The sequence below is a fragment of the Lissotriton vulgaris genome, chromosome 12, assembly GCF_964263255.1.
Source record: "Lissotriton vulgaris chromosome 12, aLisVul1.2, whole genome shotgun sequence".
In the NCBI taxonomy this organism is placed as follows: domain Eukaryota; kingdom Metazoa; phylum Chordata; class Amphibia; order Caudata; family Salamandridae; genus Lissotriton; species Lissotriton vulgaris.
Window position 1 is genome coordinate 32614331 of NC_141700.1, and position 288358 is coordinate 32902688.

General features: G+C 45.8%; 1 protein-coding gene across 2 annotated transcripts; it reads left to right on the plus strand.

The window, feature by feature from the left end:
* Positions 1-11032: 11032 nt before the first annotated feature.
* Positions 11033-177881, plus strand: LOC147673143 (uncharacterized). Of its 2 annotated transcripts, XM_086946888.1 has the most exons (11): positions 11074-11139; positions 22399-22506; positions 43263-44297; positions 80219-80327; positions 125248-125735; positions 132357-132468; positions 142762-144212; positions 154927-154982; positions 166704-166810; positions 176999-177103; positions 177680-177881. In XM_086946888.1, the coding sequence occupies exons 2-10, from the start codon at positions 22404-22406 to the stop codon at positions 177060-177062; spliced, it is 3525 nt and encodes a 1174-aa protein (XP_086803014.1). In that variant the 5' UTR covers positions 11074-11139; positions 22399-22403; the 3' UTR covers positions 177063-177103; positions 177680-177881. The 2 variants fall into 2 exon arrangements, 1 of the variants encoding a protein (XP_086803014.1); XR_015302598.1 differs by lacking the exon at positions 166704-166810 and having other exon boundaries at positions 11033-11139.
* The last annotated feature ends 110477 nt before the right edge of the window (positions 177882-288358 follow it).

Genomic DNA, 288358 nt, shown 5'->3' on the forward strand with positions numbered 1-288358 from the left:
TTTCCTAATGCGAGTCCTATTGGCTATGACAATGCTTGTTGGTAGCAAGCAAGGACAGTGCTGTTGTGGTGCTGAGTGATGATGTGGTGGTGTCCCTGAGTGATGTGGTGGTGTCCCCGAGTGATGTGGTGGCGCCCCCAAGTGATGTGGTGGCACCCCCAAGTGATGGGTGGTGGCTCAATGATTAGAGCTGCAGACCCTGATGCAGAGGTCTAGCCCGGGACCAGGGTTCAATTCCCCGCCTCGGCGGGTCTTTGGCTCAAAAATTCCACGGACCTGATAATTCCCGCCTCGTGCCTATTCCAATCATGGAGTCCCACTCTGCAACTCTGGGCAATAGCTTGCTTAATCTCCACAACGACCCCCACAACGCTAAGGATGCCTGGCCTCCACCTTGGGGGTGCCCAGGAGTGGACGCCTCACAGGGAAAGCCAGGATGGGTTCCACAGCGGTATTCGTACAAGCGCCTTGAGACCCTTGCGGGTGAGTAGTGCGCTATACAAGTATCAATTTACAATTTTTATGTGGTGGTGTCCCCGAGTGATGTAGTGGTGTCCCAGAGTGATGTGGTGTTCCCCCCGAGTTATGTGGTGGTGTTCCCGAGTGATGTGGTGGTGTCCCAGAGTGATGTGGTGGTGTTCCATAGTGATGTGGTGGTGTTCCCGAATGATGTGGTGGTGCCCCAGAGTGATGTGGTGGTGTTCCATAGTGATGTGGTGGTGTTCCTGAGTGATGTGGTGGTGTCCCTGAGTGATGAGGTGGTGTCCCTGAGTGATGTGGTGGTGTCCCTGAGTGATGTGGTGGTGTCACTGAGTGATGTGTTATGTTATCTTGGTTTTGTATAGCGCACGGCTACTCAAAGAGTGTCCCGGCGCTTTGGATGCACACCTATATCACAACATAACAAGAAAAAGACAGAGAAAAGGAAAGATCCAGAATAACCACAGGGGAGACAACTAAGAGGTAAAAAGCCAGGTTTTAAGACCCTTCCTGAATGCCAGTAAATTTGACGTACTGCGCAGTGTCACTGGTAGCGTATTCCATAACTGCGGGGCCAGCAGTCTAAAAGAACGGCCTCCGATGCGTGCCCTTTTTATACGAGGGACCATGGCGAGAAACAGGGATCCGGACCGCAGGGATCTAGCAGGGTGGTAAAAGGCAAGCCTTTTTTGTAGGTATTTTGCTCCTGAGGCATAAAGAGCTTTATGCGCCAAAGTCAAGGCCTTGAAAATTATCCGCTTCCGGACGGGAAGCCAGTGCAGTGACTGCAGGAGGCCCGAGGCTCTAGCACGGCGAGATAATCCAAAGATGGCCCGTGCTGCCGAGTTCTGGACCACCTGCAGCCGTTGTAACAGATACTCTGGCAGGCCGAGATAAAGGATGTTAGAATAGTCAATTCTCGAGCCAATTATAGCCTGCACTGTTATCTTCCTGTGCTCCTCCGATAGTAAAGGGAGAAACTTGCGCAGCATCCGGAGCAAACCAAAACAGGTGCCAGTGAGACCGATTATCTGGGAGCGTAGTGTTAGGCCGTTATCGATCTTAATCCCCAGGTTCTTGGCCACCTGGGAGGAGCCCGCGGGAGGAAACATGTTCTCTGGCCACCACTCCTTCCAATCAGGATCCGAACTGCACCCGAAGAAGAGAACCTCCGATTTATCCGAGTTGCACTTGAGGCTGTTACGTTGGAACAACTCAAAAACAGCCCCAAGGCAACCCCGGATACTCTTTCCATCGAAATCCGCACCTTTCTCGCAGGTAAAGAGGAGCTGGGTGTCATCGGCGTAGGAAACGATCTGGGCCCCGAAAGACTCCGCCAGAGCCGCCAAAGGGGTCATGAAGATGTTAAATAGAGTCGGGCTCAACACTGAGCCCTGGGGGACTCCGACACCCAATGGCGATATCTCGGCGGAGCTAGCAGAGGCCCAGACCGTTTGTCGACGGCCCGCCAAGAAAGAACGAAACCAGCTGAGCACCGTCCCCCTCAGACCGATCTCAAAAAGTCTTGCGAGGAGACCCTCGTGGGGGACGGTGTCAAAGGCCGCCGACAGATCTAACATCACCAACATTGCCTTGCCACCCGAGTCCAGCACCTGCCTGATCGCCTCCGAAACTTCCAGAAGTGCTGTTTCGGTGCTTAGATTGGTGCGGAAGCCAGATTGAGTGGGGTGCAGTAGATCATGTGACTCCAGGTAATCGGCGAGCACCTTGTGCACATGTTTTTCAAGGATTTTGGCAAAAGCAGGTAAAAGCGAAATAGGCCTGTAATTGGCCAGAACCTCCGCGTCCAGTCCGGGCTTTTTAAGCAGAGGAATAATCATCGCCTGCTTCCATATCTGAGGAACCACACCCTGACTGAGAGAGCAGTTCAGCAGGGGGTTCACACAGGGGTTGATGACTTCGGCCATTTTCGCTAAAAATTTGGCGGGGCAAGCATCCCGAGGTGAGCCCGATTTAAGACAGGCCATCAAATCCAACGATGAGGATGTGGTGGTGTCCCTGAGTGATGTGGTGGTGTCCCTGAGTGATATGGTGGTGTTCCTGAGTGTTATGGTGGTGTCCCTGAGTGATGGTGTTCCTGAGTGATGTGGTGTGTGAGGGTGAGTGAGGGTGAGGGTGAGGGTGAGGGTGAGGATGACAGGGGTGGGGGTGACGGGGGTGAGGGTGATGGGGGTGAGGGTGATGGGGTGAGGGTGTGTGAGGGTGAGGGGGTGTGAGGGTGAGGAGGTGTGAGGGTGAGGGTCCGAAGTAAATGGTGGCAGGGCAGACATCATAAGACAGAGAAGAGACTGTGTGGTGACTGCGTTCTTCAGTTTCAGAATCTGGAGAGGAAGAGTCAGCACAGTCTGCAAGGGATCAATGTGTCCAGAGGCAAAGTATAGCAGATGTAGCATTGCAGCTAGCAAGTCGAGTGTTTTCAAGCTGAGTGTCCCTAGAGAGATGGCAACACAGCAACAGCATTTGAGGAGCAAGGCTACTGTAAACAAGCGTGGTAGGCCTTCACTTTCGTCCAGAAACGTGCTCTCTGCATTGCTGTGGCGGGGGTGGGCGGGGGAGCGGCAGCCTTTGAAGTCTGATGCCGAGTCACAGACAAATAGTGGTGAGCGATATGCACGCGGGGGGCGGGAGAGCGGCAGCCTTTGAAGTCTGATGCCGAGGCACAGACAAATGGTGGTGTGTGATATGGCTGGCTCTGTGCACGCGCATAGATCACATGAACTGTATGTGATCCGCAGCCGTTTTGGTAGGCAGTTCTTTTCCGCTTGCTATAATCTCACCGGAGCAATGCGCAAACGCATTGGCTCAGGCGAGACCTAAAAAGGAAGCATGCCATAAAAAGAATACGTATTGGATGCAACATCACAGACTCCATCCGAAAAGAATTTGCTTTAAAGAAACTAGCTATTTGCATTCTTATTAAAACACACTAACTTAGTGCATAAGTAACTGGCTTAATCCACACCGTAGCAGCACTTTTTGCTTAAACAAGCACAAATTTATGTTTGTAAGGCTGTTTACATTATTTATTTGAACAACAAATGATCTTGGTCTGATGATTTTGCCTTTTTATGACTAGGATTATTTCTTGCTTTTTCTCCCAATATTGCATTGATTTGTCAGTTTTTTTTATTCTCATATTAATTGTCATATATGATCTTATTTTAATGTAAAGTTTTAATGCTTGATGAAAATATTCTCTGTGTGACCACATGTTTGGTTATTTTTCATAAAAAAATGTATACCCTTGAGTGTTGGACATTTGGCCCTTAGATGGTGGTGGTGTAATATTCTGGTGATATTTGTATGTGATTGTGGACACGAGTTAGGGCATTTTAAGTTAACCAAAGGGGACTACTTTTTCGACTGAGGTCTATTTGGCGCCCTACCTCTCTGGTGTTGAAGGGGCCCCGCTCATTTATTTGAGATGTTTACATTCGGGAACCAGATATTTTCAAACTTGTTTTGAAGAAACAAACACACAATATAATTGATAACAAACAAGTGCCGTTAGTTAAGCATGTATTATACTAGCAACCAAAAACACAACTGTCAATATAAAACAAAGAAAAGAAGAAACAATGTTGGGAAAGCAAAAATCCCTAGATAAATGGCAACAATAAGTGTGAGCACATTTCAGTAGAAAATCTACACACAAAAAAAGCAAGATTGCTATCTAAGTACTGCATTTTGGCCGTGAGTCAAGCCGAAAGAAAACAAATATTGCCTCAAATAAACCATAAATGAACAAACAAGTAAGACGACATGTAACAGGGGAAGGCTCCATGGAAGGGAGTCAAACACTAAAAGGTGGAACAAATGTAACAAATGGACCACAGAAAAGCAAGATTTTACGAGGTGCACTACAAGGAACTAATGAAAAACGATGGGCGTAAACCAAGCCCACAGAGTAGATACAGCATGTCTTGAATGAGACAGCGAATGTGCTGCCTAGGCGAAACTTAAAAATACCTATCTAGTGGAGGAATTGCACAGTGCGAATAGTCTTCCTTAGCACCTTGCGGACTCCAACATACTCATGCCCTCTTTCTATGTCTCCGCTGCCAGCGCTGGGACACTTCTGTTGGGGGTAGCCGCACGCTTTATAAGCTACATAATAATAATAGTCTGTGATCAGTTCAAGATTTTCTGCTTGACCAAATTGTGTGATCCTAGGTAAATGCTTTATTGCACTGAGCCTCCTTTTTGTACATTAACACATATTAGAGAATCTACAAATACATAAGTTCAGAATGTGCGTTGTACAAAAACATCTTCTCAAATAACTTGATCTATTATGGCGAAATGTTTCTGAGTGTTTAAGAAATACACTTATTTGAATTTTGAAGACATATCATATTCTAATATGACCTTTGTTGCATGATTGACATGTTAAATGTTTTCAAGGCTGGTCTTGAATAGTGAATGGGTTTTTAGAGCCAGAGCCGAATTTGTTGGCTATATATAATTACTACCCTTCTTCGGAGGCGAGGACATCAGCGAGGAAGAAATGGTTACGACTGTGGCATTATATCTGCTCAAGATGTTAAAGAATGTAATTTTCTGTGCACTATGTCCTCTGAGTGTTGGTTCTTATGTACTTGTGGTTAATGAATAAAATATTTTTACAAAAAAAAAATTACTAACCTTCTGCTGAAAGCCATAAACTGCACACCTCTCTCCCACTTCTTCATTCATCACACTGCTAAGCGATGCATCCCATAACGTGATAAAAAATAGGAGACAACACACTTCCAACCAGAGGGTGTGGTGTGACGACCAGAACTGCCAACTTTGTAACTGGGGAACCAGGTTTGAGTCTTGGCATAGGCTCAACATCCTGTGATTCTGGGCAAATCATTTAATCTCCCTTTTCCTAACAAAAATGAATGTGCCCTTGTGTAATGTAACTGGTGCTTGTGTAAAGCCTTTTTGTCAAGTTTGCAGCATATATAACTGCAAAGCCACACATACCTACACAGTATAGCTTGCTACCCATGTAGTCAAGTGCTTCATTAGGGTAGGATGCTGTAGCGGTCTAGTGGTTTTCACGTCACGTTGACGTGACGTAGGCGGCCATGTTGGCGCCGAGTGCGCGCGCATCATTAGCGCGCTGAGCAAACCACGGAGCAGAGCGCCGGCCGGCGCTCCTCGGACTGATTAATTCAATTGCCAAATAAATAAGAGTTGCAACCTCACTACTTGCCTCGAGTAGTTATTAACGAACGTTACAGTGGCGACGAGGGTGGGATAGGCGACCAGACCGATGCTGGGAGCACAGAAAGGAGCAGCACTCCACGTGGCCCCCCACGAGGCGAAAGAAGACACGCACACAAGTTCACCTGGCCCACCTGGACACCAGAAAGGCCTGCCTGGAGCGGAGGGGTCGTGGAAACGTCCCAGCCAACCATAAGTGGACGATCTGAGGTACTGAGCAACCCGAGGAGCGTGGCAGTGCCACAGCACAGCACATGAGCTGCAAATAGGCCACATAGACAGCGCGATCCACAAGACAGCCAAGAGCACACGTGCCACCTTCCTACATATCCACGCATAGGGAGCGCTGCGCTGGCTACCAAAGAGGAGGAAAGGGGGTCTAGTAACAAGAGCCCCCAGAGAATCAAGCACACAGGAAACAATAACAACACCCCAGGCAGCCCCCCGGGTAAAGCCACCGACGGTACAGGCGCCAAGGAAGTGAAGATGAGTACCCCGGCGGGGTATGCGATTGCACCTGTGCAATTCCTACCGAAACCCGGAGACCCACTGATGAAGTGGGAGGACTGGAAGGAATATATAGACAATTTCATAGGGGTCCTGGAAGACGAAAATGAAGAAAAAAATTTACTCCTCAGAGAAAAAAACGCATCCTGCTACTAAATCTAGGACCAGAAGGACTGAGAATATACAAGAGTCTTGTACCGAAGAAGAGAGAAGACACAGATGACGATGTGTATGCGCATGCAGTGGAGGACCTAGATGAACGATATCGCCCCACCATCTGTGTTTCAGTGGATAGATATAACTTCCAGCAAAGGAAACAAAAGGCGGGAGAAACCATCGAAGAGTATGTAGCAGCATTGCGAAAGCTGGCAGCCCCGTGCAAGTACGCGCTGTGGGAAGATGAATTCATAAAGGACCAGGTGGTCATGCACACCACGAGCGCAAATGTACAAGACAAGCTGTGGGCAAGCGGTGACACCACACTCAGAGAAGTACTGGTCATAGTGAAGAGGGCAGAACTCGCAAAGAGGTGCGCTAATGCAACCAAGAAAGAGGTGGTCACCCCAACCATGGTGAACAGGATACAGGAAGAGGATCACCGCAAGGACCAAAGAAACAAACAACTCATAACCAAAGGGACCAACAGATGGCAAGGGAAACAGGCGAGCAGTGAGAACAAGAGAACGTGCTACAGGTGCGGAAGTTGGTCCCATGAAGCCCACGACAGACGGTGTCCAGCATTCCGAGCCAAATGCCTGCACTGCGGAATTGTAGGTCACTACGAGAAGGTATGTCGGAAGAAACAGCAGAAGGGAATGGTGAAATACGTTGACCAAAGCGAAGAAGACCTTGAGGAAGCCACGGAGGAAGAAGTGGTCACCGTCTTATGCATATACGATCAGGTGCTGAGCGTAGACGGCAAGAGATCAACCAAACCAGTCCTAGAGATGTCCATGGGCGGCATCACCATCACGGTAGTGGCGGACACCGGATCTCCATTTACCATCGTACAGAGAGCAGTGTGGGAAGAAGAGTTCCAACCCAAGTTGGGCCCAGATCTGGAGAAACTAGACATACGGCCAGTCACCTACAATGGGGATCGCATTCCCATGTTAGGTTTCCGACACCTACTGTTTGAGTTCAGGGGCCGATCAGCGTGGTGCAAACTATATGTTGCTGAGAAAGGACCCTCCGTCCTAGGATGGCTTGACCAGGGCGATCTAGGTATAAAACTCGACCCAGGAGGGAAGGAACAAATTCTTCTCACAGAACAGGAGGAATGGCCGGACAAGAACAGATGGAAGAAGAACTACCCGAAGGTGTTTGGGGGTACAGTAGGAAAAATGGAAAAATTTCAACATAAGATAGTGCTTAAGGAAGGAGCTATTCCAGTGGCACATAAGGTGAGAAATGTGCCCATTGCAGTGAGGGAAGCGGTCCAGACGGAACTCCAAGATCTGGAGAGGAAGGGCATCATAGAACCAATCACATGCGCCGAATGGCTGGCGCCCTTGGTGGTCGTAATGAAACCCAACGGAAAGGTCAGGCTCTGTGTGGACCTGAGAGAACTAAATAAAAACATAGTGGTGGAGAAATTTCCCCTTCCCAGGATAGAGGAGATGTTGGCCAAAACCAGAGGGGTTCAGTGGTACTCCACCATTGACCTTACCTCAGCCTACCACCAGATAGCACTGCACCCGGACAGCAAAAGCCTAACGTCGTTCATTACCCCGTTTGGGTGCTACAGATTTTGTCGCATGCCGTTCGGACTAGCCTCGGCGGCAGCAGTCTTTCAGAAGATGATGCACCAACTATTCAGAGACTGCGAAGACGTACAGTACTTCCAGGATGATATTCTAGTGATGGGGAGAGATAGGAGAGATCATGACCGGAAACTAGAGAAAGTACTACAAACACTGGAAGCCAAAGGTCTCACGGCAGAATGGTCGAAATGTCGGTTAGGACTGCAATCGGTAACATACTTAGGCCATGAAATTGGACAACAGGGGATCACCCCCAAGACGGAGAACGTGAAGGCCATCGCTGAAGCACCGCCCCCCAAGAACAAGGAAGAAGTCAGGTCGTTCCTGGGAATGGCGGAGTACTATAGCAAGTTCGTGGTACATTTCGCTTCCAAAACCTACAACATGAGGTTGCTGACCAGAGAGAGCACGACATTTCAGTGGACACCGGAAGCCCAAGCAGAATTTGAAGTCATCAAAAAGGAAATCTCGGGAGCCATACCACTCAAGGGGTACGACCCACAAGGCACCACCGTGCTCATCACCGACGCCAGCGACAAAGGGCTAGGCGCAGTACTGATGCAAGACCGAGGAAGAGGGGACATGGAGACAATCAGCTTCGCCTCCAGAGCATTGACGGAGACTGAAGGCAAGTACAGCGTCATCGAAAAGGAGATGCTAGCGGTAGTGTGGGCCACGACGAGGTTCCGCCAGTTCTTATGGGGTACCCGATTCCTGCTCAAGACGGACCACAAGCCGTTAGTGAAGGTACTAACATCGTGCGGACATGCCAGCGCCACACCCAGGATATCGAAAATGTCCTTAAAGTTATTGGAATTCAGATATGATGTAGAGTACATCCCTGGAAACAAGAATCGAGTGGCGGACTACTTGAGTCGAGCAGCGGCCATGGAGCCTGGAGAAGAAGACCCAGCTGACAGAGGAGAGATGGTGGCTCTCATAGAGGACCAAGAGAAGATAATTAGCATACAAGAATGGACTGAAGCGTATGAAGAAGACACCGACCTCAAGGTAGTAAGGGCGCACATCATACAAGGTTGGCCAGAGAAGAAAAAGGTGAAAACCAACCTCAAACCATTTTATGAAGTGAAGGAGGAACTGTCAGTAGGAGACAAGGGCATATTCATCTACCGGGGAGACAAGGTAATCCCCCCAAGGAATCTCATCAACAAGCTGCTGGACTTATTACATGAAGGCCATCTCGGCATAGGGAAGCTCAAGGCCAGATCGAAACAGAATTACTGGTGGCCAGGTATGGACGTAAGAGCAGAGAGGCATGTCAGAGAGTGTCCCCAATGTCAAGGGGCCGACAAAACATTGAGGCCACTACGTCCAGCTCTTGGAAAGTTCGACAATCCCGTAAACCCATGGGAAGAGTTGTCAATAGACATTTTAGGACCGGTGCTGGATGACCAGAGCATACAGAAATATGTGTGTGTCCTCATAGACCGTTACTCCAAATGGCCAGAGATAAAAGTGAGCGAATCCATGGACACTGAGAACATCCTGGAGTTCCTATCCGAAACGTTCACCCGTGAAGGAATTCCCAAGTCCATCTTAAGTGACAATGGACCACAGTTCACGTCGGAAAGATGGAAACAATTCATGGAAAGAAATGGCATCTCCACAAAGCACACGGCCATTTACCATCCAGCGGGCAACGGTCTAGTTGAGCGATTTAACAGAGTAGTGATGGGGGCCATACAAGTGGCCATCGCCAGCAATAAAGACTGGAAGAAAGCGTTGGAGAACATGGTGTGGGCCTACAGAATAACTCCCACAGGCACGGGGTACAGCCCGTTTCAAATATTGAGAGGACGTGAACCCTTCACGCATGACAACAGGATCTGGAAGGAGAAGGTGGTAACCAGTGAGTGGTCTCCGGCTGTAGTAAGGGCCAATCTGGAAAGAGCACAAGCCATCTACACCAACAACTACAATAAACGGAGGAATGTGAAGGACACTCATCTAGAAAGAGGAGAGTGGGTGAGAGTAAAGCTGGCCACCCTACAAAGAAAGGGAGACAGCAAATATAGCAAGCCGATGCAGGTTAAGGAAGTTTACGATCGAGCGGCTCTGCTCAGTGATGGGAACGTGTGGTCGCAGGACCGCATGGCCCGGTGCAACAAGATATTGAGATGGGGACAGTGGTACTCGGAAGGTGAAGACATGGACGACATGAATGAAGAGAATAGGATTGGTGGAAGTGAAAAAAGGGACGAAGCAGGTGCAAGGGAGGTGCAAGAAGGTGAAGAAGGATGTGAGACTCCAGCAGCAGAGATGGACAGGCCGAGAGGGAATATGAACAGTGAGGGAGCGATGAGCGGAGGAACAGAAGAAGAGGAAACGCAGAGTCAAGGGGCTCGAGAGAATATTGGTAAGGTGACCAGGAGTGGAAGACAAGTCGTAAGACCTGCCAGATTCCGAGACTTTGAGCTAAACTGCGAACTGTGAGTGACTTTACATGGGTTTGGTAAAAGGGGGAGATATGTAGCGGTCTAGTGGTTTTCACGTCACGTTGACGTGACGTAGGCGGCCATGTTGGCGCGGAGTGCGCGCGCATCATTAGCGCGCTGAGCAAACCACGGAGCAGAGCGCCGGCCGGCGCTCCTCGGACTGATTAATTCAATTGCCAAATAAATAAGAGTTGCAACCTCACTACTTGCCTCGAGTAGTTATTAACGAACGTTACAGATGCACTGCATAATAGTTGGAATAAAATTCTATCTTAACACATCCCCGCATATTCATGCCTTCAAGTTAAAAGCTTATGGTGTCACTAGTTGAATTTTTCTGGATATTAGTATTTACATTGCATATAAACTACTTATTCTAGTCATTTAAGTATCCCTTGACATAAGCAAATTAACACACTCATTGCTGTGTTGCGTCAATCACCCTGTGGTGCAAATGCTGCAAGACTAGTCCAAGATGGCCGCCGCTTTGCGTGTGAGAGTAGCACTTCCGCGATACAGTCCGTTTTCTATAGTCACCAGCGTTACTGTTCACTTCCTGTACCCTCAGTGCTGGTGTGTGCTTCCCATTGGAGGGCTGTGCGCATGCGCAGTGCGTGGCAGAGGCGCGTTGCAGTCTGAGGTGCAGGCGCACCGGACGCAGGGGGTGGCAGAGACCTGCGGGTCCCCGGCTTTCCGAGGTGAGTCCTCGGCTCTAGCTCCGGGGCGGGGTAGGCCCGAGCACAGGGCTGGCGAAGCTCTGCGTGCCCCTTGAGCTGGGCTAGGACAGGGGTATGGCCTGGTGGCCCTGGGTAACCGTTTGACACTTCACAACATCCAACAGTAGAATGTTTACAAAGGACAGTGGAGGTTCACGCCTCCAGGCTATCCAGTGTCTTCCTATGGTATTTATATGGTAATGAAATCTAGTGTAGCGTTGTGCCACTCAAGCTGTCTGTAGCCATTGCAGATGGACCTATAAAAAACAAAACATGATTAATATATATTTTTATATAATAAAAAACCTCTGGCCGTGCATTATAAGGATATCATAAGGTTCCATGAATTATAGCGAGAGATACGACGCAGAGTGCCTTTATTATATCATGCAATTCCCAGGTTACATGTATATAATATCCTTTTAATTTGACGCAGAGGGTATTTTGTTCCTTTTAATAAGTGGTCCAATATCATCCTTCGCTCAAACCACCTAAAACCATGATGGCCTGTGCTTTCATATTCACCGAAAAAGCGCCTCGACGTCTCTTCAGGGATAGTAAGCGCTATATAATTACAATACAATACAGTGCAATAGAAGACAAAAAGAATGAAAGCAGAATCTGGAACACAAAATGAAACATGAAAATGCAGTTAGTAATTTTGAAAGAAGACATGGCAAACAGTTTTATGTAAGTCGGGTTAGAAAAATGCTGTACATCAGAAAGTGTTGAAACATGTAGAGATGCTTCCGTTCTTGTAGAGGCCTATTGTGTGTAAAATATAATTATCGCCATAACTTTCTTCTTTCTGATGATCACTTCTTGTTTTAGAACAATATATGTGAAGACAGAAAAAAGCCTGTTCCTGTTTTCCTTTTTAAATGCAGCTTTAATTATGCCAGCTGACCTACCTTTCATCCTTGCTGTTGGATCTGGCAGAGGGCATTGTGACACCTGAAGCCTACTGTAATAACTTGTTACAGATGAGCAGCTGCATCATTTAGGATACATGTCTAAAGTCATCATAAGTCTCCTGTATTGAGAACATTTGAGACGGGTTTTTATATTGATAATACAAACTCCCTTTTATTTTATAGAGCTTACTGCCAAGGGTGAGGTGCTGGAGTGACTGCTCGCTTGAGTAGCATGCTAACACTGTGTAGCCTGTGTTGTTAGTAGAGTGTTGTCTTACTATTAAGTCTCTGTGGACAGTGTTTTAATGTCTTGGGTCAGGATACAAGAGGTACAGTTATGATATCAGGGCGCAGTGTTTACCAGTGAAGTGAGAGGAGTTAGTGTGAATGCTGTAGACTTGGTTGTGGAGATCAGTTGGCAGCATTCGTTAGCTCTTTGAAGGTCCCTCTGGTATGTGTAGTTGTTATAAGAGATTCCATCCCTGTTTCTGTATTCGTTCCTGCATTAATGTTGTTCACACTACTGTCTTGTAAAATGGTGGTGAGAAAGATGTAAGTTTGTAGTATGATCTGTTTGGGAAGAGTTGGGTGACGGATGTATGAGGTCCATATGTGAGTTGTGGTCTGATGCTGTTGTACTTCTTGTTCTTCTCCGTTTTAGATTAGGCGTTGCAGATTTTACAGCTTCAGTCTTTACGCTGCAGAGCGATCATTATGTGGCAAAGAATCTTCAGATTTTGATCTGCATGGCAAAGATATCCTTCAGATGGGCTGAAACATAACCTGCTTTAAAATGGACTGCGGAGCAAGTGATTGCTTTTCCCATATTCGTATGCTGGCAGTGGAATCACACTCACACTCAGTCTCTTTGTGAAGACATGGACTTTATACTGCGAAAGTAACTGCATTAATGTTTTGTTCAGTAGATGGAATGCTGGCACGCTTGTTTTTTATAAACATTGGCGGTGAAATGTCAGCCTGTCCAATCAGCCTTGTTACACATACACACGTGTGTATATTTGTCTGTGTATATATATTTATTTGTCTGCTATTTCATTTTTCTCCTGGTGCCGTTGTATATGCTGGATGAGTAAGCCACATCGTTGGCTTGAGGGACGGCTACATTGAGGCACAAGTGGAAGCTTTGAAAGTAGAAAATACCTCCCAGGGCAGAACAACTTACGCTTCCTGGGAATTCTAGAGGGGGTGGAGGGAAACAGACGGGTGGATGAGGCTGGGAAGTGGGATTTACTGAAAGCAGGGAATTACGGAAATGTGCACCTATTTTCAAACAGGCAAAGAGGGGTGGACATCATGATATCCATATGGCTAATATAGGGAAAGGATCAGGGGTACTGAAAATTGCTACTCTTAACATAACCTGGCTTAATGACTTAAAGAAAAGGCAAAAGGTGGCACAAGGACTTAGGGCACTGCAGGCAGACATACGTTTGTAAGAGACTCACACAGAGGGATCAAGAGGTGGTCTTCTAAAGAATTTGGGTTTCAGACTTATTGCGTGTACTACCCAAGCCACTAGAACCCGCGGGGGGGGTGCGGTCTTACCTCAAAATAATAAAGTACAGTATGGGCTGTCTCGTACAGATTCAATGGAGCAATGGGGAGGTTGGAGATCATGAGGTGCAATCTGATGGGGGATAGGTAGTTCACACTCTGCTCAATATACGGATATGTGCAGGATGATCCAGGGGTATTTAACTGGCTGAATAATGAACTTGCACACTGGCAGTTGCCCATTTTAGTATGTAGGGACTTTAATATTAATCTTCCGATTAACTTGGAGGCGCACCTTAAATATGGGGGTAGGAAGCCAAAAGTATTACAAGCCTTACATAATTTGTGTGACACGCATGGGCTTCTAGATGTTTGGGCCAAGACTAAATTATTTTAGAATGGCGTCACATACGTTTCAGGCCCGTACTTGAAGCGCTGCAGGTTGGATTGTTTTCTGGTAGTATCTATTGTACAACAAGACTGCAAATTCCATAGATTCCCCGTGTTTTTGTCAGACCATAACCCGTTGGTGCTAGAGATAGCAATGACGGGAATTACACCAAAAACTTGCTCCTGGACCTTTGAAAGAACTCTGTTAAAGGACCTGGGCTGTCAAGAACATATTAGGGCTTGGATACGTGAATTCTTTTAAAAAAAAATCTTTTTATTAACATAGCTCATAGTACCATAAAACAGTAGACCGTGTCCAAGAAGCCGATTAGAAAATTGCGTTGTGGTGAATAAATACAAGCACATTAGTACACAAGTGGGATATTCAATTACATAATTACTTACCCGATTCCCTCCTCGCACCCTTTTATATATCCGCCATGGCCCCCAGATCTTCTTCCATTTTTTGATTCAACCCCTGCTCTTGTATATGGTTTACTCAGCTCTTTGGCACCAGTCTAGGTCCTTCTCACTGTTCCCATTGCGGGGGCGTCTGGGAGCCCCACCCCCGGCGATGTTTCTTTTCGCTACCCCCGCGGCCAGAGCCAGCTAAAGTTCAACGTGCCTCGTCCAGTCCGTGTCCCCCCTTAATCATCAATTGCAGCCACTTTGGCTCCATCGGAACCTTGTCACCCACAACCGCGGGCATAGTGTCCGTGACCTTGGTCCAGAAAGAAGCCACTTCAGGGCACTCCCATAATATGTGGTAGAAGGAGACCTCTCCCTGGCAGCCCCTCACGCAAGGGCTGATTGACTCCTGCCCCACGCCAATAGATGTGTGCGAGGGTAATACACACAGTGTAGAATTTTCAATTGGACCAGCCTAAACCTGGGGCGGATTGCTATTTCGCACGGGCTCTGTATGGGCCTTGCCAGTCCTCATCATCTAAGGTACCAGTGTCACTGGCCCATGCCTCCTGAAGCCTCCGGATATGTGATTTCTTGAATCAAAATGTAGGCACTGCTCCTCTGATAACTGTATGGGATTGTTTTAAAGCAGCTGTTAGGGCTGAGACCATTCAATTCTCCTTGAAAAAAGGGAAAGGTGGGAAAGGTGAGAAACGTAAGGTACAGGAGCTATATCTTAGGCTAGCCCAGGCCGAGCAAAAGCTTGCTATGGCTGTACAGCATGGAAACAATATCGAGGCCGTTCAAGAGGAGATAGCACTAGCCAAAGCTTCTATCGGCGAATCTCTTATAAAGAAATCAGTTGATAAGATAGCGAGTAACAAAGAGAAGGCGAGTAACAAAGAGAAGGCAAAGGAGCTTAGTGACAAAATAGGACACCAACTCGCAGTTCGTACATGACAGAAATGTGTCCGCAATACAATTACGCACATCAGGGATCCAGTACGGGGCGGTTTATGGTACGGAGGAGATGAGGGAGGCCTTTCAAAGGTTTTATCACAGTCTATATCAGGAGGAAATGGCTGGGTCTGAAGCCCAGAAACAAACTGCAGTGGAACAATATCTAAAAACTGCTTCAGGGGAGCCGCTGACAAAGGAGGCACAAGAACAGCTAGAGGATTGTCTGACATGCGAGAAGATGCTTGCAGCGCTCACAAGACTGTCCGATGGGAAGGCTGTTGGGCCTGATCTCATACAGTTGGAGTTCTGCAAGATTTTTTCTGATCAAGTCAAAGAGGTAATGTTCAATCTCATTATACAGACTTTTCGGGGAGAAACCCCTCCAAAATCATCGGCTGAGGCTAAAATAGTGGTATTCCTCAAACAAGCACTGGCGTTGCCAATAGGTCTCGCAGTAGGAAAGTTGGAGCTATTTCAATTGCAAATAACAATGCCTTTTATTTTTGTTTTCATTTAAAAAACATAAAGGGCTTTATCATTTACAAAACCAATAGCTCCAACTTTCCTACTGCGAGACCTATTGTGCACTGCACAGTGTGGGTGAAAGTGGCACTGAGTGGGTGTGAGTGGCTTTGAGTGAGTGGCGTTGCGTGTGTGAGTGGCGTTGCGTGTGTGAGTGGCGTTGCGTGTGTGAGTGGCGTTGCGTGTGTGAGTGGCGTTGCGTGTGTGAGTGGCGTTGCGTGTGTGAGTGGCGTTGCGTGTGTGAGTGGCGTTGCGTGTGTGAGTGGCGTTGCGTGTGTGAGTGGCGTTGCGTGGATGAGTGGCGTTGCATGTGTGAGTGGTATTGCGTTGGTGAGTGGCGTTGCATGTGTGAGTGGCGTTGCATGGGTGAGTGGCGTTGCGTGTGTGAGTGGCGTTGCGTGGATGAGTGGCGTTGCATGTGTGAGTGGTATTGCGTTGGTGAGTGGCGTTGCGTGGGTAAGTTGCGTTGCGTGTGTGAGTGGCATTGCATGGGTGAGTGTGGAGTTTTGTGTGTGAGAGTGGGCTTGCGTGGGTGTGAGTGGCGTTGTGTGTCTGAAAGTGGTGCTGTGTGGGTAAAAGTGGCACTGCGTGGGTGTGAGTCGATTTGCGTGGGTGAGTGGTGTTGGACCCTGCTCATCTACTTAACTCTGGAAAATGTAACAATTAAGGGACCTCAACCCAAGATGATCCTGAATTAAATTGATAGCCCAAGCGATTGGCAACTGTTTTATTTGCCCCTGTGCCAGACGTACATCCTTCGGTTATAAGCAGAACAGCGGCCTGCGTGCTGGGCTCGCTCTGGAACACAGGAGGAATTGTGACTGAATGAGCAGCCTCTGACAATCTGCCTCAGTGTAAAAGGGGCTAAACTTGAAAACAAATGCAATTCAATGTTTCACTCATTGTGCTGAATTTCAGCTTTTGTAAAATAAAAGCCAGCATGAACCAGTCATCACATCGGCCATGGACGATATACGCTACTAAAGAGGCAGTGCCGCTCAGTGGAGGCACTGGTGGTAACAGCCCGCTGGGGCATCTCTCCCCGCCTCACTCGCCTGTTAAAGGCATGGGCTGAAGACGGAGCTCTGTGTGTTTAAGAGATCAAGTGAGTGCCGGTAGAGGGAGGCTGAAAGAGAGAGAGAGGGAGAGAAAAGAGCAGGAGAGAGAGAGAGGGAAGAGCTAAAATGAAAGAGAAGAGCGAGAATGAAAGCGAGAAAAGCGAGAATGAAAGAGAAGAAAAGCGAGAATGAAAGAGAAGAAAAGCGAGAATGAAAGAGAAGAGCGAGAATGAAAGAGAAGAGCGAGAATGAAAGAGAAGAGCGAGAATGAAAGAGAAGAGCAAGAATAAAAAAGAGCGAGAATAAAAGTAAGAGTGAGAATGAAAGAGAGGAGAGCAAGAGAGAGAACAGCAAGCAAGAGAGAGACAAAACGGCAAGACTGGAAGAGAGACTGAAAGAAGCGAGAAAGAGAGGAGGGAGCAAGACTTAAGGAGACGTATATTAAACAGAACCACGAGAGAGAGAGAGCAGGAAAGAGACACGAGAGCGAAGCGGACTGCGCTTGTGCAACTAAGTCATTAAATAAATAAACAAGCACTGTCGACGCTTGTGCAACTAAGTAAATAAATAAATAAACAAGTGTGGCCAAGCGGACCGCCCTCGTGCGAGCTGGCTCAATATCCTGTGACTCAAATGTGTGCTTGCACGAGATGAATGCGTCCTTCTGTAAACCGATGAAATATCTTCCACCTGCAACCATACTCAAGCAGACCGCCAGTACATGTACACACATGGGGCATGCAAAAGAAGACGAAAACAACAAGCATTGAATAAAAAAAATTAATAAAAACAAGCGTTGGCAAAGCAGGCAAGTCTTCCGTGCTGAAAGTGAAACCAGCCCTCGGCATTGCTGTGGTGGGGGGGCGGGGGAGAGGCAAGCAGGGAACAAGTTAAACGAGGTCTGGCAGGGAACAGATGGCCTGGCCGTGAAGCAGGGGGCGGGGCAGCGCTGGGGAAGCCTGTGGGAGGGTGATTGATGACTTTGATGTGGGGAGGGAGGGGAGCCTTTTGCGAGCCTGCAGGAGAAATGCTGCCGATGCGCGTGCATGTTTAATCACGTGGTTCACGTGAACTGCATGAAAACCGCGGTGCTGAAAGCCCTTGGTTTGACGATGATTTTCGCCACTTGAATTCTCACTCCGCTCGATGCGCTTGCGCACATCGATAGGTCGCGAGACCTAAACAAACCATTAGAGGAATTACGTTCTTATTGGCCAATCACATTAATGAATTGTGACACCAAGATATATGCAAAAACAGTAGCAGGAAGGCTAGCCTCCTTAATTGATGGTATGGTGACCCAGTGGCGCCACAGATTTATTCCGGGGAGGAGCACCACAGATCATATTTGAAGGTTAATCACACTGTTTGATGCAAGGCAAGTGTCAGGGTACCATGTGGCGGTGAATCTGCTTGATGCAGAAAAAGCCTTTGATAGGATCTCCTGGCACATACTCTGTGCAGTATTGGCTAGCAAGGGGCTAGGCCCTAACGTTATTAGGGCTGCTAAAGCCCTATACGATAATCCTGTAGCAAGAGTAGGTAGAAACGGGGAACTAACAGAGATGGTAACAATCACTAGGGGAACAAGGCAGGGATGTCCGTGCTCCCTGTTACTTTTTGCGCTCTATATAGACCCGTTTTTACTCAAATTAAATCTAAATCCAAACATACCACCAATAATTTTACAAGGCCACAGTACTAAAATCCTGGCATAGGCAGACAATGTGGCCGTGGTAACATCTAAATGAGGCAGCTATTAAAATGATAGCAGAAGAAGCATCAATATGTCGGGAACTGTCTGGATATTCGTTGAATAAAGAAAAAACACAGATAATAGTACATGACTTTACGAGGATAAATGATAATAGAATAGTGAAAAGGGCAACTTATTTAGGTGTAGTCATTGGGGCAGATCTTGATGTAGTGGTCAATGATAATCCAAGCCCAGTATTAAAGAAAGCAAAAACTGCATTTGAAAAGCTGAAAAGCTGGACAATCTGTTTCTGACGTTAGTAGGTCCGCTGCAATCTAATCAAAATAGTATATTTCCTAAAATTCTATATCTAATGAAAGCTATTCCACTTATCATTCCCAACCTTTGGTTTAAAAAATGTGTGAACTTATTCTCACAATTCATTTGGTCATATACTAAACCAAGAGGAGCAGCCAAGTATCTAACACTTCCAAAAGAGCTGGGAGGACCGGCCCTTCCCAATTTGAGGTTGTATTATTGGGCCACCTGCTTGGTATATAACTCAATATTACTTGGGGACTACCCCGTGGGGAGCATCTCGACCTGTCCCTCTATCTATGAATTATTGATCGGGCGGAGGCCTGGGGATGCCTATGGCGGCGACTCGAGCTAGGATACCATAAAAGGGTCAGATTCAAGACTCGTCTGACTACCTTTCAGACCTGGACTCCTATCCAAAGATTACTAGGGATTGGGAAACTAAATGCTTATATGCCTCTCCAGAATAATGAAAATCGTACTGGGATTTTTGATGATTACTGCATGGTAAACTGGGCCCGAGGGGGATTTTCAACATAAGTTGCTTTTATACAACTCAGTATATTTACAACAAGGGGTGGTGAGGGACAGAGTCTCTGAATTAAGCAGAAAGCTCTCACCCAGTCAAGAGATCAGGGCTAGATCCAACACCGTTTTTTAGCTCACTGCACCATCCCAGTTTCAGAACCTGGCTGTATGCAAATTAGTCTGTTCCTGTCCCAGTGCATGATGGGAACAGGGCAAACCAAACTACAAAAGCCAATTCTTACACTGGGAAGGAAACAAGCTCCCGGGGACCGGTTTCTGGCATTACAGCCGTCTTCGGCCCGGTTTGCTTGAATCCTGATGGTGCAATGAGCAAGGGTCTCACATCTGAGAATACCCTTCCACGCTTAGGGTGGACAAAAATATTTACAACAAGGGGTGGTGAGGGACAGAGTCTCTGAATTAAGCAGAAAGCTCTCCCCCAGTCAAGAGATCAGGGCTAGGTCCAACACCGTTTTTTAGCTCACTGCACCATCCCAGTTTCAGAACCTGGCTGTATGCAAATTAGTCTGTTCCTGTCCCAGTGCATGATGGGAACAGGGCAAACCAAACTACAAAAGCCAATTCTTACACTGGGAAGGAAACAAGCTCCCGGGGACCGGTTTCTGGCATTACAGCCGTCTTCGGCCCGGTTTGCTTGAATCCTGATGGTGAAATGAGCAAGGGTCTCACATCTGAGAATACCCTTCCACGCTTAGCGTGGACAAAAATATTTACAACAAGGGGTGGTGAGGGACAGAGTCTCTGAATTAAGCAGAAAGCTCTCACCCAGTCAAGAGATCAGGGCTAGATCTAACACCGTTTTTTAGCTCACTGCACCATCCCAGTTTCAGAACCTGGCTGTATGCAAATTAGTCTGTTCCTGTCCCAGTGCATGATGGGAACAGGGCAAACCAAACTACAAAAGCCAATTCTTGCACTGGGAAGGAAACAAGCTCCCGGGGACCGGTTTCTGGCATTACAGCCGTCTTCGGCCCGGTTTGCTTGAATCCTGATGGTGCAATGAGCAAGGGTCTCACATCTGAGAATACCCTTCCACGCTTAGGGTGGACAAAAATATTTACAACAAGGGGTGGTGAGGGACAGAGTCTCTGAATTAAGCAGAAAGCTCTCACCCAGTCAAGAGATCAGGGCTAGATCCAACACCGTTTTTTAGCTCACTGCACCATCCCAGTTTCAGAACCTGGCTGTATGCAAATTAGTCTGTTCCTGTCCCAGTGCATGATGGGAACAGGGCAAACCAAACTACAAAAGCCAATTCTTACACTGGGAAGGAAACAAGCTCCCGGGGACCGGTTTCTGGCAGCCAAGTATCTAGCACTTCCAAAACAGCTGGGAGGACCGGCCCTTCCCAATTTGAGGTTGTATTATTGGGCCACCTGCTTGGTATATAACTCAATATTACTTGGGGACTACCCCGTGGGGAGCATCTCGACCTGTCCCTCTATCTATGAATTATTGATCGGGCGGAGGCCTGGGGATGCCTATGACTGCGACTCGAGCTAGGATACCATAAAAGGGTCCGATTCAAGACTCGTCTGACTACCTTTCAGACCTGGACTCCTATCCAAAGATTACTAGGGATTGGGAAACTAAATGCTTATATGCCTCTCCAGAATAATGAAAATCGTACTGGGATTTTTGATGATTACTGCATGGTAAACTGGGCCCGAGGGGGATTTTCAACATAAGTTGCTTTTATACAACTCAGGGCTTTACATCCTTTGAGGAACTTATAGGGAAGTTTAATCTAATGTATAGAATTTGTTTTGCGTTTCTCCAAATAAAGGATTTCATGTTGGAAAAGTGAAAGGAGGAGAAGGAAGTAAAAGAACGAGCTAATAGAAAAATTACAGCAGGTTATCCCTCCCCGTATTGGTATAGTATATAATTTCCTGAATTCACTCAAGACAGATGACATGGGCAAAACTGCAGAAAAATGGGTAAACAAGTTAAACGTTCCTGTAGATGCAGTATATCACGCCTACTTAGTAGCTCAGGATGTCCTGATGTCCGCTAAGTTACAGGTTCAATTCTATAAAACATATTTTTCTTGTACTACACACCAGATCAGATCAGATTGCCAAGTGGGGTACAAGCAAGGGGACCCAATGTCCTCGATGTTCTCTATTTAAGGCTGATATTATTCATGTGTTTGAAGCCTGTAACGCTGTTACGGGGGTAATCGGGCAGATTGAAGGATTTTTAAGGGATGAACTGAAGTAGAAATAACTATAAGGCCGGTTTTAATTTTAGTGGTAATCAATGAAAGTGGCAGGGCTGATGAAGGTAGGGGGCTGATGTGCATTGCTATGACTATCTTCTGACTGTGTCTTGCTTCAGTATGGCTAGATTCAAATCCCCCCCTCCTTTCAGCTATGGTTGGCCTGGTTGCTTGCAGCCTATAACCTTAAAAAATGCATTTATTCGCATAAAAGCCATGGGGCGACAAAGAACGGGGTAAAATTTGGAAGCCCAATGCCGCTTGGGTAGGGCAAAAAGAAGGGCGATGATGCACATGCAATTTATCTATGTGAAATGTCTAATGGCTTTACAGAAAGAAAATAAGTTTTACTGTAAATATGATTTGTGATGTGTGTAATTCTTGGAAAGTCTGGCGACTTTAGCTGTATCTCCAGCTTTGGACTGTTCTTTTTAATATGATATTGTGCTTTCATCCTTCTGTCGGTTGGGGGGTGGGGGGGAGCTTGGGTAATGGGAGTAAAAGTGTTAACACCCAATAAAGATATTTAAAAAAAAAATGTAGCTTTGCCACTGTCTTCAGTTATGTTATAACTGAAGACAGTGGCATTTAAAAGCAATTAAAAGTAAATGTTCAGGTTTTCCTCTACTGTTTGTCACTGCTCTTACAGCCGGATACACATCTAAAGCTAATGCATGTTTTTGACTGCAGGAAAAATGGCGAAAGGACAACTTTCTCGAGAGATCCATGATGCTATAATGCAAGAAATGGTTGGAACTTATGAAGTGAGCGAAGAAGATTTTGCAAAGCTTGTTCCAGGTAAGACTGGTTTAGCGAGCACTTGGAGCATCTCAAGCTATAAAGAAGTGAGACCATCCATTTAGCCGCCTGGGATGGTGAGCTCCGAGAGATCGAGATAACGCACACCAACTGGTAGGAAGGCAGACATATGGGGAGCACCTGCACATATATTGTCTTGTGAATGAGTTGAGAAACAGTAGTTTTAATCTGAATTGAAACATACAGGAGATATCGGCACTTGATCTGTATACTGCTCATATGTTTTGGATGTGTTGGTCCCCATCCAAGAGGTCGTAGGTCTTTACTCTATGTAGAAATTCTCTTTTAAATAATAAATCATAGTAATTAGATCTCCTATTTTAGATAGGCTTGCACAGTTGAATCTTTCTTTTACTTTTTAGGTCTCGCAGAGAGACCTATTGCCGCCGATCCACAAATCTAACTTTTATGACCCGGATTTGTAGAAGTGCACGTGCTCGTGACCGCGCTTCTATCCCTCTGCCTTGCTCTTTAAAGGCTTGCTTGATTGCCATGATTCACAGCCCTCCCCCTCCCCAGCCAGCTCTGTCGAAGTGCACGTGCTCGTGACCGCGCTTCTATCCCTCTGCCTTGCTCTTCAAAGGCTTGCTTGATTGCCATGACTCACAGCCCTCCCCTTCCCCAGCCAGCTTCTCCCAGGCCGTGTTCCCTCCCACCTTTCCTCCTCTGTCAAACACGCAAACACTTCTCGGCAGGAACTGCCTGGTGCTTATGAAAAGTCGGGTCGAGCTATTCCTGCCTTTCACTCGCGGAAACACGCACAACCAACTCAAACAGCCCACAGACTCTCTCCATTCACGCACATCAACTCCACACACGTCAACACGCACACCATAGCTTCTCACACCAAGTTTGATTTTTTTTGGGGGGGGGGGGCTTATTGAAAATACCAACTAGTTACCATTATGTTATGATTTTCCAGTTGTTTTAATACTCACCTCAAAAGTGTTGTATCGGACTTTGAAATGTGTTTTTGTTTGTGGGGGAATTTTATAAATAGTTATTCACAAAATAAACTAGGACAATCGGTAAACTTCACAGTTGCTGCCACCATTTTTAGGTTTTGCCTCGCCAAAAAGATGCGCTCTGCGCATCTTTTTTGCGCAGGCAAAAACCTAATGAGTACTGTGTGTGGGTTTGGGTCGGCCCTCGTCATTCATTGGCTGGCTCCATAAATGGAGCCTAGCCATTGAACGAGGGGCCTGTCCGTCAATGCCGGACCAGACACGGGGGCGTTCCCGAGATTCTTTGGCTTTTGGCTACGTCAGCCGAAAGCCTCTTCTCGGGAACGCCCCCGAATCTGGTCCGGGATTGAGGGCACCCGCCGGGAAAGGGCATGAAGGTCAAACCAAGCTGCAGGGAGGTATCGCCGGCAGCCCGTCATCCGAGGAGATGGTTGGCTGCAGGGAAAGTAGGAGGCATGAAGATTATACCGTGCTTACTTTGAGCAGCTGAGCTGGTTGCAGGGGTCCACCAGCGCTCGTATTTGAAAACCCGCACTTATTATTGTTTTAACACCAGCCTCCATCCAAAATAAGAGAGAGAAACGGGGTGAAGACTGATAAAGAAAATGACGGTAAAACGCTGACAAAGGGAGAAAGCAGGGATTAAAAAAACCCATGCATGAGTGAAATAAATGGGCAGGACATGTATGGTGGTTCATGAAAGAGATATGAGGTGGAATCAAGGTTAGACAGCCTTGGTGTTTTACCTGTCGCCCACCCAAAATTGCGTGTGCAGAGTGCAGAGTGCAGAGTGCAGAGTGCAGAGTGCAGAGTGCAGAGTGCAGAGTGCAGAGTGCAGAGTGCAGAGTGCAGAGTGCAGAGTGCAGAGTGCAGAGTGCAGAGTGCAGAGTGCAGAGTGCAGAGTGCAGAGTGCAGAGTGCAGAGTGCAGAGTGCAGAGTGCAGAGTGGAGCTTCAGAGTGGAGCTTCAGAGTGGAGCTTCAGAGTGGAGCTTCAGAGTGGAGCTTCAGAGTGGAGCTTCAGAGTGGAGCTTCAGAGTGGAGCTTCAGAGTGGAGCTTCAGAGTGCAGAGCGGAGCTTCAGAGTGGAGCTTCAGAGTGCAGAGCGGAGCTTCAGAGTGGAGCTTCAGAGTGCAGAGCGGAGCTTCAGAGTGGAGCTTCAGAGTGCAGAGCGGAGCTTCAGAGTGGAGCTTCAGAGTGCAGAGCGGAGCTTCAGAGTGGAGCTTCAGAGTGCAGAGCGGAGCTTCAGAGCGGAGCTTCAGAGTGCAGAGCGGAGCTTCAGAGCGGAGCTTCAGAGTGCAGAGCGGAGCTTCAGAGTGCAGAGCGGAGCTTCAGAGTGGAGCTTCAGAGTGCAGAGCGGAGCTTCAGAGTGGAGCTTCAGAGTGCAGAGCGGAGCTTCAGAGTGGAGCTTCAGAGTGCAGAGCGGAGCTTCAGAGTGGAGCTTCAGAGTGCAGAGCGGAGCTTCAGAGCGGAGCTTCAGAGCGGAGCTTCAGAGTGGAGCTTCAGAGTGCAGAGCGGAGCTTCAGAGCGGAGCTTCAGAGTGAAGCTTCAGAGTGCAGAGCGGAGCTTCAGAGCGGAGCTTCAGAGCGGAGCTTCAGAGTGCAGAGTGGAGCTTCAGAGCGGAGCTTCAGAGCGGAGCTTCAGAGTGGAGCTTCAGAGTGCAGATTGGAGCTTCAGAGTGCAGAGTGGAGCTTCAGAGTGGAGCTTCAGAGTGGAGCTTCAGAGTGGAGCTTCAGAGTGGAGCTTCAGAGTGGAGCTTCAGAGTGGAGCTTCAGAGTGGAGCTTCAGAGTGGAGCTTCAGAGTGGAGCTTCAGAGTGGAGCTTCAGAGTGGAGCTTCAGAGTGGAGCTTCAGAGTGCAGAGTGGAGCTTCAGAGTGGAGCTTCAGAGTGGAGCTTCAGAGTGGAGCTTCAGAGTGCAGAGTGGAGCTTCAGAGTGCAGAGTGGAGCTTCAGAGTGGAGCTTCAGAGTGCAGAGTGGAGCTTCAGAGTGGAGCTTCAGAGTGGAGCTTCAGAGTGGAGCTTCAGAGTGGAGCTGCAGAGTGGAGCTTCAGAGTGGAGCTTCAGAGTGGAGCTGCAGAGTGGAGCTGCAGAGTGGAGCTTCAGAGTGGAGCTTCAGAGTGGAGCTTCAGAGTGGAGCTTCAGAGTGCAGAGTGGAGCTTCAGAGTGGAGCTGCAGAGTGGAGCTTCAGAGTGGAGCTTCAGAGTGCAGAGTGGAGCTTCAGAGTGGAGCTTCAGAGTGGAGCTTCAGAGTGGAGCTTCAGAGTGGAGCTTCAGAGCGGAGCTTCAGAGCGGAGCTTCAGAGCGGAGCTTCAGAGCGGAGCTTCAGAGCGGAGCTTCAGAGTGGAGCTTCAGAGTGGAGCTTCAGAGTGGAGCTTCAGAGTGGAGCTTCAGAGTGGAGCTTCAGAGTGGAGCTTCAGAGTGGAGCTTCAGAGTGGAGCTTCAGAGTGGAGCTTCAGAGTGGAGCTTCAGAGCGGAGCTTCAGAGCGGAGCTTCAGAGCGGAGCTTCAGAGCGGAGCTTCAGAGTGGAGAGTTGAGCTTCAGAGTTGAGCTTCAGAGTGCAGAGTTGAGCTTCAGAGTGCAGAGTGGAGCTTCAGAGTGCAGAGTGGAGCTTCAGAGTGCAGAGTGGAGCTTCAGAGTGGAGCTTCAGAGTGGAGCTTCAGAGTGGAGCTTCAGAGTGGAGCTTCAGAGTGGAGCTTCAGAGTGGAGCTTCAGAGTGGAGCTTCAGAGTGGAGCTTCAGAGTGGAGCTTCAGAGTGGAGCTTCAGAGTGGAGCTTCAGAGTGGAGCTTCAGAGTGGAGAGTGGAGCTTCAGAGTTCAGATTCAGAGTGGAGCTTCAGAGTGCAGAGCGGAGCTTCAGAGTGGAGCTTCAGAGTGCAGAGCGGAGCTTCAGAGTGGAGCTTCAGAGTGCAGAGTGGAGCTTCAGAGTGGAGCTTCAGAGTGCAGAGTGGAGCTTCAGAGTGGAGCTTCAGAGATCAGATTCAGAGTGGAGCTTCAGAGTGCAGAGTGGAGCTTCAGAGTGGAGCTTCAGAGTGGAGCTTCAGAGTGCAGAGCGGAGCTTCAGAGTGGAGCTTCAGAGTGGAGCTTCAGAGTGGAGCTTCAGAGTGCAGAGTAGAGCTTCAGAGTGGAGCTTCAGAGTGCAGAGTGGAGCTTCAGAGTGGAGCTTCAGAGTGGAGCTTCAGAGTTCAGATTCAGAGTGGAGCTTCAGAGTGCAGAGTGGAGCTTCAGAGTGGAGCTTCAGAGTGCAGAGTGGAGCTTCAGAGTGGAGCTTCAGAGTTCAGATTCAGAGTGGAGCTTCAGAGTGCAGAGCGGAGCTTCAGAGTGGAGCTTCAGAGTGGAGCTTCAGAGTGCAGAGTGGAGCTTCAGAGTGGAGCTTCAGAGTGCAGAGTGGGGCTTCAGAGTGGAGCTTCAGAGTGCAGAGTGGAGCTTCAGAGTGGAGCTTCAGAGTTCAGATTCAGAGTGGAGCTTCAGAGTGCAGAGTGGAGCTTCAGAGTGGAGCTTCAGAGTGCAGAGTGGAGCTTCAGAGTGGAGCTTCAGAGTGCAGAGCGGAGCTTCAGAGTGGAGCTTCAGAGTGGAGCTTCAGAGTGCAGAGTGGAGCTTCAGAGTGGAGCTTCAGAGTGGAGCTTCAGAGTGGAGCTTCAGAGTGGAGCTTCAGAGTGGAGCTTCAGAGTGGAGCTTCAGAGTGGAGCTTCAGAGTGGAGCTTCAGAGTGGAGCTTCAGAGTGGAGCTTCAGAGTGCAGAGTAGAGCTTCAGAGTAGAGATTCAGAGTGGAGAGTGGAGCTTCAGAGTGGAGATTCAGAGTGGAGAGTTGAGCTTCAGAGTGGAGATTCAGAGTGGAGAGTTGAGCTTCAGAGTTGAGATTCAGAGTGCAGAGTGCAGCTTCAGAGTGCAGAGTGGAGCTTCAGAGTGCAGAGTGGAGCTTCAGAGTGCAGAGTGGAGCTTCAGAGTGCAGAGTGGAGCTTCAGAGTGCAGAGTGGAGCTTCAGAGTGCAGAGTGGAGCTTCAGAGTGCAGAGTGGAGCTTCAGAGTGCAGAGTTGAGCTTCAGAGTGCAGAGTGGAGGTTCAGAGTGCAGAGTGGAGATTCAGAGTGCAGAGTGGAGGTTCAGAGTGCAGAGTGGAGGTTCAGAGTGCAGAGTGGAGGTTCAGAGTGCAGAGTGGAGATTCAGAGTGGAGCTTCAGAGTGCAGAGTGGAGCTTCAGAGTGGAGCTTCAGAGTGGAGCTTCAGAGTGGAGCTTCAGAGTGGAGCTTCAGAGTGCAGAGTGGAGCTTCAGAGTGCAGAGTGGAGCTTCAGAGTGTCAAGAGCAATGCCAATAGCTCTAACTTTAACAAAGGCAAAACCATTGCATTGTAAATGCTTGTTCTATAATGTAATTCTGCAAATAGTGTAGGCTTCAGATTTTCATTTCACATTTATAGTTTTCGTTGTCAGGATGAGAAGTCTTAAGCCATGTAGTCCCCACCAACAGGACGGGTGTTGATTTTCTTTTTCAAGGTGAGAGATTCTCCTTGTTAATGTAGAACTCTACTCCTGCCCACCCCCCACCACCCCTCTGCTCACCAACCCCAACCATTCCCATGGAAGACACCTCACGTCTGAGCATTGTTTGGGAAGGTACTCCATGCTATAATTATGCTTTTGTACCTCGCCTACTAAGCCTTGCCTGAAGTTGTCTCAGGGCAACATGAAAGTATGCAGGGAGGAGTCGAGGCGTGTCATCTGCTGTATCTGCTATATTGGTAGGAGTATGTGGGTCTGTGGGTTTAGGGTTGCATTTCATCCTCTTTTGAATGTTTAGTAAAATAATGAAATACTGTATTCTAGAATTCTGCCAAGGGTTGTTTGCATCAATACCATTTTTCATCTCTCCACAAAGCAACGCTCTCTGCCTGGGTCGATTTTGTGACCTCTCACCTCCATTCTTTCAATTGTGTTAAGTACTGTTGTTGAACATTTTCCTTTCTGTTGGTAAGTTCTTGAGAAAAAGTATCATAGCAACTAAAACTGAGGTACGTAATGTGCTGGAAGCCGGATCAATGATTGTTGGGCCACTTTGAGGCCTCACAGCAGTTACTGTACGTAGGAAGCTGGCTCTGTATATACTATGCCAAAGTAAAGTATAGTGTGCACAGAGTCCAGTGGCTCCCCAGAGGTATAGCAGAGGCTAAAGTAGATAATACCTCACTCTCTTCTGTGGCAGTGTAGTTGAGCAGTCAGGATTTTCAGGAGGGTAGTGTTAAGCAAGTGTTCTACATACTCAGGCAAGAAATTATGTCACTCACTCAAAGACTAGCGCTATGAGACCTACGGGTGAGATAGGCGCTTAATAAAAACCAATACATACAAGACTGAATCTAGCCCAATTGTTTGTATACAAAGTTATTAACTGTTGTATTTTTAGAACCAAGAAGTACTTAGTAGCAGGTAAGGTAAACTCTTCATACAATGTGACTTTTCAAAATACAGTGAACACTGGTTTTGTAGGAACATTCAGATTACTTTTTCATTTGAGAAAACAGTTTGTAAACTGTTCAAAAATGCTTTTAATTACTTTTCGATTACATTTAGATTACTGTTCTACTATGGCATGAAACACACTCCTAACAGTTTAAGCAACATAGTCATTTGCAAGCAGGTTAACTCTTGTTAAGGCAATAGGTTACTTGTCGTGCAGTACAAGACAATTCAATACTTGGTTAGCACTCAAGGGGCACCACCAGCGTCACTAGGGTGGCCGGGTGCAGAGTGCCAATGTTAGCCAATGGGGCTAGTGGGCACCTTGGTTGGGGACTGCTCGCCTGCAGGCCACTTGGTCTCAGGAGCCTTGCTCCTAGGGTTAAGAACAGGACAAAGGGGGGTACCAGGTTCGGACCAAGTACACACCACCAATGGTGTAGCGCCGGGACACTTCTTATGAGGTAACCGCACGCGCTTTACAAAACTCTGTATTATTATTATTATTATTATTAATGGCGCAGAGGTGAATGGGTGCAGGGGACTCGGTAGGTGTTGGAAGCCCAGTGTGTTTTGATAAAGGATGTCGGTCATGGAAAAGGACTGCAGGTTAGACCCAGACGACTGGACGAAGGGAACCAATAACTGGAGGATGAACATAAGAATTGCTGGACACCAGGACACGGTCGGTCTGGCACCTCAGGAGCTGTGGGTGCAGGGCTATCATTTTGTGTCAGGTTTTTCTCACCTGTTCAGGTTGTGATTGGGGGCACACTTTGAGATGAGGCTGCAGGCGTTGAGGAGAAAGTCGTGGAGGTCGTCCAACGCTGAATCGGCGAGTGAACTTTGCAGGGGTGTTGGGCCACTCGAACTCGGGCTGTGATAGTCTGGTGCAAAGTGGTGAGGTCTGGCGGATCCGTACGGATCTGGAGTCCTGGATTGGTGTTGGAAAAATCCGGTGTCCACAGGAGATCAGTTCTTTGGAAAGGCAGGACAGGTCTCGGGGGTTCTTGGAAGCTGCTGGCTGCAGGACATGCCGGGTTCAGCTTGCAGGGGTTTCAGAGCAGGAGACAGACCGGTAGGGCTGGGGCCAAAGCCGTTGTCGTCATCCTCCTCTTGTGCAGCATGGTTCTTCAGTCCTTCTTGTCACATCGAATCTGAGGAGGCAAGGTACAGGGTTGCCCCTAAATACTCGATTTAGGGGTGTTACAGGGTTGTTCAGGTTGGGACCAAAGAGTCATTTCCCTGGGGTATCTACACCCCCTAGTATGCCATCCTCCAGTGGGAGGGGGGCATAGGCCTCTTCCTGATTGGAGGGGTCCCCCATCTTTAAGATTGCGGGGACTGAGATGTGTGCTTCACCTTGCCTCCCCAACATGAGGGTTGGGGTTCGCAAAGGTGGGCACACCTCCCTTCCTAGCTGGGTTTTCCTACTGCTTCTCAAGCCCAAAATGGGGGTGAGAACCGGCGGGAGAAAGTTGCTGGTGGGAGCAAAAGGCTGGGGGTAGCTAACAAAGGCAGCAGTCCTTTGAAGCTCCCTCTTTGAGGACCCTGCCCATCTTGGGGTAGGAGGCATGACACCTGTGCCCAGGATGCGCTTTGTTTCCAGACCCAGAGAGCGGAGGGCTCTCTATCCAAGGGCCAGAAACCTGTCTGGTGGTAGCAGATAGCTGGGAGCCAGTCAGGAACCACACCAGAGTCTGTCGTTTTTCAGGGGGCATGCCCTCTGTGAGCATTAAATTGAACACTGGCATCGGTGTGGGTTTAATGTGCTGGGAAGTTTGATACCAAACTTCCAAGACTACACTAAAGCCACCATGGAGCTGTGTAGTTGACAAACTCTCAGTCTATGTAATCTTTATGGCTTCACTGCACTTTCAACGTCTGTGAATGGCACAGACCCTGCAAGGGCAAGTTGCGCATGCAGCTATGCGCTCGCCTGTGGTATTGTGCACCCTGCCTTTAGGACTGTAAGGCCTGCTAGAGGGTTGACTTAGACATGCCACAGGCAGGGGTGGAGGGCATGGCACATAAGGATGTGTGCCATGCTGCTCTTCAGTGTGGTCTGCACCAAAACACGCAGCCTGCATTGGCAGTATGTGGGTGTTAAGGTAAGGTGTCTCCGAGGGATACACAATTAATGTGGCATCCCTCAGAGGCCCCCTCTGGTCACAAGGCAGTTGGTACCAGGGGTACCATTTACAAGGGACATACAGGTGTGCCAATTGTGGGTAACAACGGTACCGTTTTGGGAAAGAACACAGGTGCTAGGGCCTGGCTAGCAGGATCCCAGCAACACACTTAGTCGAGTTGGCAACAGGTATCTGTCAAAAAGTTGGCAACAGGTATCTGTCAGAAAGTTAAGGGGTAATCATGCAAAAAGGGGCACTTACTTACACTGAACACATTCCTGTTGTCTCAGTTGTCATTGTGCCAGTATATTGTCTCTTATTTCTTTTGGGTGGGTTGCTTTTATTTCACATTGTAGCACAATACCTATATTCTGCCAGACATCTTCTTGGATATTGCAGATCTAAATAGATATTTACTCTGCTCCCCTCTACCTGTTCTAAAGATGGTCGGTCTCAATTGCTTGTCTTTTTTTAACTTCCTTTGCTTTGGGTTGGACACTTCAGGGTACTTGTTGTTGAAGGTGCTCTCCTTTTATAAAGGGATGCCCACTAAAATAGGCTAACTCTGCTGAAGGGAGGTAGACCAGTAGTGTGGCAACAATCATAGTTAGGTGTCTCTTGCCTTCTGATTTTAGGTTCTCTGGTAACCGTGACAAATTTAGGTTCAGGGGGCCAGGCTTTTTTACCTTTAGCCGTTCTGAGCTAGATCGGTCTAAAGAATTGCTATGATAGATTAGGCATGCCTTCTTATATAGATACGATTCAGAAGTGACTGTTCCTATTGCTGGGTCCAAACTGTGGTAGCAAAAAAATACAATGGATTGGGAAGCGGCTGAGAGTAATTCAGGCATTTCATCCAATACTTTGTTTTTGATGCCCTAAGTGTGACAAGTATGCCCAGAGGTGGGTTTCCTGCACACCGTGCCACTAGAACTGAGCTAAACCTGGCTGATGAGTTCTAATAAGGACAAACCTAGTCCTAGATTGCTTCTGTTCTGGTTCTGGTTCAGGGAGGACTTGGCGTGGCAGTTCTGGCTCAAATGTTCCCGTTGGAGTAAGGTCAAGACAGACTACAGAAGGCTGTTTCCAAACTGATGTGGTATGGTGGGGGAAACTGGATTGGGATAGGGCCCGAGCAAATGCCAGTGGCTAAGATTAATTCAAGCATTCCATTCTTCACCTTGTACTGGATGCCCTCTTGAAATGTAAGCTGGTGCAATATCTTCCGGTCAAGCAGTCTCCAGATAATGCCACATTAAATGTCTCAAAGTCACATGCGTAAGCAGACACTCTGCCTCCCTTTTTTGGAAAAAATTCTCAATAGTGTCTCTAATGTACCATTTAAATGCATCTTTTGTAGAAATCCTTCAGCTGTATTTGCCAGGTAAGTGCTTAAGCATGACTTTGCCTGTCGACCAATGTGGCCTGTAATGGGAAATGGCCCAAAAGGAATCTACTCTGATGTTTAGCCCAATTATTATCTGTAAAGGTTCTCTCTTCTGGTCAGCACATAGCCGATTCTACTGTAAATATTATGATTGGCACAGTAGCATTGCATGCCTATTAGTGTAGGGGAAAGACCAGATATCCAATAGTCCAACCACGATCAACAGTGTCATTAAAGTGGAAGTAATTCCCTGCTTAGCCTGAGCTCGGGAGATGGAGAGTTGTCTTATCTATCGAATTGGTCATCTAGGATACAGTTCGTATTCCCCGCATATAACAAATTGGCATCTAAATAAGGTAGGGTCAGCTTTGGCAGGCCCTAAAAAAAACATGTATTGTCAGTGTTTATGGCGCATACTTTGCTAATGCACCTTTTCTTGCCTTCTAATAGTATATACATCAGTACGTGCCCCCTGTGTGTATTTCCTGCTGCACTGGCAGCAGCACATCAGACACTTCCCAAATTGTCATCCTCTTGCATACCCTGAATGATTCGCTGAGTATACTTTTTTCCTCCATCTCTTATGTTGCTGCTCAGCCTCGCATGCCATTAGTTGCATCCAAGGTGGAGGAAGTGCGTTTAGCTTAAATTAAAAAAAAACTGCAATCTAAAAGCTGCACACGATTAGGGTTCAAGGTAAGTAATAGATGTGCTTTAACGCTGAGTGGTTAGAGTATGTGAGGTGGAAAGCAGGCCATGGGGAAAGAAAAAGACGTGCCCTTTCTTAGAATGCTAAAGGAAAAAAATAGTTCCCGGAAGGAGAGCAATGAAAGGATACAGGTCACCCCATCAAAGGGATGGTACAGAAGCTACGCTCCCATGGAAGAACAAACTAAAGAAAAGCAAGAAAGGCCATCAAATATCCAGCAAGCAAATTAGTTGCAAGAAATGTAACCCATGATATGCAACGTGCTCATCCAAAGACCACTGTAGGTATTGATATTGTGCACAATGGATCTTCACTAACAGACAGGTAAACGTTGCCTCCTCTTTTATGTCTGAGACATTTTTAGGTCTCGCGACCTGTGTTGCACTGCGTAAGCAGTGCTTCGCAGCGCAAGGCATTTTGTAATCAAAAACGGGGTTTTAGCACTCACCTAGGAATCGTACACGCTTGTGTGTGTGTGCGATTCCTTTTGTGCTACCCCATTGGCCTTTGCGTGCGTCCTATTTTAAAAGACTGCACGCAATTGGCCCGAAGCACGCGCATAGCTCCTCCCATGGCCTATTGGTGTCTATTACGCGCACCAAGCGCGTAATCGACACCAATAGGCCGTGGGAGGAGCTATGATTGTGCCCATACAGGCGTGACGTGCGCGCCACTTGTTTTAAATGTGATCCCACAGACTAAATCTTTCTTTATAAGCTAATGATTTGTTTCTTGTAGTCTAGCGCTTGAAGATTAACCCATTTACTTCCTTGAATATGGAATACATTAAGACCTTCATAAGTGTTCTGGCATTGTGATAAAATGAAGCAACCAGATAAATCTGAGAGTGGCCCTCTGTCGGCCGTTTGTAGAATTTCAGATTTTGTTTCTTGTAGTCTAGCGCTTGGAGATTAACCCATTTACTTCCTTGAATATGGAATTAATTAAGACATTCATAAGTGTTCTGGCATTGTGATAAAATGAAGCAAACCGGTGCGTGACCCTCTGTCGGCAGTCAGTAGAATTGCAGTCTTTAGTCTGAAGGAATTCTCAAATGAGGCCATAGTATAGAAGAGATGGCAAATCCGGCATACCCATAATGCATTTGTGTAAGCATAGAACTGTTGCAGCAGCGAAAGACCGTTCTCGATAATTATTGGACGTTGATTTTGAATCTGTTTTGTAACATAAGAGCTGGTTATGAGTGTGGCAGTTTCCAGTGCGCCTGGAAGCGTTTTGTCCCTTTCCTCAAGGTGCTTTGCCATTTTACCTTTGAGATGTGGGTGATGCTAAATGGACTGGGGTTTGAATGGGCGTGTTGGCTTTTCACTGAATGTGCAACTTGCCTCGGGATGGATTGACACCAGATACATCGACTGCTGGGACTCGGAGCGCAGCAACTCGCTCTCCTGCCGTGGCAAGGCAGGGACGACTACTTTGACAGCCTGGACTCGTTTGGCTCCCGCTCACAGCAGACCCCATCCCCGAATGTAGTCCTGCGAGGAAGCAACAATGGTGCGTACCGGAGGCGAGACCTTTATCGATGGTTACTGATGTCTTGCACTGCTGTTTCAGTACCCGCAAGCAAGCTCCAGTTTTAAAGTCATGCAGTGTACTTTGTGCAACCGTACAGAATTAGGATGTTTTATTTCTGTGCTTTGCATTTGAATATGAAATAAAATATATAAAATATACATTCACAAGTAAATTATTTCAAAGTTGCCCTTCATAAGTACAAATTGTAACAACTGAATTCAGAAATTTCAAACTGAAAGGTCATGTGTCAACCTTTGGAAAGGGCCTCCCATTGTGAGGGCTCACATGTTGGTGCATTTTAGTAACCTTTCAACTGTTTGAGCTAGAATTTTTTTTATTAACCGTTCAAAGTAAGTAGCACCTTATGGGTTATGCGGCAAATCCATAATTATGCAGAAAATGCTGAAACTGGAGTGACTAGCATAATTCCAGTTACTGTCTATATTCAGGTTGAATTGCATGGCAGTAATTTTATACTCTGGGAGTTAACAGCAGGCAACAGAGAGAGGTGTGTGCCGCTCTCATTCCATAAATTCTAATCTGATTGGCTGACTTCTTGGACGTTCATCCTTCCAAGCCTGAGATTGATATTGAAAACCTTCTGCTCTCACAGTACTGCAAAATCTTGTAAGCTGGGGTAGCAGGCGTTACTTGGAGACATCTGGGAAATTTTTAACTAGCTAGACCCTGTGCTGTTCTGAAATAATTTATAACCGATTGCTCACGGACTGGTCTGAACGCTCGCCGCTGACAAAGGTGGTGTTATGGAGGTCACGAGTTGGAATTCTGGCTAGGCACACATCCTCCCAAGATGGGTACATTTTGTACAATTGAGTATGAAATAGTCACATCTGGTATTTTGATCTACTGTTTCAAAGTGAAGTGCAGTAGTTGGCGCTATGTGATTAGGAAACCCAATACTAAGAATAATTTGACATAAGGCATATATCATTAAGTAAAGCCTTTCCGAAATGTAGCGGGTGGCGTTTCGCTGTCAGGGTCCATAATGTATATTTTGTCTCTTTGATTTTTCTACCTCACACTTAACAGACATGTCACTCCATTTCTCATTCACTCGATAAATTCCTCCGTCTGTTGTAATTCTCTAGAAAGCCCCCATAGGTAGGGCCCTTGTCATTTGAGAACAGTCGATTTGATAAATGAATGTCTCCTCCGCCATTCCCTGGTACCCTGAAGCCTTGTTTTTAAATTCTCTTGACTTGATTCTCTCACACTTACCTCGCTCTAGCCTAAAAAATCCCCTCTTGTATTTTCTCTATTTCACTCTTTTGTGTTCTTTCTTTTCAATTTTTTGTTTCTTCCCCCTCTTATCTTTCCTTCTTTGGTCTCATCTTCCTACTTTCTTTCTTATTTTCTTTCTGTCTTTCTTCCCTGCTTCTTTCGTTCTGTCTTTCTTGTTCCTTCTTTCTCTCTCTGCCTCACTATTTCTCTCTCCCTTTTTTCTCACACTCTTTCTCTTTCACTCCCTTCCTCTTTCTCCCTCTCTCTCTTGCCGATCCGTTATTATCATTTACATGTATCCTTTCCTCTATAAGCACATAAAAGTACAGGATAGTTACTCAATGAAGGAAGGACACTATCTAAAAGGATAAATGAGAGCAGCCCAAGGCTGTTAAGACACTCATGTGTTCTTCATTTAAATGACAAAAGTGTTCCTTATTTGGGTCTCAGAAATCCCTGCTTCGCCAGACCACTTAATATTTTGGCCTCCTTCCTTATCCTTACTGTAGAATCAATATTCACAGAAGTCTTGATGGTAAAAGTAAGTTTATTGGAGATTAAGAAGCACTCCCTGGAACACATGTGAAGGCTCCGGACAGTCAGCAGTAACTGACTTAACAGTAACAGTTAAGACATAGAATGGTACATTAACATACTGTGCAGTGTAGCGAGACACGTACATTCAAGTAATAACAGATCCACGAGATACACTTGAAAAGAAACACAAGCGCGAGACACGCAAGGTGAATGCGCGAGAGTTTACACGTGCATGAATACACAACACACCTTCCCCCCTTATAAAATGAAACAAAAGAGAAAGAGAAAGAAAAGAAAAAAAACTGAACTCAAAATTTTCCTATCATGTAAGCAACAAAATCTGACAACCACTTTGGTTTCCTTGTAGTTATTTTGGGTAAAGAAACACTATTGCTGTGAACAGATTGAGATTGAGGAAGAGATTGGACACCCATATCCTGATTGATGTTACAACTATTGGAACAACAGGGTGTTGCAGCCGTGTCACAACAAACTGCATCTCCACTCAAATCCTCATCTAAATATGATAAATCAGAATGTTCCAAAGTAGGTTCCTTACATTAAACATTCTTATCAGCCTTGAGAATAGCAATCCTACTGAGATTCCAAACCTTATTGTCTGATAATCTCACTGAGTTTTTTAAGACCTCAATAACTTCAAAAGGACCCATAAACGAACTTTCACCTTTCTTGACCTTCCAGGGTTTTTTGACCTTAACCATCATACCACTTTCGGATCCATTTTTGAGCCAAATTTCTCATCAAAGTATTTCTTATTGGTGCAATGGGTACGAGTAAGATTCTCTTTAACCTTTCCCAAATCCACATTGGAAGAAGTAGATTTTGCCAACCACGGCGGATTTACCGTAGTTCTAGGAATTCTTCCCCTCATGATTTCAAAAGGGGAATATCCAGTCATGGAATTCATGGTTGTTCTGTACACCCAGACTTTCTTAAAGACTTCAGCCTCCCATTTCTTGTCATCATTACCAACAGACTGTATAGCACCCTTAAGAACTCTATTGAACCTCTCTATTACTCCATTCCCACTAGGATTATATAAAGAAGTAGTGGAATGGGCTATGCCAAGCCTTGAAAAATAATCATTGGCTTTTTTCGAATTGAATTGAACTCCATTATCAGATATGATCCTTACTGGTAATCCTTCTTCAATTAAAACTTTATCTAGAAAACATAACACCGAATCGGTATCTATTTTATGAACAATTTTGATAATTGACCATTTAGAGAAAATGTCAATAACTGCAATGACATACTTAGAATCGCAACCAATGGGACCCATAATATCTATAGCAATAGTCTCCCATGGATTGTTAGGAATGGTATGCACACCCATATTGGGTTTAAGAGTAACTAATGACTTATCAGAATTTGCGCAAACAACACAGTTCCTAACTAATCGTTCAATAAACACATCCATGCCTGGCCACCAAAATAAATGCTTAACTTGTTGTTTAGTTCTAACCATGCCACTATGACCTTCATGGCCTTGTAAAACTATAACTTTCCTCACACCCGCCGGTGGAACAATACGTTCACCTCTTTTAATGATATTCTCACAACATGAAAGCTCTGATCTTACCTCCCAGAAACTTTTCAACTCTGAATTTAGATACTTCTTATCAGGCCAAACACCAGTGATGTAACTAGCCACATTCTTTAGAACCTCATCGTCCTCAAATTTCTCCCTCCATAGAGTCTGATCAATAGAAATGGGACCCTCATCATGAATCATGGCAATCTGGAAATCATCCCACTCATTGTGTAAATCTCCTGAATGGGTAAAGGCATCCTAGACAAAAAATCAGCAGAGACATTTTCCTTACCAGGTACGTATTGTATATCATAAATAAAGTCCTGTAAACGCATGGACATGCGTGCAATGCGGGCTGAAGCTCTCAACATACCTTCGATAGTGAGAAGACGTACTAATGGTTTGTGATCACTCCTCAGTATACACTCCTTACCCCAGACAAATACCCTGAAATGTTCCAAAGCCCAAATGCATGCTAAAGTCTCCCTTTCTATTGTGGAATATTTTTCTTCAGCAGGAGTAAGAGCCCTGGAAGCATGTGCAATAATGACTTCTTTTCCTTCTTTAGTTTTTTGAGTAAACACAGCACCCAGCCCCTTTGAGCTAGCATCAGTGGTAATGATATTTTGCAAAGAAGGATCGAAACAAGAAAGCGCATTGGCGGAGCAAATAGCACTCTTCACATCACAAAATTCCTTCCCGCATTCATTTGTCCATTCAAAAGCAACTCTATTCTTAATCAACTGTCTGATATTATATGTCCTACGTGAAAAATCAGGCACATACCTGGCATAGAATTCAACTAACCCTAAAAAAGATCTTACATCATCCTTAGACTGAGGGTGAGGAGCAGACTCAATGGCTTCTAAAAGAGAAGGTTTTGGTTTGATCCCTTCTTCACAGAGTTCATGGCCCAAGTAATTTACAGAATGAACACCAAATTTACATTTCTCATACTTAATGGTAAGGCCATGTACATTGAGTGCACCTAAAACTTCTTCTAGAGCAGCAATGTGTTTATCCTTGTCATCATTGAATACCAAAATGTCATCTTGAAAACAGATAGCATTTTTGCAATCCTTCAAAATGTCCTGCATAACCCTCTGAAAAATTGCTGCTGTGGATGCCAAACCAAACGCCATTCTATCCGTCCCTCGTCGCCAAATTGTAGAATCAATATTCCCAGAAGTCTTGATGGTAAAAGTAAGTTTATTGGAGATTAAGAAGCACTCCCTGGAACACATGTGAAGGCTCCGGACAGTCAGCAGTAACTGACTTAACAGTAACAGTTAAGACATAGAATGGTACATTAACATACTGTGCAGTGTAGCGAGACACGTACATTCAAGTAATAACAGATCCACGAGATACACTTGAAAAGAAACACAAGCGCGAGACACGCAAGGTGAATGCGCGAGAGTTTACACGTGCATGAATACACAACACTTACACCCCTTGAATTACTCTTTCTGGAGCCCAGTGACTTTTGGGTGCAGTAAGTGGTGATCAGGATTGTGCTCCCCACCAGAGTGTTGATTTGGTGACTTCAGAACATGTGGTTGACATCCAAAAGTACAAAAGGTGTGACAGTACGTTGTCTTAGCCTAATATTTTGTTGTATCTTTATTTCATCTTCAACCTTATTTTAGAAGATCAAATGGCAGTCAAAAAGAATGTCAGGCTTCAGCCAGGTTTGAACGGGACCATTCAGACCCAAAGCTTTAGTGTGCCTGTGACTCAGTGTGCCAGCGTGTGTTATCACGTGCTTCGGTGCACCTCTATTTATTAGTGTGTCTGTCTCACGGGGTGCATGTGTTTCTCAGCGTGTGCATGCATGTGTTCCCGTTTGTAGTGCGGTTTCTATGTATATGTATGCGGGGCCAACCGGGGGTAAAAGACATTGTCATTTACAACGCCATTACTTGTATAATGCTTCACCAAGGGGAAAAAAAAGAACAACAATTTCAATGCCAATAGCTCAAAACAATGTCATTGCAAGACCTATTGCATTGTAAATGCTTGTATTTTATTAATAGAATTTCGCCGAAGCAGTGTTTTGCGGAAGGACAATATGCAAATGTGGGCCACTTTTTTTTAGCGTTCCCCGGGCCGATTTTTAATCCCAATCCAACCCTGGCTGTAAACTCCTCTAAGTAAACAAAATGTCTTGCAAGCGACAGTGCATGTGTTGTCTTAGGCCTTAAAACACAGGAAATAGAATCTGTTTATTTTCATGTAGCGTTTGTATTAGAAATTGTGGCTTTGCAGTCCTTCACCTATTTTGTAGTAAAAAAGCAATTTGTGATATCGTTATAAGCTGAGGGATATTTCAAACACCCTATGGTCTGAACACTGAATAAACCTGATTCGAAAATCTGAGTGACACGTTTTAAATCACAGCTTGAATGAACAAAAAAAACGGCACCCCTTTTAGCATACAAAGCGTGTTACTATACATTTGCATCCTGCTCTGTGAAAGATTGTAAAACTTGCATACAAACTACTTTACTCAGGGATGTTCCAAGAGCAATAGTGATACAATGGTGTTACAATGTTTTCCTGTAAGACAAATGCAGCATTTGTTGCACAATAGCATTTTGTGTAGTATTTGGTGAAAGTTCATAGTTGTCTTTCTTAGGATGCCTGTGTTTTTTAGAGCTGTGTAATCCATTTTGTATCAAGGACTGTGCGAAATGTTAAATGTGGTGCTTATTGCCACAAATTTACTATGCAATGTGCATATGACACAATGTTTTTCTTTTTGTGTTATGTAAGTAATTTAACTATGCTGTATTATTGGAAACATCATTGCCACAGATTTTCTGTGGCCATGGTGATAATTTTATAAACAGCATGGCAATGGTATTTGAAAAGTTCTGGAAACATGTAGGGCCCTATTATACATAGGGGGCACTTTCCCTGTTTGTGCCATGGCGCACCTTAAAACAGGTGCAGCAGGCACAAACAGGGAAAGTGCGCCCTATTACATTGAATGCGCTGCCCACAGACAGTCCGTGCTGCCCTGAAGTCAGCGCATTCAAGTGAAATACGGAGCGGCTTTGAGGCAGCCGCTCCGTATTTCACTGTGCAAGCGGCAATCTGCCTGCATTTTAAAGAGGATTAGAGATTCCCTTGCAGGCGGGTGCAGTTTGTCAATACCAGACCTCTGGCCAAGTCAAGCCAGTCCCCTTGGTGTGGCAGACAAATGTGCTTTTGTCACACCACTGTTAGCTGTTGTATGTTAGAATTCTGACTTTTGTAGCACCAATATGCTGATGCTTCCATGTAATGTGAAGCCTCTCTCTCCACACACTTTACATTTGCCATTACAAGACGTAACATAATGGAATAGCACTTTTGTCTCTGCTTATATTGTGCGAGCCACCACACCACCCTCCTAGCTATTCCACCCAACGAGCTTTTCAACAGAATCCTCAGTAAACCTATTTCCAGAGAAATTCCCATTGGATATTTTATAGGCCTTCCTCGCATCAATACCCACACATCCAGTGTTTAGGCTTCTATCCTATTGGTTGCCTGTGTTTCCTTCCGTGCAATGCTGGCTGATCTCTCGAGGTTGTTCATTTATCAAAAGTTCAGTGGTAACATAGGCCAGTAATACTGCCACAACTCAGAAATGTATAGGACAGAAACAGAAGAGCAATATAGTGTAAGACTATAGTAATGGCACCGACAGAGCTGAAGAAAAAATAGATCGTACATGTAGACGAGCCCGCCATTGAACTCTGTTGAGATGCAATGCTCTAACTGTTAAAAATGGATAGTTGCACAGCTGCGTCTCAACGCTCACATTAAGCCCAAATAACATTCATGTCCGGACCCTATCAAAACTATGAATGCATTAAGTTAAATTCACAACTGTTTGCATCCTGCATGATACCCTTACAAGCACCAAAGTGCAGCAAGAAGCAATCAAGGGAGAAAGTTGGATACCACATGCACTCTCATGAAGTCCTGCAGGAAAAAGAAAACCAGCATTTGCAATGCAATAGGTCTCAGATTTACGCAAGTTTAAGCTATTGGCATTGTAAATGACCATGCCTTTTATTTATGTTTTAAAAACAAAAATAAAATGCATTGTTATTTCAAACGTCAATAGCCCAAACTTGCGTAAATGCGAGATCTATTGCATTGCTAATGCTTGTTTGTTTACTGTTGTGGAGCTTCAGACACTATTTTTTAGAGTGACTTTCTGGTTGGATGTTAAGGAATCCCTAAGGTGCAGGAGGGCTTGCCTAATGCAGCAGTATTTTTAAAAGATTTGGCTGTGTTTCTCTTTGTCTCCTCACATCCTTTTATATCAAGGGCCGGCAGACACTTCGTATCACCAACTCTTCAACATAACCCAAACATGTGCATTTCTAAAGGTTTCTTGGAAGTAAATATCTCCCTTCTGGGAATCCTGTAAAATGAAGTGTCACATTGGGGAGTTTAGAGTGGGGATGTAAATGTATTTACATTTTGAAAAAAATAATATTTATTACATCTTAAACCATTAATATGCGAATAAAGTATGGTCCCAATTATTGGTTTAATTTGTGCTTTTCTTTGTATACACGGACAGTGTAAGGGCTAGTTAACTATGCTAATACATATACACATTGGTAAACATGACCTATTACGTTATATTTCTTCACTTTGTATAATTCGCTGTTGCTATGTCGTGGTATAATTCACTTGATTGTGGGGTTCCCTGTACAGTGCAGTGTATTCAAGTGAATGAATGTGCATGCATCCTCCAGGACCCTCTCCCATCTTTCTTGTTTCATATTCACTGTTATTGTCCAGTCAGTTACTTGCCTGCACATATTCTCGTTTTCAGGGGTCACTCTCCTTCTTAGTGTCTTATAGGTACATGGTTTTCTATGTTTGTGAATTTCTTACCCACAGTTTAATCAGTTTTCACTAATAAACATGCGTAATGTTCAACAGTTTGTGTTTTCACATCTATAGTTGATGGATGCTACTGATTAATAAAAGCGAATGGTGTTTGTATTAAACAGCTTAGTGGGGTTGTGCCCTGGAGTGCTTGTGCCAGATAGATACATGAACATCAAATTATAAAGTTGAAAGATCTTATTTCTAACAAATGTAAAGGATGGTATCGAAAAATTTGCTATGTCATTGTTTACTGATGGTCGTAGACTGATAAAATTGCTACTCCTGTTCATTTTGGGTAAAATATTTTCCCTTTACGTTTTCTTGAACAGGTCCATCAACTTCACCGACAAGAAGTCATGACCGTAATGGTCGATCAACTTCTCGAGCAAGGACTCCGGGTCTCCAACGATCACGAAGTCCCCAGCGATCACGAAGTCCCCACAGTCGGCATCAAGATCACCACAGCCGGTCCAAATCTCCAGACTCCTCCGGTTCAGATGAATTCCGCCTTTCTGGACTCAGTAGGAATGTCAGAAGGCAATACAGAAAGGCTTTGAATAGATCAGAGCCGATACATCCCAGTTTTGAAGAAGTCCTGGACGAAGCCAAGTTAAAAGAACTCACGGCTTCGAGAGACGGTGTGTCTAAACTTGGATTTGAGGTAATCAGATGGTCCGGGTTCCATACACTCGTAGGGAATCGGGTTCTCCTAGGCAAACGAGCTCAATCTCAACTGAAAAAAGGCTCTTGTGCGAAAGTGTTGGCATCTTTCAAGTGCCAACTCAAACCAGAGCATAGGGCACACTGTTATGCACATGTTGGACAATACAAGCACCCAGCTTTACAGAAGCCAGATTTAGACGATGCATTTTACGAGCTTTTGGTGGCGAAAGGAGCTGTGGCAGAGAAGCTTGGTTTCTCTGAGGTCATAAATCCTCTTGATAAGCACTTACTAGCCCTGCAGCTCAGTATTCTGAAGTGTGCACAGCCCATGTTAATAGCTTGCAGTGAGTATGAACGGAATGCACTTCCGAAGCGTTTTACTCGGGCCAAGCTTGTCCGTGACCTTGAAAAGACCATTTCTCTTTGTCGTAAAACCTTGGTACTCCTTGGAATGTCCTATACCTCAACTTCGGCTTTCAGGCAAAACAAAATCCTGGAGGCTGTTGGTTTGAGAGACGTTGCGCCAAAGCCTTCGGACTTCCCAAATTTAGAGGATTCGCTCTTGTTTGGTAAAGAATACATGGCTAAGCTGAAGGAGTGGCTGGAGAAAAGCAAGCACCCGGTTCAGGTTACTTATGGCCTTTTAAGCCAAGAAGAAAAGCGAAAACAGGCTCTTGAAGCTAAGATAACTTCAAGGAAAGGTAACATAATTGTCTTGGTTACTGTAACTCTCTTGAATTTGACTTTCCTTGGTCCTCGTAAATTTGTTTTGTTCTTATATTTCTTACCTCGCTGTTCTCTTTTAAAGGCCATTCATAATTGTGTAAAATTAATGAAAAAGAGGAGCTCATTGGAAGTAAAAAATAAGCATTAAAACCTCTGCACACTCGCACCAGCTCCTGAATGACCATTCCAAGGCCTATTATATATATATTTTTAAATGCCTGGATGGAGAAACCAACCTAATAAAACATAGTTCTACGGATGGGAAAACCTCCCAAATATGACACCAGTAGTTACACTAACTGTACCGCTTGAAGATCAGAGAAAGCTAGAATGAATAAGCCAGGAAATGGGTTATTTGTTTCCAACTCACTTTTACATTTCATTACTCATTTTTCGACAGGTGAAGTGGAAGAGTAATAGATCTCTCCTTTATATTTTTTTGTGCATGTTTCTTTGGTTTATATTTTTGATGAGTAATATTAGTTTATCTCCCTAACCATATGCTGTATCTCTTATTTCTGTTTTATGAGTGCCTGCATAGTACAGAGATTTTTAGATCTCTGATCCTCCTTTTTGACTGTAGGAAGCTGGCTCTCTATATAGTGTATTAAAATGAGGAACACTGTGCAGAGAGTTTAGGTGACCCTTATTGGTTTATGTTTAAATTTCTTTGAGTTATATGATTTTGACAAAAAAAATCACAACAATAATAGAAATATGCCTGTGACATCCCACAACGTAGGAGAAGTGATGAAACTTTTCTGATCAACAACCCCAACATCCTTCCCCCTCCCGTCTCCCCAATGTCCCTCCCCATCTCCTGGCCCCGGCCATCAAGTGACCAAACCCATTAAACCCAGAGCTAAAAAGGTTCTCCAAAGAGCAGGGAACAAAGCGCTCTGGTTAATAAGGAAGAGGGAAATCCAAGAATGTGCCACATACGATGAAGCCATCCTGTGTGAGTGGGCAAGTGGTTCGTTCCCCAGTGTGTGAGCATATTTTGTAGGGGAGCCCCCCAAGGCCTGTGCTATTTGATGTCCTCTGCGCAACTTAAGAGGGAAAGTGAGAGCGTTTGGTAAGCCTAGGAGAATGTATGCTGGGAACCGGGGCAATTGTGTGTCGAAATGAGTATCTATATACTTGAGTACCGGCACTCAATAGGGAGTTAGTTGGGGACAGTCCCACAAAATGTGTGTCAGGGTGCCAGGTGAACCGCATCCGTGCCAGCACAAGGGGTCTTTTGTTGGATTGCCTTTGTGGAGTCTGGCAGGAGCAAAATACCAATAGGTTGCTATTTTAGTGGCAGTCTCTACACTGGAAACATTCAGCGCAGTATGTTTGGCTCTGTAGTATATGTCCTCCCATTCTCGCCAGAGCCCTGTCCTTGAAATGCCAGTGCTTTTCAGACTCTAGGGGCGACCACTCGACTAACGCCCTAATCTGGGCCGCCCAAGTAGTCCTTTAGATTTGGGATCCCAAGACCACCCTCCCCTGGGGGCCTGTAACTAAGATCTTGCCGCATTCGGGGTCTCTTGTCCACCCAAAAAAGTATTCCAGTTCTTGCTGAAGCATACATATCATGCCCGGGGGTGGTTCCAATGGAAGGGTCTGAAAGAGGAACTATATCTTTGGCAGTATGGACATTTTAATGGCCGCTATCCGGCCAAGCCAAGAAATTGAGTGGGGTCTCCATCGGTGCAGGTCTTCCCTAATGTATCCAAGTAAAGTTGAATAATTTAACATTATGGTGCTAAGTAAGGACGTGGAGAGTTGTATCCATAAATAGGGAATCGCTACTGGGGCCCACTGAATGGGATATGCGCTTCTCAGATCGTTTAGTGTAGAGGGTTTCAGAGTGAGGCGAATAACTTGTGAATTATAAACATTAATTTTGAAACCTGCTGCTAGGGAGAATTTCCCCAACTCAGACACAATGGCAGGGAGGGAGGTTTGAGGATTTTCTAAAGTCACTATAACATAATCTGCTTATATACTATGTGTATGTATCATCCCCCTCCCCCCAGTGTATTCCGGAGACAAGTGGGTTATCATGGATTCGCTGGCCAAGGGCTTCCATATATAAGGCGAAAAGCAAGGGGATAGAGGGCGGCCCTGGCGTGTGCCTGTCTGTATAAGAAACAGGGTAGATGTATGACCGTTCACACGGACCGTGGCGGCTAGACTGGTATATCCACTAAAGACCCAAGCTATGCATCTCTCAGGGAGCCCAAAGTGCTACAATGTGGCCTCTAAATGTCTCCAATTGACCCTGTCACAAGCTTTTTTAGCATCCATCAACAGGAGCATACGTTCAGTGTAAAATCTATGAGCTTTATCTATTATGTGGAGTAAGCGCTTGGTGTTATCTGTTCATTGGTGGTTGGGAACAAATCCTGCTTGGTCTGGGTCGTCAGGAGAGGTGAAAAGCGAGATGCCAGGATGCCCGTGAATAACTTAAAATCGACATTGGGTATTACAATCACGAGGCCTCTCGCATTGTTCTATGGAGAGCCGATGATGTCCCTATAGCGTTGAATACTCTAGTGAGAAAAAGGACCACTATATTGCAGAAGGTTTTATAAAACGAGGCGGAGAAGCAATCTGATCCAGGGGATTGAAGTGGTTTCTGCTTGGAAATAGCTGAAATTACCTGCTCAATTCTGATAGGGGATTCAATATCCTCTGCTTGATCTGGTGTGATTGTGGAGGTGGGCACTCCCTCAAGGTACTGAACTTGGGCTTGCGGGGAAAGGTCTTGTCCATTATAAATAGGCTTTCCTGTTTTCAATTTCTATTTTTGGCAAATTCTGGTGGTGTTTTTTCAGTGTTTTCCTGTGATTTCAATACCTCAACAAAAAAGTGTTTTTCAGTGTTCACTCATTTTCAGAAATTATATACTGCTCTACATTTCAGACTGACCAGGCGTCAAAGTGCTTTTTCGGCGAGTAGCGTTCTACTCCGGAACCCGTGTTGAATTAGTATAGTGACATATGAAAGTAATTTGAGTGGTGGATATTATTATTAGCCAGTAATTTGGATTGAGAAAGATAGCGGAGGAATAGAAGAAGGAAATATGTTTGCATTTATATAGTGCTTGTTACCCCCGATGGGGTGTTTAAGCGCTTTTTTGATGAGTAACACGCTACACCAGAACCCATTAAGGCACAGCTTTCCAAACTTTTCATGTTGGTGACACACCTTTTCGACAATCTTCATTTCGCGACGCGGTAATGCGAGCAAGAAAATTTTGAAAAAATGTTGGGCAAATAGTGCATTTTCAAGCAAATTTGAGAAAGCAGGAAGGTTAATAAAGCAATTGTGAATCTGTTCTAACAAAGACAGTGACTGGCAAAACTGGGTGTAAGAAAGATTAGGTTTGTGCCTGAAACAAGAATATAATCATGCACACATTGCCAAATACCCCAGTGATTTACGGCACAAAAAATGGGGGTGCAAGCACTGCCAACCCTTTCAACCATGCACAAAGTCCACTTGCTGAATATGAGTAATACAAAAATCCATTCAGGAAGGGGGAACTGTGAGTGGTAAAACAATCATGCAACTTATCAGCCGTTCTCTGCACATTGAACTCAGGTGGGACCGCTTTCCTCAGCGCAGTGCGCCAAAAGGCAACAGAAAATAAGACGAGTCATATGTTTTTCCATTCAGCACTTTGAGATAAAATTAACTGGATATAAGAGATAAGGGCAAATACATATGTCATAGAAATTGTAAATATCAAAATGTATGGGGAAACAACATATCTCACGAAAACCTATCATTGATTTTTAAAATATATATATATATAATTTGTAATATAACACACATACATTTCCAAAATAAATGAATTTTATGGCACGACACGGAGGCCATATTATAGATACTCCCTTTCAGAGAAAAATACCAAGAGAGATCACCTTCTCTGGCAAGGACAAGACATTAGTTTCTCAAGAAGTCCAAGAACTCTATATCTATAACGCAATAATCGAGAGCTTTTCTGTGGGCTTCCTCAGCAATATATTTCTGGTGGAAAAGAAAAACAAAGAACAGAGACCAGTAATAAATTTGAAAGAACTAAACCAATGGGTGGTCTACCAACATTTCAAAATGGAGGGAATTCACCTCCTGAGAGATGTTCTAAGAAAAGGGGACTGGTTAACAAGACTCGATCTAAAGGACGCATACCTAATGATTCCTGTCTGGAAACCCCATCAAAGGTTTCTCCAATTTACATGGGAAGGCCATCTGTATCAGTTTTGCAGCCTCCCTTTCGGCCTTTCTTCCTCCCCCTGGTGTTTCACCAAGGTACTTCGACCCGTCGCAACTTGGTTGAGACAAAGGGGAGTGAGGATGATTATTTATCTGGACGATATCCTTATAATGGCCCAGTCAAAAAAGACTGTCTCATTCCATACGGACCTCGCGATACGCCTTTTACGACACCTAGGTTTTGTTATAAATTTAAAAAAGTCATGTATAATTCCTTCTCAACAAACCCAATTCCTAGGCTTCTTGGTAGACACTGTGAAGACAGAACTCCGTCTTCTCAGCGACAAAGTGAGGAAAGTGAGAAAAGAACTGAGGAAAACACTTCTTATGAAAGTCTTTCCTTTGAGATATCTAGCAAAAATCCTGGACCTTCTTTCTTCAACGATTCAAGCAATATTTCCAGGACCCCTACATTATCGAGCACTACAAAGACTCAAATCAAGACACTTAAGATCCAACCCATCCTATTCCCAACTAGTTTCATTAGACCAAGAATCGAAAACTGAACTACTTTGGTGGCTCAAGAATTTAGAGGCATGGAATGGAATAGCCATTTTCGGAGAACTACCAGATTTAATAATAGAATCAGATGCTACTTTAGAAGGCTGGGGTGCAAGATGTGGAAACTCGTCAACAGGGAGCCGCTGGACCCCACAAGAAAAAGAATTGCATATCAACTGCTTAGAGTTACTAGCAGGTTCTTTTACGGTTCGTTGTTTCACTCAAGATTCAATGAAATGCTGTATAACTTTACGAATGGACAATGTGTCAGCAGTTCGCTATCTCAGCAAACTGGGCGGTCCTCATTCCAAAGATTTGACAGACTTAGCGAAGGGCCTGTGAAACTACTGTTTGAACAAAGGTATTTCAGTTGTAGCGGAACATGTTCCCGGACTGATGAACGAAGTTGCAGATTGGTACTCCAGGAATTTCAAGTACTCCAGCAACTGGAGACTGAACAGAGATGTGTTCCTATCCATCCAATCGATGTGGGGCCCATTCACAACAGATCTGTTTGCGGACCGTATAAACACCCATCTGAAAGACTTCTTCAGTTGGAGACCAGACCCTCAGGCCACGAAAGTGGATGCCTTTTTACAAGACTGGACAAACCTAGCACCTTATGCTTTTCCCCCCTTCTCAATGCCCCCTCGCCTTCTCCTCCATGCCCGACATTACAATCAGAGCATGGTTGTGATAACTCCCCTTTGGACATCACAAGCGTGGTTTCCGATTATTCTGGAAATGAGCATAGATTTTCCAATTTGAATTCCTTCTTTCAAAGAAATCCTTGTAGATCCAGAGGGTCATACACATCCCCTTGTAGAGCAGGGCCTTCTAACTCTGACGGCATGGAAGATTTCAGGAGACAATGGAGAGTCCCTGGACTTTCGTCAAACGCTTTCAGACTCTTGAGAAACTAATGTCTTGTCCTTGCCAGAGAAGGTGATCTCTCTTGGTATTTTTCTCTGAAAGGGAGTATCTATAATATTAGCCTCCGTGTCCCTAATAAAATCCAGATTTTCTGCCCAGCAGGCTGTGAAAAATCTAAATTCCTCTGAATCTATAGAAATGATATAAATAGCAGATGCATCCCATTCACGATTATGTTTTCGAAAGGATGACATTGCTACCCTGGCAAGCCTGCTTTTCTTAACAATTATAGCAGGCACACACACGTGCCAAGGTTTTAGTTTGCTATGTGTAGCATTTCCATAATTTCAGTGCAATTATGAGTGACAATTCAACGACTGAGTGACACTTTCTCACAAGCATAATCAAGCAATGAAGACTAGGGACAAATATAAATGTCAGAAATTACACCGATTTGAGCAACAAAAAACTGTAAGAAGATCTTAAAACATCTGCAAAGGACTAGAATTTGAAGGGCACTAACCTAGTGTCCTTGTAATGGGTGGGGGATAAGGGTTTTCTACTTATTCACTGTGTCTCAACTTGGTCTTTTTTTTTTTTTGCATTTTGGTACAATTAATAACAAATTATAATGCAAAGAAAATTCCAAGCCTGGGTGAAACATTCATACCAGATAATGAACATATTGCAGTCTCTCATGCACTGTTTCTCCCACAACAGACATCTGATGAAGTAAGTATATTTTACTGGAGGCAGCACAGCATTTCTAGATACCACTTAGGTTTAAAAACTGAGCTGTTAATTCAAGAAGGCATAGCAAATGACAAAGTGGACAGCTTCAGGCACCCCTGATGGAACTGATAAGATGTACACTGCTTGGGTATGGCAGCCTTTACATAGGAGGCTTCCGAAAGACCAAGGGCCTCCTGCAAGTGGATCCCACAATGTCACACATTGCTCCATGTCGAGACAGTCATCTTGTTGGACACCAGCTCATGTGGGCCTGGGCAGTGCTGGTCCAGAGAGACTACAGCGGTGGGCATTCACCAGGACTGAGCAGTATCACTAAATAGAGAAAAAGGGTCTAGTGATATACTGGGGATTTAGACACTTTATATATGTCTACTGTCCCACCTTTCAAGCGGTTCCTGAGTGCATACCTCTTGTGCACAATCATCACTCGGAATGTGTGACAGTAACACATCAGGTGTACAATCTCAGTGTTGAATGCTACCCCAGGGCTGATAACCATGCGGACTGCCTTCAAGGACACTCAAACCTGACATCCAGATTGCTTGCAGTCGGCGAGCAGTGAAACACTCTCCTGCCATTCGTCATTGTCGTACACAATCGAAAGGCGGACGTGTGCAGCCAATGAGGCTCGCTTACCGCGTGTCAAGGCGCATCACTCAACCGAAGCAGGCAATGAGCATTGAGCTCTATTGCCGCGTCCGTCCCTGCTGTCCCTTCTCATGCAGGTGCAGCCTTGCTCTCGAGCGGGGACTCCACTTCCGCTGTGTAGCACTGTGGCTCTTTCCCCTTTAATGCTTGTGCATTCTGGCTCTCTACTAGTGGAAAAGTGTGGCTCAATGGTTAGAGCGGCAGACCCTGATGCAGAGGTCTAGCCCGGGACCAGGGTTCAATTCCCGCCTCAGCGGGTCTTGGGCTCAATTTCCACGGACCTGATAATTCTCGCCTCGGTGCCTATTCTAATCATGGGTCCTACTCTGCAACTGTGGGCAATAGCTTGCTTAATCTCCACAACGGCCCCAACAACGCTAGGATGCCTGGCTTCACCTTGGGGGTACCCAGGAGTGGGCACTTCACAGGGAAAAGCCAGGAAGGGTTCCACAACGGTATGCGTACAAGCGCCTGAGGTACCCCTTCCGGGGTCGATTCGGTGCGTTATACAAATACTACTACATTTACATTTACTCAGCCGTACTGCTTCATTGAATATGTCCAAGTGAGCTTTCGCCCTTATCTGCCCGGAGACGTTATCGTCACGGGACACACCTACAAATGGGAGGCGACACAGCACTGTGTCGCGACACACAACTTGGAAAGCCCTTCATTAAAGGATTAGTGTTGAATTAGTATAGTGAAATATGAAATTAATTTGAGTGGTGGATATGTTAGTCAGTTATTATTATTAATAGTAGTATAAGTAGTAGAAGCAGCAGTCGCGGCTCCTCGTGGGAGTGCTGCAGTGGGACTGGGGAAGGGCAGGATGGGAGGGGGGTAGTAAACTCCGTCATAAGGCCGAACGGAGTTCAGTAAATAGATACAACTAATTTCATTGCGCATGCTGCGATGCAGCGATGCAATGCAGCGTGTGCAATTAAATTTTATTTATTTATTAACTGAACTCTGTTTGGCCTTGTGCCGGAGTTTACTAACTCCCACCGTACCCCTCCCCCGCCCTGCCCCATCGCCCCGCAGCACTCCCACGAGGAGCCGCGACTGAGAAGAAGTCTTCCTTATCTATTATACCTACATTTAGGTCGTTATTTACTATCCCTAAAATTATTGTTTAATTTATCAATACTTTTACTATGATTTATTATACACATTACAACCCCTCTCTTAAGTGAGGAAGCTGGTCTACTCCCAAACACTTGAGACAGATGGACTAACAAATTATAGAAAGAGCTGACTGGATTGTCACAACTATTCATTAAAGCTGTGACAAAAAACCTTAATATCATAACTTTGTAATGCATCTGTCATAGCTCTTTCTCATTTAAAATCCATTTCCAGGTGTTAGAAACAGGGTTATGTGGTTTAAAACCGGATTTATAGTTGCAGAGTTATTTTCGCAACATTTGCTGTAAATTTAGCTAACTAATAAGAATCTCAAAGGCACTATTTTCGGTCAAAACTAGGGAACTGGATAGCAGTTTGTCACAAACATGCTCTTCACTTTGGGGTGCAATTCAGTTCCCCCGAGATCTGGATCAAAGCCATACCTAATTCAGTGAAAATAAAAAAAATAAAAACAATCTCCTTTTGCATGCATCACCAGCATTAAATATTCCAGAGTGCTCCCTTGAAGAAATCTGATTGGGTTTTGAGAAATGTGACAATGCACGCCTTGCAAATAAGGTCACTGGATTCATGCAGTTTTTACAGCTGTAGCGTTTTCTGCACAGTTGTGGATTTGTCCCCCATTTGCTACATAATCTATCATCTTCAACTCAATCTTCAGATTTAGCAACAAAGATGCCGAGTGGTGGAAGGACATTTGTGTGAAGGTGGCTGGCCCATTTTCTGTTGCTTATGGCTGTATTGGGATGTTAAACTAGTACAAACAAGGCAAAACCTTTACCCAGACAGTATTAACGTGGGTCAAAATAACGAAAATAGTGAATCAATACCATCACAAAATGTGGCACATTAAGCTGCATACGTGGCATTTTTTTTTGCAGCTTAGCCGAGTCAACAATTCCACATAATGTGACCCTCTACTGCCTTATAATACCAGTAGCCATACTTTTCAACCACATACATGCAGTTGTAGATGTGAAAATAGCATGTCGTCAAACCAACAGACTGGACAGCATTAGTTTAAGGAAACACGCACAAAAAGAGAGGGTGGGGTGGCCCAAGCAAACAAAAAACACCTCTTTCATGAAAAACCTTTGGCATTCTCTGACACGCAGAGCAAATACAGTGACACAAGTCAAGGACTCACTGCCACTTCAATTTATACTAGGCAGTGCACATTCAACAACCAAACAGGGAGGCTTGTGCCCAGTCAGTCCTACAGTGAAATCTGACCCGTGCCTGACATCCTCTGCAAGGTAAGAGTTGTGAAGTAAACCCCTGCCTCCCAGCAAGTGCGTGGCGACAGGCCTTTTCTAAGCGAGTTCTCTCCTGTACATATTCGTAGCGCGACTAAATGGTGAATGTAAGCACACTGATGGAAAGGCTGGGCAGGGCCGACATCTTTGTTTACGAACTTCAGGTCTTTTTTAGAAAAAAAATTGCATATACACACAACGGCCACAATACTCCATGTGAATTAGGCTTTTACGTGAAAGTACGCAACTTTCGCCCTGCAAGTACCGCCACTGCCTGTGATTAATCCGAGGTAGCACAATGAAATACAAAACAATAACAAAAAATGTACAGACTTAACTTGCTGCTGGTCCTGATGTTGGGCTTTTAAAGAACCTGTGTAGTACTCGGGTGCGGTTGCAGTAATACAGATGACAGACCACAACAACTCCTCTCCCCCCATGTGAGCCAAGCAGGGGGCCTGGTGGTGTTCTGGTCCTTGGGCCATTCACACCTCTGCTCCCCATGTGCCGGACCTACCTAGAAGCAGTGTTTTCCCCCCCGACACCTACGCGCCAGGCCACCACAGGCAGGTCAATGAGGGTGTGGAAACAAGGGATGCCAGGCCTTCCGTGCTGCTTCCTTTTCTTTAATGTTTGGGTCCATCAAGTGGCCAAGTGGTGCAACAACTATGAAAATCAGTGGCACTTGGTGTAAAGCGGATCAGCTGTTTTTAATTTGGTAGGGTACTGTCTGGCATAGTCGTTTTAACCGATTTCCGGGCAGCCTAATTATAAAGTTCTGCTTAATATTGGCAAAATGTTTTGGCTATTTGCTGGTCGGTCACTATCTCCTCACCTGTGAAGGCAGTCACGAAGGTGATACTGGATACTTGTATCTGTGTCCTTAATCTCAATCAATCAATCAATCAGTCATTTGTAAAGCGCACTACATACCCAGGAAGGTCTCAAGGCGCTGGGGTGGGGGGCGCTACTGATCGAACAGCCAGGTCTTGAGCATCCTCCTGAAGGTCAGCAGGTCTTGGGTCTGTCGTAGGCTCAGTGGGAGGGTGTTCCATGTCTTGGCGGCGAGGTGGAAGAAGGATCTCCCGCCGGTGGTGGTTCTTCGGATGCGTGGGACAGTGGCTAGTGAGAGGTCGGAGGAGCGTAGCTGGCGGTTGGGGATGTAGAAGGAGAGCCGTCTGTTGAGGTAGACTGGGCCGGTCTTGTGGAGTGCCTTGTGTGCGTGGATGAGGAGCTTGAAGGATATCCTCTTGCTAACAGGGAGCCAGTGCAGGTCCATCAGGTGGGGGGTGATATGGCCGTGTCGTGGTACATCGAGGATCAGTCGTGCTGAAGTGTTTGGATGAGTCGTTTGATGAGCTTTGTTGGGGCTCCCACATAGAGAGCATTTCCGTAGTAGATTCTGCTGCTGACGAGGACCTGGGTGACTGTCGGGATCTTGCAGAGCATGCGGAGGGTGTTGAAGCAGGAGGAGGAGACGGCGTTGACCTGCTTGGTCATTGAGAGCGTTGAGTCAAAGATGATTCCCAGGTTGCATGCGTAGTCGGTGGGTGTCGGGGCTGCTCCCCGTGCCGTCGGCCACCAGGAATCGTCCCAGGCTGAAGGGTTGGTGCCAAGGATGAGGACCTCCGTCTTGTCTGAGTTCAGCTTCAGACGGCTGGTCTTCATCCAGTCAGCGGCGGCCTTCATTCCTTCGTGGAGGTTGGCTTTGGCGGTGATGGGGTCCTTGGTGAGGGAGAGGATCAGTTGTGTCGTCGGCGTAGGAGATTATGTTGAGGTCGTGCTGTCGGGCAACGTGTGCGGCCATGTAAATGTTGAACAATGTCAGGCTGAGTGAGGATCCTTGGGGTACGCCGCAGATGATCTCTAAGGCTTTGGACCGGACAGGAAGGAGGTGGTCTATTCCAGAGCCTTGTCTCGGATCCCTGGGGCGTGGAGGCGTGCGCATATTGTGTGGTGGCAGACGGTGTCGAAGACGGCGATGAGGTCTAGAAGGACGAGTGCTGCGGCCTCGCCTTTGTCAAGCAGGGTCCTGATGTAGTCTGTGGCAGCGATGAGGGCAGTCTGTTTTCTTCGAGGTATCTGGTTAGCTGTCTGTTGATGATTTTCTCGATGACCTTGGCCGGAAAGTTCTTGATGTCTCTTGGGTCTGCTTTGGGTTTTTTCAGTAGGGCGTTGATCTCTGCGTGTTTTCAGCTCTCTCGGAAGGTCGCGGTCTTGAGGGAGAGATTGATGACGTTGAGCAGGTGGGGTGCGATGGAGCTGCTTTGTTGAAGACGTGGTGCGGGAAGGGATCTGACGGTGAGCTGGAGTGGATTGTGCTCATGGTCTTGATGGTGTCATTGATGCTCACGCTGGCCCAGGCTAGCAGGGGGTCGTGGTCGATGGTGTGCGGAGGGTCTGTTGTGTTGCTGTCTGGGATTTGAAGCTGCGGTGGAAGCAAGTGGCGAGGGAATTCCACAGGGGTTGAAACGGCCAGATGTCGTTGGTGTTGGAGCTGGGGTTGGAGAGTTCCTTCACGATGTTGAAGAGCTCCTTGCTATTGTGTGCGTTATTGTCGAGGCGGTCTTTGAACGAGGTTCTCTTGGCAGCCCTGATGAGGCGGTGGTGGTTGCAGATGGTGTCCTTGTGTGCTGCGCGGTTGTCTGGAGTTTGTTTGCTGTGCCATTTCTTCTCTAGTTTCCGGCAGGCTTGCTTGGAGGATAGGAGTACTGGGGTGACTCAGCTGGCCTTCTTGCTGGTGTCTCCGGGGGGGGGGGGGGGGGGGGGGGGGGTTTCTTCAGTGGGGCGAGAGTGTTGGCGCAGTCCTTGATCCAGCGTTTGAGGCTGTGGGCAGCGTCGTCTGTGTTGGAGGGTTCGGTGGGTGGGCTGAGGGCGAGGTTTGCATGTAGTTGGTCTTCGGTGATTTGGCTAAAGCAGTGGCTGGGAATCTGTTAGGTGCGGTGGTGTGTGGTGGGTTTCTGGAAGGTGAAGTGGATGAAGCGGTGGTCGATCCAGAGGAGTTTGATGGTGTGGCTGACGGGGAAATGCGGGCTTGAGGAGAAGTTGGGGTCGAGCGTGTGGCCGGCGAAGTGGGTGGACGTTGTGACGAGTTGCTTCAGTCAGAGTTTGGCGAGGTTATCGATTAGGGTTGTAGTGTTATTTTTCTCAAGGTGGAAGTTCAGGTCTCCGAGAAAGATGTATTCGGTGGAGGTCAGGGTGTGCATGCTGATGAAGTCGGCGATGGAGTCGCTGAACTGGCGGCAGGGTCCGGGAGGCCGGTAGACGAGGGTGCCTCTGAGGGTGGAGTTGGGGTCTGTGTGGATCTGGAAGTGCATGTGGTTGGCGGTGCTGAGCGTGTTGTCGGTGCTAGTCACGACCCTGATGCTGTTCTTGTGGATGATAGAGATTCCTCCTCCGACTCCGTTGGTGCGGTCTCTGTGGGTGATCTTGTAGCCGTTAGGGATGGCTATGGCGATGTCGGGTGCGGAGGAGTCGTTCTACCAGGTCTCTGTCAGGAAGGCGACGACCGGGGATGTTGTGTCGAGCAAGTCCCAGAGCTCGACTGCGTGTTTGTGTGCAGAGCGGGTGTTCAGTAGTATGCATTGCAGGTGGGTGCGGTCTTTCTTGGCGGGTGGTAAGTCGGCTCTGAGGCTGGTGTAGCTTCAGTTCTTGCAGGTGAAGGGACCGTGTGTGTGTTTCGGGGCGGCCTTGAGCAGGTGAGGTTCCGTCCGGGGTTGAGAGCGTGGAGTGTGCTTGCGTCGTAGCGGAGGCGGTCGTCGTGGCGGGAGTGGGGGCCAGGGGTTCTGGCCCTGGGTGCGGTCCAGGCGCAGATGTGCTTCCCTTAGGCGCTCCTTCGACAAGGCGACCCTCATCGGTTGAGGGGACAAAAATAAGACAGCTCGGCCACTCTCGAAGTGGCGCTATGCTGATGTCCCTCGGCTGATGCAGGCGCTTGGAGTGATTTGAGTCTGGATTGGACTCAAACAGGCTTTGGTATTTCAAGTTTCAAGTTTATTTTATTTAGCAGAGTTTCTTAAAACCATTGCTACAAAATATCTCCTTGCATGTCATTAGTTATTAAAAAATATTAAAACCAAGTAAAAAAAACTATAACTAATTGATGTTTACTGTACATTAAAGAAATAAGCAATCATTTAGCAGCGTCCGGCTTTTCCTTGTCAGCTGTATTGCTGTTCTGACAAGGCATTTTCTTCTCCACTTGTTTCAAGAATTTTACAAAGCGGCAGGCTTTGGTTGCTGCAAGGGGTCTGGTACAACTGGTATTGGTGCTTTGCGGCCCGGTTTGTCCTGGCATCTTCTCACTAGGTGGAGAGACAGATCAGACCTTCTGGAGCACTGCAACCTCTTCCTGGGTGGCTGCTGTGTCTGTGGAAATTGGGGCGACAGAATGGTAGACCGGACCTAGCTGCTTGGTGCCTGCAAGCTGCAGGGGAGTAGCTCCTCTACTCCATGGGAGATTTCTGGCAATTTACAAAGTGCTGGCAGTGCACCAGGGTTCTTGGCAGATGCACAAGAGCAGGCTTGCTGGTCCCAGCGATGGTCGGGACTGATACAAGCAGGCAGGGTTTGGCACCAAAAAGCCCACAGCTGGTCCTTAGTGCTCGTTTCTTTGCTCTTCTTTGTCCTAATCTTTTTGTGCCCCTTGAATCTGCTACCCTGGTGTCAGGAGTGCCACCTAAATACTCAATTTATGGACATTAAGCGGAGTGAAGGGTAGTAGCCAATGGTGCTACTTAGCCCTGTGGTCACTACACCCCATACATGACCACTTCCTGTGGGTAGTGGGCATCACCCCGTCCCAGAGTTCATTACAACCAAGATGGCGAATTACTAATTTTCGTCTTCACGTCAGGCAGCCCACGTTAGGGGTGCGACTAGCCTGGAAGTGCAACTACCCGCCTTCTTTGCATAGTTAATTTCCTGCCTGTCCCAAATGGACCTCAGGGCAGGGGGTGGCATCTCCCAGGTCTGAGGGAACCAGTGGTCGCATATCAGAGGCGACAGACTTTTAAGCCTCTGGCCTTGATATGTAAGAAGCATGCCATGGTCATACCCCTACTAATAAAAGTGAATACTAATCCAGAGGTCCCTTCCAACTTTCGCCACATCTCCCTTCTTCCAGTCTTCTCCAAGATTCATGAGAAGCATATCAATACCCAACTTCGCAAAAACACAAAATATCCTGCGCACATCCCAATCTGGCTTCAGGGCAGGCTTTTCTACGGAATCAACACTGCTAGGAGTTACCAAAAACATCTGTCAACAGGTCGACAAAGGAGAGGCAGTGGCACTTATTTTATTAGACTTAAGTGCCGCGTTAGGCACTGTGTCTCACACATCTCTCCTAAAAACTCTCCAAACCCGAGGTGTCACAGGCCTGGCACTTACATGGTTGTCCAGCTTCCTATCAAATAGGACCTTTCAGGTCTTCTCCCCAACCGCTCATTCTAAGATGCATGTATCCCAGTAGGGAGTCCCTCAAGGTTCTATACTAGGTCCTTTGCTTTTCAACATCTATGTTAGCCCCCTGGCTACGATAGCTGAGCAAGCCGGGCTAACTATGTACTCTTATGCTGATGACATCAAGCTCCTCTTCTCGCTCTTCCCCTAAGGAGACCTCAAAGTCATCAGCGCTCCGGCAGGGATTAACAATGATTGCTGACTGGATGCACGACAATAAATTAAAACGTAATGGTGGGAAAACTGAACTCCACATCTTCTGGAACAACAAAACCCTCTGGGGAGCTCATCACTGGCCATCACAAATGAGTGTTTCCCCACTCCCGTCTCAATCAGCCCGCAACCTTGGCGTCATCATCGACGGCCAACTGTCGACGAAGCAACAGGTGATCAAAGTAGCTTCCAACTGCTTTGCCATACTCAAGTGGCTCAGGAAAATTATATGGATGCTTCCTTTGTCTACACAAAAGACTGTAATCCTGGCCCTAGTAGCTTCCAGATTGGATTACGGTAACATACTCTATCTGGGGTCAAGCAAGGAAGTGCTACGTAAGCTGCAGGTGGTTCAGAACTCTGCAGCTAGACTGCTTTGCAAGCTACCCAAAAGGTCTTCGATATCAGCCTCACTTTGTGAACTTCACTGGCTAAGAATCGACAGTCGGACCAAATTTAAAGCATTGTGCTACATGCATAAAAAACATTTTGGCCTAGCCCCCCACTATCTTCGTGCCTTGGTATACCACTACCAACCCCCACGTCTACTCCGAGCCTCTAATCAACATAAATTCCAAGTCCCGAGGATCAAACGAGCCAGAATGGGATGTCGTTCCTTCGCCTACCTGGCTCCTTCCCTCTGGAACTCTCTTCCTACTCACTTACGTATCGAACAACAGTATCTTAAATTTCGAAACGGCCTTAAGACCTGGCTTTTTAATCAGTAGCCCCCCCTATTCCTTTTGTGTCTAGCTCTTTTCCTCGTACTCTGTGTTCAAAGGTGCCGGGAAACCTCCGCATAGCTGCGCGCCACATTTTTTAAAATAATAATAATGCTGATTTACCAGCCATCCTGTTTGGAGGAGGTGGCATTGTTCCTGACATCTGAGAGCGTGGGCTCTCACCTGCAGGGGGTGAGAAACCTATCTGTGGTGCCAAGTTGGAAAAGTTCAGTCTCCCAGCACACTATTAGACTAGTAAGGTTAAGGGGGTACTTCTAAGGTACCCTCTGGGTGCATGTATTATATTAAACCCATCACTGGAATCAGTGTGGGTTTATTATTACAAGGTGTTTGATACAAGCACCATAGTTTGCAGTGCAGCCATTATGTAGTTGGGTAACTCGTTTTGACCATTGCCCAGTACATGCCTTAAGATTGCTTCCCTGCTCACTAGCAATATCTAGTAATATAACTAACATCACATGGGCATATGTGCTCATGCAGATATGTCCTCACATGAAATGTAATGCAGCCTGCCTTAGGACTCAGAGGCCTGCTGTTGGGATGACTTACATTTATTTGATGCAGTGTCTTTGGCATGGCACACAACAGTGTGTCATGTTATGTTTTTGCTCATGGTTTACATCATGTCACATAGTCTGCAATGGCACTCTGTGAGGAAGTTGCGGCTCTGTAGGAAGCTGGCTCTTTATGTGATGCATCAAAAATCTGATATACCATGTAAAGAGTCCAGGAGTTCCCTTATGTGTGGACCGAGGCTCTATTAGGGGATATTGTTGTTGAGCAGCCTTCTGCTTAACGCAGAGGAGTGCAAGACATTTACAAATACACACAATGAATAATAAATGACAATACGACTCAAGAATGAGATAAGCACCAATTTATAAAAAAGCAAGTAACTTTATATTGAGGCATCAGAAAAAAATTATTCAGGTAGGTATAGTTTTAAATATACATGTTTTTCCACTCGAACTCGGGCTGGGTTTGGCGGGTGCAGAGTGGGCTGGATTCACAGTTTCCGGCTGTGGCCAGAGGTTGCAGTTAAACAAATCCGGTGTTAACAGGAGAAGCAGTCTTTGGAAGTGAAGGCATGCAGGTCCTCTGCTGTTTTTAATGTTGCGGGACACACCGGGATTTCCCAGGAGCAGGTTCGAGGGGAGACAGGCCTGTAAGCAGTGCTTTAAATGGGCCTGTACTGTCTGGTATGGAGTACAAGCACTTTTTATTTTGACAGGGGAATTACCGGCACTTCTCTAGAGAAATGCTATACTTTTAATTGGAGAGTACTAGCACTTCTCAGAAACAAGCAAGTACTCTGCTACAGAGTACCTGCACTTCCATTTTTCCATTTCAGGCACTGCCTGTAGGGCTGGGGCCAAGTCATTGGGCGTCTTCCTCTTGTTAGCTGGCTGCATGGCTGTTCGGTCCTTCTTCTTGTCGTTTCTGGAGCTGAGGAAGCAAGGTTCAGGGTGCCCCCTAAATACTAGATTTAGTGGAGTTACAGGTAGGTAGAGGGCAGGGACTAGTGGGTACACCTCCTATTGTGCCACCCTCTAGTGGGGGAGGGGGGGCACGAGCCTGTCTCAGGTAGGTTGGGTCCCCCCATAGTCAAGATGGCGGGGACTCACAGTTGTGCTTCACCTCACCTGACCCACCTGAGGAATGGAGTTGGCAGAGGTGGGCACACCTCTCTTTCTCACTTGTTTTTCCCACAGGTTCTCCTGCCCAAAGTGGGGGGCAGAACCAGTGGGGACCAGTTGCTGAAAGCAGCAAGTGGTCTGAGGAAGCTCACAAAGGCGGCCTGCCTTTGAAGCTTCTCCTTCGTGAACCCTGCCCAATGTGGGGGAGGAGACTTGACACCTCGTCCCAGGATGTGCATTGTTTCAGGCCCCCAAGAGCAGCAGGCTCTTGAACCAGGGGTCCAGAAACATGTCTGTTGATGGCAGCCACTCTGGCAGGACACTAGAGGTGGGTTAGTTTTCAGTGGGTATCTCTAAGATGCCCTCTGTGTGCATTTTTCATTACAACCCACACTGCATCATTGTGGGTTTAATAGGCTGAGGAGTTTGATACCAAACTTCTCAGTTTTCAGTGTAGCCATTATGGTGCTGTGGAGTTTGTAATGACAAACTCCCAGCACCTTATACTCTTAATGGCAGTACTGCACTTAGAATGTCTAAGAGTGGACTTAGACACTGTAGGGGTACATGGCTCATGCACCTGTACCCGCACCACTGGTATAGTGCATCCATCTAGAGGGGTGACTGATCTATGCCAGGGCAGCGGGTTGTAGGCATGGCACACAGGGATGTGTGCCATGTCGACTCTTCACTTTGTTCTGCACCAAAACACGCAGCCTGCAGAGGCAGTGTGTGAGTGCAGTTGTACAAGACCTCTAAGAGTGGCACAATAAGTGCTGCAGCCCTTAGAGCACTTCTCTGGTCACAGTGCCCTGGGTACCTGTAGTACAATTTACCAGGGGCTGACCTGTAGAGATGCCAATTGGGTTTGTTTTGGGGAAAGAACACAGGCCATAGGAACCTGATTGGCAGGGACCCAGGGCACACCAAGTAAAAGTACATCAGTAGTCTCGCAAAATGTGTTGCGGGTGGGGGTGGTTACTGCAACAGAAACCCACTTTCCTACAGTAGCCAATGGGTTTCTGACTCCTGCAGGGACTACATCCCCTCTATGACCACTTCCTGTGGGAAGTTGGGCATAACCCTGTCCCAGAATTCCAAAGTATGCCATCACAAAGATGGTTACTTCAGAAAAATCATGTTCTCCTCAATTTAGCCAAACTTATTTTTAGTACTAGCCAGTGGTGGTACTCCAAATGACCCAAGGAGGCTAATCTGCAGGTCATCCTGTAGTAGGCGGTATTACACCCATTTCCCAGACAGGTTTTTTTTCTGGGTAAGGGTAATCAGAAGGGGGAGGAGGAATACATGTCCATTTATTTCCCCAGGTAGTATCAAGGTTAATCAAGTGGAAAAATGGACACTTGTGACAATTCTAGACCATTGGTTAGAAAGACTATGGTATCCTCAAAAGACCCAATGTGTACAGGTTTTGCGGTATATATCGTTCATCCGCCCCTACATTGTGGTTTGTCGGCAGTTATCATTGGATACCATAGAAAGTGTGGGTGCCTGCCTCATCCAGAGGCTCCTCTGGTCTAGGTTGCAGTGTCCAGAGATGAAAAAAGAGAGAAAACTAGTGCAAAGAAAGGTCAAAAAACTGTTAAAAATAAGGTCAACACCAGTAAAGATTTTAATGGAATGGTGGAGATCTTATATAAAAACAAGTGGGTACTTGTCCTAGATCGAGTTATGGGATCTAGAAGTGCAAATTTACAAGAATGTCGACATGTTTCAGCCCCCTTCGGCTCAACGGAGTCTATGGGGCTTTCGTCAGGACAGAAGGACAAACAAACATAGATAATCTACTCACACTTTTTTTGTGTGGAGTTCAATGGAAGTAGTGAGGGTCAACTTTAGCCACTCAAGTCTTAATAACCTGAAAAAGACAATACACACAAACATGTTGTGCAGGGGTGATATACATTCTCACAATATTGCAGGAGTAGAGGTAGACACAGTAGTAAGCATTTGTCTCAACTACCACATTAATGCATGTTAGCACAAAGATTTCACGTTAACTCTAAACAGTGGAGCATCCCCTGGTAGGGTAGAGGAGAGAGGGAGAGGCAAAAGTGAGTAAGAAGGCTGCAGGGTGTGTTTTCTGCATCATGTATGGAATAATCAGCATCTTGTGTGAAATATTCATGCAAAAGGACCCAGGAGGTACCAGTCATTCGTACTGAATCTCGGTAAATGAACTCAGTAATGACTATAAAACAGTCCCAAATGTCTATTGAGGGCAGACGAGTGAATCGAGATGAATAGAGATTCATGAAAAAAGTTTAGCGCTTATGGAGGGAAACGCGGAGTAACTGACCCCAACGCGATAATTAGATGTAGCGCAAAAACATTTACAGTCTAGTTTTGGACTTACCCCCGAATGTGGAGTCTTAAGTTGTCATCGGGGAGGCCCAGAGCTGTGGGGAGGAGGGAGAAAAGGTCAGAATCACCTTACCTCACGGGAAGAGAAAGCTTCCCTGAGTGATACGATCCGCCATTACCCGCGTGTGAGGGATCCTGCGCCGCTTGTGCTGACTCTGCCCCCGGATGTCGAGCTGATGTCCGGGGGAGTGTTTTTGACGGGGTTTTTTTTGAAAGCCCAACTTTATTAAGATGTGACACGGAGACCTAAACAGTAGGATACTCAATTGTGTAAATACACGTTATGCTCGTTAGTAAAAATTCATTAGTTGAAGCAACACAGTGAGGGTAATATGTTGGTTATGGTCTGTATTGCAATGTAGTTGTCATGAAGTGCGAGGGCTACCAGACATAATTGGATTAGGACAAATACAGTTACCTCATTGTATCTGATAGATGGTAAAGAGTATACATTCAAACTGGTGAAATTATTATGTAAGTTGTAATTGGCAATTTTTAGAGTACTTTTCACGGGGTGCGAGGGCTATCAGACATAGTGGAAATAGGACAAATACAGTAACCTCATTGTGTCTGAATAATGGTAAACAGTGTGCGTTCAGTGGACCGCAAACTGGTGCCAGGGGACGTTGTCATTCATGCCTGTGATATTAGTTTTCAAACGGTCCACCCACCTTTGTTCTTTTTCATGCAGAATTCTTTCTGCGTTGGGGTTTTTTTCCGTCAGCATCTCGATGACAGTCCATCTGATGTCATCACAAGAGTGTCCCTTCTCTAAAAAATGGGCACACAGTTTGGTTGTAGTTTTCTTCAAGCGAATATTGCTACGATGTTCCCCTATTCTGATCTTTACTTTGCGGCACGTCATACCTATGTATAGTTTTTTGCATGGACAGTTGACCATGTAAATTACATAGGAAGAATTACAGTTCGTGTGTTGCTTTTGGGTCCAGATTAGAGTCTCTGACAATTGTAACTGTTTAGAATGGGTGGTAAATTGGCAGGCTGTACAATTTCCACAGGGGTAGTGACCACTGACCGGGGACATGGAAATGTTTCTGATAGTTTCTTGATTATGTATTTGTCGTGGCCGTGTATGAACCAAAGTATCTCGCAAGTTTTTAGTTCTTCTATTGGCAAAACGTGGTTTTGGCCAATTAAATTTCCCAGTATTAAGGATTTTCCAATTCTTATTTACCAGTTTTTGGACCTCATAGGTAGATGGGCAGAACGTAGTTACACAGGTCATAAGATCCGGTATGGGGTCTTTAGGGTAGGTTTGTAGGAGGCATTCCCTGGGTTGATGGTTCGCACGTTTCATGCATTTCTGGATGGTACTCTGCGTGTAGTCTCTTTGTTGTAATTTGGTGCATAGATCCTTAGCTTGGGCTTTATAGTCATCTGTCTTGGTACAGTTCCGTTTCAAACGTAAAAATTGACTATAGGGCAAATTGTCCCTCAGTGGTTTTGGATGGTGACTCTTATAAGATAGTAGACTGTTTTTCGCAGTTGGTTTGGTGAAAGTTTTAGTTTTCAGTTGATTGTCTTCTGCAAAAATTGTAAGATCAAGGAAGTCAATGGACGTGTTGTTGGCCATGTGTGTGAATTTAAGCCAAGGGTCCCTTTCATTTAGCCACCTCAAAAAAAGGTCCAGGTCAAGTTTGATGTCCCAAATGAGGAGGATGTCGTCAATATATCTCTTCCAGTATAGGATACTGGAAGAGTACGGGTTTGCCTCATTTAGTACATGTTGTTGTTCAAAGTGGCTGACGTACAGTCCAGCCACCGAAGGGGCGAAGGCACTGCCCATCGAGGTTCCATGCTTTTGTAAATACAGCATTCCGTTGTATTAAAAAAAAAATTCTTTGAGTGCTAGTTGACAACACTGTAAGATAAAATGTCTAGGAGTGTGGTAGTTCCAATCTTCACTGTAGAGGACATCTTCCAGCATTTGCAGGGTGTCGTCTTGAGGCAGGCTAGTGTACAGTGACTCCACGTCAAGACCTACCAGAAGCATGGTGTTTTGGTCGAAAGGTATATCCTTGATTTGTACTAGAAGGTCACGTGTGTCTTTAAGATAGGTAGGTGTCTTCTGCACTAGTGGTTTAAGGAATTCATCTGCGAATTTGGACAGAGGTTCAAGCAATGATCCTATGCCAGCCACAATAGGGCGTCCTGGTGGAGGTGATTTATTTTTATGAGTTTTGGGTAAGGAATAAAAGAAAGGGATTTTGGGTTCCTTAGTGCACAGATAATCAGCTTCCTTCCCTGTTATCCACCTGTTGGTTTCAGCTTCATGGACCATTATGTTAATTGTGTTCTGAAGTCTTTCTGTGGGATCCTCATCGATTTTCTTGTAGTACTTTGTGTCTGATAGGAGGGAGAGGCATTGTAAGTTGTAACCCTCTTTGCTGAGGATCACTATCCCTCCCCCCTTGTCCGCTGGTTTGAAGACAATATCCGCATTAGATTCAAGAGTTTTTAAAGCCTGTCGTTCTCTATTACTCAAGTTTTGAAAATGTTGTTTCTTTTTGGTTGTCATTTCATCTATGCCCTTTAATAATGCCTGTTCAAAAGTGTGGATTTCTGATGGTATACTGCCTGCTGGAGGATTGAAGGTGGATTTCTTTCTAAGATTGGTGTCTCCTTCAGATGGCGGAGAAGGTTTGTCTGCAAAAAATGCCTTAAGTTTCAAGGTGCGACAAAATTCAGCTAATTCACACTTTAGCTTGAAATTGTCTATTGGTGGTGTGGGGACAAATCCAAGCCCTTTTTCTAGGACATTCTTTTGGTCTTCTGTTAAGTCAATATTGGCAATGTTGATTTTTTTCTGGGTATCCTGAGAGCAAATAACTGTCAGCCTAGGAGGTCAGAACAGTGTCACCAAAGACTGGTAGATTTTCAGGTGGCACCCTGAATGCATTTATTGCTAAAGCCAACACTGGTATCGGTGTAGGTTTACCAGTGCGAGATGTTTGATACCAAACATTCCTATTTTCAGTGAGCTGGGGAACTTGTTTTCACCAGTGTCCAGCACATGTTTAAAATAGCTTCTCTGGTCACTTTTACTGGCAGTAATAGGACTGACCAGCACAGGGGCATATCTGCTCATGCAGGTATTCCCTCATATGTAATATACAGCTCCCTTCCTTAAGGCTGTGAGGCCTGCTGTCGGGGTGACTTACAAATATTGCATGCAGTGGTGGGGGACATGGCACACCAGGATGTGTGACGTTTTGTGTGTTCACTTTTGTCTGCACCAAGACACGCAACCTGCAATAACAGCCCTACATGTACTTGGTGAGGGGTCCCTTAGGGTGGCACAATTTTAGCTGCTGCCCTTAGTACCTCAGGCCCTAGGTACCGGGGGGGGAAGGGGCATTTACTAGGGACTTACGGTGCTAAAGGTTTTGCCAATTGGGGGAAACAATTGAACATTTTTATGGAAAGAACACTGGTACTAATGCCCTGGTAGCTGGAACCTAGTACACTTCAGTCAAAGTTGCATCACATGCCATGCATGTACTGGTACTGAGGTCTGGTTAGCGAGCCTCCGTGCACTGTCAGTCGAAATGCTGTATCTAGCAGCTAAAAGGGGGGCAAAAGCCCAGATTGTACAGCTCCCCAATTACCTAAATTATTACTTTCATATCTTTGTTTTTAGTCTTTAAGGCCAACCTTTCTTCATCATTGGCTACCGGCCTCATCAAACACAAACCTCTGACTCCACCAATCTCTTGACCACCCCTAGGTTTTACAAGACCAGGGCTAGGGGACCAGCCTACATACTCGCCCTTAAAGTATGGAACTCAGCACCTTTGCACTGTTAATTAATTCGTCCCATTCTGAAAGGCTTAAGCTATTTCATTAGCGCCAAAATGCCCCCTTGCATCAAATATAGACATCAGGAAGCTTTTTACGCGAAGAAATAGCAGTAAAGGCAATGCAACAGAACACATTGCAGTGCGAGCAGACTCTTCCTAAATGTGCTCATGGGGTAGGATTTTCCGCTAACTTATTCCCAGCTTTTAGCACTAGTTTCTGAGAGCAAAATGAATTCTCATGTCCAAAATGTAAAAGCGGATGCATTTTGCTCGAAGAAAATTGGGTTAATTGCAAGAGGACACAAACAGCAATTGAAGTAGTTGCTCGTGCTCTCTAAACGTACTCTTGCAGTAGAATCCCCACCAAAATCACTGTTAATTACATAATTGGGAGTAATCAAATTATTATTGTTACGTTGGTGTGAAAAAATAAAACTGTTCCGTGTCTAAGAGTAATACAAAATTACCAAAATGAATCCTGCATAATTAAAATGATTCCCAGGCTTAATGTTTACCCACATGTAGCAGAAGGTTCAGATTGCTGACTGGGAGACACCTGGTTTCTTTTTTTTTTTTTTTTCTTTTTTTAAAAGCTCTGTTTATTGTTTTTATTTTTCTTACTTGTAAATAGCCATACAACATTGACAAGGAATGGTGATTATCAGCATGTGGATTTCAATTCAAGTCATTCTACTCTTTTTCAACTTAGATTACCTTAGGCAAGTGGATTAGCAGTTGCTACAGATCTTTCCTCAATAGATGGGAGAAGTCTGTATACTGTGAAACGTCTTTCACGAGACTGGGAAAGTGTGTAAAATCTAGAGGGCATAGACAGCTGAACTTGCCAGGAATAAAGACAGCACCAGCAATGGTTACAAGACCTCTGGTTGTGGCCACAACTAGAAATAGGGAAAACCCCTATGACCAATTTCTTTTGCATATAAAAGTTGTTTTCCTTCAAAAAAGTCTTTGGATTCAAGATAACACTTGACTTCTCACTGAGGAATATGTAGCACAGGACAAACACTCTACCTAAAATATTTTTTTCCCTTGTTGGGTCTGGGCATTCATTGCCAGCTTGGGCAGCCGAACTACGGTCACTCTGTGATGAACTCCAGTGAGTACCTCTGAGTTTGAGACATCCAAGCTGCCAGAAAATTAACCTAGCAATTTAGCACCTGAGCTCCTGGTGTGAGTACTTCAGACTCCCAGAAGAGTACATGCGAATCCTGGGAGGGGCCTGCAAATCTACCACAAGGGCCTGCTACATGGCAAAGCCAAAATGCTTTCTGCATTGCGGTGTGAACAAACGGACAGAACTTCTGAAAATCTGTTCAGGATGCTGTCTGTTATTTTCTGCACTTCCAAAGGCAAATTTGGCATCCACATCTCATGCAGAACAGACAGCATTCAACTTCATTCAAAATCATTGTCATTAACACATTGATCTACGGTCTTAAGAGGATAGTGTCTTGAAAATTACCTCACTAGACTCATGGGACTCCCCTTTGAGCCATTGCACTCTATTCAGAGGCAGTACCTTTCCTGAAAGAAATTACGAATGGCAAGTGAATTGCAGGCCTTAACACTAGTGGGTTTTTGTACAGTTACATAAGGATATAGTTGGTCTAAAGATGCATCCTTTTCTACCAAAATTAGTTTCCGCTTTTCATACCAAGCAAACCATGTCATTGCGATTTTTCTTTATACACCCTGAAACAGTGGTAGTGAACGCTTTGCACACATTGTATTTTAAGAGAGCTCTAATGCACTAAATCAATAGAACAAAAGTACTCTTTAGACAAAGCAACTCTTTGTTGCTTTTGCATAATCCCACCTTGGAAATCCAATTTCCAAGTAGAGATTTGTAAGGGAACTAGTCAAATAAATGTAAGTATGTTATGCCAAGGCAAAATCGACCTTGTGTCTAGAGCACATTTATTTATGGCTTCTCTAGGCAATATACCACCAGCAGATATACGTAAGGCTGCATCATGGTCAACACCTAACACTTAAATTGTGGATATCCAAGACACCAAGAGGCTCAAATGGTCCAAAGTATTTCACACATTTGCCTCATCTGATATCTAGCCACTGCCTTATGAGTAGTGCACTCCTTTTTTTTTTTTTTTTTTTAATAAATTTTTTTAATTGATTTACAAAAGAAATACACTAGCCATTCAGCACTACTCCATGAAAATCCAGGATTACATATAGGAATATGCACAACCCACCTTACAGACCGTATTAAAACGCAATTTCTTAAAAATAAACAATTCCCTTGTATGATTAGACCCCCCCCCCCCCGCCACTTGCCCCCGACTCTGCGATATTTCTTGGAGTGCACTACTTTTTAGTGTATGCAGAGCATGTGATCTACAGCAGCACATGCTAGAAATGAAAAATGTTACTCTGTAGCTATTGGTTTGTAGCTTGTAGTTTACATACGTCCACACAGCATCGACGTGGTACCGTTGTCGTGCATAGCTGGCCAGTGTAACCAAATATTAAACCTGAAAGTTTGGGACCCTAAACCCACCTCTCTCATATGGGAGCATTAGTGTGTCTGAGCTTATCCGGGGTTGCTTCACCCCCATTCCAACCGCATGATCAGGTCTGAAAAGAAGTTATTGTACAATGGAATAAGAATGTTATGAAGAAGGTATAAGAACTGCAGAAGTACAACTATCTTAATTATGGCAACTCTTCCAGCCAATGATAAGGGCAATGACTACCAATGCTCAACATTACGTCCCAACTTCTCCATGACAGGACCATAGTTCAGCTGCAAAATGTGACTCTTCTCCCTGTGAACATGAACCCCGAGATTTCACAGATTCATCACACCACTTCAGTGGATATTCCACTGTTCTTTTACTGGGTGTTGTTGCCTTAGGAAAAACCTCCGATTTGTCCCAATTAATACACAGAATGAGAGCGTGCCATATCTCGTGACTTTGTGGAGGAGTGGTGCCAAATTATTGTCTGGGAGTCTCTCATAAAGAATAATGTCGTCTGCGTAGAGTGTAAGGAGCAGAGGTCCAGCGTTAAATTGCAACCCCAGTGACTGTGCTTCTCTTTTAAATGCCACACCAATGGGTAAAGTGCCACAACAAACAGTGGTGGGAGTGGGCAGCCTTGCCTTGTTCCCCGTGTAAGTACAACTTCCTCTGTCAGTGTCCAATTGAGACGGATACGTGCAGTGGGTAAAGTGGATAGTAATTTAACTACCACTAGGAATCGCTCCAGGACCCCAGTGTGGCATTTAAAAAGGGCCATTCAGGGGAATCCAAAGCCTTTTCAGCATCGAGCAGCACAGCGGCTGCCGGGATCTTGGGATCTATTCTATGCAGTGTAGCAAACAATGTACGGAGATTAAGCGCTGTAGTTTTGTGAGGAATGAAACCTGACTGTGCCGGTGAAATCAGTTGCTCAACAATAAGCACAAGTCGGGTTGCTAACACTTTGAGCAAGATTTTATTATTAAAGTTTAAAAGCGATAAGGGCCGATTTAAACACTACAATTCTGCAAATCCTTCCCAGGCTTCGGCAACAAAGTTATGGCCGCCTCTCTTAGAGTGGGCGGGAGCACTTCTGCCTCTCGATACATATCAGCGAGGTGTGGTACAAGTATAGCCTAATATGTCTTGTAAAAGCACCCCGGGAATCCACCCAGTCCCTGCGCTTTAGAGCCTTCAAGAGCATTAATGGCCTCACTAATGTCGTCCTCCGAGAAAGGCTCTGCCAGGATTTCCTGATGTGCTTTCTACATCCATACCAGTGATACCTCTTCCAGGTATTCACTATAGTATGCTGGGGGCCGATGATCCCAGAGATGTACACTGTGGTATAATAAGTAAACACCTCCTGGAGGACTTCCAGATTGCCGGATACACTTGTCCCCCCCGCTGTTGTCAACTAATTCTGCTACGTATGTTGGTGTATGAGAATGTTGCATCAGCCTGGCTAAGGTTCTGCCATGCCTCTCACCCTCCCCATACCGCCTTGCAACTCTATCATTTTAAGGTAATGAGCCTCACGCTCTGCAGCCTCCCTAAAGTCCGTCAGTAACATTGCACATCGCTTCAGATCAGGGGGGCCAGTTTAGTCATTTTGCTATGGTCTAGTTACTTGAGCTGCACTTTTATCTTGGCAAGTGTACGTCTTAAATCCCTAAGAACCCCGTCACTTTTAGATATACACATACCTCCTATGTATGCCTTAAAGGCCTCTCATAGATCAGCCTTGGAATCCACAGATCCCACATTTAAGGAGAAGTATTTGGCGACTGCCACCCCTAGTTCAGCCGTGAAGACATTGTCTCTTAGTACCATATCTGGAATCCCCCCCCCCCCCTCAGCACCCTCACCCTCCCGGCCTGGGGACCCACAACTTAACTAAAACTGGAGCATGGTACAACAGTGTCCGCAGCAAGTGTCTCATAATGTCTATCCACAGCACCACCCCCAAAGAAAGGCATTAATAATCCTTGCGAGTCCATGTACCATGGGGCAGGGAATAGTGAGTGTAACTGTCCTGTTCAGGTTTGTGATATCTTCAGGCATACACTAAGCCAAATCTATCCAAAATATCAAGTAAGGAGTGCCGTGCCCTGGGCTTAGGGCCCACAGTGTGTGCCGTCCTATCTCGCACTGGGTCCTGAAGCAGGTTAAAATCCCCACCCAAATAGATATGATCTGCACCCATACATTCTATATTGGTATGAATAGCGTCAAAGAAGTCGGGGGTCACCAACATTTGTTGCATTTATATTAACAAATAGTACTGAATGCTCAAGCAGACACCCCTTGACCCACAGAAAATGCCCACCCGAATCCCTACAGACCTCAATTGCCCTGAGCGGAACCCTCTTATGTATCAATATTGCAACCCTACAAGTGTGTGCGCTATAATCAACAAAGCAGCTGTATGTCCCCCAGCTCATGGCCAACGGCGTCTTAGCAGATGACTCTAAATGAGTGTCTTCTATAAAAGCGATGTCCACTTGATGGCGTTGCAAATAATTTGTCAGTTGTTAACATTTACGAGTATTATTGAGGCCTCTAACAATCCAGGACATTAGTACAAAGTTGGCTTCAGCTAGTACCCTGTCAACCATAGCCAAGATGTTGTCCATGCAACCTGACATGACCCAGATGCTTATGTCTACTCCTGCAATTGCAAATTGCGATCATAACCTGTTCTGTATTTTTGCTTACATGCCCCACATACCCATTACCCCACACATCCCCTTACCCAACTTTAGGGGGAAAACTCCTTCCAATGTAACAATAATGGATAACAAAAGCAAACAATCTGGAAAAATGAAACTCCTATAAGATTGCATCAAAGCAAATGAGTGCATCCGCACTAGGGGGTGGCAACGCTCCGTTTCTACCCCATTTTCTTGGCCTGACCATATCAAAAAGTCACTTCCCGGGTGGCAACTCAATGCGTATAGACATAAGAAGGAAGAGGCCCAGCAATTCTCACAAATATGCCCAGGATTACCGTCACATTAATAAGTAAAGACCAATAATGACAGCAACTTAATGCCAGTAAAAAGATCAGCACTTGCTCCGGAGTCCGGAATGTTCTGAGAGTGCTGCGGGCATGGAAATCTGCGCTGTCTGTCGGATTTGGAGTACTTCTGGCAACAACTCTTGGGTATCCTGAGGGGAGTCAAAAATACGTGAACGGCCATCCACATCGACCTTCAACCTTGCGGGGTATTGTAAGAAAGTGGCTCTGTATATACTGGACTAAAGTACGGTACAGTGTGCACAGAGGCCACAGTCCCCAGAGGTATGGCAGAAGCTAAAGTTAGATATAACCTTACTCTCCAAAGTGGTAGCTTGGTCGAGCAGTAAGGCAGTATCAGAGGACCCTGTAAAGCATTTGTTGTACACACTCAGTCAGCAAATGGTCTCGCGCACTCAAGAACTGAACTCTAGGCCAATTGTTTTGTATATAAAAATATATAGTTACATTATTTTCGAACCACAGTAGGTATCATAACTACTTTCTCAGAATGAGATGTTGCAATTGAATACTTTCAAATAGCAGTATAGTTTGAAATGCAATAGTTACAGTTGTTGCAATATGCAACACAAGTTTAAACACAAAATAACATTGAGCTCAATGGGAGTTTTTAAGTAAATGCAATAAAATAACTTTAAGTATGTTTTTTCTAACTCGGGCCGGATCCTGGATTCAGCCCTGGTGCATTTCCTGTAAACAGTTTAAATAAATCGTTTTTGTTATACAGGCGATTTTTAAGGAATATTTGCAAGTTTGGAAAATGGACATTTGGAAGATTTTCTGGTAAAAACCAGGCAATGTATTCCTACGGAGGAAAATTGAGTTAACTGTAAATCACAGTTATAATTACATTTCAGGTTCAGTGCTGGGCTGAAAGATACAGCACTGGGATCTCTCCTGATAACAGGTGAGGAATTCGGAATTCGTTGTTCGGCTGATTTTTAGTGAATATTTTAAAGTTTGGAAAATCGACAGAAGAAATTCTGAGTGAAACCCAGCCAATGTTATCCTATAGAGAAAATCAAGTTATCAGTCTTTGGGTAAGTACTCGGCTGGCAAAGTTCAAGTTCTGGGGGTAGACCCAGGGGTCTTTCAGGATCAGGCAAGTACGGTTGTTACACCCTCAGCGGCACAAGGGCAGCCCGGTGCAGAGTGAGTAGGCCCAATGTTATCCTATTGAGGATAGGGTGCCTTCGGTTGGTGGCTGCTAGCGGGCAGACCACGCGGCTGTGGGAGCTGAGCTCCTGATCACTTACACAGGGCAAGTGGGCAAGTAGAGTAGGGTAGGTGCTGCACTTCCAGCAGCACTCCGGCAGCTGGGTGCAGAGTGCTTTTAGGAATCGTGTGCCCAATGTTATTCAATGGGAGACTTGGAAGTTGAACAAAGGCTGCAGGCTCGGGGACGTAGATTCTTCAGGTGCGACCACCACTTCAAGAGGTAAATTGGGATCTTGGAGGATAGGTAGACACCCAGGAGTTGGGCACAGGGGGCCGTGGGGCGCCGGGTGCAGTTGTGTCTTTTGGTGTCGGGAAATCTTACCCTCAGCTTGTCGCGGCTGGAGGGGTCCCTTGTGAGGCTGCAGGCGTCGTCTGGATCGTCGGTCCTTGGGTGCTGGATTCTTGGTCACAGTCGCTGGGGGGACGTCCTCGTGGTCTTTGTTAACTCAGACACGGGCCGGGCTCGGCGAGTGTAGCCTGTGCTGGATTTGTGGTTTCGTGGTTCCTGTCTGGCACCAGGAGTTGTTGCTGTTTGAGCAGAACCACTGCTCATGGGAGTCCCAGTCTTTAGATGAGATTTTCGAGGTTGCTGTCCTCTGGGGACACTAGGGTTTAGCAGGTCAAGGATCAACAGACCGGTAGGGCTGGGGCCAAGTCAGTTGGTGTTGTCCTCTTGTTAGCAGCTGCACGGCAGGTCTTCTTTCTTCTTGTCCTTCTTTCTTGTTTTCAAATCGGGATCTGAGAAAGGAAGTTTCAGAGGTGCCCCTAAATACAAACTTTAGGGATGTTACAGGTAGGGCAAGGGCAGGGACCAATGGGTCCCTGTCCTGGGGGGAGTACTGCATGACATTTTTGATGTTTTGATTGAGTGTGAATATTTGGTCTGCCTGATAGAGAGCTTGTGATGAGTGATAGAATGAAAGAATGATGTGTCATGTTTTTATTGTTCTAATTTATTTTGGGCTGATGTTTATTTATGGCTTCATTATCTAAAGAATTTTTGTATATCTGAAGCTGACCTTTATTAATTATGGTCTAAATAATTTTATCACAAATGATCAACTAAAAATACATTTTCTAAAATATTTCATCCTTTCTGTGGGTGTTCTTGGTTGATTCTCATTGTAGGATTTTCTATCCTTTGGGGAAGCTCCCTTTCATGTTTATCTAGTATTTCGTCCCTGGTGAGTTGCTCCCCTTGCCTATGGCTTATTAGGTTTACAGGGTCCCTCTTTCGTATATTTTGTGAGTACCCCCCCCCCCCTATCCTGCTCCTCTCCTTTGGGAGGGGGCATGGGCCTATCTTTGATTGGGCAGGGCTCCCCATCCTCAAGATGGCGGGAGCCCGTAGTAATGCTTCACCTCGCCTTTCCCACCTGAGGGGTGGGGTTGGCAGAGGCTGGCAAACCCCCTTTCTTCACTTGGGGTTTCCCGCCTGTCTTCCAGCCCGAGTGGGAGTCAGAACTGGTGGGGGCCAGTTGCCAAGTACAGCAAGTGGCCTGGAGAAGCTCACAAAGGCGCATTGCCTTTGAAGCTTCCCCTCCCCATCCTGGGAGAGGAGGATTGGTACCTCGTCCCTGGATGTGCATTGTTTCAGGCCCTCGAGAGCGGCAGGCTCTCGACCCTGGGGTCCAGAAACATGTCTGGGGGTGACAGCCTCGGTAGCCACTCAGTAAAGACACTGGGAGTTGGTTAGGTGTCAGGGAGCATCTCTAAGATGCCCTTAGTTTTGCATTTGGCATCAGTGCGGGTTTAATGTGCTGAGAAGTTTGGTATCAAACTTCTCAATTTTCCATGTAGCCATTATGGTGCTGTGGAGTTCGTAATGACAACCTCCCAGCACCATATACTCTTAATAGCATCACTGCACTTACAGTGCCCAGGAATGACCCTGGGTACTGTAGGGGCACAGTGCTCATGCACCTGTGCCCACACCACTGGCATAGTGCACCCAACTAGAGGGGTGACTGATGTATGCAGGGCAGTGTGTTTGTGGGCTTGGCACACAGAGATGTGTGCCATGTCGACTTTGTTTAGTTCTGCACCAGGACACTCAGCCTGCAAAGGCAGTGTGTGGGTGTCCGGATACAGGGCCCCTAAGGGTGGCACATTAAATGATGCAGCCCTAGGGGTCCTCTCTGGTCACAGTGCCCTGGGTACCTAGGGTACCATTTACCAGGGGCTGACCTGTGGCCAGAGATGCCAATTGGGTTTTGGTATCAACACAGTTTTAGGGAAGGAACACAGGCCCTGGGCTCCTGATTGGCCGGAGCCCAGGGCACACTCAGTAAAAGTACATCCGCAATTCAGCAAAAAGCGGGGGCATACCATGCAAGAAAGATGGTACTTTCTCACAGGCATAACATCCCATACCTAAGTCCCAATTTCCGGAGATTTGCCTTCACCTCGGAGTACTTACGGCACGCTTCCTGCACCATTGCAGTAAAGTCCAGATATAGAGAGATAGATAACCCCTGCCAGGTTAATTGTCCTTTTTTGCGTGCCATTCGTAAAGCGGTGTCTCTGTCCCTGAAATTCAACAAGTGGGCTAATATGGGTCTTGGCGGGCAGCCCAGATTAGGCCCCGGCCCCATGATGCGATGTTGCACCACAAATGTGGCAGTGAAGGATTCGCCACCGAAGATGTCCGCGAGGTGCGTCTCTACAAAAAGATCCAGTAGCCCAGTATTTGTGGATTCCGGCACCCCCATTATTCGAATGTTGTTACACCGCCCCCTCGCCTCCAAATCCTCGTTCTTGATAGCGACCGCTTTAAGGAGCTTCTCCATTCTGTCAATTTTCTTGGTTGTCTAGGCGGTGCAGTCTTCTAGGTCAGAAATCCTGCTCTCTGCCATGTTCAGACGGCCGTTGTGCTGATCGAGCCTATCACCCCTGGATTCCAGCCTCTTGTCGTGGGCGTGAAAGCGGGTGTCCAGCGCTGTGAAGCTGCACGAAGTTCCGACAGCATGGTATCTGGGCCCACCACCTCTGCCGTGCGTTATACTCCCCCGTCTGCCATGTCGCCTTGATGCGTTGCCATGTTGGTGCTTGTTGCTTTAAAGGACAGGGTAGATTGCTTAGGGTCCTTTTGACCCCTGCCACGATCTGATGTGACCTGATAAGCAGCCACGTGATGCCTGCCTTACTCGGGCTCACCGCAACAGCCACTCCTTCAACTTGTGCACCCTTAATCTTATTGTGGTAACACACACATTCAGTGATCCACAAGCACGTGCATGTCACTGGAGACTTAGGAGGCATCCGTAGTTATGCAACCATTGAGTCTGGCCGAGTTCACTTTGGGCCAAGGCCACAGATTCTCTTTACGATACATGGTGGGGATCTGAGGGGACACCGGTCCAACACCGCTGACCAGCCCGCAGCACATCTGAATAAACCCAGTGCCCAGCCTTCTAATCGCTGTCGGGGATCCTGCACATATGTGTCTAAAAAGAAATTGTGGCCAGTTGTGGCATTAAAGTCTCCTTTGTTAGCCAAGAGGACTCAAGTCCTAAATGGCACCCAGCCGCGTGTATGTGTGACTGCCTTTGGTCCCTGTCAGTACGGGGAGTATGGGGTCGCAGTCTGTCGTCGCAGAAGCAGAGGCAGGAGGACCACTGCGCGGAGCCCGCAGCACACGGCTCGATGGTCGGTCCCGAGTCCCCTGTCGTCACGGGGCCTCTGGGGAACAGCTGCAGGACAACGAGACAACGCGTCCTGTGTCAAACTGTGCGCCCGCACCTACCCAGTCTATTCCGCACTTCCGATCTGGACATCAGGCTCCAATGGTGTTTGTGCGACATTCGCCGGCCCGCTCACTCGAGTCCCCGGCTTCAGGTAATTGGATAGGCCGGCCCCCCACACCGGCTCTCACATCTCGGCGTTGCTCTGCACCTCGCCCATATCCTTGGTACTTTTTCGGAGCGGGAGCCCCTCCACCTCCACCTCCTTCTACATTACGATTCGGCACAGCTGCTCTTCCAAAGCCAACCCGGAGGACATATCTATCAGGGTCTGTGGTGGAGTTCCGAGCCTAAGCGGCCATTGTGGTAGGCGGCTTGGCCACGCCCCCATGGTGTATTATTATAATCAGCCTTTGCACCTCAGCCAAACTCTGGTATCGTTGGTAACAATGGAGAGTTGAGTTTGCGCTCCGCCAACAGTCAGCACAGTAATATCCAAAAGCATTGTTTTTTCCTCCATATCTCTTCTTACATTACAAACATCAACGAGCTTGCTTATTTCTTTCCCCTTCTCAACACCTCCCCAACTTCAACCAAGCCACTTTGAAAAAATGAAGTGTAAGTTGGAATCCCATGGCTTGTGCTTTTCACAGCCCTATATTTCTTCACTGCTTCTCCAGGTCTGGTTGAGGAGCACCTCAGCCATATTGGAATTTTTTTATTCTGTCTTGGTATTTACATTATTATTATTATTATTGACTAAATGTTTCTGAAAATTGTTTTTTACTCCGAGAAATCTCATTGAATTGCATAGCTCTAAGATGTGGTTGCTTTGCCTTCATTTGGTTTCATCCAAGGAAACTAAGACTTGAAAGCTATGCTGGTCCAAGGTTCACGTTTGAGTGATGCGGTTTCTCTTAGTTTTTTTTGTAAAGCCGTAAAAAAGAGTTATGGTTTCTGTAGGGAAATTACCTGTTTTATTCTTTTAATTGTCCAGTAATACAAAGGTGGGAAAGAACGTGGCATTTCTAAGTCCTTGCAAAGTACAATATGTTTACTTACCTGGATGCCTTAACCTTCTCTCCTTCCTCTTGTCTGGTTATCGTATCCATGTGAACAGTCTATAGAATAAGTCCGATTTCGACTGTCCGTTCTGGAACAGCAAGGGACTGCAGCAGCAGGTACATTTCTTCCCCCTTCAATGAAGGTAGTAGTTAACGTACTACCTGTGGTTGTAACAAACTCACATTCCACTACATTGGGTCCTTATTCTATCCTGTATCAGTGGACGTAGTAAATAGTGACTATTTCAAATGTTTTTGGAAATAATAAGAAGACTACTTACTCTGGAGTCAGACTTGGTCCAAAATACACAGATGCCAAAAGAGAGCAGACTCGGCATCCTAGTAAATGACTATTTGTTTTGATGCAGTGTGCAGCCTTGCTCAATTTCTGTCACAAGGACCTTACAGAACAAAGATTCACTGCCAGCTTTGCCCTCCTCTGTAAGGCGGCACAGAACTCTAAGGGAGCCCCTTCTCTATAGGATCTTTTAGTTGGGGAAGGGACATTAATGTGGTTTACTGGAAAATGTGAGCTTATGACAAACTGTGAAGGGCCCATTTCTTCTCCTTAAATCACTTGATGGGACTGGCTTAACTGGTATGGTGCAGGTCAAATTGCTAGTATGCTTGAAAGCAAACGTTTTGGTCGATGTATGACAATTTAATTTCGGTTTTCTAGGTCCGAGAGTCGCAGATCCTGTGGCCTTATCAATGATTGATTATCTGTTGGAGTACACAATGAAAAATTGTAGATTAAAAGGCACTCAGAAAGGCAAGCCACAATTTTGGTGAGTGAATCTGAAATGTTGATGCAGAGTAGGAATCCTGTTAGTTCATTATTCAGGTGAGGCATGATGAACAAAGACAAAAAACTACATATCTTTTTTTTTTTTAACTCTTTGGTTTCTCACAACCCACCCACACTGCCATCAAGAAGGAAGTTTTTCACTTTGCTGTTAACAATTTTAATTTATCAGTTCCATGCTTGTTTATGTATTCTTATGTTATTTCATTTTAATATACAGTAATTGGGGACATTTATGTACATTTCCAGTTATATGTGTTAGGAAATGCTCCCCTTTAAATAGCTTTTGGCAATAGTTAAAGCTCAAAATCTTTTTTGACAATGTACATGGTGCCTTTAACCTTTTTGTTTTCATTCAAACGTGTAGCATGTTATATTCTCTAGAGAAGTAGCTGAGCAAACACCTGTAAACATTCCTTTGAAGCATGGTGTTGTGCATGATAATAGACTTGAGGCTTTTTCTAAAAACAAAATAAAGGACTTAAGACCTAAAGCCCCCCAAATTCACCCCGCTCTCCCAAATTTACTGAAAGCAACTTGACAATGCCTTTTTGTTTTGAACAACCAAGACTTTTTTTATTGGTGCGGTTCTTGCAGCATATGTATATGCAATCCAAAAGTATAAAGTGTTTTTTACCTTTATTCTCGAGCACTGTATGTTTTATTGATACAGCTACATTTAAACATCGTAACTCTTAACCAAGAAAAGATTCTCCTTCATGCCCTAATTTTACCATATGGACTAGGGTAATATTTGCTCTTATCAATAAGTAGACCGGATCACCAGTTACCCTGCACTGTTAATGTAAAAAAAGAAAATCTGCATGTGTGCCATAAGACAACCCCAAAACCATATGTTGTGATGTTTCTTCGCAAACAAAGGGGCCCAAAGTAGGTCTAAGAATTTCCTTCTTTGTAGCAGGTATTCAAGTTCATTCAGCTATGAATTCGCCCGGCTCTGTACTGGTGGTATCAGCACTGGTGCCATAACAGTACCAGGCTGAAGTATTGCATAAATGCCTACTTGGGAGACTGATTGATTAATGTTAGAACCCTAAGGCAACCTATCAAAATCAAATCAAAGTTTATAGTCTACACACCCCAAGGAATTTACCGTTGGATAGCATGTCTCCCTAATTGACTATCCTGTAAGTGAAACTTTCCTTATTCTGCTTTCTCTGCACAAAATCATGTCACTGGCGACAAAGGATCCTTATCACTCCCCCGAGTGTCCTGACTAGGCAGGTAGCAGTCTTTTGTCACTTTTCCATTTATTTTGCCTTTTCCTTTGATGCTAAGAGGGAAGTGTCACTAGCAATCAAGTTTAGATCGAATTCTGGCAGACGTTCTCTCATCGGAGGGAATATATATATATCCACTCTGTAAGTAAAAATTAGGAAACAATATACTTTGAGATTCTCAGCTCTCTGAAGAGTCAGTTGGAGGTGGGCAGGCTTCCATGATCCTGACTGGCTAGGATGTCACACAGAAAATTGGTGCTCTAGGTTTGTTCACAAAATTGCATTTCTTATCTGGCTCCATCACACAGCTACACCTGGACCCAGTTATCTCTTACATGCATCCCCCCAAACAGTCTTCGGAGTGTTGTCATACCAAATGTGGGCTTCCAAAGAAAGCCTATGTAGGCCCTAGCCTATGGATAGCAACTTTAGTATTGTCCTTAGAGGTGTGAAAACCTCGAATTTCCTAATTGTTGCTATCCCAGAGAATCTACAGTGAGAAGCTTACCTCGTTGCTCCTGATGGGCTGCTTGAGAACACTCCATTAATCCAGTTTCTGTCTATCTGCGTGGCATAACCATTAGCTGACCTCCCTTACATCAAAATATTAACAAGACCGGGTGGGCTGATCAGATAAGAGAACACACCAAATTATAACAAAATGAAGCAAATCCATATTTACTGTAGTTAAATTGTCATGCTGTATAGGAAGCTGGCTCTGTATACTATACCAAAGTGTGGTATAGTGTGCACAGTGTCCAGTGGAACCCCAAAGGTAGGCAGAGGTCAAAGTAAATAGCACCTTACTCTCTATTTGTGATAGTGTGGGAGGGCAGTAAGGCTTTATCAGAGGGTAGTGGTAAGCATATGTTGTACACACTGAGGCTGCAAATTATCTCACACACTCAAAGAGTGAACTCAGACCAATTTTGTTTGTATCAAAAATATTAAGTTATATTATTTCTAGAGCCAAGCCTGGTGCAGATAAGTGAAATAAATGCTTTGCAAATTCGTATGCACTGTTTTTACAATTGAATAGAGGTTCAAATGCAGTTGAATGAATTACAGGTAAGTTAGTGTTTCAAAATTACTTTTCAGTTACTTTATAAATTACTTTACACCTTACCTATGGGTTACTTTTCAGATTACTTTTGCAAATCAGTATGATAAGCCTAGATATCACACTGAGACATCTCCTAGACAAAAGGTAAGTAAATTATTTCAGTCATTTGCAGTTTTGTTAATGTTCCATACAAACCAACTCCACATTTGAAACAATTTTCAGGAAAAAAAAGTCTATTCAATCCTATGGAGGAAAATTGATTTATCGGTTTGCAATTAAGTACAAGTTTGTGGGAGTTGCTATTCTGGGGTAAGAACCATGGTTACCCCAGGTTCAAGGATGTACTCTCAAAGCACCCTCAGCGGCACTAGGACAGCCAGCTGCAGAGTGCTCAGGCCCAATGTTATCCAATGGCGGATAGGGGGGCCTCCGGTTGGTGGCTACTCACCAGCAGGTCACAAGGTTGTGGGAGCAAAGCTCCTGGGGTTTAGCTGAGGGTGGAGGGAGATACGTTTTAGCACTCAAAGTACACCCGCAGCGGCGCATGGGCTGCTGGGTGCAGGGTGCTGGTTTGGTGTCGGGTGTCGTGTTGATTTCAATGGGGATTCTCTGGTTTCAACAAAGGCTGCAGACTCTGGGACGGAGATCTTCTAGAGGTGACCACCGGTTGGAGAGGTATGTTAGGATGCCTGGAGATGCTGGGACACCGTCGGTTGGACCACCCAAGACCGTTGGACTTCGGTTGCAGCTGTGTCTTTAGGCGTCTGGTTTTTCTTACCAGCTCTGGTCCCGGTTGGGGAGATCCTCTAGAAAGAGTCTGCAGGCTTCGCTTGAGATTCGATGCAGTTCAGGGATCACCAGATCTCTGGTCAGGATCGCCGGGGAGACCTCCTCGTGGTGTTAGGCCACTCGGGCTGTGGGCGTCGGGTGCAGAGTGGTGCAGAATCGCAGATTTGGCCAGAGCCAGAGTCTGGGGGTGAGCAAATCCTTTGCTCACGGGAGAGAAGGTCTTGGTTTGGGAAGACAAGGCAGGTCGTCAGGGTACTTGGGGGCTGCTGGCTGCAGAACATGCCGGGATTCCGCTGGAGCAGGTACGAGGTGGGGACAGGCCGGTAGGGCTGGGGAAAAGTCAGTGGACGTCCTCTTCTTAGTTTCAGCAGGGCTCTTCAGTCCTTCTTCTTTTCCTCTAGGTTGATTCTTGTGCTGAGGAGTAAAGGTTCAGGGTTGCCCCTAAATACTATATTTAGGGGCGTTACAGGTGGGTAAAAGTTGGGACCAATGGGTCCCTTACTTGGGTGGGTACACCTCCTATCATGCCACCCTCCAGTGGGAGGGGACATATGCCTCACTCTGATTAATTGGTTCCCTCATCCGCAAGATGGCGGGGACTGAGAGTTGTGCTTTCACCTCACCTCCCCCACCTGAGGGGGTGGGGTAGGCAAAGGTGGGCACACCTCCGTTCCTCACTAGGTTTTCCCCAAAGTGGGGGTTATAACTGGTGGGGGTCAGTTGCTGGAAGCAGCAAAGGCCTGGGGTAGCTCACAAAAGCGGCAAGCCTTTGAAGCTTCCCCTTCGTGGACCCTGCCCATTCTGGGGAGGAGGCGTGGCACCTCATCCCAGGATGTGCATTGTTTCAGACCCCCCCCCCGAGAGTAACAGGCTCCCGACCCCGGGGTCCAGAAACATGTCTGGTGGTGGCAGCTGGCGAACAGCCACTTGCCCTGGACACTAGTGTTACGTTGTTTTTCTGGGGTCATCTCTAAGATGCCCTCTAAGTGCATTAATCATCAAATCCCACACTGACATCAGTGTGGATTTATTGTGCTGAGAAGTTTGATGCAAAACGTCTCAGTTTTCAGTGCAGCCATTATGGTACTGTGGAGTTTGTAATGACAAACTCACAGAACAATATATTCTTAATGGAAGCACTGCACTTATAATGTCTAAGAATGAACTGAGACACGGTAGGGGTACAGGATTCATGCACCTGTACCCTCAACACTGGTATAGTGACCCCACCTAGAGTGGGTGGCTGACCTATACCCTTTTGTATCGCTAGGGAAGTAGGTTGCAGGCATGTCACACTGGGATGTGTGCCATGTCGACTCTTCACTTTGGTCTGCACCAAAACATGCAGCCTGCAAAGGCAGTGTTTGCGTGTAAAGGTACAGGGTCTCTAAGGGTGGCACATAAGTGCTGCAGCCCTTAGAGGCCTTCCATGGCCACAGTGTCCTTGGCACCTGGGCACCATTCACAAGAGACTTAACTGTGGCCAAAGAGTGCCAATTGGGTTTTGTTTTTAATGCAGTTTTAGGGAAAGAACATAGACCCTGGGAATCTGTTTTGCAAGAGCCCAGGGCACATTTAGTCAAAGTACATCTACAGTTTAGCAAAAAGTGGGGGCAACCATGCAAAAAGAGGGCACTTTCTTACATGCTAAAAAAGGTAATCCGATATTAATCTACTACATTACTTAATACAATGTTAGTGACTGATACACCTAATTGTTAAGAGAAGAAAAAAAACTTGATTTGGACAACAAAGAAAAAGGGATAAGCGGATTATGGAGGGGGGGCGCAGCTTTGTTTGGGGCATTCGAAGAGCCAGGTCTTGAGGTCCTTTCTGAATTGGTGTAGTGTCTGACTCCGTTGGAGGCGAAGGGGGACTTTGTTACAGTTCTTGGCTGCGTGGTAGGAGAAGTTCTTGGCTGCGTGGTAGGAGAAGCATCTTCCACCTGCTCTGGCCCTGTAGTAATGTGGGACGATGGCTCGGGCGAGGTCGGCTGAGCGGAGGTTTCTCTTGGGGACGTGGAATGAGATTCGGTCATGGAAGTATTGTGGTCCCGTGTTGGATGATGTGGTGGTGTTGTGGGATGTAGATTGTGAGTCTGGCTGTGGTGTTCTGGGTGGTCTGGAATTTGCAGAGAAGTTTTTTGTTGATTTTGGCATATTCAAAGTCTGCTTGTAATGAGTGCCTGGGTGACAGTTTCTCCTTGAGTTGGGGGATCCTCTTGAACATCTTGCGGAGGGTGTTGAAGCATGCGGCATTGATCTTGCGATTCATGGTGAGTGAAGAGTCAAGCATGATACTGAGCTTGCGTGCATTGTCCGTCGGTGTCGGAGGGTTTCCTAGGGGGGGGACCCACCAAGTGTCATCCCATGCAGAGGGGTGGAGCAGAGGATGAGGGTTTCTGTTTCAGGCAGCTGCTGCTCATCCAGGTCACGACAGCTTTCATCCCTTCTTGGAAGTTGTGCCTGATGATGTTGGGTTCCTTAGTGAGGGAGAGGATGAGCTGGGTGTCATCGGCGTAGGAGACTACGTTGAGCTCATGGTTTCTGACGATGGTTTCGAGCGGGGCCATATAGACTAAGAAGAGTGTAGGGCTGAGGGAGGATCCTTGAGGTACTCCACATCTGATCTGTTGGTTCTGAGAGGAAGGGTGGGAGTCTTATTCTCTGTGTTCTGCCTGAGAGGAAGGCCATTCCTTGGATGCCGGCTTTGTGGAGTCTGGTGGGAGACAGTGTTGAAGGCTGCAGATAGGTCTAGGAGGATGAGAACTTCCATGTGGCCTTGATCGAGGAGGGCGCGGATGTCGTCTGTGGCAGCGAGGAGGGCGGTCTCGGTGCTGTGGTTGCTGCGAGATAAGAATTGAGACGTGTCTAGGATGCTGTTGGTTTCTATGAAGTGAGTTAGGTGGGTGTTGACGGCCTTTTCGTTGACTGGCATTCAGTTAGGTATCTGTTTTTGAAGGGGGGCTGTAAGATTGAAGAATATTATGGAAAATGGGGCAAAAACCTGATTTGCTTTAATAGCCAATAAATCTAAGAAAGGCCATGGCCATATTTTGTGATTTTGGTGGGTGTTTGAAGGAAGGCTTTAATCTTTTCCTAGTCCCCAAGATATAGCATAAGTACTTGATTTTATGGACCGCCAAGGAACATTTATCAGGGCTGACAGTTAATCCTGCATCTTGTAAATATGTGTACAGGTATTATGTCAAGCCTTTGCACACCAATGTGAAGATTTAAGGTTTAAGCCCTGAGGAAAACGCTGGTTTCTTATCCCAAACGACGAAACACATGTTGTATGTACGCTAAACAAGAAACTAATATTAAAAACATCTTGTACATTATTGGACGCTTCTTGATTTCAAAAGTTGTTGTATTTGTAATAATCTTCACATTGGTGTGCAAGGGCTTGACATAAGCTTTGGGATCTGTTGATCCAATTTGGAGGTGTTGGATGATTACCTCCTCCCTATGCACTTAATAAATTAATAATACTGTATCATTTAATATCACCGCAATCTGTAAGCGCCACCACTATCCGGAGTATAATCATCCCTATTTTACTCTGATGTGTACAGGTAGTTTAAATGTTTTTAGCAGGTATCACCTTAGATAACATTGTCAGCCACATAAGCAGCCAAATATACATGTGTTCTACTAATGATATTGATGAGTTCTGGAATTTTGCTGCTTCTTTGTGCAGAACAAAATGTAGTACCTGAAACTATAAGACTCTATTAGGAGTGGCAGAATTTATGTGCAAATCCGATGCTATAGGGGGAGTCTAGCAGTAATCCTTGGTTATGTCGGACATGATTATGTATAAAGCTTTACCTAGATACAGCTCCAACTCGTCTATCTTGGGCATTGGATAAGAGTTAAACTCAAATACTGTTACCCTGTCTACGGTCAATGCAGACCTGGATATCTTTTTTGTACCAATATCTTGTTGAATACCATTCGCTATGAGGGGGTTCTATGATTCTTAGTAACACATGGAGTTAAACACATTTTGTACAGTATTCTTTCAGGCCTCTTGGGTGTTGTAGGGGTGTACGTCTACTTTAATACCTTTCTTGGCCCTGGGCCAGTGTTCTTTTGCATCAGTCTTCCTTGGTACGTGTGAAATCGTATTACCTACATTTTGAAGACTTAAATCACCCTTTCCTTCCCATTCTTCTGAACGTTAACATGACGTATCTGTGAATGAAACCTCTAATCTGTTGGAAGCTGGGTTTCTGTTGCAGTAACTGTGAGAAAGTGCCGTCTTTCTTGCATGGTATGCCCCCACTTTTTGCTGAATTGCTGGTATTCTTTGACTGAGGTTGACCTGGGCTCCTGCTAATCAGGTACGCAGGGCCTTTGTTGCTTCCCTAAAATTGCATTGAAGCCTAAACCCAATTGGCACCTCTGGCCACAAGTCAGCCCCTGGTAAATGGTACCACAGGTACCCGGGGCACTGTGACCAGTGAAGTCCTCTAAGGGCTGCAGCACTTATTGTGCCAACCTTCGAGATCCTGTACCCTGACACTCACACACTGCCTTTGCAGGCTGCGTGTCTTGGTGCAGAACAAAGTGAAGTCGACATGGCACACATCCCTGTGTGCCATGCCCACAAACCACTGCCCTGGCATAGATCAGTCATCCCTCTAGATGGGTGCACTATACCAGTGGTGAGGGTACAGGTGCATGAGCCATGTACCCCTACAGTGCCAATGTCCATTCTTGGGCATTGTAAGTGTAGTGCTGCCATTAATAGTTTATTTTATTTATTTTGAAGGTCTTGTAGAGCGCGAACAAGATCCTTGCAGATATCAGAGCGCTTTACATTAAATCAGGAAAATTAAACTGATAAATGCAGGTAAGTCACATATACATAACTCGTGCAAAGGGAAGCAGTAGGGTACAAAAACAAAAACATATCCATTGAATAAGGTCGCGGTCAGATAAAGTGACTAGAGTGTCTGGATGGATCCTTGTCGTAGTAAGGATTACTAGTAAGGGTACGATTGATCTGATTCTTTAGTCTATGATCAGGTGAATTTTGCCATGAGAATCGCTTTTACTTCCTTTTTGAGTCTTGTGGCGTTCAACCGCGCGTCAGCGCGGTCTCGCCACAGAGACGTATAGTCAGCGACGCAGCTTTCCAGGAGACAGGAGCTGGCCGCGTGCTTCTCCTCTGCCAGGAGCTGGCCACGCGCACGAGAACGCGCTCGCTGTGGCCAGCTCCTGTCTCCTGGAAAGCTGTAACACACAGCCACACCTCCCCCCTGCTTACGCATGCGCACACACACGAGCACACCTACACACACGCATGAACACACACATACAGGGACCCCCGACTGACCCCCCCGCACACATACGCGCAATTCCATTGCAATGCGCGGTTACAGACACAACTCGTGCTTGCCCCTTTCTGTGTGGGTGGTGTCACACTGCCCCGCCCCCCAGTGCGCGCGCCGCTTCCTCTGGGTCTGTTGGTGGAACATGGCGGCGGTGGCGGCCTGGTTTTGGAACGAGCGCTTTTGGCTTCCTCAGAATGTAACCTGAGCGGATCTGGCAGAGGTGGAAGGCGGGCCGCAGTACCCGCGGACAGGGCACGTCGTCTCTGTGCTTCCTCTGGCACTCGGGCTCTTTCGTCGTGAGGCTACTATTCGAGAGGTTACTCTTCGAGAGGTGAGTTAGATGGATGACGCGTAAGGGATGATCGGGGGGCAGCATGGAAGGTGTTGCGGTAGGTGACGGGAGAGTTGCAGTGAAATGGTAACCCACAATTGTAACGTGATGTGTGTTATGAGAGGAGGTTGACACTACTGATGGCATACATGAGGTTGCGTCGGGAAGTGGCACAGAGGCCTGTCCTAATAAGTGTCATGGATGTGGTATACAGTTGGAGGATGTGGGCTGTGACAGTGGGTGTGTGAGTTGGTGAATGATTGAAATGGCTTGTGGGGGTGATGACTGGAGATGAGATAGTTAAGTGCATGATAGACATGGACGTAACAGAGTGACTGGTTTGGTTAACGGTAATGTCAATACAAAGATCCCTTGAATAGCACTTGTGTTGTCATATTGCATTAGTACATCATTTGCTGGTATTGTTATTGTATCTAAACACATTCTCATTTTGGCAGACATTGTGAAGTTTTGCGATTGCCATCCATTGTGATTGTTTGTTAGTGTTTGGTTGTGTCCGGTTAGTGAAGGGTTGTGTGATCAGGTTTAAAATTTTGTATTTATTATGCATAGTTTATGAAAACCATTGCACAGCTATGATAAAAGTGTTGTGCAGTGCTTACATACGAATGTGCAAAAAGGCTAATAAAACCATTCGATGAGTGCCATTAAAATGTAACCATAAAATCAAGAGCCCCAAGTATGCCCTGCAGTACTGTTTAGCTGTGATGATAATGGTTAGTGTGGCCTGCGATGTGCATCTATTGTATAAGACAGTAGTGCCAAACAGCCACAGCGCAAGATGTGAAAAGTGCGTACATATCAGGAGAAGACTCCTGATAGCTAAGCGTCAGTACGAAACGGAAGTCCCGCCCCACGGTAGTTTTCGTCACGCGCACGTCTTCGTTTTTTTTTTGTATTGCACTTGTTTAATGAAGTTCGTGTTTAATTTTCAGATGGGACATGGTCTTGAATAATAACAGCTGTGAGCCCGTGCCTGAGGTGCATCATCAGAGCTGTGTGAATAATAACTGCGTCAGCCCCGTGCGTGAGGTGCATCATCGGAGCTGTGTGAATAATAACAGCTGTGAGCCCGTGCCTAAGGTGCATCATCAGAGCTGTGTGAATAATCACTGCATCAGCCCCGTGCGTGAGGTGCATCATCCACTTTGCTCAGGTCACTCAAATTCCTGCACTTTCTACCACACTGCTTTCAAGAACAGCATACTCTTGCACACACTCTCACTGCTCACCAATTCAAAGTTTGCTAAAAATTTTATGCAACGCATTGTCATACACAATGCCAATAACTCAAACTTTAATGCTGCGAGACCTATTGCATTGTAAATGCTTGTTGAAGGATGCGGTAGAAGCATTGTCTAGTTTTTGTGGGAAGTGTATTCCATATCCTGGGAGCCATCCCAGAGAAGGTTTGTTTATAATTTTTCTTCCTGTTGAATCTTTGAAGTTTCAGTAGCAGGTTTTCCGCACTTCTTGATGATCTTGTCCCACCAGAGATAGTCAACTTCTGTGCGAGGTAGTTTGGTGTCTTGTGATGTATAGCCTTATGCACGCTATATTTAGGTGAATTCTGGCTTCAAGCTGTAGCCAAATCATCGCATTTAAGTCTGGGGAAATATGGGAGCTTCTTTTCAAACCAGTGATGAGTCTCGCTGCAGCATTTATTGAGGCTCTTAGGGGTGCTGTTGTAGCTTTTGGAAGGCCACACAGAGAGACACTTCCGTATTCCACTCAAGGGATAACTAGCGCTTGTACTGCCAGCTTGACTGGCAGGAAGGGTTTCAGCTTTCTCAGTGTGTGTATCTGGAAGTTTGCTTCCTTTGTTGCATTGCTAATGTGTTTCTGCATAGTGAGGTTGCTGTCGTTATTCCCAAGGATTTCGCGAAGTTGGTTGAACGTTGAGTGCAGTAATACGTTTGATCAATTCTTGCATAATGGGGACTTTGGCGGGTGGAGCTATAAGGAGGAATTCGTTTTTTAGAGCGTTCAATTTGAGACTGTTTTCTGCCAGCAACGTCTGGCTGTTCCTGAGCGCTGTGTTCAGCACTTTAATGTCTTCTATGGTGTGAATCTTAAAGTAAAGGTGTGTGTCGTCGGCGTACATATGATATTGCACATCTGAAAGAGACACGTTAGTGATAGATTCCTTACCTTAGAATATACCCAGGCGTCAGAATGGATCCGGATTTTTTTTGCGTAGCAGTAACCATAGCGCATCAGTAGGCGTTGTCTGCGGCTCCGCGTCCATCGTCGGCATCGTGGGCGACATGATGATGTCGTCGGAGTACTTAGACGCCGCCTCCGTGTGCTGACAGTCAGTTCTTTTTTCCGCGCCAGCAAGCGCAGATCTGGAAAAAGCAGTAATTCTAGTCACTTTTTGTCTAACTTTTTGGATCATTTTGAGCATCTTTTCAAAGTCGAAAGACTCCGATCGGTGCCATAGGACTGTCTGGATTTAAGCACTGCGAGGATTGCAACCGCACGATGTCGGTCACGGATCTCACCGTCGGTGTCTACTATGTCTCGGCATCGACCACGACGACAAGGCCTGCTCCGACTGCCGGGCCCTGTCTTCGAAAGCCAGGTGACTCGAACTCCGGCAGTCGGCCCCGCTCCGCGAGAGGTCCCAGTCCCACGGGAGGTCGAGGGACAGGTCGCGGGGCTGGAGCCACCACAGCTCAGAGTCGGCACCACTCCTCCGGGTCGAAGTCGTCGTCAGGTAAGAAACACAAGAAGTCGAAGAGGCGTCATCGCTCTTCTGAATCCCCCCCGAAGCTCACGCGACGCGGCCGGGGGTTCGGGTGACACCGCCCACGCTCCGTAGGGCGCCACGTCCAGCTCCACACCCTCGGTCCCTGGGCGAGACGCGACGCCGGAGGAGATCGAGCGCTTCCTCATGGCCATGAGGTCCCTCTCTCCTCCGACGGGCTCCGCGGCGCCTTTGGGCCCAGCGGACCCGTCTGGGGCCCCTATCAGGTCGGGGGCTTCGGCCCCGACGCCGCTGGCGCCTTCGGGCCCCGCGGTCCCGACGCCTCCGGCGCCTTCAGGCCTGGCGCCGCATGACCCTACTGGACCCGCTTCGGGATCCGGGTCGTCGCCGGTGGACCTTACGACCCCCCCGGCGTCGGTCCGTCAGGTGTCACCTCCGGCGCCGTCCTCGGGCGGCGCTGTCCCCGATGCCTCCCTCGCTCCGGTTCCGGCGTCGGAACGGTACGGCTGGGCGCCGCTTTCGACGCCGCTTGGGGAGTTTACCTTCTATGAACCGGCCTCATCGTTTGATGACCCTAACTATCAGGGGATGGGTGGACACCTCACCAGACACTGGTTTTGTCTCACCTCCTACTGTGGCTTCGGAGGAGGGGGCAACCTACAGTGTGGTGTTGATGAGGGCTGCCAAGGCCTTGGGCCTTGAGCTCCCCGTCGCGGCCGTGAGGACTAACCTCCTCACTGAGGTCCTTAAACCGCAGTCATGCCCGACAGAGCCTCTGCTGACGTTTAATGAGGCCTTGACCGACGTTCTTTTGGGCACTTTGTCCAGGTTCGCCCGTAGATAGGAACGTGGCCAGACGCCACCGCCCATCCCGGGCGACCCAGTTTTCCTGTCCACCCACCCCACTCTCGAGAGCCTGGTCATCCAGGCATCCACTTCCCAGACCGCATTCCCGTCGGCTCTGCCGGACAGGGAATCCAAGAGGTATGAGTAGTACGGTAAAAAGATCTTCTCCTCCTTTAGTCTGGGACTGTGGTCTTCCAACACTGCATGCATGTTGGGCCGCTACACCCACTCTCTGTGGGATACGCAGGAGTGTGGAAATTTGTCAAAAATCTACTTGGCCAATGGACAAAAATTTACAGAAATCTACTTGTCCTAGGAAGATATCTGCTTGCCCCACTTATTCCATAAATCACTAAGGTGGGTCTGCACGGCGAGAACCTGCACTGTAATCAGTGTAACATACTGTGCAACATTATTTCAAGCGCAAGTCCAACTATTTAGTGCATGGTCATGCATCCTTAAATGCAACTGTTGTACAGTATGTGCATGGATTTGTCAGTGTGCACTGCACCCAATTATCAACCAGTATGCATGTGACAAAATTTCAATTGTAGAGAAAGAGTACCTAAAGACAGTCTATGCCAAAATACTTCAAGAAATGTAGTCAATTACTAGTCTGCGCTCTGTGTCGGAATATGAACCTGTAGGACAGACGGGTGTTCGCCATCTCATAGCTGTCCAGCTTTAAAAATACTCACATGTGAACATGATCTGATAAACGTGTGGATGGGAATAACTGCACTTTTTGGCAGAGCTTATGAACGATTCATGGGGCAGCCAAAATTGCGTGGCAGAGGTGCTGTGGTTCACCGAGGCAGTATCCACAAGTACAAATACACAAGAGGCAGTAATGGTCAGTTAAACCAATCTCTCCATTTACATCCCTGGGCAGGTGAGATGTGATTATATACTATTGTGTACTCACTGCTAAATCTCCACATTCTTCTCCCACACAAGGAGCATTTGCAGCATAGGCAGTAGCAATAGGGTTCTCTTGTGCACAGTAATGGCACCAGAAGAGTAAGCTCCCCAAACATGAATAGGTTCAGCTCCGCAATGGATGTGCAAGTTTGTCTCACTTAGATTTATGAAGTAGTCACTTTTTTCTTTAAAATCCAAGTTCTTTGCAACTTGTTTCTCTCCTTCAATGTCCCCAACCCCCCACTGCCCACCCAGATGTGCAATGTTATCTTACGAGAAAATCCTGCAATTCTGTTGCCGGATGCTGACATATGATTATTGGGAAGCCTGGTGAAAGATAAGGTTTCAACGTTGCAGCAACATGTGCAATCAGTGTGTTTGTTTCAGAAGCTGAGCGTTCCGAGGGTCTATGGTATGATACGTGGATATTTCGAAATGGGCACATGCATAAAGAAGGCACAAAGTCAGGCACACTGGAAAAACACTCCTGGTCAAATCATGTAGAGAAAGAAAAACAAGACTTTGTCTACAAAGGACGAATGATCACAGGTGGCAGTGTCACTTTTCCTTGGATCTGGTATGGGCTCATTTTTACTGCTGATGTAACTGTGCTACAAAAATGCAACAATACAGTGGTTGCATAAAAAAGAGGTGGGAATATTGTACAATTTCACGCAGTTGTCAATAAAACGTGATTGTGAGACCTATAAATGTACATTCTGATAATTTCTGCTTCAAATTGAATTCGGTTCTGCAATTTTTGCCATTTTTAATCGTTGCAAATTACATGGTCCCCCACTGATGGCAGGACCTGTGTACGTGCGTGATTTATAACATAGCCACTCTAATAATGAGATTCTATAGCTGAGACGTTTTCCTCATAATTTGCCACATAATGATGCTGCCTAAACTGCATATTTTAACAAAAATGTTGATTCTAGCTCAACCAGATCAAAAGTTTCTAAAAAGAGGGTAACCCATACTGCCACACAGTGAAAAGCCCATCACAAGTAGTGACTGGTCACTTTTTCAATGCTATTGCTGTATTTGGGTGTTAATCTGAAAGTAATAAGGCAAAACATTTATACTGACAGGGTTAAAGTTTACTAATGTAACAAAAAATGAAGTAATACGATAAAGAAAAATGTGTTGCCTTCTGCTACATAATTCTAACTTTTTGTGGCCACATAATTCAGTCAACCCTGCTGTATAATGTAGACCTTCGCTGCTGCTTCATTACAGCGGCTCTGTTTATTTAGCACAAACTGCCAGAGCACTTTGCATGGTGAGGGTGGTTTACAGCAGATACACGAGACGAGAAATGCAACCAAATAGAGGTACAGGCTAACAGGAATGAGCCCAAAATGTGGAGAATGACCGGTTTCTTGTCAGATTAAGCATGTAAAATTGACACTGATGTGAGGCTTTTCCTCTGCTGCAGTGGCAAGATTAGAAAATTAAGTGGGGGCACTGATTAAGCGAGAAGCAGTGGAGGGAAGGTGGAGGTAATAAGGAAAAGGCAAGAAAGTCTGTGGGGGATGGTATTAGGAACGGAGACCTCAGGCAAATATGTGGATATTACGAGGTTTCAGACGCCAAGAGTGGCCCACGTTTCAGTGTGCTGTGTGAATACTTTCTGCCTGCTTCATTATGTGTCATTTCTTTTATTCAAATTTAGCTTTACTGTTTAACCCAAGGAAAAAGATGCAGTTTAAAAAATATTTCTATTTACAGCGCATGCATAAACTTGCAAAGCTGCCTTTTCTGTAAGACTGCCAGGTGTTAAAGTTTGCTTCGTGCCCCCGAATGCGGCCTCCTCCATTAAAGCAGACTGACAAAGTAAAGGTCAATGTCTCTAAATAGAGACTCCATTAGTTGTGTTTTCACTCCTTAACAACGCTGCACTGGTGGCATTGTTACACTGCAATAGGCGCCTAATTGATCAGCCTATAGCATTGGAGACGTTCCCGCCTTACTGTAAATTAACATGCCACACATTTGTCCCTGCCCCCACGGCCACTGATACTAGAACATTTCGTGCAGCATCACAGCTAAGATACTTTTCCTAAGGCTCTGACCGCTACAAAACCCATTATCATATTGACTCGCCTGTTGGTGATGTTTTCACTGTGTCAGAGATAATGACTTGCCGCTCCCGATTCCAGGAAGTGCCCCGCAGCGCACCAAAGATGAGGACTTCCCTGGACGGATCCCAATAGACAGGGCGGTCGGGTGGTGCAGCAATCCGTGACAGAGAGACCACAAGGCTATCCAGGCCACAGCGCTGGGACCCAGACAGCCGCAAAAGTGTTTCCTGCCTCGGAGCCTGCCCTTGCTCTTCAGCAGCTGGGCTCCAAGAGCAGGTGGGCTGCACCAGTGATGAACTCACGCTAGAACACTGACATCTAGCGTAAAACTCCCCCAGCCAATCACTGGCTAGATAGAGCCCAATCATGGGCGTCCAGTCAGTCAAAGGCCTCCAAAGGCTTTCTGACAGCTTTTCAATTGCCCGTGAGCCCCAGAGTGCCGACAGCTAATTTCTATTTTGTGATTTAATGTCTATTTGTCAGTCGGACAAAATAGACATTAAATCTTCTTGCCTTTCATATAATTCTAGTTGGTTCAGGCGTCGGCCGATACGATTCCCCCACCCCTGGATACGGTTGCGGAAGTGCTGCCAGAGTGTCCGTTGGAGGTACGGGCCAAACTCGGCCAAGCCCTTGTCGAGGGCTGGGATGCAGCCAAATATTGTAATGTAAAATATTCTATCCGGTGTGTGCTGGAAACCACCGACTCACGAGGTAGAGCGATGGCAACGAGGGTGGCGATTAGACGCCACGCCTGGTTGAGGTCCGCCAACTTTTCGGCCGATGTCCAAAACACACTGATGGACATGCCGTTTGATGGCCGTCGCCTTTTTGGCGACAAGGCAGACCATGCGCTTGAGCGCTTTAAGGACTCCAGGGCTACGGCCAAGTCCTTGGCCTCTCGGCCCCTGCGCTAGCAAACGGGTGCCTTTCGCTCCTTTCGTGGCCAAGGAAGGGGCCCCCGCACACGTGCCGCCAGCCACACGCCGCAGACTAACATCCAGGGAGAAAATTACAAAAAACTATTTGATGGACAGAATGTAGATCAATGTCTTACATTCACCCCAGTACAAGGATCTGGGCCTAAATCCATTGTTTTTTGCACTCCACACCACCCTGGGTCAGATAATGGCTTTATGCAAATCAGCTCTGACCCTGTGCCCCATGGGAACAGTCCAGTCCGAACTACAACAGCCATATCTTTCCCAGACCGGAATCAAGCATCCGAGGACCGGACCGGTTTCGAGGTAACACCTCATCAGCCCGGCTAGCTTGACTCCAGTGGTGTGGAGGCTCTGGGACCCACGTCTGAGCTACCCCAGTACACTCAGGGAGAAAATTACAAAAAACAATTTGATGGACAGAATGTAGATCAATGTCTTACATTCACCCCAGTACAAGGATCTGGGCCTAAATCCATCGTTTTTTGCACTCCACACCACCCTGGGTCAGATAATGGCTTTATGCAAATCAGCTCTGACCCTGTGCCCCATGGGAACAGTCCAGTCCGAACTACAACAGCCATATCTTTCCCAGACCGGAATCAAGCATCCGAGGACCGGATCGGTTTCGAGGTAACACCTCTCATCAGCCCGGCTAGCTTGACTCCAGTGGTGTGGAGGCTATGGGACCCACGTCTGAGCTACCCCAGTACACTCAGGGAGAAAATTACAAAAAACAATTTGATGGACAGAATGTAGATCAATGTCTTACATTCACCCCAGTACAAGGATCTGGGCCTAAATCCATCGTTTTTTGCACTCCACACCACCCTGGGTCAGATAATGGCTTTATGCAAATCAGCTCTGACCCTGTGCCCCATGGGAACAGTCCAGTCCGAACTACAACAGCCATATCTTTCCCAGACCGGAATCAAGCATCCGAGGACCGGACCGGTTTCGAGGTAACACCTCTCATCAGCCCGGCTAGCTTGACTCCAGTGGTGTGGAGGCTCTGGGACCCACGTCTGAGCTACCCCAGTACACTCAGGGAGAAAATTACAAAAAACAATTTGATGGACAGAATGTAGATCAATGTCTTACATTCACCCCAGTACAAGGATCTGGGCCTAAATCCATCGTTTTTTGCACTCCACACCACCCTGGGTCAGATAATTGCTTTATGCAAATCAGCTCTGACCCTGTGCCCCATGGGAACAGTCCAGTCCAAACTACAACAGCCATATCTTTCCCAGACCGGAACAAGCATCCGAGGACCGGACCGGTTTCGAGGTAACACCTCTCATCAGCCCGGCTAGCTTGACTCCAGTGGTGTGGAGGCTCTGGGACCCACGTCTGAGCTACCCCAGTACACTCAGGGAGAAAATTACAAAAAACAATTTGATGGACAGAATGTAGATCAATGTCTTACATTCACCCCAGTACAAGGATCTGGGCCTAAATCCATCGTTTTTTGCACTCCACACCACCCTGGGTCAGATAATGGCTTTATGCAAATCAGCTCTGACCCTGTGCCCCATGGGAACAGTCCAGTCCGAACTACAACAGCCATATCTTTCCCAGACCGGAATCAAGCATCCGAGGACCGGACCGGTTTCGAGGTAACACCTCTCATCAGCCCGGCTAGCTTGACTCCAGTGGTGTGGAGGCTCTGGGACCCACGTCTGAGCTACCCCAGTACACTCAGGGAGAAAATTACAAAAAAACAATTTGATGGACAGAATGTAGATCAATGTCTTACATTCACCCCAGTACAAGGATCTGGGCCTAAATCCATCGTTTTTTGCACTCCACACCACCCTGGGTCAGATAATGGCTTTTTTGTAATTTTCTCCCTGAGTGTACTGGGGTAGCTCAGACGTGGGTCCCAGAGCCTCCACACCACTGGAGTCAAGCTGGCCGGGCTGATGAGAGGTGTTGCCTCGAAACCGGTCCGGTCCTCGGATGCTTGATTCCGGTCTGGGAAGGATATGGCTGTTGTAGTTCGGACTGGACTGTTCCCATGGGGCACAGGGTCAGAGCTGATTTGCATAAAGCCATTATCTGACCCAGGGTGGTGTGGAGTGCAAAAAACGATGGATTTAGGCCCAGATCCTTGTACTGGGGTGAATGTAAGACATTGATCTACATTCTGTCCATCAAATTGTTTTTTGTAATTTTCTCCCTGAGTGTACTGTGGTAGCTCAGACGTGGGTCCCAGAGCCTCCACACCACTGGAGTCAAGCTGGCCGGGCTGATAGGAGGTGTTGCCTCGAAACCGGTCCGGTCCTCGGATGCTTGACTCCGGTCTGGGAAGGATATGGCTGTTGTAGTTCGGACTGGACTGTTCCCATGGGGCACAGGGTCAGAGCTGATTTGCATAAAGCCATTATCTGACCCAGGGTGGTGTGGAGTGCAAAAAATGATGGATTTAGGCCCAGATCCTTGTACTGGGGTGAATGTAAGACATTGATCTACATTCTGTCCATCAAATTGTTTTTTGTAATTTTCTCCCGCAGACTAACATCCAGCACGGTGGCGGCCGTGGAAATCGCCGTGGAGGCGGTCGGGGACAACGGCGAGGCCAGTCCACACCCTCCCCCGCAGCATCTGCCCAGGTGACACCAGTGGGGGGCAGGGTTCGTCATCACCACTCTCACCTGCGCACTGTCACTTCGGACAGGTGGGTGCTGCAGAGTCCAAAGGGGCTACTCCCTCCCCTTCGAGATGACCCCCCCCCCAAGCCATGCCACCGCAACACCACCGCGGATCGGGTGATCATTTGCTGCTTCTGCAGGAGGAAGTTTTGGCCCTCTTGGCCAAGGGGGCCATCGAGCGCGTTCCTGGGCCAGAAGTAGGACGTGGTTGCTACTCCCACTACTTTCTGGTACCCAAGAAGGGCAAAGGGGGCCTACGCCCTATCTTGGACCTACGGAACGTCAACGGCTTCTCTTGGAAGGAGAAGTTCAAGATGCTGACTTTGGCTCAGGTCTTAGCTGCCCTGGACCCAGGAGACTGGATGGTAGCGTTGGACTTGCAGGACGTTTATTTCCACATCCCCGTCCAGCCTGCCCACCGGCGTTACCTGCGGTTCACGGTAGGCCACGAGCACTTTCAGTTTAACCTGCTCCCCTTCGGCCTTACCAGCCCCCCGCGGGTGTTCACGAAGGTGATGGCGGTGGTCGCAGCTCATCTGCGCAGGTTAGGGGTTTCAGTCTTCCCCTACCTCGACGACTGGTTGTTGAAGGCGGGCTCGCCCCACGCAGTCGTCAGCCACCTCCAGACGACGGCAGACCTCTTGCACAAGCTGGGGTTCTCCATCAATGTGCGGAAGTCACACCTGTGCCCCTCTCAGAAGCTCCTTTTCATCGGAGCGGTTCTCGACTCGGCGCAGTTTCGGGTTTATCCACCCGAACAGCGGGTTCGGGATATACACGCTCTGATTCCAATCCAAAGTTTCGGTCAGGTTGACGCTGCGGCTTCTGGGGCTGATGGCTTCCTGCATCCTTCTGGTGCATCACGCCTGTTGGCGGATGCGGGCTCTGCAGTGGGACCTGAAGTTTCAGTGGGCCCACCAGCAGGGCAACCTGTCCGACCATGTTCCGATCTCGGAGGGCACTGCGAGACAGCTGCAGTGGTGGCTCACGGACCGCGATTGGGTCAGCGGCAGATCCCTCTCCCTTCCCCCAACCAGAGCAGGTAGTTGTGACTGACGCTTCCCTCCAGGGCTGGGGAGGCCACATGGGAGAGGCGGAGATCAGAGGCCTCTGGTCTCCGGCGGAGTCCGGGCTCCATATCAACCTTTTGGAGCTGCGGGCGATTCGTCTAGCACTGAAGGCATTTCTTCCCTCTGTCCGGGGGAGTGTAGTGCAGGTGTTCACGGACAACACCACCGCCATGTGGTACTGCAACAAACAGGGCGCGGTGGGGTCGTGGACTCTCTGCCAGGAGGCTTTGCGCCGCTGGCAATGCTGGAACATCAGGGCGTGACCCTGGTGGTTCAACACCTGGCAGGTTCTCTGAACGCCAGGGCGGACGAACTCAGCCGCCGGTGCATGATGGATCACGAATGGCGTAGGAACTCGGACGTGGCACAAGGTCTCTTTCAGCAGTGGGGAGAGCCTTGGTTAGATCTATTCACCACAGAAGAGAACGCGTAATGTCCTCAGTTCTGCGCGTTGGAATTTCCAAGGCGGCACTCGCTCGGAGACGCTTTTCGTCGCGAGTTTAGTTGCGGTCTGTTGTACGCCTTTCCGCCTATAACACTTCTGCCCAGAGTGCTGAAGAAGATCAGGCGCGACCGGGCACAAGTCATCCTTGTGGCTTCGGACTGGGCACGTAGGTACTGGTATCCCGAGCTACTCAGTATGTCAGTCGATCCTCCGGTTCGTCTGCCTCTTCAGGAGGACCTTCTGTTGCAGCAGCAGGGGACGGTCCTCCCCGCGAACCTGTCCAGTCTCCACCTCCATGCTTGGAGATTGAGCGACAACAGTTGAGGTCATTTGACTTGCCTCCTGAAGTCTGTAACATCATTCTGGCAGCCAGACGTCCCTCCACAAAGTCGGTATACGCCTGCAGGTGGAACAGATTTGTGGCATGGTGCACAGCAAAGGCTGTGGATCCTCTCTCTGCCCCTCTTTCTGAGGTTCTTCTCTTTCTGTAGTAGGGGATCTCTGTGTATAGTCATAATCTAGTGAATAGTCCCGCCCATGTGCGTGGACCCCGGCAATCAAAAATAATCTCCTAAGTTGTCAAATCATGCAGAAACTGCAAAGACACTTAAGAGAAAATTTAAAGACAAATAATGCAGCCTATATCCACAGGCTACACTGTCCAGTACTTCAACTAGAAATTCCACCAAACAACACCACACACAACACAGCCTGCCCAGTTTCTACCATAGAGAAACTTGCCTCTACCAGTAAAAGACTGGAATGATAGAGAGGAAGGCATGGACAGACAAGCCCCATAGGCTGCCATTATGTGGCTTAAATAGGATACTGTGCCTTTAAGAGAACTTTCCAGAACTTTCCCCCAGTATCCCAGAATGCACAGCAGGTCCCTTTTACTTTCAGTTCTTTTTTTCCGGCTCCTGCTAACAGGACCCTGGCATTGAGCTCTCCCTTTTTTCAAGGGTTTATTGGATTTAAAGACAAATAATGCAGCCTATATTGCATCGACGACGACGTCGAGAGGGAGGTCGACGGTGTGTTCCCCATCTCCCCGGGGCTCCGGGTCGAGAAGGCGTGAGGATTCGACGTTGAAGGGCCTGGAGAGGCCACCGTCGAGGCGACACCACCGTTCGCCGTCGAGGCGACGATCGACGTCGAGGGGATCCTCGACGTCTAGGACCCCGAGAAGGAGTCGACGACATTCGTCGTCGAGAATGGTACGGTCGACGTCGCGGAGGCGGCGTTCGGCGTCGAGGAAGAAGAGGTCGGCGTCGCGGAGGCGGCGTTCGGTGTTTAGGAAGAAGAGGTCGACGTCGCGGAGGCGGCGTTCGATGCCGGAAAAGCGTCGCTCAGCGTCGAGGGAAGAGATCGGCGTCTAGGAGTCGCTCCAACTCTCCTAAACAGCGCAGGAGGAGTTCTGGCACCAGAAGTCAGGCTCGATCTAGTGAAGGGGGCAGGAGAAAGCGATCGCCTGCTGAAGGGGCTGGGTCGAAGTCCCCTTCCCCGAAGAAGTCACTGGGCTCGGTGTACTCGGTGGTATATACACCACCTCGGCCTAAGTCGCCCCCTCGTCCCGTACCGAAGGAGGACCCTCCCACCAACCCTCCGCTTCCACCAGGACGACCACTACCACTGCTTCCACCGCATGGGCCTGCCCCTCAATACCCCCTGTCCCTCTGCCAAGGTCGGCGTCACTACCTCCTCTTCCTACTCCACCTAAGGGGACTCCTAGACCAAGGCCCCAGGAGGAACCCCGGAAGACGCCCCCATGGAAACCTGCGGAGCGTGCACGTGCCGGGAGATCACGCTATCGCTCCAGGAGGAAGGAGCGATCGCGCCACAGGTCGTCCAAGCGGTCGAGACACCGCCATAGGAGGCACAGATCTCGCTCTCGCACGAGGTCCTCAGGGACCAGGGACTACTCTCCGACTTTGTCGGGATCGCCGGACACGAGGGTGTCGCTGGTTGATGACCTGGTGGCGTTCCATGATGTCCTTTTGAGAGGCGCTGCCAAATTGGGCATATCCTTGACGGTGCCCACGCCTAAGACATCAGTCATTTTCGAGACACTGCACCAGAAACACCTGTCTCGTCCACTACTACCTCTGGTGCCGGGCCTGGAGGAACCGACCATAGACCTTTTCCTCACCCCTGCGGTGACTAAGGCGGCCCCATCGAGATTGCAGAAAAAATACTGGGCTCCCGATTCGGACCCGGCTTTTCTAAGGGTGGAACCTCCTCCGGATTCTGTGATTGTGACGGCGGCCCGCAAACAACATGCCACCACCCCGTCATCCACGGTTCCCCCTGGCAAAGAGTCTAGATGGATGGATTCAGCTGGAAGGAAAGTATGTGGAACATCGGCGACCTCTATGAAGGCTGCGAGTGCCACGGCTTTGTTGGGGCGCTACAACCGCGCCCTCTGGGACTCCCTCCAGCAGTTTGCGGAACACTTGCCTCGCGAGAAGCGGGAAGACTTCCAGGAAGTGCTAAACGAAGGGATGCTGGTAGCGAATCAAATTATCAGCGCTGCGGCAGATTCATCCCTCTTAGCGGCGCATGGCTTTTGCCATGGGATTAACCAGCGACGTCACGCCTGGCTCCGCCTTACGTCACTGAAACCAGACACACAGCAAAGGGTAGCCAACCTTACATTCTCTGGCGAAACCCTATTTGGGAAACATGCGGATGACGAAATGGCCCGCATGAAGGCGGAGGCCGAAACACTCACGGCTGTGGGTCTAGAGAAGCCCAAAGAAGCGAAGAAATCGTACCGCCCATTCCAACGGCGGTTCGGTGGGCAGGACAGAGGACGTGGCCAAGCTTTGGAACAGTCGCAGCAACATCAACAGTTCCGTAAGCCGTTCCAGAAACGCCCGAAGAGCAGAGGAGCCCAACAGTCGGCACCAGCGACCAAAGGCCCGGCCGGGTCTAGGCCCTGAGCACTTACTTCCCCGGATCTGTTACCCACTCCAGTAGGGGGAAGCATTCAATTTTTTCTGGCAGAGTGGAGAAAAATTACTCAGGACAAGTGGGTGCTGAATATTGTTTGCAATGGATACAGTCTTCGGTTCACCAGCCCGCCTCCAGCAATTCCACCGGTCAGCTCACAGTTTCAGCTGCGCGAGCTTCAGGCGGAGGCAGATATCCTGTTAAGGAAAAGGGCGATAGAAGACATACCTCTGTCTCAGAGAGGAAGAGGTCTGTACTCCCGGTTCTTCCTCGTTCGCAAGAAGGACAAGAACGAGTTCAGGCCCATTATGGACTTGCGACAGGCAAACAGATGGATTTGCAGGGAAAAGTTTTGCATACTGTCGTTGCATCAGATTTATCCTCAGTTGCAACAGGGAGACTGGCTATGTGCTATAGACCTACAGGATGCGTACTTCCATGTGCCCATTGCACACAAACACAGGAAGTTCCTGCGGTTCAAAGTCGGCGCCAATCATTATCGATACACAGTACTCCCATTCGGACTAAAGTCTGCGCCGAGAACGTTCTCGAAGTGCTTGGCGGTGGTAGCAGCACACCTGAGGAAGAACAAGGTGTTTGTCTACCCGTACCTGGACGATTGGTTGATCAAGGCATCCTCCTTCTCGGAAGCTCTAGCACACTTCCAGAAGACGTGCGTTCTCCGGAACAAGCTGGGGTTGCACATCAACATGTCCAAGTCTGTCCCGACTCCGGTCCAATGCATACAGTACTTGGGAGCCTCCATCAATACGCTGTCAGCAAGCGTGTCTCCTTCGGAAGAGCGACGATTATCACTCCTTCGGAAGGCTCAGGCTCTTATGACCACTCCATCTACAACAGTGAGGACGGTGTCTTCTCTACTGGGATCAATGGCCTCTTGTATCTTCCTGACGCCACATGCACGGCTGCACATGAGACCGCTGCAGGAGTGCTTGGAAGACCAGTGGGATCAGATGAAAGGATCTTGGGACGACAAGATACAACTGTCTCTGCATGCTCTTCAGTCTCTGAAGTGGTGGTGTTCAGCGGAGAATCTCCTCAGAGGGGTTCCCTTCCACAAGGACATTCCCACGACTATCGTGACGGATGCGTCTCTCCGCGGCTGGGGAACGCACTCCGGAAACCTACAGATTCAAGGAACGTGGTCCCCGATGGAGGCCACATATCACATCAATTTTCTGGAACTCAGAGCTGTTCACTTGGCACTGAAGGCCTTTCATCCGTCCTTCCAGACCAGCTCTCTGCTTTTGCAGACTGACAATACGACCACGATGTATTACCTCAACAAGCAGGGGAGCTCGAGATCACGCACCCTGTCGCAAGAGACGCAGACGATTTGGCACTTGCTTCCGGCCAGAGGACTGACGATAACGGTCACCCATCTGCCAGGTGTGCAGAATGTTCAGGCGGACACACTGAGCAGACTGATTAAGGAAAAACGCGAATGGGTCATAAACGACGAAGTACTAGGAGACGTCTTCGCAAGGTGGGGGACTCCAGACATAGATCTGTTCGCCACCGCCGAAAACAGCAAATGCCGAGACTTCGCTTCCAGGTACTACCAGCAGGGGAAGCTGGGGAATGCTCTATGGATCAACTGGTCGAACAGCTTTCTGTGCGCGTTTCCACCCATTCCCCTGATTCCGGCGGTACTCATCAAGCTGGCTCGGTCCAGGGCTCGGATGATTCTCATTGCCCCGGAATGGCCCAGACAGTCGTGGTTCACGGACCTGCTTCACTGGTCTCTCCTTCCTCACATACGGCTGCCGTGCAGGCCGGACCTTCTCACGAAGTTCGGGGGCAGATGTTGCACCCCAACCTCTCGTCTTTGAGTTTGGCGGCATGGCTCCTGAGAGAGTGCAATATGGCCATCTGAATCTGCCCGAAGATTGCATGGACATACTGAAGGAGTCTGAGACCTTCCACTCGGACTTCCTATGCTTACAAGCGGAAGAGTTTCTGTATCTGGTGCCAGTCTAAGAACTATGACCCAACGACGTGCAAGGAAGACGTCATCCTTCCCTACCTTCTACATTTGGCGCAGTCTGGCCTTAATGTTCATTCCATTAAGGTTCATCTCGCTGCATTGACTGCCTACAGGAAATGCCCTTCACAGACTTCCTTCTTCTTTTAGATCCCTGTGATCAAAGATTTTTTGGAAGGCTTGAAGAAAGTGTTCCCTCCTGTCAGGCTTCCTTCGCCTTCATGGGAATTGAATGTGGTGCTGTCCAGATTGATGAAGGAGCCTTTTGAACCTATTCATAAGGCTTCGTTGCAGGACCTGTCCTGGAAGGCGGCGTTCCTCGTGGCCATTACATCGGCCCGCAGGGTGAGTGAAATTCAGGCGTTGTGTTGCCAAGAACCTTATACTGTATTTCATACTGCTAAGGTTGTTATGCGTACTCACCCTAAATTTCTTCCCAAGGTTATTTCTGATTTTCATGTCAAGCAGACCATAGCGTTGCCTACGTTCTTTCAGAATCCTTTCTCCAGCGGAAAGGTCTCTACATTCCCTGGATGTTAGGAGGGTGTTGAAATTTTATCTGGATAAAACCAAAGATATTTGTAGGTCAGACCAATTATTTGTCAATTATGGATCGGTCAGGACAGGTCTTGCTACCTCTAAGCAGTCCATCTCTAGGTGGATTGTGTCCTGCATACAGTTGTGTTACCAAAAAGCTAATAAGACCTTAGGGGGTAAACCTAAGGCTCATTCCACCAGGGGAAAAGCTGCCATGACAGCTTTACTCCGTAATGTTCCGATTGCAGAGATCTGCAAGGCGGCCACTTGGAAGTCGGTTCATACCTTTGCTAAGCATTACTGTCACTGGACACTGATGCCAGGGCAGATGCTCAGGTTGGGCAGGTTTCACTGCGGATAATGGTGTTAATTTCTTTTCTCCACCGCCGCTTTGGTGTGGAGATGGGCTTGCCATTCTATTCACTAGATTATGACTATACACAGAGATCCCCTACTACAGGAGTAGTTTCTGTCCTGTAACTCCAGTTCTGTAGTAGGGGTATCTCTGTTATAGTCATAAGTGCCCGCCCTCCTCCCCGGTGGAGATAATGATTCATGTAAGGAATGCTACAGGTCTGGCGTGCAATGCCTTCACAAGAAAAGTTCTGGAAAGTTCTCTTAAAGGCACAGTAGCCTATTTAAGTCACATAATGGCAGCCTATGGGGCTTGTCTGTCCATGCCTTCCTCTCTATCATTCCAAAGTCTTTTACTGGTAGAGGCAAGTTTCTCTATGGTAGAAACTGGGCAGGCTGTGTTGTGTGTGGTGTTGTTTGGTGGAATTTCTAGTTGAAGTACTGGACAGTGTAGCCTGTGGATATAGGCCGCATTATTTGTCTTTAAATTCTCTCTTAAGTGTCTTTGCAGTTTCTGCATGATTTGACAACTTAAGAGATTATTTTTGATTGCCGGGGTCCACGCTCATGGGCGGGATTAGTCACTACATTATGACTATAACAGAGATACCCCTACTACAGAACTGGAGTTACAGGACAGAAACTACTCCTTCTTCTTTCTCTTGCCCAGCAGGGCTCTGCTCTGGGCACTATCAAGGGCTACCTTTCTGCTCTTTCAGCCTTTTTGAGGATGCCGGATCAACCTTCTTTGTTCAAGTCCCGTATTGTTAATCGATTCTTGAAAGGCATCACACACACGTTCCCTCCTGTTCCCTTCGTGATGCCTCAGTGGGACTTGAACTTGGTTCTTACTTTTCTGATGTGTGCTCCCTTCGAGCCACTTTACAACTGTCCTCTCCGCCTTCTTACTTTGAAGACTGCCTTCCTGGTAGCCATCACCTCTGCCAGGAGAGTGAGTGAGCTCCAGGCTCTATCCTGTAAACCTCCTTTCCTTTCGGTCTATCCGGACAAGGTTGTGTTGCGGACAAGGCCCTCTTTCCTGCCCAAGTTAGGCACAGCCTTCCACATCCGGCAATCCATCACCTTGCCCACCTTCTTTCCGCCTCCGCAACCATCGAGAGAGGAAGAGAGGCTACACCGTCTGGACCCAAAACGTGCTCTCTTACTATCTGGATCGCACACGCCAGTTCAGTTCCGGGTGGGTGACCAACTCTTTGTTGGTTACGTGGGCGCCAAGAAGGGAAAGGCAGTGCACAAGCGGACCATCTCGCTGTGGATCATCTTGTGTATCAAGGCGTGCTACTCCTTGGCTAAGAAGGAACCCCCTGTTGGACTGAGGGCTCATTCCACTCGGGCCACGGCGACTACCACTGCCCTGGGCCAAGGAGTGCCCTTGCAGGACATTTGCCAGGCAGCAACGTGGGCCTCGCTACACACGTTTGCAAGACATTATTGCCTGGACAGCCAAGTCCGGAGGGATGGCTTTTTTGGCCGTTCCTTTCTCCTGTACTTTCTGGTGTGATTATTGGTTTGCAGACCCACCACCGGGGTTGGTATTGCTGGGGTTTCTATTCTAAGGTAAGGAATCTATCACTAATGTGTCTCTTTCAGATGCACAAGTTACTACTTGTGTAACGATATATCTGTAAGAGACATTAGTTAGTGATAGATTTCTTACGGACCCACCCATCCTCCCCGTTCTGTGAACCGATATCTAGGGTTAAGGTCACCCCCTTTCAGGGCCCTAGTCAGACCCTCCAGCTTATCGCGATTTCGCGATTTGCAAAAAAATCGCGAAATCGGCCGATTTCTGGAAATGCCGCGATATTTCACAAAAAGCCCGCGAAATTTGCCGTTTCCGCTAAATATGCACAGAATGTAGACTGATTCTAGGATACCTTGACTTTTAACATTTAATTACGCATACACACGTCAACCTTTCTTGTAAATGCCAATTCCGCTGCTGTTGTTATGAAAAGAGACATGATTTTCGAAATAATGAGTGGCGGTTTAAGGTGTCCTGCTTTGATGTCCCTGAGAAGGGTCGGCGGTGGTTCTGGCAGCCTCGGCCACGGTATGAAGTAAGGAGATTTACCCGCAGAGTCTAACAGATGTTGATCCGGGGTCAGATCTTCTCGTAAATTAGTTCTGAAAGGATGTGTTACTTCTGGGTCAACAGACACTGCAAGAGAGCAAAGCGAGCGACCAAAAGCAATAACTTACAAAGTAAACACTGCCTGGAACAAGCGACCCAGATTTCGTTTCTTGTTTTGCAAGTTGTGTGTGCGTATTTCAGGCAGATGGACTCCCGGGCCGTTGTCTGTTCTTTGGGTTATGAAACACTTTAATGCCAGAGCCTGGGAGCGAGACACGCCTCTTTGTATAATGTGTTTTCTGTCGGAGTTTTTTTAAGCACCCACATTTTAGTGGGTTCTCTCTCTGATAATGTCTTCCTGGGCAGTACGTTTTATTTTTTTGCATATAGGCTTGAAAATCGATCCAGCCAGGCTGCCGAAAATGGGCACCTTGAATTCTGAAACCCAGGGCTGGAATTGGACATGGACGTCAACTCATCAAAATGGCGCGGGTTTGGGAAGTGGCCTCATGCACCCTTTCACCCTCCTTGGCAGCATCACAGGGATGACGACTTGGCACCTAAACTGCTCCTTATTTGCCTATGCTGGTGGGTCATGGGGAAAGAGAAAGGTGTGCAAAATACAGAAAGTTAACAAGGCCCCTAAATCGATGTTTCCTTTCCTGCCATTGCCTGCATGTTTACTGGGAGTAAGTGGATCAGATGAGTGCTAGGGGGACCAGATTGCAAATGAGTAGCATCAACCTCTTGGCTGTCGCTAATTGAAATCCGTGGTTGGGTGCCCAAGACTCCCTTAGTAAACATTGAGCCTGTCATTCCATTATAAAAAAAATGGGTACCTAAAAAATGAAGGCATTTGTTCATGACAAAATAGAATAAACAGGCAGCTCGAGGGGAGCAGCCCGTAAGTCTCTACTATACATATACACCCCAGTTCAGTGCTCAGAAGAACTGAACGTGCATGGCCAAGATTAACATGCCTTTTAACTAAAACAAATGGGCTGAATTGTAAATAAACAAAATGTACATAGCTCCATGTTGTCAAATAACTCAAACAGTAAGATATGTGTTTGGTGTTGCAAAAAACCCAAAATAAAATGCCGCTAAATGCCGCTAAATTTCCATTTTTGTGCCGCTAAATTTTCATTTTTGTGCCGCTAAATTTGCCAATCCATGCCGCTATATCCTGGGGGGTCTGCCTAGTTTGAAGGCACCAGTGTTGGTTGTTAGCATAGCTCTGCATTTCTGGCGCGGAAAAGCTGTGTCTAAGAACTGATGTCAGCACGCGGAGGCGGCGTCTAAGTACTCCGACGTAATCACGGCGCCTATGACGCCGGACGTGGAGCCGTAGACGACGCCTACCAACGCGCAAGGGTACTGCTACGTAAAAAAAATCCAGATCCAGTCTGACGCCTGGGGATATTCTAAGGTAAGGAATCTATCACTAATCAATGTCTCTTACAGATATATCGTTACACAAGTAGTAACTTGTGCTTTAGACGCATGTAGCATTTCGGTGAGGGGCTCCAGGAACAGGTTAAACAATTTTGAAGCTAGTGAGGACCCTTGCTGGACCCTCAACTTAACTAGTACAGGTTTGGAAAGAGTGTTGTTGACCTTGAATTTTTGCGTTCGGTTATGGAGAAAAGAGGTTTAGCACTGATCCAGATAGACCCATTCTATGTTTTAGAAGATCTATCAGATTCTCGTGTTTGACCATATCAAAGGCTGGGGATAGGTCTAGCAGGATGAGAAGGCATGATCCGTTCTGATCGAGGATTTGTAGCGCATCGTCAATAATGTGTGTCATGGCTGATTCAGTGCTGTGACCTGCTCTGAAGCCTGATTGGTGTTTAAGTAGGTCAAAGTGTCAGTAGTCAATTGGTGTTGCACACATTTTTCGAGTAGTTTGGCCAAGGTAGGAATATTGGAGATAGGACAGTAGTTGTTTAGGTCAGTAGCGTCAGCTGTGGGTTTCTTTAAGATGGTTGATACTTGTCCGACTTTGAGGGAGTCCGGGGTGCAGCCTTGTTGGAGAGAACTGTTAATGATTTTGGTCCATAGAGGCAGAAGCCATGGGGTTAAGTCTTTAACAGCATTTGCCGGGAGAGGATCAGTGAGGTGATTGGCAGGCTTCAGGGCACTAAGAATCTTGCCTAAATCTTTTTCAGTGTAAGTAGCAAAGGATGACCAGACTGTGTCGTTTTTTAAATCAAACTTTGAGGGGATTTGGTGTGGCGCGGTTGGGAGTGGAGGGGAGGTGTTCGTAGGAGGACAGGAGTGTAGTAATAGGTCATTTATGAGATCGTTCTTGATGTTGTCAGTCTTCTGATTAAAGAAGGCAGAGAATTCTTCACAGTTGGGTTGCGGGCGGGCTATGTCTTGTAGCTGTTGAGGGGCGCCCTTAGTAGGTAAGTAGGCCGTTGTACCAGGGCTTAGAGTCTTAAGTGGAAACTCTCTTTAGTTGAAGGGGAGCTACCTCGTTAATTATCGAGGTCATAGAATTGAGGTAGTGGTTGGAGAGATCATGGAAGTCGGAAGATTCTACAGGAGACAGAAGAAGGTTGTAGCTGGAAGAGGGTAATGTGCTGAGGTGGAGTTTTTTCAAGTCTCTTTTCCAAATCTTTGGTTTTATGGATTGAACCGAGTTAAGTTTCATTCTTTCGTTGATAAAGAAGTTAATAATATATGGGTCTGACCAGTTGCCCGGGAATATTTGGGTATTTTTCCGCCCGGTTTTCGTTAAAACCATATCCATGAGGTGTTTGGTGAAGATGAGGTTGTCCCCAGGAGGATGATAGATGATGTGTAGCGAGCATACTGGTTTGCCGTTGCTGCTAATGTCGAGGCATATGTATTTGCAAGAGGGAATACAGGGGATATGGCTCTGTTTACAGTGATGTTGCTACGATGTATACAGGCGATACCGCCCCCTATCTTATCGATTCTATCCAAGCTAATGATGTCGTAGTTAGAGGGGCACTAGAATGTGGATGAGTGGAGTGGAGTGGAGGATTCAGTTAGCCATGTTTCGGTTAATATTATCAGATCTAGCTCCTGTGAGATGATGAGTTCAGCTATATCCGCTGCGTGTCTAGAGGCAGATCTACAATTTAGGAGTGTGCATTTAAGACTGGGTGTGATGAGGGATGAAGTGGGATCATGAATGAGAGGGACTCTTCTTAGGTTGTTATCGATGATTCCTCTATTGTTTGTAGAGGACCTGGATGGGTTGGGGTGGATAGTAGGTATGGGCATTTGAATTGGAGTTAAGGGGTTCGTAAGAGTGTAGTATAGAGGAGATCACTCTCGGAGAGCAGATTGATGCTTCGCATTGGGTATGTTAAGATATTACGGGAGGGGACTGTTTTCCAACTGGCTAGAGTAAGTTTCGATGTTAGAGTGGGGTGTTTACAACATTAATTATTTTTGGGATATGTACCAAGTTTAATGTAAGTGATGAATGGCTGACGAAAAAAACAAGAAAATCTGCTATTTGTATTGATACTTCTCGCAAGAAGAGAAATATGTCTGAATTGGGTTAAACCAGTACCACCTCTATATGAGGATTGGCTAAATTCTATAATTTCAACAAATAAACTAGATAGGAAAGGAAAACCCTCCAAAAAATGTAACTTCTGTGAGATTTGGGAAAACTACTATACTAGTAATACGTAAGGCAACAAGAACCAATATGTCCGATGATTAAAGCGGTGACAATAATTCAGACGGGAATAATTCCCGCCGAGTAGCCTGGATGGCTAGCTCTCACCCAATCAATAAGAATTATTGAATATGGTAAAGGATATAGAAGGATAAAACAAGACAGATCCACCAAAGGGATACTCTTCGTGACCGGCACAGCAAGGAAAATAAAAAGAGTGAAGGAATTAAAAGTGGAGGTCTTAAAGTTCCCCTCTGTACTCCTTATACGATCATGCGCAATATGAGGTAAAAAAAAAGAGTGGGGTGTTTCGTTTGTTCGCTAGATGTAGATGTTCTTGAGGGAGTAGTGCGCCATAATTGTCTCGACATCACCTTCTTAAAAGATTAGAGTTCCTTTTTGATTTGGTGAAGTGCGGTCATAATCTCATCCAGTCTTGGGTCTGGTGCGGTCATGCGTGAGGTTGGTGGCTGTGTTATGCATGTGAATGACTGCAAAGTGGTACGGCTCGGTGTGTGATAAGGTGCAGGTGTGATTATTGTTGGTGGCAATGTTGCGTTAGTGGATGGATGAGGTGTGGCTGTAGATGGTTGTGTTATGCATGTGGATGTTTGAGGAGTGGTCCGGTTGGGTGTGTGATCAGGTGCAGAAATGAGTAGTGTTGGTGGCAATGTTGCGAGTGTGGATGGATGGGTTGTGGATGTTGATAGCTGAGATGTGGGGGTGGCTGTCTGTGGTGTGGGAGGAGTAATAGGGAGCGGGGTGTGTTCTGAGGGCAGCAAGTTTTCAGAGTGGTAGTGGGGTGTCCTATTGTGTGCAAACAACTGACCTGACTGGGTGGCCGTGATGGGGGGGAGTAAGTGTAATACGTAGCATTATGAGGCAAGGATGAAGTAATGGGAGAGATGGTTATGGGGGGAGCTATGATCATACACTGAGAGGGTTCAATATTTAATGGGGGAGCATATGATATCTCCAACGTGCTGGGAGGTAGCATGTGTGGGTTTGGTGAAGTGATGTGAGGTGTGTTGGTGGGAGGGGTAGTCTGGGTAGAAGTATCGTATGCGTCCGATGTCAGTGGTGGATGGGGTTCAATATCTAATGAGGGAGCGTATGCTGTCTCAGACGTGCTGGAGGTATAGGTATGGCATAGGCATCCAAGGCTGACAAGATTTACAAAATAAATGGTAAGACTTATTCAAGCCATTGAGACAGAGTTACATACTTGTAATCTGTAAAAGTTACTGCATGGAAGGGCATAATATATGAACTTTTTAAAACAAATCCCTATACTTTACCACACAGAGATGTCTGCCCCCACTGCAGAGTTGTTAATAGTTTAAAAATTAAATAAAAAATGTAATTCGCAGATAAATATATAACAATACTTGTAAGTTTAATATTAATTTATGGTTTAAATCTTTTATTAGCATTTTCAATTAAGACAAAACGAAAACCAGCAGAAGTATATGGTGCTGGGAGTTTGTCATTACGAACTCCACAACACCATAATGGCTACACTGAAAACTGGGAAGGTTGGTATCAAACTTCTCAGAACATTAAACCCACACTGATGTTAGTGTGGGATTTAATGTAAAATGCACAACAGAGGGCATCGTAGAGATGCCCCCTGAAACTCGACAAACTTCTAGTGTCCCGACTTGAGTGGCTGCTTAGGCTGCCACCACCAGACATGTTTCTGAACCCCTGGGTCGAGAGCCTGCTGCTCTCTGGGGCCTGGAACAATGCACATCCTGAGAAGTGCTAAGCCTCCTCCCCCAGGATGGGCAGGGTTCACGAACGGAAAGCTTCGAAGGCGTGCCGCCTTTGTGACCCTCCCCAGACCAATTGCTGCTTTCAGCAACTGGTCCCCACTGGTTCTACCACTCACTTTGGGAGGGAGACCCGGCAGGAAAAACAAGTCAACAGAGAGGTGTGCCCACCTCTGCCAAGTCCACCCCTCAGGTGGGGGAGGCGAGGTGAAGCACAACTCTGAGTCCCCTCCATCTTGAGGATGGAGAGACCCAACCAACCAGGGACAGGCTACTGCCCCCCCTCCCACTGGAGGGTGGCACAATAGGCAGGAAGACAGGCAGGGAAAATGAGCCTAGCCCAGCCCATAAGGTGTGCCTACTTTTGCCAACCCCACCTCTCAGGTGGGGGAGGCGGGGTGAAGCCCACTCTTCAGTGCCCTCCATCTTGCAGATGGCAGGTACTCTCCAATCAGGATTAGGGATTGTGCCCACTCTAGTGATTGGGGTGAGCACCCCAAGGGTGTAGTCAGTAGCACATTGGCTATTGACCTCAAGACCTCTAAAACTCCACCTAAAATACAGTATTTAGGGGCAGGCCTGCACCAAGAAGACAGATTCCCGCAACCTATAAAGAAGGACGACGAAGACGCCCAGAAGAGGAGCCTGCCTCGAAGAACTGACTTGTCTCCAGCCTACCGGCCATTTGCATTATCCAGAGATCCTACGCCAAAAGTCATCTTGTCCTACAGCCATGGACCACCAGTACCCTGGTAGGACTGACTGCTTTTAACAAATACTGCATCTCCTGTGAACTCTAGCTCTGTTCAAAATAAACTCCAAAGACAAACTCTGAGCCTGCTGTGGACAAAGAAACCAGACGACTGGAACCCCACTGCATCTTTTGCCTACGGCCCAAGTTCAAGTGGTCCACCAGTCCCAGCGAGGTCCCCCAGCTCTCCAGAGTCTGAGCCAGATGTGATTTGACCCCTCCAGGACTCCCCGAGGCCGTCTACAGCCTCTGCTCGGAAAACCACCCCCCCAACCGAGAGAGGGCTGATAAGATGTAATCCGACCTCAAAAGACACCCCTGCATCCAGCCGAGGTGCACCTATGTCCCGAGCCCTCCAACTTACCTGCCCAGCTGTTGGTTCCTCCCGAAAGTCGTCCTAGACTAAGCCTGCCATCAAAGTCGGTAACTCCCATTGAAAACAGGGCACCCATCGCCAAAACAGCACCTTGCACCCAGCCGCTGCTGCGGGTGCACTTTGTGTGCCAACTCTGATCCCCCTTTGCCATGAGCCTAACACCAGGAGCTTTGCTCCCACAACCTTGTGGCATGCTTGTGAGCAGCCGCCAACCAGAGGCCCCCAATCCATTTATTTTGGGGATGGTATATGGTGGTTCTAATATTTTTAATTTGGAAAGTCACTTGTTCCAGCTTTTGTAAGTGTAGTTTGTGCTTTGATAAATGATCATTTCTGATGGTAGATCAATTTTGGCAAAGAAATAGAACAATGGGATCATATATATGATGTGTGTGAGAAAGTGGACCTATATATACTGGACCAAGATAAGGTACAGTGTGTATAGAGTCCACAAACCAAAGAGGTATAACAGAGGTTAAAGCCAGGTGTGACCTTGCTCGCTAAAGTGGTAGCTCGGTCGAGCAGTAAGGCAGTACCAGAGGACAGTGTAAAGCATTTGTTGTACCCACTCAGTCAGCAAAAGGTTTCACGCACTCAAAGACTGAACACCAGGCAAATTGTTTTTATATCAAAGATATAATTGTTTTATTTTTAGAACCAACAGGTATCAAAATATATTGTTAAATATACTGTTCTCAATATGAGAGGTCTCAGATGAGTACTTTGCAGAAAGGCAATACATTTTGTAAACACAATAGGTACAGGGGTTGCAGTAGGCAGCACAATTCTAAACACAATTTAGCATTGAGCTCAATGGGTTTTTCTATATAAATAGAGCGGATTACTTTGTAGATTACTCTGGTAGTTCCAGTACGGGATCCTAGATTCAGTCCTGGGATCTAAGCTGAAAACAGTTTAGTAAAAACGTTTTCGTTATTGCAGTGATTTTTAAGGAATATACAGCTATTTGCTGGGTACAGCAAATGGTCTGGAGAAGCTCACAGAGGCGGCATGCCTTTGAAGCTTCCCCCTGCCCATCCTGGGGGAGGAGACCTAGCAACCTCGCCCAGGATGTGCATTGTTGCAGGCCTAGGAGAGCGGGGTACTCTCCACCCAGGGGTCCAGCAACATGTCTGCTGTGTGGCAGCCTCTGCAGCCACTCAGCCCAGACGTGGATTGTAGGTTGGGTTTTCAGAGGGCATCTCTAAGATGCCCTCTTGTGCATTTTACATTAAATCCCACACTGGCATCAGTGCGGGTCTATTGTGCTGAGAGGTTTGGTACCAAACTTGTCAGTCTTCAGTGTAGCCATTATGGTGCTGTGGAGTTCGTAATGACAACCTCCCAGCACCATATACTCTTAATGGCATCACTGCACTTACAGTGCCCAGGAATGACTCTGGGTACTGTAGGGGCACAGGGCTCCTGCACCTGTGCCCACACCACTGGCATAGGGCACTCAGCTAGCGGAGTGACTAAAGTATGCCAGGGCAGTGGGTTCTGTGGGCATGGCACACAGGGATGTGTGCCAGGTCGACTCTCTGTTTAGTTCTTTATTCGACACTCAGCCTGCAAAGGCGGTGTGTGGGTGTCCGGGTACAGGTCCCCTAAGGGTGGCACAATAAGTGCTGAAGCCCTTACGGGTCTTCTCTGGTCACCAGGCACTGGGCACCTAGGGCACCATTTACTAGGGGCTGATAGCTGACCAGAGATGCCAATTGGGTTTTGTTTCAATACAGCTTTAGGGAAGGAACACAGGCCCTGGGTACCTAGTTGGCAGGAGCCCAGGAAACACTAACTCAAAGCACATCAACAGTGGGGGGCGCTAGAGGGCGCACAAGCGGAATGGCTGCTTAACCGAGTAGCTCTCGCTTTTTGGTCAGCTATCCTACATTTATCCTTGGCCACCGGCGAGCAAATTATGAAAACCACCTACCAATCGATGCAGTAGTCCGCCCTTCACAATCGGTCCGAAGCTTGGACGTCTAGCGGCACCCGAACCGGAGAAAACGGCGTTGGAAGGTCGGCCGGCGGCGACTCTTGAGGTCGCGTGTTGGAGGGGCCAGCTACGGGGAGCTACACGAGCCCGGTGCTTGCCACTATTCAACAGGCCTGTTCTGCGCCCGTGGTCCCGGCGCCCGCTGCGTGCCTGGCTCCCCTCCTCCTTCGCTGACACAAGCTGCGGACATTACCTGGCGTTGCCTGTTTCCTGCGGGGACCCATCCCGTGTGCCCGGTCTCCTCTCGGCGGCCCTAGCGCCCGGGAGGCGCTGCCGCCTCCACACACGAGCCGGCGGGCAGAACGGCCCTCAGAGACCACGCGCTTATAGCCACTGCAGCGCTCATGGGCGCCGGGGGGTGTCGGGCGCCGGCCGCCGCGTAAGGTGAGGTGTGCCCAATATACATAGCGGCCATTTGCTCCCCGAGGATCGGCAGGCGGGGGGGGGGCTGCACACGTTGCCCTGGGACTCTTACTGTTGCCGGGTCCAACACGGTACTGGGCCTGCACACCCTCTGACATATATTGTATCTGGAGCCGCTTGGAAACTTGCGACCCCGCTGGTCGCACTGAACTACGGTGGCTGCATAGACCCCTTGCAGTAGCCCACCGGGGCTGGAACTAGATTGCATGCGACCTGCCAACCCTCTATCACCTGCGTTGCCTGCTCTGCGGCGCCTGCCGTTATCCTGCTTCACTGCCATGCACCTGCAGCCTACACCATCACTCGATCTCACCGGTATCGGACCCAGCTCCACGTGACGCACCTGTGAGTAGAGGACATTGTCAGCTACTGCCAGTGCTCACCCTCCTCGCGATCTTGGTCACGTAGGTGGAATCTGGTGATCCGAGCCCCTCTTGGGTCGCCGTGGGATCGATACCGCCATCACATACAGCTGAGCACGGGGAAGGAGTTTCGGCTGCCCTGCAAAGCGCCGGCTGCGACTCGTATCACCCCACGCGCAGGGCCTAGCGGTACCGCTGTGGCGGATCAGGGAGTGGTGGGACAAACACATTCAGTGGTCACAATGGTGCGCACCAAAAATCGCCAAACGAAAATAAGTTTTGACGGTGCTAAAAAAGGCACGAAATCTACGCCTGCAGATCCAGGGCCCAGTGATACTAATTCGGCAGCCACTGCCTCACCTACTAAGGACCTTGACATCCGCCACCTGTGCCAAGAAATGAGGCAGGCGTTCGCGACCATAGTGGAAAAAGTGGACGGCATGACATCTAGACTCGACGCTCTAGTTCACAAGGTGGATCGTCATGAAGAAAGGATCACATCCACTGAGCAGCGGATCTCCGGGTACGACAATGTCACCTCGTCTCATACCACTCAATTGGCCCGCATGTCCAACATGCTCCGAATAATAGCGGCTAAAAATGAGGACTTGGAACCCCGTAGCCGACGCAACAAAATACGCATCACAGGCGTTCCGGAGTCCACAGACACGGGCAAAATGGAACTCTATGTCGAGAAGCTCCTCAAAGGATCGATAGGAGAGGATGCTTTTTCGCCGCAATTTATTGTTAAGAGAGCGCACCGGTCATTAGCTCCTGTTACCAAGCCCGGGCTGCCGCCAAGGCCGATCATGACCAAATTACTGAATTACTGCGACCGCGATGTCGCGCTTCGGGCAGCCCGAACCCAACAAACTCTGCAATTCAATGGCCTCACTTTCTTCATATATCCTGATTTTACCCCTCTCGTGCAAGAAGAAAGACGCAAATTCATCCCTGTGAAGAAAAAACTGCGGGAAGCCCAGCTGGACTATGCCTTACTCTATCCTGCGAAGCTACGGGTTACATATGAGGGGAAACACCGTTTTTTCACAAATCCCCAAAAAGCTGAAGACTTTTTGAAAACTATTCGCAAGGCTCGGAAGGGTGACCGCAATGCTGAGGCAGACCTAGATGATGGAAACCCATCCCTGGCAGCAAATGAACGTTGAGCGCATGAACCTGATGTGTTCGGACTTCTTCTAATCGCTCTGACCACTTAGTTGTGGCCCTTGCTTCGGAGCCACGGGGGAGGTGGACATCACACTGCAGGACAGACTCGCCTGCTCTCTCCAGTGGTAATGTACCCTAAAGACCACGATCCCTGCCCTGGCCTCCACTGAGGGCGGTATAGCACGGGAGGCCAATGGCGGGAGTAGTGGCTTGTGCGCCCTTGATGTTGTTTCCCTTACGGGTGTTCCCCATATTGAATGCACAAATGTTACAGTTGAGGGGAGGGATGGGGGGAGGGAATGATGGCTACTGGCATGATTGGGATGCAGTGGGGAAAGGGGGGATGGGGCACGTTGGGGAGGGAGGATTTACACACAGAGTGGATGGTCATGTCACAAAATGTTGTGTTGAATTGAGAAGTTTTGATGGGACAATGACTGTTACGTCGTTAATAGTGAGATGGACAATACTATGCTTCGCAACCTATGGCGGTCTTGGGAACTGACGCACAACTGAATTGCATGTCATGGAATGTCAGGGGGCTTAACAATGCGAAGAAATTTCGAAATGTGCTCGCTTATCTGAACAGACACCATGTCCATGTTGCCATGTTGCAGGAAACTCATCTGTCGCCACAAGTGGGGGCCGCCTTTGCAAGTAAATGGGCCGGTACCCGTATATTCTCCTCCTACTCTACATACGCAAGGGGTGTCACCATCCTCCTTAAACGTACCGTACCGTTTCACAAGTACGGGGAAGCGATAGACAGTGAAGGGCGCTATGTCCTGCTGTGGGGGCGATTAGGTCGTGACACCTTTACTTTCATTAATTGCTATGCTCCTAACTTAGCCATACCTGCTTTCTTTACTACACTCTGGGGAAAAATCGTGGACATAGGATCCCGCCATATAGTCTGGGGGGGAGACTTTAATTAAGCATTGGAGCCTCACTGGGATAGAGCGGATGGGGTAAGCCACTATAAACCCAGGGCTAGGGAAGCATTAGCGGGCATCATCACTGAGGGCGGCCTGGTGGATTTATGGCGTTGCTTGCACCACAACGTGAGGGAGGGCATACACTTCACCCCGCAGACGGGCACCTGGGCACGATTGGACTACTTCTTGTCACTGCAGAGGTCATCCCCGAAGTCCTGGGAACTTCACACCTGCCACGAACATACTCGGACCACAGTCCTGTCCTGCTACATACACGCATCCCTGGATGGAATAACCCTAGGCCGCGGTGGCGGTTGCAACCGGCGGCACTATTAGACAACCTTTTCCGAGCGGAACTGGAGGAGGAAATTGCAGCTTTTTTCCCCAGGAACAGAGGGTCTGTGGACTCGGTAGAACATATCTGGGAGGCCTTCAAAGTTACCATTAGGGGATACTGTATCTCTAAAAGTTTTGGGGTTCTTTGGGACATACGGAACACTATTCATACCCTACACACGGACCTCAGAGCTCTGGAGCTTCGTATGGTTACTGATGACAGCCCTGAAATACATGCAGAGTTCAGAGATAAATTATCCAAGTATGAGGAGGAAGCTCTCAGGGAAGCAAAATTCCGGGGTAAACATTGGCAAGCTAGAAAGTTTTGCGAGGAGACAGACCAGGGAAGGCCCTCGCGATGCTCACGCGTGTCCCACGGGACCACAACACCATCCTGGAACTTACTGACGATCAGGAGCACACAATCAGGGATTCAGATGCACTACTCAGTGCCTTTACCTCTCAGTACCATACACTTTACACCACAGACATTACAGCTGATCCACCCTACGCAGACTTTCTAGGCAGTGTAGCACTATGCTGGCTTAGCGATGGCGATAGAGCCTTCCTAGCGGCCCCCTTCGAGCTGGATGAGGTCCGTGAGGCCATTATGTCGCTGAAAAATGGCAAGGCGCCTGGACTAGATGGCATTCCTGCCGAGTTCTATAAGGTCTTTATAGACATCATGGCCCCAGTCCTCCGAGAGGTGTACGAGGAGTCACTCAGCAATGGCATTCTCCCTAGCTCTATGCGAGAGGTAGTCATCACCTCGCTATTGAAACCCGACAAGGACCCCAGCTCGTGTAACTCTTATCGCCCACTTTCCCTTTTAAATTGCGATGTCAAGATCCTTGCCAAAATTCTGGCCACTCTGCTTTCCCTACTCATGACAAGGATTGTGTTGCCCGATCAATCTGGCTTTGTGGCGGGCCGGTCTACCTCCCACAACCGACGCACCCTGTTCTCTCTACTGCGCACGATCCACCCCAACTTACCGGTGGCGGCTGTCTTTCTAGACGCTACTAAGGCATTCAACTCTGTTGAATGGCCTTACTTGTTTTCAGTTCTGTCATCCATGGGATTCCCCAGACTCTTTATTTCCTGAGTCCGGTTACTTTACACACGTCCGACAGCCAGGGTCCTCCTCAACGGTCGCCTCTCCCATCCCATTGACATTACCAGGGGTACATGCCAGGGATGCCCTCTGTCCCCCCTACTCTTCACGATTGCGGTCGAGCCCCTTGCCTGTAGGCTCAGGCAGCTGCATCGAGATGGTGCGATACAATGCCTTCAGCGCCAAATCGATGTGTCCTTATATGCTGACGACATCACGCTTTATATCAAACACCCTGACCTACACCTTAATCCCTTATTAAGAGAATTTGTAGTCTTTGGCAGAATGTCGGGGGTGCGCATAAATTGGTCCATGTCACAATTCTTCCCTCTCACTGCTGCGGTCACCGACTTCCCCCTAGACTATCAGCTACCTTGGCATACAGATCTCGCGCGAAATAGATGAGACACTCCGCTCCAATTATGGCGTAGCAATCACGAAACTTACGGCTGCAGTGGATTGATGGATCACATTGCCGCTCTCCAGGGCGGGCAGAGCATCCCTTATTAAAATGGTGGTTCTACCCCGTTTAATATACCTTTTCCTCAATATCCCCTACTATCCGGTTGCCTTTTTCTTTAAAACCTTAAAATCGGAGCTTTGTCGATGATTCTGGTGGTGCAAAAGCCCACGGTTGAAGTGGTCTACGTTAATCCAGCCTTATGATGTGGGCGGCTTCGATATCCCAGACCTCGAGGTTTATTATCCATGCGCGCAGGCGCAACATGCATACCACTGGCTGGTTCCCACGCCCTTCATGCAGCAGCTTGCGGTGGAGGACTGGATCGCGCATCCCATTCCACTTAACGACCTGCTCCATTGCCCGGAGTCATCAATTCAGACGCCGAATACTTCTATCTCCTGCACTTTGGACGCATGGCGCCGAATAGCCAGGAGAATGTCCTGCGACCTGCCATACTCCCCTAAGCTGCCATTGGAGTTCCATCCTAACCTTGCCCTATTACAGGAACGAGGCTTTCGTGTACTCTCTGAGCGGCTGCATATAGCTTGCTGGGGTGACCTGTTTGCGAACTGGACATTTAAATCTGCGGACCTGTTCTTTGCTTCCCATGATCGTACTCCGCTCGATGTCTTTTACTACTTACGCCTGCGTCAAGGGATGAAGGACATTCTGCCTGCGTTCCCAGATAAACCTGAAATCCTTCTCCCGCTCCACTATCTGTTGTGCTCGCAGGACGGGGCGCATCTGGTCTCTGGCCTTTATCGCCAGCTCCGATCGGTCGCTGTGATGCCTGTGACGGGGGCTCGAGTGCGTTGGAGCGCCGACCTGGCTGCAGAACTTACTGACGAGCAATGGCAATACTGCTGTGCCCTTACGGCTCGTATATCAGCTAGCAGCAGACTTAAGATGATACACTACAAATTCTTGCAGCAGTTATACTACACCCCGGTAAAAAAACACAGATTTCGTTTGGCTGACCATGACAGATGTGAGCACTGCCATGCCGAGCACGCGGGCTTCCTGCATTTAGCTTGGGAATGTCCTCCGGTTCATTTATATTGGCAACAGGTAACTGATGCTCTCGCTGCAATGACGAAGGTACCCATATCAGTCGAACCGCTGCTCACACTGCTCGGGCACACGCCGCACATCCCAAAAATCCTGCAGGAAATTAGTGGATACTGCACTGCTATTGGCGAGGCGGCGAGTTGCATGCCGTTGGGGCCGAGGCAGGGCACCTAAATTCAAGGAGTGGTTGGCTGACATGACACACTGCCAAGAACAGCACATCACCTTCACTGAGTTGTTACCAGTCTCTGCCCGACCTAAGGATATTTGGGGCCCTCTGGTCGAGTATCTGCATGCCCAGGCCGAGGATAGCACTGGCCCGGGGGAGGGACATGTTAGCGATTAGCTACACTAATCAGACTCAGCAGCGCAGAACACTGCCGGCTGGCACCTACACGATTCATTCTCGGCCGCCCCGACATGTTACTCCTCGGGTTACATTCTATGTCACCACCTTGCATGGGCACCCCCACACGTTGTTCAATGAGTACTGTGTACACAGCCACTGCCGCAAAACTCTTATTCGCTATGCAGGACCCATAGCTACGCCGAACCCCTGTACCACCTTCACAATGCTTGACATCTCTTGTGGCGATATGCATAGCCCTGACTTACCAGCCTAATGCGTTTCACCAAGACCACCATTATATTCATATATACCAATGACAGTCCATTGATACGTATAACACACCACTGACCCAGAACTCCACTCCTCAGTGTGTCTAAATACTCTCACAGTTTTGTTTAATGTTTGGAACTGACTAAAAATGACAAAGTTGTTCTACTGTAGTGCATCTGCTGACATATCTGTTGCGTTGATTACAGGACACTTACCAACTGCTGCTATTGTACGCCACCGGGCCTCCGGGATGCCGGTTAAAGGCTGTGTACTATTGCTCGCTACCTCTTTCTTGAATTGCCCTTACCGCTGCCGGCCTCAAGGTTGTAGGCGCATACAGCAGTGTACTGTATAAACTATGCAATAAAACAGTTTGAACATTAAAAAAAAGCACATCAACAGTTCAGCAAAAAGTGGGGGCATTCCAATCCAAGAAAGATGGCACCTTCTCACACAATGCATTAGTTCCCTAGAGTGGAAAAGCTTCTAGGCATTTGGTAGTATATTCGACTATGACCAGCAGCTGTCATTGACCCTTGTACCAATATTCACACCATATCCATTTCTAATCAATGGGATGGAATCTGGATAATGGAAAGGGATTGCATATGAGCTCAGACTACCCAGGATATGTTCTTCAGTTGGCATGTAAAACATCATTTACAGAAATGTAGTTTGTTCTACATAAATTCCTGACTAGAATAAGATACTTAATGACCCTAGGCCTGACATTGACATTCCCAAGTAGGACCCCCGTGTTCTTTAAGCTCCTTGTCTCTCTTGTCACTTCTCTTTCTGGTTTCTTATGCTGCAAGCGCCTTGAGACCTCACAGTGATAAGCTGCGCTATACAAGAACTTCTGACATTGACAAATGTCCTTAGGATTGTTCCAAGACCCTGCAGAACAGGACACCATGGCACCAGTTGGAAGAATTTCATAATTTGTCTCAGGCTGACTGCAAGGTCGGCGGCACCAGTAAGTGATTGCAGCCTCTACATAACCTAACCTGAGAGACTGAAGCGTACTGTTGTGGTGTGTGTTTGTGCTCCTGTAAGCGTGGCTGATGAAGAACAACCATTCACCCTATCCAAAAGATAGGCCAGAAAAGGAAGGCCCAAGTGATGAGGTGGCTTGGTTACGTGAGTAATAAAGGTTACTGTATTAAAACTATTTTGTTATAACCAAGGTTTCCCAGAGTTAGTAAGGGAAATAATTCAAAAGTATGTGGTGTTGTGACATTTCACCAGACCTGAAACTGTTGTTACTTATAACTCTTTTTTTCAGCTGGAGCGGGGATAACGTTTGATTACTGTTGGTATAATAAATATTAGAAACCCTCTCACTCTGTCATTCACCACAGAAAACATTGTCTTGGTATCTTAGAAAAATCTGTAGATAACTCTGTAAACCTCTATATCATTTATCATCTCATGTTTTCTTGTAGGTTTATGTTTGATGAGAGTACATATGAGTATAAATATTATAGGTTAAAACTTTTGGAAATGCAGAAGTTGAAACAAGCCACAAGGGATTCAGAAGTCCAAGCTAATGCATACCAGAGGTCTCCTGAAGATCTCGCAAATGAGTCGGTGAGAGCCATGATATTCGCAAGAAATATTGCAGCGGCAAAGAAAAGATTTCGTAAAGTCATCCCAGTTCGCAAGAAGAAAAAAGTGAGATTAACCAAAGGGACGCAGACCGATTCTGAAAAATCTCCTGTTAAGATTTCTCTTCCCAAGACAGCCGCTGTTGTGACTGAGATGGAGCTTCCACCATGTGTAATATCACAACAGACTCCGTCTTCTGAACCTTGGCCAGTTTCTAATGTACCTTGCACTTCCAAGAGGCCAGAAAGGACAGAGAATCCAAAATCATTTGTCTCTGAAATAATTGATGCATCCAAGCCATCGACTCAGTTACGAGCATCAGAACGTAAGTGTTTTGTATTTGCTATGCATTATTTCAAAATAAATGGGTTTCCTTAATATGTTGCAGAGTAACAACATTGTTTGCATGCCAGCCCCAAGTAGCACTTGATGTCTCACAAATGGCACAATGGTTTTCCAGTCTTATTGTTAGCTGCCAGATCTGGTTAGCTCTCTTTTTGTAGCTCTCCTTAATCCGCTTTACAGTTTTGTTAAATGAAACATCAGGCTAGGAAAATGTCAGATGCATTATTGGTAGTGATGTACAGTAGAATAAGAATATATATATATATATATATATATATATATATATATATATATATATATATATATATATATATATATATATATATATATATTTATTTATAGTTTTATATAGCGCGAACAAGATCCTTACAGATATCAGAGCGCTTCACAATGACATGGTAGGGGCAGTAGGAATGAACAGGGGTAATGGGAGCAATGTAGTAGTCACTAACATGAAAGGATAATAATAACATACATAAAACATATTGATATACAGTCAGGTAAACAGGTATTATAAGACGGCACAAGTCATTGATCCCACTACAGAGGTGTTCAGGTACACTTTGGGTGTGTGGAAGGCTTATACCAGTGTTTTAGTATAGAGAGAGCACTGAGTGGGGGCAACCGGGAGGGTGAATCAGTGACCCAACGTATATCATATATTGTAAGAAAGTAGCGTAGTAGTGTCTCCATCAAGTAGAGTTATAGTGCCAAAGGACAAGGTGAGTATTGACACAAGGCAATGCAGTCTCTGATCCAGCACCTATAAGGTTCAGGAGATCTTGGCCAGAAGGATGGTTTTCACCTCTTTCTTGAAGAGTGCAGTGGAGGAGATACGCCTGGTTTCAGGAGGGAGCGCATTCCAGATCCTGGGTGCCATTCCTGAGAAGGAGCGCTTATAAGTTTTCTCTTTCCGGAATCTACTGGGTTTCAGGAGTAGATTTTTTGAGCTTCTATTGGATCTCGAACCTCCTGATATAGACAACTTTTGAGCGAGGTAGTTGGGTGCATTGTGGTGCACGGCCGCGTGTGTCATAACTGCAATTTTTAGTTGTATTCTGGCTTCAAAAGGCAGCCATTTTAGGGACTTTAAGTCTGGGGAAATATGCGAATGTTTTCTTGAGCCAGTAATGAGTCTTGCGGCAGCGTTCAGGGAGGCTCTTAAGGGTGCTGTTGTGGATAGCGGGAGTCCGCTGAGGGCCACAATTCCGTAGTCTATTCGAGGGAATACTAACGCTTGTACAGCAGTTTGGAAGTCTTGGAAGTCTTCAGTAGGGAGGAAGGGTTTAATTTTCCTCAGTGTGTTGATTTGGAAATTAGCTGCTTTTGTGGCTTTGCTGACGTGCTGCTGCATGTTGAGCTTGGCGTCTAGTGTGATGCCTAGGGATTTCGCCGAGTCCACGATGGTGGGTTGGACATTGAGTGCTGTTAGGTTGTTGAGCCATGTTTGGGTGGTGGAAATTTTCGCCGGGGGTGAGATGAGAAGGAACTCAGTTTTCAGAGCATTTAGTTTGAGGTGATTATCGGCTAGCCAAGATTGAGTGTTAATAAGCGTGGAATTCAGATGTTTGATATCTTCCGGAGATTGAAGCTTCAGGTACAGTTGTGTGTCGTCGGCGTACATATGGAATTGGACATTAGAAGCTTGGAGCAAGGTGGCGAGCGGTTCCATGACGAGGTTGAATAATGTGGGGGAGAGGGAGGATCCTTGTGGAACACCTAGATCGGCAGGCACAGGTATATATATATATATATATTTCTTTCAATAAATGAAAATTCATTTTCTGTTTTTATTCTCAAAAGACTGCATAAAGTATTTTAACTAATGCACAGTAGCTTAAGAATTATGAAGACGCTTGGTCATTTTTTTTTAACCATATTTAATTTTGTAAACCACAGGTCTGTCCTGTTGATGTGTCTATATGTACATTATAAAAAAGGTTCACCCTGTACAGTTGTATTGTGTGTGTATGTGTTTAAGTCTTGGGGAATGAAAAATGAAATCCAGATGGCAAAGGAAGTGCCCCTCCAAAGATAGTAAGACCAGACATTTAAGAAATGTGCACTTATACTTACGTTTTGTAGAGTTCTCTATCACCTTTAGTAGGGTATCTTGGCTCTGAACCATTCTTGTCCTGCTCGACCTGTCTGCGGCCTTTGACACCATCTCCCATCGCATTCTAATTTAACGGCTGTGGGAGATTGGTGTCAGAGGAACCGCCCTAAAATGGTTCACTAGCTACCTATCCGATCGTACAACAGCTGTCCAGATTCAAAAAACATAGCAGGTGAAGACCCGGTAAGATGGGTGTGCCGCAGGGCTCTATTTTGAGCCCAACACTTTTTAATGTCTATATGACACCATTGGCCAGAGTGATCAGACTATGCCTTTGATGTTCTGTCCTATGCTGAAGATACCCAGATTCTAATCACACTGGGTCCAGATCCAAATGAAACCAAACAACGTTTCAAAAATTGCCTGACTCATATTGAGAAATGGATGAACGCCAATCACCTTCAGTTAAATGGCAGCAAATCAGAAATTATGCTTTTTGGCAAAGCTGCAGAACACTGGACTAATGGCTGGTGGCCAACTAATCTGGGAAATTGTCCAACACCCAAGGAATCAGTCGGGAACCTGGGTTTCCACATGGATAACAAATTATCCATGAAAAACCAAATTAATCACATTGAGGGCACTTGCTTTGGACTAATGCGCAGCCTGAGGAAGGTTTTTAAGTGGATCCCTGTCGAGGCCCGGAAACCCCAAGCCCATGGTTTAATCATAAATAGAATGGACTATGGGAATGGGCTTCTGTTCTCCATAAATAAACATCTCCTGAATAGGCTCCAGGTTCTCAGAACACTGCAGCTCGGCTGATTCTCAATCTTCCGCGAAGATCCTCATCGGCCCCCTGTTTAAAAAGCCTTCACTGGCTTCCGGTGAAAAAACTAATTCTCTTTAAATTCCTATGCTTGGTCCACAAACACATGTACGGAGACGGTCCAAAATATTGGTCTCAAAAGCTAAGATGGTATCAGCTTCGAAGAGAACTCAGATCTAGTAATGAGTCACGACAAGGCGCCCCTGAGAATACAAACCTCTAGAAACGGAGGTCGCGCGTTTTCTTTTCTCGCCCCCGCTTCATTGAATAAAATGCCTCTTAATCTCTGCATCATCCCTGAACACAGCTGTTTTTGCAAGAAGCTAAAGACCTGGCTTTTTGCAAATTAAGCCACCTGTTTCTCTTGTCAAAGCCGTCTGCAAGCGCCATGAGACTCCCCGGATGTGATTTGTGCGCGATACAAATGTCCTTGACTTGACTTAATCATTATGCTAGATTAGTGCATCTCGAAGGGGCAACAAGTCAATGAAGCACAAATATATTTCTGTTATTTACTTTTTAGACTAAAAATCATTCAAGAAGCGTAAAATATGTTTGGATATTTCATATGAGGGAGAGGAGTTTGCTTCAGGGCTAAAAAAGTAGAAAAATGGCATCTGGGTGTACCTCTCCCTTCGGGGTACGCCTCTTCCTTCAGGCCAGGATTCAGGAATTGTCCATTTCCCAATAGCCTTATCTAGTCGCACACCTCTGACCAGACTACTCCTTGCCATCAGTCGTGCTCAACTTCATGATGATGGTTGAGCTCAGTTAGTTCATTGCATGTGCTTATTTTACCTTGAATGTCCAGAACAAAATACGGAACATTGGGAGCCAAAAGGGAATCAACTGTTTAACTTTCATCAGATCCTGCAGAGCACGTCTGAGGCCATTTCTTGGGCTCTTGGGACGGTCAGTGCTTACTCTGCATTGTCCTGTGTTGGTCCTTTTGCCTTACACTAATATCCCTGGGAGACTAGTACAGTTGCACTCAAGTTCTCACGGCCACCTTACTCACCAACCCCCTGCTCACCTGGACCAACATAAACGATGACAACACCATCAAAATAACACCATCCACTCCAGTTCTCCATCAGACCCATGCCCACACAAAATCTTCAACAAAGCCAGCGCCACTATCCCACCCCATCTCCTCAAGACCATCACCATCTCCTTCAAGACCGCGACCTTCCCGGAGAGCTGGAAGCACACAGAGATCAACGCCTGACTCAAAAAACCAAACGCTGATCCCAAGGACCTCAATAACTTCCATCCTATCTCCCTGCTCCCGGCGAAGGTCATCGAAAAGACCGTCAACAGACAACTTACATGCTACCTCGAGGAGAATAGCATCCTCGACCCGTCCCAGCACCGCAGCACCGAAACTGCCCTCATCACCGCCACCGGTGACATCAGGATCCTACTGGACAACGGCGAAACTGCGGCCTTAATTCTCCTGGACCTGTCAGACGCTTTTGACACGGTCTGCCACCGCACCCTACTCGCACGCCTCCACAACACAGGGATCAGTGACAAAGTACTGGACTGGACCACCTCCTTCCTCTCCAACAGAACCCAGAGCATCCGTCTCCCCCCTTTTCATTCCGAAGCCACCGAGATCTGCGGCGTACCCAAGGATCATCCCTCAGCTCGACATTGTTCAATATCTACATGGCACCACTTGCTCACGTCGTCCGACTGCACAACCTCAACATAATCTCCTACGCCGACGACACCCAGCTGATCCTCTCCCTCACCAAGGACCCCCTCACCGCCAAAGCAAACCTCCACCAAGGAATGAAAGCCATCGCCGATTAGATGATTAACAGCTGTCTGAAACTGAACTCAGACAAGACGGAAGTCCTCCTACTCTGCTCCACCCCCTCGGCGTGGGACGACACCTGGTGGCCGACCACACTGGGAGCAGCCCCAACACCCACGACCACGCATGCAACCTATGGTTCATCCTCGCCTCAACACTCTCCATGACCGAGCAAGTCAACGCCGTCTCGTCCTCCTGCTTCAACACCCTCCTCGTGCTCCGCAAGATCTACAGGTGGATCCCCACTGAAACAAGAAGAACGGTCATCCAGGCCCTCGTCAGCAGCAGGTTAGACTTCGGTAACGCCCTCTACGCAGGATCCTCGGCCAAACTCCTGAAACGACTCAAACGCATACTGAACGCCTCCGCAAGCTTGATCCTCGACATCCCTCGCCGCAGCCACATCACACCCCACCTGAGAGACCTGCACTGGCTCCCGGTCAACAAGAGGAACACCTTCAAGCTCCTCACTCACGCTCAAAAATCACTCCACAACACCAGAACAGCATACCTCAACCGACGTTTCACCTTCTACACCCGAACCGCCATCTCCACTTCGCTGCCCTCACCCCCGTTCCCCGAATCCGAAGAGCGACCACCGTCTGCAAATCGTTCTCCCTCCTCACTGCCAAAACCTGGAGCACCCTCCCCATCCTCCTACGGCTGACCCAGGACCTACTTACGTTCAGGAGCCTACTCAAGACCAGGCTATTCGAGCAGTAGCAGCACCCCTCATCCAGCGCCTTGAGACCCTCAAGGTTGAGTAGTGCACTTTATAAATGTTATGATTGATTGATTGATTGATTAAGTTGTGTGTATGTATTGGTATTTATGTAGCATAAACCTAGCTAGAAAGCAACATAGTCCAAGGTAGATCAAGTGATTTGTTCAGAATTCCATGACGTTAAGTCAAGCACCAAAGCCAGGTTTCAAACCTGGGCTCCATGGTTTCGAAGTCTGCAGCTCTAGCCACTAGGCCAAATCTCCTCCCAGCTAGTTAACCAAGATACTCGAATTGGGTACTTTCTCGTTAGTGAGAACAAGCAGTCGAGACTTCCTCTAGGAGGTGGTAGGCTTAGCAACTCTGATACTGTATATGATAATAAATACCACTTCATTGTCAATTCAGACTACAATCTTCAAAAAGAAAAAATAATTCTATTTAAAGGTAGGCAATAAGAGTAGTAAAACTCATATGCATGTGCCGGTAAGAATATTCATTTTGTATCTAACAAGATGAGTTTTGTGACTGAAAGATGAATACCCGTAATAGTCCCTGATCTTTGGCATCAATCTACGTAGAAAGCTGTGCAAGGCATATCACTCTGCAGAGTAGTCTTGCGAAGTTTGTCTAATTTTCTCAAAAACTGGTTACATTAATGTCCTTAATTCACTGTGCATTGTCAGTTAAATTACAATTAATTGAAGCAACTAAACCACATTCATTGTCGAAAGTGGTCTCCAATGTCTCGCAACATCTTTGGGGCTGCCCAAATTTTGCAGGCCAACAGTATGATTGAGTGAGGTTTGTGTTGACAAAGCATCAATAATCCAGCCCGTTTACAGATCGGCAAAAAAACATAGAGAGGGATATTAAATGAAAAAAAGGAATCCTTATTTAATATATTAATGTAAAAAATGTTTTATTTTTTTTTATTTTTTTAATGGCTTGCAGTTTTAATTTACCTCTTGCAGCCAGAGTCTAGGAAATGTATAACTAATAGCTAAATATCAAACTGGAGCGTTTATCCTACCTGGTGGGGCTGCATTAATATTGTTTTTGAGGCACAACCTCTTCTCTTGACCGTTCAAGACTAACCCTTAGGTACATTGCATGTTTACTGATTAACCTAGGACATGTTAATAGATAGAGGTGGTATTTCTTTGTTTGCAGTTGATGCTGAAACAAAAGAAACTGCTGACAATTTGGCCCGGTTTCTTGTTGAAATGGGACCTGAACTGGATGGTTTCAATTTGGACAATGTGGCTGGCAACCGTGAATTTTGGTATGTATTCTGAATAATTTGTTGCTTTTAAAATAATCCCTTATGCTCAGTTCATGTATTATTCGTTTACCTTATGCTGTGTACTTATTTTAACAACTCCGCTGCATGGTGCTTCCTTTTGCAGCTCCTGGAGTTTGGTCCGTGCCTTAGACCCTTGAATTGAAGAGTTGCTGTATTCATGAAAAGCAATTTGCCTGTTTAGTCCAGTAAATTCCTGCATTGTCTGCTCACTCACTCTGTTAGCAGCAGGATTTTTTGTAAATGTATTTATTGGTTTTTATTCATTAGAACACCGTGCATGCCATACATTCTATTATAGCAGAGGGAAATTTGTGTCAAGTAAAACCTATTATATCATTTAAAAAAATGCAGCTTCATGAGCAGTTCAGGTTTCACCAACATTGAATCAGGGGTACGATGAAAAAACTATTCTTCAAATTCATGCCATAATTCAGTTTTTGCCTTAATTTATTGCAGATTGTGGTCGATAGATAGTTAGAGTGAGGGCGATAGATTGATAGAGTGAGGGCGATAGATTGATAGAGTGAGGGCGATAGATTGATAGAGTGAGGGCGATAGATTGATAGAGTGAGGGCGATAGATTGATAGAGGGAGGGCGATAGATTGATAGAGGGAGGGCGATAGATTGATAGAGGGAGGGCGATAGATTGATGGAGTGAGGGCGATAGATTGATAGAGGGAGGGCGATAGATTGATGGAGTGAGGGCGATAGATTGATGGCGGGAGGGCAATAGATTGATGGCGGGAGGGCGATAGATTGATGGCGGGAGGGCGATAGATTGATGGCGGGAGGGCGATAGATTGATGGCGGGAGGGCGATAGATTGATGGCGGGAGGGCGATAGATTGATGGAGGGAGGGCGATAGATTGATGGAGGGAGGGCGATAGATTGATGGAGGGAGGGCGATAGATTGATGGAGGGAGGGCGATAGATTGAGTGAGGGCGATAGATTGATAGAGTGATTGTGTAAAAGTTGTATTCAATATGAGCTACACAGTTAACAAGATTATAACAGCTGCTGCCAGCAAAGATATTGGGAAACATCATTTACCACGAAGGCATTACCACTACTCACGTTTACCACGTGACACTTACCACGCAGGGTGCCTTCCACGCAGGGTGCCTTCCACAACGTCTTTACCACGGGCTAGGGGGGAGACGTGGTATTCCTTGAAGTCGATCTGCGTGGGCATGAGGGGGCAGAGGGAGGGGGGCTGGGGGGGGTCTCCCCCCCAAAAAAATAACAAGCAGGTTACTTTAAAAAAAAAACGAACATAAATTTAAAAGAAAGAGGAAAGAGCCTCCCCCAAAGACGTGCCGTGTACGTCAAAAAAGCAGTCCTTTTTTTATTTTGGTATACGTGTTTTGACGCTTGTTTCAAAGGAGGATGGAAGTAAGGGCTCGTGGAGAAAGACGTGCAGGTAAGACGTTTCTACTCGTAGTAAAATGCTACGTTGTAAATACCAGCGTGGTAAAGCCACTTGCGAGGTAAAATTCGCGTGGTAAAGCCATGCGTGGTAACTGAAATCGTGGTATAATCATATATTCAAAGATATTATGGTGTGAGATGTGCAGTTGTGTTATAAAGTAAGGACAAGGAGAGAGTAAAAATACTGGAGCAGAAGATAGCGAGGAGGGAAATGCACGCAGAACAGTGAAAAAAGTAGGGCTGAAGAGGGCAGTTACACTAAGAAAGGATTGGAGCATGGGGTTCTAAAAAGGAAGCAAAAATGGAGGAAGGTTATAGAAAGCAAATAGGAATAAGAGAAGAAGCTTAGTTCGTGGAAGGAATATGGGGCTATGCGTAGCAGCTGCCAGCAATAATATTATGGTGTGAGGAGTATGGGTGGGTTTTAAAGTAAGAACAAGAAGAGCTAAAAATAAAGACAGGAGCGGAAGATACGCTAGCAGTGACTTGCAAGCAACAACTTATTTATGCATTCATTCTATCAATTAACCTTCCCAGCCCCTACATTCTTGGTTAGAACTGTAAGAAACACAGGAAAGGAACTTTATGCTTTTAGAACTTCACAATAGATCGTAAAATAGCGGGGCATCAAAAGGCTGTTTAAAGTGCTCCAGCGATGCTTGCTTAGAGGATCGAGTGGAGTCTGTCTGTACATTTCCTATAATAAAGTGCAATTTCAGTGTGTTTGGGGCGGCTACTAGCAAGTAAAGCCAGCATCCTGGGATGGGTGTAACCCCACTCTTGGCAATTCTGGGTAGTTCTTTATGTATAGTGAGCAGGTTGAAGGCAGCGTTACTCGCATTAAAGTGGTACGGTGCGGAGACCAATCTAAACCAAAAATTATATATATGCATGTGCTTATTTCTTAAAACTTATCGTATTATTTTTTTCCACACAAAGTGAAGCACGTGCTGCCTAAAAAGTTAAACAGTGAAAGTATGAAATGTAGTAGCGGCCCCTGATCATAAGATAAATCGCCTCTAACGAGCAGAAGCGCTCCGTTCTGTGCTTGTACACATTTCCGTGACAGGGCTCGGCTCACATACCTCACCGCGTGGCCTAGGAGGCCTTTTACTCAACAGCCCCAGATTTAGAACAGCAGAAACCAACCCGAGCCTCATTTAATGCAAAACGTGGGGTGCTCTTCCTGTTCTGGGCTATAAATCACCTCCCATGTAAGTAATATTAATGTTTAAATCCCTGAGAGAGGAATCCCCTACGGCCAGGCCTTTCACAAAAAAAGAACCATTGTGTTAACTCTGTGTTTTTTACAAAAAATAAAAGAAATCTGTCTGGAAAATTATCGTGAATGTATTTAGCTAAATAATCAGCAGTCTCTCGCTTCTATTTCAGTGTCTTGAAGTATTTTATTGTGGCACTAATATTCTGACTCTAAAACATTTGCGTTTCCCGTTATATTTATGGGAGTTAAACATTTTTTATTTTTACGCGCTTACCCCAGGCACACAAAAGCACCATAAAGTGTATAAGGTGTGAGTGTAACTTAAGGTTGCAGAAAAAAATCCCAGATTTATAATCTGCTGTAATATTGTGTTTTGTTGGAAACGGGAACAATAGTATTTACATGGTTTTATAGCGCTTCGTACCACAGTTTTGCTCAGTTCTCTGTCAATAACATCACTTTTGTAGTAAAATATAATGTATTTAATGATGCCGTAACTTTCAGTCACCCCGCCTCTTAATGATAGCAAGGAGGAACTTAGCGCTACGAAGCGGCTTCATGTCAACATACTGGAATTATGGATCTGAAATTATATAAAACGTATTCACCGGAGTTCAGTTGTTTTCAGTGGCAGGGACCTGCCGAAGTTTAGTTTTACTACAATACGAACTTTTATGAGCCAATAGAACTAAAATTCATGTTCAGCACTAACCTTGACAGTTTCGTTTTTAAAACCAGATGTAATTGGCCGCTGACAGCATAAATCGAGGTATTTGTCTGTGATTCGAGTGTGCTTAGAATGTTTATTTTGTGGGGAAATGATTCCAATTGACTACAATTCCACTTCCTACTCCGGTTCTTCATTTTTGTGTAAATTAAAATCCGTTATACTCGCAAGGATTAAATATAGTTAAGAGGGTTTTTGCCCTTCGACTTTTCTGCACACCAAAAATCCCCTTTGGATTCATTATGGAAAAATAAAAAACACATAAATTAAAACTGGCGTGTGCGTTCCTAGACATTCCTTGTCAATAGACTGTACAAAATGCTTCTGCAAAGGAGAAGGAACGAAATAAAGTGGCTAGATGTCATAAAGAACCCAAAATATCCAATTTCCTTCCTTCCGAAGATCGCATTCGAGATTTGTCCACGAGTAGCCTCACGCGGAGGAGGTGCTGTGTGTGTATGTGTGTGTGTGTGCGTGTGTGGGTGTGTGTGTGTGTGTGTGTGTGTGTGTGTGTGTGTGTGTGTATATATATATATATAGCGGCTGAGGCGGATGGACACGGTTGTTGCCTGCCACGTTTAACCCTCCTGGCTGCGGAGCAGGTGCCTCAAAAAGAAAACCAACAAGTAGTGGGTGGGTTTTTGAGGTGCCACTGGAGAAGGCGCACACACTAATTAAACACGAATTTGTAGAATAAATGCCACTTCGCTGTCTTCAAGGGGTGAATCAAATCGGGAGACAGAGAATCAATGAGCGATTACATAATCCCCCTGCAATGTAGACGTCTATCACCATTCACTCACACTGTCCTTGAAATAGGAACTCAGATACGGGTGATGCTATTGCATTGGTCTTCTCGCGTTATTGCAGAATGTGCTGCAGAAGCAAACAGGAGGAATACTAAAGTAAGACTTTTTTCTAGGAACGAAGACAAAACAAACGCTCTTTTCTGCTTCCGATAAGTGTACCCCATCAAGGTTATCTTTCGCGCGCAATATGAAGAACTCGGCGCCTTCACGGCAGATTGGCCTGACATGCGAACTGAGAGAGTCCGCTGAACTTTTGTTATAAAATATTTAGACTGAAGATAGCGCGGAGGTCTAAGCAGGGCTCTTTTAATATTTCACTGCTAACTCGAGCAAAATCAAAAGAAATACGACATTCCGGGTTTCCGTTGACCACCTGGAAAGAAAGCCTCATTTGAGCCTCTTTCTGCATAAGGGAGTTATTGATCTGTAGGTCGAAGTCAAGAGGCTTATGAAACGGCCTGCAAACAGCCTGGATGAATAGATGATATAATCGCTGCGCTGATATTATGAGCAGGCTCAGCTTCATCAAAGTATGGCGTTTCTTGTGTAGAGCAGAGAGGAGGGATAAGAGAAAGGAGACATAAGAGCGAGAAAGATGAGGAAATGGTGTTAAAGTAAACAAGCTCTTGGCATCGCTGTGGGGTGCGGGGGAGAGCATTCCTTTGAAGTTTGAAGCTCTCTGCATTGCTGTGGCGTGTCTGATGCGATGATGCGACAATGGTGGTTTGTGCATGCCTGGTGTGGCGGGGGGAGAGGCGGGGGAGCGGAAGGGATTCCTTTCAAGTCTGATGCTTCTGATGCCTGGCTTGGGGAGCAAATGGGTGCGAGGCTGATGGGTTTGACGTGGGCGTGCGTATCACATGAGTGCATCACATGAACTGCACGTAATCTGCGCTTGGTCAAGAGTTTGTTTCGCCTCTCATATGCTCTCTATTAATCCCTGCGGGATATAATAGCGAGACCTAAAAAACGAATTGTTTGTGAATGTTTTTTGACAGATTTGCCCCTTGCCAAGTTGGTCTGTGTTCGGGAGGTCGGATTAACTCACTATATATATTTTCTGAAAACAGAATTTGTGTATGTTAGATGACCACTAGAGAAATGTTCTTTGTCCATCAAGTTCTCATGAATGCCTCTGTAGGCCTGGTTTGAATATGGTAAATGTTGGTTGGATAATTTACAAAACTTAACACTATGAACTCATACAGCTGGGCTCTTAGCAGATATACTATTTCTCACATCTGCCTTGGAGGCTTGGGTGTTTTTCAGAAGTAAATGATTTTGTATATGTGTTTCTTTTTGGACCTGTTCTAGTTTCGCCTTGAGTGCCTCTGCTATTCGATGTTCAGTTTTTAGGGTTTGTTCTAATGTGTACACAGCCTGGTGACGAAGGCCTCACGCCTCATTGTCTGTACCCTAAGAGACCATTGGTTGCATCATGGCATCTGATAGGACTCAGTTGACTCACACCCAGGACACTGATTGGTCCCTCGCTTTACTCACTGTGAGTAGAGATCCGGCTATGAGGCAGCCGGTCAGAAGGAGGCTGCCACATATTTTATGATGTCTCAAACACAGAGTGTTGCCAAGCGAAAGCAAACATTTGCTCCAACGTCAGCCTACAAAGTTAGAGATGAACTTATATTACCAGCTATTCCATGTGAGAGAAAATAAACGTGGGCCAATATCACGTTACTTATAGCAAGTGTGCCAATAAACGCATATTCAGACATTTATTACCACAGGGCAGCAAATGGGGCATAAGAAAAACACTGTTTGCTGCTTCGCGGAATTCCATGTTACACTGCCTTCATATAAGGAAGCAACTCCACCGGATCTCTTCAGCGTCATTTCAACAGATTGTACTGTAATCCCGAGCAATCCTGGTTTTGGATAAATGTTTTGTTTTAAACAAATGCACATTCAAAATGGCATTAACAAATCCAATAGGTCTTGCCTTGTTGTTACAGGGTGGCGATATAGCAGCACTGCTGCAAAACTGTCCCCCAGTAACAACAAGCATTTGCAATTTAATAGGTTTCGCATTTACACAAGTTTAAGCTATTGTCATTGTAAACGACAATGACTTTTATTTATGTTTTAAAAACCAAAACATAAATAAAAGGCATTGTCATTTACAATGCCAATAGCTCAAACTCACCTAAATGCGAGCCCTATCGCATTGCAAATGCTTGTTTTTGCACTCGACTATAATTGGGCCAGTGGGGAGCAACACATGTGTAGCAGTACTCTTTTTTTTTTTGCCGGAAGTACACACAAACTTAAGAATCTAAATCATAGTTTCTTTCTGTTTAGGTTTTGATGTAGTCCGAGGGTGCTGTGCCCGAGGGAGCACTTTTGCCTATTCCCCTTGGTGTCCTGGTTTTTATCATTGTTGCCTCCCAGAACCCTGTTGCATTAGTACAAAAACATCATATGTTATGGATTCTTAACCTGTAGTTTGTGGAACCCTGGGAGTCCGCTCTGCCTGGGCGGTGGGGGCGGGATGTTTAGAAAATGAATTAATATTAGCAGATTAAGGAATGTATATACACATGAAAATGTGTGAAGGAATTTGAAATTAGCGGCTAAAAATTAAGTTAGTGTCCTTACCTTGATTTGTGGTAGTACAGCAAATCTAATCTAGAACGGATGACTCCTGGCCCCAATAGAAGCACTGGCAAACACCAAAAGAAAGAGCATGCACATCACTTCATCTTTTAGAAATAAAACAACATTTTTGAAATACTGCCACCTTCAGATTAAAATTAAGTTTAATTTCTGCATATGTTTTTGCTTGGCAATTAAAAAAAAAATGTGCATTTGATGTACACTTCCTCAGTATTTTGTTTATTGCTTTAAGGTTCCAATCTTATAATCTGCTTAGGTGAGGATCCCTGCTTATAATATTGATTAAGTGGGGTTCCACAGAAGTCAGAAGGTTATGAACCACTCTCGTAGTAGGTCCGTGTGAACTTCCTGCATCTGGGCCACACCTCAGGTTTATATGGGTAGTTCTAATGCGTGATTAATAAAATGTGGTACATACTATATAGATATTGCTGTTGCGTACGTTTGAATCTTACATTCATCCATTTTGCTTTATTCAACAGCGTAGTCGAACATTTTGAATCTAACACTACTTTTGCTTTCTGTGGTGTGAGCAAACACTCTGCTTCATTCTACATCAGTTCAAGGGTCTGACAATTCTCTGCCGTTGGTATCTAATATGGAGCTGGCTCACTTGACATCATCCTCTTGAGGCTCTATAAGGCGATGAAATATATTGCCCACACTTTCTAATTGGATCTGTTGTGAGCATAACCCGCTCCAGTCTCATAACCTAAGTTGCCAACCTGGAGTGGGCAAGGAATTTACCCAAGGATACCTGAATTTCTCTTTAATCTTCAATGTTTAAAAGCATTTGTAGTTCTGTCACGGCAATCAATGCCGTTAGCCACTGCAAGGGCACACAACTATGGAATGGGGTAACCCGTAGAACTTTATGCATGACCCATCCCAGATTTTTGACATATGTGCCATTACGTTCCCTGTTCCTGGACTCCCAACCATTCGTATGGCATCTGGATAGTGATATTTTCTCTTTATGAGGAGGGTCATCATTCCAAAAAGACAAATGTTGCATCTGGGATGTCCGAGAGTAGTGTTCTAAATGCAGGAGGTCAGTCCACCTTTCTTATTCGGTACCCTCATTATATCGAAGTGCACTCTTTGCCTCGTATTCACCCAGATGAGAGAAACACATAATCCAGGCCATTTGGTAGGAGCGATTAGAAAGTAATTGACTTTCTGACCCCCTTCAATACACTACAAACACTCCATTAACTTATATCTGCATCGCTGAGGCAAATATAGTATTAAAAGTATTAAGCCATCTGTCTACCAGGCGAGTCCCTAGTCTGGAAGATCCCCACTGTTCTGTGGAGGAAGTCCAGAAACACCTCATTTATAGCTTCCTGGACACATCATAGATTCCCTTTTCTCCCTGACTTATACTATGGGTTGATCAGGGTTCTATTCTTTGAGAGCCATGACCTCATCCTCACAGATTTGTGCCCCTTGCGGTAAAACTACTGTGTGCAACTATCAAACGCAGCTATTAGCTCACCCCATTTACTTTTAAATTAATCAAGTCTGCTTCAGGAGTCTTGTGCTGTACCATGCATCCCAACCTACTTGATGCAGTCCTAGATGTGCATAATATTGCACTATAGCTGCTTTCTAACCCTATATGCCCCTCTGATGCTCACACTCTCTAGTACAACTTTCATAACCTCCCGATCTTCAGTCCAAGATGATGCATTACCCCTATTAATGTCAAAATACCCTTGTAACCCCCAAAGGACTTTGAGGTGAAAGCCTTTGTCTTGCAGTGCCTCTGTCCGAAGCTGCCGGATTGAGGTCCTATGGAGAATTCTTATCCATTTGTAACTCAGTACTAAAGTGGAGTGGCTACACACAGTACTTCTGTGATTTTCTGTCTCTGCCTGTGACTTTTTAGTAATTTGTAAACCAAAGCCAGCAAGCAATTTAGCAATCACCCCAATGCCCTCTGAACCTCTCACTTCTCTTGCCCCACAATTCCTACATACTACCCTGTTAAAGATGCTCATGTAATGCATGGATTTCTATGTGCCTCCCCAAAGCTCCCGAACAATCACTGGTTGTACCTGCAGAGTGTTTTTGGCATTCTTTTGTTAAACAGAACAAAAATAATTATTTAACCCTCTTTCGAAAGCTTTCTGTAAAAATGTAATACAGTATTTTCCCCTAGCAAATTTACTTATTTCTTATTTAACTTTCATTTACACTTTTCACCTTATTCCAACTATGAATCGATAAAGTTTTTGGGTGCCTGTTCACATTTCACCTCAGTCGTTACTTTGGAAATGCCTGCAGTTTTAACCCAGGTTCATAGACTAAAGCCTTACCATTCAGCCTGAAGCCTGCTGTAAGAGGTTTCCAATTGCATTGCAATGGTAGCCTCAATTAGATGACACAAAAGATCTAAAGTTACCAAATGAATTGTTTCTGTCTTGTGCTTGGGCTCCAGTTCTTAAACAAGCTGTAGCTCACTCCACAGTCTCTTGCATAGGATTTTGTATGGTAATCATTTGATTACAGAGATTCCCAGAACGCATTCTGTTTCAAAGACTTCTGCTGTTGCAGCTTTACTTAGCAGTACTCCTGTCTTAAATTCTCTTGCTGTCACTATGTGATCAAAACATACACTTTAAAACCAATATTGTCTGCTTTTTGACACCCCAACAGGTTCTCAAAAAATGCAGACTTCCCTAAGCAATCTTTTCTCTTAGCTTATGAAAGTTCTCCTTTAATTTTTTTTTTAGAGAAACGACTTGTAATTGTAGCTCTCCAGAATTAGTATGTTTACTATAATGCCCTGCCCTGATTTCCTTGGGTCTGCATTGTCTGTGGCCTTTTCTCATGGTGCTTCAGAACAAATGGGTGAATTGGCGTGCTGCAGGACATTGATGTTGCTGTAGGAACGTGGCCTGAACTGGGCAATGCCTAATTTTCCTAGCAGATTTGGCATACAGTTTAGGTTTAAAAGATAACAACTGTTGGGTATTGTTGAGCTATATTTTATTTCTAAGTACATTTTAAAAGTTTTTCATGGATCCCTCTGGATTCAGGGTCAGTCTTAAAGGTCATAAATGTAGTGAAGATTGACATGATGAAAAACTGCAGTGGGAGGTAAAAATTATTTTCAAATTCACTTAGTCATACACTTCAAACCATCATTACAGACAGCTTCCAGTCTCCCTTATGCCCTAAAACAACCAACAGAATCCTATTCTACCTCCATACTTACTCTCATAGAATAGTGCTCTAATCACACCAACCTCAAGATCAGAAAAGAATATATTGTAACTAGTGTACAGAATTGAAGCTTGCTGGCAAAGCAGTACATCTTTAGCCTTGAGCTCATCAACACATTGCAAGAACTAATGACTTTGTCAATGATTAGTTTACTTATGCCGGATACATTGCATATATCTGAAGACTTGTCAAAGCTCATCTTTCTTTTTATTATGTTTGTAGGTTTTTGAAACAAAAACAAAGTCAAGCTTATCAGTACTTTTGTAAGAAGCTCACTGAATTCCGCAAAGCCAGTGGTGTGGTCTACGATCCTCTTATATCTTACAACCGCAGAGAAGAAGCCACTCAAGACTCTAAATTGAAAGATTCACAAAGAAGCGATCCTGCCACAAAGCCTCCGGTTATTGAATCTTCTGACCATGGAAAAGCAGTCACACAAGGCTCTGAATCAAAAAGTTCACAAAGCCACGATCATAATAAACCATCTGCCACGAAGCCCCAGGCTATTGGTTCTTCTAAACATAGAGAACCAGCCACTCAAGTCTCTAAATCGAAAGGCTCACATAGCGGTGGTCATAACCCCCTAGCTACTAAGCTTGTAGTCACTGAATCTTCTGACCGTAGAGAAGCAGTCACCCAAGGATCTGAATCAAAAGGTTCACAGAGCTGTCCGCCTAAACTTGCAGCTGAGAAGCTTCCAATCATTGAAATAGACGATTCTGATTGTGAAATCATTGAGCCTCAAATCTATGTGCCAAGGGCTTCTGTGACTCCAGTGCCTGCAATCAAGGGCTGTGGATCCCAGGCCGCCAAGTCGAAACAGCCAACCTTCGTGGATGAGCCTCTAGTCTCATATTGTTCTGAAGATGAAAACTCTGATTCTGAAGATCCGTCCCAGTCAAACCCTGAAAAAAGCCATGAGCTTTCAGTTTCTCCGATGCAAGATGGTGAACCAAGTCATCCTGTAGCCCAAGTGCAAAAGCCTTTACTCATAGAGAGGAAGCCTCAGCCAGTACAAACGCACCATCTTCAGCCTCAGCGATACCTGAAGCCTCATACCCCGCTGCCACAAGGACCAGTGCCCTTACCTCATCTATACTCCCTCCCCCAAGGACCAGTTCCTCGTCCTCCTCCACCTTCCCTACCTCCTCTGCCGCTGGAGCCTCCCCCTCCTTTACCTAAGGAACCAGAGCCAGAGGATACTCCTCCCCTATATACAACCTTTCATCACAGTCTGCCACAGGACCTTCACCCAGATATAAAGCCTGTGCTCCTTCACCCCTCCAATTCAGAGACCCATTCAGCCATCTGTCAAATTCCTAAAACTCTTCCAGAACAACGTTTACCACAAGCTAAGGAGCTTGGAAGTTTTCAAGAGCCCTACATAAAGTGTGAAAAACTTGACCTTGATTGTGAATACTCTGGGCACCCCAGTGTGGGTGCCAGGCCTTGGTTTCAGTCCTCTGAAAGCCAAGGGCTTGAACTTGTGACTGAAGAGGAGCCTTCTCAATCTTTAGAAAAAGTAGTACTTGGGCCAGAAGAGAGCCAAGCTCCCAAAGAGGCGATGCAAAGTGCATCTCCAACACCGTCCCCTCTCCACCGAAAAAGATGTGGACCTTTGAATGGAACCACTCTATCGCCCAAAAGACTGTGTGCTGGAGAAGAACCCACAGGCAAGTATATGAGCTGCATTTTCAAAGCACAAACTTTTAAACTGTTCTCTTCAAATGATGAATAATTTGTTTAAAACTGGTATGGCTATGTTTCTGTGATAGGGTCTTTAGCGCTTTTTATGACTTCTGGTTTAACGCGCTCTATAAATGCTACAATTACAATTAACCAGTTACATTTATCACAGGAATTTTCAATAACATGTGCTTGCAATTTAAGTTCCTACAAAAGTTTGAGAATGGTCTGGGCTTCTTGAAACCACTGAAGACCATTGCATACCGAGCGTGAACGAAGGCAGGTTACAAGTATTTATTACTTTATACTTTTGTTCTATTTTTCCCTTATTTTTAATTGCATGTTGGAGATACAGCCTTCAGCGTGTTTTGCGGTCACCTGTTGGTCAAAGAGGATCGCTCACAGATTGTCTTGAACATATCTTTATTTTATCTTTATCTTTCAGGCTCTGGCTGCAAGGTTAGTGTCTTCCTTTTATCACAAAAATTGTATTACTGGCTAGAGGCATTCAAACCTTTCAGGGTATGTAAAGACCTTGGTTGTTGCAGTACCCCCTCCCTCCCACACACACGTTTTGCCTGGTGTTTGATGCAACTTTGACTGAAGTGTACTGGGTTTCTGTTAACTAGGTCCCTAGTACCAGTGTTCTGTTCCTAATAATGTTTCCCCAATTGGCAAAACCTTTAGCACCCTCTGTAAGTCCCTAGTAAATGGTACCCCTGATACCTAGGGTCTGAGGTTACTAAAGAGGCCTCCTAGGGGCAGCTGCACGAATTGTGCCACCCCAAGGGACCCCTCACCAAGTACATGCAGCGCGGTTATTGCAGGCTACGTGTTTTGGTGCAGACGAAAGTGAAAACGCAACATGTCACAGATCTTGGTGTGCCGTGCCCCCTACACTGCATGTAAAATTGTAAGACACACCCCTACAATAGGCCTAACAGCCCTAAGGCAGGGTGCTGAATATTATATGTGAGGGAATACCTGCATGAGCAGATATGCCCCTGTGCTGGTCAGTCCTATTACTTCCAGTACAAGTGACCAGAGAAGCCATTTTAAACAAGTGCTGGACACTGGTGAAAATAAGTTCCCCAGCTACATGATGGCTTCACTGAAAATAGTAATGTTTGGTATCAAACATCACGCATTGGTAAACCTACACTGATACCAGTGTTGGAATTACCAATAAATGGAGACTGGCGGGGGGAGAATCAGTTGCAGTGGACTTGCTTTGGGGGTGAGATCAATCATAGGGGGGTGCACAAAGCTGCACTAAACCTACACCACCAGCGTCACAGGGGTGGCCGGTTGCAGAGTGCAAATTCAGCATTGGGCACCCAATGCTCTTCAATGGAGAACTTGCTTCAAACAAGCAGGCTGCAGGCGTCACACCAGAGTGGCAGTAGGAGACCAGCGACAGTATAGGTAAGTAGAGATAAAGGAGGCTGTAGGGGAACCCTCGTTTCAAATCACCAAGGCCCAGGGGCTTCGGGTGACGGGGTGACTTTAGACATTGGGTTCTTCTTATCGGAGCCGGTCTCAGGCACGGGAAGCCTCTGGATTCAGGCTGCAGGCATTGCCGTGGAGTCCAGGAGGGGTCAGCCACCGCTGGACTTGAAGTCAGGATCGCTGGGGAACCTGTTGTGGGTTGATAGCCCACCTGGATACGGACCAAAGGCATCAGGTGCAGAGTGGGCAGGACTCCTAGATCCAGAGGGCATTGGCATCCTTTGTGTTGTTTCTTGGGGACAAAACTGCTGTCCTCTGGAGTTCTGGTCTTTGTCAGAGATCAGGCAGTCTTCAGGTTTCTGGAAGTCCATGGCTGCAGGATGGGCATTGTCTTCTCCCAGGGTCTTTGAAGCTGGAGACAGGCCGGTACAGCTGATGCCAAATCACTAATCGTCTTCAGGTTTTGCTGCACAGTGTTGTCTTCGTTCCTCTTAGGTCGCAGGTATCTATTTTTCATTCTGAGGGAGCCTTCTAAATACTAGATTTAGGTGTGTAGGAGTAGCAGGTAGGGCCATTGGGCACCTCACCTGGGGTGACTACACCCTCTATTATGCCACTCCTTTGGGAGGGGGGCACAGTCCTGTCTCTGATTGTAAGAGTCCCCTCATCTTTAAGATGGAGAGGACTGAAACTGTTCTTAACTTAGCCTCCTCCACCTGAGTGGTGGAGTTGGCACCATCCTAGTCTTTTTAAGTTTGCCTGCAGGTTTTCTGGCCCATAGTGGGGGTGTAAACTGGTGGCTGCCATCTGCTGCTACCATCAAAACCTGGGGGGTGGGGGCACATTACAAAAGCAGAAGGCCTTTGAAGCTTCCACATCAAGCACTGTGCCCATCCTGGGTGAGAAGGTGTGACACCTCTGCCCAGGATGTTCTGTTCCCAGCAAGCATAGGCTCTACACCCAGGGTTCCAGAAAAATGTTTGTGTGTGGCAGGTTGCTTAAAGCCAGTCAGTGACCACACCAAGGTCGGTAGGTTTTCAGGAGGCACCTTTGATGTGCCCCCTGAGTACATGGTTGAATAAATCTCACACTGGCATCAGTGGGGATTTATTACAAGGAGCTGTTTGGTACCAAAAAATCCTGGTTTCAGTGAAGCCATCATGGTGCTGGGGAACTAGAGTTGTCAAGTTTCCAGCCCATGTACTTCTTATGGCTTCCCTGGCACTTAAATTCTTTAAGAATTGGAAAAGTACTGAAGGGTTATATCTACTGCTGCAGATATGCCGTCACCTGTGGTATAGTGCACACTGCCTTAGGGCTGTACGGTCTGCTAGAGGTGTGACTTACTATACCTTGAGGTGTGCAGGCTGTCATGGCACCTAGGCAGCGTGCCATGTCGACTTTCTCGTTTTTCACCTCTAGGGGCATGCACGCTGCAAGGGTAGTGGTTTAGTTGTGTGAGGGGGTCCCAGGGATCCCACTTCACCTTCCAGGCCCTTTGTACCCAGAGTACTACTTACAAGGGGCTTACAGGGTGGCAGAAGTACCTATTGTGGATATGTTTGTAGGGAAAAAGCACTGGCACATGGGAATTGGTTGGTAGGGACCATGTGCACTACAATCGAAACCACGTCAAATACCAAGCAAAAAGTGGGGGCTAAACATGTCAAAAGAGGCACTTTCTCTCAGACTAGCCCATCACAGGAGCGTGGGACTTTGACTATCATGGCTTGGTTGACAGTTTTTCTGCCTAGGTATATTTTGGTGGTTTCTGTCTAAACTACGGTAGTAGAAGATCGGCTATACTTTTCCATGTGCTTGTTTTCTGTCTTGGTCATAGTTTCCCAAGAAGACTTTGGAGATTACTCTTCCAGGCAGTTGATGCACTGCCTTGAGTCTCTGTGTTAGCTTAGTGCAAGAGTCTTCTGTTTGAAACCAGTTGGGCCATACACAGCCAGGCAGCTCTTTTGTGAATTTCTACAACCTTTGTTTCCACTATTATGTAGTGGGTCAATGGTTTGCCATTTGTTGAGGATTGTGGAGCCAGCAATATAGCTTGAATATAGGGAATGAAAATGTGTGACATTTGACTTTAGTGGCTTATCCAGATCATCATCATGATACTCATATAGACTATTAGACTCTGTCTTGGTTTGATTTGGTCTGATGTTTGTCACCTAATTAAGAAAAGTTATTTTTGCAATTAAAATTCTGTGAATGTATTGTAGAAAATAATTCTATTGGCAAAATGGAGTACAACTTTTAGTTTGATACGAAGTAAAGCCTACCATGTTGGGGGAAGTAGTGCCGTCTGCTGTCGTTTTACATTAAAATTGTGGGAAAGTGCATAGAGAGCCTGTCTGCAAGGGCACTAAAGACAGGTGAGCATTTGTTATGTTATGTTACAATAGTTTATATAGCGCTCAGCTGCCCCAGCAAAGGGGCGTCCCGTAGATTAGTAGCAGAAAAATAACTGACTCCAGTGAGAATTTCATTCCAGCTTTCCACAGCAACATGAGGTAGAGTACTTCAAATTGAAGGACTGTAAGAAAAATGATGTTAAATGTAGTTTGTAACATTCCACTGCTCCCCTAATACTTACACAAATTACAAAAAGTTTGATGATACAGCCTATGTAAATGATAAAAAGAAGTTCACAACTCCACATGAACCTGATTTTATGTGACGTCATTCTTTTTTTTGTGTACCGTTACAATGACTTCAAACAAAATTTCTTCAAAGCCATCTGTGTAGGACAGCTAAACACAGAGAACAATCTAGCATTTGAGCGTTTAATTCCCATGCTCAACTTTTAATAACTTTTTGGACAATTACAGATTATAGCTCAACTAGTCGCTCTTTTTATTTGGTTGCATTTAATTACATTGTGCATTGTACATTACATTTCTCTGCAATCTTGCTGCTTTTTGGACTCTGAACTCGACGTGCTGCCTGTGAGTACAGAACTCTCTGCCTCTCATCAACTTACAACTCGCGGTACCCGCTGCGCGGGTCCCGCTTCGCCAGAGGCTATTTCTGCACAGCGCCAGTGTTTGGAACCTTCCCTTGGGTGTTGGGACCTGCAGGGCTGCGAGCGTGTTGTGGGCGCAGGACTCCTAGTCCCAGGAGCACCCACTACTCCCAAGTAGTAACAGCTGGGACGCTCTCCCTGCAGGCTCCTCCCCTTGCTAGGCAACGCTGTAAAAACCTGCCTCCTGCCTGCACCTGAGGATTTCTCTGCAATCTTGCTGCTTTTTGGACTCTGAACTCGACGTGCTGCCTGTGAGTACAGAACTCTCTGCTTCTCATCAACTTACAACTCGCGGTACCCGCTGCGCGGGTCCCGCTTCGCCAGAGGCTATTTCTGCACAGCGCCAGTGTTTGGAACCTTCCCTAGGGTGTTGGGACCTGCAGGGCTGCGAGCGTGTTGTGGGCGCAGGACTCAAAGTCCCAGGAGCACCCACTACTCCCAAGTAGTAACAGCTGGGACGCTCTCCCTGCAGGCTCCTCTCCCTCACCTATCAGCCAGTATATTTACAACTAGGGTGTTCCGCTGCGCGGGAGGGCGCCGGGAGAAGCCCGGGACAAGGGCGGGACCGACTGTGACCGACAGAGACCGATTGAGGCTGGGCTGGGCCACCCCTCTTTAGTGTGTAATTGTACACTGTTCCTCTAGATAGCATGACTACCAAGAAATTGAAATTGAGATCAGGAAGAGTGTTAGTTGGTAGAGCTTGTTCTAAAACTAAATCCAATCCATTACGAAACAAAGATGGCTCTGCTTTACAACTAAAGAGTAAATGTCAACTTTATTCTTTATGGGATAAGGGTAAGGAGAAAGTAGACCAGGAGGGGGCCCTTACGAAAACTACTAACATTAATTGTAAGGAATATGTACAAGATTCTCCTGTTGTCAAAAATGATAGTATACTGTCAGGTATTACTGTTTTACCCACCCCAGATGATATACTAAATAAAAATCAAGAGGGAGATACTAACTATCTTTTTGAAACCCAAGGAAAAGCAGTGGATGCTGCTGATTTAGGCAGCACTTCTGTCTTTCCTGTTGTGGCTCTAGTACACAATTTTCCCTCTCCTTCTAAAGTAAGCCAAAAAATCTATTCGAAAATCTCTTCCCCCTTGCATATCCTTCCAGAGGATTACACCCTCCCTGATATAAATCTAGAATCTCAGAAAGAATCAATAAAAACACAGAACCCCTTTCATGCTCAGGATATTATAACTACCTCTAGGTTACATCTGTATAGTAGTACTCCGTCAAAAAATTCTGAGATTTCCACCCCTGAAATGAACTTATTTCTCAGTCCTACTCATATCCATAACAAACATTTAGGAAATTCTTTTACAAGAGAAGATAATGTAATTTCGAATTCCTTATCTTCTCTGGAACGGCTTATTTCATCAATTTTACAGCTATTGGAAAGAATGGTTAATGGATCAGATAATGTATTAGACACAGTAACATTGATTTTAAAGGCACTGTTGAGTAACAAAATAGGATTAGATGGCGGTTTTGACCAAAAAATAATCACTCCATCTAATAATTTAAATATGGAAGCAAATGAGGAAATAAAAAATATAAAAGTAACCCCTGAGGCACTTTTATCGTCAGATCCCCTGGTTAAAACTAATACTAATACTGCAGTTACTCCTGAACCATCTGTACAAAGGAAGGAGAATCCATCTAATGGTAATTGCGTAGCTTTTATTAGTCAGGAGATCGAGACTTTATTGCCCCCAGAGGATAATTCAAGTAATGTTTTACCCCCCATCTTCCCAATTTTCATTCCACAATCAAATAAAGAAACTCCAGTCCCTCCTACTACTTTAGAAAAAATTTCATCATTAAGGGAGGAAAAAAAAGGAAATAAAAGCATCAAAAAAACAACGATGCAAAAAAAGAAAACCAAATCGTAGATTTTACAAAAAAAGGCAAAGGAAAATAATTTTTGATTGTGAACAAGAACCCTCGCTGGATAACTCCAATCCAGTGGATCTTGACTCAACAAACATAAAAGAAGATTATCATTCGCTCATAAGTCAACAACATCTTGATGAGCAAACTGAAGTGGTGAAAGAAAAAAAATCCAACTTCAATTATAGTTTCCAAACCAAAGCCACCTCTTAACCCTTCGGCTATTGCTTTTTCAGATGTTGTTGCAACTGATCATATATCCAAAACAGTGCCTAAGATCAGAAACAATGTGGATACTCTTTATCTTGATTTCATACCTATTTTTGATCCTGACCTCATTTTAAATAGATCTGCCTTAGTTAAGTGTTTTCACGAAATAGAAAGCTTAAAATTGATCCAGTCTGTAGATCTAGACATAATTTCATTAATAAACTCTGAGAATGGAAGGATAACACGGGTAAAATTTTACTCAAAATTGGTAACAAACCATGTCTTACAATGGGCAGAAGAATTCCAAATAAGAGGAATTGATGTTGATCCCTTTATACCGGTTAAAATAGAAAATCATAAATATCAAAAAATGTCATTTTATCAAGGCATAAAATCCGGTCCTCGCGATGGCCTTACGGCAGCGCCTGAAGAGCTAAAAATACGGATATCAAAAAATGACCGACAGGTGATAATTAATAATCCGTTGCCCATCAAACAAACTAGGGTAAAGGATATTGATCAGGAATGGAGTTGGTTGCCCGCTGTCTTATCAGATAAATCAGGTTTTGCAGCCAAAATGAATTCAGAGTTTTAACGATAACTTAAAAATAATATCGTGGAACATTGCTGGATTAAACCAGAGCTCAGAAAAGCTGTTATTTTTGCAGTCTCTTGACGCTGATATTATCTGTTTGCAGGAAACGTGGTTGGCAGGGAACTTTCCGGTTGTAAAAGATTATTATGTTTTGGAGAGTAGTGCTATTCCCTCTATGAGAGGCCGAGCAAAGGGAGGGTTAGCCTGCCTTCTGTCCAACAAGGTTAAATGGAACTATACTCACTACCAGGATCCAAATAAATTATTTCAGGCAATAACTATAACAAACTCCGCCATGGACGCCTCTCAGAAATCGTTTGTAATAATAAATGCTTATTTGCCTCCAGAAGCAAAGTATAATTCGAGTATTAAGATGATTAGTTCTTTTATATTAAATTTACAGGAATCCCCTTTTCCCCCCCACATTTTACTACTAGGAGATCTAAATGGTAAAATATCTAATTATGCCCTTGAGATATTTAGGAATAAGATAAGAGAGGAAGCATTTATGATACCTAAAGCTATCTTTCCGGAGAGCATTAAAATAAATAAAAGAGGGAAATTAATATTAGAGAGTTTATCCGAGGTAGACTGCATTATAATTAATGGAAGGTTCCCTTCGGATATTCCCGCCCATTTCACTCACAAATTAGGAAATGGTGGTTCTATCCTCGACTATATGATAGTTGATAGTACCTTCTTTTGTTTCTTAGATGATTTTTCCGTTCTAGTTACTGATCTTAGTGATCATAATGTTCTACTTTTAACACTAAATATAACATCATCTCAAAGGGATTCATGGAAAATTGGTAATGATTTATTGAACATTAATAATAAAGGGAAATGTTATTGGAATTTAGGGTCCATTAGAAGTTTGTCTAATATATTAGAACACACAGCTGAGAATTTAAGTTCATGGGAAGGTAGAGAGCTATTTTATTTTGCGTCTCTTTTACAAACTTTAAAAACTAAAGTTCGAAAGCCACAATCAAGAAAGCCAATTCCTAAAATCCCTCCTGACCTTCGTTACCTAAATAAAGAAATAAATAAATTAGTCAGGGCTCAATATCTTTCCTTTATTCCTGAACGTAGGCAGAGAATTTCTCTTCTGAGAAGAAGAAGAAATAGGTTAAAGGTTAGATTAAAACGGGAGAAAGAAGATGCTCTCTGGGTTAAGCTTCATGAGGCATCTAAGAATGGGCAGGTAAAGTCTTTCTGGTCATTAATTGGAGAAGGATGTGGGGTGCGATCCAGACCCTCTCCTATATCCATTAACGAGCAGACATGGGTTGATTTTATACAACAACTATATAATAGCAATGATGAGAAGTTCTGTCCTGATAAACTGCAGGAGGATTCAACCCCATATGACCCTCCTTCTGAATTAGAAATAGTTGCAGCAATCAAAGCTTTACGCTCATCTGGTGCACTAGGCCCAGATGAAATCCCAATTTCCGTGCTAAAATCCTATAGCACGTTATGGGGAAAAATCTTATACCCAGTCTTTAAACTTTGCTTTATTAATGGCACGGTTCCACATTCTTGGAAGGGGAGTTTACTAATCCCGCTCCATAAAAAGGGGGCTAGAGACTTACCTCAAAATTATAGACAAATAGCCCTCTTAGATGCCATAGGCAAAGTTTTTTCTAAATGTTTATTGAATAGTTTAAATGATTGGGTAACGAAATCTGCAATACTCCCGTTGGAACAGACTGGATTTAGGAAACAGCATGGTACTTTGGATAATCTTACTGCTCTTCAAATCCTGGTGGAAAAATATGTTTCAGTTCGTAGAGGGGGTGTATTTGGGGCTTTCATTGACTTCTCTACGGCTTTTGATAAAGTGGATAGGCCCCTGCTGTGGAGTAAGTTAACCAAATTAGAGATACCATCTAGTTTATTAAAATTAGTTATCGCACTACATACAGATACTTGGTGCAGAGTTTTAATGGGTGGCGAGCGAGGACTGTCTAGGGTTATACCCACAGATAATGGTCTGAAACAGGGCTGTCTATTGGCTCCCCTGTTATTCTCCCTATATATCGCCGACCTCCCCAAAGCTATTTTATCAACCAGTAATGGTATTGCTCCACTTTTGGGGAGAGCTCCAATAGCGTGCTTAATGTACGCAGATGATATCTTAATCTTGGACCTCACCCCAAAAGGTTTGAATAGCCGCTTACAAGCCCTGTCCTCCTACGCTAAGGCTCACTTTTTAAAAATCAATATCTCAAAGAGTAAAATAATGTGCTTTCAGAGAAAGAGAAATTCCAAATATGAAAATTACTACTGGTCCATTGGGGGTGAAAGATTGGAAGTAGTGAAATCTTATCCCTTCCTTGGTAAGATAGTCATGAACAATCTTAGTGAAAAAGCCCACACGGAGAATAACAACAGAAAAGCCCTTGTTCAAGGGAAGAGTCTTATTTCCCTCTACAAAGCGACTGGCAGATGGCATTTTTCCATATTGCTCGAGGTTTTCCGAGCAAAAATCCCTGCATCCCTAATCTATGGATTAGAAATAGTGGACATGGCATGCTGGAATTTTTTAGATTCTACTGAAGGAAAAATATTACGCAATTTAGCCTCTGTCAGTACCGCAAATTCTACCTCCTCTTTAAGACGAGAATTTGGATTGCGCAGCTCTCGGGCTCAGGCATCTGCGAGTGTGGTGCGTTGGGTCTATAACATTGCAAGAGGAATGCCTGGCACATTGAGATACCTAATAAAAAATGAGTTGTTGGGTTCCTTTAACGCTCATTCCTCCATTGTGAGGAATTTCCGACAGGCTGTTGCTCTACTACAGCTAGACGAACAAAGTCTTTTCACATTATCTGACACCCAACTGAAGTTATCTTTAAAATCTGCCTCTTGGGAGCTGAGCTTTAGAGTTGATAGTGGGACCAGTAGAGCGGTGAGTGGAATGTTCCCTATTGGTAAATTTTGTAAAATAAAAACTCCCCAACCATACATATGCTGGAATCTTCCTCATGGAATTAGGCGATTTATGCTGCTGTTAAGGTATAATTTGCTCCCGTTAAATTGCCTTCTGTCCAAATGGTATGGTAGTTCAGATATCTGTAATCATTGTAACCTTAATACCCAGGATATGTACCATGTTGTTTTCGTTTGTCCGGCCCTTATGGCATTTAGACGTAAATGGCTAAGACCTATGTGCCTCCATCTGGGCATTCGTACTGCTTATGATTTCATTGAAGCAATGCTTAATCCCCCCGATGAAATGTTTTGTTTTAAATTATTTTATTTCTTTAAATGCTTTTTAACATTATATTGATTACTTAATACTATGTATATTTTCTTTGTACTTTTTATGGAATTTTGTTGTATGACTTTATGAATTTTTATGTGGATCTCTTTTGAGTTCCGTTATCATAATAAATAAATTTAAATTTAAATTTACATTGTGCAGTGTCATTGAGCAAGAAAATGCTGGCACTTGTTATTTGGTTTATTTAGCATATGGCAACTTTGGTTTCTATTTTACTTTTAGCCCCAGACAACGTTGGAATTCAAAAGACAAGAAATGGTCAATCAGTTGAAATAAAGGTGAGATGAGCAGAAGTTTCCTCTGTGCTGGTATGCATTTTGAGTTCTAGCTTGATTTATTGCAGCTTTACAGTGTGAAATTAATTTTGCCTTGACATAGAGGGTGTCCACAAGGAAAAGTATAGTACAAGTGAAGCAACTTTCAAGAAAGAGGCCAATGAAATTCCTTCACCCTTGCATTAGCATGCCTAGCACCAAACAAAATGGTTTAGAGGGCATTTCTGGAAATCCCTACAAAGAATTAAAGGTCTGTTTCAGCACAAATGTTATCCCACGGGTGAACAGACTTGGGGACCACCAGGAGCATTGCATCACCACCCTGAAGAGGTGGTGCCCTTGTATACTAGATGCCCTGGAGCCACTTTAGCCAATAACTGGCAACCAGTGCACATGTCTTAGACCTAAGAACAATATGCTGTGTTTCCACAGTCTAGAAATTAAATGTTGGGTGTCCTTCTGCACACACTACTATTTTTGATTTGATACTCTAGCAGACCCACAAACGGAGCGGTAGCAGCAAAGATTATGAATTGCCTCAGCATGGTTAACTTGGAGGATTAAATGCTGCAACTTTCTTCAACACTTACATTGAAATAGTTTTTTAGGTCTCGCCTGTCGATGCGCATGCGCATCGAGCAAGCGAGACTATTGCGAGTTATCCACACTTTATCCACACTGCAAGGAATCGTGGCGATTCCTTGCAGTGCCCGTGACTTTTAAGGTCAATGCGCATGCGCATTAAGCTTATGCGCATGCGCATTGACCTTAAAAGTCACGGGCGCGTGCACGTCCGTGTTTGTTTACCCTTGCCTACTCTCTCTCTCCCCTCTCCGCCCCCGTTCCGCCCCCTCCCCTCCCCGCCGTGTCGCATTTCTCCTCCCCCCTCCCCTCTCTTCCGTCCGTCCGTCTTTCCCACTCTACAAATTTTTGTTTACCCGTGTCGCATTTCTCCTCCCCCTCCCCTCCCTTCCTTCGTCTCACCTCTCCCCTCTCCGCCCCCTCCCCGCTGATCCTGTCTGCAACAGAGGCTTCTCCGAGGCCCCATCTCCTGGCGCCGGTCCTGTCTGCCGTCTCTCTCAAAGGCCCCCCTTCCCTCGCTGTTTGCGTCAGCCTTAGCGCTTCCCCAATCACCCGCTGTCCCCCCATTGGCCTCTGCCCTCGCCATCGACATGCAGTACACACGGTTGTTGTTTATTTATTTCCTTTGTGGTTATTGACCTAAGCAGCCATGTGACACGCATCTCATTAGCACGTTGCCAAGGAAACCCCGAAACATGAGGGGGCGGTAGGACGCCGGCAGCTTTCCTGGATTCTGCGACCTCCTCACACGGCAGAGGATGAAGAGAGCGCAGGGTGGCACGGCGCTCGCTATGCCCAGATGGGTGCCCAGGGCTGCGCGCACAGGGAGGTTGGCATGTTTTATTCCATGCTCTCAGGATCTGGCCGGAGTGCGTACACGGATCATGTCTCAGACGCTAAAAGTGTTCATCCGAAATAGTGAAACCATCTCAGCTTTTATTATATCCAAAGTGAATATGCATGGCCCATTTTTACATAATCTCAACTTCTGTGGTGGTTATTTGCATATGCGTTGGTCATTCGGAAAGCAGGACTAGATTTTGGGTTCGTTGGCGATTAATAAACGCTCCATTAATGCAATTACAGTATATAACCCTCCTCGCCCACAATAATACCACAACACTCAGCTGCCAGGTAGTAGATTGTAACTCTAACAGGCTGCATAATAATGCCCTTATACCGCTTGTTTTCTTAACCTCCGAGTTCCTGCAGCCCAGCTCTGCCATGAGAGCGGAAGTGCCGTGAGAGAACAGCTGTTATTTATTTTTCGTCTCCTGTGACATAACTGGTTGGCTTCTCGTCACTGAAATGTCCTTACCTCCCAATATTGTGTAATTTATGAAAGCAATTGATAACATGCGAGGGAACAGTGAAATATACGTTTGCCACAGGCTGGGATACGTTTTTAATACAGATGGATCATTCATTGCCTCGTAGTCATTGGTTAACAGTTGCAGTTTCGTCCTTTACAATGGCATGGATGTACACGGTCCTGAAATCGCAGCGACCTTGTTTTTAAATTCTCTCAGATGACTCTGGCTTATCGGGCAGCATGGATATTGCCCCTTTAGATCTGTGGCAGTCACACATCAGGGTCTGCCAGGCACGTGACTGATTTTGCCATACCTACTTTGTGATCGCGAACCAGTGGTGTGCTGGAGGACCTCATAATTTCCTTGCATGCCAAAGTACTTTTGAGTACCTCACAGTGGTAATGGTGTAATGTATTTACACTGCTAAGAGTAGCTACATCAAGCGTATAACACAGTTGGAAGCTTTTTTTCTGTATAGGTATGTTGTTTTAGTCTATTTCTCCTCCCCCCTCCCCTCTCTTCCCTCCAGCTTGTTTTTTGTTTATTTGACCCGCTCCGCCCCCTCCCCTTCCCGCCGTGTCGCATTTCTCCTCCCCCCTCCCCTCTCTTCCCTCCGGCTTCTTTTTTCTTAACCTCCGAGTTCCTGCAGCCCAGCTCTGCCATGAGAGCGGAAGTGCCGTGAGAGAACAGCTGTTATTTATTTTTCGTCTCCTGTGACATAACTGGTTGGCTTCTCGTCACTGAAATGTCCTTACCTCCCAATATTGTGTAATTTATGAAAGCAATTGATAACATGCGAGGGAACAGTGAAATATACGTTTGCCACAGGCTGGGATACGTTTTGAATACAGATGGATCATTCATTGCCTCGTAGTCATTGGTTAACAGTTGCAGTTTCGTCCTTTACAATGGCATGGATGTACACGGTCCTGAAATCGCAGCGACCTTGTTTTTAAATTCTCTCAGATGACTCTGGCTTATCGGGCAGCATGGATATTGCCCCTTTAGATCTGTGGCAGTCACACATCAGGGTCTGCCAGGCACGTGACTGATTTTGCCATACCTACTTTGTGATCGCGAACCAGTGGTGTGCTGGAGGACCTCATAATTTCCTTGCATGCCAGTGTACTTTTGAGTACCTCACAGTGGTAATGGTGTAATGTATTTACACTGCTAAGAGTAGCTACATCAAGCGTATAACACAGTTGGAAGCTTTTTTTCTGTATAGGTATGTTGTTTTAGTCTGATGTGACAGCTAAAGTTGCCCCCGACAGTTCAACTTGACGGCCATATGATAAGTGCCAAACTGCCACTTTAATCAAATGTTATGATTTCTTGTTTCTTCACTGGCCAGAAATCAACCATAATCTATAGCTACATTCCGTTTAGATGGTTTGGTTTGGCAACAGCACAGCAATGATTACCAAGTAGTCTGTATACGTAGCATTATTTTACTTTATAGGACCTTCTTAGAGCTCTTGGTTTATATTTATCAGAACTTAGAGCAAATTAATTACATCATATGTGCATAACCGTACGTTAGATTTATTAGTCAAGCATCTGAACTCAGTGCATGAAATAAAAAGATCTGCTCTCAGCATCTTGCTAAAACTAACCCTTGCATGTGTTCAGTGCCTTGCAAGCAATTGTATTCATACGATTTGAGTGGGAAGTGAGCTGTTAAAAATATCTCTGGGTTACACATTGTCTGTTTAATGCCAAAAGCACGGAAACCCGAGCAATACTGTTTTCTTTTTTTTTTTAAATTACAGGTAATTTATACACATTTAACTTCATAGAGGTTAATATTTATTTTCAAGAATGCAATTGAAGAGGTATTTACATGGCAATAACATTTTTTACAGCAAAAGTACGCAAAATCAAAGTAAATTTCGAATTTAATATTCTGAAAGCATATCTATGGTAGCACGTTAAATTGAATGCCTACCAGTGCAAGGTTCAACTACATTTTACAACTACGAAGACATAGCTGGGTATATACCCTCACTCACCCTCACTCAGCCTCACCCTCACTCACCCTCACCCTCACTCACCCTCACCCTCACTCACCCTCAACCCCTCACCCTCACTCACCCTCAACCCCTCACCCTCACCCTCACTCACCCTCACTCATCCTCACCCTCACTCACCCTCACCCTCACTCACCCTCACCCTCCCTCACTCACCCTCAACCCCTCACCCTCACTCACTCACCCTCACTCACCCTCACTCACTCACCCTCACTCACCCTCAACCTCTCACCCTCACTCACCCTCACTCACTCACCCTCAACCCCTCACCCTCACTCACCCTCAACCCCTCACTCACACTCACTCACTCACCTTTAGCATTGGCTACAGGAAACAAAAATGCTAAAGATTTACAAAAAAAACCCATAAACAATTCTAAAAGCACTAACTCTAATGCTGCGAGACCTATTGCATTTCCAATGCTTGTTTTAGATACTATGATGAGTTTCCCATACCAAGAAGGTTGTCGGCTTTATACAAAGGATACTTTTCCCACATTTGTCATAGGTAGACATGAGCAGGTCATCTTTGCCAATAAGCGATGAGTATCTATCACAAACAATTAAGCACTTTTGGACTGATTTCGGTATAGTCGCAATATATTGTGAGCCACAACTCAAATGTGGGCAAACCCCTTGGTACAGTGGATGAATAGAGTACAGATGTTTCCATTTGCTTCCGTCTGTTGCCGGTTGGGTTGGGGTGCTTTTTTTTAAAATTAATTTTTTTTACTTGATTAGTTAAGCAGTGCATCAGATGCTTTATGATGTTGTTGGCTGACCAACACACACATAGTTACCCTTTTTCGTTTCTGAAAAAGTGGCATCTGATGACTTGTAGGTTCCATTCAGGGATTAATCTGGGGCCGCAGAACAACAACCTTAGTCTACGGTGGGGGTGGTACCAAAAGAGACCATTGACTTAAACTGACAGAACCAGTTAAGACTGCTTCTTATTGGGCGCAGTCACTGCGTCTGCAGCCTCTATTCGTACCAAAAGATGGTTGCCTGCCCTCTAGTACCTCATTTTATATTAGTTGCATGCACAGAGCTAGGCTGCTTGTAAGCACTTGGATGAACGGGAAATAGAAGGAAGAGGGTATTTGGAAAACAGCAAGATAAGGTATGTGCTCTGACTCAATTCCTCTGTAAGCGAGTCCCAAAAATAGTGTGGTACATGTTGTCCACTAGAATTGGCTTATGGGGCAAAACTAAGAGAGACCATCAGCCATTTCCCCAGCACAAACCCCATCACTCAATCTTTTCTATATTTGCACTTGAATTGGGGCAGAGTCAAGTGATGATCCCCACACAACCTAGTGCACAACTTACTCCACAGAAATTCCCACTTAGAATGCAACAATATTTCTCTGCTGTTTTTAGCTGTATCCTGTGTGGCATAAAAGTCAGTTGTTCGTCCTATATAGGTGAAACATTAATTTATACTAATCTCCGCATCAATTTGTATTCCAGCTACCTATGTATTACATTAACATGTGTACACGGTGTAGGGTAAATTTAGGCAGTAGAAAATACAACTATTAAAATATAAACATTCTGGTAATTTAATAATATTAATTACCATCTTGTGAACCTGTTGCAAGCATTGCAGTCTAATGCAGCAAAAAAGCATGTTCATCTGAGAGGAGGGAATGTTGATGACCACAACTTAATTGTCAATTAACAGGAATAGTTAATGTGTTCCTCGGGGTGGGAGGTCAAAAAAAAATAATAGTCCACATTCAACTACAGTTGGATTTTATTTTCATAAGCCAAGAAATAGTTTTGAAAAGGAATGCTGTAGAACTGAACAAAAATTGTTTCAGTACATCAGGTTAAAAAGATAGTCGCAACATATCGGTGAACACCAGTGCAGGCATTGCTTTCATTGATGATAACCTGATCATCTGTCCATAATGCTTAGAGCAGCATTACCACACAGATTATCAGTGACCAAATGTCAGTTAAAATGAGGCATAACAATAGAGAAATTGGTCAGCCCTCTCATCCTCTCATGGAAAAATAGAAGGCTGTGTTCAATTTTGTCTCAAAAAGGCTCTTAGCAAGTAGTCCAGATTGTTCCTCTGCGAATAGTTCAGGTGTTGACACCTACACAATCTTTTTACCCTCTTCTTTCAACTGTTCTCAGCTCTCACCTCCACGGAAAGAATGCTCTTGCTATTTTCTTCTATTGTGGAAGAATGATGAAGATTCCATAATGGAGAACACAGTTATGTGCCTGAAATATTAGTTCTTCTTCAAAGGTATTTCATTAAATTCATATCCAGCTCACATGTGTTCCATCAAGGCCACCAGTATGGGAGAAGGAGGTTTCGCAGCATTACTTCCTTCACCTTATTGTCAAAATGAATAAGGGACTAACTGACGTTGTGGTGGGCAGAATGTTTCATTTCGCTCGTGGAATTGGCAGAATTTGGCGAAATGCAGAATTCCGGCCAAAATAACACCAATGGCCACATGACAGAATATTTTCTGTGCGGCTCTTTAAATGCAAGCAAGATTTGGCGCCCCGGCGCCATTTTCAAACGTGTGGTTGAGGTCAGATGGCTGCTTCTCGAGTAGATTTGCTGCTGCTTGAGTAGATTTTCTATTCGAGCGGCAGCAAAAGCAACTTGCATGGCTGCATGCTCCTGCGCATCGCGTGATGCCGGTCACGCTGATTTTTAGTCTGCTTATGCTAATGGTGCTAAGTTGCAGCACAAGATGCATATTTCCACCCGTTGACAGAAGTCTGCGGAATCTTGCAGAGTTTTTATGTAACTCAGCGGAATAAAATGCCGAAATGTCCGCATCTCCCCCCTTGTTGGTGATGCAAGTTGGGATTGTTGTGGCCCTTCCACATAGTTTTAAAACCCATTTTGTTTATTTTCTAGTGTTTTTATGAACTTGGTTTTCGTTTTCTAAAAGATAATTGACATATTGCGTCCACATAAGTTAGATTACTTTGTTTTTTGAGAGATGCTTTTCTCTTTATTGAGGATGTGATCCGATTTTCTCATGTATGTGAGGATACACTGAATTTCAGGAATTTCACGATGATACCCTTGATGAAGAATTGGTGTTACAGGTAACTAATTGTTTTTCTATAGTTTCTCATAGAAAATTCGTTAAGGGGAAGGACATTGTTATGTAATCACAATACCGTTGTGTATGGCTTGTGCTATTGAAAGAAATTCATTTGCTAATTAAAGTACATTTTGGATATTTCCTCAATCGTCCCTCTTTACACGACATGAAATGAACTGGTATTAAGAGAATGCATTTTGTAGTTAAGTAATGCAAAATTAAATGGAGTTTTGTTTGTGAAGGCATCCTCGGCCTCTGGTGAAATTTTTGTAAGGCACTTAAATCATTGCTTCTTTATTTTCAGGTAGTTTCTTATAAAGTTAACAAAACAAGCTGCATTTTTTTGTACTCTTGTCGAAAAGTTACTGAATTTTAGGCTATGTTAAGTATTATAATGGACTGGGTGAAAGAGAAAAATAGATTCAAAGTGCTGTATGGAAAAATTCCCATCCATTCCTGTTGCCTACTGAGGTTTTTGGAGCATATCGCAATCACAGTCCCATTGCTAGCTGTGAAGATGGCTCAATTAGTTTTTATTCCTCACACCCTATTAAAACCTTTCAATTTACATCTCAGATGTACTTTCTTGTATGCAACGCTTTGTACTCACTTTAAATCCCCTTGCCATTTCTTTTGCAGCGTTAAGACTATTGTTCCATTATACATCGGATGCATAGCCTCTGAATTAGAAATGAATCTCTGTGGTACACAGAGACTCCCTATTCAGAGACCCACTTCCTCGTTGTGCTTCAGGGATACGTAGAATTACCTGGCACGGAATGGTTTCACTTCATTTGCAAAGGAACACTGTTGTAGAGCTCTTTGATCTTTGTATTCTGTTTTTGTGCTTCTTGCAAAGATTTATTTCTGGAACAGCATTGAGAGATGTGGCCGATGCTCGCAGCCTTTTGAAGTGTCTGCAAATGATGTTAAACTTCATCCCTTCCTCTTGACCTTGTCTGAAAATAGATTAACTACATTTGTGTTTGCCAAGCAAGATGTTAGATTTTACTCCAAGCTTCCCAATCTCACTTATTGTTTGAATAAATCTTGCTAAAACAAGATTGTCTGCTTTGGAGGGTACTGGACACAGGGTGGTTGTGTCTTATTGCTCTGGTCTGAACTAAATGCTACAGACCCATAAACTGGTGTTGCATGAACGCTTGACTGTCTAGCAGAAGGTATATATCCGTATTGACGGGTGATATGTGAGTTACAGGACCGCTGCAAATTACTTCCTTTCTCTTCCCACTTCCATTGTCTGTTCTTATATTGTTCATGATCTGTTTTAATTTCAGGTTACATACCTGCATCTACTTTACAGAGAATCTCCTTCTCTTTTCTCTACTGGCTGCATGCCTGAGCAAATTAGCTGGCGGATGAATGTCCGTTAACTGGTTAAGATTTGCCCCTAACAAAACCTTGCTTACGGGATTGGATGAAAAGTTTGGCAGAAATAAAATGTAAACTTTTGACCATTCAATAATAAACTTATTTTCTTTATTTTGCAAAGTATGCAACAAGAAATCTAAATGATGAAAAGCGGCAAGATTCCTGCGTCGCTAGCTGCTCAAACCTGTGGTTGGCATGGACTTGAAGATATTGTCTTGTGGATTAGAGGATGCCTATCATATTTACAAGTCTTAGTTGTGATTCCTAAAGATGATTGTAGAGTTCCTCATCATATTTGCTCACAAAGATCGAGTGTCTGCACTCTCACTGCGTGCCTCTTTAAATCGTTCGCTTCTATACTTGTGCTGATCTAGAATTCTGAATATTGTTTTTCAGGGTACTTGAGGTGCAGCTTTTAAGCGTAACCTCGTATGTGGTCGCCGTCAGCTACTGCTGGTTGATAGATTGGGATGTTAACCCTCATCAGCGAGGCCAAGCCTTGGGTACATAAACACACAGGCAATGTTCAAGTCATTTACCTGAGGCCTTGCCCACAGCTTCACTTCTGAGGTTATGCCAACTGGACTGTCGTAGTGTACTTCATAAATCCATATTCCTTCTACTTCAGGCATTAGAAATAATACATTTGTAGTATGTGTGACTATAGATATACATCCTTTGCATACTTCTACCATCTGGTATTAGGCTTAGACATTACAACTTGTTTTCTGTTGAAGAAGCTTCAAATCACAGGATGTTGTGACTGTTCCATAGTTCCCAATACACATGACCATTGAGGCCACCTTAGATAGTTTTTTGCCCACAATCTTGTTTGGACGTGTTCAGCATCGGCTCATAGATCAAACAGGTTCTTCCCGCTTTTTTGTGCCTAACTATGCTGCTCCTCGAGTTAATGTCTGGAGAATAATCACTGAGCGCGTTTCTCCTGATGGGTACACTACTGTTCTTTGATCTACTGCTTCACCTTGCTGACCAGGCATGCAAAGCCCAGGTCCCTACTCAATCGAGTCCTCTGCGATCTCTGCAGAGCTCACCCCGAATGCCCAATCTTTTAATATTGTCCCCGGTGCAATGAAAAATATCCTTGGACAGACTAGCACAGCATTTGCAACCTCTACCTCTCTGGCCAACATTACAAGTATTCCTAAGAGGTCTGCATCACCTGTTGGCATAAAAAGACTCAGAAGAAAACGACCAGCCCAGCATTGTGGACCCCGCTGTCATCCCAGCTGCCCAGTCGACACCCAGCTCCAATCATTGTCTTTGAATGCCTCCAAGGAAGAAGACTAAGACAGGACACATTTGGCTTCGACACCGTCAGGGCCATATGCGTAGAAAACACCAAGGACCGTGAGAACTGCCACAGTACTGAGCCATAAGTCAAAGCCCCATCCACTCAAATGTCCTTACATTGACACAGAGCACTGTTCCTGCAGGAGTTGATCCCTGAGTGGGCAGGAAAGAGGCCCGAGCCTTTGATCCACTACTATCCTCAGTCTCTGGTCAGCAGTGAGAAATGGCTTTGAAACCAAACAAGCTCCCACTGAAGGGTACTGAGCCACAACACTCAACATTCTCTTGCCTGAGAGGGAGAAGGCCTTCCTCTTTGGACCTGAAATGAATGATGCATAGAGCACCTCTGATGGCAAGAGCATACTTAGTCCCAAGCGGACACCTGGGGCCCGTTTGGCCCTGAGATACGGAGTCCGGAGCACGCATCCTAAAGAAACTGTCGGAGAACCTCAGTGTCCCTCAACCGCCCTATTCATTTGCCCAAAAAGTGGAAGGATTTATGCTAAGCTGCCCCCTGGTTAACTATTGACTACACTGCCCCCATTTCCCAAAAAACAGAAGTTAACTTTTGAGGAGGAGCTCCCCTTCAGCTCGCCACGGCACCCAGTACCGAAGAGGCATACGGAGAAGGCAACACGCCCTCCTCAACAGCCTTTCATACGCAGGATCCCGCCACCACACAGTCTTACTCACCGCACTCTACACCATAATTTTCTGAGACTTCAGTCCATTCCTTCTCCAACTTAGGTAGTCCATATGGGGGCGTAGATCCTTCCGCTGGGGCAGGGGACGGGTACGACCTTTGACACATCGACCCTATAGATGATCCAGACCTAGAATCATACCCAGCCAAACCATCTCTGCCAGATGATACTGCATATCATGCTGTACTTCAGAGAGTGGCCTGCAACAGAAGGCTTTTCACAAGTCCCAAGTAGGCAATGCATACTTGAGGGAAAGTTACAGGGGCAACAACAGCAATGGCAGGCATTGGTTGGCTAAGTGGAGAAGTGTGGCTCACTGGTTAGAGGCGGCAGACCTGGAAGCAGAGGTCAGCCCGGGACCAGGGTTCAATTCCCGGCTCGGCGGGATCTTAAGTACTAAAAAGAATGTCCATGGATTTGACAATTCTCGCTCCGGTGCCTACTCGATTTACGGGTTCACACTCTGCGACTCTGGGCAATAGCTTGCTTAATCTCCACAACGGCCTCTCGCGGCGGGATGCCTGGCTTTCACCTTGCGGATACCCTGCCGGGGTTATCTCACAGGGGAATACCAGGACGGGTTCCCTAAGCAAGCGCTTAGAAACCGCTCGGTGATTTGCGCTATATAAATTCCTGTACATTTACATTTACAGCTTAAAGGAAGTATTTTCTGTATCATCTACACACAAGCCATCGCTGGGAAGAAACTGCTTTACAGTCGATACAAAGCATCTAGATCTACAGCCACACATGCTACAAACTGTAAATGTTACCCATTAACCATCTGTTCGAGACGTGTATCATTGTAGATTCACTCTCCTCTCCAGAAACTGGCACAGATGGCACATTTCTTAAAATGCACATTATTCACCCACATACCATGCACAGAGCACGTTATTTTAGTCTTACTGTATACTCCATTTTCACCCGCTGAACGAAAATCTAAGGTAGTCTGTGTCTGTGGGCATAGTGGTGGAATGACACAACATCCTGTGACTCGAACGTTCGTCAAAGAAAAACACTTTGTAGTATCCTGGCCCAAAGCTAGATGGCAAGATTTAGCAAATCATGCGAATCTACAGTACTATATACTACGGAGAGATGCTTACAGGGTACGGAACATTTTCCTTTTTTTTTTATCTATCTAATCTAACGATACTTTTGTGTCTCCTAGGTTGCCATGCTGTACATTATCCATTGTTCAGTGTAACATGGACTGGAGGATTCATGAAGGGAAGAAGCCTATTAAGATATCATCACTGAAAAATAACCTAAATCTCGATTATTTTTCAATTTTCCACAGAAAGAACCTAATCAGATAGAGAAAGGAGTAGATTTCCAGGTGAGACACATCAAAGAAGAACCCAGCTTTGGTTGGGAAGAAGGGCAGAGTGCAGCGCCTGGTCCCATGTAAGTAGCTGGAACTCTTTAGCAAATGGCCAATGTTGATTATTGTTTTTATGTTTTCTTGTGTGACTTCTCTCAGCAGATTCCAGACTTTCCGAATCGCCCATGTTGTCTGGGTGAAAGCTTTTATCGTTTACAGTCTGCTGCTACCAAAGGCCACAACTTTTCTTCTTGTTGGTGAGGAGGCCCAAAGTCTGCTTCCCTTGAGCCAGACACACTCTTCTTCCTTTTTCCTCCACCAAAAGCTCAATTGTGTCTACTAAAAAGACAAACTGTTCAAAAACAAATCTGCAGTTCTGTAGGAAAACATTTTCTAATCAAAGTTAACATTTTTCTTTCTGCTCCTGCAGTTTTTTTTCTGTAGGACTCCCATATTTCTTCATTTTAGGATCTCGGTTGTACGGTTCTGCTGTCAAACTTGATGCCAGTTGTGGCCACGAGTCAGCAGGCACAAGAGAGACAGCGACTGACACCCATGCCTCACCGTAAACCTAACTTGCCATTCAGTTACAGGATCCGAAAAGAGGGGTTGTAAGAGTTGAAGGTACAAGCACTGGTGGCGCATCCTCTGAACAGAACCAGCTTTCTATATAGTTGGTCTTAAACGTCTGCTGGGAGGAAGATCATAAGTTCGACTTTCCAGACGCACAGCAATGTGCTGAAGATCACTAGTTGATACGCCTCTTAATCTTTGGAGCTTTTAAGTAAGGTTGTCTCCACACGTTCACAGGTAGCATTAACAGTTTGTTAGACTGGAGAGGTCAAAATCAGCTTGTTTATCCATGTCCCGTTTACCATTACCTCTTCTAATTGCTTTTTGATAATTTTAATTCATTTTTCAGAATGGTAAATATTTTTAAGTGGATTTGCGCCACTGAAATTCTTGCTTACGATCTGTGTTTTTAAAATTGACTTAAGCTCATTTTCACTCAGTGTCATTAACTTTTTGAAGCGTCGCACTGAACCTGCTGTGGACGAAACATCTATTGTAGGGCAGAGGAAGCATTTTACATTGGAGAGCGATGGTGTGATCAGAATATGTTCTGCTCGTTTGGGTCTTGAACACTTCATACCTTGATTTATTACTGGATGCAAAAATGAATTTGTTGATGCAAGCCTATGATCTCCTTTGCTTTAAACCTTTCTTGTTAATGAAAAATTGCTGTTTTTGAAGCAGTGGGTCTGCTCAACAAACATCTCTGCTCTGAATTCACACACAGACTTTTCTCTTAGAACCGTTTGTGGCTGATTATAAGGCACTCTAAATGTAAATTGTATGTTTTCTAGAGCAGATTAATTCAAAGTGTATGTATGTGTATATATAAAAAGTTTATAAAGCATACTATGGCTCCAAAGGAGCATTTTGATTTTAAGCAAAAGGGAGAAAAAGAGGCTCCAGGCTGCTACAAACAGATGCAGGGATCAAATTAGCGAGAGACAGAGGGAGTCCGGGGCTGCAAAGATCAACGTTTTCAGCACCTGGGTTCTGAATGAGAAAGTCTAAGATGTCTGGGGAGAAAGGTCCAGGCTTTTGCTCCGAGGACAGCTACAGATTTTCCCGCTTTAGCTTTACATCTGAAAAGATGTAATTTATTGAGGTTGATTGGTTTTTGTTGGTTTACCATACTGTGACTTCTGCACAATGAGAATCACCCCTACTGTAAGGGCCAATCAGTGACCCTCAGTCTAACTCCCAGTGAAACCCTAACAGTAAGAGATTTGTGTGCGAGTCTTACTCACCCTGAAGCTGTGAGAGTAACTCCTATATCGAACAGTATGTCCTCCTTAACTCTTCTAAGTGAATGGCGGCTTGAGAAAAAACTGCTTGTCCCAGCTACCTCACACATGGGAGTCACCTTTAACTCTGTGTCGTGTGTAAGTCACCCTCCTGCCCTGTTTCATGCATTGTGGTAATAAAAGAACAAGTCTGAGTGAGCTCTCATCTACTATTGCACAGTGCAACAAATGCCTTTGTAATTTTTTCCTACTATAACATTAGGGCTCCTTCTTTAACATTAGGGTTCCTTGATAGTACCTGAACTTGAGCTTCACTTCCCTGAAACATTTGCACTGCATTCAGCATCTTCCTAAAGAGATCAAAATGTGAATGTGACCTTGTAAGGCTGTTCACCATTTTTCTTTGTGGTTTGCTCATTTATATATTCCCACCTACTCACTCTCATTTCTCAGGTTCTAATTATGCACTGCCTGTCATTGATGGGTTTGTTGCACAGGATAATGCCCTTCGGAGTGAGTCAGGCCAAGTGCATGGACATTGGAGCACATGCCCATCACGGCCGCATACCAGGTGGAACCAAATGTTAAATTTTTTAAATGTGGCTCTCCTGATATCGGCGTGATTTTAATGGCCATACTCCATACAGAGGACGATCCTCGTAATTTCATCTCTACAACTACCAGAGGTTGGTAATGTTTTTTCTTCATAGCATAAATGAATAGTGCATCCAGCGAACTGATTGAAGTCTGAAAGCTATCTGTTCAGTTCAGATGTATGTGTCAAGGTAAGGTTCAGGACACCCCCATTTTTCATATGTGATTGCAGCGACTAACTGGTCCCTATGAAATTGTTAATACTAGACATGTAGCGGGTTACATTCTTCAACCTTCATGCATATACATGATCATATCTTTATACACACGGCTGGACTGCCCTTTTATTCCACCGGGTATTGCCTTGGTGGACTGGAGCCATTGGAAGCATCTGTGTGAAAGCAGAGTGTTGTTGCTCCCCAGGTAATGACAGCAGACACGAGAAAAGTGTGTGGCTGGTTAGGATAGATTTGCCAGGGATTTGTTAGGTTCCCAGTCGGCCCTTTTCATCCATTGTGTCCATGTTCAATGATTCTGCCTTCAATATGAGCGTCAGGTGCCATGCCAGATAAATCCTACGTTTTCTGGCCGAAGAAGTGTGCATCTATCTCACCAAGGCGACTCCTGAGCTTGTCAGGGTACTTAAAGTATACGTCAGTGATTATCATGTAAATTGGATAGCTAGTATGGTTGTATTCCTCCTTGTTTTCTTCTGAAGAAAGTTGAATGTTGAAAATGAATTCGGCTTTCTTGTCTTATAAGTTTAACGTTTTCATTCCTCCGAGTCTCTAGTGTTGATGTAGTCACCACACTGTAGGTTAAAACATTTGGCTCAAGAGGAAGGACACACTCAGGAAGCAGCCAGTTATTACTTTCAGGAAACTGGTATTTGTCCTTTCACCTTTGTCTGTTTGGGTAACATACAAAGATTTCTCTTCTAGTGATCCCCTGGTAGGCTTTTGTGTTTGCTAGATCTACTCTCTCTCTCATGTCTTCCCCCTCCTGGAATCCAGCGACCCCCTTTGATGCACCACGTGTGCCACAATAACCAAGTTTTTGCATGCAGGTACACCACTGCTATTTCTGAGAAACTTCTCCTCTCTTGGTAGAAGATTGAATTTTTAGTACATGTCCTCGAAATCGTCTGTGTGCAATTTGGTCTGAAAGATATGGGGAAAATCAAGGGAGTGGCTTGCAAGACTTTGTACATTTTGAGTCTAGTACTCTACAGGTGCTTCTGTAATATGGCACATCAAATGCACAAAAGGTGAAGGGAGGATGCTGGCAATAAGCCTAACCAATGGCAATCGCGTGGGGTAGGTAGCATCCCGACCCATCATTCTTTCGCTCACCATACCACCTCAGGTTCGACCAAGATATATGCAAATCAGTCCTGACCCTGCTCTAGTGGGAACAGTCCATCCCAAACTGCCAATCCAGGTCCTCTTCAAACCGGAGCACAAGCAGCCCAAGACCGGGTTTGTCCAGATTAAAACTTTTCAGTCCGGCGTAGCTTGGTTCCAGTGGCACTGTGAACAAGGAACCCACTTCTGGGCATTTGCTTGGGTGCTTGTGTTCCGGTTAAGGGGGAACCTGGCTTGGCAGTTAAGGCTGGACTGTTCCCATTGGAGCAGGGTCCACACCGATTGGATGTAACTGGTTCAAACTGAGGTGGCATTGTGCGGACAATTACCTTGGACTGGGATGAGGCCTCGCGTAATTACTAGTCGCTGAGATTAATTCAAGCATTCCATTCATCACTTTTTTGTGTACTTTAGTGTGTTACTAGAGCGAAACTAGCCCTGGGTTGCTTGTGTTCCAGTTCAGCGAGGACCTGAATTGGCAGTTTGGGCAGGGATGTTCCCACTGCAGCAGGGCCAAGAATTATTTGCATACAGGTGGGTCCAAACTGAGGTGGCATGGTGGGCAAAAAAAGGATGGACTGGAAAGCATTCCATCCAACACTTTATTGTATATTTTAGTGTCTGTTATATGGTGAACAGCCCGGTATTTAGCGCTACTCAATTAATCTAGTTAAGGCCATGTACCTCGCATACAAGTAGTACTTCACTGTCCCAGCCCAATGTATGAGTGAGAAAGGAAAGGCCCTTACCTACTATGCAGGACTTGTGTGTATCTCCAAAATTTGACACTGCCCATGTTAAGGTTCTCAGATGTAACCAGACGGAGCCCAGAGCAAGTGTTGGGTATGTTTGCAACAAGGACCGCAACACCGCCACCCTGCTGGACAACCTCGCCAACCTCGGTCTCAAGCAGCTGGTGACCACCCCCACCAACTACGCTGGACACACGCTCGACCCCATCTTCTCCTCCAGCAAGGATATCGCCTTCAGCCACGCCACCGGTCTCCACTGGACGGACCACAGCTGCATCCACTTCAGCTTCAGAAAGAACACGATCCACCACCACCAGCAACAGGTCGCACTCAGAAGCTGGAACAAGATCACAGCCGACCAGCTCGCCGCATCCCTGAGCCAGGATCCCCCCGCCAGCTCAGCGAACCCCAGCCAGGCCGCCAGCAACCTCGCGAAGTGGATCAGCCGATGCGCTGACGATCTCGCCCCTCTGAGGACCCCACCCAGCAGACCCGGCAGTAAGAAAGCACCATGGTTCACCGACTAACTCAAGAGCTCCAAGAAGAACTGCCGAGCCCTCGAGAGAACCTGACGCAGAGACCCCACATCAGACAACATGACCACCCTCAAGCTCGCCACTCAAAAACACCACCAACTGATCCACGCCACCAAGAAATTCGCATTCAAGGAACGACTGGACAACAACGCACACAACAGCAAGGAACTCTTCAACATCGTCAAAGAGCTCTCCAACCCCAATGCCGGAAACAACAACATCACCCCATCACAAGACCTCTGCAACTCCCTCGCCGCCTACTTCCACAACAAGATCGCAGACATACACAACAGCTTCAGCACACAGCCAACGCACCCCATGACCGCACCGGCACCCCCCACCACCACCCTCCGCGCCTGGAAACCCGATCAACACCGAAGAAACGCAACGCACTATGAACTCCATCCACTCCAGATCTCCAACCGACCCCTGCCCCCCAGCACGTCTTCAACAAGTCCGACGCCGTCATCGCACCCCACCTGCGGGACATCTTCAACACCTCCTTCGACACCGCTACCTTCCCGGAGAGCTGGAAGCACGCCGAACTCAGCGCTCTACTGAAGAAGCCATCAGCAGACCCCACCGACCTCAAAAACTACCGCTTCATCTCGCTCCTCCCGTTTCCGGCCAAAGTCATCGAGAAGACCGTCAACAAGCAGCTCGCCGCCTTCCTCGAGACAAACGGATCCCTCGACCTCTCGTAGTCTGGCTTCCGGGCCAACCACAGCACCGAGACCGCCCTCATCGCAGCCACAGATGACATCCGAGCCCTGCTCGACAACGGGGAGACTGCGGCCCTCATCCTCCTGGACCTCTCCGCGGCATTCGACACTGTCTGCCATCGCACCCTAGTGGGATCATCACCCTCCGCCTGGGACGACTCCTGGTGGCCCCCTGCCCTGGGCAGCGCACCCAAACCAACGGACCACGCACACAACCTGGGCTTCATGCTGGACTTCTCCCTCTCCATGACCAGACGAGTCAACGCCGTCTCCTCGTCGTGCTTCAACATCCTGCGCATGCTACGTAAGATCTTCGGGTGGATCCCCACCGAGACCAGGAAGACGGTCACCCAGGCCCTTGTCACCAGCCGACTGGACTACGGCAACTCCCTCTACGCCGGAACGACTGCCAAACTCCAGAAGAGACTCCAGCGGATCCAGAACGCCTCAGCAAGACTCATCCTCGACATCCCCCGACACAGCCACATCTCCGGACACCTGAGAGACCTGCACTGGCTCCCAAGAGAATCACGTTCCGACTCCTCACCCACGCACACAAAGCCCTACACAACCAAGGCCCAAGATACCTCCACAACCGCCTCAGCTTCTACACTCCCACACGCCAGCTCCGTTCGACCAACCACGCCCTCGCCGCCGTCCCCCGCATCCGAAGAGCCACCATGGGAGGAAGGTCCTTCTCCTACCTGGCCACCAAGACGTAGAACTCCCTCCCGACCCACCTCCGCCAGACGCAAGACAACCTCGCCTTCAGGAAGCAGCTCAAGACCTGGCTGTTCGAGCAGTAGCGGACCTCCCCCTCCCCCTCTCCCCAAGCGCCTTGAGACCCTCCGGGTGAGTAGCGCGCTATATAAATGCATTGATTGATTGATTGCAAGTTGTTTTTCTAAGGAGTCTTTCTAGTCACGAGGTAGGTGACTCCTCCTTTCAGTGATAGTGCGCAGGGGCAGAAACCAGGGGCAGAAACTCCATTGTTAGAAAAAAAATTCTGCCATAGAGTTCGGACATGAATTGTTGCGCTCCGGTTCAACACCGTTTCTCGGGTTCCCCTCTGTGCACAATCCATTTACCCTCAATGGTATTGTTTTCGATTGTGTATTTCCCTTCTCTGTGTATTGCATTTAATACAAAAAAAACAAATTTAGATCGGGGAAACTCGTGGAAGCCCGTCTGGCGTACCCGTGTCGGTCCGCCTCACAGTTGATGGAACAGACTGCATTCAAATTCTGCGCTCGGTGCCACACGAAGTTCCCGCGCACCGACTCGCACAAAAGTGTGCAACCTGAGCTTCTCTCCAGAGCACAACGAACAAGACTGCAACGCATGTATATATTTCTGCTTGAAGAAAATGCTCTGCAACAGTCGGTCTCAAACTCGCGCCATGCAGAGCAAGACCACTGGCTTCACTCCAGACCTCTTCGGAGAAGATTCCGAACAGGAAACCTTCGATGCCATAGAAGCTGAGGAAGAACAAGAAGAGCCTGTCTCCGAGTCCGGCTCCGATGTGGACGAAGACATCCCGTAAGGTCAGCGTATCGTGAGAACCGATCTGCCCTTCTGCCAATGTCCAACTCAGCCAGAAAAAATAGGCTCCTTTCTCACTCTGTCTTCGGGCCTTGGTTGGGACCGAGAACATGTTTCCAACGCCCTGCCTTTGGACTCCGCAGCGAAACATACGTCAAAGGCCTTCCGGCTCGGGATCGAGTCACCCTCGGGCACCGAGCTGAAACCTTCTGGGTCGAAGCCAAAACCAGTCTCAGGCCCACCTCCTTCGATACTGATATCATCTTCGAAACCTAAATCCTTGGCACCCAAGATAACGGCACCAAAAACGTTGGCGCTGAAACCTAAAGATGCTCCGGTACCTTCGAAGGAGCCCCTTTCAAAGGTCCTGCCTCCAAAATCAGAACCGAAACAAAAGGAACTGTATATCAATCCAAAAACTGGACATATTGCGACCAAATTACCACTCAAACACAAATCTGACTCAGAGGAAGTCTATCCCATTCCTTTAATGAGGAAACATGTGGGAACTAACACTTCTCCTCCATCACTTCCTTCCCTAGAAACACAATACTTGTTAATTACCCCTACTAATTCACCAACACAATACACACCGGATGATTGGGATGGGGACAGTGCTGCACCTGCAGACCCCAATCAATCAATCATCGCACTTATATAGGCACTACTCACCCGGCAGGGTCTCAAGGCGCTTGGGGGAGGGGGTCTGCTATTGCTCGAACAGCCATGTCTTGAGTTGTCTCCTGAAGGCGAGATGGTCCTGGGTCAGCCGGAGATGGATGGGGAGGGAGTTCCAAGTCTTGGCCGCCAGGTAGGAGAAGGATCTGCCACCAGCGGTGGCTCTTCGGATGCGTGGTACGGCGGCGAGGGCGAGGCTTGTCAAGCGTAGCTGGCGGGTGGGCGTGTAGAAGGTCAGGCGGTCGTTGAGGTACTTGGGGCCCAGGTCGTGGAGAGATATGTGTGCGTGGATGAGGAGCCTGAACGTGATCCTCTTGCTGACGGGGAGCCAGTGCAGGTTCTTCAGGTGGCCGGAGATGTGGCTGCGTCGGGGGATGTTCAGGATGAGTCGGGCGGAGGCGTTCTGGATGCGTTGGAGTCTTTTCTGTAGCTTGGCTGTGGTTCCGGCGTAGAGGGCGTTTCCATAGTCCAGTCGGCTGGTGACGAGTGCCTGGGTGTCCGTCTTCCTGGTGTCGGTCGGGATCCATCTGAAGATCTTGCGGAGCATGCGTAGGGTGTTGAAGCAAGATGAGGAGACGGCGTTGACTTGTCTGGTCATCGAGAGGGACGAGTCCAGGATGAAGCCCAGGTTGCGTGCGCGGTCTGTTGGCTTTGGGGTGGCGCCCAGGGAGCCGCTCACACACTCCCCATGCTCAAAGGTATACTAAGACATGTGGACGACATATTTAAGGATCCTGCTCAGGCACGTATTCTCACCCCAAGGATAGACAAAAAGTATAAATGTGCACCATTGATCCAGTTTACATCAAGTGCCAGTTACCCTTAGATTTGTTGATAGTTTCTAATGCCGGTAAACGGGCCTATTCTCAAACGTCAGAAGATGCTCCACCTCCAGACAAAGAGTCTAAGTTAAAAGATGCCTCCCAAGCTGCAAATTTCTGGTGCATTTCTAACACTCAAGTCTTTTAGCCACGTACGTTAGGGCGCATTGGGACGAAATGGAGCAATTGCTCCAATTCCTGCCTGATGAGCACAAGTCTAAAGCTCAAGACCTAGTGCAAGAGGGGAAGCTCATCTCTAACCATTCCATTAGGTGCCCTTTAGATTTGTCTGACACTTCGGCTAGAGCCGTCAACACCAGCGTGCAACTAAGAAGGCATACATGGTTAAGTATTTCTGGGTTTAAACCAGAAGTTGAAGCTTCTATTCTTAACACGCCATTTTACAAACTACACCTCTTTGGTCCTGTTGTAGACACGTCCTTAGAAAATATGAAAAAGGACACGGACGTGTCAAAATCTGTGGTAGCCCTACAGTCCCCTTCTGGCCGTTGTTCCTTTTGGCGCTCCTTCTATCGTGGGGGGTTCAAGAATACCTCTTCAGACACTGCCTCTACACCATACAAAAGCAACAATCAGCTCTCTGCTTCCAAGGGTTTCTTCAGAGGGGGCTAGAAAGGTAACAATGGCAAAGGTAGAGACTTGCCTACACTCCCCCCCCCCCCCCGATCCTTTAACACCTGTCGGGGTCGTCTTTGACAATTTCTACCCGTCTGGCAAGCAATGCCTACAGACAAATGGGTACTAGGAATTATCCGTTCTGGTTATTGCCTGGAGCTTACCAACAATCCTCCAAACATTCCTCCACGTTCACACTAAATGTCACCAGACCATTACACCTCCTCAAACAAGAGGTTCGATCTCTCCTTTTGAAGGGAGCCATAGGGCCCATACCACTACAATATATGGGGTCGGGCTTATACTTCCTGTACTTTCTCATACCCAAAAAAGGACGGTTCTCTCAGACCGATTTTTGACCTCCGAGAATCAAACCTTCACATACAATTCACTTTCACATGGTGACTCCTCAACAAGTGCTCCCACTGTTATAACGGGGCGCCTTTATGTCTACTCTAAATCAAAAGGGGTGAGTTTGTATGTTGAACACTGCTTGTGTACGCGTATGTGTGAAACAGAGTTTAGGTTGTATCAACCTACAGTTCCCATTCAATGAGACTAAAATTCCTAAGTGATCTGCGGTAGACTTGTTCGTTCATGTAGCATTCTCTTTTTGTTTCACAGTTTTAACTATGAAACCCAACAACATTTTATATTTCACAATTCGTGATGTTTGAGCCTGCTGGTGAAATCGTTTGCAGTTCTGTAAATCTGTCTCTTTGATTTGTTGTTTCAAAAAGTTACTCCGGTTATCTTTAAAAGCCATTGACCCTGCATGAAGAAAGCTAATCATTCCTTTAACACTACAGAGTTTCCACCTCCGTAGAGGATAGCGCGGCCATTACAGAGTTGCACGCTGCCCAGCACATTTAAGAGTGAAGTTGTGAATGGAATCCTAACATCCAGTTCATAAGGTATGTTACTAGCTTTGTTAGAGTGAAAATGTTTTCTGTTTTTGTGATTGAGTGGTGTTTTCTGAGTAAAAAAAACTCTCTTGAAAAAGTGCAGTTTTTACTCTGCCAGATAAGTCATGTAAATTCACGGGTCCAAATATTTCTATTGCGTTGCTTAATTTGGCTACCCATCACATGAATACATTTTTGTCATACAGGTAAAAGACAGAACAGTTAGTTTGAGTCCTCAAATTGCATCTTATTTGCTTCTTTATCATGTAAGTGGAAGTGACTTGGGGCTATCAGGTGTTTTTTCCCTTTAAAAATACTTCTATCCCTATGTTTGACCCCTTAAATGACCCAACATTCAATTGGTTGAAAAAGAAACTACTATCTTGCACTTTTGTGGTGTTACGGAAAGACTCTGTCCCACCAAAGCCTTTTCCATTTATAGATGGTGCAGATAGCCCACTTGTTAGACAGAGGGAACCTATGTTTCTGGGAAACTCGTAAATACTTCTGAAATAAGAGATTAAATGAGATGACAATGTGATTTATTTAATCGACAAATAACTGTGTTTTTTTTTTAAATTGTAGAATCTCTCCGATCAAGCCTACCCGTTTTTGAAAAAAGATGACTATTCCTTCAGTCCTGTGTTTAGTGATTGGTTTCAAAAATCAAATTTTCTGCCTGTACGGTTTGTTTTACTTCTGTGGGCATTCCAGTAGTCACTAGTGGGAGAATCTTATTCCATTGTATGACAGTACAGTTTGAATAAAACTCTTTAAAAACATGGAAGCTTGGGTCATTGCCTTTTAAAGTGTCATTTATTTTGCTTTTGAGTTTGTTTTGGTGTATTTCAAGATACATGTCTTTGTTTGTTACCTGGGAAGTGCTGTGAACATTGTCTTCTTATACAAGGGTCCTCAAGCATTTCAGTCTACCTCACAACAAGACTAAAATGTCCTGGAATATTCTACAGCAAGAGGCCTCACCATCTCACTCAACGTGTTTGCCATAGCTCACCTGGGGTGAAGCTCACCCTTCTGCATCCTCGTTCTCAGGACCACCCCCTGAAAGTTCTGTATACATTGTTTTTTAATATTAGTCATTTACTTTACTAGGCTATTTTTCAATCTGCAACCTTAGGATGTTTTTGCCTTGCTATTTTTAATACAAGTTAATTCTTGACACTGGATATCCTGTTGACATTTGTATTTCCTTAGAGACTACCCCATTTCAATATGGTTCTGCGATTCTAATTAACTGAAGTTAAAGTGGTGTGGCACTGTGTTCAGCTAGTGAATTTTAATAAGCCCAATGTATTGTTTAGGAATTTATCTTTTTGATTAATCTGAAAAACAGGAGGCATCCTAACTTGTTAGGGATCTTTGTTTGCTTCCTAGGACTTTGCTGATTATATTATTTTCAATCTGATTCACGTTTCTCCATACATTTTAGATAGGTTGACAGTGTTTGAGATCTTTACGAGACCTCATTGAGAATATGCAACCCCTACGTTTCCAATAAATTGAGGCCCAGGACATTTACCATACTTTCTGGAAACCTTTCATCTATCTGCACAGCCGCAAACATGAGACCGCTCTTTCATCTCCACTAACTTCACCCATCTTACGCACCCATTGCTTGCACCTCAAGGGATACCTCCTCTCCCCTCTTGAATCAACACACTGCAAAGTTAAAACATTACCCACCAACCCTACACCGGTTTTGAACAGTTTCATACTACTATAACATATCTGCTGCCCTAGACATTCTTGCTCCAGTCTGAACAAGTTGTTCAATTAATAAGTCGCCAAACTACAAGGTCACCCTAGCCTAGAACGCAGTGACCCAACTGAAAAGACTGAAAAGAGCAACATTTTCAGTAAGATGCACAGAAAACTCAACCCAAGGTCAGTTAGAATGGCAAAAAGGCCTGCCTCATAAAATGTGTTGTAAGAAAGTGCCCTCTTTCTGCATGGTTGCCCCCACTTTTTGCTGAATTGCTGATGTGCTTTGACTGAGTGTCACTTGGGCTTCTTCTAACCAGTTACCCAGGGCTTATGTTCTTTCCCTAAAAACTGCATCGAAGCCTAAACCCAATTGGCATCCCTGGCCACATGTCAGCCCCTTGTAAATGGTACCACAGGTACCCAGGGCACTGTGACCAGAGAAGCCCTCTGAGGGCAGCAGCACTTATTGTGCCACCCTTAGAGGTTCTGTATCTTAACACTCACACACTGCCTTTGCAGGCTGTGTGTTTTGTTGCAGAACGAAGCGAAGATTCGACTTGGCACACTGTGCCATGCCTACAACCCATTGCCCTGGCATAGGTCAGTCACCCCTCTAGCTGAGTGCACTATACCAGTGGTGAGGGTGCAGGTGCATGACCCGATAACCCCTACAGTGTCTATGTCCATTCTTAGACATTGTATGTGCAGTGTTGCCATCAAGAGTAGATGGTGCTGGGAGTTTGTCAATATGAACTCCACAGCACCATAATGGCTACACTGAAAACTGAGAAATTGGGTATCAAACTTATCAGCGCATTAAACCCACACTAAAGCTAGTGTGGGATTAATGAAAAATGCTCTCAGAGGGCATCTTACAGATGCCCCCTGAAAACTAACCTACTACTAGTATCCAGGCTGAGTGGCTGCTATCAGCTGCCACCACCAGACATGTTTCTGGACCCTTGGGTCGAGAGCCTGCTGCTCTCGGGGGCCTTGAACAATGCACATCCTGGGACGAAGTGCCAAGCCTCCTAGCCGAGGATGGGCAGGGTCCCCTGGCTACTTGCTGTATTCATCAACTGGTCCTCACTGGTTCTGACCTCCACTTTGGGTGGGAGAACCTACAGGAAAAACAAGTGAGGATGAGAGCTGTGCCCACCTCTGCCAACTCCACCCCTTAGGTGGGGGAGTCGAGGTGAAGCACTACTCTGTCCCCACCATCTTGCAGATGGGGGGACTCAGCCAACCAGGGAAAGGCTTATGCCCCCCTCCCACTGGATGGTGGTATATTCGGGGTTGTACCCACCCCAGGGAAGGGACCCATTGATCCCAACCTTTTTAGCTACCTGTAACGTCCCTACTGACAGAGGGGAAACCGGAGGCCCTTCCGATCCCCCTTCCGATCCCCCTTAAGGGTGTGGTCACGTTCACTGTGATCTGGAGTACCGTCTCAATAATGCACTGAGAAAGGAGGAACAATGAGGTGAGATGATAACTTTTCACGTTGGAGTGGCACTTTATTACACAAAAACACATGTATTTCAATAAAATGTATTGCTAAAGAACACTTTTTAAGAAAGCCTGGCTTCACTCTGCCAGGGATGCATGCTAGATGAAGATTGTTTATACAATGCTGCGAGGCAAGCAGTAGTAACTAATTACTAAAATGTGTGTTTTGGTTAAATTGAAGCTTTAACACCTTGGCTGCTAGGGAGATTTTTCTCCTGTGCTGGAAAATCCCTGCTGCCATATATTCATGACAAGCTCAGCTCGTCATAAGCACACGACCAGTATACTGCATGACGAGCTGAGCTCGTCATGAGCAGGGAAGGGGTTAAGAATACATCGAAACCAGTTCAAGACAATACTTTGCTGTCACACAAGTCTCCTGAAGAGAATCATTTTAGCAAGTTTAAGCATTTCAGAAAGAAATGTCAGAGGCTAAGATCCTTAACAGGCACAATGGTATTTAGCTGAGATATACAGAGTACATTTTTATCAGGCCTAGTGCCTAGTTAGAGGCATATGAGCTGCAGATCCTAGACTTAGCAATAGATCGCCACCTGGTGTTGGGCTCGGATGATTGCAGGTTGTTGTCTTCTTGGAAGAAGTCTTTGTAGTCACGAGATAGGTGACTCCTCCCTTGGACAATACTGCGCATGGTCATCGACTGCATCCTCGGATTGTTTTTTTCCACCACTGGGTTCGGATGAAAGTTTTCCGCTCTGGCTAGAAAAGACTTTTTCTGCAATTTCCAAGCGAGAAACTTTAGATAAACTTATTTCGATATTGAATAGACTTTTCGACATCACCAGCTACATTCCGGTGCGTCGACGCGGGCCGTTGGGCCTATCGGCGCCGTACGGCCTATGCCTCATGGACAGAACTCCATTCAAGAGATGCCCGGTATGTCGAGCAAAATTCCCTCATAGCGACCATCCGATCGAAGAAAACTATTCAGGATCAGAGGGCTCGTCGACACGAAATGAGGAGATCAGCGCCAGCACCGGAGGGCATCTTTGAGGAGGAGATCGTCGAAGAAGACTTCTCCGAGGACGAAGATCCAATCGAAGATATCTCCGAGGACCAGGCTCTACTCGTCGCCGAGGAAGACTCGCCTGATCTCCAGATCATATCGGGGGCAGAGGACTCGGACGATTCGATTCCATCTCGACAACCCGTGAGTACCACTGCCCCCGCACAGCATACACTACCCAAGACAAAGGCAGCGGTCGGCACTCCGCCCATGGGGCCCAGTCGAGACCGAGATTTGCCCTCCGACGCCCCGCCTTCGGGCTCGGCTCCGAGGAAAAAGACTACACCTTCCGGTTCCTCGGCGCTGAAAAAACATGTGCCAAATCCACCTCCTCCATTGGCACCGAAACATCCTTCGACACCGAAGGACTCTTCGACACCGAAGCCAACACGCCCTTCGGTGCCCAAAGACAAAGACCCTTCGGCACCCGAACCAAAAGACACATCGGTGCCGAAGCCAAGAACCGTACTGGACCCGAAAGCTTCGACTCCGAAACCCTCCGGTTCCAAAAATAAACAAGGGAAGCCAGATTCTGGCGTCGCAGGCCCAACAAATCCTGTCTCCACGCTGAGGTTCAGTGACAATTATAGTGGTATTTTCGACTCGTTTGAATATGGACGAGTTTGGTATCTATGAACCGCAAATGACGAGTTTAGTGGGTGTACGCGTTTTCGCTACGCTGGCCTGAACCGTTCGTCTTATTCGTGGGTTTTTTCATCTGAACCCACGGGTTCCATTTTAGATACAGCAGCCATTTTGTCTCTTGCCCTCAAGTAGCCAGCGAACGGACACTGTCCGCTTCGTGACCCTGGGATTCCCAAGCTCTTGCGGAAGACACGTGTTCCTTTGAGGGTGTCTTTATGACGAGGGGGGTGACACTGCAAAGGCAGATGGCCCCGCTCGAGGCTCATCTTGCCGTGCCGGTCTATTGTTTCAGCCGTGCATTCATTAGGCATGTCTCCTTTGATCCTGCAATCGTGTTTCCGATATCACCCCCCTTACACTCTTTTCAATCTATTGATTATCTTTGCCTTTCCTTGCACTTGTTTCTGACTCTTTCCTTAAACTCGTTTACAGCCGGAATGGAATGTACTTAATGGTGGGATAACGTACTTTTACAGTTGGGAACCGGCGATGCTACTGTAATCATGTTCCGGGACCCTGAATACATGAAAGCAACCCTTTTGAAGTTTACTGTGGGAACTGAGTTGTAACCTTTTGTTCGCCATGTTGTGCTATGACAGAAATATGTATAAAAGGAGCGATCCACAGTTGCAATTTGAAGCAGTCTCCTAGAACCTACATGCGTTGTACTTCTTGTGACTTCTGTGTTCCCTGCAGTAAATAAACTTCAATCTTTGACGCCGAAGGAAGTGTCCCGTGGCTGTCATTTGTACGCCGGAACAGGTAACCCACGAAGGTTTCAGGTGTTGTCCCCTGGCACCGCTGGGCCTTAGAATAGCCCAGTCCTTCAGTTGGCGCCCAAGGTGGGGCAACATCAGCGGTACCGGTCCAAAGCCCGACGATCGTGAGGAATCTCGTGTGAAATCTCCGAGGGAAGGTGCACCCCGCTTCATCGATCCTGTTGTCGAAACAAGTGGCCCGAAGACTTTTCCCGCGAAGATCCCCGCCTCCTGACGGCTGCGACGGACTGATGCCCTGACTGTCGACCTGTTTTGGCGCCTGGCGTAGTCCTTTGTACAGCGAGACGATTGACTGGCCTTCCTGGTGACGCCATTGCTCTTTCAGTTAAGTATTTGTGGGTCGCTCCCAGAGTCCTTGGTTGTTGTTGAAACTTGGTTGTTTGCATGGTTCCATTGCATTTGTGGTTCTTAGTATTTGGTTCTTAGTTGTTGGGTTTTATTTGACGATTGCAATTGCCAAAAACCAAGGGTCTTGCATTTTTGCGAGGATATCGTAAATCGATAACCATTGAAGTTTGTGAAACTCTGTTAGTGTGCACGATGCCTGGCCGTAGTTCTTTGTTTAGTTGCTTTAAAAGTTGCGGTGCAGATTCCCGATTGGAGGACTCTTGTCCGATACCTCCAGTTAGAACTCCGGTCTATGAGCTATATAGTCGCCATGGAGTAGGTCCTATCGCATATAATGATTGCTGGATCCGCTACACTAAAGATGATGGTGTACTTATTTGGCCACCTCATGGCAGCTTCGAAACAGCAATTTTGGATAATCTTGAAGCAAAATTGTTCAAAAAGAAGTCTAGGCCGGCCATGTTTGATTCCTTTCGGTTATGGCGTAAAGAAGCCAAGCAGAAGGAAATCAAACAGCTTAAACGAAATAAGAGGGAAGGTATTGTTACGACGATGAGAAATGCAGAGCAGTTTCAGCGAGACAAAGAAGAGAAGGAAAAGGAAGTTTTTGATAGATTACAACGTATGGCGGTGGATAAGTGTTATCCTGTGTTACCGTCGAGTACTGATAAGAAAGGAGAGGAAGCAGTAGAGGACCCTTTGTAGTCCTATCTACTGAAGTCACCACCTCCATACGCACAGGATACTACAGCTCTTGTGGTTCCTCCTGTTCCTCAACCTGTTGTTCCGGCAGCTGCTGGTCAGCCTGTCGCTGGTCTTGTCCTCCCGAATCCCCTTGTTCCTCAAGTCGTTCCTGTTGCTTTACCTGCTCCTGTTCCTACTGCTCCACTGCCTATACCTTCTCAGTCTGCTGTTCCCGCTACTTCTGCTCTTTTAGCTACTCCTACTGCTGCTCCTGTGTTTAGTCCCCATGTTGGAGCCCCTGTACTTCTTTCCTCTTCTCCGTCTGTCCGTAGTCGCATTCCTAATGCTGTCGCGAACCTTTACTCTCCTTTTGGACCGATCCTCGGGTCCGATGTTTCCGATGTCCCTCAACGACGAAGTCAGATTCCTGGTGGTAGGGAGAGTGATACGTTAATTAGAATGGCGCGAAATTGGATTAGATATCCCGTTAAAAATACCCCGCGCATAATTTTTGAGACGTTCTCTCAATTTAATGAGCCCACACAGAGATTTGTGTTTGAGGAAATGTGTAAATGTTTACGAGAAGTGATGGATAACGATGAAGTAGATAATGTGCCGCCCGAAGTGACTGAACTTCAGCATCAGTTTTCGAGCGGTATGATTGTGGGTAGTAATGTTCAACGTGCCGTAGAACATCTTCTATCTTTTCGGCCTACTGTAATACCTCGAGCATTGTTTAAAGATGAAACTGAGGAGTGGATGGCAACACCTGGTCAATATCCCAGGCGAGAAGTCCCCCCAGTGTGGATGCCAGGTGATGCGACTGTCAATCCTGCTATTTTGCCACACTTCCAGAGAGTTTGGATACATCTCCCATGGAAGCGGTCAGAAGTTTTGCAGGTGAAACAAACTTTGCCTGACCCCTGTAAAAATCCTGCAGGTTATTACAAAGAGTTGTCCCAATTAGTGGATGCTACTATCATGAATCTTGCCGATATCGACATGTTGTTCGGCAACGTAGTACCTCAACCGGTTTGGGCGAAAATACGTCAAGAGAATCACGCAGCTGAGTTAGGCGGTGATTGGGCTGCACTTGTAGCGGCTGACGCATTACAGGTTGGTGGGGCTAAGCCTGAGCAGTTAATTACGGCCCTGCCTCAAAGAATCATTACACTAATGAAGACACTTATGCCAGCAATGAGAGTTAATTGGGATAAACTGTCTGCGTGCAAGCAAAAGAAGGACAAGAGTGTCTCCGATTTCTTTACGAGATTTGAGGAGGCATTCATCGATCAGCGGTTGTTTGTAGATAAATTTGTATCGAATTTGTTGCCTGACCTTAGCAGCAAATTGAAGAATTCTGAAAGTTTGTGGGCTGTTTCTACCTCTGCTCAGATCTTAGCCACAGCTCAATATTACGAAAATAGGGAGAAGGAGGAAAGTGATCGTGCAGATAAGAAAACAAAGGATCTTAAAACCAAAGTTCTGTTACAGCAAGCGTATCCTCCATGCTCAAATCAAAATGCCTCTCAGCAGCAGAATAGATCGCAATCGCAATCTTTTAGGTCGCAGGCGCGTAATGACTCTTCCACGCCGAGATCTATGCTCGGATATAATCAATGCGCATACTGTAGGGGTGAGGGCCATTTGAAGTTTGATTGTCCGGTTTTACGCGACCGAAATAGTGGTGGTTCGGCTTGAGGAGGTCGTGGCGTTAATCAAAATGAGCGTTCGAATAATTCGTCTGATTCTAACAATTGTTTTGATCAGCGTGGTTCATCGTCAGGTAGATCTGCACAGTATCATGTGGATGACTTACGTCGAGCATGATATGGATGACGGTAACTACTAGGACAGCCACAGACAAAGAGAGGGAGTAGTATCAGTTCCGGTTGATCAGAGAGGGCCTTACGTCGCAGTTGCCACATCGGGCGTAGTTGAGCCTTTTCTGTTGGACACTGGTGCAGCGAAAAGTTCCATCATGCATTCGAAACTCCCTGGCGCACCTTTGTCTGGCTTAACAAATATTTCCGTTGGATTCTCTGGCGCCCCTGTTAGCAATCCGGTTTCTAGCCCTTTGCCCCTCACAATTGGGCCCCGTGAGCTGAAAGCTCCTTTGATTTTGACTACTGGTTGTGGTGAAAATCTTTTGGGCTTGGATTTGCTGAAACGGTTATATGCGACCTTGTATTGTTCTCCTGCGAGAGTGGAGCTTACTTTGGGTCAGAGAGTGATCTCCCCTATGTACTTGTCAATTAATAAGCTCCCACCGGAATTGAGTTCTCTTCCTGAATCTTTGTGGGCAACGGGTCCCAATGACGTGGGCCTGCTTGACATCTCACCTTATGTTGTCCAACTGAAATCGAATGTGCGGTTGCCACGTATTCCCCAGTATCGTATCTCTCTTGATGGTGAACGAGCGTTGTTAGCGATCATCTATGACTTGATCAAGAAAGATGTTATTGAGGAAACTCGGGGAAACGTGTGTAATAGTCCTGTGTTACCTATCTTGAAACGCACTGATCCATCCAAGCCTCCTGTTTATCGTTTTGTTATTGATTTATGAGAGGTGAACAAAATTGTGATTCCACAATTTCCTGTGGTGCCTGACATTACGGCTTTACTGACTCTGATTCCAGCTTCTGCTTCTTGGTTCTCAGTGATCGATCTGAAGAATGCTTTCTTTAGCATTCCGATTGCTGAGGAAAGCAGAGATCTATTCGGTTTCTCATTAGGTGGTCGCAGCTTTAGGTTTAAACGAGCTCCTCAGGGCTACTGTGAGAGTCCATCGATATACAGTCAAGCTCTAAAGAGTCAACTCGATGCATTTGTGTTACCGGCTGGTGCGGCCTTGATCCAATATGTTGATGACTTGCTGGTGGCTGCTGACACAAAAGAGATCTGCAAAACTGCTACGGTATCGCTGTTACAGCATCTCTGTGACTTACATCACAAGGTGTCACCCTCTAAACTACAATATTGTTGTCAAGAAGTAACCTATCTAGGTCACTTATTGTCAAAGGAGGGAAGAAGGTTGACCCCAGAGAGAATTGCAGCGATCGCTAGAATGACTGTGCCAACAACTCCGAGAGATGTGCGTGCCTTTCTAGGTATCACGTCATACTGCAGGCAATGGATTCCAAATTTTTCATTGCTAGCGAAGCCATTGGTAGCACTCACGTGCAAGGATGTTCCAACTCCTTTGCCATGGACTGAAGAGTGTCAGAAAAGTTTTTCTGAATTACGTGATGCGTTGTGTTCGGCTGCTGTGTTAGGTACTCCTGACTACAGTAAGCCGTTTACACTATACGTTCACGAGAGAGAGGGTTGTGCGTTGAGTGTTTTGACGCAGCAATTTGGTGGCAAGAAGCGTCCATGTGCATATTTTTCCTCGACCTTGGACCCAGTAGCTCGAGCGTTGCCAAGTTGTCTAAGAGCGACAGCGGCGGCTGCGGTGTCCATCCGACAATCTGCAGGATTGGTCATGGATAATATGCTTACGGTGATGGTTCCGCATGCAGTTGACACTCTCTTGAATCGTACAAAAACTCAACACTTGACGAGCGCAAGGTTGTCCGGTTACGAGTTGACGCTTTTGGCAAGTCATATACAAATAAAGCGCTGTAATGTTTTAAACCCGGCGACGTTGTTGCCGACTAATATGGAATCAGATGATGTACCACCACATGATTGCTATTTGCGAACTGAGGAAGAAACTGTTGACCTAAAAAACACTCCATTGGGAGATCCCGATGGTACCTTGTATGTTGATGGTTCGTGTTTTAAGTTGCCGAATGGTGATGTGACGACTGCGTATGCTGTAGTGACATTGAGTACGGTTGTGGAAACTGTGAGATTGAATCAGAATTCCGCGCAGGCGGCAGAGTTGATTGCGTTGACGAGAGCGTGTGTTTTGTCGAAGGGAAAGCGAGTGAATGTGTTTACTGATAGCCAGTACGCATTTGGCGTTGCACATAGCTTTGGTCGATTGTGGAGAGAAAGAGGCTTTATGACATCGCATGGCACGAAGATCCAACACGGACAGCTCGTGAACGATCTTTTGGATGCACTTACTTTGCCTAAGCAGGTGGCGATTATTAAATGCAGCGCGCACCGAAAAGTGACGGATGATGTTGGTCGTGGCAACGCGTTTGCGGATGAGATTGCTAAAGAGACAGCTAGAAACCTTGCAACCCGAATGTACGTTACGAGTTCAGTAAGGTGGCCGGTAGAGACTGGTATGTGTGAGGACACTGTTGAGAGCGTGAAAGCGATTCAGAATGAGGCCACCGAAACTGAAAAGACTAAGTGGAAAGAGAGCACGGGAAAGTTAGATGCGCACGGATGTTGGATTGATTTGTCGGAAAGTCAGAAGTGGATGTTGCCGGATGCATATGTGCTAGCTGTCGTGACTATGGCGCACGGCTTGTCACATATTAGCGCGAAAGGTATATGTAAGTTGCTGTCCCCTGTATGGAAGAATGATGGTATCACTAAATGTGCTGAGAGAGTGGTTAAGAATTGTATGGTATGCATGATGTACAATCCCGGCAAGGGCACCCCCACACCACCTGGCCATTTTGCTCCTCCTACATGTCCCTTTGAGGTCATCCAACTGGATTTCATCCATATGGAGAGATGTAATAACTTGAAGTACGTTTTAGTTGTGGTTTGTGCGTTCTCCAGATGGATCGAAGCCTATCCTCTCAAAGACAATACTGCACTGTCCACTGCAAAAGTCCTACTGAAGGAATACTTTCCTCGGTATGGAATGCCACGGATTGTATGGTCAGATAACGGAAGTGAGTTTGTGGGGAGTGTGATGAGGAGTGTGTGTAAGGGCCTTGGAATTAGACAAAAATTCCAGTGCCAATCATCCCCAGTCAGCAGGTTTGGTTGAAGGGTACAATGGTACTCTGAAACTGAAACTTGCTAAAATCCAAGCTACGACTGGTTTGTCATGGCCTGATGCCTTGCCTTTGGCTCTCTTGTCGACCAGGGCGACTGTACACTCTCGAGTAGGGCTTAGCCCATATGAGATTGTGTTCGGCCGTCCTGCGAATGTTTGGGGAGTCCCTAGACCTAAGGCCTTCGATAGTCTTGAATACCCAATGTTAATTGATTATCTTCATGATCTGACTGCTAAACTGAGGTTAATTCATCAACAGGTCTTTAAAGCACTGCCGGCACAGACAGAGGGTCCTGGACATCGGCTCCAACCGGGTGACTGGGTGGTTACCCGTAATTTTGGCAGGAAGCGCAATTTGGAGCCGAGCTTCGTGGGCCCGTTTCAGGTCCTCCTTGCCACAAGAACTGCAGTTCGTTTGGAGGGCCGGAAAAATTGGGTGCATGCCACCCACACCAAAAAGGTGCCTATACCTTTACCAGCGGATTCGTGGGTGAGGACAGGAATCGCCGCAACAGAAACAGAAACTCCAGCAAAATTTGTGCCGTTCAGTGATGCCCAGCTTGTAGAAGATACTTCATTGCAGTCAGATGCACTTGTTGAACCTTTGTCATTGGAGAACTCGAGACTTGAACTATCATCTGATGGACAGGACTTTGTTCCGCAACCTGAACAATTATTCGAAGAGCAGACTCGTCCTGGAAGAAGCAGATATTTTCTTAGTTCTCATAACAAAGACTAATAAAACACTTTTTGCCTTTTTCCCCTTTTTGAAATTCATATTACCCCTTACTGTCATTTTGAACATTATGAACAATTGCAACCTCTATTAATTTTTGAGTTCTTTTCCACGTATGTGTGTTTTTTCCACAGCTAAGAGATTTTGTATTACACTTGAATGCTTGATTAAAGAACCTTACATCCGGGTTGACCGTAGGGCCGTGCGGGTACTTCCTTCTGTTTAGCAGGTTCCTGACTCTAGGTCGGTACTTTTGTCGATTTCTAGGAATTCCTGGGAATTGATAATCGCTACTCAGAACGAAGTGCGTCAAGAACGTTGCGGACGGTTTTTAGAGGATGGAATTCTCAAAGTTGTCGGAAGTGGAGAAGACTCTAGCCCAAAGATCAACACTACACAGGGTTGTACGAACTAAATGCTTTCTGTTTCAGGTGTTCCTGCTGTTCTTGACTGTTTCCATGTTATTGGTGGGTGGAGTATATTTCGGATTACAGTCGTTATTGCCTTCTGCTCTACCTACTTCTTCTTCTGAACCAAAATCTACTCCCACTGTTTCTCCACATTCCTTTCACCCTCTACCCCAACACGAACAGGTTAGACGTGCGGAGTTCATGAATAACTCCTTTGTTCAGCTCCTTCATCAACATCAGTTGGTGATGAATACTACCAACTGTTGGGTGTGTGGGTTAATGCCACATACCATGGATAGAAGAATTCCGTATTTGGTTCTTCCTTACAGTTCCCAGGGGTCAGCTCGAGCATTCCAAACTATGTTTCGTAGCGCACTAGATTCCTACCCCCATCGAGAGCCACGCACTACAGATCATGGTCCTGGCCCGTACCACAAGCCTTTGGCAAGAGCGATTGCTGACTTAGCTAGAGATATTTCTGAAGCATCGCTTATTCCAGAGGAAGAGGTGCGAGTATACAGAGATCTGAGTGAGGCTGAGTATAGCATGTCAGTAGGTGATAGACAGCTTAAAAGCTCGTCTCCGATCTGGATCGTACCCCATCTCGGTAATTTCTGCTTGAAAGGTCTTGGCCGAAGCCCGCGAGCTCAGCTTGGGAGGAGTTTTTGCACTGAAACGTATGTTTTACCAACGTCCTCTTCCCCTGTTCTTTTGACTGCCAAGGGTACATATTTTGTATGTTATGACCGCGCATATACATGGTTGCCTCGTGACTTCTCGGGCACCTGTTATATTGCGAATTTGTTGCCACCGACTTTCACAGTCGCCTCAGACTATCACAAGACTAGAGTTGTGAGAGGTGTTATTAGCGAAGAAGACACTGCCGGTCAAGAAGCAGGAGACTTCTTTAAGGGTTTCCTACCGTTTTGGGGATCTATGATCAATAGTAGGAACCTGAGACAGTTGACTCGAGTGGTGGAATCGACTGCTAATATAACTGCAAGTGCTCTTGGTAATCTGACAGCAGAGCTTCAGGCGGACAGGCTTATGACGTTGCAAAACCGTATGGTTTTAGATGTTGTTCTTGCAGATAGAGGTGGTGTATGTAAGGTGATCCATTCGAGTTGCTGCATTTTCATCCCTGATAACGCTCCAACTGTCTATCAAGCCATCTTGAAGTTGCATAAGATCTCCGAGTCCATACACGTGGACGTAGGTGATTGGACGCTACTAGGATGGTTTTGGGGCCTGATGTTGACGTGGGGTTGGAAGATTCTGATGATCATTGGGGTTGTTGTAGCATTTCTGTTCACGTGTTGTCTTTGTGTGCAGTGTGGTCCTGCCTTATGTGGCCTCTGTGCTACGACGTGTATAAGACGGCCATCTGTTACCAAGGAAGCATTGATGGATAGAATGATGTTGCAGCAACATCTGAATGATCTGATGAATATCGAGATAGATTCTGATATCGACTAGTGCTTGCCTACATGAGGGCAAAAGGAGCGTCTGAGGTTCCGTGACAATTATAGTGGTATTTTCGACTCGTTTGAATATGGAAGAGTTTGGTATCTATGAACCGCAAATGACGGGTTTAGTGGGTGTACGCGTTTTCGCTACGCTGGCCTGAACCGTTCGTCTTATTCGTGGGTTTCTTCATCTGAACCCACGGGTTCCATTTTAGATACAGCAGCCATTTTGTCTCTTGCCCTCAAGTAGCCAGCGAACGGACACTGTCCGCTTTCTTGACCCTGGGATTCCCAAGCTCTTGCGGAAGACACGTGTTCCTTTGAGGGTGTCTTTATGACGAGGGGGATGACACTGCAAAGGCAGATGGCCCCGCTCGAGGCTCATCTTGCCGTGCCGGTCTATTGTTTCAGCCGTGCATTCATTAGGCATGTCTCCTTTGATCCTCCAATCGTGTTTCCGATATCACCCCCCTTACACTCTTTTCAATCTATTGATTATCTTTGCCTTTCTTTGCACTTGTTTCTGACTCTTTCCTTAAACTCGTTTACAGCCGGAATGGAATTTACTTAATGGTGGGATAACGTACTTTTACAGTTGGGAACCGGCGATGCTACTGTAATCATGTTCCGGGACCCTGAATACATGAAAGCAACCCTTTTGAAGTTTACTGTGGGAACTGAGTTGTAACCTTTTGTTCGCCATGTTGTGCTATGACAGAAACATGTATAAAAGGAGCGATCCACAGTTGCAATTTGAAGCAGTCTCCTAGAACCTACATGCGTTGTACTTCTTGTGACTTCTGTGTTCCCTGCAGTAAATAAACTTCGATCTTTGACGCCGAAGGAAGTGTCCCGTGTCTGTCATTTGTACGCCGGAACAGGTAACCCACAAAGGTTTCAGGTGTTGTCCCCTGGCACCGCTGGGACTTAGAATAGCCCAGTCCTTCAACGCCGAAATCTCCGATATCGGTACCAAAGACTCCAAGGCATGATACAGACACGCCTAAACCCTCTGACAAGCCTACCACGCCTAAACCACCTTCAGCACTGAAAAAATTGCCCAGGACTCAATCACTCCTCCTAAGGCAAAGAACACTAAGCAACCTCTATCGGCACCGAAAAAATCGACGCCGAAGATTATAGAACAAGAAGAACTGTTTAGACCAGATCCTAAATAGAAAAAAGTATATATTAATCCAAAAACTGGACATGTGGAAGCAATTCCCTATGAGAAAACAGCAGAAGCAATTCCTTATAACAAAAGACCAGCAGACACACCACATTCACCTGTGGTTCCTGCCAAAAAGGATTGTTCAACTTCTCCAATGCACCCTTCCTCTCCTTCACCTTCTTCCTCTCCCATCCATTCTTACATTGAACCTATAACTTCTCCTGTTCAATCTCCTGCATCATCACACCACAATGACGAGGAGTATGATTTAGGTGGGGGCAATGACGTAACATACCCTTTAGATGAGGATGTCAACCCCCAATATCCCAAGGAGGACGAGGCATATGGTTTTACACCAAACAATGCACCAGACATCCCTGATCCTCAGTACTACTCAACAAAACTTTCCCCTCCAGAAGATAGTATTGGGTTTAATCACCTATTAAACAGAGCTGCCCTTTACCATGGAGTGTCAATGCACTCTGATGCCATTGAGAAGGATTTCTTACTAGACACATTTGAGCAGTCACAAAGGTCTACTCAAATATTACCTATGATCAAAGGTGTTATTAAACATGCTCCAGACATTTTTAAAGATCCAGTAAGATGTAGGGTGCTAAATCCCAGAATAGAAAAAAAGTATAGACCAGCACCAGGTGATCCGGTCTATATTAAGGGACATCTGCCACTAGACTCTTTGGTAGTGTCAAATGCACGTAAAAGAGACAACTCCCAAACTTCTGGTGACACGCCCCCGCCTGACAAAAAATCAAAAATTATTGATGCGTCGGGGAAAAGGATTGCTGCACAAGCAACAAACATATGGCGCATAGAAAACACACAAGCCTTACTCTCACTCTACGACAGGGCTCACTACGACCAACTAGAAAAATGAATGGAACATCTCCCAGATCAATACAAAGATCAGGCAGCAGAGCTCTTACAAGAAGGCAAACTAATATCTAATGCCTCAATTAAATGCACACTAGATGTAGCTGACACAGCATCCAGAGCAGTGGATACTAGTGTGATTCTCAGACGTCATGCATGGTTACGCATTTCAGGTTTTAAACCAGAGGTACAAACTACCATCCTGAACCAGCCCTTCAATCAGAACCAGTTGTTCGGGCTGGAGGTAGCAACACACTAGAAAAGATGAAGAAAGACACGGACACAGCTAAGTCTATGGGTGCATTACAATCCACCCAGAATAGAAGTTCTTTTCGCCGCTACTTCTATAGAGGAGGCTCAAAGCAAACAGGCAAAGAGACCACATCTTTTTTTGTAAATCTTTTTATTGTATTAAAAACAAGGAAAAGGAATAGACATATCTGGTGTCATACATTCAAGCATAATAATAGGCGGATCGTTACAAAATCAAGATAAACACAATGCGATAAGGGAGTAGCTAAGACGCTTGCGTTAATAATTACAAAACAGGATTTACGACATTTCAATCTACCCCCCCAGCTCAGACGTAAATTCTCAGAACCCATCCACCCATAGAATCAGGATAGTAAGAAGCACGTTCACCAGATACTAGAATATAGACAAGTACAGGATAATTCCCAATATTGTTGAAGAGACTGAGAGAGTGGAAAAAAGGGAAACCATAAGAACTAACGCTAAAACAAAACGAAACAATAGACCCATCCCCCACCCTGCACCCCTGCATATGACTATCACCTAACCCCAACTAGCAGGGTGCCTGTCGCCCAAACTAACTAAGTTCTAAAAGTAGAAAAGAAAACGGAGGAGGAGAGTTTCATATAAGCTCCCGGTCTCCCTATCCCCCCCCCCCTCCCCTCCCCCCCCCCCCCCCCGCCAGCAACGAACAACCCCTGTGGAAACCAAAAAGTAGCCAGAAGTTATAAACTGAGCTAAACAGGGGAGACGTTAAACACCGCCCAACCTTCCGCAAACATTATAGTAGCAGATCCTGTGTCCTCTAAAGCCCCTAAATCCGACCCAGGCAAACCATCTCATCCTTGGCCCTTCTGATCCCTCATGTGAACTCTATCTGACAATATCATCATAATCCCAGGAGAGTCAAAGTTCGTAAGGAGTTCAATAAAGATCAGTCTGGGACAGGTCAAAAATGATGAGTTTTTGCAAACCTCAACCACACATATGATTTCCCTCACCAACATTAAGTCCAGATGGTGTGTCCTACGTAGATGTAGGCAAACAGCTAGGGAGGGAAAAGAAGTCATTGCCTTACGATAGTCACTAATTGAAGTCCCCAGGAGTGAAAAACCAAGTAGATCAGTCTCAATCGGCAGCGATGGTGATTGCTGCGCTACTGTCAAAGAACCAAGTCCGCAAGCACTCTGCGTACTAGCCAAGGGCATCAACACTTCTTCCGGCACAGGGTCTTCATCCTCCGGCACTATGTATCTCGTGGGAAATTCAGGTCGTTGTTGTTCTTGCGATAAATCAGGGTCCGGACTCGGGCACCGAGCTTCGATGATACCAGCGATCATTTTGTGAACAATGGCTTCCAGATGTGAATGAAGTGCCCCGATGGCGGCCAATACGGTCTTCAATGACGGTTCACAGTTCGGCCGACCCATCTCGGCTCTGTCGATTTCAATCATAGGCGTGTTCCCTGGAGAGCCCGGTTTCTCCGGGGGGGATAAGCAAGAGCGGAGAGGACGGCATTGGAGGGTGCATCATCGGACAAACCGCCTCGGTGTGTGTCCTGCTACAGTAAGAAAGGGCCCCAACCCAGCAGACCCCGGGGGCGGCAAACCGGGGTGCCGGAACAGGGACCCCCCCCCCACCCAGAGAGCCACAGACGAAAATTGACACCACTCCTACGATTTCAATCAGGCCAAACAACCGCCATCGGAATCGGGCCAGGATAACCTCCACTGCGAGAGACCGGACCCTGTCTGAGTCCCACGGCCGATGTTGTTCAACTTCAACCCGGCTGGGCCAGTACTCGAGGCCCCGGCTCACACGCTGGGTTAGGCCGAGATCCAAAACACAACACAACTCCGAACTATTAGGGCGATAAAATTACCGGGATTGCTCCATCTTACTCAGCAACGATTTATCTACTCTGAGGTCGGGCGTACGATCAGGATATATGACGGTATTATCTGGCTGAAGACGGAGGTCGGCAGAGCCGGGAGCCTAAGCGGCCATCTTAGTTGCTAGCATAGCTCCTCCTCCGACCACATCATCTTTTAAGACAAACACACAAACCTCCTCTAACAAAGGCTACTTTAGAGGAGGATACAGAGGCAACAACAATAAGGGAAGAGGTAGAGGTAATAACAACAACCGCTCCTCTTCCACTCCCAAACAGTGACTTCCCTCTGCCTCCCCTACAGCATTCCACTCCTGTGGGTTGCAGACTTTCACAGTTCCTACCTGTCTGGAACTCCATCACAACAGACAGGTGGGTAAGACATATTATCCAACATGGCTACTGCTTAGAACTCACAGCAACCCCCCCAAACATACCACCCAGGCAGCGTCCAATGTCCGCAGAACATATAACTCTGCTTCAAAAGGAAGTTCTAGCACACAAAAAGATGCTATTCAGTAGTTCCTTTAGAGGAACAAGGAACAGGAGTTTACTCCCTGTTCTTCCTAATTCCCAAAAAGGACGGTACATTAAGACCAATTCTCAACCTCAGGCCCCTCAACCACTACATACAATCGGATCATTTTCACATGATCACTTTACAACAAGTACTCCCATTACTACAACAGGGAGACTTTTTGTCCACACTAGACCTAAAACACGCCTCTTTTCACATTCCTATACATCCTGCGCACAGGAAGTATCTAAGGTTTGTCATACAAGGACAATACTATCAGTTCAAAGTCCTTCCATTCGGGGTCACAACAGCACCACAAGTGTTTACAAAGTGCTTAGCAGTAGTAGCAGCACATCTCAGAAGACAACAAATACATGTTTTCCCTTACCCCGACGACTGGCTCATAAAAGCGAGATCGTTCAACCAGTGTGTATAACACACAAAACCAACAATTCAAACATTGCACGACTTAGGGTTTACGATAAACTACACCAAGTCGCACCTAGAGCCTTCGCACGCTCATCAATATCTAGGAGCTACCATAGACACATCTGCAGCTCTAGCGTATCCCAGTGAAGCCAGAATTCAAAGTATTCAGAACTTAGTCTCCCTTTTTCAATGCCAGCACTCTCTCCAAGCCAGAGTGTTCATGAAACTAATAGGCATGATGGCGTCTTGCATCTTTATAGTTCCTCATGCAAGACTGCAAATGCGCTCACTACAAGAATGTCTAGCACAACAGTGGAATCCGGCTCAAGGTCAGCTCCCAGACCTGGTGTTGGTAGACAGCCGTACATATCGCTCTCTGCAATGGTGGAACACCAAAAACTTGACAAAGGGATGGCCGTTCTTAGACCCTGTTCCACAGATAGTGCTCACAACAGATGCACCCCTCACAGGATGGGGAGCCCATCTCTTGCATTATACCACACAAGGTCAGTGGAACAATCAACAAACATTTCCACATCAACCATTTGGAGTTGCTAGCAATTTTCCTAGCACTCAAAACTTTTCAAGTACAAATACAAAACAAAGCTGTCCTAGTCCAGACGGACAATATGACAGCCATGTATTATATATAAAAACAGAGGTGGACACACTCTCTGCAACTGTCCCAGCTTGCACAGAACATTTGGAGATGGGCCATCCCTCAAAACATACACCTCACAGTAGAACACCTTCCAGGAATTCACAACCAGATAGCAGATCTGTTGAGTCGTCAGTCACAACAGATTCACGAATGGGAGATACACCCACAAGTTCTACAACCATTCTTTCAAATGTGGGGGCATCCTCAGATAGACCTGTTTGCCACCCACAAGAAGGCAAAATGCCCAACCTTCGCCGCCAGGTTCCCACACCCACGGTCGGAGGGGAATGCAATATGGATGAACTGGTCAGGCAGATTTGCGTACGCTTTTCCGCCTCTCCCACTCATTCCACTAGTAGTACACAAGCTCAGACAACAGCCTTTCAAACTAATACTAGTGGCCCCCACTTGGGCACATCAGCCTTGGTTCACCACGCTACTGGATCTCTCACTGGTTCCACATCAGAAATTACGGCTCACGCCATCCCTGTTAACACAGAACCATGGAGAAATAAGGCAGCCAGAAACAAGTCAACTGAATTTGGCGATCTGGCTCCTGAAGTCCTAGAGTTTGGTTACTTAAACTTACCACCAGACTGTATGAACATAATTAAAGAAGCTAGAAGACCCACTACCAGAGCATGGTATGCTGCTAAGTGGAAAAGATTTGCAATATACTGTAATAACAATCACATTGATCCACTGGATGTTTCCATCCAAAATATCATTTGCTACCTTCTACATTTACAAAGGTCCAATTTGGCTTATTCTTCCATACACCTGCATCTGGCAGCAATTGCAGCGTATTTACAAAATAGGCAACATCTATCTCTCTTTAGAGTACCTGCAATAAAAGCATTTATGGAAGGATTAAAACGAATAATCCCACCCAGGTTACCACCTGCTCCAGTATGGAACCTAAATGTGGTCCTTACAAGACTCATGGGTCCCCCTTTTGCGCCTTTACATAAGTGTGAACTGCAATTCCTAACATGGAAAACTGCCTTCCTTGTTGCCATCACCTCTCTCAGAAGAGTTAGTGAAATACAAGCATTCACAATAGAAGAACCATTTTTTTCAAATACATCCTAACAAAGTGGTTCTTAGACCCAATCCTAAATTCCTGCCAAAAGTGATTACTCCTTTTCACCTTAACCAATCAGTAGAGTTACCAGTGTTTTTTCAAAAACCGGACTCTGTTGCAGAAAGGGCTTTACACACCTTAGATGTTAGAAGAGCTCTACTATACTACACAGACAGGACTAAATCCTTCAGAAAGACAAAAGAACTATTTGTATCTCTCTCTTCCCCACACAAAGGCAATCCCATCTCTAAAGGAGGAATTTCCAGATGGATTGTAAAGTGTATTCAAATATGCGATCAAAAAGCTAAACGTACACTAACAGTTCCTCCTAGAGCACACTCCACTCGCAAACTAGGAGCCTCTATGGCTTGCTTAGGAAACATACCACTAGAGGACATATGCACCTTAGGGAAAGCTGTACCTGTATTAAAACGCGCATTAGTGCTAGCGTGTGTTTAGGCGCGCAGCGCTGTAACTTTTTTAAATAACTTTCGTTTTTCACAAAACTTGAAAAATTTAATTGTAATCTTTGTTTTTAAACTCCCACCAGTCCGCCCACATACCTGCACTTAAATTGTGTCCCCACCGCTTGTTGAGCGGATTACTGTGGTATATTAGTGTTGCTCGAGGCGCCCGGCCGCCATCTTGGGACTGCTCTGGATCAAGTGTGCCACTGGTCAGAGCGCTCTAGTGCTCTGCGTGGACACCAGGTGAGCCTGTATTTAAGGCGAGCACCTAGTGTGGCTCGACCTTAGGGAAAGCTGTACCTGTTTTAAAACGCGCATTAGTGCTAGCGTGTGTTTAGGCGCGCAGCGCTGTAACTTTTTTAAATAACTTTCGTTTTTCACAAAACTTGAAAAATTTAATTGTAATCTTTGTTTTTAAACTCCCACCAGTCCGCCCACATACCTGCACTTAAATTGTGTCCCCACCGCTTGTTGAGCGGATTACTGTGGTATATTAGTGTTGCTCGAGGCGCCCGGCCGCCATCTTGGGACTGCTCTGGATCAAGTGTGCCACTGGTCAGAGCGCTCTAGTGCTCTGCGTGGACACCAGGTGAGCCTGTATTTAAAGCTCACATTCTCCCGCGCAGCGGTGACGCGCAGAGGAAGCGCCTGTCTCTCGCCTGAGTCAAGCCAGAGTCTGCCCGTCAGCGCTAAGGAGGCGCGAGAGGCGGGAGACTCTGATCTTCATTCTTATCGCCCCCGGATGCCTCCTGATTCAAGTATGTCACGTGATTATTTATTATCACTTCGGGGTCCTCATGCTCCCTGTCATCGCTCCTTAGTTCCCCACACTTGGTATGGCCCGGCTTGTTGTGCTCACTGCCGGCTAACATTAAATTCGGACTTGCCGTCAGAGACATCCAGTGATTCTATTTTACTTCGAGGCGGGCTAATTAACGCCCGCTCCTTAGTAAAAAACGCTCAGAACATCTTTGATCTTATTACTGAATCTCATCTGGATTGTCTTTTCATCACGGAAACATGGCTGAAGCCATGGTCTAATCCTGCCCTTGCCATAGCCCTACCACACGACTATCATATCCTACGTTTGGATAGGCAGGAACAACGAGGAGGGGGTCTTGCAATTATCTATCGGAATAATTTTAAATGCACTATTGAAGCATTGACGGAGCTAAAAGAGTCAGAAGCACTAGCTTTCTCTCTAGCAATTCATGACTCTCTTGTATTTTCTGGAGTCCTTATATATCGCCCCCCAGGCTCACCCTCCACATTTCTAGACTCTGTTGGTGACGTGTTGATTGACTTAACTCTCAGGTTCTCTAATTTTACGGTGTTGGGTGACCTCAACTTACATCTTGAGGCCCCAACTGATCCTGGAGTCAGTTGCTTTCTAGACACAATTGAAGTGTTGGGACTCACTTTGCTGAACCGTGAACCTACACATCAAGCAGGACATCTATTAGACGGTATCTGCTCTAACTTTTCCAGCCTGATAGTCAAACCTCCCTGCCCTCAGGTATGGACAGATCATTTTTTAATTCCCTTCCTTATAGCTGAAACCCGGAAATCCTTTTTTAACTCCCTAAAAGGTACAGATAACCCTTATATAAAACCCACTCCGAATTGGAAGACATTAGCCAGGAGAGCCGACATTGTTGAAAAACTTAAAAATGAATTACCAACTTTTGCCGATTGTACTTCTTCAGACTATCATATCTTCTGTGATTGGATTGCTGGAGCGGGCAAGTTGCTTATACCAGCTAACAATGAGAACATGAAACCTAGGAATAAGAAAAAAAATGCCCCGTGGTTTTCACCAGCTCTTAAGGCTGAGCTAGGCGAAGTGAAAACTCTAGAACGGAGGTGGCGTCGTAATTACGACACAGCCGCACGTAACATCTATATAGCAGCTAGACGGAAATATCATGTAGGACTAAAATTAGCAAAAAAAGCCCATTACCTACAGGCCATTTCTTCAGCAGGCCAAGAACAAAAAGCTATCTTTAGGATTGTTAAGGATTTTATCAAGCCCTCAGCTCTATCGCAAGAGATCCCTCCATCGCAAGATCTCTGTAACGCGATATCTGATTATTTTGATAACAAAATCCTAACTATCACTAATACCTTCCCATCAGAAACCACCATCACAACGGATGGTGAAAAGATAGCGAAGATGACTTCCCCCCTCCGTTTTGACGAGTTCGCCCCAGTCCCCCTGGAGGAAACTGCCAAAGCTATTTTAGCCAGCAAATCAGGCTCCCCTTTTGATCCCTGTCCTCCTCCGGTGTTGCACCATCTAATAGAGATAGTTAATCCTATGATTAACAGTATCATCAATTCTTCTCTAGCAACAGCAAGTATCCCAGAGGATTGGAAACTTGCAGCTGTCAAGCCACTCCAAAAAAAGGCCCTGGCCGATCCTACCACCCTTTCCAACCTGCGCCCGATCTCCCTGCTACCCATCTTATCTAAGCTGACTGAAAAGTTTGTCAATAGTCAACTGACAAGCTTTTTGGAGAAGAATAACGTTCTCCATCCCAATCAGTCAGGCTTTTGGTCAGAACTCTCTACCGAATCAGCTTTACTATACTCTGCTGAAACTTTAAGAGCAGCAATGGATCGGGGAAAACAGGCTGTCCTTATCCTTCTTGACCTGTCGGCAGCCTTCGATACCGTGTCCCATAACATCTTACTGGACCGGTTGGCTGCCGCAGGTGTGGGAGGACAGGTGTTGGCTTGGTGTAGGAACTTCCTTACAAACAGACGCCAAATAACAGTGCTTGGCCCATATCAGTCTGAGGCTAAAAACGTCAGCTCAGGGGTGCCACAGGGCTCCAGTTTGAGCCCTGTCCTTTTCAATCTATATATGGCACCCCTGATGAACTTGATCGAGTCATTCAGGATCAGTTCTATTTCATACGCTGACGACACCCAACTGATTTTGGTGCTGGATAAGGAACAACCAGGTGCCGAGGAAGATCTTAGGAACTGTCTTGCAGCAACATTCAAATGGATGAATAACAACCATCTAAAGTGCAACGCCGGAAAAACGGAAATTTTACCCATAGGGATCAATAATCCTTTTTCCCCCACAGTATGCTGGCCATCGGATGCAGAAGCTCCACCTAACACAATTGCATCCGCCCGTAACCTAGGCATAAAGTTTGACAACTGCCTATCCTTCAAACCTCAGGCTGTAGCAGTGGCAGGTATGTGCTTCCAAATTATTAAAGCACTTAGGAAATTTTTTGACCTCCTTCCTCTTTCGGCGAGGAAAACAGTCGCAGTGGCCTTAATAAATTCTAGGCTGGATTACTGCAATGGACTTTATGCTGGAGCAAACAAAATCGTGCTCCACAAATTGCAGATGATCCAAAACGCGGCTGCCCGCCTCGTACTGCGTCTGCCCCGTAGATCATCTGCCTCTGCAGCTCTAAATATCTTACACTGGCTGCCAATAGGAAAGAGAATTCTGTTTAAACTTCTCTTGATCACTCTTAGGGCCTTCCATCAACGTGGCCCGACCTATTTACGAAGGGGGTTCAAAAGATACTACCCAGCACGCTGCTTAAGATCCGCTAGCCAGAACTTACTTACCATTCCCCGCTTTAAACTGGCTACAAAGGGTGGCAAATCCATCTTTGTACTAGGAACCAAGGCCTGGAACAAACTCCCCCTTTCCTTGCGGTCTTTCTCCCAAGAAGCCCCTTTTAGGAAGGCATTGAAAACTTGGATTTTCTCCATGTCTGACACTCTGTGTAGAACCCTAGTGTAGTGGCTGTGTTTAAGAAACCTGGACTTCTTTCCCTATCCAACTCTTCCACCTGGGTTGTGTAAGCGCCAAGATACTCCTTGGAGTGGTAGCAGCGCTCTATAAATGCCCATTACATTTACATTTACATGCAAGGCAGCAACATGGTCTACAATACACACCTTCACTAAACACTATTGCGTTGATGTGCAAGCCAAGCAGCAAGCTGCAGTGGGCCAAGCTGTCCTTAAAACACTATTTCAGTATGCTGCAACGTATACAAGAGACCACCGCTAGGGGAAACACTGCTGCACAATCGTTGCTAAGTGTAGGATCTGCAGCTCATATGCCTCGAACGGAAAATGCCACTTACCAGTATGCATCTGTTCTTGGCATGTAGAGCTGCAGAGTCCTACACGCCCTCCCGCCTCCCCGGGACTTGTATCCGTTCCAGTACTCATCTTGCTTAGATGCACACGCATGGACATCCTTTCTCTTTACTTCTATTAACTCCATCATTTCCCATCATGGCAAAAAACATCTGAGGATGGAGTCGATGACCATGCGCTGTATTGTCCAAGGGAGGAGTCACCTATCTCGTGACTACAAAGACTTCTTCCAAGAAGACAACAACCTGCAATCATCCAAGCCCAACACCAGGTGGCGATCTATTGCTAAGTGTAGGACTCTGAAGCTGTACATGCCAAGAACAGATGCAACCTGGTAAGTAGCATTTTCCTTTCCTCCACAGGATAACATGGACTGTTTTTCTTGGAAAAATTTCTAAGTGTGGAGTTTGGAAACCTACAGAAATTCTTTAAAGTTGCACTAACAAAAACGATTTTACTTACCTGTTTACAGGAAATGTCCCGGTGTAGTATCCAGGTATACGACACCGTGTAAGAAAAGTAATCTCAAAAGTAACTTGCCTGTAATTTTATTGAAAATCCTATACAAAGTATATGTGCTGTATATGCATAGCATTGCATTTCTCAGAAACAATACTGTAAGTCAAAACAAAGTACATTTACAATTGCAATCCAAATTGTTACAATCTGTATATTTACTGCAAAGTACTCATCACTTACTTGTGCCAGGCTTGCTTTCTTCTAGGACATAAAATAACTAGAAAAATATTTTTTTATATAAAACCAATTGGTCTGAAGTTCAGTCTTTGAGTGTGTGATTTCATTTGCTGACTGTGTACAGCAAATACTTAAAACTGTCCTCTTATAAAGCCTTACTGCTCGACCACACTACCACAAATAGAGAGTGAGGTGCTATCTAACTTTACCTCTGCCTACCTTTGGTGTTCCACTGCAGTCTGTGCACACTATACCTCACTTTGGTATAGTAAATACAGAGCAAACTTCCTACATGTATTAACAAGTTATTCAACATATCAAAAGGTTTCGTTAATCTCTACCATGAGCTGGCTGATGCTCTCACAAGCCACCAGTGGATATCTCATCAATGCGCGGGCCAACTTGGGTTAATTGAATCTAAAATCCCTAAACATCTGTGACACTCCCCTACACACTAGACCCACTGCCTCCTCCCCCTCACTCTACTACAAAGTACATTAATCTCCACCAAACCCCTGGAGACCAATGAGATGCAGTCTGGTTGACAAAATAAGTGGCAGTTTCACCTAAGGACTCGTGCTCTGAGGCATCTTTTGAACATAAATGACTTACTCTGATTAGGAGGCCTGCCGGCTCCTCTAAAGCATGCTATCACCACCCACTTCTTAAACACAAATGGCCCAGGGGTGTGAAAATCCTATAGCCTGACTTCCATGTTGTATTGTTTCGGGTCAAACCCTTTGGCTGCCAGTTTATATTACCACATTATGGATCAGGAAAGGGCACCGTCTGCAGTAAAGGTAATATTGGTGTCAATATGCTAATGCTGTTCGAACTTATATTCATGGTTCATTAATGCAAAGCCTTTATTATCAGGGTGAGCGCTCTAAAGAAATGTTGCAAGCTCCTTCTGTACGGTTGACAGTGGGCCCATTATAAAATATGTACACACGTTACCAAAGTTTAACAATATGAGGCTACATATTATGCTCCCAGAATGCTCTCTAACTAGATGGAAATATTTGCAGCTTGAAAGCAAGATTAATGAGCCTTTGCTCTCAAAGTAATTGATCACAAAAAAATGCAACTAGGAAACGAGCATTTCCAATGCAATAGGTCACACATTTTTTAGAGTCAGAGCTATTGGTATTGGAAATTTGTTTACTTATGTGAGAGAGAGCCCAGGTGTGAAAGTGATAGAAAGGAAGAGTGAGATGGTATATAGAGCTAGTTAGAGTTATTTGTGCATATAAGTGAGAGGTAGAGTGACGAAAGAATGAGATGGAGCGTGGAAGAGAGTTAAAGGAAGGTAGTGTCACATGCTGGTGGCAGGGGCTACTTGCAAAAAAGCAGTGTCAGGGTGAAGCTGCTCCGAAAGGTACTTAATATATTCTGGCTTCACCCTGATTGTTTTCATACTTTTCAAATATACTATTGTGATGCAAATCAAAATGCAGTGGCCGAATCATGGTGGCCAGTAGCGCACACTCACATTGTGCAGTGTCATGGGGCAGCTGCTTTGCCCTGAAGAGCCTGCCCACATTGCTGTTCCTTGCGGGCCTCCTCTGCCCACCCTCTCCATTTAGCACCGCCGATGCATTTTAGAGCGAAGCAGTAGCAGGAAGCTCAATGTCGAAGCATCATGGCGGACAGCAGCACGCTGTAACCTGGTGCAGAGTGTCATTGGGTAGCTGTGTTGCTGTGAAGAGCTCGGCTCTATTGTTGTTCCTTGTGGTAGTACCTCTTCCCGTCTCGGGACAACACCGACCAAACAGCTGCCACTCAAAATGAAAATGGTGTACTGTGTAAAAAAACAAATATAATATCTGTAAAACAAAGTGTTTGTTGAGCCGCACATATCGAAAGTAAAGCGTGTCACCTCCACTGCTTAAATAACACATTTAAAATTAAACAAAGTTTGGTGAGCTGTGCATATGAAAAGAAAGGCGCACAGCCGCCATTGGTAAAGATGAAGTTACATAAACAAACAAAAAAAGCAATAACATGTACACGCTGTGGAGTGAGGAGGAGAGGGAGCAGGGGAGAGTGCGTCTTTAATGGATAAAGTGTGGCGTCCATAATCATCGAGTGCTATGCTGAGCCAGGGAAACGCGTGGATTCTGCTTTGTGGAAGTGGGAGAGCATGTTGTAGGAGGGGGGTAGGCTCACACTCCAGCACTCAGTTTGCCCCGATGCATCATAATAAATGCAGTGCATGTTAACACTTTCTTCGGTGTCAGGCTTTCGTTTTTCACCCTTGTTGGTGCAGCCAGTTCTGTGTATCTCTAGACACTTGTTCCAGGATAATTTTCCTTCAGTAGAGAGCAACCCTTTTTTGGAGGTGCTGGAGATGCTACCCCAAGTCTTCTCAGGTATCAGTACCACTCGCTGGGCGCAGGTGCATCAACCAGACCTCTTTAGCTCAAAAGAGCCTTTTCGAAAAGGAGGGGGGTGGGCGCACACTGCCTCACAATCCAGCACTCAGTTTGCCCCCGATGCATCACAATAAATGCAGTGCTTGATAACACTTTCTTTGGTGTCAGGCTTTAGTTTTTCACCCTTGTTGGTGCAGCCAGTGCTGTGCATCTCTAGAAACATGTTTCAGGATTATGCTGCATCGGGCAAACTGAGTGCTGGAGTATGAGGCCGTGTGTGCCCACTCCCCTCAGAAAAGGCTCCCTCGAGCTAACAAGCTGACTAGCTCTGGTTGATGCACCTACGCCCAGCGAGTGCTACTGAGACCTGGAAAGACTTTGGGCAGCATCTGCAGCTACCCCCAAAAAAGTGTTGCTCTCTACTGAAGGACATTTATCCAGAAATGCGTGTCTAGAGATACACAGCACTGGCTGCACCAACAAGGGTGAAATACTAAAGCCTGACGCAGAAGAAAGTGTTACAAAAGGGGGTCTGAATAAATCAAACACTCACACCCATCACCACCCACTTTTGTACCGCTTTTGGCCGCCATAAGTGTGCCAGGGTATGCTCCGACGTGAGTCCCTTGCTCACTTTGCCACTGGATTCAAGAAAGCTGGGCTGAAGACGCCTGGAATGCCAGAAACCGGTCCTCAGAAGCTTGTTTCCAGTCCAGGGAAGACATGGCTTGGCAGTTCGGGCTGGACTGTTCCCATGAGGCACAGGGTCAGACTGATTTGCATATAGCCATGTCTGAACTGAGGTGGCTGAGTGGGCTAAAGAACGGTGATGGATTAAACCCAGATCTTTTGACTGGGTGTGAGTGTTTGATTGATTCAGATGCTCCGTCCATCACCACCCCCTTTTGTACCGCCTTTGGCCGCCATAAGTGTGGCAGGGTATGCTCAGACGTGAGTTCCTTGCTCACTTTGCCACTGGATTCAAGCAAGCAGGGCTGAAGACGGCTGGAATGCCAGAAACCGGTCCTCGTAAGCTTGTTTCCGGTCCAGGGAAGACATGGCTCGGCAGTTCGGGCTGGACTGTTCCCATGAGGCACAGGGTCAGACTGATTTGCATATAGCCATGTCTGAACTGGGGTGGCAGAGTGGGCTAAAGAACAGTGATGGATTAAACACAGATCTTTTGACTGGGTTTGAGTGTTTGATTGATTCAGATGCTCCGTCCATCACCACCCCCTTTTCCACCCCCTTTTGTACCGCTTTTGGCTGCCATAAGTGTGGCAGGGTATGCTCAGACGTGAGTCCCTTGCTCACTTTGCCACTGGATTCAAGCAAGCCGAGCTGAAGATGGCTGGAATGCCAGAAACCGGTCCTCGGAAGCTTGTTTCCGGTCCAGGGAAGACATGGCTCGGCAGTTCGGGCTGGACTGTTCCCATGAGGCACAGGGTCAGACTGATTTGCATATAGCCATGTCTGAACTGGGGTGGCAGAGTGGGCTAAAGAACAGTGATGGATTAAACCCAGATCTTTTGACTGGGTTTGAGTGTTTGATTGATTCAGATGCTCCGTCCATCACCACCCCCTTTTGTACCACAGAAGAAAGTGTTAGCATGCATTGCATTTATTATGGTGCATCAGGGCGATCTGAGTGCTGGAGTGTGAGGCAGTGTGTGCCCACCCCCTCCTTGGAGAGCATGTTGTGCCTGCAACAGTGTTGGAACTGGGGTCACCAGCTCCCCAAGGGTAGCATGGCACGAGCGGGTAGGCATCCGAAAGCTTATGTGTAAAGCGACAATACAGCACACGCAACCACTGAGACAGAAAAATGGGCACGCAATAAGTGACGCCACTCCAGTGAGTATGTGTAAAAATTAAAGTAGAGCAGAGTCAGGGTAATCAAGAATTCATAGTATGGTTAGCTTAATAGCTTTTCCTTTAAAATACATGTGTGACAACACTTGGCAATAAATACTGGATGAATAAATATTAAATAATAAATAACCACAGGCCTGACCTTGGCCTTCCTTCTTATCACCTGTAAGAATTACATTATAAAGACATGTAGATAAATAACTGTAGGCTCCTAGTAAATTTAGCACTACGTGGAAGAAAACATTTCATTAGGAATAACATCCTCTTGTGATGGATTAACCATTTCCCTAATCAGGAATAACCATTTTAGGAATCACTCCTAGTAGGAATAAGCATTAAGCAGGTTAACAGTTGAAGGAAAACTTTTCATTAGTTATGCATCAACCTTTCAATCAATATGCATTTCACCATATTATGCATCAACACATTTCATTAGAGCCAAGCATTTTCTTAGCAGTAACCTCTTTACCCTACCGATTAAATTATCATCTAAGAGGGCATCAGCAGACCCCTAACTAGGGTAGAATAACCACCCTACTAGGTACGAACTAACATCTCACCACCCCCCTGACTAAACAGGCCATTGACACTCAGGCAGGAAGAACCATCCCCTAATCGTAGGTAAAACGTTTCCTTAGTCTGGAATAAACATTTCAGGGAATATTAGTAACCCTTCCTCTGGAACAAAAATTGAGCTTTCGTTGACATTCAACAACTTCCCTATTTCATTAGGTATACTCTTGTTTGCAGGTGAGAATCAACATTCCATAGAGCCCACCTCTGCAAGAAATTCATGAGAATCATTTAGGCATGTTTTATGTAGAGCTACACCTAACCACCTGTAGGCATTCAGGGGGTGTAACATTGAACAGGAGCCACCCTATTTCATTAAAGGTAGAATATTCAATTTTCTGTTGTGAACATTTGATTAGTGTTTTATGCACATTTCTTTTAAATACAAAGCATTTCATTAAGCTACAAATACACTATGCGAAAGGGCCTACATTTGCTGGCATTTAGTTTATATAGTCCTCCCCTGGATCAGGAGTAAACATGTTCAGTTCCAGGCAACCTTCCCTTTTCCCCTAACAGGGGTTACATTCCTCTGTTACCCAGTCTCAGGACCTAATTGATGACCTGTCCTGGTTTTAGTACTGTCAGGGGCCAATCGGGCCCAACAATAGACTTCCCCAGGGAAGAATAATCTGGCTGTTGTTCAGGGCCTAACAGTAGCCTACGAGGAACTAATCCTCACCCAGGGGCTACTTTTACCCACAAACTGACTCTAAAGGCTTGGTCCTCGTTCTCGCCCAGATCAGGGGCCTTCTGTTAACAAAATTAACGACCAAAAAGACCCACATCAGTCTTGTCCCCAGGGGAGGGGTGAGCTCGGGCCCTATCTGGCCTTTCACCCTCCTCCCAGGGATTACCTCAGTCTTCGGCCCTTTAAAGAGCCCTTGCGGCAGACTTCCCCACCCCCTGTCCTCGGGGACGAGCAGGCCCTCTGACAGGCCTCTCAAGCGATTACCGGCCTTCCGGGGGCCGGGGATGGCAGGTGGGGGCTTGCAGATTCCTCCAGGACGCCCGCGCCGACTCTTCTCCTGGTCCCGGGCCTCCCAAGGCTTCCCCGGGCCCAGGACCAATCAGGCGGCAGAACAGAGGAGGTGCGCCCGTAGCCGCCCGTAGCAGCGCGGCTTGCGGGGCTCGCCTCCCACGGGCCAATGAGTGCGCGGCAGGGGCTGCGACCAAAGCAAGCCCCCGTCACGTGATAGGGGATGCAGGCTTCAAGACCTGACAGGTCCAGCGCGGCCTGACGTGAACTCCGGCGGCCCTCTCCTCACACCGGGGGCCGCCGCAACAGATTTCCAAACGGGCAGGAGGCTCCCCAGTCAATCTTGGCGGCCTCCCCAAGGCTCCGGGGGCCGCTACAGCCACTGCACGCGTTCGGGCCCGATCCGGCCCACAGCTCCACCGTGGCAGTGGGGTATTCAGTTAACACTCCTCCCCCTCACAGCAATCCAAATAGATAAAGCGCCCGTAAGCTTCGCGGCGCTTCTTAGATCACAGCGCTCAGTAGAGCTAGCGCCTAGAGCACTTCCACAGCGCTTGGGACAGAATTTCAGCGCTAGTCAGGTGGCACCCCAAGAAGAACTCTAGGGTAATGAAGCAAGTCTGGAGGATAGCGCTGCACAGTGGTAGCGCTTAGCAGTACATGAAGTGCCAGAACAGATAAAGCAGGACAACAGCTCAGGCAGATATAGCGCTTCAGAAATCCTACAGCCTCAAGGATCACAGCGCACTCTGGCAGCATCAGCAGGCTCAGTGCTTCTCACAGGGACACAGTACATAAGCGCTTGAGGGGCAATATGACGCTTAGCCAGTAGACAGTTTATTTAAGTTGGCAGCAGGTCAGCAGGACCAACAGGACAGAACACACATCCGTGTCAAACCAACCAAAGGGATCCCAGGTGGCGTCAGGGAGCGCGGGGAGCGACACAGCGCCAATACCTGGTTGATTTCTTAATAGTTCTGTGGTGATTTTGTTTCTTCTTGGCGCAGCTGTTTCTTGCGCCCTTGTAACTTTCAGTCTCTTGGTTCCTTAAAAAGGGGAAGGGGGTCGAGTTGATGGCTGTATCAGTCCTCCTCAGCCAGTCTTCTCAAGTAGTCCCTGGGTTCCCCTTCCGCCGGGCCAGATCAGAGGGGTAAGTTCAAGATCCCTCAACATTTGATAGGCAGCACCTAGGCTCTGTCTCCACCAGTGTCATAGGTCCCTGTCCAGGCCCCCACCGTCTAAACTCCTGCGTAGGTTCTTCCCCAGGTCTGTGCTCCCTCAGTCTGACAGGAAAGTTTCCCTCCCTCCCTTTCCTTTTATAGTGCCAGTTGACAGTTGGTAGTGGCAGTTGGTGCCACCTCACTTCTCCAGAAGGTTCCAGGTGGTTCTAGGAGGTTCCACCATTCTGACTATGGGCAGGCTAGTATAGATACATTGTCTGGAGGGTTCTAGCCAGCTCCTGACCACTAGAATGCGCCCACAAAGACCGCACTGCAGTAGCAGGGGTCAGTGGCGGCCATGTTAGGGGAAGTGGGCACCTGCTCCTTAACATTACTTTAACATTACACAGGGCTTTCTTCACTACACAAGGCCTATACCCTTTTGTTACAATAGGGGGCACCCTAAATTAAAGGAATAAAAAGCGAAAAATTCTGGGGAAAGGGCCAAGTCCTACAAACAGCAACACATTAACTAACTAAATGGTACTCACTTAACTGTTAAGGAAACCTAGAGAGTAAGGTCACGTAAGAAGCACTATCCTCATAGGAGTTCACCACAGGAGACCGGGAGGTACTTAAGAGGGACTACTAAGCCTATTGACGAATCGAAAGCCACCAATTACAAAGGACAGTAAGAGGAGCCAGTTGAAATGATGGTCGGAGCTTAAAGTCCTCCGGTATTGACAGCATGTTGAGACGAGACAGCGCAAACTCTGCCTCGGCGAGACCTAAAAACGCTTTGCTACACTACTATGACATTTTGAGTACTATTTCTTTGAGGCATCTCCTACTAAAATGTGTTGGTGCATGCTAGTATCCCCAAAAAAGTATTTGCAATGCAATAGGTATTGCATTACTGAAAGTTTGAGCTATTGGTGTTACTAATAATAAGGCAACGCCAATAGATTAAGCTTTCAGTAATGCGAGAGCTATTGATTTGTAAATGTTTTTCTTTTCCATTTTATTTTTTCGTTGTTGAATTTTTTAAGCAATCGCGGCACCCGCGCTTTAGCTTAAGATGTTGAAAGCTAAAACGCTGGTGTCGCAATTATAACAAAAGTAAAAAAATAAGGAGAAAAAAATTATATGCGCTGTATTTTTTTCAGTTTATTTACTTTTGTTACAATGGCTGCACCAGCACTTTTGCTTTAAACATCTTAAGCGTAAGCACTGATGCTTTTAATCACACCATGGCAGATTCCACAGGGGTGTGGTGGTGCAATGGTGTTGGCAGGAGCTTTAAATATTTTTGTGAGTACATGGGGTATAAATGATTTGGAGTTGTCAAGATAGTACTATATCTTATTGGACTAACAATAGCATGTGTAGTACACTTGTTTTCGAACCCTTCATTTCACTTTATAGTAGAATTGACAGTGATTTTGAAATGGATTTAAAGAACTGCGCACCCTGCCTCGCCCCACAGCCAGATCAGAGAGAGGGCGCGCTAACTGTTGTAATAATCTGCGCTATAATTTATCATGTGCCAACAAACACAAGCAGCGCTGGTTTAGAAGAGCACATATCTGAAAGAAACAGGTTAGTATTAGATTCCTTACCTTCGAATATCCCCAGGCGTCAGACTGGATCCGGAAACTTTTGCGTAGCAATACCCCTGCGTGTCGTTAGGCGTAGTCTCTGGCTCAGCGTCAGTCGTCGGCGTCGTCTGCGTCTGAATGACGTCGTCGGAGTACAGATGCCGCCCATGCGCGCTGACGTCAGTTCTTTTTTCCGCGCCAGCTAGGGCAGATCCGGAGAAGCTCTACCCCTTAGTCACTTTTTGACTAAAACTTTTTGGATCATTTTTGATCTTCTACAAGTCGTTCTCGACTCTTCAGGTGTCGGTAGGGATGCACGGGTTCAAACCCTGCTTGAAGTGTAGTCGACTGATGTCGAATACCGACCCCCATCGCCGGTGTCTGCAATGCCTAGGCCTCGACCACGACGACCGTTCCTGTTCCGACTGTCGGGCCCTGACGTCGAAGGCTAAGCGGGAGCGGTCCCGCAAGCGGCTCGAGCTCCGGCACTCGTCCTGCGCCATTCGAGGTCCAGGTCCCATGGGAGGTCGAGGGACCGGTTGCGGGGACGGATCCCTCGCAGCACCGGAAGTCGCCATCAGTCTTCTGGTTCCTCCACAGGTAAGAGGCATGAGAGGTCAGAGCGGGGTCATCGCTCCTCCGACCGCCCCCGATGCTCGCCCGACGCGGCAGGGGTTTTGGGTGGCATCACCTACGCGGCTCCGCAGAAGTCGCTAGCTCCGCATCCTACCCCACACCTTCGGGTCCCTGAGCAAGATGCGACGCAGGAGGAGATCGAACAGTACCTCATGGCCATGCGGTCGCTCTCTTCTCCACCGGGCCCCACGGCGCCTTCGCGGCTCCAGGGCCTAGCGGGTCGAGTGCTCCAGCACAGACGCCGCCGGCGCCGCAGGCCTCGGCCGGATCCGGATCCGGGTCAACGCCGGTCGACCTTACGACCTTGCCGGCGCCGTCCCCAAGGGTGTCACCACCGGCGCCGACTTCGGTCGACGCCGGCCCCAGTCCTTCTATCGCTCCCGTTCAGCCGTCGACACGGCCCCGTTGGGTGCCGTACGAGACAGCTATTGGTACATTCTACTTTAACGAACGGGCCCGATTGTTGATCCTAGCTACCAGGCATTGGGTGAAGAAGAGGACCGGGAGGGGTCCGAGGACCCTCTGACACTGGAGTGTCAGGACCAAGTGGACTGGACAGAGGAGCTTGGGGAGGCCAGCGGCCTGGACCTCTCTCCAGACACTGGTTTTGTCTCCCCTCCTACCGTGGCTACGGAGGAGGGGGCAGCCTATAGCGTAGTACTGATGCGGGCGGCTTAGGCCTTAAACCTTACGCTCCCCTCAGCGGCCGTGAGGACTAATCTCACCGAGTTCCTCAAACTGCAGTCAAGCTCGGTCGAGCCTCTGCTGCCGTTCAATGAGGCCTTATGTGACGTTCTGTTGGGCACCTGGTCCAAGCCCGCCTCAGGACAGCCTGTGGACAGGAATGTGGCCAGACGCTACCACCCGGCTCCGGGTGACCCAAGCTTCCTGTCGACCCTCCCCACCCCGAGAGCCTGGTTATCCAGGCCTCTAACTCCCAGACCGCGTTCCCGTCGGCTCCTCCCGACAGGGAATCCAAGAGGTTTGAACAATTTGGCAAGAAAGTGTTCTCGTCCCTTAGCCTGGGACTGTGGTCAGTCAACACCGCATGCCTCTTGGGCCGCTACACCCACACCCTGTGGGACGCAGTTGCGGACGTGCTGCCACAATGCCCTGAGGAGGTCAGGCCTAAACTCGCCCAAGCCCTAGTGAAGGGTCGAGATGCGGCACGGTACTCTATCCGGTGCGGACTGGATACCACCGATACACTAGGCAGAGTGATGGCCACGACAGTGGCGGTCCGACACCACGCCTGGTTACGGTGCGCCAATTTTTCGGCCAATGTCCAGGCTACTCTTCTGGACATGCCGTTTGATGGGCGTCGCCTGTTTGGCGACCAGGCAGACCACGTGCTTGAGCGCTTTAAGGTCTCCAGGGCTACGTCAAGTCCTTGGGCCTCTCGGCCCGAGCCAGCAAATTGGTGCCTTTCGCTCCTTTCGTGGCCAAGGAAGTGGCGCTCCCACACGGGCCGCCAGCCACACGCCGCCTCAACAGAATCTTCAGCGCGGTGGCGGCCGTGGAAACCACCGGGGAGGCGGTCGGGGTCAACGGCGAGGCCAGTCCGCACCCGCTCCCGCAGCACCCGCCTCGAAACCTTCCTAGTCAGAGTTTTCAGGCCCATGTGACGCCAGTGGGGGGCAGGGTCCGCCATCACCTCTTCCACTGGCGCACCGTCACATCGGACAGGTGGGTGCTGCAAATCGTCCGAAGGGGCTACTCCCTCCCCTTCAAGGCGACCCCTCCAGCCATGCCACCGCAGTACTACCGCGTGTCGGCGGACCACTTGCGACTTCTGCAGGAGGAGGTTACGGCCCTCTTGGCCAAGGGGGCCATCGAGCGCGTTCCTGGGCCAGAAGTAGGGTGTGGTTACCCAAGAAGGGCAAAGGGGGCCTACGCCCTATCTTGGACCTACGGAACGTCAACGGCTTCCTCCGGAAGGAGAAGTTCAAGATGTTGACTTTGGTTCAGGTCTTGGCTGCCCTAGACCCGCAAGACTGGATGGTGGCGTTGGACTTGCAGGACGCCTACTTTCACATCCCCGTCCTGCCGGCCCACCGGCGTTACCTGCGGTTCACGGTAGGCCTCGAGCACTTTCAGTTCACCGTGCTCCCCTTTGGCCTTACCAGCGCCCCACTGGTGTTCACGAAAGTGATGGCTGTGGTCGCAGCTCATCTGCGCAGGTTAGGGGTTTCATTCTTCCCCTACCTCGACGACTGGTTGTTGAAGGCGGGCTCGCCCCAGACAGTCGTCAACCACCTCCAGATTACGGCGGATCTCCTGCACCTGCTGGGGTTTTCCATCAACGTGCCGAAATCACACCTGTGTCCCTCCCAAAAGCTCCTCTTCATCGGAGCTGTTCTGGACTCGGCGCAGTTTCGGGTTTATCCTCCCGAGCAGCGGGTCCGGGATATTCAGGCTCTGATTCCGGTCTTTCAGCCTTTATCCCGGGTTTTGGTCAGGTTGACGCTGCGGCTCTTGGGACTGATGGCTTCCTGCATTCTTCTGGTGCATCAAGCTCGGTGGCGGATGCGGGCTCTGCAGTGGGACCTGAAGTTTCAGTGGGCCCAGCATCAGGGCAACCTGTCCGACCATGTCCTGATCTCGGAGGGCACTGCGAGACAGCTGCAGTGGTGGCTCACGGACCGCGATTGGGTCAACGGCAGATACCTCTCCCTTCCCCAACCGGAGCACGTGGTTGTGATGGACGCGTCCCTCCAGGGCTGGGGAGGCCACATGGGAGAGGCGGAGATCAGAGGCCTCTGGTCTCCGGCGGAGTCCCAGCTCCACATCAACCTTCTGGAGCTGTGTGCGATTCATCTAGCACTGAAGGCATTCCTCCCTTCTGTCCGAGGGAGTGCAGTTCAGGTGTTCACGGACAACACCACCACCATGTGGTATTGCAACAAACAGGGCAGTGTGGGGTCCTGGACCCTCTGCCAAGAGGCTCTGCGGCTCTGGCAGTGGCTGGAACATCAGGGCGTGACCCTGGTGGTTCACCGCCTGGATGGTTCTCTGAACGCCAGGGCGGACGAACTCAGCCGACAATGCTCGATGGATCACGAATGGCGTCTGAACTCTGACGTGGCGCAAGGCATCTTTCTGCAATGGGGAGAGCCTTGGTTAGATCTATTCGCCACCGAAGAGAACGCGCAATGTCATCAGTTCTGCGTGTTGGAATTTCCAAGGCGGCACTCGAGTGGAGTTGCGGTCTGTTATACGCCTTTCCGCCTATACCACTTCTGCCCAGAGTGCTGAAGAAGATCAACATGACCGGGTCCAAGTCATCCTTGTGGCTCCGGACTGGGCTCGAAGGTTCTGGTATCCCGAGCTACTCAATTTGTCAGTCGGTCCCCCGATCCGTCTGCCTCTTCAGGAGGACCTTCTGTCGCAGCAGCAGGGGACTGTCCTCCACCCGAACCTGTCCAATCTCCACCTCCATGCTTGGAGATTGAGCGGCGGCAGTTGAGGCCATTTGACTTGCCTCCTGAAGTTTGTAACGTTATTCTGGCAGCCAGGTGTCCCTCCACAAAGACGGTATACGCCTGCCGGTGGAACAAATTTGTGGCATGGTGCGCCAGCAAAGGCTGTGGATCCCCTCTCTGCCCCTCTTTCTGAAGTTCTTCTCTTCCTTCTTTCTCTTGCCCAGCAGGGCTCTGCTCTGGGCACTATCAAGGGCTACCTTTCTGTTCTTTCGGCCTTCCTAAGGCTGCTTGATCAACCTTCTTTGTTCAAGTCCCCTTTAGTAACTCGTTTTCTGAAGGGCATCACACACATGTCTCCACCTGTTCACTTTGTGATGCCTTAGTGGGACTTGCACCTGGTTCTTACCTTTCTGATGTGCGCTCCCTTTGAACCGCTTCATTCTTGTCCTCTCCGTCTTCTCACCTTGAAGACAGCTTTCCTGGTTGCCATCACCTCTGCCAGGAGAGTGAGTGAGCTCCAGGCTCTATCTTGCAAACCCCCTTTCCTGTCTGTGCATTCGGACAAAGTGGTGCTGCGTACAAAACCATCTTTCCTGCCCAAGGTAGACTCTGCTTTCCACATCGGGCAGTCCATCACCTTGCCCTCCTTCTTCCCGCCTCTGCACCCTTCAAAGGATGAAGAGCGGCTCCATCGTCTGGACCCAAAACGTGCGCTTTCATTTTATGTGGATCGCACACGCCAGTTCCGGGTGGATGACCAACTCTTTGTTGGTTACGTGGGTGCGAAGAAAGGACGGGCGGTGCATAAGCGGACCATCTCTCGGTGGGTTGTCTTATGCATCAAGGCGTGCTACTCCTTGGCTAGAAAGGAGCCTCCAGTTGGGCTGAGAGCCCATTCCACTCGGGCCATGGCGGCTACTACTGCCCTGGGTCAGGGAGTTCCCCTGCAGGACATTTGCCAGGCAGCTACGTGGGCCTCGCTGCACACCTTTGCGAGGCACTACTGCCTTGACAGTCAAGTCCGGAGGGATGGCTTCTTTGGCCGTTCCATCCTCCAGGACTTTCTGGTGTGAGAATTGGTTCACAGACCCACCACCGGGGTTGGTATTGCTGGGGTATCTATTCTAAGGTAAGGAATCTAATACTAACCTGTTTCTTTCAGATGAACAAGTTACTTACCTTCGGTAACAATATATCTGTAAGAAACAGTAGTTAGTATTAGATTCCTTACCGCCCCACCCATCCTCCCCGTTCTGCGAACTGATACCTAGGGTTAAGGTCATCCCCTTTCAGGGCCCTAGTTTCTTGGCACCAGTGTTGGTTCTAGCATGGCTCTGCGTATCTGGCGCGGAAAAGCTGTGTCTAAGAACTGACGTCAGCGCGCATGGGCGGCGTCTAAGTACTCCGACGTCATTCCGGCGCAGACAGCGCCGATGACGGACGCGGAGCCAGAGACAACGCCTAACGACGCGCAGGGGTATTGCTACGCAAAAGCTACTGGATCCAGTCTGACGCCTGGGGATATTGTAAGGTAAGGAATCTAATACTAACTACTGTTTCTTACAGATATATCGTTACCGAAGGTAAGTAACTTGTTTTTTTTTGGGATAAACTTTATTGGGTTTTAAGGCAAAGAGAGTTGGCCGCACTGGAACAAGCTCATATATTATACTTGAATAATACACTGCAGAGTAACACACCATGATCTTGATAAATGACAATGTTGTTATGTATCAGAGCGGACATTGCACATATTGGTCCAATATAACAGGTCACAGATTACATTATAGGACCTAGCCATTTCCCCCCTACCTGCCCTTGTTTCTGGGGGCAACCCCACGCTTCAAATACCACTCACTCCTGCTGAGCATACCAGTCCACACCTCAATTGCGCGAGGGTGGGGGAGAGGACTCGGCCACTTTGCAGATATGTCGTGCTTTGCAACCAGTAGGGCTGTGCCCAGGAATGTCCTCTCAGCACGTGTGCCACAAACCTCTCCAGCGCTCTCAGAAGAATCAGGAGGGGTGAAGGGGGATATCCCTCCACAAAACTTTGGCGATGTCTTCATCACCACAGACTAGTAGTGTTGCATCTTCTGGCAAGTCCACACCATATGACTGAAGTCGGCTGGGTCAGCCTCACAACATGGGCTCATTGCCCGCGGGTGAAGGCCTGCTCGATGTAGACAGGTAGGGAGAGGTACGCAGAGTATATATAATATGTCTGTACTATGCGCAGCCTGGATGAGATATTTGGCTATCAGGGTGTATCGCCAGTCCTCCTCATGGAAGGGCCCCACCTAACCCTCCCAGCGAGACTTGAGGTGATCTAGGGAGCCAGGCGAGTTGTCAAAAAGGGTACAATAAATTTGAGAAATTCCGCCACTGTCTATATCACTTATGAGGAGCTTGGCCTCCAGGTGGCTAAATTCAGGGAGAAGTTCGGCGGACTGGATGTGTGTGAAGAGCATGCCGAATTTGAAGATAACTGTAGAATTTAGTATGTGCCTGTGCATACAGCTGTTGAAGGTCTAAGAAATACCTTATGTGCATCCCTGACCAAACATCTCCTAACTGATATTCCAAGGACGTCCCAGGTCTTAAACCCAGGATGCTTGTTTCCGGTTCTGGGAGGACCTGGCTTGGCAGTTCGGACTGGACTGTTCCCATGAGGCACTGGGTCAGACTGATTTGCATATGGCCATGTCATAACTGGGGCGGCGAAGTGAGCTAAAGAATGATGATGGGTTAAACCCAGATCAGTTGACTGAGGGAGAGTGCTTGCAATGTTCAACACTCCATCCATCATCCCTTTTGGTTATGCTTTGTTCGCCCTAAGTTGGCCGTAACACCACCCGGATCACTAGTGAAATGGAGGTATGAATTGGAGAGCCGTGAAGCGTGGCTTGCAGGTGAGAAAAGCCTAGAGAGGAGAGATCCACGCAGTAGTTTGCATCTGACCAGCCCCCATTGAACCAGTCATGGATAATCAGGAAAGTAAATGACAAGTAGTACAGATACATGTGGTACATGCCCAGACTGCCGTCAAACTGGCCCCGATGTCAGTGGGAAAGGGCTAGGCGGGTTTGCTTGCTCCTTCACAAGAAGAACCGTATGACTCAAACCAATTCCGGAAACCCTGAACAGGACAGCAGTAATAGAAGATCCTGAAAGATGAAAGATTTTTTCAGGAAACCCTCACTCACCCTAGTGGTGACATGCTTCATCATCGGGTCCACCGGGAGAGATCGAATACCTCCCCGGTGTGCTGCGACGCCAGGAGACTGCGGAGCAGGTTTTAGTGAGGGTAAGGAGTGAAAAAGTGGTGAATTTAAAAATGTCCAAGGTTGTACCAAAAAATCATTTATTGGCTGGTCAACCTGACATTAAAAACTATGTGTGGGGAAAACTAACCAAATAAAGTATACTGGTGTTTCCCTTTTAAAGAAAGGTCAACATGTTTCTGCCCGTGTTATGTGTGACTTTACAGGGCTTTCTTCAGGACCAGTTTGCGAGTGTCACCTTGACAGGTCTGGGCGCGCTAAGGCCCACCCTGCCAAAGGCAGTGAAAGTTAAAATAGCACTATGTGTGAAAAAGGTGCATAAAAAATACAAACTTGTAAGTCTGGGGTTTTACCTCTGTTACGAGGAACCTAGAAGTCTGTGGACAAATGGTGAGACAAACAGACAAATAAACAAACAAAGAACATAAAATCAATCGATATTGTTCATTTTTTAATGGCAATTGATGCAACTCGGTGGCGTGACACGTGCTGGCATACCTATCAAAGGCCGTGGCCGAGATGAATGGAATGCGAAGGAAAAGTAGTGCCACAAGCCGGGGTGGTGGGCCTCAACTAGCGCTGAGAAGTGTAATCCAGCGCGATCCGTTGCACGTTTATCTAAGGCAACAGACTGACAAATGGAGACTTACAGTGTTAAGTCCATCCGTGCGGGAGGCCAGACGTGGCTACCCGTTGTTACATGGCTACCTATGATCGGGAGACGAGGAGTTGGTCCCCGAAGTGGTGAGCGTGGAGGCAAAGCTGCCGAGTAAATACCGGTAACTCTGCTGGCCGTGACTTGTAACTTTGATCAAGCGCACATACATGAGCGTGAAAAGGAAGATTATCCTCACTTGAAAACAAATGAACCACGCCCCATAGAACTCAGGAGGGGGGTGGGAGCGAAAATGGCACACCCTGTTTGGGAAGGAAAAACACATACAGAGAGGATTTTAGAGACCTGGCAGAATCTCGTGCAGTAGACTTATCTTAGTGGAAGATGTCCGGAGAATGTTCCTTACGCCCGCAACGCTCTGCACCCTCTCGGTACCTAGCTGTTCCCTCACTGGATCTCGTGGATCCTGAGTGAAGGGCGAGCCCGGTATTATGAGGGAGGTGACAAAGCTCGGGGCCAATGGAAGCCGCTATTCAAGATGAGGCTTGAAAGGCAAGTCCCGTATTCCCGCGAGAGGTTTTCTCAAGACGGGGATTGAATTCTAGATGGAAACGAGGCTTGGGAAGCAAACATTGGGCGGCCTTGCAATAGGACAGAGCAAGGCTAGCATTGTATGGAGCAAAGTTACAGGTATAAAAAGTAGTTCTTATATTCTGAATTTGCAAAACGATATTGACGCAACAGATGTTTGAGTCTCAGCTTAGTATCTCAGCATTAGAAGGGGCAAGATTTTTCAGGTATGATTGAAAATAAATAGATATATATTCTTTCGAGTGGTAGTGAATGATACCTAGCATACCAAGAGCCCTCTAGTTCCATGATTCAAGAAAAATTGTTCACACGGTGCTTGGGTTTGGCCCAGACTCAAAGTACTCCAATGATCAAATAAAGTGCTAAAAAGTACCACAGCTCTGGCTAGTGTTGAATGTGTGTTAGATCTAACGTTTCAGGACACTAGTCCATGGAATTTGGTCGTTGAGCCCATGGATGTGGGTACTGAGTCTATACACCCAGCGCTGTTCTTTCTCAAACAGGATGCTGTCTCTATTTCTCGGATTGTTGACCTGTTCGATGACTGTCCAGGTCATGTCATTTGGGGTGTGATGTGTCTGCAGAAAATGCTCGCTGAGTTTGGTGGTGACTTTCTTGCAGCGAATGTTGCTGCGGTGTTCGCCAATGCGTGTTTTTAACTTTCGTGTTGTCATTCCCACATAGCGTTTCGCACATGGGCAAGTAATCAGATAGACTACATTAGCAGAGTTACAGTTAGTACTAACTCATTGGAGTACTTTGAGTCTGGGCCAAACCCAAGCACCGTGTGAACTATTTTTCTTGAATCATGGAACTAGAGGGCTCTTGGTATGCTAGGTATCATTCACTACCACTCGAAAGAATATATATCTATTTATTTTCAAACATACCTGAAAAATCTTGCCCCTTCTAATGCTGAGATACTAAGCTGAGACTCAAACATCTGTTGCGTCAATATCGTTTTGCAAATTCAGAATATAAGAACTACTTTTTGTACCTGTAACTTTGCTCCATACAATGCTAGCCTTGCTCTGTCCTATCGCAAGGCCGCCCAATGTTTGCTTCCCAAGCCTCGTTTCCATCTCGAATTCAATCCCCGTCTTGAGAAAACCTCTCGCGGGAATACGGGACTTGCCTTTCAAGCCTCATCTTGAATAGCGGCTTCCATTGGCCCGAGCTTTGTCACCTCCCTCATAATACCGGGCTCGCCCTTCACTCAGGATCCACGAGATCCAGTGAGGGAACAGCTAGGTACCGAGAGGGTGCAGAGCGTTGCGGGCGTAAGGAACATTCTCCGGACATCTTCCACTAAGATAAGTCTACTGCACGAGATTCTGCCAGGTCTCTAAAATCCTCTCTGTATGTGTTTTTCCTTCCCAAACAGGGTGTGCTATTTTCGCTCCCACCCCCCTCCTGAGTTCTATGGGGCGTGGTTCATTTGTTTTCAAGTGAGGATAATCTTCCTTTTCACACTCATGTATATGTGCGCTTGATCAAAGTTACAAGTCACGGCCAGCAGAGTTACCGGTATTTACTCGGCAGCTTTGCCTCCACGCTCACCACTTCGGGGACCAACTCCTCGTCTCCCGATCATAGGTAGCCATGTAACAACGGGTAGCCACGTCTGGCCTCCCGCACGGATGGACTTAACACTGTAAGTCTCCATTTGTCAGTCTGTTGCCTTAGATAAACGTGCAACAGATCGCGCTGGATTACACTTTTCAGCGCTAGTTGAGGCCCACCACCCCGGCTTGTGGCACTACTTTTCCTTCGCATTCCATTCATCTCGGCCACGGCCTTTGATAGGTATGCCAGCACGTGTCACGCCACCGAGTTGCATCAATTGCCATTAAAAAATGAACAATATCGATTGATTTTATGTTCTTTGTTTGTTTATTTGTGTGTTTGTCTCACCATTTGTCCACAGACTTCTAGGTTCCTCGTAACAGAGGTAAAATCCCAGACTTACAAGTTTGTATTTTTTATGCACCTTTTTCACACATAGTGCTATTTTAACTTTCACTGCCTTTGGCAGGGTGGGCCTTAGCGCGCCCAGACCTGTCAAGGTGACACTCGCAAACTGGTCCTGAAGAAAGCCCTGTAAAGTCACACATAACACGGGCAGAAACATGTTGACCTTTCTTTAAAAGGGAAACACCAGTATACTTTATTTGGTTAGTTTTCCCCACACAGAGTTTTTAATATGTCAGGTTGACCAGCCAATAAATGATTTTTTGGTACAACCTTGGACATTTTTAAATTCACCACTTTTTCACTCCTTACCCTCACTAAAACCTGCTCCGCAGTCTCCTGGCGTCGCAGCACACCGGGGAGGTATTCGATCTCTCCCGGTGGACCCGATGATGAAGCATGTCACCACTAGGGTGAGTGAGGGTTTCCTGAAAAAATCTTGCATTTTTTCTTGAAATTGGTCTTTCCATACGACCACTTACAACTGGCCTCAATCTCACGTGCTATAATCATTCTGAACGCTTTTCCTACGGACACTCTTCCTTTGTTTATTTGCTATTTGACTGGGCACCAAGAGTGCCCGAATCCCTTTCTCTCCTTTTGTTGATTGATCCTGAAAGATGTACAGAAAACGTGGCAGGACTAGCATCTTGAAAAGCTCAACGCGGCCTTGGACATTAAGCGGTAGGGTTAACATTTTCTAAGATCTGCCTTCGTTTTCTTTAGTAGAGGTTGCAGGTTGAGGGCCCAAGTGAGTTCGGGATAGAGCTCAACCCATATACCCAAGTACTTAAAGCTGAGCCTGCGGACGGGAATTGAGGACTGCCAGTCAAAGCAATCCCTAGGAGTGGCTAACGGGACCAGGACAGATTTAGAAGAGATCATCTTCAGGCCGGAGGCCCTCTCAAATGCCTCCAGCAGTTAAAGACATTGAGGGCCGCTCTACTCAGGATTTGCAAGGTTAAAGGAGAATGTCATCTGCATATAGCGGATGCGATCCTCGTGGCCCCCAACCCTGGTATTGCGGGGCTCCATGGCCAGGGCAAAAATAAGGGGGCACCCCTGGCTAGTGCCCTGCTTTATAGGGAAGGGATCCGATCGAACCCCTTTTATGTGCACCCGGGCTGTGGGTTGAGATCAAGAGTATGGACCATACTATGGAATTGTTGGCTAAAGCCTGCCAGGATCAGCACTTCCAGTCCACCGTATCAAAAGCCTTTTCAAACTCAATCAGTAGCACAGCTAAGGAAGGAGGCAGGCAATGATTGTTGGCCAGGGCTGCGTGGAGGCGACGGATGCAGTGTATGGTGCTCCAAGAGGGCATGAAGCCGCATTGGTCCAAAAGCACTAATGTAGGCAACACCCATTTTAGTCTGTTGCAGTACTGTGTCGAAGATCTTTGGTTCACAGCTGAGCAACGAACTAAGGTGGTAATTGGAACAGGACGTGGAAGGCGGTTGGGTTTTAGGTATGACCACTATTGGGGTGGTGTCTAAGTCATCAGGAACAAGCCGGACTGGTTCACCTCCTCGTACAGTGACAGCAGCCGAGGGAGGAGAAGCTCACTGAGCGCCTTGTAGAATTTCATGGGGAATCTATCAGGTGGGGGTCTTCGAAGAGGCCAGGCTAGATCTAGCATCCTCCATTTCCTCCAGAGGTAGGGGTTCATCCAGTGCACAAGAGTCCATAAAAGAAAGACTGGGGAGAGGACCGAGTTTAGAAATGAGTTAAGCCCCTCTGGGCTCTCGCCCGGCCACGCGGAGTACAGTCTCTCACAGTACCGATCAAAAGTTTGTGCAATCTCGAACAGAGAATGCCTCGAACAGCCCAAGTCATCTTCTACATCGGGAATTATACGGTTCTTCTGATGGTGAGAGGCCAGCCAATAAAGCTGCTTCCCATTCTTCTCATCCCAGCCATATAGCTCAACCGCGGTGGCCTGCCACAGTAGTTTAGCCACCACCGAGGAGCGCAGACAAATATTCTCTCAGAGAAGATGTAGCTGTCTGGAGACTACCTCTCTTGGGGTCCGCTCAAGACCGCTCCAGGTGCAAAGCGCAAGCCTCTATCTGGGTTAGGAGAGAAGAGCTCTCTTGCATTTTAATCAGGTGCTCGGCAAACCCACAGAGGGTTGCTTTGCTGGTGGCCCACAGGGTGCCAGTGCGCAGAACTGATCCTTCGTTATCACGGAAATGTGCACCCAGTTCGAATCACAGCACTTGTAAAAACGTTTTGTCTTGGAAATACCATGCGTTATTGCGCCACATAGGACGTAGATCCCAGGGAGGAGTGGCCGAAATGGAGCAGTAGCGGGTAGTGATCAGAAATCCCCCGCGATACGTTAGCAGTGTGAGTTACAGACAAGCATTCGGTGACTGGCAAGTGAGTGAGTGTGATGAGCAGATGAGGTGTGGGTGAACTGGTAGAGATGAGGATGCCAGGACCTCCAGGCGTCCTATAGACCCCAGGCAGTGGTCCATTCGGTGAGATGGCATGCCCCAGCATTCCTAGAGGCGGTGGGTGGACTGTAACTATCCAGGTTAGGATTTAGAACTGCATTGAAGTCGCCCCTGTGGAAGGCGCGCAAGAAGCTTCATGAAGTCCCTGAGGCACTGATCTAGACGGTGGGATGTATACACACAACAGCACCACCAGAGGGAATGAACGTTGCAGGATGATGTCCACTCCCCTAGGGCCCAGGGGAGCCCCACAGGAATAGCCCTGTTGTACCTCTTACGGGCCAGGAAGGGACCCTGCTCACCAAGGAGATGTGTTTCTTGAAGAAGTACCTCTGGGCGAAAGTGGTGTGCGAATGTAAAGATCGCAGACTGCTTCATCCTATCTAGCAGTCCATTGACATTCCACAATAATACCTGGAAAGGCATACGTTGGTCGGAATGAGAGGGGGGCCGGAACAAGGGGGACCCCCAAGGAACCCCTCGTGGGACTTTAGACCAACCTGGATCAGGTGTCAGCAGTGCAGTATCAACACCCAGTGTTCGTACGTTACAGCCATGGGAATTGTAGCAATTTGTGGAAAGGAAATAAACAATCATCAATAAGGAACTGCAACCCCCACCAACTGCCATCCCTTCCCACACTTCTACCCCAGAAGCATCTGTCGCCCAAAAAAAACAAATCCCAGAAAGCTCATTATGCGCCACATTGGGAGCTACTCGTTACTTAACAGGGGGAACCCAAAAGTTGCACATACTTCAAAAAGACAGCTCCTACTAGCCAGCCAATTGGTCAAAAACCCAAGCCCCCCACTAGGCATTGTGTCCGAAGGACCGTCCCACCGAGTTTCAAAGGGACCTAGACCTGGGACTCTGGAGTTATGTAATGCAAGGATGATCAGATTGTCTAATACCGGGACTTTGGGAGAGTTTGGAGTCTGGCTGGGGGGACTGGAAAGTCCGTCGACCCGGCTGGAGAAAGGGTCAAGTTGCCTCTGCCTCCGCTTTCAGTCTCTGCAGCCTGGTCCGCAGGTGGCCGCCGACAGTTGCGGCTGCTTCTGGGAGGAAGTAGGTGGTTATTGCGAACGGGCCACCCCACGACCCCTCCGGGAGCGAGTTCAGCGTCTCCAGTACCTAGGCAGCGACTGAGAAGTTGGGGCAGGAGGGATCCGTCTGGTGTCAGGGGGCTGGGGGCGCCCGCCGAGCTGCCACTCCTCCGTCAGCCACTGACAAGCTGCCTCGTGTATCAAAGAAGTGGGGCTTGTTAAGATAACTGACTGAGTCTCCCAGGGAACAAAAGGCGATATTGCAAGCCCAAAGCTCTTAGTTTCTGCTTGACTTCCAGATAGGACCTCCTCCGCTGCTGCACCTCCCTGGTGTAGTCTGGGAATATAAGGACTTTTGTGCCATCACAACGCAGCTCAGCATGGGAGTGGGCCGTACTCAGGATCGCATCACTGTCCCGATAGTTCAAAATCCAAACAATGTTGGGCTGGGGAAGGCTACAGGAGGAGGTCTGGAAGTCAGAGCCCAGTGCTCTTTCTCCACCGCAAACCACGGGGACAAACGTGACACCGTCATCCAAGACTTAATCCAGGTCTAAATGAAGTCAACCATTCGCTGGGGGGGCCATGCCCTCAGTATTTTTTGGCACCTCAATGACGTGCATGTTGTTTCGCCTCGAGCGATTCTCTGCATCTTCAGCTGGGGCATGTAGCTCTGATGTGCGGATAAGGAGGGTGGACACCTGGGCCTTGAGAGTAGAGACGTTTTCCTCTTCTGTGGATATCCTTGTTTCTGCCTCGGTGATTCTGGCTTTAGCATTGCGGAGGTCTTGACTAAGAAGCACCACGTCCATTCTGAGCTCCCCGACCTTCGTCTCCGCCGCTGCCTGGGAGGACTGGATATTTGTAGTATGACCCCTAAATCACAGGATGCAGATGGGTGCTGAACCAGAGGCAAACCACTTGGTGTAGTGCTCCGTTGTCATTGCGCTGAGGCAAAGCACAGTGCTTCCTTTCCCCATGTCAGAGGCACCAGAGGGAACCGCAGCGATTGCAAGAGGCTGGTCCGCTACGGCGCCCAGGTCTCCGAGACCCACCATTCCAGGGAAGGACAGGTTGTAAGCCAGAGACAAGAAGCAGCCCCAGTCCTGGTTTGGCTCCAGGAACCACCTTAGCCCTTTTTGTTTGATGAAGGGCTGAATTTCCAGCTAAGGAAGATCAAGGATTCAAAGACGCTTCTCCCTCTGAGTGATGGTCCTAGGCTAGCAATGGAAGGGGGTCCGTGTTCCAGGGGGTTCCTCACCCTGCCAACTTAGGGCGAACCAGATCTGTGACTGGGGGTGAGTGTCTGAAAAGTTTCAGCGCTCCATCCATCATCTCCTTGTGTTTGCTTTGTTCGCCCTAAGTTGGCAGGGTATGCCCAGATGGGTCCCTTGCTCACTTTGCCACTGGATTCAAACTAGCCTGGCTGATTGTAGTGTAGTTCCTATTTTCCCTATAGACCCTGCGCATTGGAATAACATAAACAGCAGTGTAGACGTAGGACTGAGGTCGTCTAGGTCTCTTCTGACTATGTTAGACTTAATTTAGGTTTGCGCCAGCTAGCTCAGAGGTCACTGGAAACTTTCTTGACTCAATAGGAAGTGATCAGCTTCCCTGGCTCAGACAAGAAGGGATTCAGCTTCCGACAACCGCATAAACATGACAACTTTGCTCCCCAGAATAAGAGTCAATCTCTAGAGTCGTGTGCAACAATAGACAGCTATTTCACTCAGTCAGTTGTGCATATTTAATTTCACCAGGGTGCAGAGAATAGAGAGATGGGCGTTTTCAATAAAAGGTATTATTTATTGAGCAGTCTTCCTTCTCATGCAAGAGAAATTAATTGCCACAATTGCAAGACTTGTTATAATGAAAAGTGCGTAAAGTAAAAGGAGTATTACGAAATAATACTGTAAAAGCATTGATATGGTTTCTTAGCCATAAGATATAAAATATATACATTCATATATACATTGGCTAACGACCTCAACTGGTGCTTCTAACTACACCTACCCGGTGTACCTGACCTAAGCCTAATACGTGGGAGGGAGTAAGTAAGTAGCAGTTTAAGTTAAGTTGGTTTTGCCAAGAGTTTGATTCAAGAATTCTCTCCAAGGGTTTAGTCAGCACCGTACCTCTGGAATAGAATGTAGGAGGTCTGGTATCTCCCTCTCAGGACCCGATATCCCAGTCACCCGCAAGGGTAGGCTGGAAACGCCGGAGCTGGATTTTCTCGACAGGAGAAAAGACAGCATCTTCCTCAGCGCGTCAAAGAGGAGGGGCAGCGTCCGTGGGCTTCTCGCATCTGCTGGGCTCTCTGCAAGGGGACAGCTGTTCTGCTCCAGTATTCACCACCACCGTGTGTTTGCTTAAGGCGACGTTGGTATATTTATACCTGAAAGGTGCCGAGTTTGACGTAAGTTTTTGGACATAAGACGTCAATAAAGATGTCACTAAGAACTTACAGTGCTCGCAGGTGTTCTATTACTAATCAAAACAAAGCAAGTGGGGCTTTCCCAGGTTGCTGGGGGTTTGGTATGTCGAAAGAACTCGGTGTGCTCTCTAGGAATCTAAGGAAGTGGCTTCTGCTGTGTCATGGGCTGCAGAGGCGAGTTACTGAAATATGGCTCTGAATATTATGCCATTATAGGGATATTTATTGATTATAGCCGTATAGGGGCATAAGGTCACAATATTGATCGGGTTCCTAGATAAAACACATCACCCACTCCACGATTTTATGTCCATCAATTACTAAAAACGTAAGCAATAAGGATGCACGTGTATTCCTACCCACCCCAAAATACATTTTGCATATGAAATGGTGTATACGAAATACATGAAAATGATAATAGGTACTGTACGTTTTAAGCAGAATAATCATTCAATTTTTTTTGCATATATATTCATTTGAACCATTTTGCGAAAAATTACACATGAAATGTCTCTCAATACAGAAAAGAAGGGCGAGACTATTTCATCACATATAAATACAATTGCTGTAAAAATGTGCTAGAGGCTGAGGTAATATTTTGTCTCTAGATCTACTAAAAATAGAAGCTCTGTTCTTTATGAATAGTTCTACTTTGAGCAAAGTACGTGTGCCAGAAAAAGGTAAATATTGTGGAATTTTTGGGAAAAAATAATTTCATGGTGAGCGGGGCAAAAATAGTTTCAAACACTTTTCAGTAGCTTTTGTTTATCAAAGCCGAATTCAGAGTTCATGGGAACGTTGTGAGCCGGATTGTTTTCCAAAAAGTTATTGTTTCTGTTCAGGGGAGAACATCATTTCAGACAGGCTCGCAAAGAATTGGTCTACATATTCAGGGGACAGTTCGACCAAGTTCGATAATGCTGTAACTTGGCAGTTGTGAGAATGATTGCTATCATCGATTTCAGGATCAGCAATGCTCACAGAAGGTCGTACCTGGGTGATGTTGCTTTCATTTCTTGCGTCACTGCCACCACCTAATCGTAGCGCAGGAGTCTCAACGAATGCCGTCATCAGGATTGGTAACCGCTGGGGACAACACGATGCATGAGCCGTTACTGGACTTAGCAAAGTATCGATATCCATTGGTACTGCTGATTGTAGTGCAAGACAGGTGTCTAACACGCATTCCTCTCCGCATAGCATACATCGAAGCACAGGTAAGATGCAGGTCTGCCATATAGGTCTGAATAAAAGAAACCAGGTCATATTCAGATCTCTTAGCCGGGCTAGTCCAAGGACTTTAGTTATACGGTCCCGGTAGCGTATTGCTAGGATCGTTTCTTCCATCCTTGCCGGAGTCATATCTGCGTTTTGGCTTGCCATATCGGTGCAGGAGGGTCAAAAATAAAATACCTGCTACGAGTCCCAAAAGTAGTGGTAGGCCGCTAAAGACCGAATGGACAAAATTGGGAAAGATGCCCAGGACTGCTTCGAAGGGTGTTAACAGTCCCGAAAAAATTGTCTTAAATACATTCGAGATACCACTGGCATTCGACATATTTAGGATATGGCTGAGCATTTCTGTGAAATGCAAGGGGCAATTTTTTGATAAAAGTGTATGTATCTCTGCAGTTGTCCTTGCAACTTGGAGATCATACGTCTCTTTTGATGACGTGATGGGCACTGTTGTCTGTAAAAGCACAGACTTCATTCTGCTTAAAGTATCAATTCGTATAGAAGAGATATTTAACGGAGGCCAAATCGGAGCCACTGAGTCTCCAGGGCCATTTGGATACAATGCTTGCATACAGCAAGTGACCATGGAGCTGACGCTTAAGAGATATGCTTTCCCTGGCACCAAGCCACAACAGCTGTGATCTGTTATTAGAACGTAACTCCCGTTAGAAAGCTGTCTAAAGAATGGCTCTATCTGTGTTGCAGGTGTGCCGTGCTGGTGGCATGAAAGGTTATTTGAAGTCCCCTCACAGGCCCCATGCAAGTTAATACCTTGGCACAAAAGTATACCGCTTAGTGATTGTTTGCACTCATTACCACTAAGAAATACATTTTTGTTGTTGTCACTATAACATGTATGTGTATAAGGTAATTTCCATGATGACTTAATGTATCCTTTACCCAACTTTTCATACTGGCCTGCTGGTATATACTTTAGGCTATTTTTAAATTGGAAAGTTGTTATCGGAATTGTGATAATCCCGTGTATTATCCATTCAATGACAGGTCTTTCTGACATTGTCAATGGTAATCTCTCAAGTTTTTCAATGCTCAGGGTTGTATAGTCTGCTCCTTTCTGTGCCAAACTGATTTGTTTATCAGTAAGGTTAAAGATAGAAAATAATGACGTTGTGTTGATTACACGCCATGGCACATAGCCTGAACGGAGGTTTTGCAACGTCCAGCCTAGCTGTACAATAGAACGTAATTGGGACTTGCCATGTTGTAACATTAGCAAGTCCTGGTCTATTATATCAATAGCAGATGATACAATACTGTCCAGTGAATATATTCTGGAGGACAGAGTCATTAACCCATTGTCCAAAACAGAAAGTGATTTTTCCAAATTAATACGATCAATTTCTCGTATTTTCTCTGCTGTCTCAATTTGAGTCACTTTCCATGCCTCCTTGTAAGCAGCATATATACTGGCCGCTATGAAACGTTTTTGACGCTGTTTGCGTGGTCCCATTATGAAATCGCGCAAGTCAGCACCATCTTTAAGTAAAGACAAGTGTTGCTTAATTTGTGCCAGTGTGGATGTTTGTAACCATTCAAGGCATAGTTTCCCTACACTGTATGTTGTTACTATCCCTTGATGTTGTCTCTGGGAGTATCTAGGGTCTGGTCCTTTTTAACCCCTGTATTTTGTTCAGGAATCTGTCTTGACAGTTATTCGTGTCTGTAGGCCAGATTAACCACTTTTTCCAATCAGGATGTGTTCTGTTTTCATTTAAAAATTTTGATACGTCTACTTCAATATCTGTGGTTGCATTATCAGGTATTGGCTTTGGAATAGACGGTTTGGTAAGGTCTTTAATCTTGGCTAGGCCAAGACAGGTCATTTGTTGAAATGTGTCATTCAAGAACATTATTTGTTCTGGGATCATGCAGGCTCGAAATAATGCTTCTAGGCCTTGTACCTGCCAATCTTTTGTACACCAGATGGTTTTTGTTTCAATGTTATTCTTCCAGAAATCAAAACCAAATGTAATCATTTTTTCATAAAATGCTTCTGAATATATCAATTTAGTATTTGTCAGCATGGTTTTTGTCCCTGTTTTATCTAACAGTTTATAATAAAATGTTTCTGCATCACTTGTGTTAAACCCTGAGAAGTATTGGAATTTCTCATAGAATGTTTTTGAACTGCTTTTAGGTGGAGTAGCACAATGTTCCCATTGGTTATATTTAAAAACATTTCTAGGTTGAGCAGATTTATGTAAATAGTGGTCTGCATAATGAGTAAAACAGTACATCTGTTCAAAATTCGAAGAACCTTGCAAATAATCATGTTCTGTAAATTTTGCTGACAAAACAAAATCAGACATCATATATATCATATTATTTATGCTTTCAAAGTCCCAATCATCAGAGAATGTACTTGGTTTTACAAAGTCACTTAATAAAACCTTAAACTGATGAGGATATTTCAAGAGTTCGACCGGGCCATATATTTCGTAGTCTGTTTTGTACCAAACTACCCCGCCGGGTATCGGAATGGCTGTGACATTCACTGATGATAGTTCTCTTTTCTCGATGTGAGATGACTTGTGAGGCTTCAGAACTAAGTTGATGTTCTGACTTGCTGTGTCCATTGTACTGTATTTTCCCTCAATGAATTTTCCCAAGCAAAGTACCATGATGAGCCAAAGCAGGAGGAAAAATACACCTAGCCCAATCCAAAATTCTAACCATGGAGAAATAAGATAGGTTTCTTTGAGTTGATGAAAGAGTTCTGTTGCTTTTTCTTTAAAAGTCTTTGTTGCTGGCGTCACTTCAGGATCGCTTTGATCTTCAGAGAAATTATCGAAATTGATGAAGTAGCCAGATGCAGTTCTGTCGATTGTTGGAATTGTTTTCTCCATTTGGCTTTCATTAGCACATTCTGATGCTACATCATTGTAGACTGGTGTTTCATGACAAACTGTTTCAATTTGGGTTTCAAGAGGCACAAGTTCCATGGCATTTCTGCAAAGTCCTTTTTTATTCACTGCAGGTTTATCAAAGGTGATTAGTCTTTCAGTTTCAACCTCTTGGATACTAGCAAATTTGGGTATTCTGTTACTTCTTGGGAGTCCACTGGGCCTACTATTTATTATAGGCCACATGATTGTGGTTTTACCAGGTCAATGGATACAACTCGGTTCTCCTTTTTACCAGCAAGGGGCGGTAGTACTACTGATCTTGTTCCGTTGATTGCTAAGACAGGTACTGCTTTTCTGTAAGAAGGCCCAAATTCCTTCTTCACCGCTATTTTCTCTCTGACCAGATCCCCAATCTTTGGAATCCAGACAGGTCTTGCTGGGACAGGTGGTGTGCCTTCAGTGGTTGTTGGCTGTTGCTTTAACTTTATGTTGCTCAAGGCTTTTCTTGTTTCATTTAAGTCCTGTAAAACAGCCAAACGATCTTTGATGTCAAAGTCTTTTTTCTTATCTTCTACCACTGAAGCATGACTATCTAAGTCCTGAACATACATTCTAGTTCCGAACAATAGTTCGTATGGGCTGAAACCTTATAGAGAATTTTTTGGCAAGTTGTTAAGACTACGTTGGACACTTGTTAAATGCTGGACCCACCCATCACCCGAACCTAATACCTTTGCCGTTATAGATTGCTTTATGTCTAGTTTCTTTCTTTCCGCTACCCTGTTTCCCTTAGGATGGAAGGGACAAGAGAACCGCAATCCAATGCCCATGCTGGTCATGGCCTCCTTATAGGCTCGAGAGCTAAAAGCAGGACCCTGGTCAGAATGAAGCACGGCAATTGCGTATGTGCCGATAAAGACTCGCAAATCTTTTATAACAGTTCTGGCGTCAGGCGAGCGCTGGGGCCACATTTTTAAGTGAGTTTAGTCTTAAAGAAAAATTAATAGGACGCTGGATTTCATGTGTAGACAGCCCTATGCTACCTACAAAAATGGCCATGGCATTACTCCGGTTGGCTCGCTACTGCGGTCTCTGTTGCAGTCTGGACAGCTCTTTGCAAATTTATAATGTTGCAGGCTCATCCCCGGCCACCAGTATTCTGATTGTAATTCTGTCAGAGATTCCTTCATCTGTTTGTGCCTTGGACCTTCACCCATATGTGCGTCTGCTATTAATAAGATTCTCCGATTCGTGTTTGGAATTACCCTATCCCCCACTCCAGGGATTCGAGCAAAAGGAACGGAGTTTGCATCAATTACGTATGTATAATTGAGTGGATAGTTCACAGGTAGTGCTGCACAGTTGCCTTTTGAAGACGTTTTTACCGCCAGCATGGTTTCCCCGTCTATGTATTTTCCTGAACGCTTTTTTGTGGCTACGGAAGCCGGTTTAGTTGCTTCCGCTGTGGCTGTATTAGCCAATGAATTCCCTGCAACGTGAACGCCATCACGTTGATGACTCGGAGTGTGTATTACGTGAGTCTTTTATAGTTCTTTCGGTAAAAGAACTACTTGTTTCCAAAGCATTTTATGCTTGATTGTGGCACCTGTGTCATCTTTGTAATCATTTTGAACCCAGTTCTGCAAATCATTATTGTAAGAATTGACGCAAAAATGCGAATCGCACACGATTAGTGTCGGGAATTCACGTTCGGCATTTTCAAGCACCATTTTTAAAGATCTGATTTCAGCTCGCTGAGCCGAACATTTTCTCAGTGATTCAGTTTTTGTTATTTTCGGTCTGAATTTACCGCAGAGCCAGCGACCTTTAACAATCGCGCAGGCTGCATTGTAGCATTTATCATCTACATTGTAATGCTGTACAAATCTGTCTGTATAGATTATAAAAGAGTCCTGTTCTAGAGGCAGAATTTTGATTGGCAGAGGATATTCCTTTTCATATTTTAAATCATTCAGTTTTTTCATGTTCGGGACAAAATAGTATGTCACGTTTTCTGCAGCAAGAGAATTTTCCCACTGTATCCATTTCGGATCAAGTGCCACTGTTTTTAGATTTACTGGGCTGAAAAGCGCCTTGAAGGCTGATTCTGCTGTGAAAAGTTATTCTTTTGCTTTGGGCTAGGGCTCGTTCTCTTGTTACAGCAGTTCGAACTGCCTTTATCCATTTCGGATCCAGTGACGCTGTAGGCAGGTTTACTGGGCTGAATAGCGCCTCGAAGGCGGATTCTGCTGTGAGGATATTGATCCTTTTGCCATGTGCTAGTTCTCGTTCATTCGCTAATGCAGTTTCTACTGCTTTCACAGTATTTTCTGTGAGACTGAATGTTTTTTCTGCTTGTGTGTACAAATGTGATTTGTAAGCTATTGGTACCGTTTCTCCCTCATTAGAGGTCAGGTACGTGAATCCCCATCTTCCTGGGATGACCCGGATTACAAGGTTGCGTGTGTTGTCACGTGTTTCTAATTTTGTTTTAGCTAACATGTCTGTTTGCAGTGATATCAAAATTACTGTGTGTTTTTGAGTCCAGTTGATTGGTTTAAAATCAGGTTTTATTAATTCGTAGAGAGGTTTAATCCTCTCAGCATAGTTTAGAACGTTCAGGAAGCCTAGAATCGATTGTAAGTTCTTCCGAGTTTTTGGTGCTTGGAGTACAGCGCACTTCTCTAAGAAGTTGTCTGCTAGGCTTTTCCCTTCACTTGATAATTCGTATCCTAAAAATAGGACAGTTAGATGGGCAATTCGTGATTTTTTTAAAGTTGAATTTGTAACCCTCTGCTGCGAACCCAAGTATTATGGTGTTCACTCTTTTCAAGTGAGTATCCAAGTCGTCTTCTGTGAGATAGATATCATCGACATAAGATAATGCCTCATCATCATTTATTTGTAGTAACTCTGTTACTCTGACTGAGAATAGTCCTGGGCTGTTCTTGAATCCCTGTGGGAGCCTACAGAAATTGTTCTGTGACCCCATTATTGAGAAAGCGGTCAAGTACCTGCTTTCTGGTGCAATATTTTGACAAAAGAAACCATTAGATATGTCTAATGTTGTTTTGTATTTTCTGCGAACTATGTTATTCATTAGTTCCGCACTGTGCGAATTTTGTACCTCAAATGTTTTTGCAACATGAGTTAAGGTGTCTGTAATCCAAGACTAGACGATACGAATCGTCTGGTTTGGAGACAGGAAACAAAGGATTATTCATTTGAGAGGTGCATGTTTCAATGACCCCTTGGTATTCAAGATGATCTAAAATCTCCCTGACCTGTTTTTTAGATTTTTGCTTAATTGGGTACTGCCTTTGTGCAGTTGGTTGACATTTTAACTGGATTTTGTGAGGAGGAGAGTCTTCATCCCATCCTACATGATTCTTATATAGTGCAGGTGCTTGAGCTACTGTCCATTTCCTTGCATATATATATTTAGTGTGAATTGGAATATGGTTTGAGAAGGCAGGCATAATAATTTCTTCGCCGTGAGGGCACTCCCTGACAAACTCTGGGGGCCAATCTTTCTCGGCTAACAGGATGTCATAGCCTTTTGAGAGGTTATCCCAAAATAGACCCCTTATTTTCCTAGTCTTATCTCCCTCTATGCGTAGTGTTATTTCGTATATCTTATGAGGTTCGCTAACTCTGGTATCTGCAGTTTCTACTTGAATGTATTTATTCGTGTCCACTGTCTCCAGATGACTCATCAGGATCTTGCGAGCTATGCTGATTTCTGCTGCACTGTCTAGCATTGTCTGTGCCCACTCTCCGTTTTTCAGCTGTGTCCTCAGTATTCTCGGCATGTTCGATTACTCTAATACTGGCTACCTTCTTTCTTGGAAATTGTAATTTTTTTACTTTGAGCAGGTTCCTTGTCTTTGGACTTGGTATGCTCTTCCCTTGGATCTGACGTCCTCTTCTTTCCGATTTCTGCGAAAAAGATCGAGAGGGACGTGTATCAATACTTTGATATCTATCAGGTTTTTTCAAGTTATCCCTATTTCCAAGGATATATCTTTTCTCAGAGTGCTCCCTCTGGGGAGACTGGTAGTCTCGATTCGGAGTTCTTTCTCTCCGCCGAGGAGACCTTCCTCTGGACTGGAAAACTTTTTCTTTGGGAATGGATTGTTTATTTCCATCCCAGCTCTTTTTAGGAGTGTTTAGATTATTTTTAATAAATAATTTTTCAGGATTTTCAAGTAGTTGGTGTTTTACGGGTGTCCCACCCAAACTATCTCTACCTAATTCTTCATAGCATTTTTCTATGATTCTGGCAAGTTCAATTGGTTGTTCTGTTATATCTGTTTCTTTCAATTTCTGGTGGATCGCCACAGATGCTGCTTCTCCTTTTATGTTGGCTAGTAATATAGCAGAGACCTGCTTGAAGTCTTTCAGCAATTTCATACCAAGAGTTAAAGCAGGTTCTGGACCGTATTCATTCTGAATTTGTTTTAGCACATCTGGTATTACCGCCATGGACGGAACACCATGTGTTTTTGTGTAAATGGAAGCAAAGACTGTACCCCAAGTGTCACAGTCCTCCACATGTGGTGCGACCCCCATTGGAAGGCAGATAGTCAGAATTCTGTGTTTCTCAATAGGGGTAGTATTTGGAAATACTGCCTCTATTAGAGTTATTTTTTGTGCTAGCCAGAATGGAACTTGTTCCCGTTTTGCGGGTGTTTGTCCAAGACATGATTGTATGTTCTGTGGTGTGATTTTATTTGTGTTCCCCTGATGAGGGGTTAGCTGTGGAATATTAACAGCTGTTTGGACTGTTGCAGTCCGCATTACATATTGGACTAACTGTCTGTGTATTTTAATTAATAATTTTAGCTGTGCTAAAAGTTCTTCTCTTGACATTATATCAATGTCTGGATGTGGTGTGTAGCTGGCTAGAACCGGCCACGTTGCTCCTGGTCTACCTAGTGGACCGAGCCTGGTAATGTGATCATTATGTTTTAGGGCGCCTTTAAACCAGAGCAGGTGCTCTTGGTATTTTAATGGGATTTCAAACTCCTCGAAAGGAGTATATTCATCCGGTGGTTCCTCTATTTTGTAATAGTGGAACTCGTGTGTTGTAGCGTTTGCCGCTGGAAAGTTTATCTATGAATAGAATACCTCTGTCTGCCGATATTCGTGTGCCTCTATCACGAAAATGACTGTACCACCTCGTGCTGTCAGTCCGTTTTCTTTAAGTTTTAAAGTTATAGTTTTTCTTATGTTGACCGGAATGAGGATTGCATTCCGGTCATTCTGTAGGAGACTCGTGTCGTCCTCCATTAGTTGATTTGCTAATATAGCAGCATCCCTTTCCTCATCACTCATTTTACTGTCAGAAAGGGTTTTTGTTGCAGATCAGGTTTCAAGGAAACAAAAGATTAGGTGCACAATATTTTGGAACACTGTATCCTTCAACGTTGAATAAACCAGAAACCCTACATAGGAATCTCTTCCTACTAAGTTCCGGCGTATTTTAACCTTTCACCCACTCCAGACGTCTATTGGAGTATTTACGGGAGAAAGGGTCTGTGTGAAAAAGCACGACTGAGTTACTCTAACGTCTTGCGTTAGTTTTATCGCCTTACCAAACGTTGGGCGCCATGTAGTGTAGTTCCTATTTTCCCTGTAGGCCCTGCGCATTGGAATAACATAAACAGCAGTGTAGACGTAGAACTGAGGTCTTCTAGGTCTCTACTGACTATGTTAGACTTAATTTAGATTTGCCCCAGCTAGCTCAGAGGTCACTGGAAACTTTCATGACTGAATAGGAAGTGATCAGCTTCCCTGGCTCAGACAAGAAGGGATTCAGCTTCCGATAACCGCATAAACATGACAACTTTGCTCCCCAGAATAAGAGTCAATCTCTAGAGTCGTGTGAAGCAATAGACAGCTATTTCACTCAGTCAGTTGTGCATATTTAATTTCACCAGGGTGCAGAGAATAGAGAGACGGGCGTTTTCAATAAAAGGTATTATTTATTGAGCAGTCTTCCTTCTCATGCAAGAGAAATGAATTGCCACAATTGCAAGACTTGTTATAATGAAAAGTGCGTACAGTAAAAGGAGTATTACGAAATAATACTGTAAAAGCATTGATATGGTTTCTTAGCCATAAGATAGTTAAAATGAATAAAATATATACATTCATATATACATTGGCTAATGACCTCAACTGGTGCTTCTAACTACGCCTACCCCGGTGTACCTGACCTAAGCCTAATATGTGGGAGGGAGTAAGTAAGTAGCAGTTTAAGTTAAGTTGGTTTTGCCAAGAGTTTGATTCAAGAATTCTCTCCAAGGGTTTAGTCAGCACTGTACCTCTGGAATAGAATGTAGGAGGTCTGGTATCTCCCTCTCAGGACCCGATATCCCAGTCACCCGCAAGGGTAGGCTGGAAACGCCGGAGCTGGATTTTCTCGGCAGGAGAAAAGACAGCGTCTTTCTCAGCGCGTCAAAGAGGAGGGGCAGCGTCCGTGGGCTTCTCACATCTGCTGGGCTCTCTGCTAGGGGACAGCTGTTCTGCTCCAGTATTCACCACCACCGTGTGTTTGCTTAAGGCGACGTTGGTATATTTATACCTGAAAGGTGCAGAGTTTGACGTAAGTTTTTGGACATAAGACGTCAATAAAGATGTCACTAAGAACTGGTCGTTTTTACAGTGCTCGCAGGAGTTCTATTACTAATCAAAACAAAGCAAGCGGGGCTTTCCTAGGTTGCTGGGGGTTTGGTATGTCGAAAGAACTCGGTGTGCTCTCTAGGAATCTAAGGAAGTGGCTTCTGCTGTGTCATGGGCTGCAGAGGCGAGTTACTGAAGTATGGCTCTGAATATTATGCCATTATAGGGATATTTATTGATTATAGCCGTATAGGGGCATAAGGTCACAATATTGATCGGGTTCCTAGATAAAACACATCAGATGAGGGCTATTAGCCCGAAACCGGTCCCAGGATGCTTGTTTCCAGTCCAGTGAATACATGGCTTGGGAGTTCGGGCTGGACTGTTCCCATGAGGCACAGGGTCAAGACTGATTTGCATATAGCTGTGTCTGAACTGGGGTTGCAAACTGAGCTAAAGAACGATGATGGGAGGAGGAGCCTAGCGACGAACGAAGATGGCCGCATAAGCTCTCGGCTCCGTCGACCTCCTCCTGCTGCTTGAATATCCTGCTACAAATCCTGCTTTTTCGCCTCGCCCCCGTGTGGGTGACCCGTTGCTGATACTGGCGGTGTGGTCCTGGAAAACTTATGACCCGGATTGCCGGAGTTACATCGAGTGGAAGTTCTTGGCCTAACGCTGACCGAGTGCCGGGACCTCGAGTACTGACCCTGCCGGGTTGCAGTGCAACGGCGGCGGCCGGGGGACCTAGACACGGTCCGGTCGATAGAAGTGGAGAGCAACCTGCCCCTGGACTGGTGGCGAGCCTGCGGTTCTACCCGCATTGAGGGGGTGTAATGATCCTGTGAGTGGCTGAGTGGCCGGGGGTCCCCTTCTCGGCGTTCCCTTCCCGCCGGGGTAGGGCCCCCATCCGAGAGGCCCTATCGCTGCTGGACTGTGTGCCTCCTGCCCCCGCCTGCCCTCATCGCACCTCGGTCCCTGGGAGAATCGGGTGACCCGAAGGGCGCACTGATGTCTGGAGTCGATCAGTTTGCGGCGGTGCGGGGTGAAGAAGAGCCATCATTGCGAACCGTGATGGCCGCCATTCAGGGTCTGTGCTCCTACATGGTTGCTCTTTCGCATAAGTCGATCGCGGATGCCACCAAAACTGCCCGATCGCATAATGACTCTGATCTGTCTGGTCCCCCTAAGCGAGCCGTTTCCCCGACTTTGATCCCGGAATCTACGACTCGAGGCCCATCTAGTGTCGAAGCATGGATAGCAATGTCTGTACCGCAGTGTGCGGCTGAATCCGCCGCCATGGTGTATCGCCCGCCCACAATGAAGAGTCCGCCTGTGGTCGTGTTCACGAGCTCGTCCCCCAATGACTTTATTGAAACTGTGACCCGACGGAAAAAGCGAACATCTATCGATCGTGTGAGCTGTGCAGTGTGGTGGAGTATGGGACGGTCGGGATCTGGTCGTACCGTGGCGAGTGTCATGGCGGCTGAGGATTGTGGTGGACTGTGGATATCCGTTGGACTCGCCGCACAGATTCGTGGACTGGCTGGACTTTTGATTTATCCTGTGAATAGGCTGATGCGGTGTGCGGAACTCATGGTGAACACTCGTAGAGGTCAAGGGTGAGACTGGAGTTCGACTCGGATGCTAGGGGTTTGTGAGGGACCCGGGATCCGCCATTTTCTTGTATTCGGGGCGGTGTAGGACGTCTTTCCTGGGTTCTACCGAATCTACTTTGCTTTGTTGCTTATTGTTTAATGACCAGGACTGTACGTCGCAGGAGGGGGGCAGTGTGACCGGGATTGTGTGATTCTCCTCCTCCCTTAACTTTTCTTTTCTTTCTTTTTCTGTGTTTCCTTCCTTTATAAATCTCTTTTCTACTATATTTCGGGTTTTTGGTTGCTGGGCGATAGGCACGCTGCTAGGGGGGTAGGCCGTAGCCATCTGCAGGGGTGCAGGGTGGGGGGTAGGGGGTGGGGTATTTTTGTTTTTCCGTTCTCTGTTTCTATGGCCTTTTTCTCTTTTTTAGTTTGACTGGACTTTCCTTTTTCCTCTCTCCCTGGGTGGGGGGTCAGTGTGCCGGGTTACTGTTTGGACTTTTTGGGCGGTACTGGGACTGTGGCTGCTCAGCCTCTCCTGTCATTGGATTCATCGGGTGGGGCATTAGTCGGGAGTCTTCAGAAATGTATTCTTGCTTATACTGTTCACTTCAAAATGTGGGTGTCTCTGCAGTTGGACGTGCTTTCCTGACCACCCGGTGATTGTATCTACTTCAAAACCCGTAGCCGGCCCCCTCCTGTTTTCTTTTCTCTTTCTTCTTTTCGTTAACATATGGAACTGTATTACGTATTTACCGTGTATATCCTGTTTTAATTTAAAAAATTGACCTCCCTTATCCTGAGCAGCTCTCCTGGGTGTGCCGAAACAGTTTGATGCTCTAATTTTGCTGCCATGCCTCCGGGATGTTTGGCTGAATAGCTGTGTGCACCCTTTTCTAAATAAAGGTCTTCCAAAAAAAACAAAAAAAACAAAAAACGATGATGGATTCAACCTAGATGTGTGACTGGGGGTGAGTGTTTAAAACGTTTCAGCGCTCCATCCAGTATCTCCTTGTGCTTGCTTTGATCTTAATGTGAAATATCATAAATCTGATATACTCCTCAACTTCAAGATTTCACCCAGCCCAAAGCATCACCAGGCTACAAGTGATGACAGGCTTTGTCTGTACCCTGACGAAGGGCATCCAATAATGCCCGAAATGCATTGGATTTGTTAATAAGACATTGCCTGAGGTTAAACATATATACAAGAAGCAATTATCAATGAATGAAAACTATGAGGAATGAACATATGAATGAATAAAAAACATGAGAATGAACTAATTCGCAAAACCAGTGTGGAAGTCTCTTTCTAGTAAGGAGACATGAGTGTGTGCCTAAAGGGATGAAGCTAGTGACTCACTAGCATCACGTTTAGATACCATGTAATGAGGCCATTTGTTCCCATATGAGCGGACAGGGGTTTGATATGCAATCCTAAAGTGCTCTATTAGCGGGTATTGTGGTCGAGCAGTCCTAGGCTTAATACAGAGGAGTGCAAGACATTTGGAAATATACACAATGATCAATAAAGGACACACATGACTCAAGAAGGAGATCCACACCAATTTATAAAATTAGCAAGTATCTTTATATATGTTCAGGTATTAGAGAAAAATCGTTCATGTAAGTATGTTTTTTTAAATTAATTCCTTTCACTTTAAAAAATGGACACAGTGCAATTTCTGAGTTATGCAATGTCATCCTATAGAAGAAAGACCAAGTTCTGCAAATAGGCATTGTATAGCGACCAACAAGACCAATCTCCAGGAGTTAAGGTGAGTGGTGGGCAAGGTCCAAAGCAGGTCCAGCAGCACTCTCAAACCAAAGAGAGAGGGTAACTGTCCACCTTGGAAGTTGGGGGAGAGCAGTTAGGCAAAATGCCTAACTGCTCTCCCCCAACCTCCAAGGTGGATGATTCTACAAAGAGAGCAGCGGATTTTGCTATTTTCTTTGATGAAAAAGTGAAATCACTTGTGGATCAGGTCGCTCATCCTACCCCTCCAGAGGAGCGCAAATCCTTAGCCATTTGGCAGAGCTTTGACCCTATATCTGAAGATGCCCTTCTCAAGTGCATACGAGAAACGAAGCCATCCAACCATTCTCTTGACCCTATCCCCAGTGCCATTGCCATTGACTTCTATACCCATTCCCTCTCCTATTGGACCACTCTGATCAACCTCTCCCTCTGGCAAGGCTCCCTTCCTGCCTCCTTCAAAACTGGGCAGGTCACCCCTCTTCTGAAAAAACCCACTGCTGATGCGAATGACCTCAACAACTTCCGCCCCATCACTAACCTTCCCTTTCTGGCGAAGATCACAGAAAGATGTGTTGCAAAACAACTCTCCTGTCATATCAAGGACAATGACCTTCTAGACCACTGTCAGTCCGGCTTCATCCAAAACTGCAGCACTGAAACAGCCCTACTGCAAGTGGTTGATGACGCGTTGAGGATACTCGATTCAGGGGGGTCCTGTCTGCTAATTCTCCTTGACCTTTCCGCAGCCTTTGACACTGTCAATCACAATACCCTCCATAATATTCTTCAACAGAGAATGGGCATGGAGGGCACTGTGCTTAAATGGTTTGCATCCTTCCTTTCTGGCAGATCCCAAATGATCAAAATAGCGAACAGTCTTTCACCTCCTGTGGCGGTAGGTCAAGGTGTTCCCCAAGGCTCGATACTTGCTCCCACACTGTTCAATCTCTATTTAGAACCACTGGGAAATCTCCTAAGTAAATCCGGGATTCACTATCATCTTTATGCTGACAACACTCAACTCTACCTCAAGATTGCCTCTACTCACGATCTTTCCATCCTAAGCTCCACTCTCGACTCCATTCAAAACTGGATGTCAACTCATCAACTGATTCTGAATCCCTCCAAAACTGAATTCCTCCTCTTCTCCTCCTCACTCTCTCCTCCCCCGGTTCAATCATGGATGGATCAGATGAATCTACTAAACAATAAACCCATCATTGTCGACAGCGCCAAATCCCTTGGTGTCATACTAGACAAAAAACTTAATCTAATTCCCCACATCAATTCCATTGCGAAATCAGCTCGATACCAACTGCGCCTTCTTTGGGGAATCCGTCGCTTCTTCGCGGAGCGGGACCTTATAACCCTGGTGCAAGCACTGGTCCTCTCCAGACTCGACTACTGCAATTCTCTTCTTACTGGCCTCCCCAAATCCCACGTGTCCCCACTTAAGTCTGTTTTCCACTCAGCAACTCGTTTCATTTATGGGGCCAAAAGAAGCGATCACATCACACCGATGTTATCTACCCTCCGCTGGCTTCCCTTTGAGGCTAGAGCTATCTACAAGACCGCTTGTATCACCCACAAAGCCCTGCACTCCTCTTCTCCTCTCTACCTGGCGAATAAACTGAAACTCTCTGGAGGTTCTAGACCTTCACGCAATGCAGAGAATCTCCTGCTTGAACCTCCCACTTTCAAGAAGGAAAGAACGATGGCCCAATCATTTTCAGGCAACGCAGTGAGAATCTGGAACTCATTGCCGCCTCAGCTCCGGACCACAGCCTCCTCCCAGGCCTTTAAAAGGGACCTCAAAGCTCTCCTCCTCCAGAGACACCTCCAAAAGTAACTCTCTTCTGTCTGAAGGAAGATCTCCCACTACTGATAATTTCTACTTCTCATGTCCATGGAAGTGCCTTCCCAGTGTGTTCTTGCGGTTAGAGTGTTTGCCTTTTATTGCAGTATTATCCATGTACTTGTGTTTGGTACCCTCTTGCAACTTGCACTCACCACTTTGCCCCTGTAACACACGGTTTGCTTCCTCTCACAGGTTTTTTACCTTTGATACTTGCACAAGTGCCACTTTTGCCTACGTAATCGTTTGTTCTTGTGCTTGAGTGTGTAACATATACTGCAGTATTATACCACAAATTATACTCTATTTTCTCTTGTAGCCTGCACACTTGTCACTTTTCCCTCCTGAGCACTTTTTACTACCTCATGTATTTTTGGTAGCCCACATTTTTACTACCTCATGTATTTTGTTTGCTCACAAGTGTCACAATTACCTTGTCTACCTCATGTATTTTTGGTTTCTCACAATTTTTACTACCTCATGTATTCTTGGTTGCTCACAATTATCACTTTACCGTATGTAACATAACGAATGCCTCTGCAATCTGTTGCTCGTGTAACGTTCTCAGTTTGTATCTTTTCTGTTCCTATTGTGAAGCGCTCTGACACCTTCGGGTAAAGTCTGCGCTATATAAAATTGCATAAATAAATAAAATAAAAATAAAATAAACTGTTCCAAATGTGGGCACAATAGTCAACCACATCAAAGGAAAACAGAAAGAAAGAAGTGGGAACAAGAAAAACTCTAGGTCTAACTCACACAGACTGGGGCAAGCACAAGTCTTGCCTCTTTATGAACCTCACACATCTCAAGGGATGTCATGCTTCATCATCTGGCGTTGCTCCCTGTTGGGCCAGCGTTGCAATGCCCTACGGGTTCCCTGGAGGATCGCTTTAGCGGAGATCTTGTATTGGTAATGCCGTATGATGAGTGAGGGTGTGAGACAAAGGGTTCTGTAAGATAGGTGAGTGAGTGAGTGAATGTTAAAACTAGCTAAGGGATACCGGGAAGAATTAAGTTTAATAAATAGGTTGCCTTGCCAGGTTAAAAAACCCCATAGGTTGTGTGTTACTGATAGAGCATAATGTGCCTCAGTAACTTTCGGGCAACATGTTTAGCGCCGTCTAAGTGGTCAGTAAAATCCCTGGCGTTTCTTCAGGACCAACAAAGTGAGTGAAAGGACAGTGAGTGGGTCTAGAACCCTAATAAAAGGGAGGTCCACTCTTCTGTCAGAACTACAAGTTGGCTTCAGCTCTATGAGATGGCTGCCCTTGTTGGAACCTAATCTAAGGTAATCAGTTGCTCCATACGCTAGTGTGTTTTCCCCCGCACCATAACGGTGGTTGCCGTCGAGTGCATCGCCTGCCAGCACCTACCCCTTACACTCCTGCCTGCAGCACCAGCAGTACACCACCAGCAGCATGAGGTCGGCAGTGTGCAGTGTGCAAAATAGCGTTGGGAGCCCAATAGGTTTCTATGGAGATCGTTCACTGCGAAAAGAGGCTGCACGCTCTGGCTGGCAGGTCAGTCGGGGTGCATCAATCAGGGGGGGGGGGCTGTTTTAGCTTGCAATACTCAGAGACGTAGGGACACCTGGGGTCCTCTTCTCCACGGCCTGGGGGCGACTGATGCAGAGGTGTCTTTAGGCATCGGAATTCCATACCGGGAGCAGTTGAGGTCGAGGGGGACTGCGTGCAGAGGCAGCAGACGGTGTTGGGGAGTCCACAGGAGGAGAAAACACAATGGACTCAAGCTCTGGAGGGCTGGGGTACCTTGTTGATACAGGTGTCCCACTTCTACTTGAGCCAGATTCAACGGGTGTAGTGGTGGCTTCAGGTGTCGGGTTCCGGCGGTTCTAGAGGCCTCAGAGTCTTTTCTTTTGGAGTTCCTCCGGATACAGTCCCGCTATTCTTTGGGAGGTCTTTTACTTTATTAAAGGCAGGCAGCCAGCCCTCCCAGGTTTTGGAGGCACAAAGTTGTGGGACTAGTCGTCTTTGACGCAGGTTCAAAAGGGAATGGCAGACAGGACAGCAGGGCTGGGGTCAAGTCAAGTCCTCTCTTCGGCTCTACGTGCCTTTCTTCTTTGTAGGTTGTCAGGATCTCCTTCAGTGGTGCCTGGGGCTCCCCGAATACTGAATTTAGGGTCGTAAGGGGAGTGTAGAATAGTAGTCAATGGGCTACTGACCCTTGGGGTCACCACAGCCTATATTGCCACTTCCTCGGAGAAGTGGGCATAACCCTGCCCCAGAATTCCTAAGTATGTCATCACAAAGCTGTTTACTTCTGAAAATCATGTCCATCTTACAGTAGCCCACTTGTGTGGTGGTACTAGCCTTGAGGAGGCACGCCTACCTGATTAGCAAATGTTACCGCCTGTCGAGGTGCCATGGGGGTCCTGCGTAAATGGGAGATGTAATCATCTACTGTGAGGGGAGCCAGATTTGCATTTCAAAGGCGGCAGGAAAATTGGAATAGTCAAAGGAGTTGAAGAAATCAGCAAGAACTCCTACGAATGGCATAGACATTTGAGTACACCGAAGAAAACTGTATGTTTCGGGGGTTTTCATAGAAGACTATTAACCACAGAAATCCGAGAATGAGAGAGAAGGTATATAGCATACTCCTTTTAGATTTTGCCCTAAGTGGCACCATAGGTTTTCACAAAAGGACAGTCACATGGTGTTGCAAAGTAATCCTGTGCAGTGGGCACCCCCAACTGACTGATACTGGTGGTAACTGACTCTGACTAACCCTGGGCTCTGGCTAACCAGGGCCAGTACTATGCTGAAAACACTTAGAATACAGTGAAAACACCTACATACACTCTGGTACTCTAAGGGTTGGGGTACCCCTGTGATTGGCATGACCTACACCATAGGGCCCTAGTACATATTAGGGAAGGGGGATAGAAACGACCTATCAGTTCCTAGATAAATAGGGCATGGCAGTTTAGAGGCCAGCAGACCTTTTCTGCACTTGCATGTGCACACTGCTGAAGCCTGAAGTGTGTTTAAAAGTGGCTTTGTCTGGCAGGAATGTTTTTAAAAAGAAAATGTTGCCCAAACTCGACTTTTGTGTTTGGGGCACTTGAAAATGGATAGCCTACAATGTTTTGGCATATTAGGAACCTCCATGGTCTCCCCTAGGTGTCTCAGGGGTGGGGGGTCGGGTATTTATAAGGTGGACCCTTATAAAAATCAGTTTTATATGCCTTGGGTTAAGGGAAATTTCAAATTTCACTCCCCACATTGAGATAAAGTGCTGCCCAAATTCGACTTTGATGCTAGGAGCACTGTGGAGGGAGGATCTGCAATATGTTTACATATTCAGAACAACTTAAGTCTCACCTAGGTGTTCCTGGGGTGGGGGTCCTGTAGATATAGGCGGAGTACTTGTAAAATATGTTTTTATAAGGTCTGGTTCTGGAAAAATGGCCCAAGTCATTTTTCCCATTGCAAAACCCCTTGCCACATAGGTTAACAAGGCAAGAGGTTATTAACTAATAACTCCTGATTGGAGAATGATAGAACTTCCATTCAAAAACTTCCCAGAATGGTAGTGATATATCCAACAATATGTTATTGTTGAATTTCTTCTAAAATGTACAAACACAAAGTTATTAGACTTTCTCGTTTGTAGGTCCAGATTCAGCCTTCCAGTGGTCTGTCCTGATTGGTCAGAGATAAGTTGGTGAGCTTGGCTTCTTTGAAGAGGTGATAAATGATCCCTGGGGTTAGAAAGCCTCTTCAAGAGGAGAGGTTGCTGGCCATATGAATGCCAGAGCAGGGGGAGATGTCTTAAATCATGGTCTTCAAAGTCATCCGTGTCATAAACACCTTTAAACTGTTGACCTGTAGCTAGATGATAGGATTAGGGAAGGTATGAGCAGATGCAAGGGAAAGAGGCTAAGGAGAATAGCCATCCTAGGGGTGTGTCTAGCCAGGTCTTCTCTGCCTGCTGAAAATTCTGACATATAGAATTTTGGAAGTATAGTGGTTTCTGGGTTAGCATTTTGCCACACACTGCAGGAAGTGGTCAGAACTTTGGGTGGAACCCTGCACCCCATTGATCAGGAGTGACCTCCTGCTTGAGCCAGAGAACTTGGAATAAGTACCTGAGATGGGCAGAGCCCTGGAGATCTGCTGCTTGAAACTTACGAGAATTAGAAGGGTCTGTGCCGAAGATTTTGATGTGCATTTCCAAAGGCCAGGACTCTGAGATTGCGCCTTTTTTGTTGCACCATTTGAAACTACAGGCCCTGTTGATCGAACCTCCTTCAAAAGGATTAAATAGCTTACTCCCTGCAAGCTACAGGTTAACAGAGCTCACCTGGACATCACCACAAAGATTCCCCAGCCTGGGGTACTGCCAGTGTATTTTTTTGGGTTTGTTCAAGTGGATTGCGGAATTGAAGTCTCACACTTTCAAGGACCCTCTTGGAGATTCCAAAACCTTAGATTGTGTCTTGGATACTTTGGGACCTGCAAGAAGAACTTCAGGAAGGATTCTAACTGGACCCAGCCTGCTGGAGGGGGCTGCACAATAGAGTGGTGAGAGACTCTCCAGAACAATTGGTAAATATGAACGTGTCCCTGTCAGAGCAAACAAAATGACCAAAAGGGGCACTCTTGGTTTCTATGCACTAGAAAGTGACTAATCTTTAAAAGTTCATATCTCTGGTTCCCAACAGTGGATTTTTTTCGTTTGGTGTCATTTAAAAGATACAAATATTTCCTTTTTTTAAATAAATTTTGTTGTCTTAATTATTTACTGAATTTGTCTTTTTAAATGCGTTACATACCTGTCTTTGAAGTTAAGCCTGCCTGCTCGCAGCCAAGTTACCAAGGGTTGAGCATAGGGATAATTTTCTAAGACCTATTCTGACCCCTAAACTGTGTTAGTGGCCTTATTGCCAGTGGCAGACCTACATTTGCCTCTACCAGTAACCAGAAAGTAGATATGGTATGAAAAAAGATTGAGAAAGGGAAAAGATAGAATAACGTGTGCAACATCTCCCAGAGCAGCACAAGGAAGGAGAAAATAATATTATTTAAGAAGGCATGTTTGAAGTCAAGCTGAGATGTGGCGGACAGAGTAAACAACATTTTTCTGGAACCACCATAATTCGACACGCTTGTCTGATGGTGTTGGAGTTCAAGCCAGAAGTGCAGATCACAGTGGTCAATATGCCTTTCAGTGGAGAATGTCTCTTCAAAACTGCAGTGGATGAATCTCTGTAAAGTATATAAAAAGATACTGATACTGCAAAAGCAATGGGTACTCTGCAGTCTAGAAGACCACTCAGAGGAGGATTTGTTGTAAGAATAATAATCAAGGATAAAGGGGGATCACAACCAGTTAACCCATGTCATATTCAAACTGTAAATCAGCAGCCCTTTCGATGTAGAACCTGAGGAAAAGGTAAAATCCTGCGAGTGGCTGGCCCTTCAAGTAAGTGACTCAATGAAAAACATGGCACGCTGTATTTCTTTGTGCCCAAACTGAACAAGACACTGGGGGAATTCTAGATTTATAAAAAGTTCATAATAACACACAAATTGAAAATGGCCACACTGCAAGAGATTTTCTTGTGGCTGCAGAATGGGGACTACATGGCCACTACAACCTTAAAGACTTGTACTTGTATGTGTCCATGAAAGCCGAACACTAGAAGCCTTGGAGGTTCATCGTAGACCAAGTACATTACCAATTCAGAGTGCTTCCCTGTGGGATAAATTCTGCTCCAAGGGTATTTGCAAAGTGTCTAGCGGTAGAAGCAACACACTTGAGGAGACATGGTATCCAATTATACCCTTACCCAAAAAACAGTGGAAAGCAGGCAGACAGGCACCTCTCACAAGTGGAAACTAAAGAAATAGTAAAAAACATTTCCGAGCTATAAGACAAGCCACAAGTGGATCTTTTTGATACCCTGGAAAATGTGAAAAGCCAAAGCTTCGTATCCAAGTATCTACACCACAGGTAGCTACGACATGCCCTATCAATAGACTGGTCAGGGAAACTTACATGTTTTTCCACCATCCCACTGATACCACTAATACTGCACAGATACAAAGTCAGATCACCCTAATTCTGATATCGCCCATTAAGACTGATGGACTTGGTTCACACTCTGCTCTGCTCCCTTATATGGGGTGACAAACGTCGCAGAGTCGCACTCTCAAAGCTGCAGCTCCCACTGAACCAGGGTGGATTAGGGGCACCATCCTTCGAGGCATACTTTTATGCTGTGCAATCGCAGTGGCTCTCTAGATGGACGGCGGGGCACCACTTAGTAGAGACGGCAACAGACGAGTAGCCTATGTCCATACCAGCCATTTGTCGCATGCTGCTCCCAGGTATGCAGGTCAGAGCATCGCACTTGATCCAGGTCAAGGTAGCACGGGCATGAATACTGCGAATACATTGCATCTCTGGCAGCACCCTGTTATACACCCCTTTATACCCGTTAGCCGGCCTGCCCAAAAAGGGAGGGTATTACACTGCCCGCACAATGCAAATCTGGACAGATCACAATGTCCTAGAAGTCGGATCTCTGTTTGAGGATGGACAACTGTTGCCATTCGACCACCTTTCGGATGAGACAGGTCTCCCCCAGGACAATTTGTGCTGCACAGGCAATTAATACTCAGCAGCTGCCGCATATGGGACCTCACTCAAGGGGAGCCAGTGATCGCACCCAGAACTGCATGCAATTCTTCATATGGGGTGATCCAGCGTGACTAAAGAAATTCTGTCTCAAAAGCACCCTACACCATGATACTCACCATTAATCATAAACACCTCACAAGGCCCATAAATGACTGAGACAAGAATTGGCCAACTGAATCATGTGACCTAATTAATCGGAACAATTAGCAAAACTATTTATAATTATATACAACTGCAGTTTATTATCTTCATGTTTATAAAATAATGTCATTTAATTAAGTCACCTAGGCAATGGATTAACTAATGGTAACTAGACTCAAAATAACCAAGACCAGCTTGTCATTTCAAGATCTACCTTATTAGCTTTATTTTCAAATAAAGAGCATTTTAAAATTAATAAATCTTTTATTAGCATTTAATAAGCATCATTTTATTAAGTAAAGGCACATTAGACTGTCAGTTCAAACAAATTCAGTATGAAAAGTATTTAAGCAAATAGAATCTCATTCCCTAAACCCTATTTCCCTAGCTAAACTCAATTAAACCTAAAGGAAAGACATTAGTTCAGGTTTCTTTTACGTGAGTCAAAACTCCGTCAGTATCTGACGCTCTACAGGAATCGGGAACGAGCCAGCCAAGCTCCTCCCAAGGGGTCAAGTTTTATACCTTTTCTCTATCTAAAACTAACTAAAAGAATACTTCTTTAGTGACATACAGCACGCTCATTGGCTGTCAGACGTCAGTCCACATGAAGTCATTGCCTTTTCATTCCGAAATCAAGCTTTTCCATAGCGTCTTTGTCTTTTGTCTACAAGTGACATTAGCTTCCGAGGTCCTTTGCAACATTTTATTGAATAACAGTTCGTTGCTTCCTCAGCTTGGCTTTTCTGCCATATCCTGTCCTTTGAAATATTATACAACGCGGAGCACATCCTGCACAGTTCCTCATATTTTGTTTACTGAAGATTATAAACGACAAACTCTTTTTTCATTCTTTTGCTGTGCTCGGCTCATCATGACAGGATTTCCAAACGATTCCAAACACCCTTTTTAAAACTAGGCCTCAGGCCTCTTTTTCGAATCACTAGTATGCAAAGAAACACAAAACATTAATTAATTTAAGTAATGATAATCATTCTGTTACCCACCCCCTTTACTAATGTTAACACATTAGTTTGTTACCTAGCTTTGAGCACAAAAAGGCAACAAATATAAAGACCTTCTTCACATGAGCCTCAGGATTCTCCACAAGCATTTGCCACATAAAAGACACGACATAGACAAAAGCACATTTAAAAATAAGCACATGCTATTATTTAAACAACCGCAATTAATGTTACCAAAACGAAAAGACAAAGTTAGTTTATCAATTCAACGTACACGCAGATGCAAGAAAGAGCGCATAATGTTAATCCCCTCATGTTCGTATAAATGCATTTTAAAACTAGGTTGAATTAGTACAAATCATGCATAAACTCATTAATATTATTAATTCATTATGGAAGTTTAAATCAGCGAGTGATAACACATTTTATTATTCAATCTCGCTTCATCAACTCCCTCATCTGGTGATTTTAAAATCACCAAACAATACCCAAAAATTTTACCAAAATTTTAACTTTTTGAAGACAACATATTTTGAACACTCTCTGTGTTAGTATTTCTAAACCCCTGTCTCAGCGGATTGCCTTTAACTCTCATATTGAGCTCTACGAAACTCTTCCATTTCTATCTCCTTCTCCTGAGCCTTTTTGAGTCTGTAAATCCTTCTTTTTTCCCTCACGTGCTTCTTTCTCTTGTGAATCATGCAACTAATTTTTAACAAAAGCGTCACTATAACTATGATTATTACAGGATAAAGCACTTTGCCAATGATTGAACTGCCAATTTCTCCAAACCATTTCCCAATTGCCTCAAACCTTTTGCTCAAACGTTCTGAAAAATTGTCACTTTCCATGGGTTCTATTTCTGAGTGAAATTCAGTGATATTTTTGATAAGCATCTCAATATTCTGGCTCTTATCTGGGATATAAGTACAGCAATGCTGAACATGTAAAATACCGCAAACTCCTCCTTTTGCTAGCAGAATGTCTAAAGCAAGACGGTTCTACATAACCATGCTTCTGGTGGCGACAAGTTCAGTATTAACTAATTGGAAACCACTTGCAGTATCTGTGGACAATCTATCTACAATTGTGGAAACCTTTCTAATTTTGATTGCGTTCAGGGTTATTCCCACCATAGGAATTATTTCACCAAATATGTCACCCATAATTTCCGTAAAACTCTCCCTCTTGTACCTGTTCAGGTGTTTGCCAATTTCAAATGAACCTTCTGTATTTCTGTCCACATGAAAACATTTTGGAAAAACCAATCCAAGGTAGCACATCCCATACCAATGGTCTGGGAGGCTAAAGTAAGCTTTGCTTTGTTCCCACAAACAAAATAAATTCCAGGAAAAATTGGATCTTTGCCACCTTTAAATCCCCATCCCCTATGATACGATAAGTATCCTCACATTGACTAGCTCCTACAAAATAATTATCGTATAATGTGTTATCTCTTCTAATACATAATTTTCCACTAACTGGATCATCTATGTGAATAGCAGCATTTCTATTTCCACCATTGAGCTTCTCATCCTCAAGCTGCCAAAATTTGGATTTAGTCTGTTTCAACATCTCATTACTTTTATAAATCGCCCTTCTCTCCTCAACCAAGTTAAGAAAAGATTTTTCTTCAGCCCTCATTTTGCAGGTTAGATTGTTCTTATAAGCGTACTCCTAGGTAAGTTCATTAGTCACCAAAAAGAATTCCCTCATCTGTTTAGTAGGTTTAACTTTGTTTAAGCTATTTACAACTTTCAGGTTAGCAAAAATTTAATTGTAATCTGAGTAATAGTACTCCAAACGACCTGTTTGATAGAACAAGCTAGCTATAACACTGCATGTAATGCCATAAGTAAGAGGAAGCATGTTATACTTAACCCCCTCGGAAACTGAAGCAGGAAGCTTCACACAGACGTAGCAATCCTTCACATCCATGACTTTTACATACTCAATCAAGAGGCTTGAAAATGAATTCGTAGAAAAATCACCAACAGATCTATCTTGGTGGATCTCTGGTTTGTGCTCAATAACTCTATTAGTTTTGCCTGCAACATCATGAACAGCTTGTTTAGATTCAGCTTTGCTTGTCATGTTAGCTTTATAATTCTCTTTATCTATAACAAAGGGGAAGATGACTGCCAGAATTAACCAAACCAAGATTATTAGGATCACACAAATAGAAGACATGACCAGCGTCTCGCGTGCTCAATACCGGGCATCATCGCGATTCTGCCCGGTATTGAGCACGCGAGACGCTGGTCATGTCCGAGATATAATACTTATTAGCGATCTACAAAAAAGACACGATCGTTCTCACCCCGAATGGGACACTCTGAATTAACGTCCCCCCCCATGTTTTGGATTCTTTGATACAGATTAGCCATAAAGACATGATCAGCATTAGCTGGAAGGGACGCTTTGAATTAATTGCTCCTCTCTCCTTGCAATCTGCCGGAGAGATAATTAGGAATTTTGAATACTCAACACCTCTGACAAATACAGGGACTCGCTATGCAAAAAACTTCTGATTGAATAACTTCAGAGCGGTTCCTCCGTTTGACACATGAATAACAAGGAGGACCCTTCATTTATTGATTGAGAAAATAAAAAAGAAAAACATATCGGAATCTTCTTCACCGTTAGGGGTCACCCAACGGTATATGGTTGCCCGTCTCAGTCCTGATGAAGACTCGCAAGGCCCAGGCTTAACTCACCGTGAGGCCCGAAGTCGAGTTGAAACGTCGACACTCTTTTAATTTTGACCTGGACCTATATATTGTTACTGTTTTGTGCACCATAACCATTAAATAGGTTTCCGAATGAATTTACAATTAAGGTCAGATTGATAAAAGGCTAGGTCTCAGTATAGGGATGATTATGGATCCTTGTGTACAATGAAATAAAATAACTGTGTTTTTATGTCACTTATCCTTGCAATTCTTTGCCAATTCCTTTCTTTTCTTATCACTGAACTTTATCACATCTTTCTATTTTTGCACGCTCCCCTTGGGGCAACCGATATGACCCAGATGTTCTGTAATAATCATTTACATCATTCAATAGTGGTAGAAAAATGAATAAATCACCACTGAATATCTGCTTTGCTGTTGCGTTTTGAGATTGTCTAATCTATTGATTAAGAGTAGATTATTATACTCTACCATTGAAGTTTGGAATTGTTGACTAAATTGTGACACTGTGAAATAATAGTCTTTGGACCGTTGTCTTATAATATCTTTACTTACCCAGGTCCTAGATCGTTTGGGTTACCCCATTTCATGAATGGTTACTTCTGGTAAGGAGAGTTTCAACTGAATGAGGTACAAACACTTTTACAGGAAACCCCATTATGATTCCTTCACTCTGCTCAAGGCTTACACTTGTTGCAGCCACTGCTTTTAAGCAACCTGGCAATGCTTTTGCAACAGGATCAAGAACAGCTGAAAAGTAAGCTATTGGTTTTCTCAGTTTCCCATGTCTCTGAATCAGAACTGATAATGCACACCCTTCCCTTTCACTGCAGTACAGCTCAAATTCCTTGTCGTAGTCTGGCATTCCCAATGCTGGAGCTTCACACAGACTTTTCTTTAGCTGCTCAAAAGCCTCTAACTCAGTTTTTGTCAAAGTAATCGGGTCTTTTATGTCTGCTTTTGTCAGTCTTTGTAGTGGTTTTGCAATTTCTGAAAATCCACTAATCCATTGACGACAATAACCTACCATTCCTAGAAACATTCTGACCTGTCTCTGTGTTGTTGGAGGTTGTATTGCTTGAATCATTTTTATTCTCTCAACTGTCACTTGTCTGAGTCCCTTCGCAATTCTGTCACCAAGGTATTTTACTTCTTGCTTACTAAACTGTAATTTTGCAGGTGACACTTTATGTCCCTCATCTGCCAATCTATTCAAAAGTGTAATGGTGTCTGTTGCACAATTTTCTCGGGTTTTAGCAGCCACTAGGAGATCATCAATGTACTGAACCAATGTTGATTTTCCAGGCCAATCTAGATCTTCCAAAGATTTCTTTAACAACTGATTAAAGATAGATGAACTCTCAGTATACCCTTGAGGAATACAACACCATGCTAAGATACGATCTTGGAATCTGAACGCAAAAATGTGTTGACTCTCTGGATGCAGTGGAACTGTAAAGAAGGCATTACACAGGTCTATGACCGTGTACCATTCTGCATCATGCGGAATCTGATATAGAATTACCGCTGGGTTTGGTACAACTGGGCAACAAGGAACAACAATTTGATTAACCTTTCTCAGGTCCTGAACTATTCTGTAAGTTCCGTTTGGCTTTTTGTTTCCCATGATCGGTGAATTACATGGGCTGCTCTCGATTTCTTTTAAAACACCTTGTTTTATGAATTTCTCAATCACAGGAATGACACCCTCAATAGTTTCTGCTTTCATTTTGTACTGAGGAATGTTTGGAAAATCTAATCCTTGCTTTACAGTAATTTTTACTGGGTCCACATGTTTCATTAAACCCATTTCATCTCCAGTTAAATCCCAGATTTTTGGATTAACTGCTTCTTTCAATTCTTCAGGCAAATTGTTTTTATCAAAAGCTGGAAACAGTTTACTGTCTTCCTCAACCATTAGCATTGTCAATGTGTACAGACCATCTTCTTCTAAAGTTTGGAGCTCAATACCATCCGGTGAGCAATATTTTTTGCAGTTCATCTTGCATAAAATATTCCTACCTAACAGGTTAACTGGACTGCTGTTACAGACTACAAATCTGTGTTTATCTTTGTAATTACCAATTTCTATGTTAACTGGTTCTGTTAAATCTGTTTTAATCTGCTGATTTGCTACACCTACTACTTGGATTGACTCACCAGAGAGAGGAAGGTTTTCAATTTCCACTGATCTAACAGTAGAACGTGTCCACAAGAAAAGTGATTTCTACATCATTCACTTTGCCATTTACAAATGGACCTGACTGATCTACCTCAAGAGTGGCTCCAAGCACACACTCTTCTACATCTCTCAGGCACCGTCATGAGTTATCCTCTGAGTCACTCCCTCCGTTCAACCAAAATTGCTGAGAAACATTTGGCACATTCACTCTTTGTGACCTGTTTACCTGCTCACCGCAGAATCCCGTCTCAGGACTGAACCTTTGCGCATTCACACAATTTGGAAGTGGCGGTTGTGGAATCTGACTCTGCTGATTCACTAACTGTCGCTGTAGCTGTTGCTGCTGACTTATTTCATTTAACTGTCGCTGTAGCTGTTGCTGCTGATTTATCTCATTCTGCATCTGTGGATTTAAGGATGAATTTTTAACATTTCTGGGCGGATTCTTACACTCCCGCTTCCAGTGTCCAATCTCGCCGCAATTAAAACATGGTAACTTCTGCTTGAGCTCTTCAATATTAACATTAAATGTTCGTTTGTTCAGATTCAAATTCCCCTTAAACTTGCCTTGATTCTGGTAAACATTTTTATTTTCTACGGTTGCTATTTGCTGTTCAGCTATCTTCACTTGTGCCCACATTGCCTTTTCCTCAAGCTTTTTCTGCTTTGCATCTATCTCATCACTGCAGTATTTTGCTTTTCTCAGGATGTCATCAACTGAAAGTGATTGCCAGCCGACAATTCTGTTTCTAATCATCTCACCAATTTCAGGTCTTAAGCCATAAACAAATCTGTATATAAAGTGGCTCATGTCCTTTTCACTTAATTTTTCATAGCCACTGTGTTGTTTAAATACCAGCAGTAATCTTTCATAAAATGAATGTACTGACTCTTTTGGTTCTTGATTTGTCCTGTCAATTTTAACCCAATCTACTTCTTTTGGAGGAATTTTGTTTTTCAGCCACACAATTACTTTGTCATAGAAATCCATGACATCAGCTGAAGGAGCACCTGTTATTTTATTTCGAGCTGGTTCTTCTCTGGGCCAACCTACAGAAATTTTACATTCTGTCCAAAGATCTGATGGCACAAAATCAAGGGGAGGGAGGTAGAGTACTGATCCGTTCAGTCTCCTCGGGATAATCAAGATATAAATGGGGAAGGATCACTGGTCCTGCATAACCAGGGTATGCAGGTTTGTTCATTGTGTCTCACAAAGTTAAAAGACCCTCATGCACGTGTTTTTGGTAGGAATTCGTAGCGGTATATGTTGTCTCCCAGCTTTGAAACACGTGTGTGCATAATCCTTGGGTCAGTTATTATGCAACCTCCACCCGGAGGCTTTACCCATGGGTAAAACAGTAGTGATCGTGAATAAATGACATGAAGGGGGATTAAAATGCCCGTACAGCCAGAGATCAAATTTTATTAGGTCTGGATTACCCGACAACAATGTCAAAGAATCCATCAAGATCAATCCACAGAACTTTTGACACTTTGATGAATCTGTCTACCTGACGATACCATTCTACTGGCTTTTCTCTCAGCCGAGGAAAATCATTTGTAAAAAGCAAAATGTCCTGCCTTGTCCATGGAACATGAATATAACATCCGCCAGCTATTTCCCTCATAGGAAACCCATTTGCAACAACTTCCCCTCTTTCTCTTTTTTCTTCTTCTCTTTTCTTTGTCCATTTCACTCTCCATTTACTTAATTCACCTAATCTTTTTAAGAACACAATTAGTTCTTTTACATGGGTTATCCTGCCTGTGGTATTCAGGTTCTCAATGTCTTTTTCAGAAAAATCCACTCTATAATGTTTTTGCAATTGTTTCTGTCAGCTCAAATCTATGTCTAATTCAGCAGCCACTTCTTCAAATTGATCATATTTGTTTTTCGTTTTCCATTGTATACTCTACAGATAAACAACAATTCATCATCCTGATATTGTTTCAAACAGTCAGTTCCAATTGTGCCAATAATTAATTCTTCTAAATCTGCTTTTAATTTTGCCACATCTAGTTGTTTAGATTCAGGAACTTGTGAAATTAATGAAGTCTGTGTTAAATCTGTTTTATTCATGCTCTTTTCTGAAGATCCAGAATCGGATTCTGCAACTGATGGTATCTGACCATTTGACAAACTTTGATTAAAAGTTAAATTTGGCATTATTTTTTCTCGATGTATTTCTGATAATTCTGAATACAATTTTTCAGCTACTTTCTGAATTTCCGCATTTAATGGAACAGTTATAGCTGAGTGTCTATTTTCTCCTTGTTCAAAGACTAGTACAACAGGAACAATTGTTACTGGAACTGTTACTGCTTCCATCCCTTTCCTTAATTGCTGTATTAATTGCTCTTTTGCTCTATAATATTCTGAAATATTTGGTATATTTTCAGGTCGTTCTGCTCTCTTTTCATTTCTCTGTAATTCATTTCTCTGCTCTGGAATCTCTGGATAATTTCTGTTTTCTCTTGGAGTATTAGATTTACTTCTTGACCTTGCTCTTTCAGGTAATCTTAGACTGTGAACAACTTGGCTGATAAGGTGGTGGATTAATAAAAATTTCTTCTAAAACTGCATCATCTAATTCTTCATCAAGATGACCTCTCTTTCGGGTATCCTTTTGACCTAATGTTTCAGTAACCATTTCTCTTACTGGGTACAAACCATCATACATGTCTGCTTTTCTCCAGCGACGCACTCTATCCTGATGAGTTTCCCTATTTATGTCTAATTTTGGGCCTCTTGCTATTCCTCTGTTTTCTCGTTCAAGTTCCATCATTTCAATCTCCCATTCAACTAAAGCTTCAAATTGAGTAGGTCTAGGCTTTGGCATAAGAGCCATCATTTTTTCTCTCAGGTTTTTCGAAACTTTAACATTAAATGATCCATCTTCCGGCCACGCTAATACACCATCATCTTTGGTATATTGCATCCAATTTTCAAACCAAAGGACAGTATGATAACCATATTCACCTTCCATATATGCTGCAGGTGTTTTGTACTTATGAAGTAATTTTCCACCACGCGTTTCAATTTTCTTATCGGGGCTGAATACATTTTTAAATTTCTGAAACCATGAAGGCTTCTTTTCCTCCTTTCCGTACCAATAACTCATGTTTTAAAAACTATTCTATTTAATTCGGAAAAGATCGTAAGTATTTCCTGTTGTTCCGCTACTCTAGCCAATCCGTGCGCGAAACTCACCAACAAGCCAATCAGGTTAAGCTATGTCACTACCTTGCTCAACCAATGGAAATACCGTTTTCAGAAAGAACCAATCAGTTAACAGCTCGTTTTGGTCATGTGAACTAATCAGTGCACTAGCTGTGACGTATGTCAGCCAATCACAGCGCAAACCCTGTGACGTATACTGCCGCTGCAGCTTCACTGTCTCCGCTCTACAAACTCACCCCTCCTTTACCAAATACTTTCACAGCGCCATTTTAAAAACAATTCTTTTCAATGAATTTCAGTTAGTAACTACAGAAAAAAAAACATTTGTCTGTTTCGCTAAACAAAGTGATAGTTTTTTATCAATCATTCGAGTTCTCACTCTCGTGAAAAAAACGACGCTATTTTCACAAAATCATTTTTACACATTGAAACGGAAAACCCTGACCATGTATACATGAAATCTTCTTTTGAATCCTATCGCAATGCAGAGCCTGTAAAGTGTTCTACAAGGATGGCTTGAGAATGAAAAAATGAAAAATGAAAAGATTGCTGGAATACAAGAGAGACACACAGAATGGTGAGTATCGAGGTACAGTCCAGAGTAGGAACCCTTAAAAAGTACCCATCAGCCCACTCAATAGTGGAACTTCGTCATCTGGGATTTCAAGTCTTGAAAAGTGGTGTCCACAACAGCCCTTCCTCAAGGAGTACTCGAGGCTAGCTACGGAACCACTGGTTGAACCTACAACCAGATTAGATGACAGAGTTATAGGGTGATAGGGCTTAGTTGCAGTGCTAGAAAAAAGTGTTAAAGAATATGTGAAACAGAAAAGAAATTGATCCGAGTGATTAAAAATACCTATCTTGATGTCAATAAGGAAACTTTATTAGGTCTCACCATTAATCATAAACACCTCACAAGGCCCATAAATGACTGAGACAAGAATTCGCCAACTAAATCATGTGACCTAATTAATCTGAACAATTCGCAAAACTATTTATAATTATATACAACTGCAGTTTATCATCTTCATGTTTATAAAATAATGTCATTTAATTAAGTTACCTAGGCAATGGATTAACTATTGTAACTATACTCAAAATAACCAAGACAAGCTTGTCATTTCAAAATCTACTTTATTAACTTTATTTTCAAATAAAGAGCATTTTAAAATTAATAAATCTTTTATTAGCATTTAATAAGCATCATTTTATTAAGTAAAGGCACATTAGACTGTCAGTTCAAACAAATTCAGTATGAAAAGTATTTAAGCTCTACAAGAATCGGGAACGAGCCAGCCAAGCTCCTCCCAAGGGGTCAAGTTTTATACCTTTTCTCTATCTAAAACTAACTAAAAGAATACTTTTTTAGTGACATACTGCACGCTCATTGGCTGTCAGACGTCAGTCCACATGAAGTCATTGCCTTTTCATTCCAAAATCAAGCTTTTCCATAGCGTCTTTGTCTTTTGTCTACAAGTGACATTAGCTTCCGAGGTCCTTTGCAACATTTTATTGAATAACAGTTCGTTGCTTCCTCAGCTTGGCTTTTCTGCCATATCCTGTCCTTGGAAATATTATACAATGCGGAGCACATCCTGCACAGTTCCTCATATTTTATTTACTGAAGATTATAAACGACAAACTCTTTTTTCATTCTTTTGCTGTGCTCGGCTCATCATGACAGGATTTCCAAACGATTCCAAACACCCTTTTTAAAACTAGGCCTCTTTTTTGAATCACTAGTATGCAAAGAAACACAAAACATTAATTAATTTAAATAATGAAAATCATTCTGTTACCCACCCCCTTTACTAATGTTAACCCATTAGTTTATGTTACCTAGCTATGAGCACAAAAAGGCAACAAATATAAAGACCTTCTTCACACGAGCCTCAGGATTCTCCACGAGCCTTTGCCACATAAAAGACACGACATAGACGAAAGCACATTTAAAAATAAGCACATGCTATTATTTAAACAGCCGCAATTAATGTTAACAAAATGAAAAGACAAAATTAGTTTATTAATTCAACGTACACGCAGATGCAAGAAAGAGCACATAATGTTACTCCCCTCATGTTCGTGTAAATGCATTTTAAAACTAGGTTGAATTAGTACAAATCATGCATAAACTCATTAATATTATTAATTCATTATGGAAGTTTAACTCAGCGAGTGATAACACATTTTATTATTCAATCTCGCTTCATCAGGGGCTAGGGAGACTCTTAATCGCATGGCTCTATAAAGCGATTCGGGATCTTACTGCCACTACACTAGCCCCGCTGTGGCTGAGATGGGAAGAGGAAATAGGTCGATCATTAGATGACAAAGAATGGGAGCGGGTGTTAGAGTACCTGAATAAGGTATCTAGAAATGCCTGTTTCAAAAACATAAATTATTTTTATATTGCACCTTGCTTACCTCACCCCAGCAAGGCTCCAGCGCTTTTACCTAGATGTACAATTAGTATGCCCGAGGTGCCAATCTCCAGACGCAATTTATACATATGTTCTGGTCATGCTCCACACTACGGCCATATTGGCAGACTGTACATGAGACATTACAGGAAGTAACAGGACTCAAAGACATCGACACTTGGGAAGCCAGTGGGTTGGGGCTCTTTCGTAAGCGTCAAAGTCGAGGCGTGCTTTGTCTCCCTAGCTCTTCTATTGGCGAAAAGGGGGATCACTATGCACTGGAGAACCCCAAGCGCCCCCCCCCCTCCAAACGCTTGGTTGGGAGCAGTTAAGAAATGGGCTCAGCGGAGGAGGACACAATTAGGAGGGAGGAGGCACAGGGATTACACAAAAACACATCTCTATGGAATGATCCATGCTGCTGCACCAGTTCTGCCAGCATAGGGCAGGCGCGCAGCATCCGGCGCTGCCCCCGGATGCACCTGAGAGCCCTAACCGAGCCACACAACCCAGGTCCCCTCCAGGTACAGGAGAAGGCGAGCACCAACGCCCTTAAGAGTCATGCTCAGACAGTATCCCCCAGAACGGAGCACTGAGACAGTACACAACCCCACGGCTAAACAGCAACTCCAACTGCTAAAGCACCTGCGACAGAACCCCTCCTCCCATTCCCTAGCTGATGGAGACACACGATGACGTAGTTTCCTTTGTCCCAAACGAATAAAGCAGACAAGCCAGGTAACCCAAAAGAATTGCCCAAGTTTTAACCCCCAGTTAGGCACACATGCAGGTCTATTCTCTGCTTCAACGAACCGGCTTTATATCTCACGATATAGCATACTGTTAGGCAGGCACTACAACTTGTCAAGACCCACACACTGCCGCAACATGTGTACGATTCAATTACATTTATTACCCGTTCTTACTTGTGGCCACAGGGTCTTACCCCGGCTAACGTACTGTGACACACGACTGTTAAGTGTTGATCAAATGTTGTATCTGTCTGCTTACTTATTGTGAAATAATGAAATGCTGATAAAAATTGTTAAAAAAAAAAAGACCGTGGAACTTGGTTCTTAGAGCTGGAGGGAATTGCATGGGGCCGAGTGATGAGACTACCAGCTTTACCAGCAACTGCAGAGGTCACAAAGAATAACCCCACCACGATCAGCACCTACACCTTAATGAAACTCTGGTCCTTTTGCAGTTCATGAAACTACCTTTCGAATCCATCCACAAGGGAACAATTAAATACTTCACACTCAAGCCAGCTCTCCTCTTGGCCATTGCATCCTTACAAAGAGTGAGCGAACTGCCAGCTCTAACTAACAACAGTGTTCATTGCAGATGCACAAAAAAGTAGTGAAGAGGATTAATCCACAATTTCTTCCCAAAGTAATCTCATACTTCCAGACTAACATAGCTATACAGCTACCAGCGTTTTCAAAACAACTAATCACAGGCAGACACGGCTCTTCACACACTGAATGTCAGAAGGGCAGTGACATATTACTTACAAAAAGACAAAGAAGCTATACGCAAATGAGAACACTCATTTTCCTTTACATCAGTTAGCAAAGGTTCACCGGTACCCATAGGAACTAGCGCAAGGTGGATAGTATAGATGATCCTAAAATGCTACAAGTCAACAGGAGTAGCATTAGAAGTGCAACCAAGGTCACACTCAAGGACGAAAGGATTAATCCCAGCCTTCATTGCCACTGTGTCAGTTAATGGCATTGGCAAGGCAGCCATATGCTCTTCCTTACACCAAACATTACCTGTGTGGATATCCAAGATAACAGTGAACCGCGAGGGGGGCAACAAGTTCTTAAACATGTATTCGTAAACATACACTCACTTTAGCCAAACCTCCAAAAGGAAAGGAATACTGCTACAAAATGTATGCACAGCATGAACATAAAGAAAAGATAAACGCTGCAAAATGGAATGGTTACCATAACAGTAGGAGTAGCTTTGCAGATCGAATAATTTTCTGGACTCAAATGTGACCTTCCCACCTCTCCAAGAAATTAGCTGATTTTTTTTATTTTTATTGACAACACGACAATGGGGACAAAAAAACAGATGCTAAACATACTTCCATAAGGAAGAGAACATTAACAATAGTGTGGTAGAATGAATAGATAAATAATCACGCCAATACTTTAGAGAGAGAAAAAAAAAATCAATAAGAAAGAAGGGGTGAAGAAAAGCAATCACAATCACTGGGGAGCAGAGATAGCAGTTCATAAAAGAAAATATCATTGGAATAAATTTGGTTTTACATTTTACATGAAATTTCCCCATATGTTTTCAAATTTTTTTGATGACTGTACCCCCCTAAACTTAGTCAGGGCGGCCTCCATGGAGTGTATTTCTTTAACCAACAACCACCATTCCAAGATGTGAGGGGGTTGAGGGGAAATCCAGGCACGAGGAATAGTTAATTTGGCGCAAGACAGTAATATAGTGACTAGATTCTGCTGAGGAAAAGAAGAAGGATGAATATCTAATAATATCATTGGGGCCGACAGTAGAGGTGGCTTACCCAGTTTCATTTTCAAAACCTTATCCAATGCTGACCAAAACTCCTTTAACACAGGGCAAGAAAAAAACTTATGTTCTAAATCAGCACTATCTAAGTCACACTTGGGGAATTTTGTAGGATCACTATAGGAAACATTAGTAGACCATTTAGAAATTACTTCGGGAGTGTAATAGAGCAAACAGGTGGTTTTAAACTGTTGCAACCTTAAGCTTGACAAACGAACAAGGTTATTCAGATTAGAGAGAGAATGAGCAATCTGGTTAGATGTTATATTACAACCCATCTTCGAGCTCCATTTCTCCGCTAATTTAGAACAATTACCTGTCTTATAAGTGTTAAAACATTTATAGCTTTTGCTTATTAAAGACTTCGTCCTCAATGAGTAGAAACAGTCCCAAATATCAGAATCCAGAGTTTCTAAGATTTTCATCTTACGTATCAAAAAGTCATGGATTTGGATATACTGAAACCTCATTGAGTCGGTCAGTTTAAATACATTTTTGAGTGTCCCAAAGTCTAGGAAGCCTTGAGAGCCATAGAGATCCCCCAATGTTGTAATTCCATGAGCAGACCATTTATTTACCCTGCCATCATTAAAAATCCCGGGAAGACCCGGATTTCCCCAGAGTTGCAGTCTGGAATGAAAAAATGAAGTGTTACAAAAAGTCATAATATTAAACCAGATTTTAGCAGAATCTCTGACCGTCTTAAATTTGACCCTTTAGTAGTAATTTGGGTCTTCAATCTTAACAAAAACATTCTAGAGTCTGAGTTAAGCATATAAGTATGAAAAAAGAATTGAGTATCAGAATTCAACAGAGAACATAAACTAAACGGCCTATAAAGGTAGACCAATAGTATAGTTTAAAATCCGGGAAATTAAGTCCCTCTGCCTCTGCTGGACCCTTATTTAGCGTCAAAGATCTACGGACCTTCCTATATCCCCAGATAAAACTACTAAGTAAACCATCTAGCTTCTTAAAAAAAGAATTATTGAGTGCTAGGGGTATAGAACAAAATAAATAAAGGAATTTAGGAAGCACTTTCATTTTGATCAAATTAATTCTACTAATAATATTTAAGGGGAGTTTATGCCATTTTTTTCCAGTGACGAAGCTGTAAATTTTAATAAAGCATCGTAGTTTATAGAAATGACGTCACTAATTTTAGATGAGATTTTAACCCCTAGATCAGTGGTTCCCAAACTTTTGACCCCAGAGGACCCCCATTGAGTCACCACTGGAAGCCGGGGACCCCCAAGCAATCTGTATGAGTTAAATTTCAAATATTAAACAGTAATTTAAAAAAACACACATGTGCACACAATACAAATACTCAAAGTATTAAGGATTTTGGGGCCAGATGTACGACCATTTTATTTAGCTCTTTGCAATCGGCGACCCATTGCGAATGGCAAATTGTGAGTCGCTAAATGAAATGTACAACAGTGTGTTTAACACTGTTTGGTGGGATTCGCAATGGGGTTGCAAATTGCGAGGCTCATTAATATTAATGAGCCTCTCGCAATTTGCAAGCCCATTGTGAATGCCAGCCCTCCCAGGGATGGTGGCCTGCTGGGCTCAGCAGACCACCATGTCTGGGACTGCTTTTAAATAAAGCAGTTTAAAAAAATAAAATGCAGCCTGTTTTCCATGCATTAAAAAAAAGAAAATGAAACGTTTTCATTTCATTTTTTAAGGGCAGGCAGTTGTCCCTGGGTCCACTGCCTGCCCTTAAAAAATAATTTTGCATGCATTTGCAAAGGGGAATGGGTCCCCCGGGGACCCCTTCCCATTTGCGAATCAATTACTATCTACTTGAAGTAAGTGATAATTGAAAGTGTTTTGCGACAGCAATTGCAGTCGCAAAACGTTTGTACATGGCTTTGAATGCCCCTTTCAAATAGCAAGTTGCAAAACATCAGTGTATAGAAAATGGTACATAAGGTAAGGGGACTACAAGGTGTAGTATTAACATGTCATTCATACTGATAGGCATTTTTAAAGAGTGCTTGGTCTTGAAAAGCACAAACTCAGGATTCAGAACATAACACAGTGGCTAGAACTGACTTTTACATTAAAAATGTATTTCTTCCCAAATAAATCTTTTTAAAGGTCTCTCTGCTAGATTTACGATTGTCAATTCAATTCAATTCAAAAGTGCTTTATTCGAGTATTACTCATAAAAGCAGACAAACAAACACATAATAAAATACAATTAAATGACAAGGTCGAATATGACTTAAGCACATTACACATTAAAAAGACAATTAAAAATACATTTCATCCTATTTTATACAATCCAAGGTGCAAAGTTCATAAAAAACAGATTAAAAAAAAAAAAAAAGCAATCCAATATCACTGTTAAAAATCAATATGATTTTTAAAATTTGTTCATCAGATAAGACACCTTGCATGGGAACAGAGAATAGATAATCTAGCAGTCTCTGTTCAACTAAGCAGAGAGTAGTTACCCTACTAGCAGTCTCTGCCTAATTACCCACGCCCACCCCAAATACTTTGCAGTCGCTGTTATAATCCAGTTTAAGGAGGTAGATTTTACAATGCGTAGAGCTACCATACTACTTTTAGTACCCAGGTTTCTACACATAGGAGCCAGCCAAACACGTCTAGGAGCGGAATATGCATGACAAGAGAACAAAAAGTGACCCAACGTTTCCTTTCCTTCCCCACATACTGGGCAGGTAGCTGGACCTCCATCTCTCCATTTTGATGTTAAGTTACGTAGATAGGTAGAGAGCCAGCCCTCATTTGGAAAAGCAGCTTCCTATCCATGGGTTTCGTTATGAAATCCCAATACATTTCGTACGTAGGAAACAGCTTAGCTTCAAGGAAAGCAGTCGTCATAGACCCATTATTATTGCTAAGCAGACTCCTATTTTCAACCTGTTCCCAGAAAAGATTTTTTATAAATAACTTAGATGGAAAGGATGACCCGGTTGGATCGGACCACAGTTCGTTTAACCCTAGTTCACATAATGCTGATTTTAACGATCTGAACCATCTGATTTTATGAAATCGGTCTGCTTTGATGACATCAGCAAACCCCGCTGCATAATGTGACAACTCAGGGGTGGTCCAGATTCTACGCCAATATAATATCGGACGAAGTTTGCACATTGCCGAGATTTCTTTCCTACCAAGGTCATATCTGAGAGGCAAAAGGGGGCTGCTCTGTGGGGTGCCTGTTAGTTTCCGAAGGAATTTATTCTCTGATGTCTGTAACTCCTGGAGGTTTTCTTACCCCCACATCTCTGCCCCATACAATGCTGACCCTATTGCCTTTGCCTCATATATGATCAAGGGGGGTTTGATTGGTTTGGTCAATGATTTACTGTGCTCCTTAATGATGGTACCAGCCAATTGTTTGTGTCTTAACACTGCAATGTTTAAGTGTTGGTTCCATCTATTATCATTAGAAATGTGAATCCCCAGGTACGTAAAAGAATTTACTACTTCGAGGTAACGCCCACTCATGGATATTTTAGATTTAAAATTTCTACAGGGATTAAAAACCATGAGTTTTGTTTTAGCTGCGTTTACCTCCAGGCCGTGGTCGCTACAAAACTTGTCAAAAATTACCAATGCCTTCTGCAGACCGCTAGGGGATTTCGATAAAATTAGGGTGTCGTCTGCGAACATTAAAATAGGAACTTTTGCACCTGCAAGGGAGGGAGCATCCAGAGGCTGGGATTGCATGCGGGAAACAATTCCGTTAATAAAAAGTGTAAACAATGTTGGTGCCATTGAACAGCCCTGACGAACCCCACGCTCAACAGGGAAATCGACAGTGTCATTGCCGTAGCCACCCCATTGAATTTTAGCATAAGTGCCCTCATGGAGTCTCGTGATCAAGGTCAGAATGGTCATTGGGACCCCCAGAGCTGCCAGCACCTCCCACAATTTTGCCCTCGGCACCAGGTCGAATGCAGCCCGTAAGTCAACAAATGCTGCGTAAAGACTGCATCCACCCAGTACCACGGTCCTCCACTGTATCAATTGGAAACGGAAGACCTGGTCCACAGTGCTTGTTGCTCTGCGAAACCCGGCCTGAAAGGGAGATAAAACATTCTGCTCCTCTGCCCAATCAAGCAAGTTGTTAATAATTACACGCCCTACAACCTTTTGAACCGTGTCAATTAAGCTGATTGGGCGGTAATTGCAGGGTTGGGCACGGTCTCCCTTTTTATATACTGGGATAATAAGAGCACCCCGCCAGGATGCCGGAATTTCAGCGCCCCTAGCAATGTGGTTTAGTAAAAGGCAGATGTATTTACTCCACCTGTCGGTGTCATTTAAAAAGACATCCGCAGGGACTCCGTCAATACCCGGGGCTCGGCCACTATGAACAGATTTCAGGGCAGAAAGTACTTCACCCAGAACAAAGATGTCCTCGTCTGCAAACATGTAAGTAGGGCAAGAGATGTTAACAAACTGGTCCCTAGAAGAGTACTGCTCGCTAAAAAATGTAACCCATGCATCATGAGAGACATTATTATTAGGAGCTTCTGGAGAACTATCGTGACCCCATTTGACAATATGCCAAAATAGTCTAGAGTGTTTGCGCTCACTTGCACATTTCAGCTTCTGCCAGTGGGCTTCGTCCCATTCTCTTTTTGCCCTAGCAATGCAGTTTTTATAGTGCTTCCTGGCAGATCGGATCTCACCCAAGTTGTTACTTTTGATCGCAGCTCCTAGATTGAATCTTGCTGCCCTACAATCTTGATTGTACCACTTTGCTGCTTTATGTGGGCAGGCCCTCTTATTATGTACAGGTTTTAAGAAAAAACTTTTGACTTCATTAAAAAGAGTCATGTGTACTTTAGTGATATCTTCATATCCCTGTGTAGACCCAACTACACTCTCTAGTGCCGTAATGGCCTTGTCTGTCGCTTCTCCTATTTTTTCGAGGACCTGCTGATCTGACTTGACACCCGACCACCTTAACCTATGCATATTATTAGATGGAATGATTGTCGGGAGCACAAGTTGGTCACAAGGGGTTGGTGCTATTTCATTAAATGTCCACCAGTTATGTGAGACACAAAGAGGGTCGTGGTCACTTTCTGGCCTAGCTGTTACTACCATGTCACTGAGAGATGACCATATAGATATGCTACAAATGACATAGTCAATGCGACTTTTGTTTCGCCCATTATTAAAAGTCATGGCAGGGACACGATCTGATTTAGTGCGACCGTTCAGGGCTCCCAGCCCATGCTCCAGACACATTGCATTTAAGCCTAGAATGTCAGCCGTCCAGCGAGTTATAGGTGGAGTGTCTAATGTGGGGATGTCCCAAAGCTTATCTTCCTCTGCTCCGAGAGGAGAGTCACCAGTGATGAGAGGTTCAAAAGTGCGATTTAAATCACCTGCAATTAGAATGTTTTTCCCTGCAGAGTGTGTCTCAAGAAGATTAAAAAGACTCAAAAGAACCTCTGATTTACCTTTGTTTCCACCTCTAACATAGATATTGTAAATATCTATGGAGATGGATAAATCGCTGGTCAATCTGATGAGCTGAATATCTTTTTGGTCAAGCTCCACACATTTTACAACAGTTTTTAAAGACTGCCTGATCCATATAGTAATACCCCCCATCGGCCGTCCTTTAGGGCCCTTAGTAGCAGGAACATGATAATTTATATACCCCAAGGCAAAGATAGGGTCACACGCCCAAGTCTCTTGAAAGATGCAAAGATCGTACTTATTGATAAATCCAAACCAGTCAGCACAATCCAATTTGGAACATAGTCCAGCCACATTCCAAGACAAGAGATTCCCTGAGTTAGATTTCATAAGAGAACAAGGGTTTGTAATAGTCTCTTGTGTCATCCTACCCCCAGTGACCTGAGTAATATTTTCATTAGATGGGCCTGCTAAATCATCAACGGGATACCCCTGAGTAAATCTTTAGTTGAATTGCTGACCACACCAATAATTCTTTCGTCGCAGACAATCAAAGGCATAGAGTTACAAATAGGTGGTTGTCAATCACAAGCATTCAAGTTAGATAATGCAGAGAAACGATTTTCCAGCCCCAAGCCCCAGTCCACTGAAGCAACATCCTTCCTCCCCCTCTTAGTCACAATGTTCCATTTGGTTCTCAAGATACTTGAATTTGGACCGCTTCCCTTTCTTGGATAGAAAAAGTCCAGAGTCAATGGAACAATTGAAGTTGATCTCCGTTGTGGTGGTAAGATGTTGGGTAGGATGTTAGGCAAAACCCCTGGGTCAGAAAAGTGGAGAACAACACACTCCCCCTTAAACTTTTTCACCCTGTCCCCAATCCACTGAACCCTTCTTACATTTACGAGCTCTTCAGAGAGTTGCTGCTTTCCCCACGGAGAAATTACCATATTGTTGGTCAGCCATGATAGAGATTTATTTATTAAGGAAGATGTTGTTTCCCGCTCACCTTGGGCCAAGGGAGGAACATTGGCAAGAACAAGTACCAATGGGGAAGCTTCAACTACGAGCTCAAAAGTCCCTATTTCAGTGATTGGGTCATCAACAACAGGAACTGGGATGGAGGCATTAGGAGCATCACCAGGGAAAATACTCTTGGGTGCCATTTGAGGGTTTGAAACAGGGGTAGGGATTAATCCACTGTTAGCTACAGTGACTGGTTTGCTCAGAGTAGCCTCAATCCTAGCGGAAACGTTTTCTGGGATTTTACCTATCTCACCCAAGGTTTTTTCTAGTAGACCTTCTAGTCGGTTGACCTCAGAGGTTAACTTATCTATTTTACTGACCAGAGGTTTAACCACACCTTTAATTTTGGTATCCATCAGAGCCAGTAGTTTATTAAATTGGGCGTTTGAAAGTGTAACATAAGCCTCGTTAGTCAAATCAGACTCCTCTTCCTCTGAATGTTTCCTCGGGGGGTTTGCTACTTTGTTCTTGGCTGACCTTAGACACTCCCGTTTCCCCGGAACTAAAATGGGAGCTGGAGGGGAGATTAAGGGCTCGTTACTAGTGGGTACCTCTATCAGAGCGTCATTAACGCTAAGGTCTTCAATTCCAGCAACAGTACCGCTAGGCTGAATAATAATAGTATCTGGAAGAGAATCAAGTATTTCGCCATTTGAGCTACTATTAATCTGAAGCCCAAAGGGATCATCTGACTCAGTATCAATAAGGGGGGATTGGGTGGATGAGTCTATTCCCAGGGATGTTCTCCTGTCACTATTGATTCTTTCTACAACGTGTACAAGATAGTTCTCAATTGAGTTGTTAGGAGTAGCTATCTTTTTCGGCGGCATATTTCTCTATGCACACATCCACAATTGAAAACACGTAAAAGAATAGCCAGACTGTGAAATCAACTGAAGCAACGTTTGCAACACAACAAACCAAGAGACCAAGCCCAACCCAACCTTGGTCAACCTCGGACGGCCTCAGACGGCCCGCCCTTTGTCCGGGCTTCGTCCGGGCGTCCCGCTCGCGTCCCGCGAGACGGGGGGAACGCGCTATTTCAGCGCCTCCTGGCGCCTGATGACGCGGCGTGCGCCGCTCGGGATGCTGGGGATTGTGGTTTGTTTATCCCCCCTCACACCGTGCTCCGCTCGGCAACCTGACTCCAAGGTGTCAAAGGAGTCGGCAGCGGGAGGCGGGAGGGCGAGCAGCCGAGGGCAAAGGTCTCCGAAGTTCTGGTCAGCAACAAAGCGAGTGGCAGCAAGGACTGTTTGCAAATCTGGAAGGTTTCCCCCACTCGACCGGGGAAACGCGCTATTTCAGCGCCTCCTGGCGCCTGATGACGCGGCGTGCGCCGCTCGGGATGCTGGGGATTGTGGTTTGTTTATCCCCCCTCACACCGCGCTCCGCTCGGCAACCTGACTCCAAGGTGTCAAAGGAGTCGGCAGCGGGAGGCGGGAGGGCGAGCAGCCGAGGGCAAAGGTCTCCGAAGTTCTGGTCAGCAACAAAGCGAGTGGCAGCAAGGACTGTTTGCAAATCTGGAAGGTTTCCCCCACTCGACCGGGGAAACGCGCTATTTCAGCGCCTCCTGGCACCTGATGACGCGGCGTGCGCCGCTCGGGATGCTGGGGATTGTGGTTTGTTTATCCCCCCTCACACCGCGCTCCGCTCGGCAACCTGACTCCAAGGTGTCAAAGGAGTCGGCAGCGGGAGGCGGGAGGGCGAGCAGCCGAGGGCAAAGGTCTCCGAAGTTCTGGTCAGCAACAAAGCGAGTGGCAGCAAGGACTGTTTGCAAATCTGGAAGGTTATGAAGTGCACCGTAACAAAAGAATCTCTGTGACAAAAGCAGTAACCACGAACCTATGCACATCAAATCTGCTTGTTACACGTTCTTTGTAGTAGGCACATTAACCCTCTGTGCTACATTAGTTAAGTCAAAGCTGCCACTGAACAAAACTCTCCTCTCTCTCCAGCAGGTACATTAATCACTGTCATTATCTTGACACTTTTATTGTTGCTTTAACTCTACTAATTATACAAGAAACTTTGCTGTGCTTTTAAAACTGCTGCCCACGGACCCCCTGGGAATGTGTCACGGAACACTGGGGGTCCGGGGACCCCAGTTTGTGAAACACTGCCCTAGATAATTAGCAACCTTACATATTCCGTTAACAGTGACCTGTGGTTTATAATTCACGACTATTTGTGTTTTATTAATGTTTAATTTGTATCCTGAGACAGCTCCAAATCTGCTGGCCTCTGTAGTAATACCCTCTAATGCCTCGAACACATCCGTGGAATAAATGGCAATATCGTCCGCATAAGCAGTGATTTTCAAGGAGTGAGGGCCATATCTAAACGGTATGATTTGAGGTTGGAGCTGGAGGGCGGATAAAAAGAGTTCCATCAATAGGGCAAAGAGCAGGGGTGATAATGGACACCCCTGCCGGGTGCCCCGAGAGATGGAACAAATAGGAGAAGTCAGCCCAGCATAGCTAATGCTCGCCGTAGGTCTATCATATAGGGCTAAATCCCATAAAAGACAAAACTGACCAGAGATAGTCCCATCCCACTCAGTCGAAAGCCTTCTCGGCATCGAGTAAAATCATACCGAGTGGGATAGACTCCGTCTCTGCTATATCGAAAGCAGTTATGGCTGTGTTTATATGAACCGTGGTGTCCCTACCTATTACAAATCCGTGTTGTTGAGAATTTACTATTTTAGGGATATATGGCGCCAATCGATTAGCAAGGCTTTTGGCAAAAACCTTGGCATCAGTGTTAATCAGAGAGATGGGTCTGTAGGACCCACACTCGTCAGCCGGTTTATCTTTTTTAAGAAAGAAAACCATTTTCGCGATATTCCAGGAGCTAGGGGCCTTCCCGTTTTCCCCTATAGATTGGATAACCTGGAAAAAAAGAGGAATCAATTCTTCAGTACACAATTTATAAAGCTCAACTGGGATGGTATCTTCACCGGCTGCTTTTCCCAATGGTAATGAGGAGATAGCCTGTCTAATCTCTAAAATAGTAATCTCCTCTGATAATTGATCTAGCCCTGATAAATTATATTTCTCTTTGATGTTGCTATCCAGATAATCTTGGATCTTTCCTACGTTAGGTTGATTCTCCGGAGTGTATTAGATATTATAGAATTCCACGAATTGTGCCAGTATCTTGTTGCGTGCTTATCTAGGACCCTGATCGATACTGTGACCTTATGCCCCTATTCGGCTATAAATCCATTTATTCCCTATATTGGCATAACCGTTCAAGTGCAATATTCAGTAACTCATCTCTGGCCTCACACGAACAGAGCCACATTCCAGAATAGCTTTCTCTGCCACTTCCTTTGCAACCAATTAGTGCAATGACAGAGCAGAAGTCACTATCTGAGATTCCTAGATTAACACTCTGAGTTCTTCAACAAGATAAAAACTCAGCAAACCTGGAAATCCCCGCTTGCTGTGTTTTGATTAGTAATAGAACTCTAATGAGCACTGATAGACGATCACTTCCTAGTGACATCTTATTGACGTCTTATGTCCAGCAAACTTACGTCAAACAAGGCACCTTTCAGGTATAAATACTACCAACGTGGCCTTAAGCAAGTCCCCTGTTGCCCGTCGCCTGAAGCTGCTGTTATGCTGAAGATATCATAGCTGCTATCGCTACTGCTATCGCTGCTAACTAGCGAACGATGGTGTGGTGAACCTAGGAGCTGAACAGCCGTCCCCCTGCAAGAGCCCAGCAGATGCAAGCTGCCCGCGGACGCTGTCCCCCCTCCTTCTCCTCCTCGACGCGCTGAGAAGAGACGCTGCCTTTCTCCTGCCGAGAAATCCAGCTCCAGCGTTTCTAGTCTACCCTTGCGGGTGACTGGGATATCGAGCCCTGAGGGAGATACCAGACCTCCATCATTCTATTCCAGAGGTATGGTGTTGACTAAACCCTTGAGAGAGAATTATCGAAGCAAACCTTGGCAAAACCAACTTAACTTAAAGCTACTTACTTACTCCCCTCCCAAGTATTAGGCTTAGGTCAGGTACACTGGGGTAGGCGTAGTTAGAAGCACCAGTTGTGTATTTTAGCCTAATGTATATATGAATGTATATATGTTTTATTCCTTTTAAACCATTGTATGGCTAAGAAACCATATCAATGCTTTTACAGTATTATTTTGCAATACTTATCTTACTGTACGTACTTTTTATAATAACAAGTCTTGCAATTGTGGCAATTCATTTCTCTTGTACGAGAAGAAAGACTGTTCAATAAATGTTAACCCTTTATTGACAAACGCCCGTCTCTCTATTCTCTACATATTGTGAAAGTAAACTGCACCAACCTGACTGAATAAAATAACTGTCTATTGTTTCACACGACCCTAGAGATTGACTCTTGATCTGAGGAGCAAAGTTGTCATGTTGCACGGTTGTTGGAAAACTGAATCCCTTCTTGTCTGTACCAGGGAAGCGGATCACTTCCTATTTCAGAGAAGAAAGTTTCCAGTGACCTCTGAGCTAGTTGGTAACAAACCCAATTAAGTTTAGCATAGTCAGTAGAGGCCTGGAAGATCCGCACTTCTACGTCGATACTACTGTTTATGTTATTCCAATGCGCAGGGCCTATTGGGAAAATAGGAACTACGCTACATGGCGCCCAACGTTTGGTAAGGCAATAAACTAACGCAAGACGTTAGAGTAACTCAGTCGTGCATATTTCACACAGACCCCTTTCTCCCGTAAAAACTCCAATAGACGTCTGGAGTGGGTGAAAGGTTAAAATCCGCCCGACCTTAGTAGGAAGAGATTCCTATGTAAAGCTCTGGTTTATTCAACGTTGAAGGATACAGTGTTCCAAAATATTGTGCACCTAATCTTTGTCTCCTTGGAGACCTACTCTGCAAAGCCTGCATTTATAAAATGTCAGACAGTGAAGAAGAAAGGGAAGCAGCTAGGCTGGCAGCCCAACTAATAGAGGAAGACTCGAGTCTCCTACAGACTGACCCGGATGCTATCGACATCCCGGTCCACTTAAGAAAATCTATAACTTTAAAACTTATAGAAAACGGACTGACACCACAAGGTGGTACAGTAATTTTCGTGATAGAGGCACACGAATATCGGCAGACAGAGGTATTCTATTCATGGATAAACTTTCCAGCGGCAAACGCTAGAACAAAAGAGTTTCACTATTACAAAATAGAGAAACCTCCGGAAGAGTACGCTCCTTTCGAGGAGACTGAAATCCCACTAAAATTCCAAGAGCACCTGCTCTGGTTTAATGGCGCCCTAAAACATAATGATCATATTACCAGGCTCGGTCCACTAGGTAGACCAGGAGCAACGTGGCCGGTTCTAGCCAGCTACACACCACATCCGGACATTGCAAAAATGTCAAAGGAAGAGCTGTTAGTACAGCTAAAAACATTAATAAAAATACATAGGCAATTAGTCCAATATGTAATGCGGACTGCAACAGTCCAGCCAGCTGTTAATGTACCACAGCTGACCCCTCATCAGGGGAACACTAATAAAATTACACCACAGAACATACAGTCATGTCTTGGCAAAACACCCATAAAACGGGAACAAATCCCTTTCTGGTTAGCACTGAAAATCACTCAAATAGAGGCAGTATTTCCTGATACTACCCCTATTGAGAAACACAGAATCTTGACAATCTGCCTTCCTATGGGAATCCCACCACACGTGGAGGACTGTGACACTTGGGGTACAGTCTTTGCTTCCATTTACACAAAAACACACCGTGTTCCGTCTATGGCGGTAATACCAGAAGTGCTAAAACAGATTCAAAATGAATACGGTCCAGAGCCCGCTTTAAATCTTGGTATGAAATTACTGAAAGACTTCAAGCAGGTCTCGGCTATACTATTAGCCAATATAAAGGGAGAAGCAGCATCTGTGGCGATCCGCCAGAAGTTGAAGGAAACAGATATAACAGATCAGCGAGTTGAGCTTGCCAGAATCATAGAGAAATGCTATGAAGAATTAGGTAGAGACAGCTTGGGTGGGAAACCAGTAAAACCCCAACTGCTTGAAAATCCTGAAAAATTATTTATTAAAAATAATTTAAACACTCCTAAAAAGAGCTGGGATGGAAATAAACAATCCACTCCCAAGGAAAAAGTTTTCGAGTCCAGAGGAAGGTCTCCTCGACGGAGGGAAAGAACTCCGACTCGAGAACACCAGTCTCCCCAGAGGGAGCCCTCTGAGAAAAGATATAACCTTAGAAATAGGGATAATTTGAAAAAACCTGATAGATATCAAAGTATTGATACACGTCCCTCTCGATCTTTTTCGCAGAAATCGGAAAGAAGAGGACGGTCAGACCCAGGAGAGCACACCAAGTCCAAAGACAAGGAACCTGCTCAGAGTAAAAAATCTCAATTTCCAAAAAAGAAGGTAGCCAGTATTAGAGTAATCAACCATGCCGAGAATACTGAGGACACAGTTGAAAAACGGGGAGTGGGCATTGACAATGTTGGACAGTGCAGCAGAAATCAGTATAGCCCACAAGATCCTGATGAGTCATCTGGAGACAGTGGACACGAATGACTACATTCAGGTTGAAACTGCCGACACCAGACTTAGCGAGCCCCATAAAATATACGAAATAACATTGCGTATAGAGGGTGATAAGACTAGGAAAATAAAGGGTCTATTTTGGGACAAACTCTCAAAAGGCTATGATATTCTGTTAGCTGAAAAAGATTGGCCCCCAGAGTTTGTCAGGGAGTGCCCTCGTGGCGAAGAAATGATTATGCCTGCCTTCTCGAAATCACATTCCAATTCACAAAAAATATACTTATGCAAGGAAATTGGCAGTAGCCCAGGCACCGGCATTATATAAAAATCATGTAGGATGGGATGAGGACTCTCCTCCCCACAAAATCCAGTTAAAAAGTGAACCAACTGCCCAACGGCAGTATCCCATTAAGCAAGAAGCTAAAAAACAAGTCAGGGAGATCTTAGATCAACTTGAATACCAGGGGGTGATTGAAACATGCACCTCTCAAATGAACAATCCTTTGTTTCCTGTCTCCAAGCCAGACAATTCATATCGTCTAGTTTTGGACTACAGACATCTTAATGCATGTTGTAAAACATTTGCAGTACAAAACTCGCATAGTGCAGCCCTAATGAATAACATAGTTAGGAAAAAATATAAAACGACATTAGACATATCTAATGGTTTCTTTTGTCAAAATATTGCACCAGAAAGCAGATACTTGACCGCTTTCTCAGCATTTGGGTCGCAGAAAAAAATTCTGGCGACTCCCACAGGAGTTCAAGAACAGCCCAGGACTATTCTCAGCTAGGGTAACAGAGTTACTACAAATATATGATGATGAGGCATTATCTTATGTAGATGATATTTATCTCACAGACGACGACTTGGATACTCACTTGAAAAGAGTGAACACCATTATACTTGGGTTCGCAGCAGAGGGTTACAAATTCAACTTTAAAAAGTCTCGAATTGCCCATCTGACAGTACTATTCTTAGGGTACGAATTATCAAGTGAAGGGAAAAGCCTAGCAGACAACTTCTTAGAGAAGTGCGCTGTACTCCAAGCTCCAAAAACGCTGAAGAATTTACAATCCATACTAGGTTTTCTGAATTTCGGAAGAACATACATTCTAAATCACGCAGAGAGGGTTAAACCTCTCTACGAACTAATTAAACCTGATTTTAAACAAATCTATTGGACTCAAAAACACACAGAAATTTTGAGATCACTGCAAACAGACATGTTAGCTAAAACAAAATTAGATACACGTGACAACACACGCGGTCTTGTAGTCCGAGTCATCCCAGGAGGATGCGGATTCACGTACCTGACCTCTAATGAGGGAGAAAAGGTACCAATTTCAATTAAATCTCACTTGTACACACAAGTAGAAAAAACATTCAGTCACACAGAAAGAACTGTGAAAGCAGTGCAAATTGCATTAGCAAATGAAAGAGAATTAGCACATGGTAAAAGGATTAATATCCTCACAGCGGAATCCGCCTTCGAGGCGCTATTCAGCCCAGTAAACCTGCCTACAGTATCACTGGATCCGAAATGGATACAGTGTGTAGATTCTCTAGGAGCGGATGATGTGTAATACTATTTCGCCCCGCAATTCGAAGAACTGAATAATTTAGAATATGAAGAAGAATATCCTCTACCAATCAAACTTCTGCCTCTCCCACAATACGCCTGTATAATCTATACAGATAGATTTGTACAGCATTTCAACGTAGAGAGCAAATCCTAACATGCAGCCTGTGCGATTGTTAAAGGTCGTTGGCTGTGCGGTAAATTCAGACCGAAAGTAACAAAAACTGAATCATTGAGAAACTGTTCGGCTCGGAGAGCTGAAATCAGATGTTTAAAGATGGCGCTTGAAAATGCAGAACGTGAATTCCCGACACTTATCGTGTGCAATTCTCATTTTTGCATCAACTCTTACAATAATAAACTGCAGAGGTGGATTGAAAACGATTACAAAGATGACACAGGTGCCACAATAAAGCATAAATTGCTCTGGAAACAGGTAGTTCTTTTACAGAAAGAACTACAAAAGACTCACGTGATACACGCACAGAGTCTTCAACGTGATGGCGTTCACGTTGCAGGGAATTCATTGGCTATTACAGCCACAGCGGAAGCAACTAAACCGGCTTCCGTAGCCACAAAAAAGCGTACAGAAAAATACATAGACGGGGAAACCATGCTGGCAGTAAAAACGACCGTAAAAGGCGACTGTGCAGCACTGCCCGTGAACTATCCACTCAATTATGCATACGTAATCGATGCAAACTCCGTTCCTTTTGCTCAAATCCCTGGAGTGGGGGATAGGGTAATTCCAAACATGAACAGGAGAATATTATTAATAGCAGACGCACACATGGGTGAAGGTCCAAGGCACATTCAGATGAGGGAATCTCTGACTGAATTGCAATCAGTATACTGGTGGCCGGGGATGAGCGAGCAACATCAGATATATGTAAAGAACTGTCCGGACTGTGACAGGGTTCGCAGTAATGAACCGGTCCTGCCTGTTGCACAGTTACCATTTATAGAAAGGGTAATGATGTCCGCAAGCCATTCAGCGTCCTATTAATCAGTTAAGACTAAACACACTTAAAAAATGTGGCCTCCAGCGCTCGGCTGACGCTAGAACGGTTATAAGAGAGATCTGCGAGTCTTTATCGGCACATACGCAATTACCACGTTCCATTCTGACCAGGGTCCTGCTTTTAGCTCTCGAGCTTATAAGGAGGCCATGGCCAGCATGGGAATTGGGTTGCGGCATTCTTGTCCGTCGCACCCCGAAGGGAATAGTGTGGTTGAAACAAAAAACCGAGACATAAAGCGATCCATAACAGCGAAGGTATTAAGTTCAGGCGCTGGGTGGGTCAAACATTTAATAAGTGTCCAGACCAGTCTTAACAATTTGCCAAGAAAATCTCTAAAAGGTTTCAGCCCATACGAACTATTGTTCGGAATTAGAATGACAATGCAGGACTTAGATAGTCAGGTATCAGTGGTACAAGATAAGAAAACAGACTTTGACATCAAAGATCGTTTGGCTGTTTTACAGGAACTAAATGAAACAAGAAAATCCTTAAGCAACATAAAGTTAAAGCAACAGCCAGATACCACTGACGAGGCACCACAAGCAACAGCCCCAGCAAGGCCTGTCTGGATTCCAAAGATTGGGGATCTAGTCAGAGAAAAAATTGCGGTGAAGAAGGAATTTGGGCCTTCTTACAGAAAAGCAGTACCTGTCTTGGCAGTCACCGGAACAAGATCAGTAGTACTACCGCCCCTTGCTGGTAAAAAGGAGAACAGAGTCGTGTCTATCGACCTGGTAAAACCACAAGCATGTGGCCTATAATCAACAGTAGGCCCAGTGGACTCCCAAGAAACAACAGAATACCCAAACTTGCAACAATCCAAGAGGTTCAAACTGAAAGACTAATCACATTCGATCAGCCTGCAGTGCACAGAGAAGGACTATGCAATAATGCCATTTAACTTGTGCCTCTTGAGACACAGATTGAAACAGTTCATCAAGAAACATCAGTCTACAATAATGTGGCATCAGAAAGTGCTACCGAAAGACAGATTGAAAGAACAATCCCAACAAGTGACAGAACTGCCTCTGGTTATTTCATCAACTTCGACAACTTCTCTGAAGATCAAAACGACCCCGAAGTGATGCCAGTACCAAAAAAGACTTCAAAAGAAAATACAGCAGGACTCCTTCAACAAATCAAAGAATTATATCTGGATTCACCGTTGATTGAGCATTGGATTATTTCAGGGGTATTCATACTCCTACTATGCCTAATTTTAGTTTTAATTTTAGGAAAGTTTATTACAATCAAATGGACACAGCAAGTCAGAACATCAACTTAGTCCTCAAACCACACAGATCATCCCACGTGAAGAAAAGAGAACTGTCAACAGTAAATGTCACAGCAATTCCAATACCTGGTGGGGTAGTATGGGAGAAAACTGACTATGAGATCTATGGTCCGGTCGAAATCCTGAAGTATCCTCATCAACTGAAGGTTTCCTTAAGTGACTTTGTAAAACCTAGTACATTCTCTGATGATTGGGACTTTAACAGTATTAATGACATGATGTCTGATTTAGTAATGTCAGCTAGATTTACAGAACATGATTATTTACAAGGTTCATCTAGTTATGAGCAATTATTCTGCTACACACATTATGGCGATCATTATTTGCATAAATCTGCACAGTCTAGAAATGTTTTTAAGTATAATCAATGGGAACATTGTTCTACACCACCTAAAAGCAGTTCTAAAGCATTTTTTGAGAAATTCAAATACTTCTCAGGGTTTAACAACAGTGATGCAGAAACGTTTTATTACAAACTATTAGATAAAACAGGAATGAAAACAATGCTGACAAATTCTCAATTGATATATTCAGAAGCATTTTATGAAAAAATGATGACATTTGGTTTTGATTATTGGAAAAATAACATTGAAACGAAAACCATTTGGGGTACAAAAGATTGGCAGGTACAAGGCCTTGAAGCACTATTCAGAACCTGCATGATACCAGAACAAATGATATTTTTAAATGACACAATTCACCAAACATCCTGTCTTGGCCTAGCTAAGATCAAAGACCTAAACAAACTGTCTATTCCAAAGCCAATACCTGATAATGCAACAACAGATATTGAGATAGACGTATCACAAATTTTACATTTTAACAGAACACATCCTGATTGGAAAAAGTGGTTAATCTGGCCTACTGACACAAACAGCTGTCAAGATAGATTCCTGAATAGAACACAAGGGTTAAAAATGACCAGACAAGACCCTAGATACTCCCAGAGACAACATCCAGGGATAGTAACAACATACAGTGTAGGGAAACTCTGCCTCGAATGGCTAGGATCATCCACACTGGCTGAAATTAAGCAACACTTGTCTTTACTTAAAGATGGTGCTGATTTGCGCGAATTCATTCTTGGACCACGCAAACAGCGTCAAAAGCGTTTCATAGCGGCCAGCATCTATGCTGCATACAACGAGGCTTGGAAAGTCACACAAATTGAAACAGCAGAAAAAATACGTGAAATTGATCGTATTAATTTGGGAAAAATCACTTTCTGTAGTGGACAATGGGTTAATGACTCTGTCCTCCAGAATATATTCGTTGGACAATATTGTATCTTCTGCCTTCGACATAATAGACAGAGACTTGCTAATGTTACAGCATGGCCAATCTCAATTACGTTCTATTGTACAATTAGGCTGGACACTGCAAAATCTTCGTTCAGGCTATGTGCCTTGGCGTTTAATCAACACAACGTCATTATTTTCCATTTTTAACCTTACTGATAAACAAATCAGTTTGGCACAGAAAGGAGCAGACTATACAATCCTGAGCATCAAAAAACTTGAGAGATTACCATTGACAATGTCAGAGAGTCCTGTCATTGAATGGATAATACACGGAATTATCACTATTCCGATAACAACTTTCCGATTTAAAAAGTGCCTTGAATACATACCTACTGGCCAGTATGAACGATTGGGTAAAGGTTATGTAAAATCAGAATGGAAATTACCATACACACATTCATGCTACAGTGACAACGACAAAAATGTATTTCTTAGTGGTGAAAATTGTAAACATTCACTAAGCGGTATACTTTTGTGCCAGGGTATTAATTTACACGGAGCCTGTGAAGGTAATTCTAACAACCTTTCATGCCACCAGCTAGTCACACCTGCAACTCAGATAGAGCCCTTCTTTATGCAACTTGCGAACGGGAGTTACATTCTTAGAACGGATCACAGATGTTGTGGCCTTGAGCCAGGGAAAAGTTATCTAGTAAGCGTAACATCCATGGTCAAATGCTGTATGCAAGCATTGTTCCCGAGCGGGCCTGTAGACACAGAGACTCCCATCTGGCCTCGTCTGAATCTCTATTCTATACGAATTGATACTTTAAGCAAAATGAAGTCTGTGCTTTTACAGACAACAGTGCCGATAACGTCATCAAAAGAGACGTATGATCTTCTAGTTGCAAGGACAGCTACGGAGGTTCATGACCTTTTATCAACAAATTGCCCCGTGCATTTCGTAGAAATGCTTAGCCAACTCCTTAACATGTCTAGTGCCACAGGCATCCCAGGCATATTTAAGACGATTTTTACGGGACTGCTAACACCATTTCAAGCAATTCTGGGAATCGTTCCTAATTTTGTCCACTCTGTTTTTGGCGGCATACCCCTATTTTTGGGACTTGTAGCAGGGATTTTATTTTTGACCCTTCTGCTTCGTTATGGCAAGCCAAAGCTCAGACATGACTCCTATGGGAATGGAAGAGACAATCCTAGCAATCCGCTACCGGGACAGAACAACTAGAGTCCTTGGATTGGCCAGGCTGAGAGATCTAAACATGACCTGATTCCTTTCATTCAGACCTATATGGCAGAACTGTGTCTTACCGGTACTACGATGTATGCTATGCGGAGATGAGTGCGTGTTGGACAGCGGCCGCCATCATCGCAGGCGTGCTTGCCGAACACACCCCCTGAGGCCACGCCCCCCCGCCCATCCTATAAATAACGCTGACTCCTAGCGTCTTGCAGATTTCCTAATCCCAGGCCTGAGGCGGAAGCCGGGTTCTGGTGGTACGAACAAAATTGCATTTTGACATCATTTTAACTTGTGTTGTGTCACTTACTTGTGTATTTTAAGGCTCCTTGCTACTAAGCATTCCCCTTCGCGCACAGCCGATTTGAACGCTGTGACGCCCTTCAGACAGCGGCCGCCATCATCGCAGGCGTGCTTGCCGAACACGCCCCCTGAGGCCACGCCCCCCTTCCCTAGATATGTGCATGCATAGGAAGCGCAGCGGACGAGCGCAGCGGGAGCGCCGTTTACGCGCCGAAGGCGCGCCTAAGGCAAGCCCGTCTGCGCCAAGACCGCGACAGGCGCAGGAAACTCTGCCCCAATCACCTCATCTCTCAGGTACTCCTCCGACGTTCTCCACCTTCTGCGAGGTAACCTCGACTGCCCTTGCAAACTTTACCTATCTAGGGTATTGGGGTCGGCTTGTTGCATTCTATGCCGCTGGTCACTTACCATCGCTCCAGCTCGCAAAACCCCCTCCCCGCCCATCCCCAAGGTCATCCAGCCACCCTTCAAAGGTGGTCTGATTAACGCTCGGTCTTTGGGCAAACATGGCCAAGACATTCACGACCTCATCCTAGACTCAGATCTAGACTGTCTCCTGATCACTGAAACCTGGCTCTCAGAAGACAGCAACCCTGACATAGCCGTTGCCCTACCTCTGGGATATTCCATTCATAGACAAGACAGACCGAAGGGCAGAGGCGGAGGAGTTGCTATTATTCTTAAAAGCTCCTTCAACTGTCATACGTTCAGTTTAGACCCCCTTACGGACACAGAAGGCATGGGTTTTTCCATCAAACTCAGTCAATCCCTCTCGTTCTCAGGCGGTCTGATCTACCGCCCTCCCGGTAATGCCTTCAAATTTCTTGATTCCCTCAGCGATGCTCTGGGACACTTCCTACTTCGCTATCCACACTTTACTCTTCTTGGAGACTTCAACCTGCACCTTGAGTCCTCTACTGACTCACATACCAATAACTTCCTCCAAACACTTGAAATTTTCCATTTTCAACAAAGTGTCAACTCTCCCACCCATTTACTCGGACACACTCTTGATGGTGTCTGCACTAATTTTCCCTTTCTCTCTACCCTTCCCCCTCTCCCTCAGATATGGACTGATCACAGCCTGATCCCATTCCACATTTCAATAAGCCGCCCTCGTACTAACAATAAATCCAATCTTCATCGTGACAACTCGGTCAATTGGAAAACCGTCCAGGAAAACCTTACGCTCAACCCCATCCTGCAACCCCAATCCCCCGTCCCATCTGGTAACATAGAAAGAGATGCGGATATCTTCCACAATTGGATTACACAAGAAATTAAGAGCCGGAACCCCATTAACCGTCCCGGCAGAACCCAGATGAAAACAAAAAACAACGCCCCCTGTTTTACCCCTGAATTAGCGTCCGCTCACCTACTATGTAGGAAAGCAGAGCGCAAATGGCGCCACTCTTATGACAATGACGATCGCCTTGCCTACATCCGACAGAGGAAAAATTACCTCTCTAACATAAAATCGGCCAAAAGGACCTTCTATGTAAAAGCCATCAACGACGCTAGGCAGAAACAAAAAACTCTGTTCTCTATCGTAAAAACCTTTACTAAGCCCAAGGCCCTCCAACCCGAAATCCCCCCTTCTCAAGACCTATGCGACAAAATCTCAGATTATTTCGATGATAAAATCGCTTCCATCCAGAGGAATTTCCCCCCTCCACTTGCCATTCAAGTGCCCCCTTCTCCGGTTCATCCCAACTCTCCAGTTGGTAGCCTTAAAAACTTCACCCCTGTCTCCCTGGCTCAACCCAGAGAAGCCATTCTATCGTGCAAATCTGGTTCCCCTTCCGACCCCTGCCCCCCCAAGATTCTCCATCAAATCATTGATGTGATAAACCCTTCCGTTAATGACCTAGTCAACTTGTCCCTCAGCTCCGGATCAGTCCCTCGCATATGGAAGAAGGGGGTTGTCAACCACTGATGAAGAAGATTAACAAATCCCCCGTGGACTTGACCAATCTGCGCCCAATCACCCTTCTCCCCGCTCTAGGAAAAATAACTGAACAACTAGTTTACAAAGAGCTCAAAACCTACCTCGAAACCCACTCCATACTTCACACCCAACAATCTGGCTTCCGCCCTAAACACTCAACGGAAACTGCTCTCATAGAACTAACAGATACAATCAAAACGCTGCAAGACCAGAGGAAAAAAGCCATTCTGATTCTCCTCGACCTCACGGCAGCGTTCGACACCATATCCCACTCTATTCTGATCAAGAGACTGGCGGATATAGGGATCTCAGACACAGCCTTATCATGGATAAGATCATTCCTCAGCGACAGGTCTCAGACGGTCGCCCTTGGCCCCTTTCTATCTAAGGAGAAAAATGTCTCTTCTGGAGTCCCCCAAGGATCCATCCTAAGTCCCCTGCTCTTTAATGTCTACCTTATCCCACTGCTCGCCCTGATTGAATCATTCGGCATCCCAGTCACATCATATGCCGATGATACTCAGTTAATAGTACCACTTGAGGACAACTCAAACAAAGCTGAGCTCAATCTTAAAAACTGCCTAACAGCGGTCTTCCAGTGGATGGACTCTAACCATCTTCGTTGCAACTCCAACAAAACTGAGATCCTCCCCATCGGAAAGAACACCTCCTTCTGTCCAGCCCTATGGTGGCCGGATAATTCTGTTGCTCCGCCCCAGACAGTCACCACCGCTAGAAACCTCGGTGTACTTTTTGACTCCGACCTATCATTTGACCAGCATGCCAGGACCGTAGCCGGCAGATGCTTCGGCACAATTAAATCCCTTAGAAAGTTCTTTGACTTTCTCCCCCTGGAGGCCAGGAAAACTGTATCAGCAGCTCTCATTATCTCGCGCGTTGACTACTGCAACGCCCTCCTGGCTGGGTCAAAAAAATCCACCCTGACCAAACTACAAAGCGTCCTCCATACTGCCGCCCGCCTGGTCCTGAAATTACCACGCAAATCCTCAATCTCTACTGCTCTAAAAACCCTGCACTGGCTACCCCTTCATAAAAGAATACTCTTTAAAATACTCACTGTGGCCTTTCGGGCCTATAACAACACTGGTCCCAAATACATCACCAGACGCTTCCCACACTACTGCCCGACTCGCTCCCTTCGATCTGCCCAAGATAATCTCATATCCTCCGCCAGATACAACTTAAAGTCCAAAGGCGGAAAAACTTTAAGTTCTCTGGCCATCAAGGCGTGGAACAGCATGCCCAAACACCTGAGACAGCAGACCTTAGAGAAGCCTTTCAGAAAGCTCCTAAAAACCTGGATTTTCAACCTCTCTGATGACTGGACCAGAGCCGCCATATAGACCCCCCCGTGCCTTCCGCCTGACCGGGCCTTCAGGATTTCCAGCGCCATGATGCTACCT

Bases quoted from the DNA above. Each gene is read 5' to 3' on its own strand.
- LOC147673143 (XM_086946888.1), top strand. From the start codon at position 22,404: ATGGCGAAAGGACAACTTTCTCGAGAGATCCATGATGCTATAATGCAA. The intron at 125,736-132,356 runs GTAAGTGTTTTG...CTTTGTTTGCAG, and splicing joins TCAGTTACGAGCATCAGAAC to TTGATGCTGAAACAAAAGAA. The intron at 154,983-166,703 runs GTGAGATGAGCA...AATTTTCCACAG, and splicing joins GTCAATCAGTTGAAATAAAG to AAAGAACCTAATCAGATAGA.